The sequence below is a fragment of the Nyctibius grandis genome, chromosome 6 (assembly GCF_013368605.1).
Source record: "Nyctibius grandis isolate bNycGra1 chromosome 6, bNycGra1.pri, whole genome shotgun sequence".
In the NCBI taxonomy this organism is placed as follows: Eukaryota; Metazoa; Chordata; class Aves; order Nyctibiiformes; family Nyctibiidae; genus Nyctibius; species Nyctibius grandis.
In genome coordinates, this window is record NC_090663.1 from 6,523,239 (window position 1) to 6,808,916 (window position 285,678).

General features: G+C 44.4%; 6 protein-coding genes and 1 non-coding gene across 25 annotated transcripts; 4 read left to right on the forward strand and 3 right to left on the reverse strand.

The window, feature by feature from the left end:
- The first annotated feature begins 16,393 nt into the window (after positions 1-16,393).
- Positions 16,394-91,076, forward strand: REEP1 (receptor accessory protein 1). 11 transcript variants are annotated; one of them, XR_011048342.1, is made up of 10 exons: positions 16,394-16,547; positions 44,394-44,466; positions 48,672-48,748; positions 50,640-50,760; positions 52,366-52,479; positions 60,298-60,348; positions 66,749-66,917; positions 72,282-72,368; positions 74,998-75,033; positions 80,157-80,313. XR_011048342.1 is itself a non-coding variant. In XM_068402564.1 (10 exons), exons 1-10 carry the CDS (start codon positions 16,516-16,518, stop codon positions 87,266-87,268), a joined length of 885 nt encoding a protein of 294 aa, XP_068258665.1. In that variant the 5' UTR covers positions 16,394-16,515; the 3' UTR covers positions 87,269-91,076. The 11 variants fall into 11 exon arrangements, 10 of the variants coding, with proteins under 10 accessions (XP_068258665.1, XP_068258667.1, XP_068258668.1 ...); XM_068402564.1 differs by lacking the exons at positions 72,282-72,368; positions 80,157-80,313 and adding exons at positions 84,527-84,666; positions 87,197-91,076; XM_068402566.1 differs by lacking the exons at positions 72,282-72,368; positions 80,157-80,313 and adding exons at positions 84,593-84,666; positions 87,197-91,076.
- An 861-nt stretch (positions 91,077-91,937) lies between these two features.
- MRPL35 (mitochondrial ribosomal protein L35) lies at positions 91,938-94,166 on the reverse strand. Its single transcript, XM_068402575.1, has 4 exons — positions 93,893-94,166; positions 93,607-93,775; positions 92,534-92,678; positions 91,938-92,302 (listed from the first exon to the last, which is right to left on the reverse strand). The coding sequence occupies exons 1-4, from the start codon at positions 93,918-93,920 to the stop codon at positions 92,114-92,116; spliced, it is 531 nt and encodes a 176-aa protein (XP_068258676.1). The 5' UTR covers positions 93,921-94,166; the 3' UTR covers positions 91,938-92,113.
- A 164-nt stretch (positions 94,167-94,330) lies between these two features.
- IMMT (inner membrane mitochondrial protein) lies at positions 94,331-119,855 on the forward strand. Of its 3 annotated transcripts, none has more exons than XM_068402561.1 (15): positions 94,332-94,471; positions 101,996-102,072; positions 102,498-102,687; positions 104,234-104,354; positions 104,993-105,073; positions 106,167-106,268; positions 109,115-109,251; positions 110,281-110,384; positions 111,939-112,074; positions 112,938-113,067; positions 114,254-114,268; positions 116,471-116,694; positions 117,948-118,079; positions 118,455-118,584; positions 118,899-119,855. In XM_068402561.1, the coding sequence occupies exons 1-15, from the start codon at positions 94,427-94,429 to the stop codon at positions 119,504-119,506; spliced, it is 2,232 nt and encodes a 743-aa protein (XP_068258662.1). In that variant the 5' UTR covers positions 94,332-94,426; the 3' UTR covers positions 119,507-119,855. The 3 variants fall into 3 exon arrangements, with proteins under 3 accessions (XP_068258663.1, XP_068258662.1, XP_068258664.1); XM_068402563.1 differs by lacking the exon at positions 94,332-94,471 and adding an exon at positions 95,156-95,258; XM_068402562.1 differs by lacking the exon at positions 114,254-114,268 and having other exon boundaries at positions 94,331-94,471.
- A 1,514-nt stretch (positions 119,856-121,369) lies between these two features.
- PTCD3 (pentatricopeptide repeat domain 3) lies at positions 121,370-144,956 on the reverse strand. The gene is made up of 24 exons (XM_068402644.1): positions 144,792-144,956; positions 142,355-142,404; positions 141,228-141,267; positions 140,163-140,208; positions 139,345-139,413; positions 137,918-138,022; positions 137,373-137,496; positions 136,178-136,296; positions 135,360-135,433; positions 135,016-135,103; positions 134,862-134,922; positions 134,495-134,577; positions 133,667-133,811; positions 132,588-132,638; positions 131,546-131,629; positions 129,737-129,765; positions 129,127-129,230; positions 128,038-128,116; positions 127,856-127,946; positions 126,600-126,685; positions 125,328-125,476; positions 124,425-124,466; positions 122,766-122,924; positions 121,370-122,020 (listed from the first exon to the last, which is right to left on the reverse strand). Exons 1-24 carry the CDS (start codon positions 144,884-144,886, stop codon positions 121,945-121,947), a joined length of 2,049 nt encoding a protein of 682 aa, XP_068258745.1. The 5' UTR covers positions 144,887-144,956; the 3' UTR covers positions 121,370-121,944.
- On the reverse strand, positions 134,644-134,785 carry LOC137665403 (small nucleolar RNA SNORD94). Its single transcript, XR_011048503.1, has one exon. It is a non-coding gene; the product is annotated as a small nucleolar RNA SNORD94 (small nucleolar RNA).
- POLR1A (RNA polymerase I subunit A) lies at positions 144,745-180,286 on the forward strand. Its single transcript, XM_068402642.1, has 34 exons — positions 144,745-145,166; positions 146,873-147,077; positions 148,157-148,306; positions 148,396-148,503; positions 149,710-149,795; positions 149,905-150,014; positions 152,019-152,105; positions 152,784-152,886; positions 153,344-153,506; positions 154,690-154,863; positions 155,068-155,190; positions 155,997-156,224; positions 157,850-158,104; positions 158,500-158,691; positions 159,526-159,669; positions 160,126-160,309; positions 162,274-162,356; positions 162,474-162,632; positions 162,973-163,071; positions 163,960-164,112; positions 164,298-164,380; positions 165,076-165,241; positions 165,766-165,987; positions 168,179-168,393; positions 169,026-169,193; positions 170,125-170,260; positions 171,218-171,375; positions 172,335-172,449; positions 173,076-173,192; positions 174,039-174,320; positions 174,946-175,146; positions 175,873-175,990; positions 177,230-177,394; positions 179,858-180,286. Exons 1-34 carry the CDS (start codon positions 145,090-145,092, stop codon positions 179,956-179,958), a joined length of 5,130 nt encoding a protein of 1,709 aa, XP_068258743.1. The 5' UTR covers positions 144,745-145,089; the 3' UTR covers positions 179,959-180,286.
- A 38,478-nt stretch (positions 180,287-218,764) lies between these two features.
- On the forward strand, positions 218,765-246,588 carry ST3GAL5 (ST3 beta-galactoside alpha-2,3-sialyltransferase 5). Of its 7 annotated transcripts, none has more exons than XM_068403062.1 (8): positions 218,765-218,854; positions 224,144-224,323; positions 231,536-231,647; positions 233,382-233,496; positions 237,892-238,235; positions 239,631-239,817; positions 242,469-242,627; positions 243,872-246,588. In XM_068403062.1, exons 3-8 carry the CDS (start codon positions 231,538-231,540, stop codon positions 244,133-244,135), a joined length of 1,179 nt encoding a protein of 392 aa, XP_068259163.1. In that variant the 5' UTR covers positions 218,765-218,854; positions 224,144-224,323; positions 231,536-231,537; the 3' UTR covers positions 244,136-246,588. The 7 variants fall into 7 exon arrangements, with proteins under 7 accessions (XP_068259163.1, XP_068259159.1, XP_068259160.1 ...); XM_068403063.1 differs by having other exon boundaries at positions 218,824-218,888; XM_068403058.1 differs by lacking the exon at positions 224,144-224,323 and having other exon boundaries at positions 218,768-218,908.
- Positions 246,589-285,678: the final 39,090 nt, after the last annotated feature.

Sequence of the window (285,678 nt, forward strand, 5' to 3'; positions counted from 1 at the left end):
GGAACCGTTGCTTGGCAGTTGGCGGTTAAAAATTGGAATCCTTCCGCCAGAGCGTCGAGGGAAGGAGTCCGCCAGTCCGCCCACGCCGACCCCAAAGATGGGGCCAAATGGGAAAACAAATATGTTTTAGGCCGTGGCGCGCCTTGAGGCTTATGTTTCTGCCTCAGGCGTGCTGAGCCTTCAGCTATAAGGGCCGCCGTTGGAGTCGGCGGAAGGATCTGAGGGAGGCAAGAGGCGTGAAGCGACCAGTCATACGTGCGGTTCGCGGCGTACTCAGATATAGCACAGGGGGAGGGGGCACCTGCGGGCTGCTGCTGCGCACGCGCGCGCCGCCAAGGTGCACCTGCGGGGGCGCTGCGGGCAGCCCTCTGCGCACGCGCAGACGGGGAAGGGCCTGACACCTGCTGGGGGCCGCGCCTGCGCATGCGCACTAATGGCTCGGCGGCGCCGAGGAGCGGGCGGGGGCGGCTCGTGGGCCGCCATCTTGTCCGGCCGCCTTGGAGGCTGAGGGGCGCTGGGAACAGCTGGGGCCTGCGCCACAGGAGAAGTCGCCGGGGAAAAAATAACATGTCCTAGAGGTTCCTTGGGAGGATGACAGGCTTTAGAGAAGCTTTAGTTGTAGTTGAGCTGGGTTATGTAGTTCTGTCTACAAGCAAATGTGTTCCACCACCTCAGATCCCTTATTCCTCTCATGCAAGACCTGCGTGCTCTTACAAAAGGCGGGAGCGATCATAAGAGAACCAAGTAGTTAAACTGAGAACATGGTAAAAAGCTAGCTGATCATATTCTGCAGTGACCTAGCAAGACATGCATACTCATCTTCTACCACAAGACTTTCCTACCAGAGGACGTGGTAGGAAGAAGACCAAAAACAAATAAAGTACCCAAGGCCAAGAAGCTGTTGAGTCATCCAGTGTACTGGAAACTGGTGGTGTTCAGCTTATGCTTTTCCCTGGGTTCCTCCCATCATGAGAGAAGTCCAAGCTCAAAAAACCCCCATCAAACAGCAGCGGGGCTCTGCTACAGGCAGGATATTGCTGCCACATTCTGGCCTCGTCCTCCATTTTCTCAAAGAAGCCAGTCGTGCATTTGTGTTAAGTGCATTTCTAAAGCTTTTCCCACCAATTTGCTTCAGGACTCTCCACTGACCACTTGTCTACTGTGACATTCAAACACACACATTCACATATGAAATCAAAAGGCACAAAAAATTCCTCGTGCACCATGAGGGAGTTACTGTCCTTCACGCCATGGAGATCAGGCAGCCCAAATTCCTTGGTAACTTTAAGGCCTCTTCAGTGATTCCTAGCAACAAGATCAACCTAGTAATATGTAGCATTTTCAGCAGGGAAAACAAACGAACAAACAAAAGTAAATAATAGAAAATGAGTCTAATAGATCAGCAACCTCATGTAGCCTGAAGAAATAAGCGTTAGCAGGCACTGAAAGGAAAACCAGGTGCGTTTGCTTCTCAGATCAAATGTTTAATATATAGACAAGTCCTACAAAATGGAATTTGTGATAAGATGTTGGATACAGCAAGCTATATTTGAAACCATCAAATTGCTTGTTTCTTGTAGGTGTTAGGCTCTTGTAACAGCAGCTGTGCAATATATACATCATACAATATAGGTGTTGTATGCCCTCCTTATTTAAAGCCCTTAGTTTTCATGCCTACACAACACTTTACCTCAAAGAGTAGCTGATTAATACATGCAGGAAGAGCGATGTTAGGCAATAAGGAAGCAATATTAGTTGATACAATAGATCAAACTGTTGGTAGTACTCCAGTTGCCTAATGGGATTTTTTTTTTTGCATTAGCACCAGAATAAAGGAAAGCTTTAAGGAGAGAACTGAAAGACGACAATGTGGGTTTTGTGAATGAGTCAATGGTTGGACTCGATGATCCCAGAGGTCTCTTCCAACCTGGTTGATTCTGTAACTCCCACATACAAAGAGTAGGATGAAGATAGATTAAAGGTATTTTACAATTTAATGGTTTGGGTAGGTGCTGGCCTAGAGGGCCAAGAGTAAGAGAGTGAGCATAGGGTAACAGCTACAGTGACATAGTCCATGACTGACTTCGAAAATGAACTTACATTTACATAGGAAATGATGCTAAAAGAAGAGTTGTGTGATCAAAATGCAACATTCTGAATGTATGTAAAGTAAAACAAATTAGCAGAGACCAGAAGAGAAGATGGTGAAGCAGACAGAGTACAAGTTCACAGGAGCCTGGACAAAAATCAAGCATTCAGGTTACAAACAAGCCTTCAGTCCTGAAAGAGTAGAGGTATTCAAAACCCAGGGGCTGGAAGTTGAAGCCAGATAACCTAAGATATTTTTTTATTATTATTTTTAAACAAGGAAGATAACTAGCTATTTGCTTCACTTCCTTAGGATTCTTCATTCCTTGAAGAAGTTAGATCAGGACCAAATATCTTTTTTAAATTACCTAGCTTCTTCAAAAGTTATGAATTTGGGATAACCAGTGAAGTCCTGGGTCAAAAAGTCAATGATACAACATCAGGTTGTGACTATAAACATCTCTGAATTTGCTGCATCGTTTTAGAATATATTTCCCTGGATTTTAACCATACAATACAGAAGAATAAATACTTGTGTTTTTCTTACCTGATTATTTTACCATCACTTGCAATATTCTCCACAAAAACTAATGTCTACTAGAAAAACGTTGTGTGTATATGCCCACCCTCACACACACAGTGTGTCAATAGAAATATCAAAATGTTCAGAAATAGCTTTTAAACAAGCTAACACTATGATAGTGGCACAGATGCAAGTATCTCACTTTGGATTATATACATCTCAAGAACAAAATGGCATTCAAAGTACCTGCAAAACAAACTAGTGCTGCGAATATGCAGAACTGATTAAACTACGAAGGGGCAGATTTCAACCTGTTCTTCTGCCTGCCAGGAGTCTTGATCATAATTTTTTACAGCCGGCTCAACCTACTGGGTTGGACTGCTACTAGATAAGCCTTTAGTGCCTATTTGAGAAAGGAGTAATCTCTGCAAACAGGTGCTTTTTAAACAGTAACTTAGAACACACTTGAATAAATTCTTCCTTTCAGCCACCATTAAGTAAGTAACTACTTTTCTCTTGTGCGTGGTATCACTAGGAAAAAAGCGTAAGAGGCTTTGGGTGAAGAGCAATTTGAGTTTAGCAATCAAGAGCCAATTTGAGTTTAGCAATCAAGAGCCAATTTTATAACTATCAATGCCTAAAAAATTCCACAAAAAGTTCAGGCATTTAAGCCTACTTCTCCGCATGTAAAATCCGGACGTGCTCATCAAATATTTGTGCTTGAAAGTTGGTCTCCCACTACCGAAAACAATCACAGACGCTTTGCAAGAAAGGGACATTTTATTCAAAGCAGGGCCGGTAGCTAACGTTAACTGTCGTGGCACTATGTTCTTGGAAGATGTTTTCTGTGGGGGCACGTTGTTTTTCAGGGCTTTCTTCCTGCATTTCCAAGATAAGCCTACAAGTCTGCGTGTGATTACAACACACAATGGTTGATGCAAGATTTTATGGGTACTGTATTTTAAAATCTCTACTGTAGCAACGTTTAAAGGTCTTCGTTCTCAGTCAAAGCCCCATTGGAGGCTGTACAAGCACAGAAAAAGAATGTGAAGTGCTTTATCTTCTAATAATTAATGAAGGTGTAAGGATGGGTAATTAAAGTTGAACGTGTTTATGGTCAGGCTACAAAAGTACCAGCCATGCTAACTAGAAACAGGGCTTTGGAAGATACCTAACAGTTTCATTTCTCCAGTATGTGTTGAGATACAGTGCTAAAGAATGCAGGATAACAGACTACCAGAAGCTTTCTTATTCACTAGCACCCAAATTGATATGGTCTAATTGCTCCTTAAGTAGCTAAAGTAGATCGGTTACTACTCCTGTTCAATCTAGCTCCAGTTATAGCATGAAAAGATAAAAGCCTGTATAAGCCCTTTCTCAAGTACAGTCATGTTACCTCAGCACACCTCGCATGGATCAGCTTTGCAAGACTAGCAGGACTAGTTCCCCCTCCTTTTTCCATGCTTATCTCTTTACCATAAGTTAAAATAAAATAATTTATGTCTTACATTAGTTAATGTTGTCTCCCTGTCTAAAGCTAAATGAAGCATGTATTTTGACACAACGTACATTATAATGCTATGCAATTAACTTTACATGCTGAAGGAAAAATTCCATAAGAAATGCTGAACTTACTCTTTTCCACCACCATACGTACTCTGCAGTGGGGACTAATTTGCTTTTCTTTTGCTAGCTGTGAGTTAGTAGGACTTGGATTTGCTATTGCAACTGTAGAAACAGGAAATTGTGAGAGGACTTTTAGGATAATAAATGAGGATTGACTATTAAATTTTAATTGACTATTAATTTAACATTTAATGATTTAATTATTTAATTGGATGTTAAGTATTGTCTGGGGATTAGGTTTGGATATTAAATTTTTCAGATTAATTCTAAAGTTAAACAGGTATTTATAGATAGAGTGATGCAATAACTTTTAAAGACTAACCACGAACAAACATTAGACATGAAGTGTGGTTAGTAATTATGTGCTGATTTTGTTTTTCCTTGGCTGCTCCAGATGAAGAAGGCCTGTTTCGGAAGAAAAAAGCCCTTTCCCTACAGGAGTTAATTATTCAAAGAGTTCAGGGTATCATTCCTTAATAAAAGAATGCAAATCAATGCTATCTTGATGGATACAGCTGAATCAAGTGTTAGAGACCACCAGCACAGCAGGACTGTCTCGGTGATATTACTACCCATGTACAAAAAGAGCCACTGAAAGTAAGGTAGAGGTACGCAGTGAACTTCAAGCAATATTATTTAATGAACTGAGGAAAATTGTTCTTTGTTAATTAGCTTACCTCCAAAAGCCTCACAACAAACTGAAAGCACGTTTTGTTACTCATATTCTGCTACTTAATAATGTCCAGGCTCTTTCATCATTGAAATAACATAACCTGGATTGGGCAAAGACCAGTTAGCCTTTACACCATTCCCTGCCAGTGCAGAGAGGTTCTTGAAGTTTGTTGTAAGTGCTTCCTGCTGTCCCTTTTAGTTTTAAACAAATCTGTCTTGTGATTGAGCTTCTTCCCTCAGGATAAAAGTTACACCTTTCTCTTGTGGATTTGACAAGAAATTTCAGCAACTCAGGCTCCTGGGCGTATGTAGCAAGGTGGCAGGTCAGTGAATCCTAGACTAGGTGACAGAAATTTTACTAATCCTGAACTAGCCTGCTACATACTTTTCTAGGATCATTTGGACAAAATTCACAGTACAATGAGCAAATGCAACAGTATCACTTAAAAAAATAGGTACCGCTGTAAATTACAGACTTGTGAGTGATGCTCTTTCAGTCTCAACTCTCCTGCCGTGTGTCGAGGCCTCTGCACTGCCAGCCAGCCCGGTGCAGGGGAGCACTGGGCAGTTGGAAGGCCACTGCGACAGCAACTGAATTCCAAGCTGAAGCCTGCAGTGCAGCTGGGCATTGATACTGGCACTGGTAGTTACGGTCTGCTTCACTGTATTTATCACTGTAAAGCACTTAGTAATATCCTGCTCCTCTCTGTAAAGCTCCCCAAGTCAATTACATGTCAGTGAAACTTAATAGCGTCTTTTCCCTAACCGTCTCTCTTCACGGTTGTCAAAGACTAATGGCTGTTCTCCAAACCCTAGACTTTGTCAGTAGAGGCTTGTGCCAAAAATGAAAACAGTAGTTTTAAAGCAAATTCCTGACTCCAGTGAAACCAGGAATTTCATCCACTGATTTTTTTAAGATATCATATATCAGCCGTGTCTTCTCATAAAAGGATGATTGCAATCTGTCTTGTCTCTCATCTCTTCTAAAAAGCATAAGAAAGCAAAATTGAACTTTTCTTGCTTCCCAGGATCTAATGCCCTAAATAGTATAATTACCTAAGTGCAGTTGTCCAAAAAATGGAAATGACATTTTCCAGTTTCCTTTGCAGAGGAACTTGCGGTGCAGCATAAGTTTCTAGAGCTGCTTCTTACTCTTGTTTCTTGTGCACAAATGATCACAGAATAGAATTTACAGCTGCAATTTTCTAATGAGAATGTAAGAGACACATCCAAGTTACTCCAGGCTGTCTCTGTTGTCCAACAAACTTGGACACGTAAGCAATGAGGAGTAGCTTAAAGCCTGTATGTCTGCGTTGGGATGGCTGGAGATGGATTTGTTTCAAAAGCAAGTAGAAAAATATTTTAGGTGATTGATTGAAATAATTGGCAAAGCTGAAAGGGATTCTATAAACGCAATGTGGGAAAAAAAATTCAGCAGATCGTTGGAGGACTTTCAATTTTAGAAGGCATGATTGTATGTCAGGTGTTAGTTTCCGTGACTCACACCGCTGAGATGATTAGCATTATGCCTCTGGTTGCAGCAGAGGTCGGATGTGTCTCACTTTGTATAACATGTAGGTCACAAACTGCCAATACAAAAAGTATGCATTTAATGAGCTTCATCCACCGGCAAGCATCTCATTGTCTAGGCTTACTCTGCAGGGAATGAAGAGAAGCATCTCCAGAAGGAGATTCATGCTAAAATAGGTGTCTAGAATAAGTGGGACAAATTATCCCTCAGAGATGTCTGATCTTCCTCGTTTGCTGTAGAGGTCCCTGAGTATTGACCTACGTTCCACCCTTTCTTTTAGAGTAAATGCTGAACTAGATACAAACGTAAGGTGGGATGATGTCTGGGCTACTCTTTGGTTTACACATTGTTGCCCAAATTAGGTAGGCATTGAATTATTCTTTTTTCTTTATCAAAAGCTACTGCGAGTGAATGTTAGAATGAGGCCCTAATGAGCTAATAAGCAGTACAGTGTATTCTCAGGGTTCACACGTTTCCAGTGGTACAAATGACGTTATGAACATCAGGAGAATAATGTCTAAAGACAGGAATCGCAGGAACTGGTTGTGGCCATAAAGGATATTTTAAAGAGGGGGGAAAATGAAAGCTTTATTCTTAAAGTTCATTATTTTATCAGAGTGCTTTAAACACATCTATTGTTTGTACTCAAAGAATGCAAAATAATCATTTATGAACGCAGGTTATAAAAGACACCAGATAAGTTAAAAATGGTTTAGGATCCTTACATTTGACTATTCCATAGCACAGTCTGTTAGACATGCCACAGTGCAAAGGGAAGAATGATCCCTTTTCTAGGTTTACCATCATAAACTATATGCTTGCTCCCCAAATATATTTTGTGTAGACTCTTTCAAAGTTAGCAAAAAGTGAGTCGTGAAAATGAAGGCTTAACTAGCAATCGAAATGTTGCTTTATAAGCACTGTTAGCATAAGAAACCAGGATGTGCTGTAATTGTCAGGGCTTTATGAGCAGGTCATACCAACCCATGGCTTAAGAAATGCTGTGTCAGAGCATGCATCTGGGGATATTGCTACTGGTTCACTGTGTGGAACTGGCGTTATTACTTAACCTCTTTGCACTTACATTTTCCTCTCTGGGATTAACAAATATTTACCCACCTTTAAAAAAGGACCTTCTGTTCTTCAGAGAAGTGCTGAATAAATACAGAGTAGTATTACCATCAGCAGCAGGTCATCCTGTTAATCTAACATGCACCCTATAGGTATGTTGAATATGTTCCATGTCACTTGATCATTGTAGTCAGATTAACAAAGGATATTACAGGGATTAACTCTTAAGTAATGGCTGCAGCTGCCCACCCTTGTGTATTTACTATAGCCGCAAACCAGGGTTTGAAATCCTCTTGCCTATAGTGCATAGGAGGAACGTGCTTGACTTCTGCAGAACCAGTTTTCCATTCAAAAGAACAATGTCTTGACCTAGTCATTACCAGTAAGAGGTTCGTAATACAACCTGTTGCACAGCGCTTTGATAGCTGCTGTGCTGCTGGCACCAGGGAAGACAACTTTAGTGCTAAGACAGCTTCAGGTCTCTGCCTACCACACCACTTCTGCAGAGCTGTTGTAAGGTTAAAACTATCTCATGTCCCACTATGCTGTAACAGCCACAGCTCACAAAGTCATGTCTAGACTACTTGATAATATATTAGCTGGAGACAAGGCCCTCCCCAGTGTAATGCAACTTCAGAGTTGGCTCTGCTTTGAGCTAGAGGTTGGACTGGATGACCTCCACAAGCTACTTGCAACCTAAATTATTCAGTTGTTCTACAAAGTCAGGTGTAGCCTCATCAACATGGAGCTCAGCATGAATTGAAAATCACCTCCTGGCTACTGAGGATGTACTTAGGTAGCTGTCTCAGAGGAAGCTCTTTGTTGCTACAGCAACACCTTTATCAGTGCCCTAACTGGTTTCAGGGCAGTTCTGGGAAGCCCATGTGATTCACTGGCACACTTCTCACTCGATATAGATATACCTTCACAATCCTCCTGTTGGCAGTGCTACTCACTGCCCTTATTTTGTCCATTTCATTTCTGTGGCACTTGGAGAATCTCTGAGCTGTAATAGACATTGGAAGTATTTTCAACAGAGGATGGCTGAAATGTGGTCTGAGGGAGAATAGAGTACAGAAAGCACTCCCTCACCTGCATGCATTGCAATAAAGAGTCTTGTAGTGGAGCATGGAGGGCAAGAGGGAGAACATGTGCTTGCAAACACTTCTCTTAGCTTAAGAGGTTGGAACTTGCAGTTTTCTGGCTGGAGACCAATATGGAAAATGGAGATCTAACACAAAGGCTTTTTTTTTTTTTTAGCAGTTGTCTGTTGTATTTTTTTCTCTTCATTACCTTTATAGAGTAGTTTGTGGTATTGAAGTATAGACTTCTAGGAGTCCAAATTTCCATTTTCAGCTGTAGCCTTTTCAAATCTTGTGCTAAGCAGTCGGACTGGGTCACTATTTGTGGGGAAAAAACTACTGCCGCTTTCCTCGGTCAGACATGCATCGTTCAGAAACATGTTGGGATATTGTCACTTCCCAGTACCAAGTGTTGGGAGTGCTCTATGTGCTGTTCCCGCACCACTCACTCTGACCTTTGTGAAGTTGTAAGCAGATACTGGCCAAGAAAGCATTATCTGGTCTCATTAACAGTGGCATTACAGTGAGGTATTTTAAGTCTTCAAAAGGGAGCAATGTTTATAGAGATGGGGTCCTCTATAAATAGCCTATAGAAGGTAACTTGAAAACTCTTATCACAGTGGGTGTATTTTTCCTTTGTCTTTTTTTTTTTTCTGAAGCCTCTAAGTTGTTTGTTTGGATCCTGCTTTTTTCCTGTTTCAATTTTGGAACTTAGCCTTTTTTGTCCCTGGGAAGACAATTAATTCTTGTTCTTAATGCCATATAATAGAGGGAAGCTTTTCATATACCCTGACTGCAGAGAAGAAAATTAGTTATATAACTTGTCCATATAAAGAGGCATATTTTCCCTGGTATGTTTTTTACTTTTTCCAGAACTAAACAAAACTGGAACTAGCTTAGTGTGGTGGAATTTCATGTTCATGACTATACATCGTCTGAGAGTCAGTATCTTTAATATGCCCTGTGCTTTGACACTCAGCATTTCTCTTTGCATTTATAACTGAGGAGAAAGCAGTAGTGGTTTACACACCTTGAGAGGAACAGAAGAGGACACACATGGGAGAGGCAGGTGTATTGTGGTGTATGGAAGAAGGTGGAGGAAAGCCCTGGTAGAAGTATGGGAAAACCCCTAGAGAAAGGAGTGCACTCACAGTGAGGTTGCTGCTCACCTGCAAGTACTTCTGAGCAGCTCCTATGGGAAGGCATCTTTGCCCGGCGTGCCAGTGCAGCTAGTTTCCTTCTGCCTCCTCCGGCTCTGCGTAAAATTGAAATCTGTAGTTGCCACATCCTGGTTTGTGCTGGGATTTAAATTGATCCTGAAGGTCAATAGCAGCTTTTTATTAAAACTAACCATGAAGTAGCATTTATACAGTTATTAAAGCATGTTTTTACAAAGCCATGGTAGCCTAGTAATTGCTTAGTAATTTCACCTCTGTACAGGATAGTGCTAAACAGAGCAGTGCCTGCAATACTGAATTGGTTGGTTAAAGGCGATTCAGCAAGGGATGGTGAAGCATCCTGCTTTGCTTTCCTTTCTTATTGCCTTCAGTTTTTATATTACATCAGTTTGTGAAAACAGCCTGTCTCTAGAAATTGCTAAGATGGGTCTGCATCAGTCCTTTCGCTTTCCCCTAACATAATTAGGGCTGTCCTTAGCCTCCCTCGCATTCCTTCTCTGTTTCCTTGAAGGAAACCGCTCTTCTGCTCATGAGAGAGGCCCCTTTCGCTCATTATTTACAGCTTCTTGTTATCTCTAGCATTCCCATCTGCATGGCACCTCAGTGAAACCTCAAGGCCATGCACTGACCATATTTCTCTCAACATCCCTCATAAGCCAATGGCATGTTCACACTAGCACTTAATTACCTTCCTCCTTTCTCTCTGTGTCTCCTTTAAGGTCAAGAACATGGTGAAGTCATCCTTCAGTACATTTACTGTTGTATTGTAGTCATCATTAAACACTATACACTAATAAAATTCAAAAAAGCCCGTCCTTCCCATGCAAGAATATAAGAACTGATTCACTGAATCAGACCAAAGCTCTGTGCGTCTTAGTATCTCCTCCCTGGCGTTAGCTGATAATTAGGGCCCAGAGAGGCACACACCAGCAAATTTAAAGAGTAACCCTCCCCTGATCTTGACTCTATATGCATCGTCCACAGCAGTTTGCCCAGGAAGTGGCCCCCTTTTCCCTTTTCAGAATGAGTAAATGTCCTGTTCTAAAGCCAGGATAGGCTTGATCTTGCTGCTGGTTTCCAGCCTTATTATTGGAAGTCATTCTTGCAGTTCTCCTTTTGGACATTTCCTTTCCTTAACAGAGGGAACATCTCTGTCGTGCTTGCCTTCTCACTCCAGCAGACATTCAGAGAACTAGTGTTGATGAAGAAGAAAAGCCTCAAGAGGAAGGTGGTGAGGATCTGAACCTGCTATGGGGAAATCCCAAGCTGACATTCTCCCAGCATCCAACCAAGATATCTGAGCAGCATGTCTTCCTCTTTGTTTGCAGTCTTTATCAAATATGTGAGTAGGTTCTTGTCTGGCAGGGACAGGGGGAGAAATGCTTCATAAAAATGAGGGAGTTGTATGTCACGTCCCTAAGAGGAGGCAGTGTCTCTTCTTACCTGCTATACCAGGAGGCTGCACAATTTGATCCAGAAGATCTCTCTTCCAACAATCTGTTTTCTGATCACCATTTTTTTTGCTCACACATAGTTTTTGTTATTGGACTGTTTCTTTCCTTTTTACATTTCTGTTGTAACCTGTCCACTGCAGGGTGTTTAGGACATAAACAGTGACAGGCAGATCATGGAATAGACCTGATGGTTGTGCATGACTAGGCTGAGGTGGAAAGGTGATAGCAGGTACAAGGGACAAGAAGACTCATCTGAGTGTCAGAAGTACTGTAATAATAGTGGTAATTTATTAATGTCTTTATTGGCATTTAAGGCTGAAAAAGTAAGTTCCAGTCTAAGATACAGTCCTTTTTTCCATCAATTTATGAAATGCTGTAATCCAAGCATTTTCTTAATTCTGAAATAGTAGAATGGAAAACATGCTGAATTGGGATAATCTCCCATGGAGCTGGAAGGTCTGCAGATGCCTCACAGCCACGCAACCACTTCTATGATTCTAATTAATTAATCTAAGACACATGGATTTATTCCAAGGCAGAGGCATCTTGTAAAAACATTAAGTTACAGAAGGGGATATGGGAAGCAAGGAACAGACTTCTCAGAAGACACTTGTGATGCACAACTTTAGGTATTCAGAGCTTAATATTTGGAGTTGTTGAGTACCACTGACTGATCTTTGTGCCGTAGAGTTTCGTGTTAGAATATTTAGTACCAAGCTGTCCCATTTTGGTTGCCCAAAGCCAAATGGTACATTCAAGCATGCTGATCTCCATGTTTTTCCCAAGCTCTTGTAGTGAGTCACTGAGAATGAAGAGTGCTTCTCAGTGGTCACAGTTCCCAGCTCAAATGCCAGACCGCACCACTTTTGAGTCAAAATAGGCATTTCTTAATCTCTCTTTGCTAATGGCCATTGCTCTGAAGCAAGTAATCCAATAATAAAGATGGAAATGGCAGCCAGGAAATGCTGACTGTCTCCACATGCTTTAACAATGCTTCCCATAGAGAAGAATTAACCTTTTCATATCTAGTCCGTATCTGTTAGTAAAGCTGTAGTTTTAGAAATTGACATTTTTCATTACTGTATTGAGGAGCTGTGTTCTTCTTGGATTTTTGCTCTAAATGTCTATGTTGTGTTACAGGTTTTTGTTCATTTGTTTTTTCTTTTGTTTCCCAAGTAAAACTCAGGAAAAAAGGTGGAGAGGGACTTTTTACAAGGGCGTATAGTGATAGGATGAGGGGGAATGGTTTTAAACTGAAAGAGGGGAGATTTAGGCTAGATCTTAGGAAGAAATTCTTTACTGTGAGGGTGGTGAGACACTGGCCCAGGTTGCCCAGAGCAGCTGTGGCTGCCCCCTCCCTGGCAGTGTTCAAGGCCAGGTTGGATGGGGCTTGGAGCAACCTGGTCTAGTGGAAGGTGTCCCTGCCCATGGCAGGGGGGTTGGACTAGATGATCTTTAAGGTCCCTTCCAACCCAAACCATTCTAGGATTCTATGATCCTGTGAAGTCAGGAGATAAATGCAAGAGGTCACCCATTCTCTTCCAGTGGGTGGAAGACCAAACCTTTATCTTCCAAGAGGCTGAGCACATGTGTCTATATGTATGTAGATGTGTGTGTGTGTATATATATAAATATGTGTGTGTATATATATATATGTGTATATATATTCCTTGATAGGATGCAGATTATCTATTTCCCGATCAAACTATCTTTATTCGCCTGATACTTTTTAGGTAGTGTAACAATACTATAGAATATATGTAGACACTATTGCTATTACATGTGTATTTTATTTATTTTTATATTCATTTTGTTATTTTCTTTTCTCCATTTGAATTTCAGCTCCTGAACATCACTCCCTGTTTCATGTCTGATATTTTTCTCTATACCTGGGGAACATTTCCTAGCTAGGTTGTCTGTTCTTCTCAAGCTGTTCTGAAATGCTTGTCGTGTAGGCTCAATCCACTGAAGGATATGCCCTCTTAATAAGAGTTGTCCCTCTCTCTGCGCTTCCTTCTTCCTGACCTTTTCTAATTTGGTAACAGAGTGCCCTGTGCATATATATCAGTCACTCTTCTTGTTCTAAGAAGTCTTGGCTTGGCAGTTGTTGTTCAACTGTGAGGCTGACATCCCCCTCTCCCTGGGGCCAAAGAGGAATGAGTCTGATAATGATAGAGCTGTTGGGGGGTTTGACTTTTCCATGGCTGTGAACTGCTCAGGAAAAGTAGTTGCTAGGAGAAACTGCATAGTATTTAGGGCAATGGTGGTGGCTCTGCCTTCATTAACAGTGCTGGTTTATTTTGTTGTTTGGGGAACAGAGACCAAAACACCTAATGGTGCATAGGATTTTTCACTGCCTGACCTTCTTCCACTGCTAAAGCTGTTCCAAAATGTTCCACTAGCATTGGGTGGCTTCTCTGCTGAGCTGATTAAATTAATTCATATCTGCCCTATAGCTTTAACTCTTCTTGTGTCTCTTTCTTTGTTATTTCTTTACAGACTGAGTCAGGTGGTTTAATAGCAAAGGAAAGGCTTTCTTCAAGCAAAGCCTCTTTCCAGGATGCTTGGGATGTCATATGCCGAGCTTACAGTCACAGGGCTGTATGACTGGTATCCTAAGACACAGCCCATGAAGAGTAGGTAGGGGGCATTGTCACCCTTCCACTGATGGCTCAGTAGAGCTGAACTTTTCCCCTTCACCCCCTGTTTACCAAACAGCTATTTAAGTAAAGCTCCCTGCATTCTCATTGACAAGCTCCTTAGGTTTTCCATCACCAGACTATCTTGTTAACTATCTGTGTACATTTGAGGCTTAAGATCAGTCAACAATCATCACGTGGTGATTGTGTCAGTTGTGTACAAAGCAGCAGCCCAAGAGGTGTCCATGTCCTGCTTACCCCTGTCAGGGAGAGCTGCCAAGCAGAAGAAAAAATCGTCAAGCCTTTCTCAGGGTGGCTGCCCAGAAAAGAGAGCTTGCAGGTCAGCAGTGATGGTGACTTAGCAGGCATTGCAGGGAACATGGTGAGCTGGAAGAGGCTGGAAGGGGCCAAAAGGGCATGAGGCTGAGTAATGCTTTGGGCACTAAAATGTTTTGCTGCAGCTTTGGCTGTTGTCCTCTGTGTTCCCTCTCTTGAATGATTCGGTATCTTCTCCTGTTGGTCCATTTTTCTGTGCTTGAAATACGCAGCAAGTACTAAGCGGCAACTTCTGTGTACTGTGGTGATTACACAAATATTCCTGGAAGACAGATCTGTGCCTTATACTTGATAATATCACATCATTAACTGTAATCATGTTGTGGAGTGTCTGCCAACACGCAGTCTAAAATCTCACACTAAATAATCCTGATACGTGAAAAATCTTGGATAACAGATTTCCAAGTACTTATTTGGCTATGATACACAAGCAAGACAGCCACAGGATGATTCACTGCCTTAGAGTTTGGGCTACATGGCCTCACAGCTTCTTTTGGAGAGAAGGCAGTTCTTCCAGAGAGCAATCTTGTCTGGAGAAGACGCTAATTTACACTTATTGCAACAGACCACCCAGTCCTGTCTTTGTGGTGCTTGTGTAGCTGTCAAAATGCTGGCTGTAGCAATGCTGCTGCTGTAGGCCCCTGCAGGCCCCTGCAGTCCCGGAGGCAGGGATGTTTGGTGGTGGCCCTGTACCTCCAGCTGTTGTTCACAGCCTGACTGTAACCAGAAAATACCAGAAATGCTGCTGTAACCCAGGGAGGTGGGTGAGGAGGTCACAGCTTGTTACAGGTCACAGTGTGAGGTGGAAGTTCCCGCTGGTGGAGGAACAGACCCACTGCAGAGAGAAGAGCAATGTGGGGGTGTAGATGCTCCCCCTAAGAGATAATTTTTAGAGGTGCTGAACCTTAACTAGATGTATGTCTATACCTGCAGCTTTAGCTGAAGACTATGGGTGCTATTGGTTTTCTGGGGACCAGGTCCAGAGAGCCTACACAATAAAAGATGATCCTGTTATGGAGGACTTTGAGCTTAGCAGAAGAAAGGTGTTAGGTAAGGGCTGGATACTGTGTGATGATCATCCCCCTGTGGAAATGGACAGGAGGGTGAGGATGGCTGTGGCCACCTGGGACTGAAGAGGTCTGTGATCAGCTCCTTGCTCTGCTGCCTCTGGTTTGAAATGTTCAGTCTCTCCCTAGAAGAGTTCCTCACAGGTTACTCATGATACTTCAGGGAATTTCAGCCTCTTTCAGCTATGTTGTCTCAGAATGATGGGGAAAATTTGCTGCAGATGCAGAGTCTTAGAAAATAACAATGTGTTGGGCATGGAGGCAGGGATCCTGCAGTGCAGCCAGGGTGGCCAGAGCCCTGGCCCTAATGCCTGAAATCAGGCCAGTGCTTCACGGAGCAGCCTCAAAGTGAAGCTTGGGGCTGGTCTCATGGTGGCAAGCTTGAGGGAGATCTAAGGGTTGCCGCAAGATCAAAACACATCATGAATTCCCATGGGCACGTGTGCTTCCGATAGAAGAAAGAAACCAAAGCAGTGGAAGATGAGTTCTGACAACCTAATCACATTTGGCATGTGCCAACGTAGAGAAGGAGAAGTGCCCAAAGGAAACTTAGGGAAGAACAACCAGCAGGTCGAGCCTGTGTGTTCTGCATGTGGGCAAGTGTTCCTCGTGGAAATTGGACTGGATAGGCATGAGACCCTCTAATGAAAGCTAATGTGGACGAAAAATTGCTGGCTGTCATCACTGTCAGTGAGGGGCATTCCCCTGGGCCGTGCAGCTAGCACCCCTGTCAGCTGGGCCTGCAAACTTCGGGGTGTGGAGGGGGATCCCTCTCTTCCTATGTATCTGTGAAGCCCATCCACACCATGCCCTTACTTGGATAGGAACAGGGTTTCCTTCGTGTCCTCCTCGGCTGCTCCAGAACCGCACGCGTGTCAACCCGCTGCCGCAGCGTGGGGAAGAGACCCTGCCCGGCTGGCGCAGCCTCTGCCCTCTCCCAGTCCTCCCTCCGCACCCCAAAACTCCCCATACGCCCGGGGCTGTCCCGCTGGGGAGGCTGGCGGGGTCTCCTCCTCCTCCCGCAGCGCCCGGCACGGCGAGGGGCGGCCGCGGGCCCTGCCCAATGTGGGCGGCCGGGCCCGGCTGCGCGGCGGCTGCGGGCGGCGCCGGCAGTGAGGCTGCGCTGCGGCTGCGGGGCCGGATGGCCGAGCCGCCCGCCCCGCTCACTCGGGCGGCGGCCGGCGGCGGGCGAGCAGACGGGGGCGAGCCCTCCCTGCCGGGAGAGCCAGCCCTGCGGCACGCAGCGCCATGGTCTCATGGATCATCTCCAGGCTAGTGGTGTGAGTAGCTGCCGGCCGGCACCTGCACGCGTGGGGCTGCGTGTCCGTCCGTCCGTGTGTGTGTGTGTGCGGTGCCTGCTGGCTGTCCCGCTCGTCCCTGCTGTGAATCCGCGGTGGCGGCGAGCCGGCTAAATTTAGCAGGTTGTTGTTAGGGATGGTGCGCTCGGCTGCTCGGTGGGCGAGGGAGAGAATACGTGGGTGAAACGGTGTATTTACCAGCGTGGGAAAATGACTAAGGGTGGAAGGTAAAATGCTGCCGTGCTGTACAGCGCAAGGTGACGGGAGGAGGAGGGCGGCGGGCATCGCCCGGTGCTCGGCGATGAACCGGCTCGGAGGCAGCAGGGGAGGAATCGAGCATCAGCGGGTGGGAAAATGGACGGGGATTTGGGCAGCGGCGCTTTGTTAGCGGGGCTCGGCGCGGCTGGCTGGGACTGGCGAGGGCTCTGCCCGCCGCTCCCGCTGCTTGCTTCTCTCTTTTTTTTTTTGTAAAATAAATATCAAATATTGCTTTCCTCTTTGCAATTTGCCGCCCACCCTCTCAAAAGACCTTCTCGATTTCCTTTTAACCTGTCAGCCTGGGTGGAGAGGCGTGTGGCTCTTTGCACTTGTCAGACAGCTTTTCCATGGCTGGAAGCACTATAGGTGGGAATACGTGTAGAAATTCCCTGGAAATGCTTCCCAGGCAACAGGGTAAATGGATCAAGCTCGAGGTATATGTTCATCTTGCCCCACTGGAGAAGAGATTCAGTGAGAAAAAGGTATTTTTGATGCCACTAGGAAAATTCCAGGGGGGGGGAGGGAAGAGTTTTTGCTTAAGGTGGGGCAGCAGAATGGCTGATCTGTCTCCCTTCTGGAAATGTGGCTGGTCAAGGTTAGTACACTGAATCAGATGGATCATTTGTCACTCTTCTCTGTCCAGTATATATATCTGCACACTCAGGAGAACATCTGTTGTGCTCTTAAGTTATTGTAGAGGGTCTGCAAGGGCCTGTCACTTTCTTTGTCTGAAAGAAAAGTGCCATGATGTTGCAGCATCAGCATAGTTCCAGAAAGGCATTTTCAAGGTCTCATCTTTTGCCATATGAGATGAAACATCAAAAGGAAAACTTACCTTCATCTGTATCACTCTGTATCTCTGTGTCACTAAGACATTGGGTGGCTGTCAGATATGAAGATTTTGGGGGGTTTCAGAGTTGAATGTAGAGGTATATGATCTGGATTCAGCTGCAGCTGTTGCTAGTTGTTATTGGGTTTGCACTTCATTCCGGGAAAGTGTGTTAAATATTTAAATTATTTAAGTTGAACAATAGCACTGCAGATTATCTCTGACAGCAATGTGAGATGTAGCACGTATTGTCCAAAGCTGCTTTTCTTTCCTCTCTACTAGACTAATTTCCACTTTGAAAAAACCTGTCATCGTCTAACCCAGCTGATCCTCAAGAACAAAGAATGTCTACAGAGAGGTGGTAGTTTAACTTACTTGCCTTGGCACACACACATATACACAGGTGATTTTGTCTAAGACATGTGGACTGGGTAAAAATCTGATAGGGGCAGGTCATAGAGCAGTTGACATCTGCAGTCAGGTAATTAGCTGACCAGACAAACCTGCCCATTCTCTTCAGCTTTCTCTGAATAGCACGTCACAGTATGAAATCAGCTGTGTAGAGGGTGGTACCAATTATTTGGTACATTAGAATTTCAATAGAAAATAATAATTTGAATATGCAGTGTAAATATTAATTATTTAGTAATTGTAGTAATAATTAAAAAATAATTTTGCAAGGAAACCTAGAGCAAGCCAAGCTTGATCTCCACTTTCTTTGCATTGCTACTTAGTATGTAGCCATCTTTTAAGAACGTTTTGTACCAGGAGGTGCTGGTTTGTTATGATCCCAGCAAGAAACTTGGACTCTGTACAGTGTTGCTTAAAATGCCATTTATTAGAGTTAACATTACAAAGAAGAAGAGGAGAGTATAAATAGTCTTACATCCCTTCAGATTCTGGGAACCCCAAGCTGTGCAACATGGAACAGCCCTACAGTCTGTGAGGAGCTTAGAAGGGCATTACAAATTATTATAAAACAGCTAAATATGTTCTTCATGGTGAAAACCCACAGCCTTAATTATGCTTTTTTTCCTGCATTTGTTCTTTTAAATCAAAATATCAGTAATGGCGTGTCTGATCTCTTGTGGTTTGATGTGAAATAGGGTAGCAGCCCCAGATATGTTCACTGGGAATTCCTGGTGCAGCATGCTGTGCAGATCTGTCTGTGGAAAGGTTACCTTACAGTTTGGTCTTTTGAGACCCTTATAGGATTTCCTTTACAAAAAAAAAAAAGCAATTCTATTCACCATTTCTATTGTCAAGTGAAAAGGATTTTCACAAGAGAACTTGTTGCCACGCACTTTTAGATGAAGACAAACAAGGACATGCAGGTGGTTTAATTGCTGGTGACCACTGTGAGCTTCCTGCAGGCTCCTTCCTTACAGTTAACGAGCTGAGCTGGTCCTGCATCCAAGGGGACTGTGCAGCGTAACGTGGGACAGAAGGCCAGGCTATACATACAGCACAGCACAGGTCTGCACCCACATGGGTTAACTGTTTGGTGATTCACTCACTCCTCGGTATACAGTGGTCTTCAGATTAGGATCATGACAAAGATTAAATCTGTCTAATCTGGTTTCCCCATCTCATTATGAATCACTAGTTGATCCATCGATACAGATAGCTGTGCTCTAAGTAGAAAGGCCATCTAGCTGGGCTTTCTTTTCTCTGCTCGCGCCTATTTAGTTGTTTTTTCCTCAAATCTTATTAGCTGATAAGGATTATGAGGAAAGTTGTGTGGTTTAGTCACACTGTGAATATCGTTTTGTGCTCTTATGACTTCTGCTGATCACCGTGGGGGTTACGTCTGATATGACTCAGCTAACAGAAAGGAGTCTAAAGCCAAGAGCAAACCTTTGCTTTGGCTCTTGTGTGCTTTGTTGCTTCCGTTATCCCTGATCTGGTTGTTACTGTCTGTCCTGGCAATTTCTATTTCCAAAACGCTGCTGAAGAAGAGCATGAGCAGGCAGCTCACTGCAAGCCATCTCCTACATCGTTTCAAGTTCACTGTTTGGACTTTGTGTTAACGCTGGTTTGGAGTGCTGGCTTGTTCTCTTCTGCCTGCAGAGCTGTGTGCTGGTAACTTCCAGAAGAGAAGTGACAGAAACTTCAGAGCAGCGTCTTATGCTGCCACAGCTGTGTGTTAAAGACTTCATTACTCTCTGGATCTGCACTCAGTACTGTACAAATTAAAAACAAAAAGATAATCCTGTCCCTGGATGTCTTTTTCCTTTAAGAGCTCAGTTCTCATCCTACTGCAGTCCAGGTAGTTTTTTTCACCCACCTCAACGAGAACAAAATCAGGATGTTCTTTTTCTCATGGTAGTAGATTACAGGTGACTTTTTCACCAAGGATTGTCTGTGACCACTTTAATTGCAATTGTTGCATCTTGGAGTTATTTGTTGCTTTGTCCCTCACAATAACTGGAATGGGATGGCATCGTTATCTGTGGGTTAATTACAACCACTTTTTTATTCATCATCTCTGAGAACATCTCAAAGGACATCCTGGAACACCTCTATTTCAGTCTCCTCATCTGTGAAGTGTAATGAACTGTGCTGAATTTATCTTCCCTGAGACAGACCAGAAGGAATCAGTGGCATGTTCGACCATCTACAGTTTATTGCTGTTCATTTCGAAGGAGATTCTTTTTTGCTTCAAGTGGTAGAGGCCACTCTAGCAGAAGGACTTGGGATCTGTCTTCGTTATTTCAGTCTAGTTCAGCTACAGTGCACAGCGCTGGCAATCCCAGGGGGTTACTGGTCTGCTATACTTTTGGCTGTCTAAAAATATTTTGAAGTTAAAAGTGATATACAGAAATGCAGCCTATTCTATTTGCATGGAAATCCTATTATTTTCCCAGAAACATGGAACTTGCTTTTTGTGCTTGGGATCATGCAGAACAGAAACACAGGTTTTGGCTCCAATGCTGGAAGTGTTAAGGGAGAAGTTGCTGCCTGAGCATTCACACACTATTCAAGTAGTCGCACACATACCACCCAAGGCTTTAACTGCTCAGACCACAGCCCCTTCGCAACGGGGGACTCCAGTGAGCCGACGGGTGCCCTTTCGACTCCTCGCTCACACACACGCTCTTGGGCACTTCCTCCTCCTTCAGGCTCAACCCTGGGTTTCCCGGAGCAGTCCCAGGTATTGGATTTTATAAAAATAAATAATTTAATAGAGTGGAACAGCAGCAGGGTCAGCTCAAGCTGTGTGCCTCCAGAGAGGGACCCCAAACAAAGAAATCCCTGGACAATTATCCCCTCACAATCTATGTACCCTCCCCTCACACGCTCTTCACGTGCCCTTTTAGTCCAGTGGTGCTTTTTGGTCTGGGGTCATCTAACACCTTACTGGATTCTTGCTCTGTCTCCAGGCAGGCCGTTAACTGTTTTTATCTTGTTGAGTTGCAGCTTCTGCTGATGGTTGTAGCCGCCTCATCTTCTGGTTTGCGCTTCTTGTGCACCTGCTCACTGGCAGAGCATGGGAAACTAAGAAGTCCTAGGCTTAGGATAGACATTACTTAGCAACAACTAAAACATCAGTGTGTTATCAAAGTTCTTCTCATACTAAAGACAAAACCACAGCACTGTACCAGCTACTAGGAAAATTACTAAGAAAATTAACTCTATCCCAGCCAAAAGCATATCTAGGTTGCAGCCTAAGGCTTCAGCAAATCTGGCTAGTCATGCTAAGCAAGTTAGCTACTAATCCTAACAATTCTTAACAGAAGTTAGGCACATCACGCTGCTTGTTGATAGCCTTTCCATCCGGAACACGTGGCAGAGGAAGGAGATGTCAGTAGAAATGAGGCTGAATCAGACAGTGCATTGATAGTTGAGATGATACTGTGTGACTTAGGCATTTGAATTCCTGCTGTGAGGAGCTTAGAAGGGCATTACAAATTATTATAAAACGGCTAAATATGTTCTTCATGGTGAAAACCCACAGCCTTAATTATGCTTTTTTTCCTGCATTTGTTCTTTTAAATCAAAACATCAGTAATGGCGTGTCTGATCTCTTACGGTTTGATGTGAAATAGGGTGGCAGCCCCAGACATGTTCACTGGGAATTCCTGGCCCTGTGTGGAAGTAACAGGGATTTGGGGATTTACCAGAGGCATCCTTTCTTTTGGCTGTCACTGGAAGTAGGTAGGTCTGAACAAAACCAAAGAGGAACCAAAGAATTTTTTAAACTGATGAGTGAAATTTCCTTCCCTGTCACAATTTGTCAGCTTTCTCTTTCTTGGTTGCTGTGATGCCGTTTTAGCAAGGGTATGTGAGATTGGCCGCCCCCATCCTCAGCTGGTGTAAATCCATAGTGCTACTGAGTCAGACGTTGATTTAATCAAAAGACACTGCTTCCATCAGTAATGAATTTTCATTTTAGAGAAACTTAGCAGATCCTTCCTCCTCCTGTTTTTCATGTATATGGGAAGCCTGAAGAGATTTATGAATGAAAAAAAAAAAGTCATGTAATAGAGATTATATGACGGTAGAAAAGGATAAATTGTATGCTCTGTACCAGAGGCAGGCAGAGGCAGGATCTGCTCAAGTGCTTGAGAGCTGTTCTCATGAAGGCATAGCACGGCCGCGTGGTTTTGGTTGTTGATACATCAGCATTAGCCTCTCAGTTGATATATACCGCATATGTGAAGGTCCTTCTTCACAGTCTACGTTATTGGCTTGGTGCTGGCAGGTGATGTGAAGGATTCTGGTGTTTATTGCTCTGTACAGGCCTCAACACCAGTGATGCGAAATGATGTGAAAATACAGCAATGGACCTACTGTGGCTTGAGCTCTCAGCTAAGGCTGTGGGATGAGTTTGCAGTAGACTCTTTTATGTGCTCTGAAGCTGGGAAGTGGGAAGGCCAGACCACCTGCCATACATGCAGAATTCGCTAGGAAACGTTACCTATGGAATAAGGTGGTGTAATCCCTCTGAAACAGATCTTGCAGTCTTGCGCTGCTGCTCTCCCTCGCATGAAGAGCAAGCAGTCTCTGTGGCTCCCAGCTCAGCCCGGCATCCACCACGTGCATCTCTGCTGCAGCCTTTACGGCTCTGCTGAGGGGGCAAAACCTGTTGGTGACAGTAACTGACAGAGGAGCATCCAGCGCAGGTGCGACATTTGCTTTGCCCTTCATGTGAAATGTGACCATGCTGATCCCACTGCGGGGGATAACACTGCCTGCTGCTCTGTCAGCTGTGACCCAGATTTTCCTGCACGCGCACAGATGTGCTGGGAAGGCTCTGAGCCCCAATGGGGAAGGTTTTCTTGCCTGCATATCACAGATGTTACTAGTCCTGGTTTGGTAAGGAAGGACGTTTTACCAAACTAAAAGTTGTGGAATATAGCTCAGGGGATTGGTCTTTGCAGCTGCCTTAATACAGTATTTTGCCTTTGTGGGACCCTTTCCATTTCACTGTATTAAAGCACTTCAAGGCATTAGTAAGTATTGTGTCACCAGAATGATTTTTACTGCCATTTTACTGGTAAGAGCACTGAGGCACAGAGAGATCAAGTGATGTGTCCAATATTCCACAGAAAACCTGTGGTAACAGGTGATCTATTTCCTCCAGGCTCCTTGATCAATAAATTAATGAAAGGGGATCTGATCAAGGGAACTGGGCATTATGTTTGTGGTTTGTTTTATGGATTTGTGATGGGTGTGGGAGGGGTAGAACAAAACTACAGACTTAAATAGATGCTACCTACCTGAAGCAGTCAAACAACCAAAGGTTTAAATATTCTGAATAATGACCCATTCCCTTTCAGATCCTCACTGCTGCTGTCAGTGTCAGAGAGAGCAGAATGCAACAACCAGAGTGTCTAATTCAGGCTAAGTCAGGCATTACACTACTTAAAATTGGTTACTTAGTCCCAGCAGAGATATTTAGAGACAAGTTACTCAACCTGTGGTCCACTGATGGCTGGCAGTCCACAAAACATCAGGCAGTCCATGAAAACATTTCAGCTCCAAACCAGAACCCCTCATACAGGCAGTTGTCAGTTATGTACTAACTGATTTAATCGAGTGATACCATTTTGTACTACATTTTTAGTTATAGCTTTTGTAATTATAACTACTGAATTACAATTTTATAAAATATTAACATTTCAACATTTTACCAATTCCATGTGACTTATTTATCATCTATCCTAAGCAACAGTGGGATATAAAATGAGGTGTGCTTCTTTCAAAGGGTCAGGTGGTCCAGTGATTAGGAGAAGTTGAGAAACTCTCTTCCATGCTCTTATTGCAGTTAATAGAGGGAGACAGTCATCTCTAAGGAGCTTCCATTAAAGGTAATGTGTTGCATAGAGAGCTCCGTGCTTTCAGCAGAGAGATGGTATCACGGGAACTTTCAGGCTAATCAAAGGTAGGTGAAGACTTGAGTGCTGCGTAAGTATTGGCCAGTTTGTATTGGTGTAGAACCTTTCTACGTCCTCATTAGGCAGCTAGGATCTGAGTCTAGATTTCCTTTTGTCTGACTCTGCACTTGACTTGATCAGGGCCACTCAGTGGATTTTGTATGGGCCTTGTGACATGAAATGGCTCAATGGAGGGATGCATCCATGTAATCGGGCTCTTTGCAAGCAGAACACTGACATGGCATCTCACTTAAATCACCTGTGGTTTTGAAGTTAATCACATGCTGCTTTTTGCAGAGGAAGGTGTCACATACTTTTGTTATTGCTCACATGCTGTTTAGATGGTAAACTCTTTTGGGCAGGAGCTCTTTATTTAGTATTTTTGATTTTACAGCACCCTAGACAAAGTTGGTTATCCTGAGTTCTGTAGTAATATAAAAATAAACAATATATGAATAAATGCAACTCTGCCTTCTAGGTGAATTGTTTATGAGACTGATCCTGTGCTCCTTGGTAATTTCTTTGTGACACTATTACGAGTACAGTGTTCGTGTTCTGTTTTGGCATTTCCCATGCGGGTATTAAGACAAGATTCCTGATCTGAGGAGCTCCTGATTTAAACTGATGAAATATAGGCAAAACAGATGGTGAGGAGAGTGGTGAGAATGAACCAGAAGAAGCACCAAAATGAAAAATGTGTTTTATCTTTCCATAACTTGCGTGTTTCTGAAGAGAAGGACTTGAGATAAGAGGTCATGCCTGGTCATTCTGCAGGCAGGACCCAGGAAAGCACTCCAGACCTGGAGTGGCATGCCAGAACTAGAAACACAGGCGATACTTTCCCAAGCTTTGTACATATGAACCTCAGAGCAGGCTCATCCCCTTAGGAGGGTACGTTGCTTTTTGTTTCTTGTAGACGCATTTTGTAGAATCTAGAAGGGGAGGACAAGGGATTTTAATTTAATATGGGTGGTAAAGCAGTGACCTGCAGGCTGGTAAAAGCTGCCACATAGCCCGAAGAAGGGCAAGGGTGGTACTGAAGGAGAGAAGCTGGTTGTACAGTAAGTAGAAATGAAGAGCAAGGATTATGTTTCAGAAGGGACTCACATTTATATGGAGGCAGAGGATTAGGTGTCAAGTTGGAGACGGACTCTTGGGAGCGACAGGGGGACAGCTGGGAACGCTGGCCTGGTGTTGTGCTTAGTAAAGGTTTGTTTCTTCAAATGCTGCCTACTTGCTTGCTGTGTCCCTTACTGCTAATGCACTAATTGCTAATAAACAACCAACCAGCCAATTCCAAAGAAGGAATCAATCAACTGGACAATAAAGCTGCAGTCCATCTTTCCCCCTTCTCTCTCGTGGAGCCCACAGTAATCTTTTGCTTTCCAAAATGGCAAATTTTACAGGACAACAAAACCAGCATTGAAGAACCTAATTGTGAGGAGCTAGAAAGAATGCGCCTCACGTCTGGGATTCCGTGCTTTTTTGGACGGGTCCCAGGGATGCCAGGGCAACGTGTGTAGCCTGCCTTTGAGTCTACCAAGCAATTCAGTGCTATCAGCATCAACAAACAGTTGCAGCTCCTGCTCAAGAAGCACTTCTATTCTGATGAGTTCATACTGTTGCTTCCTTTCATTCAGCTCAGTTGAGCTCACTTATTCAATTTCTTGCTACCAGCCTCTAAATAAGTATTTTTAGAGGAAAGCCAAGAACTGACAAACATTTCTTGCCTCATGTTCCGGAGGGAGGCTTATCACCAGTAATCAGCCTTGTACGAGGGAGGGGGGAAGGACTTGGGCTGGAGATTTTGTGTGGGAATACCAAGAGCCTGGATTCAGCAATGCTGCAAACTCCCCGTGAGAAGAGGGCAAGTTATTTATTCTTTCTTAATTTGGCACCGTAAACTAGGCTTAGTGATAAATTCTGTGCATCTAAACTGTCAGTTCTGCTTTATGTGTGATAGACCCTGATGTGGGCATGGGGCACACTCTCTGGAGTAGAATTGGTGGGGCAGTGTAAATATGAATTTTGAGCTGACATTTCCAAGCCAGTGGTCAAAAGTTCAGGGGTGCTCTGGGATGTTTTGCCTAGAGCGGCCTCTTTTGTGCCAGAGCTCTCCTGACTGTCAGTCCCTGAGAAGCATTCATGGAGGAGTGAAACCAGGAACCCTAGATGGCTTTTCATGAGGAATACCCTTCTAGGGAGGATAGAGGGGAAGCACCTGGTCAAGATTAAGAGCAGAGCAATCACAGGAAGATGACCTTCTCCTGTCATCACATTTCATGGCTACTTTTTTCTTGATGTCTTCGGCACAAATGCCCTAACACTTGCTGTGAGCATGTGGGGGAGCAGCTTGCCCAGGCTGCAGGTCACATTAAACAGCCGCAGTGATAAGGGAGTTGTTATGCCTCAAGCAGTTGCCTCAGGGCTGCTCTGGGCCACACTCTGCCTTGGGCCCTTTTGTGGATGAGCAGTTTGAGACTCTTGAGCCTCATCCTGCTTGTGGAAGGGTTCCACTTGTCCTGCTGCCCCTTTTGCTGGGAATTTGGGAGGACATATGTCTGTGCACGTCTAAACTTAGACCTATAAACCACCCATATTATGTGACCCACAAGAATCGATCCCTTGTTAGACTGACCTGAATAACTCCATCTGGCTCCTAAAATCTACCTGCAGAATTCATGGTGACACTTGAAGGAGAAAGATGGATGCTGGAGCTGCCCTGAGGCTAAATAGCTTTGGATTTAGTGGTATATTTAATGCGAAAAGATTGAATGGTTTCACTGGGCTTGCATGGCTGGAGAATGAGCACAAGACTGGCGGCTATATGAAATGAGTTGATGGTCAGTGTTTAGATTCCACTGAACATGTGCCTCTGCAAAAATCCCACTATCCTAGCTGGTATTTTTTGCTGGAAATCATAGCAGAGGGGCCAGGGACATACTGGACACAGGCATTGAATGAGACTTTCTCCCTTCCGGGTGATCCATCTAGATCTGAGTTGAAGCACATTGGCAGGGCAGCTTCCAGGCTGTTCACATCTTCCCTGGCTTAATTGCACCTGTTTTGCAGCTGAACAAAGGATTCCACTTTCCAGGTTTATCGTTTTCACTCTGCTTCTAAGGATTTCGGTCCAAAGAGAAAGATGTTGCTATTTAGAAAGAACATTAATAATTAAATTGAGATACTCGGGGGAATATACCCCATACGGCTGGATTTGTTGAATTTAAGTAGATCATAATAATTTCCATGGCAACACACTCTGCTGTCCTATATACAGAAAACGTCTTTCTTGTAGGATCATATACAGAGAGGAAGCCATTATTTAAAACAGATACCTTAAAAACACAGACAATGAAATAAGAGTAAATAGTTTCCTGCATAAATGTTGTTGGAATTTTCTCATGTTTGTTACATTGTGCTATCCTCTCCTCATAGCTGTCAGACTGCAATCAGTCAAACTAATCCCCTGCTGACTCTAATGATTTAGGTAGAAACTGTGATCTAATGATCCTTTCTCAGGATATAATCTTTCTCATAGATATATCCATATCTGTAGATGTATATAGCTATAACTGTCATATATCTGTAACACAGACTACCGTGGTAATCTTGAACAGGTCTACTGGAATCTCTGTGCCTTACTGCCTGTATCTGTGTCTACGCTAGCAGTCTCCCATCTCACGACGTCAGAGAAAGCTTGTTTCATCAGTGTTTGGATAACACGTTGAGATCCTTGTACGTGGCATAACAGCTGGCTGTTAGATGGGAATTTGTAAGGGCGGCCTAGCTCCTGAACGCTTAGAAATAATTGAGTAACTACACATTCACTGAGAAGATTTGGAGATTCTTAGATCCGACAGGAATTGCACCAACTCTTTTTCTCTAATCTAGCAATCGAATAAGTGTATCAATTTATATGCTCCGAAAGGCACATGATCAGAGTTACAGAATCCTCGTGAAATGAAAAGCGATCATCCAAACAGAAACAGTGGAATTTAATAGAAAAGTTCTCAATGTAACTTTCTAAGAAAAACCCCACAGTATATGAGGGGAAAAAAAAATCAGTTCATATCTGGAATAATTGCAACTTCTCTGCTTTGTCGGAGGAAGTAGGCTAAGTGGTGCATTGCCAAGTTTTAACAAGAACTGCCACAAAAATTCCTGGTCCTGGCTTGTGGTAAACCTGAAGGATCAAGGGTGGATGTTCTGCAGACAGAGGGAATAAATAGCTGGAAAATGCTGTTTCAATGTAAACCTCAATCATTTTCTCATCCCTAAGGCAATACCAGGGCTTCAAGTCGTGTTGACTGATGCAGCTCTGCTGAAGTCAGTGAGTGGTGTAAATCTACCCAGGTCAGAATCCCAAGGCTGTGTTTGTAGCCCAGAACGACGAGGGCCTTGTAGAAGGTGCCAGCTGGATCCTAGAAAATTGAATATTGAAGGAAATTGGCCAGTTCAAGACAACAGAGGACTTATGTTCCTTATGAGTCTCAAGTTAAACTGCCCTTTGAGGGGTGAGAGGTTGAGGATAGAGGGCTCCCAAAGACATTCAGTCAGGACAGTTATTTTATCCTTTCTTTCATTTTTAGTGTTGGGAATTTCATCACTAGACTGGAATATGGATTTGCCTGCACTTCAGCAACCAAAGCCAATCAAACAGGCCACGCCAAAGCCCATAATCAAGATATCTCTGACCTCAGATCTGGAGCTCTCTGTTCAGTTTCACTGTTGAGCTTCTCTCTAGTAAGTGTTAATATCCACTGAAAGCTGAGGATGAAGAGCATGACCACCTTCTCTTTAGATTCAGTCTAAAGAATCCTAATGCCTTATTGCAGGCCACCCAAGCACATATATTTTAAAAGCTACTTTAATTGTATCAGACAGAGAGAAACCATCATCTCTCAAGCTTCATCCCTGTACTCTTGTGTGAAGATCTGTTACAGAAGGTGCTGGACATTGCAGCATGCTAGCTAACCACGGCCTGCTGCCGTTAGCTCTTAGCTTGCATCCCTGATCACGGCTATCTTAAATGCTTTTCAGTGCTGTTTTGCAGGCTTTCCAGAACTGGGAATCCCAAGGGCTCACTGACAACCATTTCCAGGGCCCACTGGGGTGCGACATACATGACTGATGACACAGACCCTATGCATATTTCTACAGATTATTCCTAGATCACTGCAGAATGAGCAGAGCTGGTTAAGAGACTGCATACAGCCAGAGTGAAAGATCTTGCCTGCTGTCCACGAGGCAGGACATGCATTTTAAGTACATAAATACTATGCCAGATTTTGTACAGTACTGGAAACTGAACCAGTCTGCTTTCCTTGTGGTTTGTGTATGATTCATAGTTAATCTCATGTAAACCCACTCTGTAAAATCTCTCCCCCCTCCCACCCCCTTCTTTTCCCTTCTCTCTCTAGGATTTACTTACAGATTAGATATTTTTCCTCTCTTTGCTATAGTGTGTCCTGAGGTTTTTGCCACTGGAATAGCTCAGTGTTCTTTTTCAATTATTATTCTGCTGAGGTTTGCAGATACTTGGCTGTAACAAATCAGATCCCTATTCAAACATTGTTGTGTTTTAGGTATATTCTTGAAACCAAGAAACCTCGCTCTGGGCAGTCAGTCCATAAATGTGTGAAGTCTGTGAAGACCCAGTTCTCAAGGCATGTTTTATACAGCTGCATGTTGTGTTTGAAACAATTAACCATTTAATTTCAAAATAGCAATGCTTTGTTTCTAGAGAGTGGCACTTGCAACGCTGTCATCCTTCTGTGTGAATCTTCTTGCCTGGGAAGGAGAACAAACGCTGGACTGTGGCATTTAAACCAGCAGTATTACAATGAATAAGAAGTGATGGAAAAGCATACATAAGATAGCAGGCAACGTGGGCGTTCCCACAAAAAGTACAAGCTGCCTTCTCAAGCAGCTGCTTGCTTAGAAATCTCTGTAAGGACTTGGAAGTGTTGCCTGTCTTTCCCTTTGCTTTCCTCTAAAGTTATTTCTGTGAAGTCTCCATCTGGCTCCTAAGCCTCACTTTATATTTCATTTTGTATTTTGAGTAGCTGCCAGCTGCAAGGTATATGTATGTAAGAGAAGGTGAGAAGGGAAAAGAGGTGAAGTCACTAAGCCAAAAGAAAGAGAAGAGGCAAAGCCTTTACCATTCTGAATTGTACAATGCACTGGCTTTTTATCCAAGCCCGAAACAAAGAGGTATTCCTCACGGTGTAAGAATAGAGCTATGCCTGTGTCACAGGCTTTGATCTGAATGCATTTGTGTTTGGGGAAATGCAGAATAGAAGAGAGTGGCATTGCTTATCCCTTTTACTCTCTAATGCTCTCAGTCAAAGCCTGAAATTCAGAAAGATATGAGCAGTCTGGGAGAGATCAAAATTGAATGCCAGTGGGAACGTGACATCTTGTGTCAGAACAAAGATTTAAGTGTCTGGGTAGTGATACTGCTGTCTGGAGGCATTAAAAAAACCTGAGTCAAACCCCTTCGCCTCTTCTCCAAATTGTGACGCAGGATTTAAAATCCTGACTTTTATAATATGCACATATATATTTCTCTCTGCATCAGATCCTTTGATTTGTACTCGGAACCTGCAAGATTGTTTGCTTGCTCTTTTCTGAGAAACCATTGAGTCTGAGAACTTATTTTGAACGGAGATGCTCCTATAATCACTTCCAAGAAATTACCTGATGAGATTAAATGAACAAATGTGAGAACTGGCAGTCCTGCGGCACTAAGTTGGGTTCACAGAGTTAGATCATCGAAGTGTAATGATGGAGGTGACAAAGGCTAGCACAGAAGCATAGCCTGGAAATTGCGACTCCTGTTTCCAGATCTCACATTGACTCTACCTGGGCTGTGACCAAGCTGCTGATTTCCAGTGGTGAAAACCATTTAATTTCCAGCACAGTCAATGGAACCTGTAGATATTCGTCATCTCTGAAAACTGCCCATTGTCTCAGGCTTCTCTAAAGATTTTTTTTCCCTAGGAATCTCTCTATCCAAAATCTATGATTGACAGTTGATGTCGTAGAGCTGTCAGTATGAAGTGCTGCACTGTGAGATGCTTCAATAGGTACATGTCCTTGCTCTTAAGGTAATAGCTGGTTTTTAAAAAGTGTAATGCAGATGAATAGTAGTAGTGCTATGAAAATTGGTGGAAGCTAAAAGAAACCCCTTCCTCTGTCGTATCTTTAGTTAAAGACCCAAATTTCACTTACTAAAACACTACAGGGACTGAAATCAAGAGTCCTTGGTGTAACAGGAAAGTGTTTAACCTGTTAAGCTTCAGGGAAAAGCTGTGGTAAGATAGGCAAACACCAGCAATTAAACAAAGAATTCTTATGTTAGTCAAGAAATACAAAACCTGGAGATACTTAATGAGATAAAATGACTTGGGAGGAGCAGGGAAAGAATTGTCTTTTTTAGCAGAAGAATATTCAGTTGTGGGATGAATTGTGATGTAAGGAAGTTAAATAGATGTAAAGAGATTCCAGAGTTCAGAAGAGAAGCCTTGCATTCTAAGAAACATCCCAGAATGCTGAGGAAATGTGTCCAAATTCCAGTATTTCTGTCTTGATGTGTACATTTGTGCATATATACTCTTTATTGAGCAAAGAACAAAGACATTTTAGAATCCTGTACAAACTGCACAAATTATTCCTGTCACATGCACCTGCAAAGTGAATTGCAAGTCAGAAATTTTTAACTTGGGCTGTGGTTGTGGGCAACATGCAAGTGTTACGGAGGGAGTGGCATGAATTTTAGAGGCTATGCAACTGCATCTCCTCCTGAGACTCTCTTAGTACACCCACACTGTATGCTGGTATGCTCCAAGCCAGAAACAGTGACAAGATCCTGCCCAACCCCAGCCAGTTAAAGGCACAACAGATGCAGCTTTTGCACGTCACCACTGCGTGATGAATGTCCAACCAGAGGATTACTCAGCTGGGCCTATGAGAAACCAATCTGTAAAATGGGGATACGAGAACTGAACTGTTTCCCAAAGGCTTGGAGAGAACTAATAGAGTAATAGGTAAAACTTAGAGGTGCTGTTATTTCTGTGCCTAAGGTGCTGCTATGCACTCAATTGTAGTCCTGAAAAGCCTCTTAGAACTAGCAGTCGGAGAAATTAAAGCTTCCTGAATCCTGGGGTGTGTATTTGTCCTGTTACTAACACAGGTGAACCCCTTGAAAGTGCTGAATGTAACTCTTCTTAGAATCAGTTTCATTTAATCTTTCTTCATTTAACCTGAAAATACAATTCTGCAACTGCTAAAGGATGAATTTAGGCACTAAAATGGAGATTGTGTTTAAGGAAGCCCTTTAAATAAGTTTCAGGTCATCAAGGCTTTGCTGGACGTTGCAGCCTCTGATCCTTTTAAAAATGATAGTAGCATGACTATTAGACATGTGCATGAGTAATTTACTTTCTCTGTGAGCTTCCCTGCTCCAGCAAAAGAAAGGATGTGTCATTTTATCTCCAGATCCATACCGTGGGCTATGGTGTTTGGCATAGAAGTAAATAAGCTGATAATGAGCTCCCTACTGGTGGCTTTATGTGAGAATAGATCATGCAACAGCATTACCATAAAACCATTACATTTTGCAGTGATGCTGCACAGTTAATGACATGAAGGCTTGCGCTGTGAGTATGTGGCTGTGGAGATAAGGGAAATCTAGCTGTTCTTCTTCTAGCTCACCAAAAATAACTAAGCAAGAGAATCAAAGCAATAAGTGTTTGTAAATATTCATTTCATCTCCCTCACCCCTTTTTTTAAAGCTCTTATGGTAGCGGCAGCTGGGTCCATGTGAAGTCCCGCAGTTAAGACAGTGTGGTACTGTTCTTCATGTGCTTCCCTTGGCAGCCACGTTTTGCTTAACAGGTAGCGAAGTGAGGTTTGTACTACTGCAACAGCTCATTTGGAGCAGGCTAAAAGGAGCATTTTCAGAGTCCTCTTGTAGCGTGACATCTATTATTGTCACACCGTGACACCAGCTTAGCTCTTTAGGGAGGGCACCGCTTGCAAAGGAAAGGGTGTGGTGTGGCTGAGCAAGAAGGTTCTCCAAGCAGCAAGGAAAAGTCTCCTGCTCATTCAGGGAGTGGGTCTCCAGCTCTTCTGCACCTCTGATGATGGGAAGGGTGCAGTGGTGTTCTCCAGATCTTGATGCGGGATTGGTTTAATAAGAGGGTTAGCCAGGAGGCTGAGGAAAGTGATTGTTCCCCTCTATTTGGGAAGTGTGAGACAGTGTCTGACTGGACCAGTGTGTCCCATTTGTGTCTCCCTAGTATAAGGAGGGCACCGGCAAAGTGCAGTGAGTCCAGTGGGAGGGGGCTGGGGCACGTGGTGCACCAGGAGAGGTGAGCAGGCTGAGTCTGTTCAGCCTGAACAAGAGATGGCAAAGGGGTGATCTTATTGTTGTCTTCAAAAACGTGATGGGTTGTTACAGAGAAAATAGAGCCAGGCTTTTTGTGGAGGCACACAGCGAGAAGGTGAGAGGCAATGGACACAAGCTGCAGCAAAGGAAATGCTGTTTAGATATAAAGAAAAAAATCTTCAAAGTAAGGGTAAGCAAACGCTGGAACAGGGGTCCAGAGATGGAAATACTGAAAATGTGACCAGGCAGGGCCTGGAGCAACCTGATGTAAAGTCAAAGTTGGTCCTGTTTTGGATTAAAGACTTGTAGAGATCTCTTCGTACCTTAATTACTCTGTGATGCTAGTCTACAGGACATATTTCTATTTCTTATACTACATTTGCCATTCTTTCACTTGAACAGTTTCCAATAGCACACTAAATGGTATCTGTCACATAGATATTGCTCTTTTTCTTCTCAGATGGGAGAGTGTGGGGAAGAAAGATGTTTACAATGGTTTGGTTTAGTGTTGATGGGCTTTTTTAATATCTAAGCTGATGTTTGTCGATATGGGAGAATTTACATCTGGCAGGGGATCCTTGCTGCTCCTGAGGTGCTGGGTGAGTCTGGTTCCTCTGGAGTCAGCCCTGGAGGAAGTTCTCTTACTCTCCAACGAGCACTAGTGATGAGGTTCCTTGGCACAGAAGCCAAAGTGTTGGCTGTCCCTTATGTTCTTCAGGAGAACTTCAGGAGATTCAGTAGGTATTTTACATCCTGACCATTGTGGACTAGTGTGTGAAGGGGTAAGGTGTGAAACCAGACTAGGCAGGGTACCACTGTACTGTCATATTGGTGTGTTTTTCATTTCACGTGTGAGCCCTAGTCCACCGTCTGCTCGTGCATCCCATAATGAGTCTCAGATCCCTGTGGGTATTAACCACCCCTAGTCTGTAAGATGTTCTGGAAAGCCTCTTCCATTAATCGTCATGATGGCTGTCACCCCATGGAGCTGATGCTGTCCTGGGGCAGCCCTAAGAGGTGCCAGGTCAGGGTATTATTTAGGCTCCCCTACCTTCTGTTTTTTATCACTTATCCTAACACTGTGATATAGGATTAACCACTAAATGGTCATTTTTCTTCCAATTTATTTTGAGACAAATAATTTTACTAGTAGTTGAAGCTGAATTCAAAGGTATAGCCAGAAGCTCTGATTACTCTTTAGTGATCTGTGGCTTCAGTACAGGGACTCGCTTCCTTCTGATTTCCTCTCCTTTATGTCTCGGTTAGACTGGAGGCTGGTCTGTATCGGTTTAGCTCCAGCTGGAGTCTTTCCCTCCTTGTTTATCTTAGTTGTACCATGCACTTCATTAAGATGCTGTTATTAACCATATAAAATGGAGGGATTAAAAAGGATGAATGAAATGAGAAAAGACCCTGGAGGAAAGAACTCTATTAAATTCACACTAGAAATCCTTGTCAAATGCATATGAGAAAAGACTAGAAGTCTGTCTTTTTCAAGCTGTGTGACAGTGTCTCATTTTTCTTTCTTTCCTTTTTTAAAAAAATTATGCATGTCCTAGCAAAAAAAAGCAGGTGCTCAGCCCCTCCCTGAAACGTTGTTATAGTACCCAGAAGAAATACCAATGTGTGTCTGTGGGCCATGGAGAGAAATGTGGTTTGCACGGCCCATGAACTCCCTGCAATGCCGCAGCTGTTATATATAGCACGTGGCATTCTGATACCCGTACTAACGAAAGCGTTAAGATGATCTGAATATTCTGAAATTACCTGTAGAATCATCTTGCCTTCGTTTCCCTACACTCTTGCTTTAAAACTGAAGTTGAAAAGTGGGTGCTGTTCATGTCTCTCACATGAGCTTCCTGTGTAAATTCATGTGGGTCTCACTGTCCTTATCATTTAAGATAGAGATAAAACACTAATGAAATAGAAATAATCAGAAATCAACAGAAGTGCAATTGACTTTGATACTCAGGTCACTAATATTAATACTGCACTTTCTTTGAAATGTGTTATCAAAATGAGAAGAGATGTTTTGAAGGTGGGGTTGGGTTTGTTTGTTTGTTTGGATTTTTCACTTAACTGGGAGTTAAATACCAGCTCTGGAACATACAGCTTATGACTGAGTTGGGTCCCACATATTTTCAATGTGGCTGGTCCCTCCAAATGTTTAGTCTTCTAGTTATTCAGGTTAACGTTGTAGAGTCCTTAGAGATGTAAGAAGTTAAGGTCAGTAACTGATGGAAGGAGTTATGCTGTTTATTGTTAACTTACTAGCATATTTATAGAAATGTCCAGACAGTAGTAAGATTTTCTCTGCAGGCTGTTTTGCACCAGGCTGGCCATGACCGTACATGATGCCTCTTCTTATACCGAACTGCTCTCCTTGGCTGGTGTAGAGACCTATCCGGACTTTCTGTCCTCCTCCAAGAGCTTGTGGAGATCTCTGAGACCCTGTGCTACGCAGAGCAGCCTTGGGACTGCTTGATTTGTGTCAGTGGATTGAACTGTTGGTAACCCAGGACTGATGATGATTCCATGAGAAGTCAACATTTTTTATGCAGAGTATTTGGGTCAAAGACGACTTTGGTTTGTTTTTTAAATTGTATTGGTAAGCTAAAATATTCCTTGTACTTAGTTAAGCGCTTCTAGTAATATTCTGTCCCTGGGAAGCAGAAGTAACATTACTCTAAGGAGATCCCATGTTGCAATTGGTTTGGATGAGTTACAGTTTCATTTAATTTTTTATTCCTCTTTTCTGTCCCATGAGTACAACACTAGAAGTCTCAAGCTGTCTTTCACTGAGGAATAGACAAACAGGAGCTTTTGTGTTTCTCACCATCTCCTCAGACAGTGGTAGCACTTACGGTTTGATGGTGAAAGACTTCCATGACCTGAACTGAGTTTTAGGATACACAGTGTAGGATTGTGCTCTGAGTTGGGATTCCTGTATGTGTTTACGCTTCCTAAAAGTTGATTCACATAGCATCAGTTAAAATAACTCCAAAATAATACTTGCAGCATTATCTTTGTGTTTTTTTATAAAAATAATGCAGAGCTGCTTTGTTGTTATCAATTTTTTATACCTTTTTTTAGCCTAGAAATTAGCTTGGTTAGGTTACATGTCTCTTTCTGTTCCTTTTTGTATCATGAGCCTACCATAAATCTGCAGGCTAACTCCCAATACAGATGTTAAACCATCTGTCATCTCTCATATATAATGTCAGTGCTTCTAAAAAAGCCTTTTTCCACATAAACATCCCCCTCTCCAGAGTCAGGAAAAGCAGCCCTTCCCATTTAAAACATACCATTTAGTTTTCAAATTGCCATTTCTTTGGCTTGGAAAAAGGCAGGGCTCTCAGAGCAGGAACTATACGGTCAGTACTGGTTAGGGAAAACATCGGGGGCACACAGATGCTAAGCCCTGCCTTTTTGGAGCCACAAGCTGGGTGAAGATCTGACCCGGTCACATAGCAGAGAATGTTTTCTTCTCTAAAAGGCACAGATTTTATTCCCCTCAGTATCACAACTGTGATGAATTGTTTCTTCTCCCTCAAAAGGGTCTGAATGAAGCGGTGGGCTGTGCCAGCGCTGGGAAAAAGCTCAGTGCCGTGGACTGCCTTCTCCTGTGGTCCTGCTGAGCCGAAGCGCGGAGAGGAGAGGAGCAGCAACAGGGCAAATGCCTTGGGTGAGGCCCACGAAACACTATCTCTTGCAGGCAGCTGCTCGGAGCCTCGCAGCATGTGCCAGGCGCAGCGTTCTTATCAACCTGCAGCTTCCCACCCGTGGGTCGGGGCCCCACGCCAGCCCTACACACTCTCCATGCAGACCCTTCCTTTAAAGTGTTGCCTCAGAGGCAAACAAACTCCCATGCTCATCAGCAGCCCATCTCCACCCCTAGGCCAGGCAGCCCCACTGGAGGCAGCATGAAGTAGAACAGACCAGCTTAGTAAGCCATCTACCTGCAATAAACTTGCTTCCTCAAATAGCTGCAGAGCTGTGGAGTATTTTTATAGCAGCTACACAGGCCTTTTCTGTTCTGAAGGACTGGAGAGAAAACTTTGAAGCATTAGCTTGTGTGTAAACTGGTGCAATTCTGCCTGAGTTTGAAGACTGCCTGGAACAATAACCCTGGGAAGGGTTATAATTAACTGCTTAATCTCAGTTGGGCTTTAAATATGACACTTAAGGGTGTCAGTGTAAATATCAGCCTTGTGAGACCCTTCACTGCTGGTAGTTTTAGTAGGAACATCAGGTTTTAGTAGCCATCACGTGCATTCTCTTAACGATCCCAATATTTTGCAAGGTCTCTTTATCAGTAATATTGTTATTTTAGTATTTCTATCTTCTGCCTATAACAGGAAGTGGGGAAAAGAAAATCATGTTTGCCTTCTTTAAACAAGTCTGGATATAGGATCTCAAAGTGAGTAAATGTAATAGTTGTGTGATAGCTCCAGTGGCCAAGGCCACTTCCTCCACCCGTCCCCCTACCACGTCTCTTCACCTGTTTGTGCCTGGCCGTCTTCCAGCTCCCATGTGAGGAGTGCCCTGGCTGAGGGAAAAAAAAAAGGTGGTGTTAACTGGAGAGGAGTATGTGCTGCTTTGGGAGGATCAAGACTGCTCAAATTAGAAGCATCAAGGACAGCCCTTGCTCTTGCTATTTCTGCTGGAAGGACAGTCGGGCATCCCTTTACCCCGCAGTTACACCAAGAGTAGTGATTAGGTTTCTCTAGCCATCAGGTTACATTAACCAAGACGAAGTTTGCAGTTTGCTTCTGTAGTGGCCTGGCTGAAGAGTCAGAGGTGGATCTGGACAGAAAGTGGAGTGTCTTTGTGTTAGACGCTGAGTTCTCCTGGGCCTGCCCTCTGTTACCTTGGCACTGTGGGTGTGCGTGGTGCTTCAGAAGTGCTCGTGAGGACAAGGTCTCAGCAGCCAGAGCTAAGCAGGACGTGCTGGGTGACTGTTCAAGTGGAGCTTTACACCTTGTTACTACCCGTGGAGGTGGTGCATGACTGGCTGAGTGACATGGGCACAGCTGTCCTCGCAGCACTGAACCAACCCTGCGAGGATGTTTGATTCCAGGTGTAAGTGGAGTTTGAAGTGAGCCCGATCTGTCTCAGGGGTGTCAGGGCCCAGCGGTTTCCTTGGGGGATGTTTTTGTCACTGAGGCACCATGTACCTTTGGTATTCTCGGAGTGTATGGGGGTGTGAGGCTGGCATGGCTGAGTGTCCACATCTCCTGGGGCCCAGGGGGGGGATGGCGTCAGCTGCCACCCTGAGGGTGAACAGGCAAGTTCCGGGCTGCCCTGGAGCCACCATGCAGGACCTATTCTGCTGCAAAATGACCACAAAGAATCATCAGTAGCCGTCTGCCAGGGAATACCAGCCTGGAGCCTCCTCTGCAGCTGGTGCTTCCTCCACCCCAGTCCCTGCTTGGATATCAGGCATTTGGCCTGTCAAGGGGCTCACATTAACCCTTTCCCTGACCTTGTGTGCTGCTTATTTTCACATCCCCAGCTGTTGGATTTAAACTGGGAACCTTTGGTGGAAAGATAGTGCCGTTTATTTTTAATCTGTGGCACTGTGTGAACATTAATTAGGGCTGATAATAAGGAATGCAAACCTATTGGCACCCTTCTTGGCAGTTTCAGCAAGGAATGCTGGCGTGGTGACAGCTCAGCTGCTGCTCCGTGTGTAAAAGAAACACGCAGTAGCCAGTGAACATGTTGAGGAAATAGGAAATATTTCAGTGATTCCTAAATGTGTCCATCCCTGTGTCTGAGCAGAAATCTGCCATCTTGGCTTCTGTGTGCCAACGATATGGAAACATTAGTTATTTATGGGCAAAATAAGGGCTGTTCTATTTGTGTTGTAGTAGTACAATGTTCTGAATGTTTGGGCAGCCCAAACACCGCTGCTGGCATGGCAACTGGAGGAGCAAAACCTGGATGGTTTGGGATGTGCGTGGCACCGTGCTGGTATATTTGTAACAGTAGGTTACCATCCAGAAAATACCTGTGTGGTTAAAAATACTCAAGGTAATGGATATGCAGGCATTTCTGGAGGTAACCTGAGTCCTGGCCAGTACTTCTGAGAATCACTGGGAGTCTTTCAATTTATTTCAGTAGCTGCTGTATGGAATGTGAGAGTTAATGTTACAGGTAAATGGCTGTAGGACCAGGCCCCTCATGAGGAAAATAGCATCATTAAATCACCAGAACTCAAGATGTCATGTGGGGCCCTCCCAGGTCATGGTAGCAGCTCTGATGTCGATCCCCAGGCTATAACCTAGATGCTATTAGGAATATTGTCACATCTGTGTTAGCCTGTGCTCTGTGATGGTCAGATCACTGCACCAGCAGATCCGGAGAAGGAATAGAAGGGTATAGTACCTAGGGCTGGCTGTGGCTGTACTGGTAAGTGGAGACAGAAGGAGGTTTGGTGATGGTGCAGCTGCTCCCCTGGAATATAGCAGAGATTGCTTAAAGAGGAGCCAGCAGTTCAGTTGCTTTAATATTCCCCTGATAATCAGGAAACCCCACAATATGGGAAGCTTCGTTCTTTCCTGTCTCATTTAGTGGTAAACCTGAATAATGGAAACCAAAACCAAACCCCAAATCTTATGTAATGTAATTATATAAATAAATATAGTCAGTCAGTTCCACAGATTAACTTTTGGTGATAGAGAGGGTTTCTCCCCTCCTTTTTGACTTTGTTCTCTTGATTCAGTTGAACATTCCCTTACACTGCATCAGGAGTAGGAGCAAATCACCTCAGTTATTTGTCTTTACTGCAAAAAAAACAATTGCAGCATTTACAGTTGCTCTAACGGATCTTCCCTGGTGCACTTCCACACACTTTCGTTGCCCTTCTCCTTTCCCCTTCTGCCTCCGCCGTGTCCCTTTTGGCAAAGAATGACTGGAAGCGCACGCAGAGGTCCAGGTTGGGGATTGCTGCTGCTCATGTGCCTAATAGGATTATAAGATTTTCAGCATTAATCCTTATCCTATTCTTTAGGCAGACTAACCTTTTACTTAGATTTTTGCCTCCTGTTGCACAATTAGTTGACTCTTCAGTGATTTCTTTACAGCTGCTGTTTTGTCCTTTTTCGAGGCGATTGTCATTGATGTAGACCTCCAGCATGGAGCAGAGTAAGAATTGTTAGACTGTTGTGGTTGGTTGTTTAGTGCTGCAAGTGAGCTTTTCCTAACTCACTGATGAATGTTGCTACTTCCTTGCCTTTCCCTATATCCTGGGGGTATGTGTTTGTTTTAGCCCAGACTGTAGGAACACATCTCTGTAGCTTTAAACGTAGCAACTACTACATTAAGCTCTGGGAGTCCCTGGTTTGCTGCTCAGGATGTCTGCTGCTGCTTTTCCACAGAGGGTAAAAGAGCCAAGGCTTTCCAGGGTACATAGCTCACTCAAAGGAGCTTTGACAGATAGATGGAAATGGGTGGGGAGTGGGTTGACTCTGTATTTGTAGCCTCGTTTCCTAAGGAAATGGGGCTTAACCAGTCTGTTTTTCCACTGCTGCTAGCTTTTGGATCTGCAAAGTGATTGTGGCCAAAATAGATGGGTCAGAGAGGTCTCAAATATTAAGTTTATGCATTATTCATAAGAATTAGCTGCTGGATGGGAGACCGTCTCATAGCAGTGTCCACCAGGAGGTAAAAGGTGCAGTGTTAAGTCCATAGGTAGGTCGTTAATTTGGCTTGCCAGCTGGCAGGCACCAGTCAGGCAGCCAGTGCATGTACCATGGAAGGAGTCATAGCACATGTGGTTCCCAGGTCAGCTGGCAGTTGTGAGAGGGGACTGAGGGTCTGTGCTGTGACTTTGGGGACGTGTGGAGGAGAGATGAAGGTCCTGTGGTGTGGTTCAGAGACCAGGTAGAACTGGAGTGTTGCAGAAGATGATTAGAGAAATGAGGAGGAACTGGGGAATGGCATGGTTGGAATTTGTGTGGTTTGGGCTGCTGCCCCTCACACTGTGGGCTGCCAGGGTAACGGTCAGGGAACAGCTCGTTTTAGAGGTGATGGGCTGATATGCAATGAGGGAGCACAGGAGCTCCAGGGTGTGGGAGAAGACGTACAAGGAACAGCAGAGTAAGAAGCTTGTGGCACTACAGTCATTAAAGGAGAGAAGGGACTGAGGTGGGATGTGATAAAAGACCAAACCAACAGTAGGTAGGAGCAACAACAGTTTTCAGGCACCGGAAGGCAATGATAAGAATATTACTTCAGCTTTGTAGGCAAGGGTAGCCTCTGTGTGCATGTGTGGGTGAGAGGCACGGGGAAGAGGTTTAAACACTGGTGCATCCAGGTGGAGTAGAGATCACTAAAGCACATGAGGGAGTCTGGAAAGGAGACAGACAATGAATGACTTAGTGGCTTGGGCACAGGGATAAAGAACCAGCCTTGGTTTTGTGTATAGCGTGCAGAAGGAATGATTTGGCAACAGTTGGAGCATGGGGATGAAGGAAGGCAGGAATCAACAATAACTTTAATTACACAGGAAGCTTGGATGAGGGGGAAGAGAGAAGTATTTTCTTCAGCAGAAGAGAGGAACTGAAGGAAGAGACAGAAGATTGATGTGTATGTTTGAATTAAGTCAATTGTACTCAAGCCTGATCCAAAACCCAGCGAGGATGGTAACTTCAAGAGACTTTTTGGAATATGCCTATGTGCGGGTATTTGTCTCCAAAACCCTGAATATGCTTTGCAGAAATGTCTGAACATCTTTTGTCTTCCATTTGTAGGGTATATGCAGAGGTTAAGTGACTCAAAGCCACATAGTGAGCCACAGCAGTGACAAGACTGGGATCCAACATTCCTTAAAACAATTTTCAGTCTGGTAAACCATAGCAGTAATTGATGCCCATATATGCACACAACACTCTCCAAGGCAAATCAGTGGAACTCTAAATCTCCAATTTAGGGAGAGCACATCACCTTATTAACTGTCCCTTTCTCTGCATATGCAAAAGTATTGCACAGTTTCCTTCCCTGAGAGGAATTTTTTTCAAGTGTTTATTGTCTGCAACTAATTCTCTTCTAGTGATCCTGTTTGCTTCTTCAGGATCCAGTTACTTTCTGTTACCAGCACGAACTGAGGAAATGAATATCAATCATTCAGTGATTATTTGCAGGAAATAAAAGCGTGAGATAGCAGCCAGCCCAGGCCAAGAAGGAAGGACAGAAATGCGGTACTTTTTATAAGTAGAGCCAGAAATGTTATTCGTGTCCTTGACTGTTAGTTTCTGAGTATTGTGGAGCTTTCTTCCTTTTGTGAGCTCAGACTTCTTTGGATTAGGTCCTGCTACCATTGAACTCGGAGGGAATATTTGTTATTAGCTTCAGTGAGAACAGGATCAAGCTATTGTCTGCGTGTTCTTCCTTGCCTTAACCGGTGTTGCTGTTTGTTAAGATACTGCAAGGGACAAAAATGCGTTTGGTTTCCCAGAATCTTTCTGAGCGTTTCTGTCTAATCCCTGCATATAGCAAAGCCCCTGTGGGTGAAATAGGTTCAGAGCTGACGGTTTCCAGCAAAGCTTTTTGAAGCCAGTGTGAAGCCTCTAAAATACTGAATCTCCTCACTCAGTAGTTGCTTTTCTGAGTTCTGCATTGTGCTTCAGGTTTTGCTAAGCTATGCTACAGCAAGCATGATGAATAGCAGACAAATTGTCTTCGGTCACTGCTTTGGAAATCAAGATGTGTGCTGGCTCACCCCATTCTTTCACAAATACCTTCTTGAGCTACGGGAAGTACGATGGTACAGCATATCCCAGAGTGTTAATTTTTAATGTCTTATGCACGTAATGGACTCAACTGTAATTATGAGATTGAGTCCCACGGCTCATAATCGCTACTGTCAGGATGGAAAAGACGACTGCGGGTCCATGTGGCTCCACAATTAGGGATTGAAACATTGATCATTTCCATTCCCAAGAGCAGCGGAAACAGCTGTATGAATTTCAAGCAAAAGCTCCAGTGGAAAGAGGGGTAGTTGGAAGCCAATAAACGTTCCCCTGCAATCTATTAAATTCAGACTTTGCAGCATCATCCTACTGCATTGAATAAAACTGACTGAAACCTGGGCAGGGCAAAATGGTTTTGACAAGCCTATGCTTACGTCCAGAATAATCAAAGTGAATAAGCAGCTAGGCAGTGATGCAGAGAGGAGTCAGTATAAAAAATTCTCAATGTTTTTTTCTCAGCAGTGCTATATTTGACTTACGGATCCTTATTTCTTGCTTACATGAAATCTTGAAGCTGACAGCATCCTTTTCAGTTTGAAAATGAAAGGAAACTGAAAGAACAGTAGAGCTGGGATTTTTAGGCCTGATCCTGTTGGCATATCTTGGTGGGCAAATTCCTCCTCCTTTGATAAGCCCTGATCGACTTTACTGAACAGGGCAGGGCCCTTCCCTTTAGGAGGTTTAATGTAGGATAAGGCTCCAGCATTCAAACCCTTGTGCCAGTGGAAATTGGATGCTGCTTTATCCTCTGCCAGCTTTTCAGAGTATTGAATAGAGGTGGAAGGGATTTTAGACAAATGATTCTCATTTTGTTCTGCCTCTGAAAGCAATACTCCTATATTCCTGGTGTCACAGTAGATTATTTTGAAATCAGATTTTTAATTTCCTTTTAAAAGTGTGGTGGCCCTTTTTTTTGTTTGTTTGTTTGGTTGGTTTGGTTTGTGTGTAACTCATAAGGTACAGCTGTGGAAACCATTGCAAAAGGAAAGTCACCCTGAATCCCTGCTCTTTATTCATGTCACTGGCAGTAGTTTCTCTGAATTCAGTGATGTAAAATCACTCCTGTACTGTACTTAGTGCACTCAAACTTCAGTCAAATCCTAACACTTTTTACTAGTGCAAGGAACACATCTAACAAACAGGAAAAAAAAAATCTTTCTCTGTGACAGGAAATCAATTTAATCCATTTGTTGTTTGTTTGTTTTTTTCCAGGCTTATATTTGGCACTCTTTACCCTGCATATTATTCTTACAAAGCCGTGAAATCAAAGGACATCAAAGAATATGTGAGTAATGAGGCTTGTGGCTGTGCTGCAGTGTTTGTTTCTAAGATTGCTCCTCACCACATTGTAAAGGTGTTGCCTGTGTTCTGGGAAAGCTCGTAAACCAGTGCAAGGGGAAGACTGGCCGGAAGGTGGGCTGGCTGATTGCTAGGCACACGTCTCAAATGAGAAGACTTGGGTTTGTGCTTCTGGCTCCTTTGCAGAGTTGATGAGCTCTTTGACAAATGTATGCTATTTCTCTGGTGGTGTGAGCTATATATGGCTGACTTAAAAGGTGTTTGGCATCTAGAGCTTTGCGTGTTTTCCTTTGTTTCTGAAGAGCAGAATAAATCAAAGCCTTTTCAAAAAGCCTTGAAGCTTTAGCTGCTCGTTCAAAACAAGGATCAGAGGAGGCAACTCGAAGCACATATGACTGAATCCTCAGATAGAAACAACCTTCCTTGTGGAGCAACCTATTTACAAGCAAGTCTGGCAATCTTTTGCTGAAAAATGTTCCCTGGGCCTCAGTTTCTAAAGGCATATTGGGGCCATCAGGGAAAGGGAAATGTGGGAGAATCAAAACCACTTGGATGCTGTTGGGGTCCTGTAGGATTTCACAGAATCACGGAATTGTTTTGGTTGGAAAGGACCTTTAAGATCATCGACTCCAACCATTAACCTAACACTGCCAAGTCCACCACTAAACCATGTCCCTAAGCACCACATCTACTCGTCTTTTAAATACCTTCAGGGATGGTGACTCCACCACTTCCCTGGGCAGCCTGTTGCAATGCTTGATAACCCTTTCTGTGAAGAAATTTTTCCTGATATCCAATCTAAACCTCCCCTGGCGCAACTTGAGGCCATTTCCTCTTGTCCTATCACTTGTTACCTGGGAGAAGAGACCAACACCCACCTCACTACAACCTCCTTTCAGGTACTTGTAGACAGCAAGAAGGTCTCCCCTCAGCCTCCTTTTCTTCAGGCTAAACACTCCCAGTTCCCTCAGCCGCTCCTCATCAGGCTTGTTCTGTAGGCCACCAGCTTTGTTGCCCTTCTTTGGGCTCTCCTCAGCTCTTCAATGTCTGTCTTGTAGTGAGGGGCCCAGAACTGAACACAGTATTCAGGGTGTGGCCTCACCAGTGCTGAGTACAGGGGGATGATCACTTCCCTTGTCCTGCTGGCCACACTTTTTCTGATACAAGCCAGGATGCTGTTGGCCTTCTTGGCCACCTGGGCACACTGCTGGCTCACATTCAGCTGGCCATTGATCAACACCCCAAGGTCCTTTTACGCCACGCAGCTTTCCAGCCACTCTTCCCCAAGCCTGTAGCAGTGCATGGGGTTGTTATGACCCAAGTGCAGGACCCGACACTTGGCCTTGTTGAACCTCATGCAGTTGGCCTCAACCCGTTGATCCAGCCTTCCAGATCCCTCTGCAGAGCCTTCCTACCCTCCAGCAGAGCAACACTCCCACCCAGCTTGGTGTCATCTGCGAACTTACTGAGGGTGCACTCGATCCCCTCGTCCAGATCATTGATAAAGATATTGAACAGAACTGGCCCCAACACTGAGCCCTGGGGAACACCACTTGTGACCGGCCGCCAACTGGATTTAACTCCATTCACGACAACTCTTTGGGCTCGGTCATCCAGACAGTTTTTTACCCAGCGAAGCGTATGCCCGTCCAAGCCATGAGCAGTTACTTTCTCCAGGAGAATGCCGTGGGAGTGCCCTTGTGTAGTGCCCTTTACAACCTGAGCTCTGTTAACTTCACTGAACCCAGCTCAGCCCCCAGATCTTGACTCTTCAATCCTCTCAAGGTCCCACGGATAACAAGCCCATTTTCTCCTCTGGGTAACAGCGTAGATGGCTATCCCATTAAGTCCTTAGTGTGAGCTCAAACTGGGACTCGCTGTGGCTGCTGAGATTTTTCCTTTCTGTCAGTTCCTTCCTTCAGATAATGGTTTTGGATGTTTTGAGAATCCTAAGTGTTACAGAACACATCAGATACTTAAGGCAAAACATCGCTGCAGCCCTTGCATAGCTGTGCTTCTGAAGGTTTGTACACCCTTTGCTTGGAAATGCTGAAGACATGCGCTAACATCCCCAAGCAGTGTCTGCCACTGATACTTAACATTTCCATAGTCCCTTTCTGGAAACTATTTTGTTGAAGGGTCCAATTCCTGTTGGAAATTCAATTGCAAAAGAGCAACTCACATCAGACATGTGGAGTCGTGACCCAAATGTGGGAACAGCTGATCTAAGACTTGGTCTGCACTTAAAATTGGTTTTCAGTTTAACACACCAGTTGTGATGATACGTCCATTAGGGGTCTGATTAAAAAAAAAAATAGTAATTTACAGTGACACAGTACAAACCCTTCATGTACTAGTCAAAACTTACATCACTGTAGTTTATTTTTATTTTGCTTGGTAATAGTCATTTTGATAAATGGTGTTTTAGGCTGATGCAAGCCTATCCACACCACGTCTTGGTTTGTGTTTAAAAGTTTTTCTGGCAGTAATGTCTGACTGACAGAACCATGCTGGCAGTGAGGCTTTGAGGGAGTCGCAGTTATCTAAAAAGCCTGGCAGAAGCTGCACTGGGAAGACAATGCTCTCAGGCATTTGGCAGTGCCATTCTACTGCTGTAACACTAAATATAAATATACATATAAATATACATGTAAAAATACATATAAATCCCAGGGGAGCAGTTATATAGCTGGGTAACAGGTGCTCAAGGAATAATTTCCGTACCTGCAGGGAGATGGACAGTACTACAGGTACTACCCCCACTGCACTGGGGAGAGGATGGAGGAAGCCATTTCAGAGCTGGTGAAATCTAGATGTGTTGCCACCTCCATCCTCCCTTTCCCAGAGCAGCACCTGGTGCAGGTATCCCTCTCGTACTGCCTTCTTTCCAGCCTTCCCTTGTTCTATTGCAATTCTCCCAGCCTTAGGTAACACGATCAAATTCTCTAATTGATGGATTTTCATGGATTTTACTTCCTCAAGCTTTCTACCATTCCAGCAAAGCTGCTTAGGGATCTCCATTTTCAAATATAGCTAATTAGACAGTAATTTTCAGTTAAATTAACAACTTTTGTCTTACCATCTCTTTTCCTCTGGAGAGATGGATTCTCAAAGCTGTTTGAACTTTAAGTTTTACGATTTTACAATGGAAAAAAATATTGAGGGGGAATAAAAGGTTTCTCTCTCATCTCCAGTACTTGGAAATTATTCCTTACATCATCTCTGTGGTGATGGTGCCGCAGAATAGGAGCCCCACACTTGATAAAAATCACTGAAAGTGCTGGTGGTGTGTGACAAATACGTTGTTTCTTTCCAGCCCAGGAAGAACCAATACTGCGTACATCAGAATAGTTTAAGCTGTGCTTTTAAGTGCCATTCAGCACTCGGTGACAAATATCCCCAGATTCCTGAATTACTCGAGATACTACAGTTTCCCTGACCAAGTCACAGTCCCCAATGACTCTTTCTGTGTGTGTCGCTATCACCGCAAAGGAGACCAACCATAAATCACCCACCAAGCAGTCCACCCCACAGTGGAGTTGCCATAGTTGAACACAGTGACAGAGAGGTAAAATGTTCTCACCTGAGCCCCAGGGAAGGGACTTAAGCTAATGCACTTGCCCTTGTCACTGCAACGGGCTCAGGGTGTGGATGTGAGGAGGCACTGTCACTCAACTGATACAGGCTAATTCAATAAGTCGCGGTGAGTTGATTGTGCTCCTGAGCCCTGGGTCATGGGATGGGCAGTTATCTCTTTATCTCTTCCTGGCTAGTTTCCACAGCCTGTAGATGTTATGTAAGTAATTACATTTTGTCTTAATTGTAGTTTAGCCAACACTCTAGTATTAACCTTTGCTATTAAAATGAGCCAAGTGAGATTTTTAATGCCCTGTGATAGGGTTGTGGTCCTCCACTGGCCAGTGGAGCTTCCTCTGTAGGGACAGAGTCAGGCTGCTCTTGTTTTCATGAGACCAGTCCTAAAGGCTGCAAACTTCCTTCCCAAGGGCTTGTGTGCAAATCTGACATGTGGGGGGAGCTCTGGCATCTTCAAGTCCATGGGAATTGTTAAATACATGAGGTGGGGAGAAAGAACCTTTTTTTCTGTGAGAGTTATTCTGTGCACTTGTGCCTGTAAGAGAGAGTTCAAGGCCCTTGGGGAAAAATGACCCGACTACTGCTTTTGTTTACCAGGTCAAATGGATGATGTACTGGATCATATTCGCGCTCTTCATGACAGCAGAGACATTCACGGATATCTTTCTTTGCTGGTGAGCACCAGATGGGAGAGGGTCTGTGGCATGAGATGGAAAAAAATGGAAATATTTACAAGGGGAAAAAAGGGGCACAAAGGTGCACTGCCTCCTGAACGTGGGGTTAGCAGCTTCAGGTGCATCGAGGTTTTTTATCTGGGGAAGCCGTGCTTCCTTTCTCAGTGCTATCATAGGAAAAGCAGGAAAGAACATGGGATTGCTCAGTGATATCTCATTAGGGAGAAATCATTCCAGGAGTCTCAGTCCCCTGCCTGTCAGAGAGAGGCACAGCTGATTGCCGAGTTGGATGCTTGCAGAGATCATCACGTAAACAGCAGTAGCTTTAGCTACAGGCATAGTTCTAGACTAACCGAGCTGTGTCCTACAGTAAATACACAGACTCTATGGACCAGGCAGAAACAGCCCTGCAGCACAGGACTTTGTTTGTAGGTTGCTGCATGGGTGGTTGTTTTGGGATCTTTTGCCAGGCCCGTTCCTGGTTAGACTGGGTTTACGGTTTGATGGAGGACAGTGACAGTCCATACTGATGTGGGCTGTCTGATGCCAGTGGAAGGATTCCTGGTGACCTCTGTCAGGACGAGAGCACATAAATGCCCAATTATCGGATTCAGTCCCTTAAATTTGGATGCTCAAGTTTGGAAATGTTTGTTGCTTGGTTGCCCTTTTTAGTCAGGCCTTTCTAGTGAAAACCAGTGAGATCAATAGACTTCAGGATGAAAATTTAGCTGAAGTGCATGGCCCTCACCTAAAGCCTGTTCCTGCGTAGTACTGCATGCCTCTAGTGAGTCCTTCAGACAAGGGAAATCAGGGGTACTTGGCAACATGTCAGATCTGCTGAAAAGGAGATAAAAGATGTTATTTTCTCTTTATCTAATTTGCATGCAGATCTACCTCCACTATGTTCATCTGGAGCTTTGGGTTTTTTGAGGATTTATTATGTGGGTCTCTCGGGAGGAATGACAGGGGGCTTGTCCAGCCTATGAAATCAAGTATGCTGTGGAGATCCTCAGTGAGGTGGAAGACCAACCTGGCAAATCCATGCTCAGAGTAGAGCATTGCAGAGGTCCATGGGGTCAGACCTGGCTGTTGTGTGGCCCAGCTGGCTCGATGACAGTGCTGTGTTAGCACAGCAGGAGTCTGTCTGGGTCCAACTGGGCTGGTGCACAGCCATCACAGGGTCTCTGTGCTGCTCTCGCTTGCCCCTGCCTACAAAGGGTGGTGTTGGGTTGTCACACTGCTGGCAGCAACATGCCTGCCCACATGAGGATGCTGCTGGCTGGCCAGCCTTGAGCTCTGGGCTTTGTCCTCCAGAAAAGAGTCTGGATAATCTAATCTCAAGAAGTCACTGGCTTATTGTTACAGCTAAAGCACATCCTGTTGTTAGTTCGTGTCCTGCATATTTTGCAGTGCTACCTGAAAGCCACGGTATGGACCTGCACCTTTATATTGCGTGTTGCTTGGACAACAAAGGTTCTTGTATTTCAGTTTCAGTCAGATAAGTGTTATCTTAAAAGCAGAAAGGCACAGAGATGAAAGGTGCATAAATATATCAATGAAATACTCGCTGGTTTGCTCTTTGCTCCCTCATAATGACTGGGGATGCTATGACGGCAGCATCTGTGCTCTTTGCATGTAGAAAGCTCCTCTTATCACACAGCAGAGTCTCTTCCAGACCATTAAACAATGGCCCTGATACCCGAGTAAAGATTTACCCACATGCCTAGTTGAGATGTGTGTAAAGGTGAGTGAATGTGTTCAGGTCTTTGGATTCTTTGGTAAACAAAAGCTGCTCTAAGCTAGACTGGCTAGAACCTTCCTGTGCTGAGCATCTCTAATTAAGGGCAGTGGTTAAATTGGGAGCGGTCACTAACAACTCTTTTTCTTCTAGGTTTCCATTCTACTATGAACTCAAAATAGCTTTTGTAGCTTGGCTGCTGTCTCCATACACAAAAGGCTCCAGCCTCCTGTACAGGAAATTTGTTCATCCAACGCTGTCTTCAAAAGAAAAGGTAATCACAGGTGCCCAAGTCTTCTCTGGGTGGAGCAGATCTACAGTGTGTTTACTCCAGTCTTCGTATCACTCATTTTCATTGAAGGACTGGGAGTTGCTGATTCTCTTCCTCTATCGATCATCGCTTTTTGGTTGGTGTTTTTGTTCTTTGGGGTTTTTTTTTAAATACGGGCATCTGTTCAGTGCACTCACATATATTAACTCATCTTTGTGCACTTGAGAAGTTGGAAGGGAGGGGGATAAAAATACCTCCTCAGCTGCTTTGCATGTACTGGCTGAGTATAGCTGGAGTGCTGTCTTGTGGCTAGATATGACAATTAGAGAAACAGGGTCTGGCAGCCAGGGCTCCTTAACTTTGTTCCCAGCTCTGCCTGAAACATTGTGCAGCAATGAGATAAATAGCCCAGCTTGTCTGAAAGGGGCTTAGCAAGCACTTGCCTGGCTGGGAGATGTATAGCATGCTGAAGTAAGGCATGTAGCGTGCCTTACTTGAGGTCCTGGGTTGAGAAATGTCTTGCTCAAATTCATGATGCTGATTTTGCAGGGTGGAATTACAGCTTGGATCATTTGCCTGCCTAGGAGATTCCTGTGGCTATGAATGGGACATTGTCAGGCAGATCCATTTGGCTCATGTGGATATATGGGCCAAGAATAACTATCAGTCACATATCAACATGCAGACTACTAAGAAGTGAATAACTGTTTCCCACATTGGCAACTGAAAGATCTCTGTTTAGCCACAGGCAGTGCATGAACAGTTGTATCTCAGTCCTGTCCAAGAAGGACAGTGGGGATCAGTCCCCTGTCTCTCTGCTTCCTGGGAACTTCTGCTTACGCTTCTCCCAAGTAGTGCTCATGCATTTTGGGTTGCTACCTCTTATCTGCTGGAATAGGGAGGGAATGACTAAACAGCCAGCAGCTTCTTGCAGCCTCCAGTCCCTACTAACCCAGAACATCCAGTAACTGAGCACTGGAAGTCATTGTCATCCATTATCATCCAGGCCCCTGTGTCTAGAGGGAGGAAGTGTGAGAGCAGGAACTTTCATAACCAATTCACTGTATATTGAGCAGCATCGAAGTCCAGAAGCTCTGGACTTACCAATTCCATGGATATGTTGAAGCCAGACACTGCAGTGAAGTGCAGAGATATCGCAGATACTTCTGAGACCACCAGTCCTGGACCCAGGGCAGTAGAGCTGCAGCTGACCAGTGTCATAATATGATTCTTTTTAACTATGGGGCAATCCAATTTGTCCTTAGAGTTCATAGATTGCAAGTGGCTCCTGACACACCCTGGTCCATTCTGCCCAGGTGGATGTGTCTGTCTTGCTTCCAGGACCTGGTGGTGGTGGTTGCACCAACTTTGGGTCCCAATCTTCCATTCACAGAATAAAGAGTTCCCAAAGCCTGCAATGGGAACTGCAAACCTTTCCTCTTGGCAAACGTTGGCTGTGAACTTCTCTTCAGCCAAGGTGGAGGAAATGGAGGATATCTGCCTCTGTAAAAGATGACCTGTCCCTGCCAAGAGTTTGAGGCTGGGAGCACCCTGAACTTGTCCTTCTTGTGTATTTTTGTTTGTTTGTTTTGTTGTCTGCTGTGACAGGAGATCGATGACTGCCTTGTCCAGGCGAAAGACCGGAGCTACGATGCCCTTGTGCACTTTGGGAAGCGAGGACTGAACGTCGCAGCCACAGCAGCCGTCATGGCAGCTTCAAAGGTAAAGGTGTGGGTCAGGATGGTGACTCATTAGCATCTCATCTGCATCCATTGCCAACAGCAGCTGCCGTGTGGAGGGGGAGAGATGGCGAAGGTAGGGATTCTCTCACTGATTTTGATCGTGCCTCCCAATCTGCCATTCACCAGCCACACAGGTGCCTCTTGGGATGAAGACAGTACGTGTGGTGCCTAGTGAACCTATAGGAGGTTGGAAATGCAGGATTAAGACTAGGGTCTGCCTCAGGCCTCTGTTGAATTTTATATTTTCCATCAGTACCCAGGTGACAGTGTTAGCAATGCTGTTCATCACAGCCTGTGCTTTTCATTTTCACTGTCAAAATAGGAGTATGCTTCCATGAAAGATGCTGACATTAGGTGAACACAGTTAACACCCTGGCAGGGAAATATATTTTTGGTCAGCACCTTCTGTAGTGAAGGGAAAGGCCATCTGCACCCCAGTTTGTCAATTATATGCTGAATTGTTGAGAAGTCTGGAGGATCTAGGGACTAGGGAAGTGATCGTCCCCCTGTACTTGGCACTGGTGAGGCCACACCTTCAATACTGTGTTCAGTTTTGGGCCCCTCATTACAAGACAGACATTGAGGTGCTGTAGCGAGTCCAAAGGGCAACGAAGCTGGTGAATGGTCTAGAGCACAAGTCTTATGAGGAGCTGCTGAGGGAACTGGGTTTGTTTAGTCTGGAGAAAAGGAGACTCAGGGGAGACCTTATTGCTGTCTACAAGTACCTGAAAGGAGGTTGTAGCGAGGTGGGTGTTGGTCTCTTCTCTCAGGTAACAAGGGATAGGACGAGAGGAAACGGCCTCAATTTGTGCCAGGGGAGGTTTAGATTGGATATTGGGAAAAATTTCTTCATGGAAAGGGTTATCAAGCATTGGAACAGGCTGCCCAGAGAAGTGGTGGAGTCACCATCTCTGGAGGTATTTAAAAGACGAGTAGATGTGGTGCTTAGGGACATGGTTTAGTGGTGGACTTGGTAATGCTGGGTTAATGGTTGGACTTGATGATCTTGAAGGTCCCTTCCAACCAAAACAATTCTATGATTCCATGTTTATATGATCTAGTGACTTATAATTTAGGTACTGACAGAAAGCAGATGTGATCTGAAGTTCGTGAAGGCCAACAGTTCATCTGCAAGGCTTACCCATAACATACCTGGTGTATAGTTCTCTGGAGACATGTTTATGTAAGAGTGAATGGGAAGTGGCATTATTTGCTTTTCAATGTAGATGTTGGATGAGGGTCTCATCTGAGGAAGCCTATCCTGTACTCTGTTCCTGGCTTAGAGCCAGAACCAGAAAATAACTGTTATCTGTTCTTTGCTTGCATAAAAGCTGCAAGGTCTTGATAACTGCATTTTGTGGTCCTGCTCTCTGGCTGTGGATTATTATGGCTTAAGGTAGGTGTGCACAGTCACTATACCCTTGTGTTTTGGGGGCAAGACTTGTACAAAAGATCCGGCTTTCATGCAGTCAGATACAATGCCTCTTGCAAAAGGATCGTAGAAATATATGGGCAAGGTGGGGACTGGTATTAGGAAAAATGTGTGAATGGGAGTTGAAGATAATTAGTTTCCTCTGTCAAATGCTTTTCTTATGACCTCGGGCACATCATTTTCGTATGCCTTGGCCTTACGTTCTGTAAAAATGCATAATACATCCTTAGGAGGCCAAATACCGTAAAGTCTGTGAAGCATGTTGAATGCAAGGTATTATACAAGTGGGGAGCCCCTGGGCTGTGCCATGCACATGTAGAATCACAAGGATATGCAAAAGCTGTATTCTGTTCCAAAGAAAAGCCAAAAAATGCCTCCCTTTTCCCTGCCAAGCATTGTGCAGACTGTGGCTGTCAGGCCTGGCTCAGTTCTTCTCCTGAACTGTTGCTCTTCAGTGGGGAGGCTCTGCTAACCCAGGGACTGCTGGCTAATCCAAACCTGGACTGAAACCTAGGATAAACATGGAGCTAAGGCAAAGCCGTGTATTATATGTCCAATGAAACAGTATTTGTGTGATGCCTTCATGACACTTAACACTTTTACTGCCTGAAGAAGTCACACCATGGATGTAAATAGTCTCTGGGAATGCCTGTTTTGCAGCACTGCCTTTGCTCTGACCCCCTTCCTACAGTGTGCTGTAGACACTCTGTGCTAGAGCTGTTTTTAGGACAGAGTGAGAAATGATGTGTGAATCCTGAAGAAACTCTGACTCCTGTTTGGGTAGCTCCTGAATATGAGAAGCTCAACAGTATCCCAGACCCACAGCGCCAACCTGTTCCTCTCAGGACTGCAACAGTGTCTTCATCAGCTCTTCCACCTAAATGAACAGTCAACACCACAGTTTTTCTTCCCACTGTTCTGCATTTTCTGGTGTTTTTTCTTAAGAATCTCACTGCCTTGAAACGTGGCTCCAGTGGCGAGGGAAGCTGGGTAGAAGGGAGAAGAGTCTGCAGGGTACAAGGAAGCCATTGTTTTGCATGAGTTAATGAAGCTTCCCATTCAGTGCTGGAAGAAAGCAACTCTGTGACTTGTGTGGTATTGTTGTATGGCACATCTGCCAGCCTAACATGAGAGAAAACAGTTAAGATATTGCAGGCTGTAAATGGACCTGTGTCTTCCCTGCATGGTACTCTGGGGAGGTGCAAAATGATCTATTGATAAGATTGAGAGGTTGTTATTGGATTGATCAATTGATTGACTGATTTTTATAACAAAGCAAGGACTGTTCATGCCTTTGCTTCAACTTTGACATTTAATTTACTCTGAATATGTGAGGAAAAATAGGACTCCTAGTGGGTTACTGTGCACCAGCTCTTTGGTTATCCAAGAACTGGATTAGATTAGAGAGAAAGAAAGGGAATACTGTTTTTTGGGCCCACAAATGTGTCTCGAGTGCCTGAGCCAGCACAAGGGAAGGGACAGAACTGCATTGTGAGGAGTATGGCTGGAGGAAAGGAAAGCAAGATCATCCCTTCCTGGTGGTGGGAAGCAGACAGATGAGCTCTGCTGCTCATGGAACCACACCCTTAATACATTTAGACTCTTCATGGTGTAATAGTCAGGAATGATTAAAGTAGCTTCTGTCCCTTGCCTTTCTCAAACTGAATTTACTGTCTTTGGGGCAGGGAGAGTTGAACAGCTGTGATTTACAGCCGGATGCGTTGCAGTACAGAAGTGCTGAGTTGGGGTTCCTCAGGTGTTCAGGATGTGATGGGCTGGGTGTGGACGTGTCTCCATTTAGCTGTCCCTCCTGCTCTGAAGGGAGCTGTTTTCAAGAGAGGAACGATACAAGCAGGTACAGGTGGTAACAGCTTCTGTTGCCCTGGTTTTCAGCTGCTGTTAAATGTATGTCAACGCCCTTGCTTGCTCACTTGAGAAGGAGGTATAACAGAGCTAGATTATCCTGCATGAGAGAAGTTTAAATGACTAATTATCTGGAAAACACTTTGAGCTGACAGATGCCAGACAAGATGGCAGTGCTGTCCTTGGGGGGAAGTTTCCAGGCAGGGAGGAAAGAGAATACTATCCCTGAGGCTTATCCTGGCTTTCCCAATGCCAAGGTGTCCAGCTAGCCTGTGGTAAGTGTTGAGTGTAGATAGGAAAGTGAGCCCTGAACAGATTCATTTGGTTTCAGCCTTTAACGGATCATGTTAAAATTGGAATATATAGAGATGATAGTATATTCAGAAGCACTGAGGTCCTGCGGCTCCCGTGGAAAACGTGGCTTTTACCAGCAAATGAATGTGAGGATCAGTCTTATTTCCTGCTTCACTTGGGTTGATGGGTGAGGAAAAGATGGTTTAGCATTAAGAAATGGACCCTCAGACTTTGCAAGTCAGCATGTTCTGGTGGCAAATACACAGTGAGATGCTGGGCTAGAAGTGTACTCTGTACAGATCTGTTTTCAGCAAATTAGCTTAAATCGAAAGGCTCCTGTACGTGTGGGTATGTCTCCCACTGTGCACAGCCCTGTCCTCTCCTTTCTCTCTGAGCTGTGGTAACTGATCTTGTGCTCCCACAGGATCCATCATGATCTTTTGTCTTTCATTAGAAGATCTTTGGGCAAGGCCCATCTCTTCATTCTTTTTATCTATCGGGCAGCACAATGTGGCTCTCTGATTACATATTTGTGTGTGACAGGCTGCTACTTACATATTTACCACAGGCGAGGATGCTGCAAGCTGTGCACAGCCACACCTTCCTTATTTCTGATCCCCTGGCCCTTTCCCCTTTCTACCTTAAACAGCCTACAGTTCTAGTTAGCCATCTGCGGCTTGTCTCCCTTCCCCTTCCTCCTGCTCCCTTCCCCTGCTTTGTTTTGTTTTGTAGCCACAGTTGTGCTAACACTGGCACAAACCTGTGCCAATTCATTTTACGGGCTGAGGAGCTGTCAGCATCCCAAGTACCCTGAGTCTGCCCAGCTGGCTCGCTTGGGTGTTTTCTCTCTCTCCAGAGAGTCTATTTTTGGTGCTCTCTAAGCAGACAGAGCATTGGATATCTGGTCTTATTACCCTTGCTAGGTGCTCAACACAGATCTTTTCCCTGCCCCCAGCAGCTTGCATTCCCACCAAGGAGCATAATCTCATTTGAGGCTCTGTGATCCTGTCCTCATGGCTTGGTCATTCTGTCACACGCTGTGACTTCCAGTGGGTCAGTCCTAAGTGGTGGGATTAGATGACCAGGCAGTAAATCTTGCTGCTCTTTGTGTGTTTTCAATTAGTTCCAACTAGTTCAGTCATTCCCACTCCCGAAGGGCCCTGGGCACTGACCACCACCTTCTTTCCAGCTCACCTCAGGGGAGGAGAGGAGAAGCAGAAAAGGAGCCTGCTGTTGGGTCACAGCAGAAGGGGAGCAGCAGCAAGGCTGTTAGGGCCCCGGTAGTGGGGCAGGTGCAAGGCCTTGGCCAGCCAGTGGAGCTGTCAGATGGAGGCCTGGGCATAGGTGGCCTTTGGATTGGCACCAGTCAAGTTTCTAATGTAAGCGGCTGGGACATGTGTGTGGCTGCAGTGAGGAGAAGTACCGAGGGCTTGGATGCAGCACCAGCCTCCTCCAGCACACTCGTATGTACTCCCTCACTATCACCATGCTCCCAGCACTTTCTCATCTTCCACCTGTCACCCTGACCCTCCCACCACCTGCTGCCTTGCCCTGTCCCCAATCCACAACCCTTCTACACCCTGCTTCTCTTCCCAAGACCTGGCCCAGCCCTGCTGTTGCTTCCTCTGTTTCTACAGCCCTCACCAGTTTTATACTCTCCTCCAGCTCTCTGACCCGCTCCTTCAAGCTCGTGGGTTTCCCAGATCCTGTTTGCATGTATCTTTATTCCTCACCCTGAACAAACCAATTCTGCCAAACAGGCCAATGTCTTTCCCCACCCCCAAGATAAATCCTGCTCCCAGCCACTTAACCATCCCCAAGCTGCAGCCTCAACTCTACTCTTCAAAGGAGAACTGCAGAAAACATCTCACAGCCAACAGAACATTGTAACCCAGAGGTTTCTGATCATGTACCTTCCTCTGCCCTTCTTCTGCCCTCCTCTGTGGAGGACAGTGCACAGCACCTGGTGCTGTGGCCCATTGCGTGCCCCTTGGTACAGCAGTGCTGCTGGCAGTGGGCGCAGTGCCTTTGGCAGGAGATGATAAATGAGGTGGAAGGAGCAGGCACGCATGACTGGTGTCTATGAAAAGCCTGCTTGTGCCTAATAAGTCTGAGAAACAGTCCAGGAGCCTTTCGTGCATGGGGAAATATGGCTTGAGGTGCTGCCAGAGCTCACAGTCACTCTGGTTATCAGTTAAAAGGACCAGGCATGCAGACAAAAGCGGGAGGGTTTCAGTATGTGCATCCACCTCTTTAACGTTCAGGAGTGCAGTGTCAGGAGTTCCCAAACTGCTTCAGCTCACAACCACCTGTCTGGTCCAGCATCGTCACTTCCATTTCCACCTTTGGTCTCACCACCCGTGGCGGGTCGCAGCTCTGCTACTTTAGGGTCCCTTAACCCAAGAAATTTATTGGGAAGTTTCCCAATTTGTTTTTTAAACCAGGGCACTGGAAGGGAAGCAGTGGTGATCATTTAGATTTTATCCTCTCTAGTCAAACAGCATCTTTTCCTTCATTTCTAGTATCTGGCTAGTGCAGCCAGTGCAGCTGCCTAAGAGTCAATATGTTAATCCCTAATTTTCCATGAGAATTGAGAGCTATTTACTGTGGGAGTTTGGAGACCAAACTTGTACCAGAGAGAGATGCTGCCTTTTGTGGCATGACAGTGGGGAACTGCACTTTTACTTGAATTGGGAAAGAGGGAGGCAAGGAGTGGGGAGTATCCTTCCCTTTAAGACACTGGATGAAGCCTCTTTGTAATGATTAGATCCCACTGCTCGGAGGAAGAGTGTTTCTTCACTTATTAAATGTATCAGAGGACAGTTGTGACCAATCTGCTTAGCACAGTATCTGTAGTGGCCACATTGTGTGCCCTGGGCTGTGACATGGCCAACAGTTGCAGAAGTCAGGAGTGATTTAGAATACGCAGTTTAAGAAACCTTCGGGGACCCATCACTGTTATCTCAGAAGGGCTGAGCATGCTGCTTTTGAAAGCAGCTTCCTTTAAAAGATCTCCATTTGGGATCCAAAATCAAAGATCTCACAGCTGAGCTGTGTTACACCAATAAAGAGGAACAGCAAATGGCTTTCTTGAAACACAGGGTAGCGTGCCACTGATCACAGTGTTTTGTGAACTATTCCTGTCATGGTGTGACATATCTTTCATTCTTAAGTCTTTGAGAATCTGTTTTTCCCAAATCAATAAAATCCCAACGCTGTTTGAGCCACAATCCAGGTAGCTGTCTCCAGTTTATCGCTCTTGTTGACTCTTTCGTTGGTGTCTGCAAGAATCAGACAATAGCCAGTGAATGCACAGGACTGCAGAACCAAACAATAAAGACCAGGCTGGGAGAGACAATAACAAACAGTTCCCAGGAGAGGAAATGAACTGCACAAACAAAAAGGGTGGATGATATTAAGTTTCCACCATCAACATTAACGTCAGCTGGTTTCCCTTTGAGTCTTTAGTGCTGTCTGACATCTCCAACCTGGGTAGCTGTTTCAGGCCAGGCACGGCACACGGGCCCTGGCCATGCGGATATTGCTTGTAGGTTTTTCCATTCATATGGCAGCAGAAGCAATTTCCTCCTTCACTCAGGCTTGTGCTCAGAACATAAAGCTGATGGTTTTGCTCTTAGCAAGACCTGCCTGCAGACGGACACAATAACGCTTCTGCGTGCAAAATCCCACTCATGGCCGTGAGTAATTTCCCAACGTTACCCTACTTCTCAGAAGACCTGTCAGTCACCATGACTAAAATGACTGCCACGTGTCCCTCACCTAATCCTGTGCCTAAATTAGTCATAAATGCACTCTGTTCTTAACGATCTTAAGTCTGGATTACAGAGGTGGCCAGACACTGGGGGTTTCTCCAGTGGGAAGCATCGATCAAGTGTAAGGAGTGGCGTGGCAGCCCGTTGTGTTTGTAATTTGCTTTACTCTTTAAACACGCTTGCTAGGTAACACTCTGTCAGCTGGGGTTATGCAGTGGTTTCTCCATCTCCATGGGAAAGCTGAGGAAGGGAGAATCTACATTCAAAGGTGTAGTACACAGGTGGGTGTCACTGCTTTTTATGTGTATGTGAGTCCCTGCACATGGTGCCCAGTGTCACGCTCGTGTCTCGCCTCGATTACTTATGCTTCAAATAGACCTTATTCTCAAAGCTTTTATGTGTGTTGCCACAATGGCTCTCTTTTTTCCCTTGCTAGGTCTCTCAGCTACTTCATTTACACATGTATTTGGACCAGAAAAAAGGGCAGGTAATCTGCTGAGTGCTTATACTGACCCCTAACTAACGTTTGCCTCCCTATTAGACTAGTTTGAACTGTTTTCAGCTGAGATTGGTGTGAGGCTAGATGCTGTCTGCTCTGCTTCCAGTGGGTAGATCCTGTGTGCTGAGCTTTAAAAGCTTGTCTTTGATCTCATCAGCAAAATGCCTTCCAAGTCCTCTGCTGGCAATCAGAGAGACTCCAGCAGCCAGGCAGGGAGCTTTCTATGTGGAAAACTCATCTAACTCACGTTGTTGCTACTGCATTGGCCAAGCTGCTGTGTTCACTGTTGTTTTCTTGCTAATGGCTAAAGGGAGCCTCTCTCCCGCTGCTGTGATCTCATTAGGATGGTTGGGGTTGCAGTGGAGCTAGCGAAGCCAGGACTTCGCTCAGAAGTGAAGATGCATCTCTGCAAGCATTTTCTGAGAGGTGTGGTTGGGGAAGTCCTGCTGATACCGTAGCGATAACTGACATCCTAGGACCATCCGGTACACCTTGTAGTGAACATGTGCAGGGTGGAGGCCGTAACATGCATGCAGACATGTCTGCTAGCATGGAGGAGAACTGCTAACCAAAGTCACAGCAAAAAGAGAGGAGAACATTAACAGGTTTACCATTGTGCTGGAAGTGTGGTGAGTGTGACTTAGTGTTCCCTTGCCTGTCCATTAACTGCTGATCCTAAAATGCAAAAGGCCAGAAAGTGCCATCCTGTGTTAACACTGACTGTATTAAAAACTTTTTTTCAAGTCTTTTATGACTTGACATTTTTTGGTTCCTGATTTGTGTCACTTCATCATGCTGTGTTATAGTTTCCACGGTTGCAAAATTGAGTTTGTAGGTATTAGAGGTGTTTTGAAGCCTAAATAATGTCTCCAGAATGCTTTCAGATTACCAGACTGAAGGTATGATAAAATCTAGACTCTGTTATTTGTTTATATTTAGGTCATATTTAATGGGACTTTGTTATTATAAATTGCAGATTTTTAAATTATGTGCCTAATTTTATTTATCTAGAGCCTATGTAAAGCTACCTACATATGTGGAGTATTTTTAATGAATAATTCCATTGGATGTAAACCCAGTTTTTCCAGACTCCTAAAGCCATCTCCCTCTAAAAATTTTTACTTCAAATATGAATGCAGAGATTAATTATAAAGAGGCAAAGTAATGAAGACAATCCCAGCTGTTGCTGATGGAGTGCCTTTTAGAGTGCCTGACACAATGATGACTTCAGATTTTGGAAAGGATCAAGATTTGTGATCCTTCCAAGCAAATACTGGTTGCATCAGTGTTTGTGCTCTGGGCCCACAGAGGTTAATGTTCATTTCTGGAGATTACGATGTCTGCAACATTTAGAGGAAGGTAGCATGCAGGTAGCTGGCTTTGAAAGCTCAGTATTTTGATACTGTTTTGTCCCACTTTTTAAAGCAAAAATCAGGAGAGAATGTGCTAGATGTGGGCAAGTAAGGTACGCCTGTACTACAGTTGCAGTTTTGACCGAAGCAGGTAGAGATGTACCTAAATTAGTTTTAGATTAATTACTATGCCACATGGATGGGAGCTTTATCTTCCCTTAGAATCACAGACAAAGCAGAGTTCTGCAAGAGATATCCATGTCATGATGGGCGATGCCCTAATACTGTTGGTAGTGTCATGAATCTAAATCAGGTTGATACCAAGTGACAGCAGTTACTGTGGAGTGATATTACCGTGTCTTTTTTAGTATTTGTCTTTTGTCCTATTCAGTAGCACCAAGCCCTGCCCCAGCCTGGCCCTTCTCTGCCCCTGTAAAGAGAGAACTGTTCTATGTATGGACCTAGCAAGGTTGGTGGGTCCTGGGAGAAGAAGACATGAAGGAGGCCTGAAGAGGTCCGCTTTCAGCTTGTGCTGTACCTTCACCTATGGGGTGAACTTTGTTAGGCACAAGAAGATCAGATGAATTTTGGAGCAGGTACATTATAGTGAGTAGGGAACAGAGACACACCTGCTCCCACTTGTTGCCACTGAAACCTCACCATCTAGCAAAATCACTGCTGGATCAGAAATGCCATGCTTACGGGGACAGTCTGTGTCCTAGGAGAAGCTGGATGAGTAGAAGTTGAGTCTAGGCAGGCAGTCTTGTGCCCAGGGAGAGTAAGGCTCAGTCTTCCAGCACCTCTTCATGCTTGTGTCCTCTACCAGGGGATGAAGTCTGCAAAATACAGGTCCCACATTGCCAGCACAATCATCCTGACAGGGCAGTTGGTGTTCAGTGAGGGGAGAGAGAGGGAGAGAGAGGTTGGTGTCATCCACAGTCCCATAGCCCTTCCAGTCCGTATTTTCAAAAGATTGTATAATACCACCATGCTGTTTTGCTGTTGACACAGTGAAATGTTGTTATCACAGTGACTGTCATGATATTACTGCTGTCACTCTCTCTAGGATAAAACTAGCCCAGATTCGTGTGGACATGCTGCATTCGTGTGGACATACAGGCCTCTGGCCTGTAGCATAGACATAGCTTCAGGACCTGGATCTTCTCTCTGGGCAGACACACAGTGTGCTGAAATTCCTGGGATATCTCCCATGTCTGTAGCAGTTGGAAGAGCATCTGTATGCTCACAGCCAAGATGGTAAACAAAAATCCTCAAAACAGATGCTCTTCATGTTCCACATGATTGTTTTAACCAAACACAGCTCAAGATGTGTGCTGTGCTAAACCTATTCTGTTGTGAAATAAAGCTATTAACTTGTTTTTTTCTTTGGTTAATAAATGATAAGTCTTATTGTGGAATAATAAGTGTTACAGCTGGATAAAGTCTTTATTGCTAAAACATATCACTACAGCAGTGCAAACCCTCACAGTGCTGGCTTTTCAAATGTTTGTGATTTCATATACAGCAGCTGCTTATCTGACAGGGAAATTAAGTTGGTAACAACATTTTCCATTTTACTCTGAAACCATCCTGATTCTGTTGTAATCATAATTTTTGTTGTGTTTCTGTTTGGGGTCAGGTAGAAATGTGGCAACTGAGAAAGAACTGTGAGTGTTATGTTGTGCCCTAGGAGCAATTAAATCATGTCTATCCCTACAAAGACCGAAGGTGCAAAAATTTGAAAGAAGTGGAAGGGAGGTGAGCAGGCTTTCACACATGTCCACTGTCCTCACCCAGCCTGAGCCTTTGCTATCCCTGTGATTGCTGAGATTTGGACAAACTGTTTCATGGAATGGTAGGAACAGTAATATTTTGCTATTTGCATGATGAGCAACCTTTGTCTTTGCTGTTATAAACTCAGGTGAAATTAAAGCAAAGATCAAGAAAAGACAATTTTTAATTTTTTTTCCTGGATAAAGTCAAAGTTGTTTAGCATACATGCCGTGACGGTGTGTTTAAGGCTGTGGTTGTACATATATGCTACTGTAATGGACCCACAGATGACAGGCACATATCAGGCCCTTGTTTCAAAGCTGTGTTTGGGGCCTCTGATCATTATATGCTGCTATATCACAAGTTGCAATGCAAGAATATTAACATATCTTCATTTTCAATGCAAAAGGGTGTGTTAGTGTCATCTTCCCTGCCAGCTTGGTCTGACATATGAATCTCGTCTCTAATCTGAATCATGGCCACATACATAAATTGCTCGCTGGAATGAAATGGTATTTGGGTTAGCTGGCCGAGCAGAGCGGCTGGGAGGAGGTTAAAAGCTTGAGCACTGCTGACACTTGAGCTGGTGGTGTGGGAGGAATACAGCACTGGGGTCACAGCAGCTCATCAATTGCTGACCCTCCGGCTTTGCTGGTCCAGTCATTCTGCAACACCAAAGTATTATTTAGTGATCTGATTGCTCTTAGCTTGTTCTCGCTAGGGATCTGTCTGTTCTAGTCAAACTGCAGGGTAAGAGGTCTTCTGTTAGCTTTAAATCAGCTACTGAGAATAGGGTGGCAGTGCAGGAATTCAGTGCAAGCTGCAAAACCCACCCAGAACTGCACTGAGCTCTGGGCAGATGAGATCACACCCAGCTAACCAGCCATGCAAGGAAATTTCAGTATACCAGCCCAGTGACAGCTGCATTGGTAAAGAGGAGATGTGCCTTAGACTGGCCTAAGAAGAAAAACTTGAGATGCCTGTTGGAGAGAGAACATGTCCCAGGAGTGGCTCAGCCACTGGCAGGAAAGTAGCCAAAATTCAAGCATCGACTCTTGTGGCAGGTTGGAGAGTGAGATGGGAGAGGTGAGATTTTAACAAAACGTCAGCTCTATGGACTCCACTGCCAGCATATAAAATAAGCAAAATAAAATGTCTCAGTATACCAGCAAAAAAGGCCCATCCATTTAAAATACTTTAAAAAGTAGAACAGGCTAATGAGAAAGAGCAAAGTAAATCTGCAGGAAGAACGTGGTGGGTGTGTGGAAACTTCTCTGTAATAGCCTGCAGAAAAGCTAAATGCAAAATGCTGCCAAACAGTATATACAGAGAGATCTTAAGAAACCAAAGAGTGAGCAAAATAAAGAGAAAAATCCCAGTGCAGCTTCCTGGCTAGCTCCACCAGATGACTTTGCTCTATAAAGGAGAGTTTAATTTTATTTTCCTTAGATGATGCATATTTCTACTGATGATGCTTTGGAACAGCATTGAAGAAGTTATCACCGTGTGCTGTTTGCTTTTTGGCAAGGAACGTGCCCAGTCTTGCCTTTGATCATAGATAGTCAGGATGAGTCCCATCTCCATGCCAGGCCAGCACCAGAGCGTACTCTCCACTGGCCCCTCACCTGCACTTTGGTTTTGCGGGCAGGATACTCAAACCTGCAGCCCGGAAGGGAGCAGTGATGTATTCTGGTCCAGCCCCAACCCAGAGCCCTCTGGCAGTATTCAGGCTATGCTCCTGCTTATGTATGGCTTTGGCAAATACAAGTCTAAATGAAGGTGGTGTGTGAATTGCTACAATGTGCCATATCTGATTTGTTAAACAGGGCAATATTTACTGTTTGCCATCTTTCTGATTTCACCTCAGTCAAAGCATCCATTGAATTTTTCCTAATTTACACTAGCACGGATAATTTTAGAATCAGGCTCTATGTATTTATTTCAGTATTTTTTTCAAGACTATATGCTATGAAGTGTCTTTCAGACCCTCCCCCCTCAACAAAATGTTAAAACCTAAATGTTCTTTTTGTCAGTTATGCTATTTGTATTCTGAATGTCACTTGATGTAGCCAACAGAGAAGGATAGATAGGTTCTGTATTGATTGTATTTTCTGGTATTCTCACTTTATGGCAGTGGTACAGTATGAGAGAGAGTATTTGGGGAGACCTTATTGCTCTCTACAACTACCTGAAAGGAGGTTGTAGCGAGGTGGGTGTTGGTCTCTTCTCCCAAGTTAACAAGCAATAGGATGAGAGGAAACAGCCTCAGGTTGTGCCGGGGGAGGTTTAGATTGGATATCAGGAAAAATTTCTTCACTGAAAGGGTTATCAAGCACAGGAACAGGCTGCCCAGGGAAGTGGTGGAGTCACCATCCCTGGAGGTGTTTAAAAGATGAGTAGATGTGGTGCTTAGGGACATGGTTTAGTGGTAGACTTGGCAGTGCTGGGTTAACGGTTGGACTTGATGATCTTAAAGGTCCTTTCCAACCAAAACAATTCTATGATTCTATGAGGGTTACAGAATTCAGAGAGAGGAATACCTACAGTCACCTTTTTGATGTGATGTAGTTTTAATGAAAGGTGTCTTTTAACCAACCCATCCTTTACAAATAACAGCTACGTTCCTTTCGCCAAGGAATGTGTTTGTTGCCTGATTGAGAGCTAGTCTAAAAAGAAAGAAAAATGCTGTGTTAATTTATTTTTTCCTTAAGCTTCATGAAAAAAGCACTGAAATATTTCTTCACATTTAACAATAACTTTTTATTACTTTAAAATTTCAAATTTTCTGTTCTCTGGAAATTCTGTGTATGACTGAGAACAGCTGGGTGAATATCATCATAGACGATTAACTTTAAAAGGGAATTATTTTGATGCAGACTGTGTAATTGTGTTTCTGAAGCCAAGCACCAATTTGACTCAGATCCTAGTGAAGAAAGTACCTATTAGAAAGATACACCACCACCCTGCTCCTTTAAACGTGGCCAAGGCTGCTCTGAGCTCAAATGACTGCATTGAAGAATTAGAGATGCTCGCTGTCAAAAGTTTGAATGACTTTGTGTGTAGAACCACTCAAAAAGGAAGAGCAAAGAGAGGGAAATGATGCTTTTAACAACTCATTTTTGTCCTCTCTAGGTTACTGGACCAGGCAATTTTTTCGCTTCCTATTGTCCTGATGTATTTCAGTGAGCTAGGGAGGAGAAAGGCTCAAAATGCACTGTGGGATCTAACTTTTCTGTGTGTTATTTGCTTGCTTGTTTAACTAGGGACAGGGGGCCCTGTCTGAGAGACTAAGGAGCTTTAGCATGCAGGATCTCTCGACGATTCGTGGAGACAGCAGCAGCACTGTTCCTCCTTCCGTCACTGTACGAACAAGTAGCAAACAGAGCCAGCCAAAAACATCCAGAAGTGCATCGGAAGGCACTGGCAGCTCAGGTAAGTGCCAGTGTTATTTTCAGTGTTGTGTTGTCTGGAATATCACGCAGCTGAATGAAGTCATGCAGTTGGCAGGAATATATAGAAACAGACATTGCAGGCAGCACATACCAGAATTCACAGGACACAGACATGCTGTTGAGTCTCTTGGCACTTAAGAGAGAAAACAGTATCATCGTTTGCTGGTTACTGTTCCTGGCCGGTACCAAGGACTGGACTTGAGCCTGCAAGGGGGCCAGCATCAGTCCTTGCAACTTGAGCTGAAAAGTTAGGCTCTGGGCTGGGGGCTGCAAGCTGTCATGGGTTTTCAGTGAGAGGGGCTAATGGAAGTGCAAAAAGGGGGGCGATAAGAATGCACAGTAGTGGGCAAGGGTCATTATTATCTTCAAAGCCCTCATATGGTGATACAGCCTCTCTCTCTTATGTCATCTAAACATAAATGGCTATCTGGTTTGAATTAGGCCCACTTGTGCTTCTTCTAAACTGTACAGTAGCTGCCACAACACTTGACAGTTGTAGTTCCAGAACTTTATCCCTGATGAAGCCTACTGAGAAATAAAACCCATATAAAGCACTCCTAAAAGCAGAGACCAAGATCTGACAGCTGTTTACAATACTAAGGATGTCTGCATAAGCACTGTAATGGAAAACGAGTTTCTCTGAAGGGCAATGGTTTATTTTCGAATTCTGAAAGAACAAAGGGAAGAAACATCATGGTGGGAATAAGATCCATTCCTGAGGATTTAGTTACAAAAAAAATATTTCAAGGTTGGTTAAAGAAATCTTTGTGAGCCCAGATCCAAAACATTTTATTGGAGATGATAGCTTTGCAGATTAGATCTCAAAAATGGAGACAGGGAGGGTTATCCCAAGCAGGGGGTTCCAGATGGCTTCCGGGATTCCCAAACACCACCAAAGATCACGCAACTTGACCACTGTGATGAGAAGCCACAGAAAGTTGCAGGCGTGTTGCACTTGTAGCTTGTAAAACATCTGCTGGCCCGTTTTCAGCTTGTGTGTGTTAAGGTCTGTGCAAACATTTACTGTGTTTCAAGCCTGTGTAGATTGCTACCCTTCTAGTTTGCTTTAGTTTTGGAATGCATTAGAAATGTCTTGTCTCATCCTTCCTATAGCTTACAGACTTCTCTGTTTAATTTTTTTAACATCATCTGTGGAATAAATTCTCTTTACAGGTAAATTGAAATAGCTAATGTTGGTGCACAGTAGCTTTGATGTTTGTGTAAGGTCTTCTATGCACTTCTCTTGAAGTAATCAATCTGAAAGTAAAGTGTTCACACAGAGAATATAAAACTCTTACTCCAAAAATAAAAACAAAATCACATATCATTTAGACCAAAACAACAAATGGCACAAATAAAGCATAATTTAGTTATCTTAATTCCATGTGGTGTAGAGCACCCTTTGTAGTTTTGTTCTCAAGGCAGCGAGCTGAGCTCACCTGGCCATAGACCCCCTCTTACCACACAAAAGTTTTTGACTTTGATCTGGTCTCATATCAATACTGTACAAGGATCCCTCAAAATGAATCTCTGGAAAATTGAATTGTTCATAAACTTTTCAAACTGAGCCTAGTGTTTATCACAAATTTTTGGATCTGAGTTTGTTTTTAATTGTTTTTAATTCTTCTTTTAATGAAAACAACACAAATTTGCAAAATCTTCCAAGACTTTTATCTGTCCCATCTCACTTAGTGATTTCATTGAGGTCGCTAATCTAGGAGCCTGCTTGCTTCTCCACCCCCAGACAATACAGAGAGGCACTTCCAGAGGGTAATTTCACTCACAGGTGGTGGCACCATGCTGTGTGGAAGACTACAGCCACAGTTTTGCTCTCACTTTTAATCAGATAAAGTGGAAGAAGTGGTCCTGGTCTCTCCAGTCCTTGTGCTGCTTTGTGTGGGCACAATAATGTATGTAGTCAGAATGTCTAGAGAGGCGAATTGATCAGAGCCATAACTATCATGTGTGTGTATGGAAGAGTGGGATGGATCAGCCAGACTATCACATCCTGAGGGCCATATTCAGGGCGAGACAACGCTGTTCTAGGCACACCAAGCCCAGACACGGTCCCATCACTCCACCTTCCATATTTGTTTAGTTGGAGTGTTGCACATAAGCAAGGGGCAGACAGAATTTGCTACTGTCTATTAGTATGCTATATACATGTGATATATACATACATGAGTGTGTGCATGTGCAGTCACCACAGAACAGCTGACACACAGCTCTTTTTCCTGTCCCAAAGCCCTTAGATAACACAGATGTCCATGTCAGCAGTCCCCACTGTCTCACAGAAACATTAGACTTTTCTTTATATTCCTGCTTTAGAGATAATGGGACTTTGTCTGACATCAGAGGGAATCAGCAAAAATACCCTGGACTAATCTGTTTGACACGAGGATGACTCAGCCAAAGCCCTCGCCTTTCTTGTAAAATGTCTTTCTAACCAGCTGTTAGAAAGCCTGACAGCAGTAGCTGGGGTACATGAAAAACGACTTTAAAAACATTAATAGAGAGGCTGGCTGGGGCTGCAAACATTGTACCCTTGGTCTGAGTAGAAATCCTGCTTTGTGGAGACTCTGAGGCTGGAAGGAGTGGGTCCTGTGTCTGCAGAAGAAGCAGTGTGGTGGTTAGGAGGCAAGACTGCGAGTTAGGACACATGAATTCACACCCTGCTTTATTGCAAAATACTGGTGTGACCTGGGGCATACCTTTGTTCCTCAGTGTGTCTGTAAAAGAGAACAAATTGTACCTCCCATGCCCAGGTCCTGAAAGCCATAGGTGGTAGAAGATGCTTGTGTATTTTAAGGTCAATACTTTAGAAGATTTCTTATATGGCTTTCCTGTACACCTTACTTCAGTGACTATAACATGTAAAATACCTGTGGAAAAGTCCTGTTTGTGGATTGATCCCAGTTTTTCAAGAAGGTTTCTGTTTGTAGTAACAGCGCGATATTTTGCTACTACCTCTGAGAAGTTTCTGGCCAACGGAAATGGGCCTTTTTATGTTTTCCCTTCTTTTATTCTGTCCTTTGTTTCCCAGTCCAGGCATCTGAGAAGCTGCATGTGGGTATGCTGGGATCTTGGTGACTTGCTGATCTGGGTGCCTCACTCTTATAGCCCTTCTTCTGCCATTTGTTCACCCCCACCCATTTCCCTACATCCTCCATCCATACGAACCTATTGCAGTCCTCTGCAAGTGCAGCTCTCAAAGTCACTGCCTGAATTTACAAATGATCAGTAAGCCAACCTTACAAGTGGCAAAGCCAAGCACTGCTGTAGCAGTTGTTAACCCTTTTGCTTCGGGACTGACATCCCCATGCCTGGGAGTGTGTGTGAGCATCACTCAGTCCTACGAGGGTCACAGTCTTTGATGAAGGAGTACGTACACAGATCGCCTATGGGAGTGCTTTTATAGCTCCCTTTAGTTCTCTCACATGGCTCTCAGGGATGTACAAAGGCTGAAGAATTAGTTTTGCATCTAGCACAGGCTCTTAATTTTCTCAACGGGAGAGAGAGCCATGTCAAAGAGAGAATAGCAGCCTTATGATAATGAGATGTCAAGTGCTACCCTCAGGTGATGGAACAGCCTAGCTATGGTCACTCAAGCTGTCCATAAAGAGCTGTGGACTCGGGAAGAAATCCTGAGTTTGATCCACATTAAAAATACATTCTTGTGCTATTTTTGAGGGATTATTTTTAACTCAGACCGATTTGCTGATCCGCCTTACTGGGAGCCTCCAAAATAACTGTTTTGGGAGACGTTCGGGGAGATTTGTTTTGAGATAAAGAGGGCAGGAGCTGGAAGCTCCTCAAGCCAGCTTTGCTACTGAGCGAATGGTGCATGGAAGCACACCCTCACTTACAACAGTGAGGCAAAGACAAGAGATGGCTCTTCAGGTTGATGTTACAGGAGTTTAGATGGGTCCGATTCCCTGAGCAATGACAACACAACCAGATCTGGTGTGGAAGTTGGTGTTGCTCAGTTCCAATCCTGTTGTGTTACTATGTTTAAGAGCAGATATGATATCTGAAAGAAAGTGACTTGTAAAGACACAGGATGGAGAGAGGTCTGTTGTCTTCTCTGCGCAGATGAGACTGCTGAAACTCAGATTGGTTGGTATGAAAACCTCCACTCCCCCTGTGAGCACCAGGAGTGGTTCAGGTTCTGGTTTCACATCTCAGGCATGTTTCCAAGCCCACTGAAACCCGTGAAAAGACTCTCCTGTCACTGTTGGGCTTTGGCTGTGGCCAAAAGCTGGCTGCAGAACCACGCTGTACTCAGGCTGCATCAAATAACGACTCGGCTTATTTCATTTCCAATGTTGCTATTTTTATAGTGTGACTGGTGCTGGTTAGATGGATTTGTGACTCTCTGAATCCCCTCTTGACACAAAGCACCGTGTGAAGAGTTGGCATTTAGTTAGTAAAGACCACATGCAGACACAGCAAAGGTTTATTTTTGCCTGCTGAAGAGTCTTTTATGAGGTCAAGAAATAGAATATGCAAGAGTTGCCTTTGAGACAAGAGAAATTACCTCTGCTTTTCCTCTACATTTTCCTGCCTTTTTTCCTCCCCTCTACCATTTGCTGTCTTTGCTGCCTTTCAGTGGTGCCCACTGTACACTGAGCAGTCCTGCTTGTGCAGACAGCCAACCACACGAGCGGGACTGCTCAGCGTAGAGCATTCAGATGCTATTCACACCCATCCCACAGAAAGACCCTTCTCCTCCTCACACCCAGCCAAAAGCCACATACAGCCAACACGAAGGGGCAAAGGCTGCTTGCGCCATGATTTGTGTGTGGCTGCCAACCCCACACACAGCACATGACGTGAGGCATCGCCGCTGCTCCTGTGAAGCACGTGCACACCTTCCTTTGACATGCACTGAGGAAACATGATGATTGCCCTTGTTGCACGTAGCAGGCCCACCACCTGTCCTCTTTATCTGATCTTTCCCTTTGCTCTTAGTTCAGCATTTCTCGATTTCGTGTTCTGGCACCCTGATGACAGCATGTGATATTTGAGCTTTGATTCATGTTCCAACCTGTGCTTCTTCCACAGGCAGAACTGGCCCTTTCACAGGCAGAACTGCCCCTTTCACAGAATCACAGAATCACAGAATGGTTGGGGTTGGAAGGGACCTCTGGAGATCATCTAGTCCAACCCCCTGCCAAAGCAGGTTCCCCTAGAGCACGTTGCACAGGGTCGTGTCCAGGCGGGTTTTGAATATCTCCAGAGAAGGAGACTCCACAACCTCCCTGGGCAGCCTGTGCCAGTGCTCTGCCACCCTCAAAGTAAAGAAGTTCTTCCTCATATTCAGGTGGAACTTCCTGTGTTTCAGTTTGTGCCCGTTGTCCCTTGTCCTGTTGCTGGGCACCACTGAGAAGAATCTGACCCCATCCTCTTGACACCCGCCCCTACGGTATTTGTAAGTATTGATAAGATCCCCCCTCAGTCTTCTCTCCTCCAAGCTGAACAGACCCAGCTCCCTCAGCCTCTCCTCGTAAGAGATGCTCCAGTCCTCTGATCATCTTTGTAGCCCTTTGCTGGACTCTCTCCAGTAGTTCCTTGTCTTTCTTGAACTGGGGGCCCAGAACTGGACACAGTACTCCAGGTGTGGCCTCACTAGGGCAGTGTAGAGGGGGAGGATAACTTCCCTTGACCTGCTGGCCACACTCTTCTTAATGCACCCCAGGATACCATTGGCTTCTTGGCCACAACAAGGGCACATTGTTGGCTCATGGTGAACTTCTTGTCCACCAGAACTCCCAGGTCTTTCTCTGCAGAGCTGCTTTCCAGCAGGTCAACCCCCAGCCTGGACTGGTGCATGGGGTTATTCCTCCCAAGGTGCAGGACCCTGCACTTGCCTTTGTTGAACTTCATGAAGTTCCTCTCCGCCCAGCCCTCTAGCCTGTCCAGGTCATTTAGAGTTTCCTTTAAGAACTGTAAATGTTGTGTGGCTACTCATCGTTATGGACAAGTGGAAGCTCTGGAACAATAATTTGAAATATTTTTCAAGGCAATTCTGTTGTTCTGGCAAATATCCAGTAGCAATCCACACACAGACATGTCTCTATTAACAGTGGGGGCTTTTGCACTTCTTAACCATACATTATTGCTGTAAAAGCATCCTGGACAGTGCAGATAAAATTTATTCCCTTGCGATGGCTGGTGAGTGACACATGTGACTTGAGGAGTGGGATATTGGCCACTGTGTCACGTAGCTCAATCCCATAGCTGATGCAAACATGTCTCACAGCTGCTCATGTCAGTGGAAACCTCCAGTGTGGGCTGGGCACTGGAGGCCAGCCTTGCTTTTGGGTGAGTCAGTGGGACATACCTCAGTGTCAGGAGATTTGTGTTGCATCACGGGATGGTCAGTGTCCAGAGCTGACACTGTCTGGGCTAGAGGATCACATGTTATGGAGCCACCCTCTCTGTCGCCCAGACTGAGTGCCCTTTCTGCTTAAGCTTACCCCAGGCAGAGATCATTCTCAGCTGGAATGATTTCAAAGCAGAAATGTGCAGTGTGCTTCCTGACACTCTCCATTCCTCTGTGCAGGAGAGAGTCAAGGCTGTTTCTTGGTTTTTCACTTACACTCTGAAGGCTTTGCAGGACAGAACAAAGGTGGGGGAATATCAGCATTCAGGGTATGTCTGGATAGCTCAGTCCCCACCAGCCAGAAAAACTCCAGAAAGATGTGTGACAACAACCTATATATATGTCTGTTGTATGAGCTCTCTTCTGTGTAAAATCAGAGTCCAAGCCCACAGCAGGCCTCTTGGGGTTGGTTGAGACTCCTCTGTTTTATACAAAGGCCATAGTTTCACAGCAGCATCCAGGCAGTATGAGCCAGCACTCCCGTTGAAATGGTATGACCCTTGCTTCTGCCCATACCATGCTTTCCCTTGGACATGTTTAAATCTTATTTATATATACTGATCCCAGTCAGGGAGACGGTTCAAATTAAGTGCTGTTCCTTGCTTCCAGGTTGCTCTTGACATGGGTCAGATTCTCAAGCCAGTAGAGAGCAGAAGCACAGACATCACCAACAGGACAAGGAAGGTGGAGGTCAGAGTGCGAGGGGCAATGCAACATCCGTTTTCAGCAGCAGCACTGGTTTATGCTGGTTTAGAATGACTGTGAAACTATGGAAGAACTTTAAGTGTCTACAGTGCATAATAACCATGACCAAAGAAATCACACAGAGCTCAAACCTTTTTTTTCTTCAAAAGGTTTTTTTATCTGGAGTCATTGATACCACTGTGAGGGTTAAATTGGAAGGCTCAAACTGGAAATTATTTCATAGAATCATAGAATGGTTTGGGTTGGAAGGGACCTTAAAGATCATCTAGTTCCAACCCCCCTGCCACAGGCAGGGACACCTTCCACTAGACCAGCTTGCTCAAAGCCTCATTTCTAGGCTGTGTCCTGGAACACAAGCTATCCACAAGACGAAGCCATAAAGTCACACTTCTTAGAACAGCTGTGAATCACCTGCATTTGCAGTGAAGGGTGCAGCGCAATTCCCTTGGTCGCCTTCGTTCTTAGAGCAATTCCACCGAAATATAATTCCTGCAGGACTCCTCAGCATGTTCCCGATTTAGGAAGATCAGGGATCTGTGGATAGTTTTCCTTCAGAAACTGTGTGAATGGCTGCACCAGTGCTTGTAGAAGTCTAAATCTACTGAAAAATATCCAGGCATGTAGCAATACAAATCCCAGTATTGCACCCTGTGTTTATTATCATACAGCCTTTTGCACTGTCTTACCCGTTGCTCATCCACGCTCCCAGGCCCCTCTAGTCAGGAGTTATTTCTGTTTAGTGATCTGAAAAGAGAGCCAGGGAGCTGTACGTAATCCCAGCCTTAGCACCCGTTAGGCACACAGCCTGGGGTGAGGCATGTGCCTGGATCTGTGCTCCGTGCTGGTGAACAGAGACAATTGTCTCTTCACACACATGGGGGTCGCAAAGTCCACCTCAACATGATGCCAAGTTTTTTTCTGAGATAGTAGCTTAGTCTGATGAGTTCCTAACACTCAGCTCCTCTTTCAGTGTGCACGTGTTGCTCAGTATGCCGACTCCTCAGAGGTGAGTGCTGGATTTCTTGCGCCCCAATACCCACGCATCCCTTTCGGGCATGGCTGCGTTCCCCAGCCTGGCTTGCTCCTGCTGCTCTTACTCACTGGGTTTCCTAACACCAGGGGAACAAACCAGGGGAAGGCCAGGCTGCGAGCGAGTTCGTGAGCTGTGTGTGTGCTGATGGCAAGTACTGTGGTGCTTCTCACCTTACTGACCTGTGCTACCCAAGGCTGGGGAGTGTTTCTCTGGAGAAAAACCTCAGTCCTTTCTGTTCAGGAGGACGTACCACTGTTCTTGCTGCACCGGTGTAACTCCTGCCCCGTATGCCCCAGCGCTAGTGTAAAACCACAGGGAAACCAGCAAGAGCAAACCTTCAGTCCCAGCCCTGTTTTGCTCTGTTTTCTAAGGATTGGCTGTGTTTCTTTGTTGGTGGAGAGGACACTTGTGTTTGGGATGAGCAGGGTAAGTAACAAAGCCCAACAGCAGACCCTGGTATGATGAAATAAGGTTGAACAGATTCTCCCTGCTTTGATTTGTGCTAAAGCCATTTTTGAAAAATGTCCCGCTGTCCCCAGTGTTGCTTGTGTTTACAAATTTGGGAGTGTAGTGAACGGTTTAGCTGCCAGTGGTCTTTTCAATGCTGCACCAGTCAGCTTGGTTGCTAAGAGCTGAGCCATATCCCTTCTGCATTTTGTCCCAGTGGCAGATGAAAAGAGGGGGAGGCCTCTGATTTGGGCATGCCAGAGGATGGGGCTGCCAAGCAGCTTGTCTAGGGAGAAAGAAGAAATCCAGACTGGCAGCGTCTCTTGTTGGTGGAAGCAAAAGACCTTTGTAACTCCTTCACTTTTCATCTCATGTGCTTTTTGTTTATTTTGCACACAGCCATCAACCTGGGGACAGCAGCAGAGGGACTGAAGGATCACAGTGCTGCCACTGTGCTGCAGCCATCGCTTCTGGCTGTGTTACTTCCAGAGTAGTAGGATGTGTGTTCCCACTGCCATGCACCTGATGTGCCATGCAGCCCTGTGCACCATTAGAATCATAGAATCATTTTGGTTGGAAAGGACCTTTAAGATCATCAAGTCCAACCGTTAACCCAGCACTGCCAAGTCCACCACTAAACCACATCACTAAGCACCATCTACTCATCTTTTAAATACCTCCAGGGATGGTGACTCCACCACTGCCCTGGGCAGCCTGTTCCTGTGCTTGACAATCCTTTCAGTGAAGAAATTTTTCCTGATATCCAATTTAAACCTCCCCTGGTGCAACTTGAAGCCATTTCCTCTTGTCCTATTGCTTGTTGCTTGGGAGAAGACACTGACACCCACCTCGCTACAACCTCCTTTCAGGTAGCTGTAGAGAGTGATAAGGTGTCCCCTTAGTGCTTGGAGGCTGGTGATCTCAGCCTGACACTGTCTCCTTGCACACCGCATGGGTGGCAAACCAACCCTCATACTTGGTTTGTCACCCTCCCTGTTGTCCTTTTCTGGTTCTTTGCACCAGCACATTTGGAGTGAGTGTGCCACTGTGCAGGAGAATGAAGCCTGTTTAAGGTGGTATCTGTTTAAGCAATCATGAAACACTTGTATTCACAGTGCATTTTATTAGCAGCCTTCTAATTTTAGCCTAAACCGATTTTATGGATTTGACTTCAAAGTGTTATTTATAAAAAGAATCACTGAATCCTTAAGTGCTTAGTAGTCATGAGTTAATCTTAGGAAAGTCATTTAATGACGCTAAAGCAGTAATCAGTCCAATATGTTTACAAATTGGGCCCAAAGTCATGTTGATCTGGTTTAAACTGCATGCCCTGTCCTTCAGATTGGCTTGTTTTACTATTTTTTTCCCCTCGACATAATCCAGTCCGTTGGACCATGTCAATAGGGATATGCTGAGGCTGTGTCACATAGAGGGTTCATTCTGTCTCCACAGGCTGCCCTTTCTCTGTCTCCAAGGCAATAGATGCATTAATGCACTCGCAGACAACAGCCTGCTGTTTGAAATGCTCCTTTGTAAGTGCAGCTTTGGTAGCTCAGAGAGCTGACTACGTAATGTGAACACATTCTCTCAACGCCACAAAAAGCAGGGGGAGGAAAGAAGCTAAGTTTGTTTAGCTGGGACTAAGTTGTCCTAAACTATTGGCACTCATCTTTCCTTGGTGCAAACTTTTGCGTAGCCAGTTTCAGAGTACAATCGTTAACAGTACTCATCTCCAAAGGGTTTGTAATCTAAATGGGCAGATAGTCAAGTCTTACCTCAAGCAGGAATATTAAAGGTTGGTTTAGAGCCATGATGCAGCCTTTTTGGCAGGGTAAGTTGTGTTAATGCTCTTGCAGATGAAACTTAATTGTTTCTTTTGCTGGCTGACTCATAGAAAGCCCCACAGCTCTTAGGAGAGCGCAGGCTAGTGGGAGCAAAAATCTGCCCGTCCTGCTCCCTAGATGATGTCCTGAGAGAAGGTTTCATGAGGACGTGGCCTGCAGGTGCCACAGAGTGTGCATGTATGCAGAGACTGAAGGCCAGGCTGAGCGCAGCGTGAGCTCCCCCCGTACGGGAGCAGCTCCATCACTGTCTGCGGCGGTGGGCTCCTCTGCTGCTGAAGCTGTTTGCTTCACAGAAGAGCTCTTTCCTGCCCAGTTGCCTTGCTCCAGCCAGCCTCACGGTCTGCACATAACAAAGTATTGACACAATTCAGGACATTCATCCTCCTTTGCTCTGGGCAGCATCACTAATGCAAGCGTGTTCCACTGTATATACTCCAGCGTGTCTTCTTGACAGCTCCTGTGCCAGCTCTTCTTGCTGTTGGTCAGTGGCAGGCCTTTGCTGGCAAAACTCCTCCCGTGTGTTTACATAAGTTTCTGATTTATCTCTTCTATGTTCACGGCCTGTGGAAAGTCAGGCTGTGGCATTAAAGAGCAACGGTACAATTATGTAAGAGCTCTTTTCCTCCTTCAGGAAGGACAGAGTGAACATCTCCAGGGATATCTGTTTGGCTTTTGGCAGTGCCTGGGAAATGCTTAAGTGCATTAAACAAGCTTGCTTGGAACTGGCATTTAAGAAGTAACAAATATTATGTTCGGTGGTATTCTCTCAACTAACGTCTCTTATGTGCTGTTGCAAAGACCTGTGACATGGTTGAGAGGGAGGAACAGTTTTAATTCTTGCAGATGATGAATCTATCTATCTAGCAGATATTTAATAATCAGCTGTATATGAGAAGAACTGTTGCGGCTGCGTGTATTGGAGGGAGCATTTAATACTAAAATGCTGATCAGGAGCCTTAGTCAGTGTAAGAAATGTGCGAGGACATTAGTGATCACAGAATCACAGAATCAGTCAGGTTGGAAGAGACCTCTGGGATCATCAAGTCCCACCATTGCCCTGACACCACCATGTCAACTAGACCATGGCACTAAGTGCCATGTCCAGTCTTTTCTTAAACACATCCAGAGATGGTGACTCCACCACCTCCCTGGGCAGCCCGTTCCAATGTCTAATGACCCTTTCTGAGAAGAAACGATTCCTAATGTCTAACCTGAACCTCCCCTGGCGAAGCTTGAGGCTGTGTCCTCTTGTCCTATCGCTAGTTGCCTGGGAGAAGAGGCCAACTCCCACTTCACTACAACCTCCCTTCAGGTAGTTGTAGACTGCAATAAGGTCACCTCTGAGACTCCTCTTCTCCAGGCTAAACACCCCCAGCTCCCTCAGCTGTTCCTCATAGGTCAGACCCTCCAGACCCTTCACCAGCTTGGTCGCCCTCCTCTGGACTCACTCCAACTGTTATTTTGGAGGACTGTTATTAATTAATAGTTATTATTAATGGGACTGTTATTTTGGGTGTGCACCGCGGGGTTGTGCTCCATAGCGGCGACTGACGCAGTAACGTGCGCCGTGAAAACTACAGCTTGGCAGTGAGTGATGGGCAGCCTAGCCGACACGTTCAGCCAGCCATGCACAAGGTGTTGCAGCATAAAGCCAGCCCCTGGGGTTTTTCCAATAAAATAATGTTGGATCTCTTCTTGCATGTGGTTGTCACCCTGAAGACAGGGTGACAGATGACCCACAATCAGCAGTACAGCTCAGCGAGGAGCTTACTGAGATGTTTGCTTAATTGTGTCTTAAACAAATCACCTTATTGGTATATTAGATGTATCCAGCCCCTTCCTTGTGGTATGCTACAAATTACACATGAGATTCTTACAGTGAAAAGTACTCTTAAAAACCTATTGACTTTACATCAAGGGGGCTGTTCACATATCTCTGAACTAATTCAATTAAATGGTGTAGGTGGTTTCCTTTTTTTTCTTAGCCAGTTTTGCTTCCAGCTCTTATGCTGGGGATTTACAGATTATTTTTTTTTAACCTTTCTCTCATTGAGCTTAAAGAACAAATGACAACTTTCTGCTGCTCTAGGCATTTTGTTCCTTAAAACTTTCCTTTACTAAATGTTGAATCCAATTTTTACAGGGAAGATTTGCATCAGTTTGCAACAGTACCTCTGAATGGCAATTTGGGAGTTTCTCTGGGTATTTAAAAATATTTTCATACTTATTTTGGTTATTTCAGGGAAGGAAAAATTTTCATAGAAAATCAGTAGGTTCTTTAAGTACATTTGCATTTTACTAACAGAAAGTTAAAACATTAATTGTTGTTTAATAAACTGCAGTAGAACCACAGATGTTATGAAAGCAAAGATGAAGATTTCTGTGCTCTGAAACAATGTTCCTTTCCATGTTCCTTTCCCCTCTACACCCAAATGTTTCCCCCTAACAGTTTATTCTTTCCTTTTCTCTATGTAAATATTATGGGACTCTGATGTAAGTGTCACAGATTGCATGAGTTTTCTTCTGAGGTGTTTGGAATAGACTAGCACTTAACAACTTAATCATTTGTGGGATGTGTTTTCATTAACGGATGACTTTGTTGATGTGATTAGACTTGTTTGCTTTGGTTGCACTTGACTTCAGCTTTGGAAAGGATGTCTGCCTCTGTTTTGTGGCTCCTGGGCAGTGCGTGCTGGTGGAGTTGGCTGCTCCTAACTTCTTGGTTTGGCAATGAAAACTGTTGGGGAAGTACATGACTTGGGTCAATGTCCTTTGGAAATGATGGCAAATTTATCTTTGTTGCAGGGAAAAGAAGCTGATCGCCATCGTATAATAAATATCTGTTCTCTTGCTCTTATTAAGTGGTGTGCAAACCTCTTTATATGAATTATCCCCTGGAAAGGCTTAGCTTTGGAGTGTCTTTGTCTTCCATTACAATAATACCTTGCTTCTGGCTCATGTAGTCTGTGACTGTGTTTTTTCCCTTTGCTCCCGAGGAATTACAGTGATGGGAGGAAGAAGTATTGTGCCCAGCAAAATAAGGGGGAGTCCAGCTTCTCTCAAAGGCCTTGGGGTGCCTGATTCCCACTGTAACTGTATTTAAGTGTCCAGATTTTTCAGAGGATCTAGATCAAAGTCATTTGCTCATCTGTAGGTAGAGTGGGCCAGGTCCTGACCTCCGTGGTACTCATAAAAATCCATAGGAGTTACTCTGAATTTACACAGCAGCATAGATCAGAGCCTGAATCAAAGCAATTGCTGAAAAAGCAGCTTGCTGCTGAATCCCATTTGTTGCTGTAGAAAGAGTTTTGCAAGTGAGATTTTTTAGCCCAGGTAGAATCACAGAGATTAAAGATGACGACGATCTGGCCATATGTTCCCTTGTCCATGCTGGGTTGTTCCCTGTGGTGCATTTAATAGCTTAGATCCCAACCCTGTCTACTTTGACTTGGAATATGCCCAGCTTCAGGGCTTCCCACACAATGTGTTGGTTGTATCGGTTCCCTTTGAAGGAATTAGGGCAGGGTGACAGGAACTGGAATTCAGGGGTCCCTTTCCTTAGACTGTTTACACTCAGATTCTGTCTTGCCATAGTGAAGAGAGGAGTGTAATCTGGTCTGGGTACTGAAAAGACATTTGCAAGAAGCAGCAGCAGCTTTAGCCCTGGCACACCAGCCGATTTCCCCTTTCTGCAGCGGTTCTGCCCCTCCATGCAAAGGTGCGGAGCCGTAAGTGTAAGAGGTGGAGACACCCGAAACACAGCCCGCTCTGAGGTGGGAGTGAGAGTCTCCCAAGGACGAGAGCCAGGAGAGACATCTGGCATATGGTCCATGCTTTTATACAGCCACCTCCTGCCTGTGACACCATCCCTGGGCTGTCAGCTGCTTCCCTGGAGCAGCACACACTGCTGTCTCTGCCACTTTGGGGACATCTGATAGTGGCCTGAGGCCCCACAGCCTCAGGTCCTAAAGACGGCTCTTAGAAACACACAGGAGGTCACCCGAGGCCAAGTGCTGTCCTCAAGAAGCCTGTGCCAGCCCTGACAACATGTTTTGCTCCTCAGTCTTCACCTTGTCCTGAAGCAAACCTTTGTGTCCCAGAACCCATCCATTCACTTCAAGCCTCCATCTCCTTTCTAACTAATTCCTCACATGTGTGCTTATTATTCTGGTTAATCCCCTGCTTTACATTTTCTCCTGCAAAGCACTCATTCTCTTGGTGTAGGAAAAGTAGTTTTTTATCCTGTCATCACCCTGTTCACAAAAGAAACAACTTCAGAGTAGGTGCTTATGCAGCAGCAGCCCTTTGGAGATGAGTTGCCTCCAGTCCCACAACAGCGTAACACTTCCACGAATGTGGGACAAAGTCTGGCACCCCAGATCAATACGAGGTTGGGACTGACCACCATACAGATGTCCTCCCTGAGGCGGGATGGGCAGGGAATCCTCCCTTCTTGCTCTGGGTCTTAAAAAAAAGGCTCTGTGTATTCAAGATCTGCTCTTGTCAATGGTCAGAAATGTAGTGGACAGACCTGCTTCCAGTTCAGTGACGCTGAAGCAAAACTGGTTCCCATTTGGCTGGTTTTTGGTGGCTCATTCACGATGAAATGGAGCAGGGGAGAAGAGGACCTCAGCCCAACTTCCAGTGGACTTTACAGACCTCTCTGCTGCGGGGGTCAAAGCAGTATGTGCCAGCTTGGAGACTGAGCTGTCCTCTTTATCTTCACTTAAGCAGCACCAGGTCATGGATGTGACGCTCAGGCTGATGGGGAGAGCGGAGGAGCCTGCAGGAGGCTGTCCCTCTGCTATGCCTGTCGTGGAGACAGGCGATGTGGCTGGCAGAGCTGCCTGGATATCTTCTTCACCCAGCACCCCATTCAAGAGAGAGAAAAATAATGGAGAAAGCAACATACGCTAGAAAAGCACGGGATTCCTGGGAGTGTTACCAGGGCTGAGCTTCCTTCTGTCTCCTTTTGCAGCAAAGTGTCTGGCTGCAGGAGAAAAGGAGCAGGGGACATTTGCCTAATCTTGTATGTTCTCAGCTTCAGCAGCCAGTGTCTCCACACTCTAGTCACTGAATGCTGTAATTCTGGTTTTCCAGTACCCCTCTGTCCTGTCCTCTTTGAAGTCCTCTTTTTTCCCAGGGAAAGCTGTTGTCTCCTTGCAGCAGCACATGGCTGGGGATGTGTTGTTGGGCCACCGTGCAAACCTCAGTGAGGCAGTTTAAAGAAGTCCTGACCCACTTTTACTATCTGGAAACAAACTGCCTGAAGTCCAGCCTGCAATTCACATCTGAGGGACCTCTGGGGAAAAGGGCAGGTGGGAGCAGTCAGATGAATTGGTGTTGGGGCAATACTTGGCCTCTAGGCCACAGGTTTGGGCATGCTTGGTTGGCCGAACAGCTTTTAAAACAAACTTGACTCCATTTTTTGTTGGCTTAGAGAGGTGTCAAGGGCCAGCTTCCACATCCAAGATGGCCTAAGCTAGGCTTCTCTTGGATAGCTCACTTTCCAAGTGGAAGGATAAAATAGTAATTAAAATAAAATGTTCCTGTACTGATTTGCCATGTGGTCTAGAGAACATTTAATTCTCCCCACAGTGTAGTCTTAACATTACAGTCATATATAGAAAAAACAGAACTCAGCATTATCCTGGGCCTCTCTGCAATGTGACTATCAGCATTTTCAGTACAGCTGGGAAAAAACTCAACTTCCAGCTCTTCCTGGAAATCCGTGATGGTGGCTTCCAGCCTGCCCGTGCAAATGGTGATAAAGGGGTAGAAACAGAGGGTCAGTGGCCAGAGGATGGTGTGCACTGCTCTCTCGAGCAGCAGCCGCATCCTGCGGGCTGAACACAGGGGCTGAGAGCGTTTAGCTGCTGGCTTGAATTTGGCACTGGAGAGAGCCCCAGTGATCTGCTCGTGACTCGTGGTGTTGCCGTAGCCAAACCGCTTCCCCTTTGTCTCTCCGTTACCCAGCTGAAAGAGCTGTTGGAGAATTCAGTTCTTTTGTGCTTTAAGGTTCTAAATAGATTAATAAGTATTAGACGTTTAAGAATCCTCTTTGGTTTTAGTCTTTGGGTTTTAGTCTTTGGTCCAGCAGAGTCTTACAGTCAGGCTGAGACAAGAAACACAGAGCATTATTTCTCTCTATATTTATACAACAGCATAGGGCCAATAATTGTGGTTAATGCCATCTAAACAGCACACACTTCCACTCCTGACATGTTTCAGAATGAAAAAAGCCTATGAGTCAAAGAAAGCAAGCTCCAGCCCTGCTGATAAGAAACTGTGGAGATGCAGAAAGCTGGGTCACGCTGGGTGTCATCTTCTGCACCTCTTGCTTTGGACTGTCCGTTAAAAATACCATCTTGCTTCACTGTCGGGATTTAAGGCAGCAAATGGATTGTGTTGTGCAACGTGCCCAGTCCTGCAAAGATCTTGCCATAAGTTACAAGGATAAGAACCACCAAGCAGGCGTTAGTGGTCTGTAGTCATGGGACCCTAATCTGCCTTCAGATCCATCAGTGGAGTTAATGCTCCATAAGATTTACTCCAAAGTGACAGAAGAGAGACTTTTCCCCGCTCTGGTCTAGCAGCAACACATCCACTGCTGCGGGTCCGTTCAATGCCTGTTGAAGCTTTTGGTTAACTTCGGTGGATCTTAGACTGGGCTCTTGGCGTGAGCTCTCTCAGCTTCAAGTCAATTTGTGCTGCTGTGCTTCATATTTCTGCATCCCAGGCAGCTGCCTCTGTACTGTCCGGAGGGCTTCAACACCCATTTGGTGTCTTCTAGAGGACACTCCTTCTGGAAGCAGTAGATGCAGGAACTGTGGATGGAATCAGCAATTCAAGAAATCAGACATTTTATTTATTCCTGAGCCAAACAAAAAAAATCTCTTTCTAGAGTCAACCTCCAGAACATCAGAGGCTGTGAATTCAGTCTCGATTCTATGTGAAATAATCCAAATAGAGCTTATGGCTTCATAAACAAGGGCCTTTTGATTTCTAACCCCACAGCTGCTATTACCAGAGTGTGATGTGTGACCCTTCTATTAATCCCTGGAAGATGCATGGCTTTGCGGTGAGGTGGCATTTGGCAGTGTGTGAATCAAACCGTCGCTGATTTCCTCATCCTTTGTCTTCATATTTAGACTGTAAATGGCCGTGTTAAATAGGTGTGGACAGTAAGTATGAAAAGCCAGCTGAGGCAAACTGTGAAACAAAAGGCTCTGTGTTCTCAGATGATGAAGAGAACGATACATTGGATTGTGCATCCATGAACAAAAGGCCCAAAAAGAAGGATCGACCCCTTGAGGTACTTCCATATTGTTAAGGCTCCTACTTCTATGACATTCCTTGAATCTTCAACGGAACAAACATCTCTCTTTGGTCTAAAAACACTGAGTCCAAACAGTAGATTTCTGGTCTTTCAGGGGTGGGTCTTGCTATGGGTTCGCTCACTTTTCTGCCTGTGTGGATTTCTGTGGAGATAATAGTTATATGGGGCTTCAGAGTTGGATCTGAATTGTAAAACTTGAATCTAGCTCTAAACAATGTGCTAATGTGGAGGTATTTGGGTGAGAGGATTTGGATATCAACAGTTGATTTTACATGTCTGTAGAGGAAAATATATTCTCCCCCCCAAGGCAGGATAGTTATGGTGAGAACAGTCAGCACGCACAGCCAGAGCACTCACAGTTCAGAGCCCAGTTCCTCTTGCTTGAGTTTGCACCTAGCCAAACCCCACCGAAACCAGCAGCAGTTCTTCCTTCACTACTTCAACAGGTTTTTGAATCAGGCACTGTATTAACAAGAATGCTTTAAGTTACTTCATGGAAACAAAAGAGCTAAAGGAGACGCAGATCTCACCCTATGCTTTGCCAAAAGCAATTTTAGCAACATTTTGTTGTGGAGAAAATAAAACCTCCATGGGAGACGCTATAGGCAAAGACTCCTTACAGATCTGGGCAGGGTGGATGGAGTGACAGCCAGCAGCTCTCAGATCCGAGCCAGGAGATCTCCACCATGGGGGAGCTGGGTTTGTTCCACCCTCCTCTTGGCTCAGTGTGAGGGAGCGCGAGTGGTGGGGCTTGGTAAGCAGTTGTATGTCCATCTGGTGTGTTGTCCTACCTCTGGTGGGCTCTCCTCAAAAGCTGGGCTGCTCTGGTTTTACTGTGAAAAGGTGCAGCCTCTGTAGCTACTCTCAGAGCTGTCAAGTAGCATCCTAGAGGAGACAGAGCTATTCATTCCTGATTTTAGAGTCTTTACTCTGCAGTTAATGGCTGCTTTGCTTTAAAAGCCATCTGGCTTCCCAGGGAGCAGCCTTCTCCCAAGCTGCAGGAGGTACTGCTCTAGTTGTCCAGCTGTGTCCCAGGGCTCCTGGTTTACAGATAGCAACTCAGAGCCAGCAGCTGTGGAGTGTGGTGTGGTGCAGGATCCCTGACTGCCATACACAACAGCTTTCTTCCTCAGCTTTTCTCCTCCAGCTGTGCCTTTCTGGATGCAGCTGTCCCATCCAGGTCTGTTGGGCTTTTGGGGATTCACAGTGGGAGCTTGGGGTAAGATTTCAGGCTTGGAAGATGGGGTGGGGTGTTGAATTAATCCCATCTCTGCAAGAAACTACCTTGGTTTATGGGCAAGCTGGAAGAGATTTAGATGGAGTCTAAACAAAACCTTGCTGCACTGCAGTTCCTTATCTATATGAATATTTATACCTTGCTGCATCACAGGAACGTGGAAACACAGCATGATCTTGGGTTGGAAAGTCCTATAAAATAGAAATGACAAAGTCCTCACTTACAAATGGTAAGACCCTGTCATAGTGTTACAGGTAAATAGGTTGATGCTGTTAAAGAAAACAAGGCTTTGGATAGTTATGTAAATGGAGTAGAAGAGCTTACCAGGCATTGCAGTGTTACGTGATGCTATGACAGGCCTCCACACTGAGAATTTGTGCTCCTCCACAACATCTGGTAACCATTTCTTATTGTGAAGCTCGCAAGACACAATGCCATGCCAAAGCTCCTCTGAAAGAAGTATGCACTGCAGATGAGGGTTTTTTTCTGTTTGCTACTCTAGTTTCTATCTCAGTCTGGGGAACAGTGTTAATCACAGTAAACCAACTTCATGGAGTTGGTACGGCTCCTGGGAGTTCAGGGCTCGTTTTTCACACACACAGAATCACAGAATGGTTGGGGTTGGAAGGGACCTCTGGAGATCATCTAGTCCAACCCCCTATTTTGTTTTTGAAGCTGTGCATCAGCTGGCTGCAAGGCAGAATTGCAATAGTTGACTTCTAAAATCATTTCAATGGATTGTGTCTGGTGTGTCTCCCAAGCAAGAGGCTGATCTTTTGAAAGAGCTCTGCCTTGTGAGAATTACAGGGTCCGTGTGTTTTACCCCTTCAGCCTTGTAGTGCCCCAAAGAGCTGTACCCTCAGAGGGGCTGCGGCTGGGTTAGACAGTGCAGGATGGGCTGGGAGACCCCCAGAGCTGGCTTTCTGCCACCAGTTTGCTCCCTTGATCCTAGAGCTGCTGTAAATGGCACCCATTTGTCCTGGCTTCTTTGACCAGTATGTTATTAGCAATCTTTAGCCACACCTCTAACCAAGTGCCAGAGGGGAAGGTGTTGGTGTAACCTGGGTAAAGGACTACAACAAGTTTCTTAAAGGGGTTAGTCCTCAGCTGGTCATTCATTAGTAACCTTCAGGGTCAAGATCTGCTTCTCCAGTACTTCATGCCTGGAACGGATCGTTGCCACAGAGGTGCCACAAAGATGGGTGAGATTTAAGGAAAGAAAAAATGTTTCCTATTATGCCACTGAAGTTTTCTCTTGCTCTCCTGCAGGCACCGCCTAGGACCCTTAGACCTCGCTTCAGGAAGAAAAGTACCTCGTCCTCTGCCACTGAAACAATGTGAGTGCAATGAGCCAATAGCACCAAGATCCACAGAATGTCTCTCTTCTGCCTTAAAGAGCTACTCGTTAATAATGTAGGAAACAGCGGTGGGATGGATGTGCTTTGATGTACAGCATCGTAGACATGGCCTTTCTCTCTCCTCTCTCTGTATCCTTCTGTTACATGCTTCTCGCGTTTGTCCATGACCTGGGTAGGACAGTCTGGCAGACACCTGCAGGTTAAGGGTCTTTGTTTCGTTTGCAGAGTGTACACCCACTCGCGCCAGTCCTGCAAGGCTGTACGTTTACTTGTCATCTGTGTCTGCATAGCTCTAGCTCTGTGAATGCACAACGGAAACAAAAATAATCAGTTGCTCACGATGATACATTGACAGTGTATTTATTTATGGCTTTGTCATTAACGAAGTGGATTTGCAGAAGCCACGGATTTCTCTTCCCTCCCTTCCTCCTCAAGACTGTGAATGATGTAACAAATGTCAAAGTACTTTGACTGTACAAAATGTCCATGATTCATTAGTGAAAGCTGAGCTGCAACTCTTTTTCTGCAAGTAAATCACGTGTATTCTGAGAAAATCATTGTGCTAAAAGCCATAGAGACAGAACCACTTACAGAGGACGAGGAAGAGACGAGCAAGAGAAAAGAAATAGTTTCAACGATGTAATGAAGGGGGAGTCTTAATTTTGATCAGCCTGAGCCAGGAGATCATTGGGTGGAAAACGATGGCGGCTAGAAGGACTAGATCGTATCGCTTGTGACAAATGTTCTACTGCCGGTTTTAAAGCGTGAGCAATCCACGTTTGTACTAGCTGCAGCGACAGAAGTTAGAATCGCTTTAGTGACGCAATTCCAGGGGAAAACGCGCCTTTCTTCCCTGCCTGCAACAGTGTCGGTCCCAGCGCTCTGCTTTCCTGGTGAGGTGCTGCTGTTCTACTTGCACGAGCAGAGCAGGGCGCTGGGTCTGAGCTGCTTTTTGAAGCCTGGAGTTTCACCTGTAGCATGGCGTTTGGTTAGAACCACAGGAACCAGCTGGAGTGGTGTATTTGTATCCATATGTAAATGAGAAATATAAAAGAAGAAGAAGACGTGGTAGGGTTTGTGTGTTTGTGCTTCAAGTTGGTGTCTCTTGTAAGTGTTGAGCATGTGAGATTCACACATAAGTTAATTACGTGGCCCTTTGTGTTTGCTCTTGTACCTGTCACATAGACTAGAAAAACATTTAGCATTATGTAGAACGTGCCATCATGGATAATCTAGTTCAGGTGCAGCAGTCCAGGATGCCAACAGCCGGCTGGAGTGTATCAGGCCAGAGATAAATCTGAAGTGGCCTTTGAAACCATTTCTCTGCCGGATATGCATTGATATCCCAGCTGTCCCTGTCTGATGGATCCCTGAGGTTTCCCCCAGAGCTTCCTACATCTGTGGGGAAGAGAGAAATAAATTATGCGCACGCACAAATGTTTATCTGACCTGGCAAGGAAGTGGAAAAAGCAAGCAGGTATTTCCTGTGTCTGCCACAATACTTGGCCTCATTACCTGAGAATTTTATTTCCTTTACATGTGCTAATTCAATCACATTTTGCAGTGGGTAAGAAGGAAAAAGTCTTCAGAAAGTAAATTGAAAAAAAACCCAACAAAACTGTCTAAATAGCAGTTACAGAAGAGTCAGTCCTCGGAAGATACTTGGCAAAAGCTTTGAGGAGCTAAGCTTGTGTATTATATTTTTAAGCAGCTTTAGACTTTATTTGATTTCTTTTGGCAAACATTACAAAGAAATAGAAGAACTGCCTGCAGTGTTAGCAGAAAATAAAATCCTGTGGCAAGCAAGCTATGTTTCCCTGCTCTGCAATGGGCTGCCATAAGATAAAAAAGAAGCTGACAAGTTTGCACTCAATTATGCCAGAAAACCCCAACAGCATAAAGCTGCATAACATCTGACAAATTCTGTTCTCAGACACGCTGAGATTGATTCTCACTAAAATTATTAGATGTGCGTCTAATCTGCTGTTTTACTGTAAACTCGACTGTTTAGCATTTCTTAAGTGCTGAGGTGAAATTGTTGACAAGGGAGTTGCCTTATATCTCTCAAAACATTCACTGTATAAATGAGAAAAATAAACCTTTTCATATCTCTGGCAAAAATGTATTAATTTATCAACGGAGCTGTATATTTGTGTATAGACAAGAAATGTGAACGCCTACCCACGTACACTTAGTGCTGTAGTGTTCTGTATACAGAAGAGAACGGTCATTTGCTTTCGATTCCTCACCTTCCGCACACAGGTTGTTTGCAGGTGTTGCCCCAAGTCTGTCATGTCACTCTTTGGCGGCTACTGTGTTCATTCAGAATAACCACCGGACGGGAAGTCTTGTCTTCCAGTTTTTCTCTTGAGTCTCTGCTAAGGAACAAGCCCGATTCAGCGAGTCGCCTTCCTGCGCTGACCCTGACCCCGCCTGGCAAACGAGACTTTGCAGGGCTTGAGCAAAAGAGAGGACATGTGGATGGTGGCTTCTTAGGCGAGTGTGGATGAGGAGCTCACCTTCCTCCCAGCTCAGGCTCTGAGGGCGCAAGCCAGCTAACAGCTTGCAGATTATTCCTCCTCAAAACAAGCAATCTTTCCACTGATGGTTTGAAATAGCAACAGATCTGGTGTAAGTATGAAAAGCCTGGTTACAGGGGCCTTTCCGGCAGCTGGCCTCTGCGATCGGTGCTGTAGGGCAGGCAGGCACCTCCTGCCTTCTCAGAGATGGCCTGGAGAGTGCAACCCTGAAAGAAACAGGCCCGCCCTAGAAAATACAGCCCTTAACCGGCACAAGGCTGGAGTGAAACATGCGTTATTTCGAGCAAGTGAAGTTGAGGCTGAGGGGAAGGAAACTGCAGCTGAGGATGGTCCATGGAAAATAGGCCTGTGAATTACCTCACCCATTTACCACAAATTCACCTCAAGTTATGAGGAGAAGCAGCTTGAGCAGCTGAGTGCAGTCCTCCACGCCTCCTTTCTCGTTGCAGGGGCCAGTGTCAGCGTAGTTACGGCCAACGCCAATTGCTGAATCAGGATCACGTCAAATAGACAAGACAGACTTCACGTGTATCACTGTCTCCTCGGAATTAATCCCACACTCATCTAAATTGTGTAAGTGCAAACCCAGCACAGAAGGAGAATCGGATTATTTATCCCCAAGGAGAGGGAGAAAGCTGCTTGGAGAGCTACGATGCTTCCTAGCCTCATGTAAACAACCTGCTGCCTCTGACTGCTCTCTGAAGTGTTCTCATGTAGTGATGAAGCCCTCGTACGCGTGACCGAATGCTCGTTAATCACAGTCTCCTTTTTGCTGTCTGTTTCGGGTACCTGTTTTGCATCTAGCACTGTATTTGAAATAGCAGAGAACACTACGTTGGGATTTGCGTTTAGACAAACTCTTTAAGGACCCTAATTGTGCACTTCATGTCATTTCTTTCCTGTGATCGGTAGAAAAGATCTGTGATGAAATGGTACACTTAACGCCTCACAAGGATGGCCACTACACCAGTATTCCAAAAGTTGATGTTTTGCTGGTTTTGTTATACTGCTTGATACACATCTTGAATAAAGTCTTAAATCTTTTCTTTTAACAAAAGTAAAACAAAAAAGAAAACATCTTCAGTCTGTTCAATGTATCTGGCAGGCCAGAATAATTACTTTGATTGCTGTATTATTTTTATCTCAATTCTGGCTGAGTGTACATAGATGTATTCACTAAGTGCTGCATGTCCTTCAGAACTTCTTTCTGTATTATGAACTGGAAAAAAATACAGCTACTGAACACTCTGAGTAACTAGTGAATTCATTGAAACGCTACAGCCTCATACGGCAAACCACCTCTTGCTATACAGGTGGCTCTGGAGCTGTTAAGCAGGGACCATCTATCTGCTTAATAATGAGTTAATTATTAGTGAACATTTTGAAGCTGCTGCAAGAAGCAATTGCTTTTCATACACTTGCTGGAGTATCAGTTTCATAGAGAAAACCTCCGAACCCAGAGACGAGTTGCACTGTACACTCCAAAAGGACCCTGTAATAAATCCGTGGTTTTGTTCCATATACACGTGATCAGAGATAGGCAGTGTGAAGTATAATTAGGCTTAAAGAAAGAATAAACAAGAAAATACTCAAAACTGACTGCTTGCAGATGCGGTGTAGGACCCAAAGAATATATTCTACTACTCAAAAACCAACAGAGGATACAAAATGAGAGTCCTGTGATGAAATTTAGTGGCTAATACATTTTAAAATGAATTATAAAAACTGCATGTAACCATGAAACACTTTTTTTTTTTTTTCCTATGCTCTCTAGCATGAAGACATGCTAGTGTCTGCATGGTACTGTCATGGTACCATGACAGACAACAATACTGAAAGGGACCCTGCTCTCCCTTCTCCCCTTCTGCAAGGATACTCCAGTCAGTGAGCTACCAATAAGTATGCACACAGCAAAATATATCCTGGGGTTGTTTAAGCATGTTTCTTTTAAACATGTTAAGATTAAATATGTTGAATTGTTCACTTTTTGTGATGTTTAGACTGCATTCATCCATGTACATATGTTACACACAGTCCCAGGAAACCAACAGACATCAGAACGTGTAGGTGACTAGCTCGACCTCTAAGTAAAATGCAAACTGCAGCTCAAGATAATCTTGAATATGGCTTTATTTTGGGCACTGATACCCATAATTCTGATCAGATGATATGCATATGTTTATTTAGAAAAGTAACAGGTATTACAAGTTTATGTTCTAAAATTAAGACCATACCACATGTACCACCACCTCTTTCCTAGAGTGACTGCAAAAATGAAACCAAGATTTCTACGCACGAAGATTTGTGCGATCATGATACTTCTGGTAGGGATCATCAACATACCAATTCCTTCTTTTCCAGAAAGAAGTGGTCATTTTATCAAGGAGTTTACATTGTGTCCTATTGCACAACACCAGCTCTCTCAAACGCTTCTTCCGAGCAGCTGACTTCTTCCACAGTCTCTTCTTATAACCAGCCTGTCAGAAGCAAATACACAAAGACTTTTAAGTGGGTTGCTGCAAATACACATATACAGGAATACTGAGAAGCAAACCAGGACACATTCCCCACTTTCAGGAAGACAGGAGCTTTTTTTTATCTTCCGTAATGGCTGCTGCCCTCTAACGGAAGGAAAACAATTAGCCCACTAACTGTAAACATGCTTTTATTACCAAAAAAAAAAAAAAAAAAAAAGAGAAAAATCTTACCTTTCTCCTAACCCAAAGGCCATTGTGCAGCCGTAGAAACCTCTTGACGACAGCTTTCACGCTCTTCCTCTTTCCTTTCCGCACGCTACAGTAAGTGAGAGTCCTCACTGGCTGTTGAAGTATACTTGGCAGCAGAGATGTGACACTACAAAAAAAACCAAAACAAAACAAACACCCCCAAAATAGGGAAAAAACAGAACAGGAATAAAACATCTTTTTTTTTTTTTTTTTAAAGTAATCACTGGCTTCTTCACATAAAGAGAAATCAGAAGTGGCAGTGACTTGTCTGAAAGAGGGTAACAAGAACTCTTCTAGCATCACAGCACACCACTTAACGAATATGCGTGTATGAATGCTAACTGCAGTGCTGAACTCTAGCTGAAATTAATCTCAAAGTTATTATTGCATATGCAACAGCTTTTTCATGTGATAAAAGCGGTTCAACACCCAAAAGCAAACACTCCGCTGTTACTGGCATTCCAGAATTACGTTTAGAACGTTAATAACCAGCAAGAGAAACAGTGCGGATTGTAACAAGGCTTTTTCATAGAGTGCTTTGAGTGGGAAGGGACCTTAAAGATCATCTAGTTCCAACCCCCTGCCACAGGCAGGGACACCTTCCACTAGACCAGGTTGCTCCAAGCCCCATCCAACCTGGCCTTGAACACTGCCAGGGAGGGGGCAGCCACAGCTGCTCTGGGCAACCTGGGCCAGGGTCTCACCGCCCTCACAGCAAAGAATTTCTTCCTAATATCCAATGTAAATCTCCCCTCTTTCAGTTTAAAACCGTTACCCCTCGTCCTATCACTCCATGCCCTTGTAAAAAGTCCCTCTCCCGCTTTCCTGCAGCCCCTTCAGGTACTGGAAGGCTGCTCTAAGGTCTCCCCGGAGCCTTCTCTTCTCCAGGCTGAAGGCCTATGTCTGTGAAGTATTTTCCATTTTACATCCTGCTTCAAGCATTTTCCTTAACAGGAGACTCAGGGCTAAAGCAGCCCAAGACGTTTCTCAGACAAAGAGGTTGCTCTAACCGTCCTTTCAATCCTTCTCTCCACACGGAGCCGCGCACACGGTACCTGCTGAGGAGCGAGAGGCTGCCTCCCCCGGGCAGGCTCCCCCCGGGCAGCCGCGGTTTCCACAGCGGGGCCGCCGCCGGTGCCCGCACCCCCGTGACGCACCGGGCGGAGAGACCGGAGAGAGCGCGCCCCGCGGCGGGGCAGCGGGCGGCCCAGCGGCCCAGGATCCCTGCGGAGAGGCAGACCCTCAGGAGACGCCCCGCAACACCGCCCCGCGCCGCCATTTCACAGGCGGCCCCTCACCCCGACATGGCTGCCCGCCTCCCCTCCGCCGCACGCCACCGACCCGCCACAGCCCCGCGCGCCGCCGCCATAGCCCCGCGCGCTGGGTACGGCAGACGGCGAAGGTCACGTTGCGCCGGGGGCGGGGCGGCGCCGTGCTCCGCCTCGCGGGGCGCTGACAGGGGCGGCTTCAGAGCGCCCTGTGCTCGCTACAAGGGGCACCGCGGTCCGGGCCCGCCTCAGCCCCCACCGCAGGAGCGGTGGTAAGCGGTGATACCCGCTGCCCGCCCCGCGGGGCCCCACCGGGGCTGCCCCGGGACCCCTGTCCCGCGCATGTGCCACCGGGGCCGCCCCACGTCAGGGACACCGCGACGGCGGCGGGAAGCAATATTTGCATACGGCCTATTCAGTCCCCTCTGATTGGGCGAACTGCCCGTCACTCTCCACTGGCAGCGGCCACGCCCCCCGACGGAGCGGAAACCCGAGTGGCCGCCGCGCATGCGCGCCGCGCTTTACTCGCGGTGGGGGGGTGGAGGCAGGCAGTGCTGGGAGTCACCGCGCACGGCGCCTTCCTGCGGCCTCCCCCGGCTCCAAGGCCATGCTGCGGGCGTGTCACAGAGCGGGGCTCGCTGTGGCCGCGCAGGTGAGCAGAGCGGCGGGCGGCGTGCAGCCCTGGGGGTACCCCACGAGTCGTCCTCGCTGCCGCCTGTCCTTCGGCCGGTGAGGCCTGGCCGCCCGCCTCGCAGGGGTCGGGCCGGGCCTGCAGGCGGGGACGAGCGGAGACAGTGCGGGGCGGGGTGGGGGGGGTACGAGGCGCGGCGCGCCCTGTAATCGCGGCTCAGTCTGCTCTGAATGACTCCGCACGCGCGGCCAGCGATTGGCTGATGGGCTTTTGAGGGGCGGCCGCGAGCGCCAACAGGGCGCCTGGGCGGGCGGGGGCTGAGAGGCAGTAGGTCGGGTGAACTACGAGTCCCGGCGTGCACCGCGGCAGCCCTGCGCGGGGCGGAGGGGCGCGCCGTCCGCAAGGCATGCCGGTCCTTGTAGTCCGCTACGGGGTTCCAACTGGGTGGTGGCCCCGGCGGAAGTGGGGTGGGGCGCGCCGCGGTGCATGCTGGGGGCTGTAGTGCCCTCAGCGGTTAACTGCCCGCTCCAGGCCCGCCGCCGCCGCCGCTCCCGTTGGGCCTGGCCTCGGGGCAGCGCCGGGGGGCGCCGGCCGCAACCCGGAGGGGCGGCGGGGCTCGGCGGCGGCACACGGCCGGCCGGCTCCTCGGTGGCGGGGCGGCCGGGCCCGCTCAGCGGAGGGGAAGGACGTGACCTTGCGTTCCCTGCCCCGGCCTGCGGTACCCGGTACCTCACAGCCCTTCCCCGGTTTGACCACCGTGTGTCCGGCCGCTCCGGTGTTCAGGGTGATGAGGAGCGTCAGCTTTCAGGTGTGAGGGCGCCTGTGGTACCGAGTGGCCATAACGGGGATCCTTTAGTTCTCACAGTCAGACATGGAGGAGAGAATATGCGATGCTGGGGGGAAAAGTGCCCGTTGGATGTATTTTCTGGACCGTTGCCCTTCCTCGTCAGCAGAGATTAGGACAATAATACGCTACGGAGCCTTTTTAAAGCAGTCGGCCAACTTTAAGAAGCTACAAGGCTTTATAGGTGAGGGTGACTCCTCTACTAAGGCCCCAACTTGTATTTCAGGTGTCTGCTTAACAGTAATAAAAAAATCAGATCACTTTTGTATTCTACTCTACATTCCAGTGTTCATTACTCTCAGTTCACACAGTTCAGCTGTGCATTCAGTCCTCACTGGCTCTGCAGTTGACAGGTACCCGCTTTAAAGCTAAGCTAGCAACCTTTTCCACCGCAGCAGCTGGCGTTTCCTCTGTCGCTTTATAAGGCTGGAGGTTTCTCCAGGCCAGGTCATCTGACACCCACTAAAATCAGGCTGTGGGTTTGCAGGCCTGTGGAAAGTTTTAGCTGGGAGTTGAGAAGACAGAAAACAGGCTTTCGCGGATGTTTATCACTCAGGGCTATTTGCATGTGTTCAGTCTTTAAAAGAATGTGTCTAGAATGACTGTGCAGCACTGGAAAAGCCAGCGTTGTGCTTTGCAGCTCAGGAGTGTGTCTTCAGTCTATAAACGTTCAGTGGAAGAACCGTGTAAACGTGGAGATGCTGCAGCACTCTGTGAAGTTTGTTCCCTTACTTCAAAAAATAACTTTTTTTTTTTACTTTATCCCTTCTCATATTTCCTGATAAGACCAAATATAAAGGAGATTTAGTTTGGACAGCAAAAGTGGGCATGCAATGAAATAGTTTTTTATAAGTTTTGCTTCTTTTGATTCATATTGAGGGGAAGCTTTGTGGCGTACTGTAGTGTATACACGTGAAGACTGTTGCTGGTCCCATGGACTTTCTGCAACTAAAACTTGTTTCTTTTTGGGTGGCAAAAGAGCTGGAAACTGGAAATAAGAAATGTTTTAATTATAGTGCTTGTTTTGCAAGAGATGCAAAAGTGTGGACTCTAATCAAAAAGTGCTAACTTCATCTGAGACAATACCAGGTAGTTTTTCCACAAGCAGTGAAAACTGTCATCATGGAAGCAAGGTCCTCTGGCTGTTCAGAGGTTGTCGGGCAGATGCTGATGCCATCAGGCCTGGAAGAGGCACCAATGCAGTGACAGCAGGATGCTCCATCTGCCTGTTGGCTTGCTGAGAAGGGAAGGCAGCCTCGCTGCCCACATCCTTCTGCCCAGGGGAGCACATTCAACAGAGATGTTCTTGCCAGAGCAGCAGCATTGGTTTATTCTCTGCTGCAGCTGCGATGATCTTCAGGAGGCCACAATGACACAGTTTTAATATCTTATTAACCGTCTTCCATTTTCCTGTCTTTACTACCCCTTCAGCTCTCTCGTCCCTCTTTTTTTGACATGAGACTCGGTGCATCTCGTGTCATGTTTAGGAGTTTCTCTCGCCCTGTTCAGTTAGCTAAAGCTCAGGCCAGAGCCTCAGCGTCTGCCCACAGACCTGACAGTGGCATTATTGTGAGTGATGACACCTCGCTCATACCTTGCTATTCAGCTAGTGAAACTTGATTGTTTTGCTTTGATACAGCCCAAAAAGAAATGTGTGTTTGGTTTGGGTTTGGGGTTTTGTTTTTTTTTTTTAAATATTGTGAGTGGCAAGTTTTAACAATGTTTTTTTTTAAGAATGGAAATAAAACCTTTTTTACATCTATGTTATATGGAAGCTGGCAGTGAGGCAAGTCTGCTTCTGTTTTGTGATGTTAAGATACTCCTTTACAGGTTAAAAAATCCAGTTGTCTAAGGAGAGCTGGACCTGGTCAGGACTGTGGGGTAACAGGTCCTTGATGATGCTTTAGCGGACTGAGTGAGCCGGATGGCAGAGTGTGGCTTGGTGGGGATAGCAAAGCAACTGCTGCCTCCCAAAACCAGAGCAGCACAAAGGTCTAGGTATAGAAAAATCCCAGTAGAGAGCTCATGGTGGAGACTGGGAAAAATTTAATGGAATTTTATGGAAGTTGTGGCTTTGAGAGAAGTGGGTCTTCATCATAGTGGTTTGTAAATGTTTTCAGCTGCACGTGCAGTGCTGCAGAGACTCTTCTTCCCTTATTTGGAGTATTTCTGTAGTTTTCTTTGGAAAGAAGCGGAGAATTTTTTATAAAAGGTATGATATTTGGCAGAAGTCTTAGAATCACAGGATCATTTTGATTGGAAAGGACCTTTAAGATCATTGAGTTCACCTGTTAACCCAGCACTGCCAAGCCCACCACTAAACCATGTCCCTAAGCACCATCTGCTCGTCTTTTAAATACCTCCAGGGATGGTGACTCCACCACTGCCCTGGGCAGCCTGTTCAAATGCTTGATAACCCTTTCTGTGAAGAAATTTTTCCTGATATCCAATCTAAACCTCCCCTGGTGCAACTTGAGGCCGTTTCCTCTTGTCCTATCGCTTGTTACCTCGGAGAAGAGACCAACACCCACCTCACTACAACCTCCTTTCAGGTACTTGTAGACAGGGGATAAGGTCTCCCCTGAGCCTCCTTTTTATCCAGACTAAACAACCCCAGTTCCCTCAGCTGCTCCTCATAACACTTGTTCTCCAGATCCTTCACCAGCTTTGTTGCCCTTCTCTGGACTCTCTCCAGCACCTCAATGTCTGTCTTGTAGTGAGGGGCCCAAAACTGAACACAGTATTTGAGGCGCGGCCTCACCAGTGCTGAGCACAGGGGGATGATCACTTCCCTCGTCCTGCTGGCCACACTAGTGCTGATACAAAGAAATCCCATCTTGAGTGATGGGAAATTAATTTGAGTTCTGGGGTCAGGTAGCCTTGTTACACCTCACCTCTATCATAACGAAGACGAACTTCCTGTGAAGTTTCTGATTTGCTCTTTCTGTTTAAATGCACAAATCCCGTGTTGCAGAAAACTGTACGTGTCTTGCAGGCTTCATTCTGTGCAAATTCTGGGTCAGATGCTTGAGCCTGGTGGCTAGGAGAGGTTTAGCTGGGACTGAGTGAAGGCAGAGGATGGCGTGTCCTGTGTCTGGTTATTTGAAGTTACACATGAAGTATAAGCCTGCAAGGCAGGTTTTATTTTTTTAATGATGTTCTGCCGTGCCGTGCTGTACCTGTCCTGAGCGCTTTGCCAGGGCGAGCTCACGTGGATAACCTCAAATGCAGGATTCACTGGGGCTCTTAATATTAACCAGAGTGAAGGTATGATGTGCCCTGCAAAGTGATACAATAGTAGATAATGAATGTAAAATAATAAGCATTTAAGAAGTTAGGTGAAAGAAATAGTACGTAGAACTGCTGGAAGAGGAGGGCGAAATGGCAACAGCTGCCCTGCAGTGCCCTTGCTGCGGGGTTCCGTGCTGCCTGCCTGATGCCTTATCCAAAGGGTTTTCTCTGTCTTCTGCAGAACAGCAAATGGTTTATTTCTGCCTCTCACAGGGCATAGCAACCCATGTATGATGCATTTCTCCCAAATCCCTTGAGGCATTATTACAAATAAATAATAGGTCTAAAAAATTAAAAACTCCTGGAAATTATGCAAATGGGAGATTAGAAACTACTTGTAATTTTCCAAATTATGGTGATATAGCAAATATAAGCAAGATTATTATGATGGTGAAAAGAGAGCAGTGCTACTTTTAAAAATTTTTTTTTTTTAAAAATCAGTGATTTTTGGAGGTAATAGTGTATTTGGATGTGAGGGAGGAAAATTAGACTTGGACTTCTGCTCATAAAACTTTGGTACCTAAAGACTTTCAGTTGTTGTTCCCCTGGCCAGCTGTGGGAATTTCTGTTTGCAGCATCTTGAAAGAAAGAGCTGGTGGGACTTGTTTTGGGTTTATTTATCGTATACTACTGCGAGAATCTGACAGCGCAGACTGAGCGCCTGCGTTTCAGTTCACCTTGATGAACGATGAACAAAAATGAGGATTTGGCTAATTATAGAACAGCCAAGCTTGGAAGGGACCTCGAAAGATCATCTGGTCCAAAGAGCATCTGGACAAAACCAATAATCCCACAAAAATCCTCTTCTGATGTACAAAGCAAGGTTTCTCCTCCGCCCTGCTCGCTGCCTGAGCGCAGCCTGTTCTGAAGTGCAGGAGCAGATGTGTTTACTGAAGGTAGGAGAGCTAAATCAGCACGGTGTAATGTGCCATCACGAGGTGTGAGAAGGGCTGTAGCCAACGTGAAAACGGATGAACTGGCCCGGGTACCAAGGTTACAGTTGTGGCAGCCTCCGTGATCACCTGGAAAGCAAGTCCAGCCTGAGCAAGGACAGGCCAGTGAGTTGCCTTAAGCTCCCTCTTGCCGTGGCGCAGGGTGGGATAACCTCCAGAAAGGTTATCTCAAGGCTGGGCGGAGAATGGAGTGAGAGCAGCCCTGAGGAGAAGGACTTGGGGGTGATGGCTGACGAGAAGCTCACCACGAGCTGGCAATGTGTGCTTGCAGCCCAGAAGGCCAGCCATGTCCTGGGCTGCATCACAAGCAGCGTGGCCAGCAGGTCGAGGGTGGGGATTCTGCCCCTCTGCTCCGTTCTCGTGAGACCCCACCTGCAGTGCTGCGTCCAGCTCTGGGGCCCCCAACATAAGAAGGACACGGAGCTGTTGGAATGAGTCCAGAGGAGGCCACAAAGATGATCAGAGGGCTGGAGCACCTCTGCTATGGAGACAGGCTGAGAGAGTTGGGGCTGTTCAGCCTGGAGAAGAGAAGGCTCCGGGGAGACCTTAGAGCAGCCTTCCAGTACCTGAAGGGGCTACAGGAAAGCGGGAGAGGGACTTTTTACAAGGGCATGGAGTGATAGGACGAGGGGTAACGGTTTTAAACTGAAAGAGGGGAGATTTAGATGAGATCTTAGGAAGAAATTCTTTACGGTGAGAGTGGTGAGACACTGGCCCAGGTTGCCCAGAGAAGCTGTGGCTGCCCCCTCCCTGGCAGTGTTCAAGGCCAGGTTGGATGGGGCTCTGAGCAACCTGGTCTGGTGGAAGGTGTCCCTGCCTGTGGCAGGGGGGTTGGAACTAGATGATCTTCAAGGTCCCTTCCAACCCAAACCATTCTGTGATTCTGTGATGTGATTCTGTGAAAGCCTGGTGAGGGGCTTGGGAGTGATGGCCTATTTCCAGGTGAGCGTTAGGCAAAATAGCATAAAACTGATGTTGGAAGGGACTAAAATTGAATTGATCAATAGAAAAGAACGTTTTTTCCCCCTGTTTCATTTTACTGGGTTGAGCTGTGCACATAATGCTCAAATATTTTGCTCATCCTGTGCTTCATGGTGTAATAGGGTCCTGTCAAGACTCAGAAGCACGTCCAGCAGTCAATTACAAAATGATTTAAGAGGCTTTTGTTAGTGAAGTTCCCCTTGAAAGGGCCAGTGAAGCCTCAGCATATGCTGCTGGGGCAATCAAGTCTGATAATCAAAAACTTTACAGAATATATTTATTATTTTGTCTCCCCTTCTATCCATTGTGAACCAGAAAATCAACCATGGAGCACAGCTCGAGCTCGTGAAGGTCTCAGGGGTAAGGAGAGCACGTTTCCTGTTGCTGTACACATGCTCCTGTTACTAATTAAAAAATTTTGGCTGCTGTTTTGGAAAGAATAAGAATTCAGTGTTCCTGCCTTTCTTCTATGCTGTTGGACAAGGATGGGACCTCAACCACAAGACTTTTGCTTGTTACTTATTGCCATATGCAAAAGAAAATAGAGAAACTTACCTTCTGGGGGTATGCTGTAGTGAAGCACTTCTCAATTTTCCTTTTTCTTTTTTTAAAGAAAAAATTTCTGGTTGCCCAAAATATCTCAGCTCTGAGAAAACTTCCTTTTGTGCCTTGTACTCTGATTTCCCTCGAGTCCTGTATTCCTCTCTTGGCAATTCGTGTGGGGGCAAAAAAACACTTGAGGCGGAGAGCATTTTTCCTTCTGTAGGCTGGTGTAGCTTAACCAGTCTTTCTGGTAAATCTTAGTTTTCAGCTAAGATATAAAGAAGATGAAAATCTTGGGTAATGTGGTTTTTCTTAAGTAGAATATAATGAAATATCACTCTTCATGTAGTAATTTCATTTATATTATAATCCGATATCTGTCTGCAAAGTGGATGCATCGTTAATTTTTTTAAAGAGGAAGTCTTGGTTTGGAAGCTCAAGGAGAACTGCTTGTATGTCTTCAGAAATAAAAATAGTTTTAAGTATTAAATATAGTTGTTAATAGTTTTAAGTATTTAAACAGCTTCTGTTGTCTTCTGCACTGCTCACAGCTGACCTGTTGTAGCACGCGAGATTGTAGAAGAGAATCTGAACTCACCCAGTTGCACTGCCCAAGCTGAAGGTTGGGAGCATAAATAGGCAAAATAAATGCAGAAATAAGCTGGAGTGGGGGTTGGTTGTTGTTTTTTTTTTCTCGTTTTTCAAAATGCCTAATTACTTCTTAAAAAGCCCTTAACCTACAAGCTGCATGTGAGGGAGCTCTCTCTTCTTTGTTTAGGGAAAAGAGTCCAGTGTTGCTGCTCTAGTGCTGGCTGCTGCCTCCTTCAGAGGGTGTGCAAGGTGCAGCGATGGAGCAAACCCCTCTGCTGTTGGAGGTGAAGAGACTTTTCAATGTGCTCACTGCTTAACTCTTGCCTTCTCCCCCCCTTGCAGAACAGCCGGTGTGGGAGAGCGTCACTCCGTCCATTACGACTGAACCGTGACTATGCTACCTCCTCGGGAGAGTCCGGGTACGTAGGTGGTTTTGGAGGGGTAGAGTTGGTTCTTCTGTTGCGTTGACCAAGGAGGAATCTGCTCCAGAGTTGCACGTGAGAGCAGATTGGTGGTGGTGGGAATTTTTTGTTGAGTAACTTTTATTTGCATGATTCTCTGTGTTCCTCATTCGATTCCATCAGATGTAAATGAAGCTAATGAAGGTGATCGTTATTTAGAAGGAAGGTTGTGGGTTGCCGTCTTAGCTTTGGGTTGGTTGTGAACCAGTATGGTAGCAGGGAGTCGCTGGTGCTGAAAGTGATTTAAAGTGAGTGCTGGGCTTCTTGGCAAGCTTCTGGGACAGAGTGGTTGTCCCCAGCTGTAACCTAAGGACTCAGGAACTCTCTGATGTTTGTCATATAATACAATCTACATAACTTTTGCTCTTCTTTCCCCCCCGCAGTGTTACTGTAGGCAAAATCATTGGTGCAAGTGTCCTGTTTGTGGGAGGAGGAGTAGGTGGAACCGTCCTGTATGCCAGCTATGATACGCAGTTCCGGGAGAGCGTAGAGAAGGCTGTTCCCTACTCTGATAAACTCTTTGAGATGGCGCTTGGTCCTGCACCTTATACTGTACCGATGCCAAAGAAACCGGTAAGGGTTTCCCAATTACCCCCACCCTTTCATTTTTCTTTATTTTTTAAAGAGAGCATCTGCTCTTAGTTTTCAAATTCTGATTAATTTTGCTGTGTGCTAAGAATTTAGGAATTTTAAAAATTTTTAAATTAAGAAGGATTACAAACTGAGGTGCTACTTTGTGCTGCATAACAGTGCTGCTTGTACCTTTTCCATTATCATCTCGTGATTGTGGTCTGTGGGTTGTAAAACTGTTCTTTTTATTTGTAGTAAAATAATTTAGTAGGATCCTAACTGAATAACTGCTCTGCTTGTACTCAGAAATACATTTGGGAGAGAGAGGGGTAGGCGACATGTTGGAATTTAACTGTTTTACTAGAGACTCAGTGTAGTTAGTGATGTAGCAGGATTAGAAAAAAATTTATTCTAAGCTGAACTTACTTTAAAGAGAACTGAGAACATTTTTGAATGAATGAAGATTTGAATGGTACAGAGCCATGCATAAGCGTCACACTTTGAAATCTTAGTGGTGTGACCCTGCACAAAGGAAAACCTGATACCGCCTTCAGCACAGCTCTGGAAATCGAATCTGGAAGTTTCTCTGTTCCTGCATCTGAAAGCAAACGCTTCCCAGTTACCCAAGGATGCTGAAAAGCTGTTCTGGCTGCGGTTGTCCTGAGCTTTCAGAAGCCATTTGACCTTCAAGAAACCCAAAATATTTTTAATTGGGAGTTAAAAGCTGTTCTTAATGAATGGGAGAGTATCAGTTAACCAAAACTGTATCTTTTCTGGTTTTAGCTACACTTCACCTGTGATCATCCAACCCCTTAATGCCTCCCAGCACTAGCAAATTTTGCAAAACAGACTGGTCAGACGGCAAAGTCATCACCTGCCCAGTCATGGCTCTAACTCAAATGCTTTTATTATTATCTCGTGGCTTTGCATGATGGATATTAATGGATTAATATTGTAAAACCTCACAATACTCTGTGCTTGAGTAAGTGTTCGTTTGCTGTGAACACGAGCATCTGAATCCTTTCAAAGGGAAATCAGTGAATCTCTGCAGCTCTGATTCTTCCGTGCCTGTCAAACCCATACCATGCCTGTAGCATCTTCTGTTAGCAATAACTGGATAGAATCACGTTTGTTCTTTTTAAACATATCTTTAATCATGCAGACACGTATCTTTAAAACAGTTATATATATTTTCCACTGCAACTTGAAAAGGAATTGCTTAGAAACTGGGCAGGATGGGAGGGGTGACAGAAAATTATGATTGAGGGAGGAAGCTGTTGGAGCAGTTACCTGAAAAACTGAACTGGGTAGGGAAGACTGATGTTCTAATCTTTTGATGATAAACGCTCAAGAGGTATGAAATTAAGAGGACAAATGTCAACTGAATTAATTTAAGGTATACCTGTGTGGACTAATAATGTCCAAGGGGAAATAATTGGAATCTGCTTTCTGGAATTGTTTCAGACAATTTCTTTTCCATTATAATGGAATCGGTGAGACACAGGCTGTTTGGAAAACTGATTATATTTCTTATTTTTGATTTTTCAAGATACAGCAAGGTCCACTGAAGATCTCATCTGTAGCAGAAGTAATGAAAGAGTCTAAACAGCCCGCTACCAAATCCCAGACAAGCAAAACAGAAGCTGTTGCTCCTTCGGAGGAAAAAGAAGGTAACTTTACAGAATGTTGTATAGAGAGAAGCAAAAGATTTAATGATCTCTTACGTCATCCATCCTAGGGCAGATTAAAATGTCCTTTGGAGTGATTGAAGATAAGTATGTTGTAATTTCTTAGAATTAATGTTATTGTCTTTCAGTCGTAAGAAGATCTGTCTAAAATGGCTTTAGCTTTCCTTTTTTGGCTATTTTTGGGGGAAATTTATTTACCTTATGGAATATTTGGAATCTAACACAAACAATGACTGTCCTGCACAGTTTAGATACATGAGACTCAGCAGGAAGAGCACTTTGGGTGCTGCACTCTAAGGCCATTTACCTCTTCTTCTTGCAAGCGCAAGAAACTTAATTTTGGATAATTACTGAGGTCCTGTAAAGCCAGATCAAATGGAACTGGTTTAAAGAGGAGCTGTTATGACATCTTTTACATTCATCTCTCATGGCCATGTGTGTGTATGTGTAAATAATACCTGGTTGCTGTTTGTCCAGGAAATTCTCTTTTTCTAGAACTAATAATATCAGTGTCCAAATAACGTATTTCTACAGAGGGAAAAAATTAAGTCTTACATCCCTGTTCTTACATTATAGCTCATACATACTAACTGGGTTTGTTCTATAACTGTATTTAACAGCAGGCAAGGCTGCAGCACAGATCATCTCTGCAACAGGTGTAGCCATGTCGGTGCCAGCTCCGGGGATACAGACTGAAGAAGGTGAAAAAAAATCATGTGAACACCATGAAGAAAAACAAAATCCTGTAGCTTCGAGTGCATAAATTCTTACTTCTGTCTTGGTATTTGTCAGTTTTTAAAGGCCTGATTCTTTGTGCCTTTTGCAGAAGAAACAACTTAATCATCTGTTAATAGATTTTTAACATACTAAGAAGCTGAGATTCTTACCTGGGACAGGTATAGGTGTGAAGGCAAGCGGAAAGCCTGCCTTTGTGCTGAACTGGAACTTGTACAGTCCAGTCTGCCTCTGCTCTTTGCGGCTTTCAGACTGAGGTTCAGAAAAGCGTGTCTGCCCAGGGCCAAGTGAAGAAACTGCATTTATTGTTTAACTCAACAAGAAACACTAGCTTCTGTATGATAGTCTCTTTCAAATGAGATTATATCAATTTATTTATGTATGAACACATTTCATAAAAAGTATGCCAGCACTAAGTATATACATTCTTCACAGTTAGCATGAGCCTCATTAAAAGGTAACTTGATGTTTTTTGTCGCAGCATGAGTCTGAGAGCTGAGAGATCGGGGCTCTCTCCTCAGTTCAGATACAGACTTGGTGTTGATACTGAGCGGATTACTTAGGTCAGTGCTCACTCTTAAGGCATTTTAAGTAGCCTTAGGCTAGGGAGTAGAGTATAATTGTGATTCACCGTAGTCCTCTCACTAATCTTTCGTTATTTTGGCTGGACTCTTTAAGCATGCCAAAGGAAAACTGGAAAAAAAAATAAGAACAGATATTCACTTAAAATTTAAACTTGGCCCCGTAAGTGTTTTTCACTTCTTGCTTTGTCTTTCACTTCGGAATCTTGTGTATTTTTGTAATTAGGCAACATAAAATCTACAGATGCATGTGAGGTATCCATGCTACTATCTTTAATTTTAAGAAGATATGAGACTGGCCTTTGTAATTATGGACATGAAAATGCTTGAGGTAGTTTCAGCATGGCTTTGTGCAGAAGTCAGATTTATAAAGTGATACTGACTATAAAAATCAGTTTTGGAAAGAAAGTTACTTACCTACAAATAATCAATTTACTAAGTTGGACTCTCCACGTAACTCTCTTTTACTTCTGAATAGGTAAAGAACCTGAAGGTTCCCATGCTATAAAAGAACGGTCACCAGAAGAAGTTGCAGCCCGGCTTGCCCAGCAAGACAAAGAAGAGCAAGAGAAGATATCGGGTAAGCCCATACTGCTAGTTTTCCTGTACGTGTTGTACGTGACAGAAGAATTGTTGGACTGTGTTTGCTTTAGAGTTCTAAGTTGCTTATGCACCTCTTTCTTGTTGTCCCTGTGTTGTGTTGGCAGAATGAGTGTTGTTGAAGCTTCTTCCACCCACTACGAAGTAACTGATAGTCAAAGAATGACGGAAAATTTGGGTTGGAATGGACCTCCAAAGTCTCTAGTCCATCCCCCTGCTTGGAGAGTTGGGCAGGTTAGAATAGAATAGAGTATTTCAGTTGGAAGGGGCCTACAACGATCAGCTAGTCCAACTGCCTGACCAGTTCGGGCTGACCACGTTAAAGCATGTTAAGGGCATTGTCCAAATGCCTCTTAAACACAGACAGGCTTGGGGCGTCGACCACCTCTCTGGGAAGCCTGTTCCAGTGTTTGATCACCCTCTAAAAGTATAAATAATGATCCTTCTGCAGGAAGGTTGCTCAAGGCCTTCTCCCCTGGAGGTTTGAAGTTCTCCAAGGATGGACATTGTTCCGCCTCTCTGAGCAGCTTTGCCAGCACTTCTTATGATGGAGAACTGGATACATCCAGTTAACTTCTCTTGTTGGCACTTGGATCTGTTGCCTCTTGCCCTTTCTCTGGGCACCTCTGAGAAGTCTGGTTCAGTCTCTTCTGTAACACCCCTTTAGATGTGGAAGGCATTACTTAAGATACCCTTTCAGCTTCTCTTCTCTGGGCTAGAAGCAGCCTAGATCCCTCAGCCTCTCATCTGTGTCATATGCTCCCATCCCCTAACCATCTTAGCGCCCCTCCCTGGTCTCTCCCCAGTTTATTTGTATCTTATTGAGTCTCTCAAAATGCGGCACTGTATTCCAGATGTGGTCTTGTAAGTGCCACCTAGAGGGAAATCATTCCTTCTCTTGATCTGTGGGATGTGCTTTTGGTTGATGCAGCCCTGCTCACGGGCAGGACTCAGTGCTGCCAGAGCACGCTGTTGGCCTGTGCTCATGTTGTCATCTTCTGGGATCCCCAGGTCCTTCAGCTGCAGAGCTGCTGCCTAGACTTGTTCGGTAGTGGTTCAGGGACAATGTGTCAAGGCTTTGTGAAGAGTTGCCTGTAGGTTCTGCGTTGGGAACTATGACAGTTCCTTGCTTGGGTTCTAACTCAGTCAGACCTATTAATCCAGCTGTAGTACTGAGAGGTGGTCTGGCTTTTCCTGTATCCCAAAACTCATGTCCTTCTTGTGTATCTTGCTCAAAACAACAAGTTTTGCTTCCCCCTCACCCCCCACCCCTTGGTTTATTAGATTTTAAATACTTCTGGGTTGTTGTTTGGTATTGATTTGCCTGCAGCATGATTGTTTAAATCAGGAGTTTTGGGTCCTTTCCTGGTTTGCCTCAGCGTAAGCCAGAAAAATAGAGAAATTTTTTTTGGTAGATGGTGTTTTGCTGTCTGGCACGTCTGGGCAATCTGTAGCCAGCTACCTTGATACTTACCTTCTGAAAGCAAACCCAGCTCAAGCTGCAGACTGCTTGCAGTGTTAGAAAGCTTCCATATTGTCCTCCAGCTGGTGTTGATGAGGCGAGGAGACCAGCCTCTTGGATGGGTGTTGAAGGGTGACTTCTGACTTGGGGCAGTGCAAAGACGGCTGACTGCAATGGCTCTGCAGACCTGTGGTGAGGGAAAAGGAGTCTTTGGGGGTGTTTAGGCTAGAGACACGGACTGCAAGGATGCTGAACAGAAACTGTGTTTAAAGTAAGTGAAAGTTTAACGCTAACATAGGTGTAGCAGTGAAAATAGGCTTGAAAGGGAGTTTAACAGTCCTGAGGCCACGTATTGGACGTGCTTCAGCCTGCTGTGGGAGCTACAGCCTTTTTATTTTGTTGTTCTCTTTGTGCTTGGAAAGGGCTGATGGTAAGAGGTGCTGGCGCAGCGTGCTGTGTCTGACCTGACCTGTGCAACCGCTGTGCATGTGGAACGGGGTCTTGGCAGATGTGTCGACCACACTTAGGCTTCCTCTGAGTGCTTTGGTCCTCAGCCAAAGCCCAAGCCTCAGGCTGTTGTTGCACACGAGGGATGAGAAGGATGTACGAGCCTGGACTTAACAGGCTCGGAGTAGACCTGCTGGTTGTGGTCTGCTGCTGCTTGCTGCTGTCCAGAACTTTGTGTGGTGTAAAAGAGCAACGTGAACAGAAACAAGAGGCTTTGGCATTATTGTCTGCTTTGTACAAGGACTTTTTTTTAAGTGAAGAAGTTGAAGTGTTACACTGAAAAAATCCAGAGGAGTATTTACTGGAAAAGTGTATTTGCTTACCCTGCTACTTAGAAATAAGCGTCTGACTCCAGAAAGGCAGATGTTGCTCACCCTGATTAACCATTCTGGTTTGGTTCCTGCTTGAATAATTCATAGCTCATTTGTGCTTCTATACCAATAGGAACAGATAGTTGAGTCCACCACCTTCTTGGCTGGGAAGAATAACTCTGCTTTTGGAATGTATCTTCCTTGTGGAAGACAGGAAAATTTACTTGTTTCTTCTTAATGACCATTGTCACAAATGAAGATGGAAAATACCGATGGGGTTAAATGCACCCCCTGCAGAGACTTGGTAAAGGTCTTCCCCTGGGTAGCTTCATGGCTGTAAGCGCATACTTGCACCTTAGTGCTCCTCTAAATAAGGAGCATGTTCTGGCAACCTTTCTTCTTCTGTAGGCTGCAAGCGTAGTTCTGAACAGACCAACTCCTTTGGGTCATAGAAGATAACATAAGGAGATGCAGAGGATATAATGTGTCACTTTACTCATTCTAAGGCTCTTTATAGTTTAATTTGGTGAATTCGTTTTTTTCCAGCCCTTGCAGCAACTCTAGAAGGAGCCCTAAGCACAACAGCTCGTGTAACCCTTCAGGCGATTACTGCCCAGGAGTCTGCTGTGCAAGCAGTGAATGCCCATTCGCAAATACTGAAGGAGGCCATGGACAATTCTGAGGTAAACTGGACAAAGGGGGACAATTTTTGGTTTTAATTGTGTTCAGCAAAACTTTTCATTTAACAATTAAAGTTGGAAGTTTTCTTGCAACGTTTTTACTTTTACCACAGTTTTAACTAATGTTTCCATTTGTGAAATGTGGTGTAGTTGAATAATACAGTGGGTTTGCTTTTGAATTTTGTGGGTTTTTTTTCCCAGCTCCTTTATTTCCCTTTTACAAGAAGAAAAGTTGAAGTTTATTCAGTGCTAGTGTTCATGTTATATTTTAATTAATAGGATTTTAATTCCCAAGCCCGTTTTTTACCTAAATATAGTTAAGGTATCATGCTGTCCACCCTGATAATTCCATTGAACAATTCCCTTTGCCAAAATCTTATTGCTGGATTGTTTGTTTCTTGTCTGGAAACAAGTAGGGGTGCAGGAGCGATACCAGCTCATGGTTGTGGGGTGTTAGTGCTGGGGTTTGTGTGGAACCACCACTTCCTCTTCAGTTCTGGAGCAGAGAATAGAATTTAGTGGTTAATCAAACGAACAGGAGCATATGGGCAGCTAAAGAAGCACTCGAGATTTCATCTAGTAGGTAGAAAAACAAGTATCTTAAGAGTTTGCTTTTAAGCTTAAGTATTAAGCTTACTTTAAAATTAAGCAAATTTGAAGTATTATGGTACTTTAAGTATTAAACTTAAAAGCATTTTTATAAGTCTTACAGTACTTTAATACACGTAGAGATTTTTCCCCCAAAATGGTGTGGCACTGTACAGTGATCCTCATGCAAGCTCTTCTGTGTGGACAAATGGCTGTTGCTCAGGTGTAGAAAAACATTGAGAATAAAAAAAAACCCAAAACATTGGAAGGGAAAGCTGATGTGTAAAGCTTCCAGCTGTGCTCTTGGTAGAACATGACGACGTTGCTCAGTTTGAGTGAGATGAAGGTAGCCACTTCCGAATTTCTACAGGCTTTCATTTTTTTTTTTTGATAACTCTTATTTCATGATTGTGATGGTCCTAATTAGGAATCTGTGCTTCTTAGGCTACTGGGGAGAAAAAATCATCTCAGTGGCGCACGCTGGAGGAAGCGCTGAAGGATCGGAGGAGAGCAGTGGATGAAGCTGCTGACGCCCTTCTGAAAGCCAAGTACGTTGCTTGTTTTTAAGGTTTATGGAGTGGTAAGTTAGTGTCACCCACGAGAGGGCTGGCAGAAGCAAGATGAGTTTATAGAAAGTACGCGGTCACCTCTGTTCATAGGAAACTGACGTGTTTGTGCCAAATCAAAAAAAGTCGCATACACTAATGAATATTTTAATTTGCAGTGTGTGCATCTTAGGTGCTTGTGCACATGGTGCTCACTGTACCAAAGAGCCTGAAACAGTCCTAGTCTTCTTTTTAAGAACTTGTTTATCTCCTTAGTACTTACATATAGTGTTGGTAAGCTCAAGTAAGATTAAAAAAAATCCATAATCCTTTTTGGAGAATTTAGTCAATACTAAACCTATTGTAAGGGCTCCACGACTGCACTCTCTGTGTACTGAGTCAGTAACATCACTAGCTTCTTTTAGTTGTAATGACAAATTAAACTTTACAGCATTGTTTGGCAGTTCCATCTGTCAGCAGAGTTGCTTTTAAGGTTAGATTTTTATTAAGTGCGTGTCTAAGAAAAACTTGAATTCTGAAATGGAGCACTGCTCGTAATGCAAGGTTCTGTATGAGCTGCATTGGTGTGCACCAAGTCTGGTGTGCAGACTCATTGCGTAGGGATTGTAGCAGCAAAAATCATGACAGACAAATATCTCCAAGTTGCCCTTGTAATGAGGATAGCAATAAATTTGGAAACCCATTGAGGCTTTTGAGGTGGAGAGGGCAACATCATCCTTGAAGTTGCACAGTTGCTATTGAAGTTACAAATTTCTGTTTATCTTTGAAGTTGTGCTGACTAAAAATAGTTAGGAGGTGTAACTGAGCTTTCAAAGAGTAAAACAAAGCTAACACAAACCCCAGATGTGCTAGCTTTTATTCCCTATTGCTCTACTGGATGCCTTTGCTTTTATTTATTTACTTATTTATGTATTTATTTTAAAGCTTGTTCCTTATTCCATTGAGGTCATTAGAAACCTCCATTGGTTTGAACGGATTTGGAAAAGAAACACTTTTTCCCTTTTTTCTTGATTTCCAATTACACTAGGGGAAAGCTGTTCTTTCTTAGTTACAAAAAAAAAAAATCTTTAATTACAAAAAAAAAATCTATCTTTACAGAGCTCTCTAAATTTTCTCCCATTCTCATTTATCTCCACCAGTCACCATGTCCAAAACACTTCTGCAAGAGTCAAGCCATCTATATTAAAAATGTTTCCTTGATGCTCTGTTATGTGATGGAAATATCTGCCTTTTAATACTAACTTCGTTTCACTAATACTAACTCCTTTCAGTGAACTTCCTTTCATCTGCCCCCTCCAGCTAAGTCTTGAGTCCTGATTGCACTATAAATAATTCTCATTTTACATGGAACAGACACACTGACATCTTTAGGTTTCAAGTTGTGGAAAGAAAAATCTTTAATCACAGCATCTTGGCCATAGAGCTGGTAGATGGGAGCACCAATAGAGTTATCCAGTGTTTTTTCCTATAAATACAGACAGCATAAAGCAAAACTTTTCTGTACACGTTATAATTAGCAGCTGCTTCTCTTTTCAGAGAAGAGTTAGAGAAGATGAAAGGCGTAATTGAGAATGCCAAGAAGTCTCAGCTTGCAGGAGCCAAATCTCACATTATTGCTGCAGAAGAAAACCTTCATCATATGATAGTTGACTTGGACAATGTCGTGAAAAAGGTAACGCTTCCACAGACTGTTTTTAGTTGCCATTGGAGTAGGGAATGCTTGGCAGCTTGTGCAGGCCTCCCGTTCCCAGGTCCTCTGTAGCAGGTTAAATAGTTTTAAAGTGTAAATTCGGGTCTTTTTCTGACTATACTCAGTCTTTGAGCTGGTTTATATACCAGTGAACAGCCATGACAAGATCTTTGCAAGAAGAACTTGAACTCTGTCCTGGAAGAGTCTCCAGCCAGCTTGATTGGCGTCTGTCCTTTCTGTAGGCAACTTGTAATTCTTTCCATTTGATGCCAAGAGGAACTTACCGTGAGGTTAGGGAGGAGTAGGAGCAAATTGTGCTAATGACTTGGTGGGTTAATCACTTTACAGCTCAGAAGACTGGGGAAGAAATGTAAAGGTGAATTTCTCTTCTTTGCAGCACCATTGATAATTCATCAGGTGCATTTTGAGTGGAGAATTTAGCCCAATAGTGGGAACACCAGAACTTACTGAGGGAGGCAGCCATCACAGGACTGGCTTACTAGGCCTGTATGGTATCTGAAAGCAGAGAAAAAGAGCTAGAGATCTTTAAGATCTAAACTGAATTAAGATACTCTTTTGATCCTGTCTAGGCTACAGACTGGCTATCTAGTACAGTGTGTGTGTGAGGAGAGATGGATTTGTGGTAGTTCCAGCAAATAATTACTGTATACGAGAGGTTTGATATCACAGGATGGGTTTTTTTCTCCCCCAAGTGAGTTAGCTTTGGCTGGGCTGGAGGGTAACGGTATCTGCCACTAACTCAGGACCTGGCTTTAAATTAGGCATGTCTCTGTTTTCAATGTTTGCCTTGAAAAATAAAGTGATCTCATTTTTCTTTGTTACAGGTTCAGGCAGCACAATCTGAGGCCAAGATAGTAGCTCAATATCACGAGCTTGTGGCTACAGCTAGAGAAGAGTTTCAGCGAGAGCTTGACAGTATCACGCCCGACGTACAGCCTGGCTGGAAGGGGCTGAGTAAGTCCCCGATTGCAGGGTTACTTTGTGCTTGTTACGTGCCAGTCACTTCGGTCTGTACTGTTTCTGTAACTACGGCCCTGAATTGCATGTCCAGTGTCCTGTCTTCCATCTTGTTTGGTTGGTTTGAAGTGAAAATTAGTTCACAATTGACATAAGTAATCTAAAGCAGGTGTTATGGAGAGGCTTAATTCTGGAAACTACCTGTGCTCAACTGGAAGTTTCACAAAATGCAGCTCTTGTATGATAAATATCATATGGTTGTTTAAACATCTCTTCCCTCCCCTGGTATTCCAGGAAGAGAGCCAGGTCACTCCAGTCAGATCAAATTTGTGTTGCTCACTGATCAAGTGTTTGCCTGACTCGCTGTAACTATTGTAATACACCATTATTACAGAGTGGTAAAGAACTCCCTGAATTTCTCTAGATCATCACTGAAAAGAGAGATACACTGAAAGATGGAATTCATTGTTCACACCCTACTTACCCCAGTGTATGTTTTTTCTAAATTAAACTGGCACAGTAACTTACCTTGAACACTAGAGAATGCTGCACAGAAGCAGTGAGTAGGCGTCTTCTGTTTTGTTTATGCTATTAGGTTCAGATCTCAGGCAAAGAACTGCAGCAGTTCTGAAATCTCACGAGCTGCCTTTCCTTGTGCAGCATAGAGAAAACATCGTGGGTTTTGTGATAACTGCCCTTTTGAGGGAGGAAAGGGAATCTCCTGGTAGCTTCCATGCACTCAGTTTCATACTGGTGTGACCTACTGGTGTATATACGGCACTGACTTGTTAGGGTCCGTGGCTCTTGCTGCTGCTTGGGAATTTGTTTCTTAACCAACTGCTTTGATTTGTAAGAACCTAGAAATGTCAAGACTAAAATTTCCGGTGTCCTGTTGCACTTTTCTACTTCAAACTTGTATTCCTTGCTTTGGCTAAACTTCAGCATCGACCTGTGGGTTCCAAAGGTGATGCTAGTGGTTGCGATGTTTTGGGTTACATCTTGCCTGTAATATAGAGACACTTTTATACTCAACATACTGTTCTTCCTGAATTCCTAAAGACTCGGACTCAGGTTTAAGTCACTGTAGATAAGAAGCTCTTAGTTTTCTATTTCACTTTTGCATGACTGACTTGCTGTAGTGAATGTGCATTAACTTTTCCAACCTCTCCTCTTTCTGTTGCAGAGGTAACTGACTTAGGTGAGTTCCTGTAACTTGTGCTGGTCTTGTGAATGTCATCTCTTCTCTGTTCTTTTTATGTTTGTGGGGTACATCACTTTCAATTACAGGCAGTATCAAAAGGGAGTGAAATGTTGCCTGCCTAAAACATTTCAGGCTGAGGTGTGCTGTGGGATCCTTTCCACTAGTTTTGCATGTCTGGCTTAAACCACAAGCTCTCTCTGTCTAGCAGCACTTCCCAGGTGAGTGCAATCGCTGGCTTGTGAAATCACAGAATCACAGAATGTTAAGGATGGGAAGGGACCTCGAAAGATCATCTAGTCCAATCCCCCTGCCGGAGCAGGATTACCTAGACCATATCACACAGGAACGCGTCCAGGCGGGTTTTGAACGTCTCCACAGAAGGAGACTCCACAACCTCTCTGGGCAGCCTGTTTCAGTGTTCGGTCACCCTCGCTGTAAAGAAGTTTTTCCTCATATTTATGTGGAACCTCCTGTGTTCCAGCTTGCAAAAGCCAGGTTTAAATTTTCTTTGTGAATTTAAGCCAGTCCATACCTGCTGCTGAGACTCCAATGAGAAACAGAAACTTCGACCGGTTCCAGTTAGCTGTGTGATGGTGTTTGTCCTCAAGCAGGCGCACCTCGCAGCAGTCCTGCCTTCGGAGGGGTGCTGAATACACCCGCTCCTGCTGAGGCCGCTGTAATGTCTGGGTGCTTTGTACACTGGAAAAGCCACGTAGGGCCGCTCCGAGCTGGGTCACCAAAACCAGATTCATTTAACTTGAAGTTGGCTTGATTCCCCAAATTTAATCTTCACGACTGATTTTAGAAGCATTCATTAACTCTTCGATTCTGAAGTTGATTATTATTTATTTTTTTCCCTTTTGATCAAAGAAACCAATTAAAACTGGAGTGCAGTAAAACCCCTTTCCGTTTCTAACAGTGTTAAGTTCAGCAGCTGAGCTTAGTGGTGCTGGTCAGCTTCCCTGCTGGACACCGAGCCCTCCTGCACCAGTCCTTCCTCCGTCACTCACCAGCAGAATGGCTGAAGCACTGTAGAATTTGTTTTGCACCCTGCAGGAGTAGTCCCTGGTTTTCCATACAGGCGATTTAGCTGGAAGCCAGTGCAAAATGAGCTGCAGCATCTCACAGAGCCTATGCCATCCGAAGGAGATCAGATCTACAAATGCTACACACGTAGCTTGTGTCCTCCTCCTCTCCCAGCAGAAAAGTAGGAAACTCCTCAGCAGAAACAGGTGTGGTTGTGGCCCCTGCTGCTCTTGGAGTAGCCAAACCTGAAAGGAACAGATTGGGGTAAGAAATCTGATTGGGAGCAGCTGGTCTGGAGGACTGTTGAAGAGAGAACGTTAATCCTGGCTGTCTCTCACAGTGGCTTCAGTGTTTTCAGGATCAGATTTCCGTAAGCTTGTACCCAGCTGGTCAGCACCAGGGTTTTACATATCCTGCTGCTCTGTGTGCTGTCACAGGGGAAGATACCTGGTGGTGTAAAGACCAAGAAACAGAGTTGTCGACTGTCTCCTCTAATTGAGCGTAAAAAACAGCTATGAATCGCTTCAAAGAAACTAAGATAATTTCTCTCCTAGACAGAAAGTACTTGTAGGTGTGGCTCAGAATGTGATACCAGGTGGGCATTAGCACAGGTCAGGGGCTTGAAGTCAGAGAATCACAGAATGGTTTGGGTTGGAAGGGACCTTAAAGACGATCCAGTTCCAACCCCCCTGCCATGGGCAGGGACACCTTCCACTAGACCAGGTTGCTCATAGCCCCATCCAACCTGACCTTGAACACTGCCAGGGAGGGGGCAGCCACAGCTTCTCTGGGCAATCTGGGCCAGTGTCTCACCACCCTCACCGTAAAGAATTTCTTCCTAATATCCAATCTAAATCTCCCCTCTTTCAGTTTAAAACCATTACCCCTCATCCTATCACTACAAGCTGCTGTAAAAAGTCCCTCTCCCGCTTTCCTGTAGCCCCTTCAGGTACTGGAAGGCTGCTCTAAGGTCTCCCCAGAGCCTTCTCTTCTCCAGGCTGAACCACCCAAACTCTCTCAGCCTGTCTCCGTAGGAGAGGTGCTTGGAAACTTTTCATAAAACATTCTCGCTGGTCAGCCACGTGGAGCCTCAGAGTGCTTGAGTGGGAGGTGGGCAAGCACTGTGGTGGCAGTTTCCCCACAGACCTTCCTAACACCCTGTGTTTTCTTTAGCTGGTCAGTTATCGACAGATGACTTGAATTCCCTCATTGCACACGCCCATCGCCGCATCGACCAGTTAAACAAGGAGCTGGCGGAGCAGCGAGTGAGGGAGCAGCAGCACATTGAGTCAGCCCTGGACAAGCAGAAACTTGAAGATAAAAAAGCATTTGAGGCAGCTGTGGCCAAAGCGCTGGAGCGTCACAAAAGTGAGATTGAAACAGAACAGGAGAAGAAGGTAAAGTGGTGTAATGCACCTCTTTGGGTCTCTGGCTCAAAAAGGATGTGGGAGAGCTAGAGGAGAGCACAGGAGAGCAGCGGGGATGTTCTGAGTGATGGGAGACTTCAGGCAGGGCGACCCCCAGGCGCAGTGTGGAAAGGAGGTGTTGAGCCAGGAAACTTGGGCCAAGTTAGAGTGGTAAAAGTCATCCGGCGAACCAGGGAGTGACTTTCTCATGTTACCTGTCTGCTGCTGGAGAAGGGTGACTGGGTCAAAATGAATGTTTGAGCTGACCCAGCATGGCCATCACAAGGGTATGCAGTCCCTCCGCCCTGCCTCCAGGAGGTATCTCCATGTCCTTTCCGTCTTTGCCAGTGGCTTGGGATTTGATTTCTTTCAAAAGGACTATGAAAACTCAGAGTTTTAGTGCTGCTTTGGACACGAAGCAAGTGCAACTTAGCAGTGTAGGAATCTGGGCACTGAAGGTTTTATCTTTTGAGATCCTGTATTGCAGGCAGATCCTTGTGCCACATATTCCTGCTGTTTTCCCATACGTGCCCCTGAAAATGAGACTAAGCAGTGGCCATTTGTTGAAAAATTTGCATTGATATGAGGGAAACAAAGGATTTCACCTACAGCCTGTTAGTTCAAAGCATTGCAGGAACAGGTATTAATTTAGAGCTCTTAAAAGTTGCTTGAACTGTCATCTTTGCATTTAATGCAAGGTTGGAAATGACACAATCCTTTTTAAAAAAAACCTCAGAAAACCAAAAAAACTGTTCAACTGCTCCTAAATAAACCTGCCCCATGTCCCCCTGTGCTCACCTGCACTCCTGTAAGTGGCTGTTTTATACAAGGTCAGGTAAAAGGGATGTTACTGTTTCATTAACCTGTGTCCAGCTTGGACAGTATTACAGCGTGTAGGGAAAAGGTGAAGTGCCTTTTGTTTGGGAGCTTGTTTATAAACACCAGCGTGTTTAGTTTGTCATGTTACTGTATCTTCTATGTAGTATTTTGATAACTGGACTAAGTGCCTAGTGAGTATAACCACCAGGTACAGGCGTTGTGGGCTTTGGAGCTATTTAACATCTTTAGGAAGAGGTGCAGCTATAGAAATGGACCCCGGGTGCTTTTTAAGGTGAAAGCTGGGCTCTGTCAATGCCACTTGTATAAAATGTACCCGAGATAGTCACTGGTGGATGATGTAATGGTAATGAGTGACAAGCAGTCGAAAAATAGCGGTGTAATAACACCCGCTCGTGTGTGTACAGGTTGAAGAAGTGCGAGAGGTGATGGAGAACGAAATGAGGACCCAGCTCCGGCGGCAGGCTGCTGCCCACACAGACCATCTGAGAGACGTTCTGAAAATCCAGGAGCAGGATCTGAAGGTGGAATTTGAGCAGGTAGGGGAGAAGAGTCCGGAGATTAGGGGGATGTTTGGACCCTTGCCCTGCCCTTCACACTCCTGAACCATCTTCCGAAAGACTGGAATGCGGGCTGGGGAGGGAGGCCTGCTCATCCCGAGATGAAATAAAGTGCCTGAATGTGTAGGTTTTATTCAGACTTGTCTGAAAAGCTTTTGCTATGGGTGGGAATTTTGATAATTACAAATGCAGTAACTGTTAAATTCACTCTAATAAGGCTTCTTACTAGTATATTGTATTTCCTGTATGTGTTGTCCCTAGCAAGAACAAGAGATTTATAGAAACATACCTTAAAAGTAAGTTAAATATCACTTCTCAGACCAGAAACACCTGTTTTGTATCTCGCTGTTTCAGAACTTATCGGAGAAACTCAGTGAACAAGAAATGCAGTTCCGACGCCTTACTCAGGAACAGCTCGACAACTTCACCCTGGATATAAACACCGCCTACGCCAGGCTGAAGGGGATCGAGCAGGCAGTCGAGAGTGAGCGCTGCAGTCGCGTTTCCTTAAGGCCTGAAGTCGCGATTCCCTAAGGCCCATTACCAAACCCGGGTGCTTAAGCGCAGGCTTCGGCGCGTAGCTCGCGGGGCTGGGTTTGCCACGCTGCTGAGCACCCAGCGAACCAAAGCTGTCCTCGTGTTCTGACCCGGAATTGCAGACTTGCTTTGAGATGCAGTGCCGAGGGGGCGGCCGCTTTTGAAAGCGGAGTGTGGAGAGGGAGGGCTTTTGCTGCTGGTGTTCAAAACTCTTCCTGTACCTGTGTCCCAACCGAGTCCCCTCCTTGGCTTCTTTTGCAGGTCACGCGGTAGCGGAGGAGGAAGCCCGAAAGGCCCATCAGCTCTGGCTTTCTGTTGAAGCACTCAAATACTGCATGAAAACAGCCTCTGGGGATAGTCCCACAGAGCCGCTGGCGAGCGCGGTGAAGGCCATCAAAGTCAGTTGTTCTGACAATGCGTTTACAGAAGCCTTAACAGCAGCTCTCCCTCAGGAGTCCCTGACGCGGGGCGTGTACAGCGAAGAGGCCCTTCGAGCACGATTCTACACAGTCCAAAAACTGGCAAAAAGAGTGGCTATGATCGATGAAACGAGGAACAGCCTGTACCAATACTTCCTGTCTTACCTGCAGTCGCTGCTGGTCTTTCACCCCCAACAGCTGAAGCCACCCGCTGAGCTCAGCCCCGATGACCTCGATACCTTTAAATTACTCTCTTACGCTTCGTATTGCATCGAACACGGAGATCTGGAGCTGGCAGCTAAATTCGTCAACCAGTTACGAGGAGAGTCGAGGAGAGTGGCACACGACTGGCTGACCGAAGCGCGAATGACCCTAGAAACAAAACAAATTGTGGATATCTTGACAGCGTACGCCAGTGCTGTGGGGTTGGGAACAACTCAAGTGCAGTGAGCTGGGATTGGCGTTTCGGAGGCAGTTCCACAACTGGTTGTAGCGGAAAGAAATCCCATGAGCTCCCCAGGGTTGCAAACCAAGCTGTTGGCAGGGCCTGGAAGCGTGACGTGAAAGCACGGGTACCGTCTTGTTTCCTTGCACTGTATTTAACTTCACCACCCGTTGTCTTTGTATTGGTTTTGAGTTATAACAACCAATGTCAGGAAGCAGTTCTACAATTTGTGTAAGAATTTTGTTTCCCCATCTTACCAAGCGGGCTTGTGATCCAGCCAAAATCATGTTTGTAACCTACCATTAATGATTTGCCACTTTGTCAGCTGAATAAAACGAGACTTCAACCACTTTCTCCTGCTGTTCACTCTCCTATTTAAACATTAAATACAGCTGGGCAGTACAGGAACAGCCTTTTTCCATGACCTGAGGAAGACAAAACTTAGCTCTGTTTTATTCCTTTCAAGGAGCAAGATTTCATTGATACATCAATGTGTCTACTCATTATTTGTACAGCTGTTAAAATATCCATGTCTGAGTACAGGCTTGCATAGATGTAACTTAATTAGGTGTCAGAGTCCACCCTCTGGTGGCCCTTGACCCCTGCATGTTCTTGTCAGACCTGCTCTTCTGTAGTTTTGGAAGACCAGGTATTTGTCTAGAAGCCAGAGTTTGGTTCAACCCTGAGAGCTCACAGAAAGCCCAAGCTCCTGCCTTCCTTCTCTCACCTTTCCCTTAATTCTCACCATCGCTGAAGATAGATTGATCAAACTTACTTTGCATCTGCTTCCTGAAATGAGTAGCTGTGGCTCTGCCTACCTGCTGACCCAGTTTTAAATTGTTGGTACAATGAAGCACAGAGCACATCACCACCCCAGAAGCCCTTTATCTCTGAGCTACCCCTTGACCTGTACGGGTCCCACCTTCCTGTAACAGGCCTGTTTGCTTTCTGGAGCAAACCGTGCCTTCAAGCAGCTTTGCTGCCCCTCCCCTCCTGTAACTTGAGGCACATGTAACTCTAGCCATGCAGCTGTAGTTTGTTCTCCCTCTAGCAGATGTTCTTGAATTATCCTGTTCTTACTGAATTATCCTGAAGCCACTTTCTGCTGCAGAAGTGCTCTTACTTGTCCTGCAGCATCAGGCACATCAAGGTTTTATTTTTTTTTACACAAAAAAAAAATCATCTGTTCACTACTTTCCACTAGAACATGGTTTAACCCTCTCAGGAACAAGACCTTCTTTGCCTGTACAAGATAATTTGTACAGGGATTGTTTAGCCCGGAGAAGAGGAGGCTCAGAGGTGACCTTATTGCAGTCTACAACTACCTGAAGGGAGGTTGTAGTGAAGTGGGAGTCAGCCTTTTCTCCCAGGCAACTAGCGATAGGACAAGAGGACACAGCCTCAAGCTTCGCCAGGGGAGGTTCAGGTTGGACATTAGGAAGCATTTCTTCTCAGAAAGGGTCATTAGACATTGGAATGAGCTGCCCAGGGAGGTGGTGGAGTCACCATCTCTGGCTGTGTTTAAGAAAACACTGGACATGGCACTTAGTGCCATGGTCTAGTTGACAGGGTGGTGTCAGGGCAATGGTTGGACTCGATGATCCCAGAGGGCTCTTCCAACCTCATTGATTGATTGAACTATCTCAAAAAACCCCCCCCACGCTTCCTTGACAAGCTGAGAACAGCAGCACAGTGCTGTGAGGGCCAGGTACTGCAAGGCAGAGGATGGAACAGTGCAGTCATCCATCTGCCCAGTCACCTCGTTAGCTTTACTGCTGTCTTCTACATGGACTTGACTTACTCTGTCACAGAGCAGCCACAACGCTCTGTAATCAACCAGTTTTTGCTCAGGGATAATCACAGAGCCGTAGTTTATGCCAGCCATTTATTAGATGCAGTCTCCAGCTGTACAAATTGTAGCTTTTTAACATCTACAGTCCAAAGCCTGTCCCAAAACGGATGAGGAATAACACACAGCTGATGAGTATTGCATTCCTTGCAGTGTTTACATGCAAAGGAAACTTGATATTTAAGTAGTTCATTAAAGTTAGCTGGAAAGGCATTAAATGTGGCACAGGAGGTCCAAGAGAAGTCTCGCTCAAGCTGTCCAAGTCTTGTACCTGCTGAGCGGCCTCCAGGAAGCAGGACTCCTCTCACCCAAGCTGTTCACGCAGGCCCCAGCTGCCTGGCAGGAGCCAGCTCGTGCCCGTGGTGGTGTGGAGGAGGCTGTGTTGGTGTAGCCCACGTTGTGTTTGAAGTTACCAAGAACGTTACACAGGACAGGTCCCAGGTTGCCCCAATGAGGACAGCGTGCTAGTGCCCAGCGGGTCCCATATCAGCACCGCCCACGAGCCGTCCCTTCGGTCATTTCACTTCTCCCAGAAGCCTCCTGGCACCAAGGCAGCGGTTCCTCAGTTTCCCGAGGGGAAGGCCAGAGGGACAGCTAGTCACGGTCACTGTCGCTGTCACTGTCACTATCGCTGCTGTCGCTGTCTGACTCGATACTCTCCAGTGTCTGCCTGCAGATTAAAACAGTTATCAGTCACCTGTTGTGACTTCTGCTTGAAAGGAGGTTATCTAAAACACAGGGTAAGCCCTCTCCAAAGGGAACATTATGGGCTGCCTGATGCCCGTTGTCCTCAAAGGACAGGTCCACCCTGCATCTGGTGGAAGCACACCCACCTCCTTTTGGACAAGCAGACTACTTCAGTTACCCAGAAAGTGGTGGGCCAGCTCTCCAGGGTGCTGGACTTCTGTTTATTCATTCCCTTGGACCAGACCACCAGCTCCAAACTGTGGTCCCTCAAAGCTAAGCCCATCATCTGAGCTTGGCTGCATCACCTCAGCCACAAATCATGGTGGCTGGCCAGGTGTACTGAAGGTTGACCATGAGCCTCAGAACCTGTGAACCACGTGCAGGGCCACCCTGTACCACTTCCCTGTTTTCACTAGCCTGCAGTGTCTTCTGGGTGGCCAGACCCAGCTAGGAAGATTCTGGGAAAGGTGAGAGCAGATCTGAGGGGTGGGTAAGGCTAACCCCGTCATGGAAAGTTACCTTCCCTCCTAGGTGGGATGGATACAGCATGGGATCAAAAACTGAGGGGTTATTTTGGGGGTGTGAATTGACCAGAGTCAACACGAAGGCACCTCATTCTGAAGCCAGTTCTCTGCTGCCTTGGTGGAGAAGCCTTTCCACAGGAACTGCCCCTCCAACACCCTGGTTACTGTACCCCTTCAGCAGTAACATGAAGTACTCCAACTTACTTCTGCTTTTCAGAGAGTTCAAATTCCTTCTCCGTTCTGCTTTTAAGCCTTTGAGATGAAGGAAGACCGAGGGACGCTGCCAGCTTTACCAGCTTAATTGCCTCATCTGGGCAATTGGTTTGTTTAGCACAGTTCAAGAACTCCTCCATCACCTGGTCACTGCAAAAGCAAAGGCAAAGAGTTCACAGGGCCACCACTGAGGTGGCCATTCACTTACAGCAGGTGCTTTAGAGGAGGAGGTGACAGATTTTCAGATCGCTCAACCAGCCCAATTCTGCTCCTGAGGAGTTTCACCTCAGCCTTCACCCCGTACTGACGTGGTGCGCTTGGGAACTCCTATCCTAGCACAAAGCAATACTTCTCCTTGCACAAAAACAGAGGGCGGCAGCTCACTGCTCAGGATAAGGACCCCACCTTAGCAGCAGCCTGACTAACCTTCCCCTCTTTACAGTCCCCAAATCAGGCCCTCACCCTCTTCTAGGTGGCTGGCAACGATGAAGGAACAGTATAAAACAGGACTTTAAAATCTCACTGACAGAGGCTGCCACGCTGTCCGTGGGCACGGGGAGCTGCTGGCAGCTGGCGCTGCTCTGCCACCTCCATTTCATGCCAAAGGGAGTCCACAGCTCTCCTTCGTCACCCGTGAGAGCTGCTGGAGACACCTCTCGCCTTTAGGCAGGGGAACAAGCAAGTGTTTGCAGCTGGTGCTGCAGGGAGCTTGGCAGAGAAGGGAAGGAAGGGGACAGTAGAACCAGAAGAGCCTCCGATCCATTTGGTACCAGCAGGGAAACTACTTTCCTTCCCTTCACATTCATAACCCATGGCATCCACAAACCTTGAGCTACACCACGATTTCAGAAGGAGAACTCTTCTCCTTTCCCTACTCCCCAAACTGAGACAGAGGCTGTGACGTGGCTCGGCAGCAGCAGTCCTCAGAACAGGGCAAGCGCAGAGGGCCACTAACAGTGGGCTTTGGTACCACACAGCCTCGCTGGCGCAGGCAGCCAGAGAGAACATCGTGCATCTTGGTGAAATTCCCATCTCCAACATCAGATCTGAGGTGTTCACTTCTGTGAGCACCAAGCAGCTGTTCATGTTTGTTTGTTTTTTTTAATGCATTACTATTCCTTAGAAGCTGTTTTCTACTTCAAACAGAATTTTTCCCTCCAAAATACTGAGAAAAGCTAACCGTGCAGCCTAACAGGGTATGACGTAAAATTTAGGATTTCACTTGATAAACTTGTCTTCAGAAATCCAGACACCTCTGAAGCACCTGTGCTTGGTTAACAGCATATTGGAATTTTTTTGAGCACACAGGAGATGAGATGTTCTCAAGAGCGCTGCTTGGCCTGATTTCTAATGCCAAGTTACTCACTGGCATGTTCTCCATGTGGGCATGTTCTCCATGTCCCACAGCTTCATTCAGTGACATCTCGAGGATCAACCACCTAAACCCCTCCCTTGTATTTTCAACACTTTTTGAGACAAAAAGGTCTTGGAACACATCAGTTGGATACACAAACACCCGGCTCACAGGGACGGACACACACGCTTCAGGAGTAACAAGATACAGCCCACTACTGTCGGTTCTAACAGAAATGCAAAATCTCAGCCAAAGGGGAGACTCGGTACCTGAAGTCAGAACCTAAAAGTACTCACGTGGGAATCCTATTGATCTGCTGGAAACACTCCATCGTGTTCCTGTTCAAAAGAAAATAGAATAATAATTTAAAAACCCACCACAAAACACAGGGACAGATATTAAACCTCTTGGATAAGCCCCCACAAACACAGGCAAGCGCAATTTCATGAACTAGTCTTGCCCACAGATCTGAAACAGATCCCGTGCTGTATTCTCGCAGATGCAGCGTGTGCCAGCTAACACCATTGATGAGTTTAACACAGAATATCTTAACCAGTGCAGAAAAAATAAAATGTGCAGCTGGTGGCAAGTTTACTTTCAAATATGATGTATTTTTAGAACTGTCCTTGCCACTTCTTTGTTTCAAATGAATCGGTGCAAAGAGAGCATCTGTATTTAACAGAAAATAGAACCTTAAACTGGAGGCTAGATATTTTAACCAGTATTTCAAGTTGAGAGCATGCAGGACACCAAATTCTAGCTTCTGAAGAGTTCTAAAAATATTCTCTTTAGATTTTTAATTAGGGTTAATTCTAATTAGAAGTTTAATTAAACTCTTAATCTCTTTAGCAGTTTGAATTCCAAAGAACTCTAAAAATTAGAAAATGGGAAGCTGTAGGAAATCAGCGGTGCTTAGTGAAGTGATAATCAAACCCTACCCTGCCAGAAGCAGCCGTAGGATGCTCTAAGCCAGCTGCTACATGAACTTCTAAACCATTTTTAAGACAGACAGCTGTAACTTGGTGCTGACAACGAACAATAAAATTCAGAAAAACGCCCATCACATTCCCAGCAGGATTTATCCCCTCCCTTTGCCTGCACTAGCGTTCCAAGGCAGTCAGTCATTAGCTTTTGATTTTGTGATTCAGCCTTGAGTTCCAGTGTCAGCAAGTCAAGAGCTCCCACAGCCACACACATACCAAGCGTCCTGGGTTCTCCCAGCCCTGGAAAACAACAGAGCGATGTGGCCCAGCGCACTGCCTGTCCATTCCAAGGGGACCTGCTCCCTCCCGGTTTGCTCGTGGGCAGCTTTGATGTCTTCAGCACACTTGGCAAATGCCACTTGAATCTGCGAACAGACCGTGCTATTAATCTCCAGATCTCTGTAATTAACATACCCTTTTCAGTGCGATTCCTCCTACAGATTCTACAGGTCTGCCCCGTGTGCGATTTAAATCTGTGAGCTAACAGCGGTTACTCCTGGCAGAAAAATCTCTCACTTCTGTCAGGACAATTGTCCCCAACCAGGCAAGCTCCAAGACGGCTCTGCAGGGACAGCTGTGCTTAAGAGAGCTCTGCAGTACGCACAAGCCTTTAACCTTCTTCAGCTCGACAAGCCAGTTACTGCCATGACATCTTTGGCAAAAATCCCTGAATTCTGCCATGCGCTTCCCCAGAGATGTGGCTGGCTGGGCTGGATTAATCTTCCAAACCCTGGTGAGGAAGTGATCCTCTTCTGTGTTAATCTGAGGTTTCTCTGTAGGTTGAAGACAATCCAAAGGGTTTAGCAGGCCTGGGTAAGCTCACATAGATCTGGAAATTTGTAATGGCATATGCACTGGAACTGGACCTCTGAGACTGACCAGGGACAACACCACAGCACTTAAATACAGTCTGTGCTGCACACACAAGTGGGGAGACATCTCTCTTTTCACTGAGCTCCTGTGCTGGTTTTGACTGGGACAGAGTTAAATTTCTTCATAGTAGCTTGTATGGGGCTGTGCTTTGGATTTGTGATGAAAGGTGTTGATAGCACAGGGATGATTTAGTCACTGCTGAGCAGTGCTTACACAGAGCCAAGGCCTGATCTGCTCCTCACACCACTCTACCAGGCTGGGGGTGCACAAGAAGCTGGGAGGGGACACAGCTGGGACAGCTGACCCCAACTGACCAAAGGGACATTCCACACCACAGGATGTCATGCTCCCTTGTAAAGCTGGGGGAAGAAGAAGGAAGAGGGGGACATTTGGAGCGATGGCGTTTAGCTGAACACCTGCCTGCCGATGGGGAGCAGTGAATGAATTCCTGATTTACTTTGCTTGCACACGGGGCTTCTGCTTTACCCACTAAACTGTTTTTATCTCAACCCACGAGGTTTTGCACTTTTACCATTCCGATTCTCTCCCCCATCCCGCTGGGGAGGAGTGAGTGAGCAGCTGTTTACCCGGGTTAAACCATGACAGCTTCCTTACCTCTTTGGGGTGCTGCTCCCTGCTCATCAAAGACAAGAGCTCTTCCAGCAGGTCTCGCCTCCTGTTAAACCCCAGCTGTTTCACATCTGTTTAGAGAAAGGCAGTAGTCTGTAGGTGTGACCGGTACCCGCTGCTCCCAGCTGGTAATACAGCCAGCACAACTAACGCCATTTTATAAGGCAAACAGCCGTCCTCTGTGACTGAGCGGGTCACGGAGCGGTTCCCTTTCCCCTGAAGGTCCTGTGCACCAAGTACACGAACCAATCAGATTTCTTTTTCCCCTCCCTGCCCGCCTCCAGATTCCTGGGTGCCAGGCTGACCACTTTCCTCCTTAGCAGCCTTCAAGGTCCCAGGCACCCAGCCAACCCAGTGGTAGTGACGACCCTGTCACAGAACAGGGAAAGTAACAGCACACAGAGCACTTCTATAAAATCAAGCAGTTACAAGTCTACGTGGGACCTTGGGCCTGAACTGCTGCTGGACAGTGAGACCCATGACCCCCCGGTGGCCAGGGACACCTCCACCATTATCTGCTTCCCCCAAGGACCGAGTGGTGACTCGTATTCTTTTATATGTTTTTCGAGGCTGGATTATGATTTTCATGTTGACACAGCAAATCAAGTATTAAGATTTGACCCGATCTGCAGAGGGTCCAGGTGATTAGAACCACAAGCTAAGCGGTGCTATAAAATTCTGTACTATGCTACTTATAAAATCATACTACGCTGATTCTGCTTATAGAAATCCCGTGCTATTCTGATTACAAATTCTATGCTCTGCTAATCATAAAATGCTGTTAAAAAAATAAAGCTTTAATTGTAACTACAACTTAGTGTTGTCACCGTTCTGTGAAGGATCCCTAGAAGAACCTGTCTGTCCCCTTAGCAACAGGTGACAGTAGGATATTTTCTGTGTGCTAAGGCCTGTATTTGCATTCTTCTCTCCTCTTCTTAAGGGGCAAAGAACAAGCAAAGAATTTAAATGAGTTATACCCAGGCTGTTAAGGTACTACTCTCTGGTGAGCATTCAGTTTTCCAAGACACTGACATTTAACTATGACACAGCCATGATCTCTCCGATAGTCTGTGGTATCAGTTCTGCCTTTCTCTAACACAATAGCCCCACCACTGCACCAAGGAATAATGTCCCTCACACCAAAGCATCTTATCCTGGCTATTCCCAACCACCTCCCACTTCGCACTCCTCCTGACTTTCATCAAACAAACTGCCTACGTAGCCATGTGGCTATCACTAACCTTCCCAGACTGAAGGGATCGCTTCCAAGTGGTTGGCTGCATCCAGTGCTTGAAGGAGGTCCAGTATATTTTTAGGAGTTGGATAGAAGAGCTAATGAAGGAAGAGAATCACTTCAGTAAACTGTAACTGTTCTGTTTCTCCGTACTAAAGCTCTGAAGCTTGCTTACCCTAACACACTTACCGAAGGAGGCATTTCTTTGTACCATTTCAACACCACATCAATTTGTTCCATCATACACAACAAAGAAAAGAATTTTGACCTACAGGAGGGGAAAAATGTTCTAATTCAGTAATGATTAGATCAACCAAACCAGCAAATGATTACAAAAGCAGTAGTGTTTTTTATGAGAGAACTTAATGCTGACTCTAGGTAATGGGCAAAATTAGTAAGAAGTGGACCACTGCATCTTAAAATCTCTAAACAATGCAATCTCCCTGCCTGACACCAGGCTTGAGGTATCTGAATCTCTCTCAAACACAACCTCTGGTTAAGAACCACTTTTAAGAAGTGAACTAAATTAACCTAATTACTTGTGCAAGTTCGCAATACAAGCCTGGAACCTCGAGCCAGTGCGCTGAATAGGAAAAGTGTCCCTACACCAAGAAATTAATTTCCATTAATTTCCCTTGATTTATTTACAGGCTAAACAGGGTAAAATCATATGAATCATCCCACCCCTGAAACTGCATCTTATTTTGATGATAATTATTTTTCATGAATTTACCAAAGCATCTCTAGTTCCAATGCCTACACAGGCTTTTCTTCAAATCAGTACGCTCCAAGTACTTAATCACGTTCAGTGACTGCAGCACAGAATGACACTGATAAATGTTCCATGATTACAGTGTCAAATGGTGGAACTACACGGGAGTTTGGTGCCTAAATATGCCTGCTGCATGGCAACCTTTCTCTACAACACCATGCAGAGAGCTAGGTCTGACCTGTACGCTATTTTGGTGGTACCTCCTAGGCTGCCATCCTAGATGGACAACAGGATTGTAGAAAATACAACTGGCTGATACAGTTGTTGAATGAGGATTAAGCTAAACTGATGCTTCAAGACACTTTATTTCAGTCTGGGCAACGCCACAAATGGAAAATAAATCCCAAGCTATCACTGTCCTTAAGAAGGACCTAAATCCCAAACTGCACATACAATAACCAGCTGGTGTTCAACAAAGCATCCTTCTGCGCAACGTTCAAATCCTAGTTTGTATTCAGATTGACAACAATACATGAGAGGCTGAACGTAAGCTGCACTTCACTCACCAGTAGGCGTTTAACCGATCCATGTCCAAGAATTTCCAGTTGTCTCCCTTGTCCATTGCCTTATTTAACCGATAGGCAAGCTTGATATCCTTAAGATCACAGCACTGCAATAAACCAGTTAAGATTTCAAAGCTACCCAATGTAACACTTAATATATCCCTCTGAGACTCACTTTCACAAAGGTATAAAGAATAACGAGCTGACAGCAAATATTTTAACAGGGTGCAGTTCACTGCAGTGACTGCCTAGGCATTTTGTTTAGTTGAGACAGTCGGCGAGAGCTTTCTAACCTAAACTGACACCTTCTGGCGTGAAGGTCGTCTGACCGCCGCAGCGTCACTAGAAATAGGAGGTAGGGCACAGAGGACAGGGACTTGCGCAGCCATCTCTTCTAGCAAGAGATGCATGTATCACAGGCAGGCAAGTTACCAAAGTATCAAGCAAAGAACTGCAGAATTATGGAGGAAAGTTACAGGAGATGAAGAACACAGGTGAAAAAGGGAAAGATATTGAGAGCTAAACCTTGTATGACAGGTTGGAAAACTCACAGGCAATTCTTAAACAGCTGGAGGGCTCAAAGGAATTCTGATTGTAGGGAAGAGGTACTTACCACTTGCATAGCAGTGGCAAAAAAGTTGGCTGAAAGGGAGAAAATGGAGTCTGTTAGCTTCAAACTTTCAAGGAGACATACAGTAGCTCATTAACCCAGCCTCCCAGAGGACAGACAAGACATGTTCAATTAGAAAGCTGACTTTGTAGCTCAGTTTGACAATGTAGCAGGGATCTTCATTTTATATGTAGAGACGTTGGTGTTGCATGAGTTTTGCCAGCCTTCTGGAGGCAACTATACTGCTGTGCTTTTGGAGAGATCTAAGCAGATGGTCTGTTTGACTTTAGGCAGTTTTACAAAAGCTACATTCTCTTGTTTGATGCAAGACAGCATTATTTGTCTAACAGGAAAGCTACAAAAAAAGGCAGTCATGTCACTCACCTTCTTTACTAACTCTAGTGGGAGAGAACACATGCGACAGAGAGGGGTGTTCAGGCAGGTTACCCACCTCTTTAGTACACCCCGGAGCTGCCCAAGAACAAACAACTGCCCCCTGAGAATGTCTCCTTCTCATTTTGCGAGGCTTTGAGTCTGGTTTCTGTAACTGACATTTCAAAGCAGCAGAGACTGATGCTGCCTGAGGGAGGCAAAGAAAGCCACAGTGCGAGGAAGAACATAAACTATCCTGCTCAGCAGCTCATTTCATTTGTACGGTGAGAATTTTGGGTAGGTGTTTTTGGTTTTCTGAAGGAAACATAAGAGCACTGGATGCTCTCAGAGACCAAAACAATGCCTGGCTGTGGGTACTAAAATGGCGGAAAGAAATGTAAGGCAATTTACTGAAAACCATTAGGTACAATACACCTCCCTTTCCCTTGCAAGGTGTAATAAAGTAATTAAACACTTATAAGTTGGAGAAGACACTTTTGTGTTATTTGAGTGTTTAGTATATACTTCTGGCACCAGCTCAGAGCAGAGCAAGAAACAGTGTAACACACATAGCAGGGCAGAAGCAAACAAAAGAGGTGTACAACATTCTATTTCCAGGCTGCTTTCCAAGGAAAAAAAAAATGCTGGTAGCATAACCTAATATGCTACTCCCATATAACATCTTCTCATCTATCTTTGTCCTTTAAATGGCCAAAAAATGTATCAACCCTCTCACTGGTTTCCTGAAGCATGCATTGTAATGGTATCTTCATCCTATCATATACAGAAATGTCAGCTGCTAAAGACAGGCTTCTGACCCTTTGTTACCACCACGTCGTACACAGCACAGCTACAGACCCCTCTTTGCCACCCTCGTCTTCAGATTGAAGCTGCTTCTACCTCTATATGTACAGAGAGGCTTATGAACATCCTAGGGCAAAGCTGTGTACATACCCATGGCAGAAAGAGCCAGTGAGACGGAGGATGTTCAGAATCTACCCCTTGTACAGACCCAAGCTTCAGTTTTGCATGAAGTTTTATTTCATGCAATTTCCTGAGAAGGATTAGGAAGAATCAGAATAGGATCTCACACCACACTACAACAGAAACCTGCTGTTCACCAGACGTGTATCATTTCATGAAGCTGATATGCTGGTTTAAGGATGTTCCTCCTTAAACTAGTCTGGTAAATAGCGTTGTGTTTTTTATGGTATGGGGCTCAAACGCTCACTCACATGGGCTACACTCTTACTTCCACAGAGAAGCCAGTGCACCAATGCACAGCACAACTTCCCGGCACTGGAATCTGTCCTTCTTTGTCTCAAGAAGTATCAGAAGGGACTGATATAAGCAAGCTGCACGTGTTCTTCCTAGCTGGGTAGAACTACCTGAAATTTATAAGTACCTTTTCACCCAAGCTTAATCAATTGAAGTCCATACCATCATCAGGGTCCTGGGCCGTGAAACTCCTCTTTTGAACCTCATCTAGCACCTCAGAAATGATGCCCGATGAGGAAAGATCACCTGCAGGACAAACAAGCAACATCACATCTCAGTTGTGCTAAGCACTTCATTAGTGAAGAGCGTCAGCCTGCAAAAATAACACAGAAATGGAAACAAGCAACATGATTTCAAACACGTGTCATTATTCTCTATCTGTGCCCCTACTCGTGGTGCTCCACACCAGTCACAATTTTGTTTGCTCTAAAATTTGCCCTACTATTGCCAGATTTCCATAGCACAACAGGGCAGACTGAGAATGATGAAAGTACTTTCTAGCAGGGAATCCAACAGGCCTGGAAGTTTGTCTGTTAGAAGATTGCACTGGGAAAACCAAGGCATTTCATAAATATAAAAAAAAAAAAAAAGGGAAAAAAAACCTCAAGAAAAAAAAACAACAACCAAACCCAGAGAGACTCCACAGCAGCTCCTCCACACTCATTAAAACACAAGGACTGCAGTTATGACTACTGTGTCTGTTCTCTTCCCGTGCCCACAGATTTTTGGCTAAAGGATCCCCCACAGTGGGGCTCCTGCCTTCTAACACAGCTGTATTTCAAGACAGCTCCAATGCGCAGAACTGTTGCAGAAAAACAGAATCCCTCTGCAATTTCTCCCTGTGAGTGGCACAGTCTATGAAATCACGTGTTGTGGTCAGGTCCAGCCTTCACAGAGACTGGTGCAGCATTTGCTCTTTAGCTTGATCAACTTGTGGCCACAAATGCAAAGGGAACGGGCTTTCCTTCCAGTTCTGTCCATTCTCAAAACACAAGGACTCTTCCCTCCCTCTAAGAGGTTATGATCCTCTGTAGCTTTGTCTGCACCCAAGTAGAATCAGACTGCACAGGTAACATTAGGTTTGCACACATAAGAAGTTGTCTTTTAATCCATAAAACAACTGTCTTCACCCATCACATTTGGAAAGCATTTAATCAGGTGTTAAACAGGACACATTTCATAGACAAGTTAATATTGCACGTACCGCCTCTATAACATATAAAGAGAAGATGATCATACGTTGCAAGGCTGGGCTCTGAAAAACAAAAACATTGAAGTTACTTCAACATTCTTGGATGAGCCTATTGCCTGAGCTCTAACTCACACTCTCCAGCCCTTCCAGTCAGGCAGCATGCACATATTTACTCTTATAACTTCTCTCCCCATCCACCCTAATGCTGGACCAGACCTCACGTACAACTGGGAAAGACTGTATCTGAGGGTGGATCACCAGCTGAAGCACCATATTGCTATGGGGCGAACAGCCAAGCTTCCCTGCTCTACATTAAAAGCAAAAATATTTCATAACTAGCTTTCCATTCTGCTCATGCACCTATCTTTGGTGTATCAGCAAGCATGTTACTAGGGCAAAGCACGTTCTGCAAGACATCAAATCAGCCATGCCAACATCCCGTTTTTGCAGTATTTATTTGACATGAAAAAACATCATCTAGATCAAAAGCTTTTTTTGAGTAGAGATGCAGATATATAGACCTGAACTGGCTTGGGTGGCTTGTGAAGTAAATCTCCTTGATCTACGGGAAGCTAACATACTCAGCTGAGTGCTGCAAGTATATATTCAGATTATTCACTATTTCTACAGCAGTACTACAATAAGGACTCATTTGAGGAAGAGCCTGTGGGCCACTGCATACACACACCTGTCCTTGCCTAGCTAGAGGTAACTACAGGTAAAAATGTAATGATAAACATGCTCCTAACCTAAAAGCCTACAGCATCAAAATGCTTCATTATTTGACCTAAGGGGCTAAGTGCACCCACTATATTGTAATTAGTAATCAACCCTGAAAGAAGACTAAAGATGACAATTTGAAATCCACAGGCACTGGCTTGCTGAGTGGCCACAGCTTAGTACTTACACATTTTTATTTCTCAGTTCTCTTGCAAAAGGAAGCAAACAGTGAAGTCGAGAACACAGTGAGAAACGCTTTTTTCCACAAGCCCTGGACTTCTTCCCTGCAACTAGGAATCACTGTGGTGTTTGCTGCTGAACTCTATTCTGGAGGTGGCACTGGAATACAATAACCATTCTGGTTCTCTTACCTATACCAAGTGCTTCCATTTCCTTTATTACCAATAAACACATACTTCTGCCTACACCACCACATCTTCTCAAAGTCTTCAGCAGAGCGTTAAAAGTCAGCAGATTTGGTTGCACTTCCTGTTGAGCCATGTGATTCAGGAAGACCTTAAACAAAAACCCCAAATCCTTAGTGCTTCACACGTTATGGAACACAGTTCAGCTGTCAGGTAGGTATACAGGCATTTCCTCAATCTAATCCTTATTGCCCCCTTCGAGTGAACGACTCTACCCCAACCGATCATTTATTACAGGAGTACCATCTAATTTTTAATTAATCTGACCAAAAAACAAGACTACAAAATTACATCAGATTAGATCTTGGAGAATTGTGTCTAGAACACCAACGAAATTTTTAAATTTACACATTATTTTTCCTTACTGATGTTACATCATTAAAACTGGAGCCTCTAATGTTACCCCTCAAAATTCCATTTCCATCACACCACCATAAATTATACAATTCAAAGAGTTTTTATCTAAAATTGGTTGTTTGTTTTGATCTCCCAGCGTAATTTCCCAATCACTTTCTGTCTGGGCAGTTCTTGGATCAGGTATGTTCTCACAAGACAACCTTGCCCTTGCAGAATGGTTTGGATTTTGTACATTTTCCACTCCTCAATAGCTAGTTTGTACGTTCAAACCAGTGTACTTCCTTTGCAGCAGATATCAGTATCTTTGTACAAAGCTCTTGTTTTTACTCTTCTAAAAAGTGTAAAATTCTACTGATAAAGCAGACCCAGCCCCTACACTCTTAGCCCTTCCCCACCTCTTTCGCTCTACCTCCTTACCTTGGCTAATTCCCATCTTTCTAAGAATCTCTCCTTTAGATAAGGGACTGCTGTAATCAGAGCGTTGAAGGTGTGCACATCAGCTGGAAAATGAAAGATAATTCATTTTAACTGATAACTAAATTCTACAGACAACAGTTTGTTCTAACATGGCTCAGTTTTTGGCAAAGTCTCACACAAACCTGTTTCCAGTGAGCCAGCCACATGCCAGCTGCACTGAAATAAACAGTTTGCATTCAGCTCCCATGATCTAGCTGAGGTCCGTACCCCTGCGCCAATCATCATTGCCATGAAACAAATATACATGTACCCAGCAACGGGTTTCTGTTACTTAGAAGACCACAAAGCAAAAGCAGAAGACACTTACCCTTATGTCTTTCATTCAGCAAGTCTATGTACATGTCATAAGCTTTAGCAGAAGCCCCATGCTGAAAAAAAACAACAAAAATAAACAATCTCTATGACTGTGTGAGATGTCACAAGCTGAAAAAAGTCCTCCCAGCACTGCAGGATAACTTTACCTTCACCATCCCACGGATCATTGTGCAATAGGAGTGTGCATTCCTCTCTGGCATTATCTTAAATATCCTTTCAGCATTGTTGTTCTCCCTAGAATCAATGAACAAACTGAGTGTTAAAGAACTCAATAAAAGATACCTTTTAATCTATTACTTGTGATACTTTGAGCTCTTCTACAATCACTTACTACATTTACATCAACACTTTGAAAGATTAGCACACACAGATGTATTTAACAAGTAACACCTGAGAGTATGGGCTGCTAAAAAGTCTTGAAGTCTGTTTTATAACAACAATGCATGTGCATAACTCACTGAATCCAAAACATTGGCAACATTTTCTATACCTCCATCTAGAGCCAGATGACTGTGAACCTCTTTGGAATTGTCTCTTTGGAGCCTTCTGCTCTGAAGCGTTCACCTGGAGAGATTTGTGCAGAAGTAAGTTTCTCAGAGTTCAAAGTTATGATTAAACATCAAATGGTGTGATTTGATGAAGTTCAGCAGCAATTTATATGCTACCAAAGACGGTTTTTAGCGTGTTACACTAATTTCTATTATAAGTTTAGGAAGCAATAACTAGATTAAGAATACTGTTTATGTTATTAAAAATACTAACAAGGTAAATTATATGTATTTGTGGGGTTGGTGGGAATCATCAGACTACAGCATATACTCTGTAAAACCCTTTCTGCCTCAACAGTCTTCGCAGGGACACATATTGTCCAACATATCTACTACTGTACCCTGCAACCTGATCTTCTGAGGACACACAAGGAGCCCTCAACTTCACTGAAATCCAGTTAATACGGTTCAGACTGGGAGAAAATTAACTGGCTGATCTACACTAGAGGTACTAGAGGTCTTCTTTGTAGGCAACTATAAAAACAAGGCTGTCAGTCAGAAACAGTTACTTAAATGCAGTTCAGCAGAACTAAGCCAAAACAGGGTCCCAGCTACTAAGTTCAGCTTTACAAAAACTACTTTTGCTAGTAGGTTAGACACAGGATTGTTGTAACTGCCGTATCTCTAGGGAATGCCGACTGCATCTGATCCACCTCACACCACCTCTCAGGCAAGTAGTCACACTACAAAAATCTTGACACCACCTTGATACACTCCCACTTCATAAGAAAATGAACAGAGATCAACAGGTTTTTCATACCCCTGGTTCTTCCAAATCCTCTTTTTTTTCTTCCTCTTTTTCCGGAGTAGATTCTCCATCTCCATAGAAGCATAACAAATCTAAAAGGCTGTTTGTGGTCTCCAGAGATACAGGGGTACCTACAGAAAATGAGGATGTACAACAGTTGCAGAGAAAGCAAAGAACACACCACTCTACAGCCGTATCAGAAAACTTTTGAACACTCAGTTATGCCACTTTGTTCTCTTTCGACATAAAGGTGTTCTCTAACAAGTCTGTAAAACCTGGGTGTGACACTAATACTTCCACAAACCCATTCATAGCAGGAGACAATTTTAACACTGAAATGGAGTATCTGTTTTTCTGTTGAAGCCACTGAAAGGGTAGTTTTCCTGACTGAGTGGGAGAATGAAGTGGCAGCTGGAAGCCAAAACTGTGAAGCAGAACAAGACCAACAAAACATCTGAAATTTCTAGTGCCTTTCATAACTACTCCTAGGATAAACCCTGCTGCGAAGACCACTTTGTGTGTTTCACTTTCTATGAAACAGATTTAAAACGTACAAAAGAAAAGAGCTATTTGATGGAATCATCTCCTTTCCGTCTTGTAGTGGACATGAGAAGGTCTCACCTTCCTAGTAAGCTTTCCTCCTTCAGAAGCTGTGGCAGTTAAGGTTTTCTACTGCTTCCTCCTCATTCACTCGTGACACAGATTAAGGTTCAAATTAAGCAGGAACTGAGAACGACTCATTTATTGAGGGCAGGGGCACCGAAGGGGCACTCAGCTGGTATGCTATACCAGTCCAACAGAGCAGCAAAGTGCTCAACACAGACATAGCTTATACCAACCAATACGCTACTGCGCGAGGGCCTTTACAGGCAGAATGGGATCACTCAATCACACAGCATCTGCCTGCAACAGGCCATACTCTACTGCATCACAAATTTTTCCACTTTGGAAGAGAAGAAAAAAACCTCAACACTGCTTCTTGATCAAGAAATCATTTGTTCTCCGTATCACCACAGTGACATGTCAGACAAGCAGCGGATAAGGAGGGCCCAATACTTCTGCAGAACCATTTCACCAGACCAGAGTCAGTTGTGAAAAGCAGCAACGTAATCACAAAATTGTCTCTATAGCCTCTGCCAGCTACTAAAATATTCTTGCAACAACTTACGTAGAGCTCCACCACAGAATCTGGCAGGTGACCACATACCTGCTTGTACGAGCTGATCGAACAGGTCCACAGAATCCTTCACCCTTCTGAGGTGGATACGCTCTTTTAGAGCTTCCTCACTTACTCCTTCAATCTGAGGTGTAAGATTCTCAGGCATCAAGCACTAAAAGCAAAGAGTGCAAGTTAGACATGAGCTCAAACCTTCTCTAAAACGTCACTAAAACGCTAACCAAATATGCTTACACTTCACTCAGTACACTGCTTCAATAATCTCCAGACCCTCCCAGCCTAACAGCAGCCGTCCTTTTGGTGATGAAGGACCACACATCCTGACCTCTCACTTTCATGCGAATAAGTCAACATCTAAACAACATTTCTTTTGTTACTTTTATCTGATATGATATGTATTCCTAAGGAAAAATGTTCACTTCAGAAACATAATGGGAATACAGCATTGCTTTCATAGCTGTCTGCAAAACGGTTGACAAAATTATCCTTTTATGTTAGTTTTGGCCCAGTCTGACAGTTCATTAAATTACCTGACAAAGCACAAATGTAATGAAAATGAAAAACAACAAGCTTACTGGTATGTTGGGCTCTGAAGTCATCTTGTCAAAATATTGAGGAAATTGCTTAATAATGTATCTTGCAGCATTTCTCCCAGACTCCTTCGACAATGAATATAGACGCTGCGTAGGAATGAGAGAGAACAAGATGAAGAAACACGCCACTAAAAGGCTGAGAGCGAGAAAAACATTTTCCATAACTCTGAGTGTTCTGATGGGATCAAATTAAATTAATGCTTCCTTTTCAACTCTTAGTAAAAACACGGGCATAAGACAACATTCCAGATAAACGTTCTGGTATTTATGCCAATATAAAAATGTCTATTCTTTAAATGAGACTGTAATTTACTCTTCTGTTACTCAGTCAAGGGACAAAGTTCTGTACCAGACACATCTGAAATGCTGCACTACTACCTCAAGCTCAAAAGCATCTCTCTTTTTAGAGCTACAGCACTCGGATGTTTTCCTCCCTGTTTGTCATTTCCAAGAGCATCACAGAACTCCCATTCACCTCTTTTCCCCAAGTTCTTAAGTCAGACCTTCCTTTGCTGTTTCTTTTAAAACTCTTCACATTTGACAGCAGCCATCTCAACGGCTTCACCTCTGGTATGCAGAAGAACTGAAGCTCTCTCGTAGCCATATCACTGATCTGCCACCACACATCTCAGCTCCCAGTTTTCTCTAGCTATGCTCTAATTAACATCACATACAGCACTTCCTTCTCACCCTCATTTCCAGTTCTGCTTTCTCCTGCCTCAGCTTTGTGCTCGGTAATCTAATGCAAAGATAACATCAGGGCAAGACTCCTTTCCTCCTTCCTTTCTATCATCATCTCAATACTACTATTTCCATAAGTCTAAGTTACCAAATAGCTGCTCTGTGATAAGACTAAAATTCCTGGGGCTTGGCCAGGACAGTTAACTGACAACATGTAGTCTATGCAGTAACACACACACAAGTGACCACGTGTGTTTTAATTCATATACATTTAATTAAAATTTAACTAAACTGTAAGCACAAAATCTCAACACTTGCAATACCACATATTCACAGTCTATATCCAAGGTATATGAACACAGTTTTAACAGGTTGAATGTCTCACCTAAAGAATTACTGTTGGGAGTTATTTAACGGACTAAGAACATGGAGAAACAGAACAACTCAGCAGGTAAGGCACTAACTTGCAGGAATGTTAACAGAGCTCTGTCAGCTGGAAGGTTCCTACAGGGGCAGGAAGAAGAGATAACTGTGTGCAGGGTGGATTTGTCAAGAGAAATGCTAGTCATTATGCATTCAGAAATACACAGAGGAGAAAATGCTGAAAGAAATCTGATACTTCATTTTCTTCTGTAATTGAAACTAGGCTCCAATTAGGTAGAGTTTTCATAGCCTAGACAAAGGGGGAGAGGGAGGAAGCTATTAAGGATTTGAAAGGAAATACTTACAGCACTGGCTGCATTTCTTGGCATAAGGTAAGGGTCATCTGGGAACATATAATGAGCAGCAGTAGGATCCTGTAAAAAGGTGAACCCAGCATTGAAACGTTCATAGTTACGTACCCAGGCACACTGCATGCATATCATACTGCCTCATGGAATTTAAGGCATAATGAACAGTTCCATCAGAACCACCACCTGCTGTCTGTTTTACAAAAACTCCTCTTATTCAAAGGGTTTAGCTTGTCAGGAAATAGTTAAAAAGAACATTTCCATTATACACACACATGCAGGCTAACACAGTGACAACAAAAGGGTCCTTACTACAACACGACAAGCAACAAGTGCCCTGCAAAGCAAGCAGGACCCCAACTATAACAGTTTCAGGGGAGCTGAGGGGACCTGCAGGATCAGATTCAATTTCCTGAACTCAAGACAGACAGGATTAAAGAATGGCATCACAGCATTTACACTTGTTGCCTAGCAAGAGCAGACACTGATTGCTCTTCGCAAGGCTTACTTTCTGGACTGAGACTGGGAAGAGGCAGTCTGGATTGGGAAGCTGAACTGGTAAAGGAACTTGCTCCTGATGTTAGCAAAAGCCTTATCACAATAGTACAGCTTTCACTGGTAGTTGCAGCTCTCTCTTAGCACTAGGATGAGGCTTTTGGGACACAGCAAAACGTGTTGAGCTAAAGTGAAAACCCTGTAAAAAACAGATGTAAGTCTCATCTTTCATTTATGGCCAAAGTAGAAGAGCCTCCAGAGTGCAAGGCTAATGTGTGAGAGGACAACTCAACCTATTTCCATGATCCAGACCTACTTACCCTGTTCACGGTAGAAGCCAGTGTTTGAAGAACCGCCAGCTTATCCCTAAACATAAAGGAGCATTGATTAATTCTCGGTTGCAGACTTTCAATGTTATGCATTACATTGTATGCAGAACAAGCACAGGATTATCCTGGCCCATAAGGATTTTCAGTTCGAGGAAGGAATGGTTTTGCTGCACTTAGAAAATACTACTTTTTGCAAAGAGTAGGAAAATTCACCTGCAAAAATGGTCTCAGTTCTGGAACAACCACAGGAAAAAGAAAAGCCTTTGAGAGAAACCAGAAAAGCATGTGCTTCCTGCCACCACTCCTGCCCTTGTTATACATTATCAAAGAAAGAACATAGGGAAGGCACACAGAAAGAATTCCCTGGAATGCTCCTCTCAGAGCCCCGCCATCTCTGAGGGATGGATACATGAGTCTCTCGCCAAGACAAGTCTTGGGAGGAAAAAAAACCCCAAACAAAACAAAACTAGGTTTCTCACGACTCCTGTGCCCATGGATCCTTAAGACTTTGGCTGTGTTTCAAGCAAACAAGTAAAGGCCACTGAAAGTTTAAGTGAAGGTGGTCTTATTTTCGGGTTACATGGAGACGCCATTTGGCTATACACTTAGTTTTTGCTGTACAGTCCTGCAATTTAATCTTAAGTGCTTCCAACAAAATAGCTTTTGTTCAGCTGCGTATTTCTAAACAGGATTTATTCAGCCAGCTATCAACGGCCAAGTTTATTTTGCTGAAAGAAACACACCTACATGCAGACAGCAAAATGAACTCGATTTTACAGATTTCTAGCAAATGTGATCTTTTACAAAGAAACAGATCTAAGCTTAAAAATGCAGTCCGTGTAAAGAAAGGTCAGGAATGGAGTACATACTCTGCACAGAGTAAGAGCCAAAAATATTCTCAGATCTCCCAGTCAGCAGGAAAGCCACTAGTGGGACATTAAATTGAGGAATACAACAACTTGAATTTTCTTTTTCAGCTTTGGCAGACAGATTACATTTAGCTAACAATGATTTTCTTCTGGGTCGATAAGAGATATTCCAGCAGTAAACACTCACCAGGTTTTCCTCCGTGGGAGCACAATTTCTTCTTGAGTAACTATGAGAAACAATATTAAAATTGTTATTAGAAACCAACAAATGCCCTAAGAAAATCCTGACCTCATGAAAATTGATGATTTAAGCTGATCCAGCTGAAAGTACTAGAGCAAAGATTTTAAAACCACAGTCTGATGTAGGCCACAATTTACTGGAATGGTAATAGAAAAGGCTGACAGGAAGCTTAACAGTCTTGTGTCAAAACAGGATCAGGGCCCTATGGTAAAGAAACATCAAAGAAATTGTACCCATTTATCCATTCAAGTTTCTTCAATCCTTATCCCATACCTTCTCACTTGAGCCCCAACCTTTCCCAGCCCCTTGGTTTCCCATTCTTAGTCCCCCAGTTTGAAGTCTGCCATCTCTACCCATTTGGCTTCTCCAGTTCAGCCTGCCTGAATACCGCAGTGAAGTGCCCTCTCACGTTCCTGCTCCGACAGCCTGACACCAACTGTTCAGTTCTTTCTACCTCACAGCTCAATCCATCCAGCTTTCCCAGAGAGGGAGAAAGGACAATACCGAAAGAAGCAGCTGTAGGTTGTCTGTAAAGCATCTTAGCAAATTCATCAACAGAGCAACATGTGGGACCTCCTGACTGCAAGCCCCAGAGCCAGGGTCTGCAGAGGCACTTTTCCCACTGCCTCTGTGTTGATGCTTCCATGAGCCATTACTGACTGGCAGGAACTCGTTCCCACGTGCAGCTTGGCTCCAAGCATCCCAGCTTACTTTTCTCACAAAACTCGTAGCAGAAATATAGTAAGGAGTACAGAGAAGAAGTAAGAATGTGAAGGAAACTGTCAGGATTAAGGTGGAAAACTCCTTATTTTTATTTTATAGTTTATTCCATTTCAAAGAGCAACTGGACAGCTCATGGAACTGGACAACTCAGTTCATGCTCTCGGAGCACAGAGCTGGTTGGTGGTGAGGGTGATCAAGTTAAGCCAGGAAATCTCTGCACAATGAAGATGGGGGAAAAGAAAATCCAAGAAGGGGAAAGAGGGCATTCACGTCTTCTTTATCTCCTGACACATACGTTGTTTGGAGATTAAAAAAACACATGCAAGAAACTAGTAATGAAGACATCATACCTTCTGAATTGTCCACTGTCTTCTCAAGAGCTGTACTGCTAGAAGAGCACCTGTAAAACGGAGTTTTGAATTTATGGTAGTCACATTAATACAGTAAAAGTAGATTTAATGAAGTTTTGTACTACAGGTCAGAATTGATTAAAACATAAAAGGGAAGAAGTAACTGGAAATGTTGCACTGTTACTAACTCCAAATTATTATCATGAAACTCATATTTGATGCTTCTCTTAAAGCCCTGATTTCAAGAGACAAGAAGTTATACACAGAAAATCATACTACAGAAAATGTGTAATTTTTTATTTTTGGGGATACCATTTAAAGTAATTTTCACAAATTACTGCATCTTAGAAAGAAAACCCTGAACATAAATCAGTGAAGACACTTTATTCTTTAGAGGCAGGACCTAGCTGAAAGCACTACCTATTTAAAAAATATTTTAGACCTGAGTACTGTTGACACAAGCAGAAGACCCTGAGCTGGGAGGCAGGGAAATCAGACCCGCTTAGTTCCAGACATGCAGTCTCTACAGAGCTGCAGACAGCACACTCATGTAACCACAGCTGCAGAAGGCACATTCACATAAACTTGCTTCTGCTGTAAACTGCAAAGCAGCTGCTCCGGGCTCAGTTCAGCGGCACAGGACACAGCTCCAAGGCTTTCTTACGATTGCTCACAGAATCACAGAATCAATCAGGTTGGAAGAGACCTCAGGGATCATCGAGTCCAACCGTTGCCCTGACACCACCATGTCAACTAGACCATGGCACTAAGTGCCATGTCCAGTCTTGTCTTAAACACAGCCAGAGATGGTGACTCCACCACCTCCCTGGGCAGCTCATTCCAATGTCTAATGACCCTTTCTGTAAAGAAATTCTTCCTGATGTCCAACCTGAACCTCCCCTGGCGAAACTTGAGGCTGTGTCCTCTTGTCCTATCGCTAGTTGCCTGGGAGAAGAGGCCAACTCCCACTTCACTACAACCTCCCTTCAGGTAGTTGTAGACTGCAATAAGGTCACCTCTGAGACTCCTCTTCTCCAGGCTAAACAACCCCAGCTCCCTCAGCCGTTCCTCGGAGGTCAGACCCTCCAGACCCTTCACCAGCTTGGTCGCCCTCCTCTGGATTCACTCCAACACCTCAACATCTTTCTTGAAGTGCGGGGCCCAGAACTGGACACAGTATTCAAGGTGAGGCCTCACCAGTGCCGAGTACAGAGGGATGATCACTTCCCTAGACCGGCTGGCTACACTATTCCTAATAGAGGCCAGGATGCCATTGGCCTTCTTGGCCACCTGGGCACACTGCTGGCTCATGTTTAGCTGGCTGTCGATCAGCACCCCCAGGTCTCTTTCCACCGGGCCGCTTTCTAACCACTCTTCCCCCAGCCTGTAGAGCTGCATGGGGTTGTTGTGGCCGAAGTGTAAGACCCGGCACTTGTTCTTGTTGAACCTCATGCCGTTGGTCTCGGCCCATCTATCTAACCTGTCCAGATCCCTCTGTAGGGCCTTCCTACCCTCCAGCAGATCGACACTCCCACCCAGCTTGGTGTCATCTGCAAATTTGCTGAGGGTGCACTCAATCCCTACGTCTAGATCATCTAGAAAGATATTGAACAGCACCGGCCCCAGAACTGAGCCCTGGGGAACACCGCTAGTGACCGTCTGCCAGTTGGACTTTGCCCCATTCACCACCACTCTCTGGGCTCGGCCATCCAGCCAGTTTTTAACCCATCGAAGAGTCCACCCATCCAAGCCCTGGGCAGCCAGTTTGTCCAGGAGGATGCTTTTAACACAAATTAAAGCTTACACGAAAATCCTTTTTTTTTCCCCCTCATGAAGCGATCTAACACTAAAGCCTTACTGTAACTGGCATTCACGTGTGCTTCCACACTGACCTTGACCCTGAGGGAGACGCTGTCAACGTGCATTCATACCTCTGTGCTTTACAGTGATACTGCATAATTCTAGCTGTTCCTCTACGTCACATAAACTTACGAGTTACGATTTTACCGTCTCAGATGTGCGTTATATTTTGCCTATAGAGTACCCAGAGAGGCGGGAACCTTTCATTTGAAGCATATCCTGAAAGCAACCCCCCCCTTCACCTGGACATTCAGCTCTAGGAATCACTGAACAGCTCAAACTCACTCCCAGGGCGGCTCCGAGCCGCAGATCCCTCCAAAAGTAGGGAAAAGCCCCACAAGAGGCGCTTCCCCGCGCCAGGCCACGCCATGACCCCCGACCCCGGCCGCCTCAGCCTGCGCGCCCCAGACACAGTGCGCATGTGCACAGCGCCCTGCTGCGGCGCAACCGCCACTGCGCCTGCGCGGCCTTTCCCGCCTCAACTCCCCAGACCCCCTCACCCTTTGATTCCTCTACGGCGCCACCGCCGCCTCCGGGCCCTTCTCTTCCCCCCGCTGCGGCAACGGCAGAGACTTACCGGCAGCGCTCTCGCCTCCCGCCCGGTATGCAGCACCGCCTGCTCAGCGATACCACTTGCTGCCAGGAGCTGCCCCCCAGCCGCCGCGCCGCCATGCCGCCACTCGCGCAGGGCCCTCCGGGAAGGAGGGCGGTACCACTCCAACGGTGAGGGGGGAGAGGCCGCCCCTCCTCGGCCGTGGTACCGCCCGGCCCCGCCTGCCCCCCGCCGCAGCGGCCGCGTGGTTCCTCCCGTGGCCCAGCACCTTGGGCTGCAGAGAGGGGCGAAGCGTCGCCCGGGACGGACTCGCTCGTTCGCCATGAGGCCGCCGAAGGTGGTGCCGTGGCGGCGGCTGGTTGGGGTCTCCTTCGGGATGTACACGGCCGAGGAGATCAGGTGAGGATCCAAGGCAGGCGGTGGGGTGTCCTCTTCCCCCGCCTTGGGGGTGCTGTGGCGGACTGCAGCTCCCGGCGTGCCCCGCGGCAGGACGCCGGCGGGCCTCTGCGGGCTGTGGCGCGCTGCATGCTGGGACGTGTAGTCCGGTGCGCCGCGGGCCTCGCCAGCCACTGGGGTGGCGGCGACTGAGGACCCCCGGTTGGTGGGGGTTGGGGCTGCTGGGCTCTCGGGCCCATTGCGTGGCTTGGGGCCGCTGGGGCCACGGCGGAATGGGGAAGGGCTGTGGGGGGATTCCTTGTGTGGGACGCAGGAGGGCGGGGGGAAAGTATCTGTGAGGGGACAGGGAGGCAGCCCCGGCCCTCTCGGGAGATCCCCTCGTTGGCAGTGGAGTCAGGGGCAGTATGGCCATTCCCACCTGCTCCCAGGGGCAGAGGCTGCAAGGTGCAGCATAAACTCACCTTGGGAGGAGGAAGGCTAAGCCTGTCTTGCGGAGCCTCACTTGAGGGGGTGTGTTGGCTTCCCCCTCAGCCCCTGCACCTCAGCGCCAGGAGGGCCTGCCAGAGCCTGGAGAATCGTAGAATGGTTTGGGTTGGAAGGCACCTTAAAGATCATCTAGTTCTAACCCCCCTGACACAGGCAGGGACACCTTCCACTAGACCAGGTTGCTCCCAGCTCCATCCAGCCTGGCCTTGAACACTGCCAGGGAGGGGGCAGCCACAGCTTCCCTGGGTAACCTGTGCCAGTGTCTCACCACCCTCACAGGAAAGAATTTCTGCCCTGTGCTAGTAAGGCTGGGCTTGTTCCTTGGTGGGCACGCTCCTGGAAACCTGGTCCCAGATCTGATCCTGAACGACCAGCACAGAAGAGACCTTCCTGGTTTCAGTGGGGGGAAAATGTTCAGATATTTTAGCACCAGCTTAAGTATCGCAGAGGTGAAATCTTTGTTGAAGTGGGTTTTTTTTTGTGGCTTTTTCCAGCGATGGCTCCTGGAGTTCTAGAGAGCTGTTACTATTTCTTTAGTGTTGGTGTGATGTTAGTACTGTGTATAGTCAAGGTCGTGCAGCTGTCATCATCTAGGTGTTTTTGTTGGTTTTATACCTCTCCTACTGCTTGAGAGGTCACACAGGCAAAATTACTTGACTTCTTAATAGAATGACTAAAGATGTGAAAGAAATATTTGCTGTGGTATGAATGATTGTATCACAGAATCAATCAGGTTGGAAGAGACCTCTGGGATCATCGAGTCCAACCATTGCCCTGACACCACCATGTCAACTAGACCATGGCACTAAGTGCCATGTCCAGTCTTTTCTTAAACACATCCAGAGATGGTGACTCCACCACCTCCCTGGGCAGCCCCTTCCAATGTCTAACGACCCTTTCTGAGAAGAAATGCTTCCTAATGTCCAACCTGAACCTCCCCTGGCGAAGCTTGAGGCTATGTCCTCTTGTCCTATCGCTATTTGCCTGGGAGAAGAGGCTGACTCCCACTCCACTACAACCTCCCTTCAGGTAGGTTGTACTCAGATAATGAAATCAATGATACAGAAATTCCCATTGCATGCGCCGAGTGCCCTCAAAAAGACATTTTCATCAATTAAAAAAAAACGTATAGATACTAAATGTCAATGCTAGTTGTACCATTCAGGTGTATATCATGTGGCTGTTTGCTGCCGTTGATTTTTGTTCTTTTCTTTCAACTTCAGGCAACTGAGTGTCAAACCTATAACAAATCCTCAGTATTTGGATAATGTGGGGAATCCATCCATTAATGGACTGTACGACTTGGCTTTGGGACCTCCAGACTCCAAAGAAGTGTGTGCAACTTGCATGCAGAACTTCAGCAACTGCCCTGGTCATTTTGGCCACATAGAACTGCCTCTGACTGTCTACAACCCTCTATTTTTTGATGTATGTATGCTTGATTATTGTCTTGCTGGTGAAATGGGTGATGGTGCTCAAGCTGTCAGACAGTTCATAGTCCTTGAAAATAGTAAAGGTGCCAAGATCTGGTTTCTCTCTAAGTTTAAGTGTAATAACAGGAAATGTAGTAGAAAAAGTTAGTTGTGTTATGACAGTTCAATACAAATAGACTAAGACTTGTAAAATATACACTTTGTTGTAACTATTATTTTACTCAGTATTGACAAACTAGAGGGTAAATGTTGATCGATAAACTATATGACCAAGTGCAGGGTCTCATGCCTTAATTAAATGGATGGCACAGTAAAAATTATTAGTTGTTTCCTTTAAGTGACTACTACAAACTTACACAAACAGCTACTTACTTTTATCTTAGGATCTCCAAGTGCTTCCTGGACATTCAGGGCTTGTTTGAGCTCCGAATAGCTGTGTTTGTATATTCAGACCAGTAGGTGCTCTTATACCAGGATAATTTATTCCAAAAAACTGGATCAATGTGGATAAGACCCAGCAACCTACCTAGCCATATGCTGAGTGACCTAACGTGTGTGCCAAATAAATGGAAGAATATAGCGTTGTAAGCTTGGCAGCAGGAAGGAGTTGAAGAATGCTAAGCTATGTAGAAATCCATCAGTTTTCCTTTAAAAAAAAATGGGCTGTCAAGGTTTCTTAGATCTAGAAGTCAAACACGTGCTTCTCATAGCTTTACAGCTGTTGCATGTACATAATATGTTGGTTACCTAATGAAGAGCATGGACTTGGTGTGCATCTTTCAGAACAGGTGTTATAAGCTTGTTTGGAAAGCTACTTATGATGGTAAAACTACACATTTCTCCTCAGTGCGTCACATGGGTGTTTTTTCAAAGAATCATCTTTTAAATATAAAAGGATTCCTGGCAGTAGGGATAGGATTTGCTTTATTTTGGTCCTCTGAAAGTTAGATGCCTAATCTGATTAGTACTTTTTAGCTCTTTCCAGAGTCTGAGGAGCGGGACTGTTGCTTACTTGCTTCCTGTACAAGGTAATATATCTACCAGGATAACTTTTTTTTTCCACTTTCTTTCCAGAAATTGTACCTTCTAATTCGAGGTTCTTGTTTAAATTGTCACATGCTGACGTGTACTCGAGCTGTTGTTCACTTACTGCTAAGTCAGCTGAAGGTTCTGGAGAAAGGGTTGCTTCATGCCGTCCATGATCTTGAAGTCATTCTGAACAGGGCAAGTACTGTGTATTTCTCCATCCTTTTTGAGTTGATAGTCTTGTAACTATAGAACTATCCCAGCTTCTTTCATTCTGTTTCTTTTAGTTTTTAGAGCAACATGCAGATGCAACAGGTTCAGAAATTGAAGAAGAGTTAAATCGCCACGTTCAGGAAATATTAGAGAGTCATCAAATAAGAGATCAGTGTTCAAATGTAAGTACAATCAGTGCTTCTTCTGGGATCTCAGGTTTTGTCCTCTTGAAATAGTAATGTGCAGAAGAAAGCCAGTCTTTGACTGCATAGACTCTAGATTTTGTCCTAGAGTTCTGAACTGTGGTATATTTAGAGGGCTTTCTGGATGAAATGACTGAAATTAAACTTAAAAAGATTTTATTTGCTGTTAGCGTAACTGTTAGGTTTCTGGAAGATACACTTTGTGTAGGGATATATCTTGATGGTGTAAATACCATATAAAAATAATCTGATACTGCTGTCAGTACATTACCTACAGATGTTGGTATTTCTCTGTGTGATGCTCCAGCTGTTTTGGGCTGCAGAATATGTTTTGAGAACTCATGCATGCAGCAAATTTGCATAATTACTTACTGAAATTTTTAGAAAGAGTTAGGTAATTGAATTCTCATTTCCATTTAAATGCAGTTTAATGTACATTTTTAGTTAAAGGGAGTCACAGAATCATAGAATGGTTTGGGTTGGAAGGGACCTTATGGATCATCTAGTTCCAACCCCTGCCATGGGCAGGGACACCTTCCACTAGACCAGGTTGCTCAGAGCCCCATCCAACCTGGCCTTGAACACTGCCAGGGAGGGGGCATCCACAACTCCTCTGGGCAACCTGGGCCAGTGTCTCACCACCCTCACAATAAATAATTTCTTCCTGATATCTAATCTAGATCTACCCTCTTTCAGTTTAAAACTGTTACCCCTCAAATTATTAGTGAAGAAGATGTTTAAAGGTCTAACATCTTAGAGCAGATTTGTTTATAAGCCAAGTTTAATTCTTTAATCACTTGTTTCAAAACTAACCTTAAGCACTGTGTGTAAATAGTACATTCATGAGCAGTCAAAAGAAGTGATTTTTATCAATCTTCTACCTTCTTAGATCATCATTAGAGAAAAGCTTTGAAATTCAGTACTGACTTGAAAAATAAAGACTATTTATGAAATAAATTTAAAAAGGAGGGTGGTGAGCATTGAGGGGGGTGTATGTTTCCAGCAAATATGGGAGGATGATGGAAGAATGCTAGAGATCAAGGCATGAATTAAATCAATGTGTGCATTAATACTAATAATGTTCATGCTGATTGTTAACATTAATTATATAGTGTTTAATAAATTCTTCATATCAAATATTTTAAATTTTTTTTAAGGCTTTGGTGGACTTTTTTTCTTTATCAGGTAAAAAACGTATGCGAGTGTAGAAATACACTGATAGCACAGTTCTGGAAAGCGCATATGAGTTCAAAGAAATGCCCAAACTGCAAGTAAGTGTAACTACATGAGGAAGTAAATAGGTGGTGTAAAGTTAAGTATTGTGAGCACTTGTATTAACTTTTATTTGCCTTTCTTGGTTTTCTTTTTTTTTCCTTGAAGAACTAGGAGATCACTAGTGCGAAAAGAGCATAACAGCAAGCTGACAGTAACCTATCCTTCTACAGTGTACCATAAGTCAGGAAAGGAAGGCATTCTGGATGAGCCAGCAGGTAAAGTGTTTATCTTCAATTCAAATGTGTTGGCACTTATTTTCCTGTATTTAAGGTTCACAGATCCTAGCAGTGAATGTGCGCTTATGACTCATGTAAAAAATTTAAATAAACATAAAGCTCAGCAGCCTGGGAGCACCCGATGCCATTAAATTTCTTCATTTGCGAGCCTTCTGTGCTTTTGCAGCTTTGAGTGTCTGTATGTCAGGAAGAGAAGTGCAAAAGCGTAATCTTTGTCAACTCTAATGTGGTTTTGGCACAGTTCATTTTTGGTGGGTAGATTTTTAAAATAGACTAGATAAAAAATTAACTAGGAGGAAGATGGCCAACCTTATTTCAGAAAGAAAATCAGGTAATCCTAACTCTTACAGAAGAATTTCCTCTTAAAGAGGAAAAGACAGAAAAGAAAGTAGGTGACACTTTCCAGGCTTAATTAACCTAGTGTTTGAATCACTTTGAACTTACTTTTTTCCTGTTATATCCTTGATCCTTTACACAACCAGGTAGAATTGAAGTGGATTTGTGTGCGAGTTATTTAACCCTTAGAAAAGATTTATATAGAGAGCTTATACATTTGCTAGTCTGTGGTTTAAATACTAGATTATGTCTCCGGAGTTGTGGCTGAAGAAGTGCAATGTCAGTGATGGATTTTACAGCGGAAAGGTCAGGTGTCTGCTTTAACATCCTATCCATAACACATTTAGCATCCTGTCCATAAGACGTTCAACAAAGGCAGGAAAGTTTGCATATCCCAGTGTTACTACTTTTGAGTGATAACTATGATTTCACTCCTTTAAATTGTAAGGTACTACTTCGGGCTTTGTATTTGAACCCCTTTAGGACTGTCCAAAGTCTAGGGCTGTGTTTTATTATGCTAGTGAAGAAAATAGTTGTTCTAGAAGGTCTGGTGAGTTGCCAGATTTAGAATACCTTGCCTTACCACAGAAAGCTTCAAAACCAGGCATATTCTCACAGTCTCTGTTAACATTCACAGCTGAAGTCCAGGTAAGAATTATCTTCCTCCTGTCAGTGTTCAAAGACCAAGGCTGTAACACTGCTTGGTTACTTTCATGATAGTGCAGTATCGTATGTTCTGAAATGGGATGGACTATACAGTTATGTACATTCTACATAGTCTGCGTCACGGTTGCTCATTGTATTGAATCTTGAAGGGAGTGCTTTTAACCTCGATGCATTCCTGTTTAAGGGGTGGAAAGGTTTTTTATGTGAAGGAATGGGGAATTGAAGTTTCGAGGTGGAAAAATCTGGATTTCTGGACCTTAGCCAAAAGAAGAGGAGGAAACTTTACCTGAGGTCATGGGAGAATTGATTTTCATGGAGTCATGTACTCTGGCTTTCCTGGGACACGAGGGGCTGGCCTGCAAGAGGAGTGGAAATTGAGACCTAAAGTCTCTGGCTTTTTTAAAAATAAAGATCTTTCTGCTTTTCAGTAGCAAAACCACGTGTTTTCCTTCCTCACTGAAATACAGCTAGCCCAGACTCTAACTTACAACATAGATGGATTGCTGACTGTTGCTATTGTCTCATCCAGTAGGGTATTTCATGGGAACCTTCATCTCACTGGTAATACTTGAATCCCGCTTCTGTGTTACCCGGCTGCAGGTTCACTCTTGTGTTCTGGTCAGTGGATGAGATCATTTGAAGAAGGGGTCCAGCTCACCACTAATCAAATAAAACATACACTTTAGATGTTAAAGTTGAGTTTCGTTTCAGTTACTTATATTGATATCTGTTAGTCACAGAAATGGTTTATTTTTTCCATACTGGGACGGTTCTTTAGTTAGTTTCATATTCCCAAAGCAAACATTATAATGATAATTTTAATGTAGATGTCAGACAGTATATTTTGTATGTATTTCCATTCCTTCTCTGAGCTGGAAGGTGCTTATCCTTGTAAGCAAAAAAACCTTTCAAAGTAACCTCTTGTGATTTTTTTTTTTTTTTTTTAAAAGAAATATTTCATTTTTATTTTTTATTTTTCAGCTATTGATGAAAGCCAGTTGGGGAAGAGAGGATACCTGACACCGATGACTGCCAAGGAATACATCCTGGCTCTGTGGAAGAATGAAGGTAATAGTTGTGAAGAGCAACGTTACTTTGTTTTCTGTATCATTTAGTGGACAAAGTCTGCAAATGTTCCCATATGAACTCCTTGTAAAATCTTTGCCTTTTGCCTTAAGGGCTCCTGGCTGCAAGATAGATTTTGTGACAGGAGGACTGGTAGTTAGTAAATGCAGACAGCTGGATTCATTGAATAGTTTGATCAGCTATTCTCAAATTGTGGCTGCCCACAAATCGCGATTGTTGTTTACAGAGAATTTGATGTTCACATGGAGCTGCACCTGCTATTCCCCACGGTTATGTTGGTTAAAGACTGCGAATGTATTTAGCGGTCTTTTGAGTTCCCTGTACTCTCAATCTGTCTGCAGTTGCCAGGAAAAAACAAAGCAGTTTCATGTATCAGCCAGAGCTAGTAGCTGGAAACTGCTTCTTCCTGCTGTTTTGCTTTATTCTTTTGCTATATTCTGTATTTCTGTTCAGAGCTGTTTCTAAAAAATCAGGTATGTGACCAAAAAGAACAATGGCAGTGCTTTCTGAAGTACGCCTAAATATCTTTATTTTAAACAAACTCACTAGTATTTAACTTATGAGATTCTTTTGACTTGATTGACCAAATGCATCTGGGGGTTTAGATTCCCAGACAATAGCAGTGAGAAATTGTTTATCTTTTCTGTTGTATCTTTTTAGGTTTCTTTTTGCGTTATCTCTTCCCTGGGACGGATCCCCATGACAGTTCGGGATTCAGTCCAGACATGTTTTTTTTAGATCTACTTGTGGTTCCGCCTTCAAGGTAAAATTTCCCCCAAAAAACTTTTGTAGAAATCACGGGGTTCAGCGCATACTTTTTGCAGGAGCTGGAGATGTAAAAACCTATAGTACAGACGGTGGTCTGCTAAAGTGTCAGTGTTAAAAAAAAAAAATCACAGCAGTAACTGAAGATAAGTGTTATTATAACTTCAAATGAGTGTGTCAAAGGACTGAAATACTAATTATGAAAAAAAAGTGTTTTGCTACTAGTATTTTGAATTATTATAGAATTTTATAACTATAGTACTGGTAGAATTTCTTGTTAAGGAATCATTCCTCTTTTATGACTGTCCCAGTATAATATATGAATTCTTAAATGCTCACTATTAGTTTATAGGGATTATTTTTCATGCATCGAAGACTTAGCTTAGAATGTTTGAGGTTTACCATGCTACTTTTTGGTGGCTTTAGTATTCTGAAGTAATTTTGATCTGCTGTAGGTATCGTCCCATAAGTCGTGTTGGAGACCGAGTGTTTACGAATGGTCAGACTGTGAACTTGCAGGCTGTCATGAAAGACGCCAAAATGATACGGAAGCTTTTGGTTTTCATGGCAAAAGAACAATGTCAGCCAATAAAAATTACAGAAGAAGAAATCCAAACAGTAAGAGTTGCTGGTTATCTTATTTGGTTTTTGGATATGTGGGTCGAGTTCAGGTAGGCTCCTGTTTAAACTGTTCCAGTAACAGTTTTTGCCTGGGCTGTTGGAGTATGTGCTGTTGGAGATGTTCTCCATAGCTTTTTTTTTCCTTTTTTTTTTTTTTGCTCATGCCTTTTTCCACTCACCCACCTGGTACAAAGGGAAAAATATTTTACGCAGAGCCCTTTAGTCATGGTTTTTGTTTTAGATTGCTCTATGTGAGACGTAATGGGCTCCTGTTACTGGAGAATGAAATATGTACAGCACAAACAGTTCACAATAAAACTTTTCCAGCGTGTCACCGAATGAAAAATGATGGAGGAAAAAAGCCACTTTAACTTCTGAGCCTGGTAGAGCCCATTCTGATCGTGGTTGGTTTTGACCATTGATGTCTAAATAGAACCAAAAAATTCACAAATAACATTAATTAGTAACAATGCTTGTTTACTACTGGCTAGTTCACACAGTCATATAGTGATAAATAATAATGTATATCACCATGCCTTTTTTTTTGTTTGTTCATGAATTGTATTATTGAGGGTTCTTTGATACTTGACTTAGTTTCAGCTGAACTTGATTCACATCATAAGTGTAAAACATTTTGAAAACATTTTTAGTTACTCGGAATTTAGCCACTAGGTGGAGATAGGTTCTTAAAACGTTTGATGTGACAGAAGGTTAATGTTTTCGGATGAGACTTTTAGACTGTGAAAATAAAGTGATGTTTGTGATAAAAGCTCTTGGATGTACATTATTTTTATCTAAGATTAGGACTTTCTGGTAGCACAGTGATTCATAGCACAGGCTGACTAACCAGTAACACGGAATTTGGAAAGAGGACTGTCACTTACCAGGAGATGATTGATTAGCAATCATCTTTTAAAATCCCACTGGTATATGTAGCTGTGGTGTTTGGAGATCTCCGATCCAAGTCACGTCCTAAAGCTTGACAGCAGACCTGTCTGAGGCACTTGGTTGTAATAATTTGAAAGTTAAGTTTACATTGTTAATACTTTTTTAATAAGTGTCTTTAATGAGGTGCAAAATAGTGGCCAATGTTTCATTTGCTATTTAACGCTATAATGTCATCCTAGTAAATAGAAGGTATTTTTTGTTAAGTCCAAGTTTCTAATTTCTGTTTCTGTAGGAGGCAGGAGAGAATAGTGAATCTCTGGACCATTCTGTCCTGACAATGATTCCAGGACAGAGCCTTGCAGATAAGCTGTACAACGCTTGGATTCGTCTTCAGAGCCATGTCAACATTGTATTTGATAGTGACATGGACAAACTAATGACGGAAAAATACCCTGGTATTCGTCAGGTGGGTAGCAGGCAGAATCTTAGAGACTCTGGACTTCGTGTGTCACAGACAGTTAAAACAAGATAAATTGATGGAATAAGAAATAAATGAAATATTTGTGGTCAGTATGCAGGCATTTTCGTGATACTCATCACTGTAATATCTGGAGAATCTGTCTGATGTTGCATGCTTTCACATTTTAAGCATTAACTTCTGTTTTCAAAGCTGTTGGAGAAAAAGGAAGGACTGTTTCGCAAGCACATGATGGGAAAGCGTGTGGATTTTGCTGCTCGATCAGTGATTTGCCCCGATATGTACATTGGTACCAATGAGATTGGCATTCCTATGGTAAGAATAAAGAAAAGGAGTGTTTCTTCTTGGTGCAGCTGTAACCCTTCCAGCTACATAGCAAGCAGTTTAAAATGTAGAGATTTTTCTGACTCATCTGGACACTTTCCTTCCCAGTGTGTCATAGCTGTATGTTACCACTGTGTGTTAATAAAGAAGGAGCATTGAAGAGCAGGAAATTCTTACAGTTGTACTCAACACCACATCTGGGAAAGAGGATTAAAAGAAAGAAGAAGCTGTACTTGCTTCCTGGGATTATGAATTGGTGCAAACTTTATAAGTAGATCCTGTTTCTCCTGTGGTCTTTGTACAGTGTATTTTGTAACAGCTATGGCAGCCTTTAAGAAAAGGCCATAATAACATCATCAGCTTCATTCATCCTTAATGATTTTTACCTGCACAGAGATGACACCAAGCCTGAATTATTATCATTATGTCATCTTTTCTGCTTGCCTATCTGCAAATAGTGGAACTGGTGATAATGCATTTTTTCTTTGTATTTGTTGGTTTGTTTGCAGAATCTAAAATCATACTTTCTTTATTTTGTAGTTGCTAATTGAGTTTTCCTTTTCTACTGCAGTAGAAAATTGTAAAAAGAACATGATTTCTATTCTTATGGTAGAGGATTTTAAAACGGAAATGTATTTATTTGGTAGATTGAGAAGGAGATGCATCCAAGAACTTAAAGTAATCTATGTTTACGTCATGTGAGTTAACATTTGACGCTGCTTTCTCAGTGACTTAGTACTGTTTTAAGCCAAAGTTGAAAAACTAGTTATTTCTCGCCTCTTTTCCCTCCTTTCTAGGTATTTGCTACCAAACTGACATACCCTCAGCCAGTCACTCCCTGGAATGTCAAAGAGCTGAGGCAGGCTGTCATCAATGGCCCAAAGGTTCACCCTGGGGCCTCCATGGTCATTAATGAAGATGGGTCTCGTACAGTGTTGAGCGCGAACAGCCTGACGCAGAGGGAAGCCATAGCTAAGCAGCTCCTCACTCCTTCTTCAGGTGCGCCCCAGTCAGGACTGAAGATTGTGAGTATGACAAAGGGCTTACCAGAGCCCTCCTACACCTATGGTGTTTTTTTTTAAAAATAAAAATACTACTGTCCTTGCTAGTGATTCCAGTGGGCTTGCTCACAAGGACTACCAGGGCAGGGTTATCTTATCTTTTAGTAGGTGGCTGAGAAAAGGTTGGGGAGGATGTGGGAAGAAAAGCTTGGTGCTTTTTCAAATTCTAAAAACCATTTTTCCATCCTGAAATTTATTCTTCTCTTAATGTGCAGTGTATGGTATTCATCTGACCAAGATGGAGAGTAGTCTTTCTTTTGTAGCTGACTGTTCTTGGGAAGTCTTAGCAGTACGGAAGATAAAATACTGCTTTCATTTTATGCTTTTGTGTCCCCCTGCCTCTCTGCCCTTCTCAGCCAATTCTATCTTTCTTTCCTTTTCTTTTCTGTATCTAGAGCGGTTTTTTGGTGGTAGTTCCAAAGACTGAAATTCAATATACTTGTAGAGTAGGTACAGCACAAGCAGTTGATGTGACTTGTCTTCCAGGAGTGGGGTGCCCATGAATATGTACAAAGTAGAGCCCTCCGTTCTGTGTCAGCCGTGCTGGTAGTGGCACCGACCAGGGGAGGAGTTGTCTGTGTTTTAGTGCTGGCTGCTGTAACCTGGGATCCATCTTCCCATCACCATCTTGTTTTACAGATGACAGAACAAGAAACAACCACACTGATACCCCTCTGTTTCTACAGGCAATGACATTTGTGAAATGCTTAGTGCTTATATCAGTTGTTTCTTCAGAGCTGCTGGAGGGTTTGAGTTCTCTGTGCTAGAGCTTAATCAACCCTTGAAACTTCCTAATAACTGTATCTCCATCCCTTGCAAGAGTTGAAAACTTATTATTTAGCTGCTAGGGCAAACATTTTGGTGATGATTATTTTTTTCACAATATCTGTTATATATACCCCTGTCTCTAAAAAAGGTGTGGTAGAGATTTAAGACTGAGTATTTCTGTGATGTCAGTTCTCAGAACCTGTCACAGCGTAAACATAACTATTTAGACTGTACAAGCAGTGTATCGTACTCCTGTTGATAATCACTTAAATGGATGTATAGGTGTTACTGACAGGGAAATTAAGATGAGACTGTTTTGAGAGACTGTTCCAGATAAGAATATATTGTGTTGTACTCAGACCTGAAATTATAACTCAGAGATCCTTGGCCTCTGCTTCAGCTACTGGGTCATATTATCACCTTATTCTAGGGTGTCCAGTGCTGGTTGTATGGTGACAGGTATTATCAATTCAGCCTGATGGGCTTTGGATAAATAGTTTAGTTTCTCATTTACAAATGGCATAATTTTCTTTCTTTTTCAGTCTTTGATCCCTATATTACCAAGGGAGAGGAGAGATTGGTAGAGCGTGGCTTGCATGCTGTTAGCATGGTTTGATCACTGGGATTTCTGGGAGTTAATGGAGGATATGCAGCCTTAGACTGTGGTTTGGTGGAGAGCAGAGGGCGTTCAGGGGCAAGTAGTCTTGATTCTCTTACGAAGTTTTGTGCAGAATGTTAGTAATAGAAAGAAAATGTTTTGGATGCTTTTCAGAGGCATGTATGGAAATGCCTTATAGGCAGCAACCAAAATTCTCTTGCAGGTTTGTCGACACATTAAAAATGGAGATGTCCTTTTGCTGAACCGCCAGCCCACTCTTCACAGACCCTCCATCCAAGCTCACCGGGCCCGGATCCTGCCTGGAGAAAAAGTGCTGAGGCTTCACTATGCCAACTGCAAGGCTTACAATGCTGATTTTGATGGTGATGAAATGAACGCCCATTTTCCACAGAGTGAGCTGGGTAGAGCAGAAGCCTACACTTTAGCCTTTACTGATGAACAGTATCTGGTTCCAAAGGTAAGTAAAACTGTCAGATAAATTTATTCCTATGTGAAATCACTTTGTTTTTTTTGTGTTGTTTGTTTGTTTCTTTTATTTTGACTAATGATAAATGAGATTGCTTGGTTTTTTTGTTGTTTTTTTTTTTTAATTTTAATTTATTTCCAAAATTTATTCCTGGTTTCTGTTCTGTCTTCACTTGTGGTTCTCTTTGTCTAAAGAAGGCCCAGCACAGCCAAACACTCCCCTTCCTTTTGATGTCAACGCCCAGAAGAGATTTAGTAGAGAGTTGTGCTGTGATGACGAGTTCTTTACAAATGACTTTAGTGCTTTTGGCCAGCTGGAATAATTTTGGGAGCTGCTAGCACATGACTTACTATCCCCCCCAACCCTTTTTCTTGTTCTCTCTTTAGGATGGGAAGCCGCTTCCTGGCTTGATCCAGGATCACATGATTTCTGGAGTCAGCATGACCATCCGGGGCTGCTTTTTCACCAGAGAGCAATATATGGAGCTTGTTTACCGAGGACTAACAGACAAAAAAGGAAGAATTAAAATCTTTCCTCCTGCCATTATGAAACCACAGCGATTATGGACAGGAAAGCAGGTAGTAATTTCTTGGGCTAAAAAATGCTGGTGGTTCCAAAATAAGCAGAATGCTAATGTTAAAAGCAGTGCTACTGAGAGTTGCTGAAAAGCCAGTTCCCATCATCTAATCAACAGCATTTAGATCTTACTGTGTATTATTGGAGCTACGAGAGTTGACTTTCATTCAAAATGACAGTGTTAGAATAGTACTTTTACTTGCTGCTCTGAAGAGTGTTGCAGATAGAAGTATAATGCTGCAGTTTACAGGCATGGGAGCAGAGAAGGAATTTGTTGATCGCAGGAAGTAGTTTCTTGCTGACAGTTCACTAAGTATGCAAGTCAGTGCTTTTAAATCTCTGAACTTAAAGGTTTTAGGTAAATACTTTGGTTTTTGACTTTGTGGTTGAGATCATCACTAGGTTGATGTAGTATCTGGGAAGCCCAAGTGGATGCTCCATTTTTGGCTACTTATGAGAGTTTAACATTCAACTCAAGTATTATGTCCCATAGCAGAGTAGGGGAAATTCTCTGCCAGTTTTTCCTGTAAAACCCAATAGACAACTTTTTTTTTTTTTTTTTAAATATATATATTTATCACTAATGGCACCAAGGATTTTTCCAATAATATGTTTCTGAATAATTATGTGTCTCAGCTCATTGATCTTTCAGAGGCTAGAGTAGCAAGAGGATACTCCTGTCTTGTAAACTTCAGACTTCTGAGCTTTTAAAGCTTTGCTGTCAGTGAAAAAAATATGTATAGGGTGTTGCTTTTCTCCTCCATGCCAAATTCTTTACGGTGAGAAGGGAATATAGGAAATAAATAGTTCCTGCCACTCTTCCTGATTCTTTATAGGTTGTTTCTACGTTGTTAATAAACATCATTCCAGAAAACCACATCCCACTGAATTTGACTGGCAAAGCTAAGATTGGTGGAAGAGCCTGGGTAAAGGGACCTGCAAACAGGTGTCTAAATCTTGATTCAATGTGTGAATCTCAGGTATGCTGGGGCAGCAACTCTGGGGGCTGGGCTGGGCTGTATCGTAATGAAATTGGGTATAGAGCAATGGGAAGGGAAGCAGGGGGATGACAAAGTTAAAACAGACATTGAGCCACTCTTACTGCCACAAGGTGGTGATTAGAGGGTAGGCCTGGGGGTCAGGAAAACTCTGTTCTGATCCTGACTGATACAGATTCTGTCTGGTTTTGTTATCCCATGTGTCTTCATTGTTTGACTTTATAGATGGGAAAAATACAGATAGTGTTAGAAGTTCTATTTCTACTATAAATTCTGGAAGTATAGATAATCTGGCCATATTTAACTGTTCACCAATGTGTGGGCTTTCTAAACTTTTTCCTTAAACCTATTTTCATGTAGATTACACAGAAAAACGTGTACAGATCATAATGAGATCAAAATTTCTGTTTTCCTGAATAGCTGTGTTTTATTCTTCAGGTTATTATTAGAAATGGGGAATTACTATGTGGAGTCTTGGACAAAGCTCACTTTGGCAGCTCTGCCTATGGCCTGGTCCACTGTTGCTATGAAATCTATGGGGGTAAAACTAGTGGGAAAGTGCTGACGTGTCTGGGACGCCTCTTTACTGCTTATCTTCAGCTGTACAGGGGATTTACAATGGGTGAGTAACACAAGGACTAACTCATCAGTGCGGTAGTGCAGCACCTCCTGAGATATGAAACAGACATTGTTGGGCACAATACATGCTAAAATTTCTGTAAATAAAGTTTCACAAGGCTGTCCTTGAGTGGGATAGCTGTTTGCCAACCTTTTTTTTCATCATTTTTTTGTTATTGGTGTATAGCTTGCCTTCTAAGCATAAAGAGAAGGTATAATCTTGAGTATGTCCATCAAGTTCTCTCTTTTGTCCTGCCTAGTCAAAGTGTACACAGTCTAAATGTCTGTGTTTGAAATTCAGTTCAGATCAAAACCCCTTGTGAGTCTATCTTATTTTTACTTCTCTGAAAAAGAACTGTTGCGTAGAAACCAGAAAAACTGATAAAGTGAGATGGAAGAAGTTTGGGGGGTTATTCATCAAGTCTTGCATATCTCATTCTACCATAAATCTTTTGGTAAATGTTTGACTTTCATTACAGCTTTGCAAACTTATATAAAAACCCACTTGGCAGGCAACAAAAATTTGACCCTCATTGTACTCTTCTTGCAATAGTTGAAATATTTCATATTACCGTACAGAGCTTTACAAGATGTTTTTATACTAATGAAATATTTACAGCGTATAGCAACAGGAGGGTTTAAATTGGCTCTTATCTGAAGGCACAATATGATCACTTAGAGTTACGTAGACAGTCGACTGGTAGACAGCAGTAGTGAGGAACCAACAGACTGCTGTGAGCCGAGAAAAAGGGAGGAAGATCTGTTGAAGAGAGGAGGGTGATTAATTGACTGTAAGACACAGAAAATATGCAAGGTGCAAAAAATAATTAGGCTATGATAATGAACCTGGGATCACTAGACAGTTAAAATATCAGAAAAAGAGAAGTGGGACTGAAGCAGGGATTTGGTGAAGATGAGATGATTCAGCACTGAGCAAAATGAGACTTTGGGATGAGATGAGTAGGGTTCAGGAGAAGGAGACAAGGTTGTAATGGGAAAAGGAGAGCAGGACTGGACAGAAAGAGTGAAAACAGAGGGACATGCGACAGGGCCATTGGCTCCTTTGCCTTGTAAATGTGTGTGCAACTCACTAGTAAGGTGTCCCACTTGTCCCCTTACAACTGCTGTACACGTAACCTGGGAGGAGCCTCCAGAGGGGATCTAATGCAGCTCCCTCCTCACAGCAAGTCCTGCCAGATGAGCTTGTGCAGGGTTGTGTCTGGTCAAGTCATGAATGGCTCCAGACACGGTGATTGTACAACCTCTCTGGGTCCCTGTGCCAGCATTTGATCATACACATTGTCAAAATATTTTCATCTTGAAAAAAATTGTGTTTCCTTGTATCTCTAAAAGACAAACACATCTTTCAGCCTCTCCTCATCCATCATGTGCTCCAGCCATTTTAGTAACTATTTTAGTGACTTTCACAGGACTCCTTACAGCTTACAGGAGTTAGAGTTCCAACATTTGCTTTGTTCTAAGTTGTTGTTCTCCTGGTCCTGTCTCACAAGGGTCTGTATTTTTAGTTCACGTTTTTAAAAAAGCTACAAAATTACAGATGCTGCAAAGTTCAGCCAATAGGAACTTTGAAGTGGATGGAAGAGAAAAAAGTTTGCTGTGGCTGGCCTGTAACATTTGTTTGTGCAAGCCCACAGATTACGATTTTATAGACAGTGTTGAGGTTAAGACTTCTTAAGTTAGGGAGTTGATTTTGCACCGTTAATAATTAGCTTAGTTGATGTTGCATGGTTTTTTTTGACAGCCTATGCCTTCTCCCTCAAAAACCACTCAGAATTTTTTTTTTTCTTTTCAAACTGCAGTTAGCCTGATTTTAATGATTCTTATCTCTTTAATTGTGTCTTCCCTTTCCAGCTCCTTGCTCTCAAGTTCCTTGACACCAAATGTGGTTCCTTCCTCAATTCTTTTTCAGTTTAGGTCATTATGTGGTCTGTCTCCCTCCTTTAACAGGGATTGAAGATATTTTGGTGAAACCTGAAGCAGACCACAAAAGACAAAAAATCATTGAAAAATCAAGCCAACATGGTATTGAAGTAAGTCTGTTTTGCAGAATTTCCACATACATCCCCCCCCAATTAAAACTTTTTAAAATCCTGCCCTGTTTAATCATGTCTGCTTAGCACCTAAAAACCCCCATGTTTTACTTTCAGGCTGTTAGAGCTGCTCTTAATTTGCCAGAAACAGCATCATGTGAGGAGGTCCAAGGGAAATGGCAGGATGCCCATCTCTGCAAAGACCAGAGGGATTTCAACATGGTTGATCTGAAATTCAAGGAGGAAGTAAACAATTACAACAATGAAGTTAACAAGGTTGGTATTGAGGCATCTGTGTATACTAATCTTATTCGGAGACTTTCTTATTAAGTTAATTTAATGTTGATGAGGGCTGCCTGACTGTTCTGGAAGCTAAAGCTTTCCATCTGTCCCCAGCATGAGGTTTCACATACTGCCTTGCCAGTGCACCTCACCCTTGTCCTTCCTGAATGAGAAGATGGCTTAATATTCAAGATGCTTTTAAAATTATAAATAAAAATGTTTGTGGTTAGTCATGGTTTCAATTTCTTAAAGCTTTCAACAGGAATTGCTTTGGTTTATTATTTTATTAATAATGGTTTGATTTTGTTCCCTTCGCCCCACCACAACTCTGTAGGTTTGTATGCCCGTTGGTCTCCACAGGAGCTTTCCAGAGAACAATTTGCAGTTGATGGTACAGTCAGGAGCCAAAGGATCCACTGTAAATACAATGCAGGTAATGGCAGCTAGAATACTTAGCAGCTGCAGGTGGTGATGTGATTTGTCCTAGACTGTAAGCTACTGAGAAGCTCTTGTGTGGATATCTAATACCAAAGCAAGATTTGTATTCTGAGCCTTTGGTGTGGTAAAATTTGAGAAGGATGTTATAAAGACCTCAGTGGGTGATGCAGGAGAGTCAATTTCCATTATAACCTTCTATTTTTGCATCAGTTCTTAGTACATTAGGATTTGTTGAAACAGCAGACCTTCCTGTTAGCAGGAATGCTGCAGATCATACACACAACAAATCTACTGTAGGAGAAAGAGAACTTTTCCTGGCCTCTGTTGGGGTCTGACCCTTCTGTTTACTTCTTCCACAGCTGAACAGGAACAACTAAATCTTTGATTTTGGTAGAGATGGCAAGGATGCTTTTTCATTTTGCCTTCTGCAATACAGACACCAAGCCATAAACGTTATAAAAGAGGCCGTGTAAAATTCTGTCTCTGATGAGAGAGAATGACCAAAGCTCAAGAGGGAGAGGGGGTTTTTTGTGGCTTTTTTTTGTTCTGTTTTTAGTACACTGCTGAGAGGTGGTGAGGGTAATGCAGGGACCTAAAATACTTCTGATATTTTCAGTTTCACATCTCTTTGTATTAAAAGAAACATACAGAATGAGAATGGAAATGTTGAGGATGAGTCAGGGGCTGGAATAACTTAAAAAGACCAAATGAGATCTACATCTTTTCTACCCATCAGTAGCAAGAACATTTAATGAACATGTTAACATTCAGTTAGTGAACATTTAAATTTTTTTACTATGTTTTTCAAGAAAAATTGTTGAACTTATGTGAGCAAAAAGTTGAATGGAAAAGTGATGTTTCCCTTTTTCCTGTCCACATTTAGATTTCTTGTTTGTTGGGCCAGATTGAGCTGGAAGGTCGAAGACCCCCACTGATGGCCTCTGGCAAATCACTGCCATGCTTCCAGCCTTATGATTTTTCCCCTAGCTCAGGAGGATTTGTGACTGGCAGATTTCTCACTGGGATCAGACCTTCTGTAAGTTTAATACTGCTTGTGCTTATCCTGAAGTTTATTTAAATCTTGGTGTTTTAATACAGTGTCTGTGATTATAGATAGCTTTGTTCACCCTACTTTCATATGTAGCTTTTGAGAAAGAGCATAAACTACCAGTCCTGGTTTACTTCTCAGCAGAATGCTGATGGTGGTGTGCTTGTGTTTAGGAATTCTTCTTTCACTGCATGGCTGGCAGGGAAGGTCTCGTGGATACAGCTGTCAAAACCAGCCGTTCTGGATACCTACAAAGGTAAGAGGCTTGGTCTAGAATTTGAGCCTTTAAAAGGTCCTTTTGTTTGTTTGGGTTTTTTTGTGGAGTACTGTAGACTGTATTGCTTAGATTAACTTCACTGTACTTGCTTTTTAGAAAAGTGTTTGCTGTCTGAGTGGTGAATGTTTGTTCTAAGGCCGACTTTCTAGAGGACTAGACCAAGTGGAACGTTATCATCTCTAACTTCTCTGGCGCATAGCAGCAGCAACGAGAAATCTTTTTCTCTGGTACAAGTACAGATTTACAAATTCCAGGCAGCTCTAGTTTTTATTGACCACATTGCGTGGCCCTCGTCTTTATTCAAGCAACACCTCCAGTATATAGATGTTTTTGGGTTTTTTTTGAGGGTAGTGAGGGGTTCTAAAGGAGGGATGCTCCCCTCTTTCAGACAACTGTTTTAGAGTGACAGCAGAAATAGAGAGTAATTTGCTATTTCGTTTCAAGTCTTTTCAGTCCAAAAAAGCTGGCGGGAGCACATGCAGAAAACTTTGCAATATCATTACACATTTTACCTGTGTGTCATGTCTGTATGATATTTTGCTTCCAGAATTCCTGATCAGCCCTTAAGTGCACTGAAGATATTAATGAAAACAGTCATTTATATGAGAGTTAGATCATCCTTGTTGGTTTGTAGCCTCTTAACAGCACTTTTTTTCCTTTTTCCTTTGGAACAGGTGTATTATAAAACATTTGGAAGGACTGGTAGTTCAGTATGACCTGACTGTACGAGATAGCGATGGCAGTGTGGTGCAGTTTCTGTATGGAGAAGATGGGCTTGATATCCCTAAAACTCAGTTCTTACAACCCGAGCAGTTTCCTTTCATTGCAGAAAACTATGAGGTAGAACACCTGAGTCTTAAGTATTTATATGGGCTGAAGGGGAAGACTGAAATGCATGTTTAACATCTGGCATATGTGTTAAGGATCCAGTGGCATAGTTATTTCTCTCAGTCACTCTCAGAATAACCTACATTTTTATTTGCCATTGTATTCAAAATAAGGAAGTGACTCTTAAGTCTGTGGCATAATTTAAGCAGTCTCAATTGCAACAGAGCACCAAGCACTCTTCCTGTTCTCGTCTATTCTAACTCTGCAGTTGGTTCCAACACAGAGACTTTACTCTTCAGTCTGTCAAGTCTGATTAACTTCCTTTTGCCAGTATCATCACTGGTTATTAAAGAATGGCAGTAGTCGCATAAAGATATAAGAAGTTTTGTCTCAGTTGGGTTGAAAACCAATTTTTAAAATTCTTTTACTGCAGCGAACATTTTGAGTGGCAGCAGATGACCTTTTTGGTTTGCTTTGCCTTTTCTGCTACAGTGAGCATAGAGAGAAGAATAATCATACAGATAACTTTCTTCTAGGTAATTCAGAAGACAAACCATCTGGATGAAGCTTTAGCAAGGATGGAGTCTCACCAAGCTAACCAGCGGTTCAAAGCCATCAGGAAGTGGCGAGCCAGGCACCAAAACTCTGTGCAAAGAGAAGGAGGGTTTCTGATGTTTTCCCAAAAGAAAATGGCAAGTGTAAAAGCACAGATTCAAGGAGGAGAAATGAAAAATGGAAGAGATCCTGCTACTTTACAGGTACCACAAAGCAATTCAATTGACTGACCGAGCCCTTCAAAAAAGTTGCAGAGTTCAGTGATTTTTTTAAAATGGCTTTTTATAGAATCACAGAATCATTTAGGTTGGAAAAGACCTTTAAGATCGAGTCCAGCTGTTAACCCAGCACTGCCAAGTCCACCACTAATCAATGTCCCTAAGCACCACATCTACATGTCTTTTAAATACCTACCAGGAATGGTGACTCAACCACCTACCTGGGCAGCCTGTTCCAATGCTTGACAACCCTTTCAGTGAAGAAATTTTTCCTGATATCCAATCTAAACCTTCTTCCCTGGCGCAACTTGAGGCCATTTCTTCTTGTCCTATTGCTTGTTACTTGGGAGAAGAAACCAACACCCACCTTACTACAACCTCTGTTCAGGTAGTTGTAAAGAGCGATAAGGTCTCCTCTGATCCTCCTTTTCTCCAGACTAAACACCCCCAGTTCCCTCAGCTGCTCCTCATAACACTTGTTCTCCAGACCCTTCGCCAGCTTCGTTGCCCTTCTTTGGACTCTCTCCAGCACCTCAATGTCTTTCTTGTAGTGAGGGGCCCAAAACTGCACACAGTATTTGAGGTGCAGCCTCACCAGTGCCAAGTACAGGGTGCCACCATCCCAGCAAATCATCTGCTGGACCCCACTCCCCAAAATACCCCAGTGGAGAAGGAAACATAAGGTGAATGGGGAGTTTTCAGCACCTGCTGAACTTTGAACAGCCAGCAAACACTTTGATCCCTGTTGCGTTTCAAATGCAACTCGACACTTGGATGCCTGTGCAGGAGGCAATGCCACCATGCCCAGTTCGTGTCTGGCTGAAAAACCTTGAAAACCCTTTTACTAAAGCATGTGCAAAATCCTCAAGATGGTTTGGGCTCATGGTAGTGGTTGGTCCCATTCATCAGGAAATGCCCGGGCTCAGACACTGCTGCATCTCCGAACAGCGAGAGGCTTCTGAGTGGGGGGATTGTTTTTGTTTGTTTGGTAGTAGGTTGTTTGTTTTTTTTTTTTTTTTTCATATACACAGAGTAGATCTCTCTTGGATGGACAGATACTACTAGCTGGATGAGAGCCTGTTTAAATATGAAGATCAGAGAGCTGAGCCAGCCCTGCCTAGTGTTTCAAAAAAGTACTCTTGCTTAAGCCTCTTGTACATCAGGGCACTAATCTATATGATATGGCTTCTAATGAGTATTGTGTGTATGGACACAAAATGCAAAGAGGTGCTGCTTCACAGCCTTGCTTTCACGAGGAATTTACCCTGGTAGAACGTGGACAGTTAGCATGAAACTCCAAGTTGAAGGTGTTGAGATATATATCTCTGTGAGCTTGTCTGCAAATGTTGTGCCTAATCACTGGTTCATTTATTCAGCTATGCTGAATTTGTGTTGCTATTGGCACTTTTGATAATGTTCAAAACAATTTGGCCTGGGGATTCATTCACTGTTCATTTTTTCTTTCAATAGGAAGTAGATATAGGTACATTTTATGTATGTCTTAGTATATTGTAAAGCTCAGTGGACAGATTTCCAATTTTCCAAGCCAGTTCCTCCTTCATAAAACCTCAAGGCATGTAAAAGATAGGCTTAGCTCATTTTCTGTATTGATTTTTTTTAAAGTAGGTATTAACTTTTTCCTTTATTTAATGCAGCATTTGAAATGTTACTTGAAAGACTAGCAAACTGAAGAATAGAAATAAAATCAATCAGCATGCATAAGATGCAAGCTATGTTTAAGATCTCTGCTGGACTGTTGGGCTTGAACGTCAACAACTGAAAATCAGAGATGTTCCTTTGTCATGCCAGCTTTAGATAGGTGAGGTGGTAGTCAGCTAGAACTAAAGATTTAAGAATGCTGATGGGGTTCACTCCCAATTTAAAATCATTCTTAAGAGGGCTGTATTTCACTGGGTTCTGGAGTAGTTACTATGGATAGATAAGTCTGACTATTTCAAGCTTGTAAAGAACCTTGAAATCGTTTGGGATCAAAAGTGTAAGTATCAGAAAATGGAGAACGCTGTATTTGTAGCTGAGTTGTTGCTAGCTATGTGTTACATACACCTTAAGTTTTATGCGGGGAATCTTCCTCCTCTGTTGCTTGATTGCTGTGTTATTTAGGTTTGGTTTTACTGCGGATAAACCAGCCTGCTTAAAAATCCCCTCTTATTTCCAGTTATTGAAGATGTGGTATGAACTAGATGAGAAGAAACGAAGAAAGTACCTGAAGAAGACAAATAAGTGTCCTGACCCAAGCCTTGGTGTTTGGCGTCCAGATACTTACTTTGCATCTGTTTCAGAAACGTTTGAAAATGGAGTAGAAGATTATATCAACAAATGGGAATCTGAGAACAGAGGAAGTTACATGCACCCAGCACTTTCTTCTGATAGGTAGTAACTTCTCTGTCCTGACTTCTTTGCACTGAGCCAAAAAAAAAAAAAAATCTGTTTTTGGACTGAAATTGCTACAGATGAAAAGTCTTTATCAGCTCTTGGTTTTTGTTGTGACCTTTGTGAAACAAAGTAGTGGGTTTCAGAACAGTTCCTGAAGACTCTGTGCTTAGTGTGCAGTAGAGGGGCCCTGGTTATCTGTTTCTTCCAAACCTGAATTTTCCATGCTGCTCAGGGCTTTGGCAAAGGCTTTATGGAATAACAGCAGTGTATTGCTGTTGCCCTACATATAAAATAATTCTTTACAGTAACAGTTACAAGCAAAATATGCTCTTGCAACACCTTGGAGTTAGTGAGGCAGTTAAGATGAGCAAGTGGGAGTACATGGTCTGTCTTTTAATATTCTGGAAATTAGCAGCAGAACTAAAATACAATTTGGCCAAGGCCCCAGTTCTGTGTTCATGGGCTGTGTTTGTCAGATCAGATTGGGATAGACAATTTTCTGGAGTGTATTTATCCAGCAGAAATTGGCTGAAAGAGGTAACTATTGAACTGAGCAATGTTTCAGTCTCATCCGAGTTCTTTATTTTGTACTACATTGAGCTAAACCTCTTCTTATTTCCTGTCCTCAGATTAAAGGATTTGTTGTATTTAAAGTGGCAGCGATCTCTCTGTGACCCAGGCGAAGCTGTAGGTCTTCTTGCAGCTCAGAGTATTGGGGAACCTTCCACCCAGATGACTCTGAACACCTTCCACTTTGCTGGCAGAGGTGAAATGAATGTTACATTGGGTATTCCAAGGTGAGAAATCTGTTCTCAATGGCTCCTTTGCTGGTTTTGGCACTTACGTGATAGTGCTTAATTTCACTGGCAGGTATATGAGTAATCTTGAGCTTAATTGTAAATTGTGCCTGTTCAGAACTATTTTAATGTTTTACAATTTGTTTTACAAGTTGTTTTGGTTCATTTTCCGGTTACAAAATACCTGTGAATGCTCCTTACTCTTACCTGATGTGTAGCAAATGGCTTATTTGTTTCTGGATTTTAGTCAGTACAGTATAAGCCTAAAGAAATGGTGCTTTGTGGGTTTGTCCTCTGCCAACCTCTTCTTCCCCCTACCAACTTTTAAACCTGTTTCGTTCACACACAAAATTTCACTGCAACTATGAAATCTGGCATGTTTAGTAGTATTAGCACCTATGTAGAGAGAGACTTGTTTTATAGCAGCCAGGTGTCCCCTGACTCTTCTGTATGGTGACAGCGACTTTATCAGCACACACATGTTTACCAGCCAGTCGTCAGCTTGTTCTGAATAACATGGGTGCTGACCCTGGCCTCGCACATAGGTGTGATGTCTTAGGTGGGAGATGGTTGTGTTACTTCAGAGAAGCAGGGGAGGGGGAGAAAGTATGAGGAGCATACATTATGCATCTGTAGGAAACAGGCTTCATTATTAGTTCTTCTGTTCTTGGAACAACTTACTGTCATCCCTAGTTTCTTCCTGTAATTGGGGTGATAATCTAATTGAGGCAGTAGGGCTACAATTGTTTTGTGCCTTATGAGGAACCAGAAAAGTGAAAAGGAGCAGTGCAGTGGTAACCACAGCTCTTGGTGCATATGGCTTTGGTAGAACTGGCAGTTGCTATATGCTGCCTAAATAAATGAACTAGGTATTTATTTGATTGCATAGTACTTTTCTCGCTTAATTTGAAAGATAATTCTTTGTTTAAAGGTTGCGGGAAATATTGATGGTGGCCAGTGCAAATATTAAAACGCCAACGATGAGTGTTCCTGTGTTCAATACCAAGAAAGCTCTCAAGAAGGTGAAGCAGCTTAAGAAAAAGCTCACAAGAGTGTGCTTAGCTGAGGTGAGCCTCCTCTTCAGTGTATCCTTTTGAGAGTCTGCAAAACAAAATTTCCTGTTTGAGCTCATCAGTTAGTCTGGCTTCGTAGTAGTTTCCATTTTTGAAGGCTTAGCTGGGAGCACAAGATGAGAGGGTCCTTTCTTTTCAGAGGTGGAGCATTGAAAGGAATTGCAGTTGCTGTGGCTTAAATTCAATTTAACCTGTAGAGTATTGTCACAGGCTACAAACTCTGTGTAGAACGTAGAGGGGGAGGGTAATAGTTCATACATGGCAGTAGTATGATGGCAGGGAGGATTTGTTTGCTGCCATAGCCTTTTTCTCAAGCTCATTTTTGTCAGTCTGGAATTGGAGGGGGTTTTTTTTGTCTTTAATAGGCAAGGTAAACTGGCTATCACTGCCATAGCAGAGACGTTTTTGTTTGTCCCCCACCCCTTCCTAATCTCGTACAAGTGGCTGTGCTCAATAGAAGCAAAACGTGTGGCTCCTTGGAGACTGAATATATTGAAATCTGATGAATCTGATGTATTCTGTGCTCCCTCTCTTCCTAGGAGTGCAGTCTTTCTTGTGTTTTCCTGCATGCTCTACCTTCTTCTTTCTTAGTCTTTCAAGTTGAAAGCAGCAAGGATAGAGTTAAGACTCAGCTCTGGCCTGAAATACTGTCATGCTCAATGAGCATGGGTTAGTAAAATGAAGCTGCTGGCCCACTAAGAAGTGTGACCTTTTATGAAGGAGTTGGGTGGGACGTGAGGCCTCTCCCCGTATTGTCTTAAGTTAACTGTTGGGAGGAATTTAAGCCAAAAAGAGTGCAATTGGGTAGAGTCCTTTTGCCACAAAGCCTCCAGAAAAGTTTGCCAGTTAGTCTTGTGTAATTCTGGTGTCATATGGAAAGCACTGGAGTTGCAGGAAGTAAATGAAGTGTCTTCATCAAAGGAGTAACGTTCCTACTTGGGGCTTTTGTAGGTCTTGCAGAAAGTTGAGATAGAGGAATCCCTGCGTGTGAAGTGCAAGCAGAACAAACACCGCCTCTACAAAATCAAATTCCATTTCTTGCCCCATGAATATTACCGAGAGGAGAAGTGTGTGAAGCCCAGGGAGATCTTGCGCTTCATGGAAACAAGGTGAGTTTGCTTTCAGATACTTTTAGTATTTACTCTTCTTTTGCCTTTCCATAGGCTCTAAGGGTCACTGCATGCTATTTATTGCTGCTGCTATGGCTTTTAGAGCAACAGCTTCCTGCAGATATGCTTGCAGAAGCATCTACACAGTTGCTTTTTATGTCTTGAATAAAGCTGTTAATCTGTGGCGTGGTGACAGTGCAGAATTGTATCAAGGCAGATCTTTCACATCTCCGACATTCTTGGAGAAGAGCCACACAAGCAACATCTCATTCCTTATCTTTGGATGCTTAAGGATTTATTAGCAGCAAAAATGTTTGAATACTTTAGGTATCCCTTGGAGCTCTCATTGAGCAGAACTAAACCTTGATTTTTTTTAAAAATTATTTGTAAAAAATAAATAAATAGAAAAGGCTGGCTTTTTTTTTCCCCCTTTCTTTTTTTCTCCTGCTTCCTTCCCCATTTGTGGCCAAGTTTATGTAGTTAAAAGTAGAACATTTAATGATAAGGGTCTATTGAAAGCTATTTGTGTTTTGCAAAAAGGCTTCATTAATTTCTTCCTCCTTCAGGCCACATGAGTTCAAGCTGGATTACTTTATTTAACAATTTCGCACGCACTCATTGGTTTAAAAAAGAAAGAAGTCCAGTAGTGAAGCATCTCTTCTGAAGGTCAATTTGATGTGCAGATTTTATGTCAGGATGAGCTTATAATTTTAAGCTTTGCATGCATGGCTCCATCTGTGATTGTAAGAGAGATGATACAAACCTTGTGATCCCTAAAGGAATGGGAAAGGGATGAGAAGAAAAATTATTTGCCTTATCCTAGAAGTACTTTTGCATCCACCAGAGAACATGTCCTGTCAGGAGTTGACTGGCTTCTTAAAATAAATTAATTTTCTGACAACTTGAAATTGACTGCGGTACTGCTGAGCTTTGACATTCTGGGTTGCTGTTTCTTTCAGGTTCTTTAAAATTTTTCTGGAATCAATTAAAAGGAAGAATGCAAAGATGGCATCTTTTACTGAAGTTAGCACCCGGAAGGCAAGTCGGAAGGATTTAGATGGTGACGAAGACAAGGTACAGAAAAACATTACCTGAAAAATGCCACACTTCCTTTACCTGCTTTTGAGAACCAGAATCTGGAAAAACATAGCATGTTTCAATGTGAACAGGAAATGTGTGAACACTAAATTACTACTTTATGCATAAACTATCTTTGCATTCTCATAAAATTAACAGGGAAATTAAAGTTATTGTGCATTAATACTAATTTACTTAAGACTCTACTCTGAAAATGCCTGTTTATTTTAGCTTTGGTGAGATAAAAGCATATTACTCTCCGTGTGCACTCAGATCAATATCCTGTTGTAGCAGTGGTTGTCAAAACTTTGGGGAAGATCCTTTTTTCATTGAAAGTCTTTTTCATGTTCCTTCTGCCACTCCTCTCCCATCAAGGACTGTCACATAAGCAGGCTGATAGCTTATCTATCTTATAAACGTTCATCTTGTTTAGTGTTAAAAGTTATCATGTGTATAAGTTCATTATTTCTTTGTAGTAGTGGGCGTATAGAAATTAATTTGTCCTTAAGGGTAGAACATTGAACAAGGGATTGTTAAATTCCAAATGTTTGGCTAAAGCCTTTCAATGCAGTTGGTGCTTCCTAGCAGTCAGCCTGATTACCTGGTCTGTCATGGATTTCTAGACACAGAATAGTCAGGAAGCTCCAGCAGAGGAAGAAGAGAACATTGTTGATGCAGAAGCTGATGAAGGCGATGGCGATGCTACAGAAGCAAAACGGAGGAAGAACCAGGAAGAAGAGGTAATGATTTTCTAGGGGCTCAGCACTGCACTTGAATTCCCAATTTCCTCTGCGTTGGTTTGAGTTGGGAAGGAAAACTGCCATTGAAACAAATTGCTTAAAAAAAAATAAATTAAAAACTTGAAAAGGGATAGGAAAGTCTCTGTGCTGATGAGTTTTGGTTTGGATGGGGAGGAAATTTTGCTGAGACTTGTGATGGCCATCGTCATCATAGTTGAGCCTGGTCACTGCTGGCCTTTAAGAGTAATACAGAATCATACAAGTTAAAAATGGGAGAGATCTGGGTTTTTTTGAAGCTATGTTCTTCATCCATAGGGTAGACGTGTCTAGCAGTCACGTTGTCTGTGCTGTAATTCACTTTAACTTTACCTCTTGCTAATTTCATGCTATTAGTTGTTCTTAAAACTTTATTGTGGTTCATCATAAATACTCTCCCTGTCTCTGCATGTATTTCCATGTTTGCGACTTCAAAATCACTGCTTAAAAGATGGGTTTCCCTAATTTCAGCAAGAGGGCAGAGTAATTTAAAATCCTGAGGGAATCCCTTCATCAGAGTTGTATTATGGGAAGAGCCTTTTTGGGGGAAAAACTAAATTCTGGTACAGTCACAATAACCTGTAGCATCCCTGACTGTATTGAGGAATACTGTCAAGATCATGGAGAAATAGAGACTGAATTGAATCTGTTGTATTATTTTCTTTATAACAGAATTGTATTTTAATTGTGTCATAGGCAAGACACTTGCAACTCAGCTGTGAAGAATATTCATGAATAAAACCACTTCATGGTGTGCTTTGTTTCTGTACATGTTCTGGCTCAGATAAGGACAACCTAATTTCTTTGTAGGTTGATTATGAGAGTGAAGAAGAAAATGGGGAAGAAAACGCTGATGAGAATGTAGAAGATGAAGAGGCTGAATCGGAAAAAGAAGAAAGGACTCCTGGTGCTGAAGAAGATCAGAACGGAGCAGATGGTGATGAATCTCAACATCTTTCCTTTATGTCTCAGACTCAAAAAGAGAAAGATCGATTACTTCAGTCAGCAGGGTTGCGCGTAAATGCTGTTCTGGACAGCCACCCATCGATACAGGATTACATGTTTGACACTGAAAATGAACTTTGGTGTGAGGTAAGATGGTGGTGCCTGGAAACATCTGTGTGTGGCTGTGCAATGGTTACACGTAGCTTCTGTAACCAACGGATCTTTGTAGTGCGGTGCTGCTGTTTTATCTCAGCAATCCTGTATTAATAGAGAAAAGTGGCAGTACAAATGTACTTCTTGACATAATTTTTAGTAACTTATAACTTTGAGAAAACCTGATGAAACTTCTTTTTAAAAACAGGTTTTTGACAGGTTTATTGTGTTTTAATCTTTAAATATATGATGCATCACTGTGTAGCTCTTGATGAATAAAAGAGATGGCTGGACTGCTGAAAAAGTCTGAACATCTTAAAAAAAATAAACAAAAACCCCAACAAACACACACACCACCTTGCAAAAAAAAGCTACCCAAAAAAACCCAATCAGTGTAAGTTCAGAGATCTTGAAAGCCATGTGGATGAATGATCCTGGGATGGGGTGTTCATCTTAGCATTGTTCAGCTATAGTTCTAGTCAAACCTTTATGTTCCTAAACACACAACTAGGGTAATTCAGTTGTCTACTTTTTCCCTAGAAAGAAGTAGGCTGGTTATTGAGCCTAATGTTCAAGCTTCCTTACAGAACAACGCTGCGTTGTTTTTCTTTCCTCTTAGGTTTCATTGGCGCTCCCGTTGATGAAGGTGTACTTCGATCTCTCCTCCTTGCTTGCCTCTCTCGCACGAAACACAGTCATTCATGAAGTGAAGGGGATCACACGATGCTTGTTGAATGAAAGCACTAATAGGCAAGGAGAGAAGGAACTCGTTCTGCATACCGAAGGGATAAACCTCGCGGAGCTGTTCAGATACTCTGACGTACATAATCTATTTATAATCCTGAACTTGAATGATCTTTTGTGTTCTAGGGAGAGACAATGGATGATGGGTGCCGTTTACATTTAGCAGGGGTGACATGTAGCCTTTTCATCTCTCTTCCCCTAGATGTGTTCAGAGCTCAGCAGAGCCTTTTCTCAAGGGTAGCTTGGAAATCAGTTTTTGTGCAGCAGCCCAGTGTCTAATGACAGATGATTCCACACCACGCTTGTGTCTGTCTCTAAATGCTACTTGAGGGAGTTCTTCCATCTCAATGAATTGCAGTATTTGGAGATGAATAGTTCTGTTATGCCATCTAGTCCATAACTAACTCTCTAAAACCAGGATTATTTTATGCTACATCTTCTCTACTGCTTTTGCTAAAAGTTCTGGCTGGCTGAGACAGACTGAGCATTGCATTGTCTTGCTTGGAAGACTTTAACATGTTCCTCTGCTGCTTGGGATGGTTGGTTTGTTTGCTTTTCCTAATTTCAGGTCGTTTTCTTTTCTTCTGTGCTGAGTTTTGATTCCAGTACTCTTATTCACATATAAAATGCTGTGATCACTAGCTTAAACATAAATCCCCAGAGTAATTTTTGTCTGTATTTGACTCCGAGCTGCTGCTTATGCTAATGAAGAATGGGAGAAAAAAGCTATCTTAGCTTAAGTTGTTTGGAAATACAGAGTAGCTACTGTCCTAACTTGTATCTGTGGGTTTTTTGCTTTCAGATTTTGGACCTGAACAGACTTTATTCCAATGATATTCATGCCATGGCTAAGAACTATGGAATTGAGTCTGCCTTGAGGGTGATTATAAAGGAAATAAAGGATGTATTTGCTGTATATGGTAGGATTTCTTTTTATTTTTAAAGATAATATTTGTTATCATTAAGATGGGAAAACCCAGCCACAGTGCTTACAAAGTTAAGGTTTTGCATGATCTTTGCATTTATGTGTGTATTTTTAAGTTGCACCTTTTCATCATTTTGATCATTATAGTGCCTTCTGTGAAGCCTTCCTTAGGTAATTGTTAGGTTCCATTTAATCAGCAGAAAATTCACTAGACAATGTTAAATTTATCCCCCCTTCACAGAGCTTTTTCTATTCTGGTATATTTATTTTTTGCAAGCTGGAAGGTCCAGACAAATTAACTATTAACATCTGAGGAACCTACCTATGTTAGACTTGCATAGTGGCCCTGAGAATAGGATTAATCTTGCCTCACTAGCTTTTTATGATGGGACTCTAGGCTCCCTTTGTAGTTGAGTTTATCTCTTTCCTAAAATAGCTGTGCTGCATTGTCTGAATGTTTTTCTCTCTGCATAGATTATTCAGAGAGTCCAGACAACTAACTTAGGGAAGATGCCTGATTTCATAGGCTGTTAAAGTTAGGCATGTTGAATTTGCTTTAGGTGAGCTAAGTCTCGCTATGAATTAAACTATTGAAAAGAGGGAAGATAATATAGTGGGAATTTTAGCAACCAGTTATATCAAACAGATTTGCCAGCTCGCAGCCCAGAATGGTCTGACCTTCAAGTTGTTCAAGAACTGCTAGGTAAATGTTGACAGAGCTGTTAATGATCCCCCATTACACTGACTCCACAAGCCTTATTCAGAAATAAGTGCTATTTCTTTTTAGCCTAAACGAGGTTTTCTGTGGATGCCTGACATTGTGCACAGAGTAGATCAGAACCTTTCTAACTCCAGTGCCTAGCTAATGCAGGCCACCAGGTGAGGGGCCAGAGCTCTGACCCATCACAAATGGATGGATGTGTGATCCCTTTCTGTGTAAGCAAAGATGATGCAGACCTTATGGATTTTATGTAGAGAAACTCTGGCACCTTATTGACATTTTAGTTTCCCTGGAGAGAGATTGTTTTATATTACAGTGAGGTCTGCCCCTCTTAGGTATTTGAGGGGAGCAGTTAAGCCAGTTATGCACAAAGAGGTGCAACTGCTGGAAGAATGTTAATAAAGATGTTCTCCATGTTGATTAGACTCAGGGGGTTTAATTTAGACCTGATTTATTTAAAAAAACACCTCAGCCCTTGAATGCTCTGATGATTGCTCTTTCTGATGTTCTTAGGCATTGTGGTAGACCCTCGGCACCTTTCACTTGTGGCAGATTACATGTGTTTTGAAGGATTTTATAAACCTCTGAATCGTTTTGGAATTCAGTCCAACTCCTCCCCTCTGCAACAGATGACATTTGAAACCAGCTACAAATTCCTGAAGGAAGCAACAATGATGGGTAAATGGTTTAGTTTGGACTATATTGCTGCAGCATTTCACGTGTGTTTGTTTTCATCATAACTTTCCACTCTTTTGAGTAATGCATAATTGCATTAGAAAAAATGCCAAAGGCTAAAATTTTAATTAAGCCCTTGCCTAGGAAAATGTTCCAGATGTTTTTAATAAAATTCTGTCAGCATAAATGAAGTCAGCTCCCACATGTAATTTGTGGGGTCTGTGACTCCTTTATTTAAGAATTAGGCAGTTTTATAACAAACCTTAAGATTGTTAGGATTTGTTATAGCAAAGCTTTATAACAGACTACTAAATCTGCCTTTTTCTGTCTCTGCTATTAAAATTGTCATCTCTGCTTTGTTTTCATGTCTCTATTGTAGCTCCCATATTTTCATCTCTTCTCTAACCTTGCTATTCAGAATTTTATTGTGAGAACAGTCCTCCTGGTTAACTTTGATTCTGTTTTTCTTCTGCTGTGTAGCACTTTACTCTCTTTTGCTTTTTTCCTCACAGTCAAAGGGTCAGACTCATTTGTCTAATGGTGGGTTTCTGTTGCTGTTTGAGATGCCCAAGAGTATCCTTTCTGCCCTCTAGTTGCTGCTCTGGAAGGTGTAGAGATTGCATGGCTATATGGATCATTGAAGGCATTTGAAATGTCTTATGCTTTGAGTCTGTAATGAGACAGTTTGCTTGATCTCATGCTTTGGATACTAATTACGTCTCCCTTTTGCAAATAGTCTTGGTTTCTGTCACTTGCCAGTTGAGTGCTCTCCTTGGATGCTCTCAACATGATCTCTTCAGCTGGTATCTTAAACTGCCTTCCACAGGTGCCAGAGATACTTTTATCCCTGAAGTCCTTTTTGTTAATGCTGCCTTATACCTTTTCTGGGAAGGTAATTTGGGTTTTAATGAATAGTATTGGTTACAATTGACTTAAAATTCATCTGAACATCAGAAAGGAAAAGTGTAAATCTAGGGTGACATCGAATAGAAGAGGATATTTCCTGCACAGGTTCACTCTTACTCTGGATTTACATTATATCACATATTGACTTAGAAATAACATAAGGTTTTTGCCAAATGAAACGTAATTATATTTATGGATAATATTATGAATAAAGACATGCAGTGCATACTGACAGAAGGGCACGGAGAGTTGGCAGGAAAGCTACACTGATTATGAGTGGAGGGAGTTACTGAGTTCACCACGATGGAAATCAAAGTCATAACGTGGATTGCACCAGTCTGGATCTAATTTGCTTTAATCTAAGTGATAACTTGGCTGTACGTTTTAAAGAGATACTGCAAAGGCGCGTGCTTATGGCCCTGGTAAATAAGAGGGAAAAATTCTGTGACCGCTGTGCACAGCTAATGTAAGAAGTGCCATTAGAGTGCAGGTGTGACCCAGCAGCCTGTTGATCAGGGTTTAGTGCACAGAGAGCACGCCTGCATCAGAAGTGAGATCCCTTTGTCTGTTTGCTTGAAGAATAACTCTTTGTTAACATCGCATGAGCAAACAGGACAGTTATGACTGTTTTCTTCAATGATCTAACAAAGGACCTTTTTTTTTCTTCAGCTGACATACATGTAGGAGCAGCTATTTAATTATTCAGCTGTAGCTGAGATCAGAGCTGCAAGCACATGCCATACACTGTGCTATGGTGCAGCTCCTTCCCCCATCCTCTGTATGACAGAAAGTTCAGTACATTTTGCTCAGTAGAATAAAGATGACCCAAATTTATCAAAAGTTTAACAATTCTATTTCCAGTCTTCCAACTGCCCTAATGACAAAATTCCAGCTTGCTGTAGTTAGGATGAATGAAAAACAGCCTGGACGCTTATGAAAACAGTGAAAGCAGAACAGTCCTAGCCAGACATGTCATCTGGAGAGCTTCCAAATTTCTGTGACACTAGTTTGCTACAGTGAGTAACCACAAAATCAAAGGAATTCATGGAATGTCTCTCCAGTGAAAAGTTCTCTTCATATCTAGCCAGAAGGATTTAAAATCCACATCAAAAGGATTCACTCTAACAAAGGAAAAAGGCAGCAATGAAAAGGGAATCTTTTTGATTTTGCCTCACTGATGTATTTTTTTTTAGCAATCTATTTAATCAGCAAAATGTGTTCAGTGGAAGGTCAAATCTGTGTTTTCTTAAAATTCATAACGTATTGTGTCTTCGTTCTGAATAGGGAGGGTTTAGTAATGTGTGGCCGAGTTCTCTGCTGGCAAAAAAAAAGATGGGAAAGAGATAATAGTTGTTGTAGGAGGGGTAGGAAGAGTTTTGGACTCCTGCTCTCAGACATACGAGTTCAGGCTGAGCAGTAGGTGGCAGTGCCTTTCTGAAACGGGGCGGGGCTGAGCCGAATGACTTCTTGTGTGTAAACCAAAATGCTTTCTTTTCAGCACTGACCTTTGAGAAGCCTTTGGAAACATCCTAATGGGATCTTGTTTGAATTCTGTTTCAGGTGCCCATGATGAACTGCGATCCCCTTCTGCCTGCCTAGTGGTTGGGAAAGTTGTTAAAGGAGGGACTGGTTTGTTTGACCTCAAGCAACCCCTCAGATAATGTTTTGGTTCGAACTTAAGGATTCTGACTAAAATGTCCATCACAAGAGATACGTACTCTCTACAGCTGTGCAACAAGGGTCCATGCTGTGTCCCCAGTCATCTTCTCTGGGCCAATAGGTTTGTTAGTCTGGATACCTGATGAGCCTAATCTAATTAATGAGAATGTCTGCACCTGTAGGCGCTGTCCTTTGATCCAAAGAAACATTTATTTACCGTTCATTAATGTAAAAAATGAGATTGTTGCCTTACATAGAAAAAAATAAAAGAAAGGAGACCATCTGGGTCTCAAACAGGCTGTGCAACAGCTGTGGCAGATGGAAGTCAAAGCAGAATCTGTTTATGTTGTCCTGATTTTTGTGGGGTAGAATCCCCTCTGGGTGGGTAGTGCCCGTGGCCACATGGTTGTTACATGACAAATTTCCAGTATTGGAAATAGCGTTCGGGCTCCCAGGTGTTGCTGGGCAGGGCTGTGCGGCAGCTTCAACGTCATATTGAAGCGTCTGTGCTTGAGGCATAGCCTCTTCTTTTGCTTGCGTACACTGCCCTGACTTTTACAACTTTAGAAGATGCATTTTCCCATTCTGCTACTTCATTTATTAAGAGTTATGTGTCTGAGACACAATTGTTGCATTTCTTTATTAGCCGAAGGCCGGAATTCAGAGTTTTCGTGGTTTCTACAGGCATTTTCCAGTGCCTGCTCTTATGACTTCTTTGTATGGAACAGATCTTGGCATAGTGAGAAACCTGATGTGATTGATAAAGATTGATTCCTTAAATGGCAACGTGAGCTGCTGTAACAGTGACTACACAAAAGGCTGCTGTAAGAATTACTGAAACAGAGTTTTTAAACTATTTTTGCTGAAATATTCTGTATCAAAGAGGATATTTAATAAAGGACATTGCAAAGAAATACTCTGAACGCCCAGTTATGTGGCTGTGTTACCGAGAGAATTTTGTCACGTGGCCAACAGCCATCGCTTTAACTCTGATGGCTGTTAAAAATTGCGTAGCCGAGGGCTGTTAGCTGCTCTTCAGAAGGCAGACGTTCTTGTTTATACATTTGATTTCAATCAGAATGCCACGTGTGCAAGTAGTTAGAATTCTTTGGGGTTTGCCCGCTACCACTTAGGTAAGTTTTCTAACAGATTTCAACTGCTGATCGTTCTCAGTGGTACCTCTGAGCTAGTGGGAAAGTGCCAGAGCTCACTTAGCCAGCTCAGGAGCTCCTCCTTCAGTGGGGCTGTGCTAACGTGGACCACATCAGTTGGCTTGGGATTGTGAAAGAGCCTCTGTGGAGTATCTTGATGGACTCCGTTCTGCCTCAGCCCCTTAAATCTGTGTCAGACGTACTGCGAACTGCACTGAAGCTTAACAAATGTGTTAGGCCGGTAGCTCTCCAGTTTCACTTTGCAAATCTTCATAAAAGATTTCCTTGTGTCTTTCTCCAGTCTTGGCACCTGCTACGTATTGCTCAAAACCATGTCATTCTGCGAACAACCGGGAAAGAATTAGTTGGATACAGTTTCGCAAATGGTTAGATGGGGAAAAAACAAATGTAACAAAAAGACTTTTAATTTCAGGCTACAGTCTATACTGTTACAGACGATTTGCTAAGAAACATCCCCTACGAGGTATTCACAGTTCTGCAGCAGAGAGCATCTATGCCATATTTTCTATCTGGAGATGTGGCATCCTTTAGTTCTTTAAAGAGTTTGACCCAAATAACTCATTCATCCAAGTGTTCATCACTTCTCTGTGAAGCTTAAGAAGTTGCTTTGGTTGTGTCATGATGATGAATTGCCCTCACAGTTATGGAGCCATGAAATACAAGAAAACTTACTATTTTTGACATAATATATCCACGTACAAATTCTGCATATTTGCAATATGTGTGTGTGAAATTATGCTGTGGTGCAGCTGAAAAGAGAGATGGAGAGTCTCCTGAGGAAATTGATGTCCTTTTCTAGGCACCAGCTTGCTCTTCTGTTGCTCTCCAAAACTCGTTAGGCCAGTGTTGCCTGCAGCAATCCTGGCAGGCTTGCTTGCTTCTTCACTGGTGAGAGTATGGCCGGACCTCAGATGAGAGTCTGTGTCTCCAAGGCTGGAGAATGGTACGTATTTTGGCATATTTGCCAAAATTGCCATTTGGGAGTGGAACATCTCCCTTATGAGGAGAGGCTGAGGGAGCTGGGTCTCTTTAGCTTGGAGAAGAGGAGACTGAGGGGTGACCTCATCAATGTTTATAAATATGTAAAGGGCAAGTGTCAAGAGGATGGAGCCAGGCTCTTCTCAGTGACATCCATTGACAGGACAAGGGGCAATGGGTGCAAGCTGGAACACAGGAGGTTCCACTTAAATTTGAGGAAAAACTTCTTTACGGTGAGGGTGACCGAACACTGGAACAGGCTGCCCAGAGAGGTTGTGGAGTCTCCTTCTGTGGAGACATTCAAAACCCGCCTGGACGCGTTCCTGTGTGATATGGTCTAGGCAATCCTGCCCCGGCAGGGGGATTGGACTAGATGATCTTTCGAGGTCCCTTCCAATCCCTAACATTCTGTGATTCTGTGATATAAATGGGTTTAGTTTATGCTGTGAAGAAGAGGCACCTGAGGTAGCAATTACTCTTAATCTGTAGCATGAATAGGTTGGCTACGGAATCATCTCCGCTGCCCTTTCTGAGACGGGAGGAGTTCTGGTTTCCTTAAAATTCATGTGTGTGCAGAAAATGGAGGTAGAAGAAATGTCCTGCTTCCTGTGTCAGAAGACTTCTGTTTCTTTTCACACAACATCCAGCTAGGTCTTCTATGTTTTAAAGTTTCTTTGTTTCCTTGCAACGATTCCTGCCACCGTACAGTTCTTTTTGAGGCTGCGAATTACTTACCCCCAATCACAGGCTGGGAGAAGGCTACAGTAATGGATGGGGTCTTACTGCTTTTGTAGTTATGTAAAACGGAGAAAGGGAGTCAGTTTTGGCACAAATACAGGCTGGGCGGTGAATGGATTGAGGGCAGCCCTGAGGAGAAGGACTTGAGGGTGATGGTTGACTAGAAGCTCACCATGAGCCAGCAGTGTGTGCTTGTAGCCCAGAAGGCCAGCCGCATCCTGGGCTGCATCAAAAGCAGCGTGGCCAGCAGGTCGACGGAGGGGATTCTGCCCCTTTACTCCACTCTCGTGAGACCCCACCTGCAGTGCTGCATCCAGCTCTGGGGGCCCCAACAGAGAAGGACATGGAGCTGTTGGAGTGAGTCCAGAGGAGGGCCATGAAGATGATCAGAGGGCTGGAGCACCTCTCCTATGGAGACAGGCTGAGAGAGTTGGGGCTGTTCAGCCTGGAGAAGAGAAGGCTCCGGGGAGACCTTAGAGCAGCCTTCCAGTACCTGAAGGGGCTACAGGAAAGCGGGAAAGGGGCTTTTTACAAGGGCATGGAGTGACAGGATGAGGGGGAATGGTTTTAAACTGAAAGAGGGGAGATTTAGACTGGATATTACGAAGAAATTCTTGACTGTGAGGGTGGTGAGACACTGGTCCAGGTTGCCCAGAGAAGCTGTGGCTGCCCCCTCCCTGGCAGTGTTCAAGACCAGGTTGGATGAGGCTTTGAGCAACCTGGTCTAGTGGAAGGTGTCCCTGCCCGTGGCAGGGGGGTTGGAACTAGATGATCTTTAAGGTCCCATCCAACCCAAACCATTCTATGATTCTATGATAAAGGACCCCAAAGAGCTGGCAGTAGATGTGACTTCATAGAGAGGAGGAGATCATGATTGAAAGGCCAGAAGGATGGGCTAGAAAGCCCCTTTGGAGTCTGAGAATGGAGCTTTGCACATAAATAAGATGGGAATTCCTAAGTGGGACTTCCCTTTTTCTATTTTCTCCAAGTATCTTACTGCTCTAAATCAGAATTCAGTATGATTTTTTGCTGCTGAGGAAACCTCCTGGTTCTCTCTGGTGGCAAACCAAGCTCGACTAGTACGAAGTGGTGAAGAAACACGTCAGATGGCACTGAGAACTCATGCTATTTTTGACTGTTTTCTACAGGATCCCTTTAAATGCACACTATTTACAAGCCCTTCTTCAAATATCTTTGACCTTACTTTGACAGTTATCAGAAATAATGCAAAACTAATACTGAACAGTCAGATCTTGGGGTCATTTCCTCTAGTTTGTGTACATAAGCTGCATTTCCATTTGTGGGTGATTTAGAAGTCAGATGCAGTGCTGGCACGGGCCACGCTCTTAACGTTTCTTCCCTGAGAACCAGCCCTTCTCTTCACTATCTGCTGCACTGTAGGGTGCCAAGATACCCTAAGACTGTGAAAACACGGGAGGAATGAGAGAAGAAAATGTAGCTTCCAAAATTGCTTGCTTGCTGTATCTCCATTAATAATAGCAAACGATGTGTCTGGAAAGCTGAAGGTTGTAAGCTTGACAGAACGTGCGCTCCAGGAGCAGGCTGGTTAGCACGTGCAGGTAGGAGAGCTGGGGGAAGAGGCTTTTTTAAAGCTGTAACAGAAGAACTTAAGAGTTATTCAGCCAGGAAGGGAGGCAGTGATCCTCGTCTGCTGGTCACGCGTGCTTTGGCAAGCAAGGGGTATATTGTGGGTTTTATCCTGCTTGTATAGTACAAAACACCCACTGGCTGATCCAGATTTGTTACCTGTAAGATAGGGATAACAAATCTTTTCAGTGTGTTGGTAATGGTGAATCAGCCTGTATTTGCAGAGCAGCTGGAAAGCGAGCTGTGTTCAAGCTTAATAAATTGTAATAGGAGGCTTGTTCTTGTCAGTAAATGTTAAAAACATCCTAAATCAGGCAATGGGAATGGATACAAATAGGAATTAGTGCTTCTTTCATCTCAAAAGCAAAGCTAAATATTAGAAGACAGAGAGCAGAAAGGTTTGTTTTGCCAGATTGTTGGTTCCCATGTTGTTCTGCTTGTGTAGGTCAGTAACCAAGCAGTGGCGACAACACAGCGCAAAGAGATCTTTAATCATTCGGAGCCTTTCTGGACAAACCACTTGAAGCTTGCCAGTAAGTACTGAAATCTGGAAGCTACCTCAGCTGCTGAGGAGTTTGGCAAGTACAAGGGTATGAGACACATCAGGGACACTTCGTAAAAGGTCAGATTGTGGTGACCGGACTGTGCTCCTGGGTCTGGCTGGCTGCCCACGGATCAAGCCAAAGCAAAACCTTTGTCTTCTCTGGGATTAGGTCAGGCAGAAGAACTTGCGAACATCACCCATAAGGGTTGAGATCCAAAAAGTGTTTTGAAGGTTTCAGTGCCGAACGTGGCAGTCTTGATCTTGGGGGTGGACGTGAAGGCTGGGGTCTATAGGTGCCCACTGTGCAGCGGGTGAGGAGAAGATCTGCCTCCCCCAGCTTGCCGCAGGGCAACCCACCTCCTCAGCCAGAAGGGAGCAGTGGAAACTGTGTCTTCAGTCCCTGCTTTTCCTTGCTGTTTTTATAGCACGCTAAGCAGCACAGGTGATGCTTCTCCGTGAAGACCCCCTAGTTTTGTTTTGTAGATAAGTGTGTAATAACAATATAACTAAAAGAGAGCAAAGTACGCCCAGGGAAGAGGAGGTGAACCATGTGCACTCATGCCCATGAGCCCAGTGTTGAAGGCAGCAGGAGACCTGCTCTGGGCTCTCTGCAGTGCCCTGAGGGGCTTCAAACCCCCCTCCTGACTGCCCAAACCACCAGACTGGGACAAGAAACAGCAGTTTTCCTGCTCTGAAACTCCTTGCTGCTGCTGGAAGGAATGTCCTGTTGTAGGGATGAGGGAGGGAGGAGGTCAGCTCCATTCCCAGGGGAAGGGAGGGGAAACTAGGGCTTTCTTGGAAGACCAGAGAAACTTTTCTCCTAGTGTTTGTGCAGCCTCATCCAGAAGGGAGGAGGGAAATCCTGCCTCAGGACTGCAACTCTCTCTTGTTCAGGATTTAAGGCATTTTCCTGTGATGTGAAAGACAGGGGTTGTAATTCCCTCGGGCGAAAGAGGGTTATGAAGCCCTGTGTTACAGATGAGCACTGTAACCCCTAGATGAGGCGACCACCTGGCTCCTTCAGCGTTGCCTTTTGATAGCGTTTCTGGTTTTCTCTGCAGTGCGATACGGGTGTCGTGAGGCCTGAGGATGCTCCTGGTGGGAGGTGGACACTGGTAATGCGACGCCCAAGCCTGGATGCTGAGCTGGAGGTGTACGGGGATGATATAATGGGGTGCTCAGAGTGCTGTAGGGTGAGAAATCGAGGTACCTACAGAGCTCCGCTGGCTGCAGGGTCAAGGGGCAGCCAAGCAGCGGTTCTCAGGAACGCAGGGTTGATCAAGGGAGGCATCGTTAGCGCATCCTCCACAGAGGCCCGAGCCGTGGAGCTGAGCTATTGGCCGGAGCCAGCCCGACAGCCCGCTCCCCCTCCTGTGACAGCGGACGCTGTAGAGCCAGGATTAAGCAAGCTGCTCATTAATGATGTTTTACAGTTTTCTGGCTTAGGTCCCTCAAAAGAGCTGACTGTCCATATTGCCCTGGAAAAGCTGAGGTGTGATCAGGGAGCCGGAGAGGATGTAGAGCTGTTCCCGTTTTCCTGGGCGCAGCGCGCCCTGCCAGCTCGGGGAAGATAAACGATCCCCCTTGGCAGGGCTGCCTGGAGCCCGGAGGGGCTGCGGCTTGGTCTGTAGTAACACTGCTGCCGTTGTTTGGGTTTTGGAGCCCTGCCTAGCACTACGGAGAGAGTAACGAGGGATCGAGAAGTAACAGTGGAACATTAACGCAAACTGCAATAAATACAGAGCTGCATTATTAATGGGACATTAAATCCGAAGGGGCAAGTAGAGCAAAGCGGATGCTGACAGTACAACAGCTCTGCAGAAAAGTCCCAGGGCAGTACCTTGGCAAAAATTCAGTGCTCTGTAAAAACACTTCAGTGCAGGATTCTTCTGCCTTCCGTTGTACTGTACTTCCTCTGCCTGGGAGCCTGGATTATTTCTGAAAGATGCAGAAATTGAGACGTGTTTTAGACCCAATGGCCTCGTGAATGTAAATAATGCTACAAGCCAGGGCAGTGCCCTCGGCCTCCCACGGGAATCAACTGCGACTTAATGGATCTTCTGCAATTTTGGATAAAGCTACAGAACTCAGTTTTTACCAGTATGGAAAGGCAGCAGGGTCTGAATTCCTGCTCTTGCCAAGCTCAGGCTGGGCAGGAATTTGGGGCTGAACCCAGACTCCTGAGCCAGGGGCAGCAGCAGGCAGTGGCCGTTTCATCCCCTCTTTGCACAAACATCAGCGTCGAGGACAACGCTATGTAATTTTACAGTAACTGAAGCTCATGCAGCAGCTCTCATGTTTTGGGGCCAGGCCAGGGCTCTGGGCAGGAGAGTGTTGCTGAAACAGCTCTTCTAAGGTGCTGATGATGCATCTGCTCCTGAACCCACCAGGCTGCAGGTCTGCTTGGTTATCTCTGGTACAGCCGGATCACTTCAAGCTTGTGGGCTGGATGGTGAAGAAGCTCATCTTCCTTCATCTGAGACAGAGCTAATGCCCATGCACGTGCTCCAACTTAAGAGGCCTGCAGCAGCTGGGTGACACCAAGCATGTGGTGGAAGCAGGGACAGGATCTACCCCTTTTACATTCACCCATGGGGTCTCATTGACCCAAATCTTTGCCTCTGAGTGACTTCAAGTCTCTGTGTTGGCCCCTTGAAGCCAAGTCCTTCCTAGGCAGTGCTCTTCCAGGCTCTTGGCTTTACCCTTCAGTTACAGAGGTTTCATAGGCATTGCTTCAGCTTGCACAAACAGCTGTTGCAGCTGAAGCTCCAGCAAAGCCAGACCTAGCTGTGTCCAGCTTAACTGTGCTCCCCTGCTGAGCCCAAATCCTCAGCACCCCTGTTTCCCAAGAGCCTCTCCTTTGCTTGGTGGTGATAAAGCCCATGACAGGGTTGCCGCTTGTCTTCCCCATGGTTAATGTTGGCTTGCCCAAGCTGCTGGTGGGGCTGATGCTATGGGGAGGGGGAGCGTCGTGCCTCACGCTGCTGCCAGGGAGGCGGAGGACGGGCGTGAGTTGCTGCTGCCTGTCCCTTGTGTGATGGGGAGGTGTGCCCTCTCCGCCCAAACACCTCTCCTGCCTGGGATCTCCATCCATCCCAAAACCAGTCCTCCCCTTCCTCAGCTGAGGGGCCTGCGACCACAGAAGGTCCCTGCTCCTTCTTGGCTGCAGGATGGTTACAAAAGCCAGAGCTAACACCAGCTGCTTCTTTCTGTCCGGGGAAATTCCCTCGCTGCAAATTGAAGGAACTGGAATGAATTGTTTGGGTTTTTTTCCTCTCTTTTCTGCCACAATCTGTCATCCCAAACTGTTCCCACTCCAAGCTATTTATGGGAATGAGTCTCTGCTGGTTCATTTTGGGGGTGGGATGGGAGACCAGCATGAAGAGCATATGACCAACGGCACATCCACCCGGCGAGGCCATGGAGCATAAAACCAGGCTGGGATTCATCCACTGCAGCCAGATCCCAACACTACAGCCCAGGGGCTGCGCTGCAGGGATCTGCGCTTCCCAGGGCCTCTCTGTGAATTTCAGTCAGCAGCTGGGACTTCGCTCCACGCAGTCCTACAAAGCCATGCAAGGCAAAAGTTTTCTCCTGGGATTTTTGGGTATTTTTAAAAGGAAATGTTTAAAATGGAATTTTAAATTTTTGGGTATTTTTTAAAGGAAATGTGGAGTTGTTCTGGGGAAGCAAAGCTTTCTTCACCGTGGTGAAAGGGGCATGCAATAGGACTTGGACTCCTGAGAACCACATCTTCTATGTGAGAAGAACTGAGCCTTTAAAATAAGGTTTTACGGATGAGAAAGCAGAAATGTCAACACAAGGAATGCAGACGTCCTGAAGAGTCGGTTTGACTTGGGCTTTTCACTTTGCTGGGTCACCAAAAAAGCCCCAGACAAACCCCAGAGCCTGATCATCAAACCAAGAGATGGGAGTTTTCCTGGTATAACACAACCCAACATTTCATTTGTAGTCAACCAAAAGATTCCATCTGAGCCTCTGCTTAGAGGAGTTATTTAAGATACCCACATTTTTTTCAGTGATTTTAGATGTGAAAAGGTTTATGCCAGAATAAAATAAATCTGCCAGTTGTCAGCATCTGCAGTTCTCTGATTTTTTGGTCCTAAAATTATTTTTGAAATCCTGCTTAACTAGTGTAGGAGTCTTGTGGATAAGAGAGGATTTATTCACTGCCTGATAAACCATTTGAAAAATGTCCACCTACAATTAAATAAGGAAGAATTGTGGTGGGTGTACACTCCTAGGGCTTAAGTCGCTTTGAAAAATACAACTTGCCTTTCTCGAGATTGAGAGTCCCTCCTGGCAAAGTGATACAAAACATCTTTGTCAGGATGGGTCAGAAAGCCTGTGCTAGAGCCAAACACCCACCCAAGGCACCCGCCTCTTGCTAATGTGTCTTTCAAGCCATCGCCTCCGTATTTACTCAGGGACCATGTTGGATGAGTGAGGGTTTGGGGAACATGGAAACGTAGAAAACGCTCCCGGCACATCTGCTTTCCTTCTCGGAAGCATCATCTGAGAGTCAGCACAATCTATGTGTATCCGACAAACACAAAGCATCAGCTCTACGGCCTGTCTCTGGTTTCCTAGCAAAACCTCCTGCAGCTTAAAGAGAAAAGAGTTGTCAGACCTGCTATGGCTGAAACTGCTCTGAATTTAGATGGGTATCTGTCAAAGGGGCTGTTTGGGACAACAGGCTGGATAAACACACCCAGTTAAGCACTACCAAGGGGAGAGAAAAAAGGGGAAAGGACCAGTAAAGTCCTGTCATTCCCATTAAAGCCAAGCCTGCTGGTTTTAATATCTTTAAGGTGGGGTGAAGGTTGCTGTGTCACTGCCAGGCTTTTTCCACTATGTCAGAAAAATCCATCGGCATTTGACCCTTATATGCACTGGGGAAGAAAATAACTTCTTAACTATGCATCTTTGCAGTGATACAGCTACCTGCTAGACAACTAGCAATGAGTTACCTCAGTGGGTGACCTGAAAATGCACCACGCTGCAGCACCCAGCTGTGCTGCACTGCGCAGGGGCAACGCAGTGGGCAGCTTTAAGCCCTCGTGGGCGTTCTCATGCTATGGTTTGCACTGTCTTTTTTTCTGGCTCAGTAGCAGAGATGTCACTATTTTTCTTGCTACATTGTTTAGTGGTTGCTTCTGGTCAGCTGAAGACCTGGCATCACCTCATCAGTGCTGTAGCATCAGGTCAGGACAGAGCATCTCAGCCTTCACTTCCACAGAACAGTTTGGGTTAGAAGGGTCCTTTAAAGGTCATCTAGTCCAGCCCCCCCGCAGTGAGCAGGGACATCTTCAACTAGATCAGGTTGCTCAGATCCCCGTCCAACTTGACCTTGAATGTTTCCAGGGATGGGGCATCTAACACCTCTTTGAGCAACCTGTTCCACTCTGGTCTCGTTACAGGCTGATTTAATGCAATGAAGCTGGAGCAACTCAAAGCTTCCACTAAGTGAAAGGGAAAAGCTGCATGGTTAAAGCAAATGTTTTTAACGCTCACAAGATCTGGGCTCTGTGCCCAGCTCACATGCAGATGTCTCATGATCTCAGACAAATCACATCACTCCTCCAGGCATGGGGGGGCCTCATTGGCGGCACAGTTAATAATTCTTTAATACAGGCACTTTGCAGCACGCTGTGAGATTTGCCAGCAGAAGCCACAGCTCCTACATAAAGGCTCATAAATCTCTTTCCTGACTGCATTTGCTGTCCGTTTCTGCTTCAATTCTGATCACGTCAAAGACATGTCATTCTGGTTTTGCTAACTCTGAAAGCCCCATGCAGAGCTTGCTGGCACTTTTGACTCAGTCCTTGTTTCAATACCCTGCAAACCACAGTCATCCTTTATTTTTCTCAGCATGGCAAGAAAAGAACTACGGTTAGGAAGCAGCCTGCCCAAACTGTACTTGATATATTGTCCTATTAAAGACAGAAGAGACCATAAGCATTTCTGTTTTCATCATGCACGAGTCCTCTGCTGTGCTGGTCCGAGGAAGAGAGAACATTTCCTAGCACAGAAGCTCTTTAGCCAGCTGTAAGCACAACCTGTACTTTTAGCATAAGGGTTCCCAGTCACTCTCCTACCTTCTGGCCACAGGGAATCATCAAAACTGATCCAGACCCCAAGACGAAGGATCCAAGGAGGACCTGGAGCCTGGGGTCCTCCTGCCTCTTTGCTGCTTGCATTTGCTGTTCGATTTTGGGTCAGCTCAGAAAGCCTCGAGGATGAGTGATGCTATTTCTGCAAACCTTGGAAGAGTGACAGAGGACTTGGGCATTTTTTGGCACTACATATGTTAGTATCCTGCAGACTGCAATCATCTTCTGCTCTGCTCTGACAAAAAAATTAGTGTGTTTGGGAAGCAAGCAGTCCCTCCAGAGGCAGTTTCCATCTGCCAGACAATGCCCCTTCCGGGAGACAGAGGTGCAATGATGCACCGAAGAGGTTTAACTCAATTCCCAGACATCAGTTACACTTGGTCTCATCAGTGTTTTACAGACAATTACTCCTCACACTAAACCTTTCAAAAGGCAAAATACCCAGGAAGCAACCAAGCCCCTGAGGGAGAGGACCAGGGGAATATTTTTAGGTTTCATCAGTCACTAGCTTAGATTTCTAGCAGACCCACCAGCCCTATCTATACCCATCGCTGCATCACTTAAAGCTCGACTTAGTATCATCTTCCAAGATGCTGGCTTAGATGGCTCCTCTGTTTTTTCTCATCTTTAGCTGATGACTCCTGTATGGTGTGGAAAGCCCTGTAGCAGACAGCACCTACCTCCTTGTGGCTGCCCCCTCCCTGGCCGTGTTCAAGGCCAGGCTGGATGGGGCTTTGAGCAACGCGGTCTAGTGGAAGGTGACCCTGCCTGTGGCAGGGGGGATGGAACTGGATGATCTTTAAGGGCCCTTCCAACTCAAACCATTCTGTGATTCTGTGATTCTATGATCCAGAAACCAAACCCCATGGCAGGGGCACTTACTTTGGTGTTGTTTATAGGACTTGGGTGAGGATTAGGGGCCAGACTGCTGCATACAGCTGACGCTTTCCTGGGTGGGCTCTGATGCAGATTGTGAGCACAAGGGCACAGTAAACGTCCCCAGGAACAAGGTTTCCCAGCATCAGCCTGGGTGATTCCTGAGAGAGACCCCACGTGCTCCACTAGATCACTGCCAGCAAGTTCATCCCTCCCCACATCGATCCGCAGGGCACAGTCTTCCCCAACCCAGGGCTTTTTTTTTTCTCCCCTGTGACTTTTGCAGAGGTTTTGTTTCTGCTCTCACGCCGGCTCAGAAGCCTCTCGCTGTTAGGAGATGCAGCAGTGTCTGAGCCCAGGCATTTCCTGATGAATGGGACCAACCACTACCATGAGCCCAAACCATCTTGAGGATTTTGCACATGCTTTAGTAAAAGGGTTTTCAAGGTTTTTCAGCCAGACATGGACCGGGCATGGTTGCACTGCCTCCTGCACAGGCACCCAAGTGTCGAGTTGCATTTGAAAGGCAACAGGGATCAAAGCGTGTTTGCTGGCTCTTCAATGTTCAGCAGGTGCTGAAAACTCCCCATTCACCTTATGTTTCCTTCTCTGATGGGGTATTTTGGGGAGTGGGGTCCAGCAGATGATTTGCTGGGATGGTGGCACCCTGTACTCGGCACTGGTGAGGCTGCACCTCGAATACTGTGTGCAGTTTTGGGCCCCTCACTACAAGAAAGATATTGAGGTGCTGGAGCGAGTCCAAAGAAGGGCAACGAAGCTGGTGAAGGGTCTGGAGAACAAGTCTTATGAGGAGCGGCTGAGGGAACTGGGGTTGTTTAGTCTGGAGAAAGGGAGGCTCAGGGGAGACCTTATTGCTGTCTACATCTACCTGAAAGGAGGTTGTAGCGAGGCGGGTGTTAGTCTCTTCTTCCAGGTAACAAGCGATAGGACGAGAGGAAACGGCCTCAAGTTGCACCAGGGGAGGTTTAGATTGGATATTAGGAAAAATTTCTTCATGGAAAGGGTTGTCAGGCATTGGAACAGGCTGCCCAGGGAAGTGATGGAGTCACCATCCCTGGAGGTATTTAAAAGACGAGTAGATGTGGTGCTTAGGGACATGGTTTTGTGGTGGACTTGACAGTACTGGGTTAATGGTTGGACTTGATGATCTTAAAGGTCCTTTCCAACCAAAATGATTCTGTGTTGAGAAGTTCCTTCAGGGCTGATGTGGACAAGCTGTGGAGGTGCACGGTTTCTCCTAGTGCCGTCTGAGGAGAAACCTGGCTGCCATTTTTGTCTGTGCTGTGGTAGGGTGGCCCTGAAGAGCTCTTACGTGGCACAGCATGGGTCCCCAAACCTCTGCCGAGCCATGGCCAGGTCCCGTGCCCTTCCAGGCTACACTCAGCACCCGCTGACTGCTCTTTGTTCAGAGGTGTGTAAGGAGATGGGTGGCTGTGGGCAGCCCCAGTACTGCTTCACATCCTCCATCTGAGGTGCTTGCAGATGGTTGCATACTGCAGATGTGAAGATGGATGGCTGGAGGTCATCTGGAAACAAGACTTTAGGGGGTTTGGAATTTTCTATTGGGAATATGCTATGCTCAAGTGTGAACCAGTGCTTATTTCCAGCACCTCTTCGATTACCCTAGGGAGAATTTCGATACAGATATGAGTTGTGTGGCTTTACCCACCAACGGAGCAATTCCACAAACCCATGAGCTCCAAACAGGCTGTTTCCTTCACCGAGGGGATCCGCACGGCTGAAGCAGCCCTGTGAAATCACAGCTAGGCCCAGATGTCTGGGTGGTGAGTGAACTGAAATTTTCTAAATCTGTGCGGGGTCTGTTTGATTTTCCAGCTGTGACAGTTTCCCCCTTTTAAAAAGCCGCAGTGGTGATAACTATCATGAGTTTATGTCAGGTGGTGATGGGGGGGTTTCTCTCAGAGGTCTGATTCCTTGAAAATATTTGTTTTTCTTTTTGAAAGAGGAAGTTTCCTACTGTGACAGTTACTGTTAAGGACTTCAACATACGAACTCAGATCATTAAAGGCAGAACACAAAGTAAACTCCGAATGTGTTACTTTTAAGAAATCTTATGGTACTGTGTAGCCTCAGATTATGAATATCTGGGATCACTAACACTAAAAATAACGAAAGCACCTCATTTATTTAGTAGTAAAGAGCTTGGAAGCTGGAAAAAGATACAGATGAACAAATGGAAGGAATGAATTAATGATCTGGGTTTCTGATAAGCAAATCAGTGGATTTCTTTTCAGTGGAAAGATGGAAATCTATTTCTGAGTTACCACAGGCCTTCAAAAAACCATCACGCTGGGTGTAGCCATGGGTATATCAGAGCTAGACCATATCCTGGGCCATTTTTGTGACTGCCAGTCTCCTGCTGACAGTTTTGACCAAGAGGTTCTGCTACCCATTGCCTTCCCAAGCCACCCCTGCCCTGTCCAACACCCTTATGGCTTCTGGCTTGGTGGAAGCTGCCAGGAAGGTGCCTTCTCCAGGTATGGTTTGGGCTTTTTCCTGCTTGGAAAATCTGCTGGTGTAGATTTGAACGGCAAATGCTGGCGCAGGCCTGAGACTCGAGTTCTAGGGTACACCATTGCAGGGGAGAAGGTCAATGTCCACCCTTTCCACCAACCCCTGCCCTTGCTGGGTGGTGCTGGGTCCACCCGGCTCTCAGAGGTGGCCAGGCCTTTGTCCTCATTGTGAGGTGACAGAGTTAATGATTAATTGCTGGAACAAAATGCCAGACCCTGAGATGAGGTTTTACTGTCCGGGAAAAATCGATGCATGGGATTTACTTTGGAAATATCAGAGAGGGATGGTGGTCAGCACAGCTCTGTCATTGTCCTGCATTACATTGGCCAGAGAGGGGAGAGCAAGGGCTGGAGGACCCCAACTGAGACGTCCTGAATTCCCAATGTCTCTCATCCCTGGTATCTCTGTGCCTTCCCTAGTCTCCATCTTGAAATGTTTCTGGCTGCATCCCCATCCTTCCCAACACCTCTCGGCACATTACCCATGCCCCAGGCATCACCCCCGATGGTGCCTGTCTCCTTTTTTTGGGCTGCAAGTCAGCACGTGCTGAGGATACTGCAGATGTGCAGCTGATTCACCCGCCACTGATTTAGCCCTGGCTGCTTTTCATGAATTAAACCCCCCAAACCCTGAGTCTTTCCACCCCTTTGTCAGAGCTGCCTGAAATCACCTCCTAGACCTAAAACATGCCGGGGCTGGGAGCTCGCAGAAGCTGTTTTGGAAGATAAAACCAGGCTTTTAAAAACAAAAAAGAAGTGATGAGGATTTGATACTGGCTTAATGCAGGGCTTAAATGCCAGCATACTCTTTCAGGTATGCTTCAGGCAGTATTTCACTCCATTAAACCCCACCGTGATGAGCAGAGGGGTGTTCAGAGCCAGCCCAAACCCACCCCCTTGCATTGCGAGCAGTGTGTGCCCGACAGAGTGGAGCAAAGGGTACGAGGGAACGACGACAGTCACTTTTTCTCTTCCCTTCTGTGGGGGTGTGTGTGCAGGATGGCAGGGCCCCAGTGCCATTCTAGCCCTCATGATGGCTGTGGGAGATCCCCACACACGGCAGGCTGTCTCGGAGATGGGCTCTGCAGGCTCAAAAAAAATCTACTCCTTCGGCTCATGAAATGGGGACACTGCTTCTAGCTGACATATGGTTACATATTGTCTGTAAAGCTGACAACAAATTACAAAGGAGCAGGCAGACTTTGGAGCTCTTCTCACTTCTCCGAAGCGATCCCTAATTGCAGAGAGCTACATCTTTGCTTTCCCTTCCTATTCCAACCTGTCCACCTGCTCTCCATCACGCTGCACTCCCATGTTTTTCTCCAGGCTGCAGGTAGGAGTGATGGGGAGCAGTTGGGGACATCTCCAGTGACAGTTCACAGTTGCCTTCTGCCGGGTGCCAGCCCTGAAACGTCAGGCAGTTTGCATGGAGCTGTGACTCAGCTCTCAGGCTTAGGAATACAGTGAGGATAATTATGTGCTATTTGTATTGCACCACACTGTTTTTGAAAGCCCCACCTCTAAGCTGAGATACAAACCCTTTTTGCTTATGGCTGTTAGAAAAGAGACACACACTGCTTTTTCATAGATCCTTCCCCTTTTATTTTTCTTAGACTGAAATTCATGATGTGGTCACTTTTTGTTAGCAGGAGGATAACAGGCTATCTCCAACCTGCTATCTCGAATGTATGTATGGATATATATGTAATGATATATATTTTTATATATATAATGATATAGATTTATAGCGATATATGTATTTTTCAATGCTCCACTTCAACTTTTCATGAAAGATTTAGATGCAAATAATATTCCTGATGAGCAAATCAGAATAGAAGTGTTGGACCCATTGATCCAGCTTTAAACTAACCATGCAGCTGTGAGCGTGCATACAATTAAGTGTATAAATACAAATAAACAGAAATGAGTCTGCCCAGTAGTGAAGAAGTTAATTGCAGTGATCTTTTTGCAGAGCCAGAATAACTATTCATGCAAATAATCTTGAAATTTGCCTGAACACCTGCAAGTGCAATTGGCACTGCATGCAATGAGGCGGTTATATTTGTGGTGGCTTTGCAAGGCTGTGAATGAGCAGTTGTGAAGCACCGAGACCAATGTCTCCATGTCACTGCACGTGCGGTTGTCTTTATATCCAGCTTGACAAACAAGCAGAGCAGGGATTTCCTTGGAGAAACTACTGCTGTGGCTTTTCCAGCTCTTCTAAGGACGGAAAACCAGAGCCTTGAGTTGGAAAAGACACATCCCAGTGATGGAAAGCTATGAGAAATGTGATTTATGAAGAGATTTAAATGATGTAGCTGGGAAGTTTGTCTGGGGGTACAGAACAAGCCAATCCAACCACTGAGAGAAGAGAGATAAAAATTACACAGAAGTACTTTTTCCCAAACAGCTATTTGGCTGAGAATTCAAAACCACCACAGTTCTGGGTTACACAAATTAATTATTGACTATCTATTAGGAACAACTCCTTCTCCAGTCTATCTGCTTTCAGTGGAGAAACACACACCTGAAAAATTATGCAAAGTTTGACCTGGGAAATTCTGGCTTCCTGCCCCCCAATCCAGCTTTGGTGTGAAATGCCCAGCCAGAGAGGGGTGGATGCACCACGGCGGTGACCCCTCCCTGTCTCTGCAGCCGCTCACCCTCCTGCTCACTCACCCTCGGATGAATGAATTCCCAAATTCCCATTCCCTTTCCTCTCAGATTTTTTATTTTAAATAGCCACTGAGCAGGTGGTACTCGATCCTTGCCCTTTGAGCATCCTGCACCCCGGCAGCAGCGCTGCTGCTCTCACCCAGGCAGTCCATGCTTCGCCTTGGGAGGACGTTGGCAGGAAACAGATTTAACTGCATAAAGGAAATGGTTTCATACCCAGCAGTCACTAAACCGTGGAACTCCTTGCCACGAGATACGTTAGTGATGAAAAGCCTAAAGGGGTTTAAGAAGAGATTAGGCTGGTTCACAGAGGAGAGGGTAATCCTCTGCTTTCAGGTGATCCTCGACTTTCTTATTGCCAAGATCTGAGAAAGAAAAACAGGGGAAGGCTCACCCTCTGCCTGCCCTTTTTTTGAATGGCACGCCTAAAGTATGTGCTGGCATTTGCAATAAGTTTTTTTTTCCTAATGAGAGCTATTTCTTAAACTACAATCAACTATTTTCTTTCCATAATTTGATTAAATAACACAAGACTTTAAGCTTATAACTTTAGTCTTCTGACTCAGTATCAACTAATCTCTCATTGATTCCCACGCATCATAAAATGTACTTTCGGAACACTAACCCACTTCGCAATACTAATAGTTATTTAACTGTAAGGGCATACATGCTGGTATATAGCTTTTTGCTGTTTTATTTGAACCAGAAGTTACATATTCTTTTCATTTGTTTGGTACTCATTTTCATGAAATCCAAAGTATCAAGTGTTGCACATCCCAGGAAAATGACAGAATAACTGCATTTGGGAAGTCACACACATGGCCTATATGCATGGAGAGAGTCACGGCTGCACACTTACACACTATTAGGTACACAATTTTTTTCTATCTTCATTTGTGCCCCTGGGGGTATTTAATTTGTTTTTGGAAGCACTAGACACTTCCAGAATAAAGGAATTAAGTAAAATTAGCTACTAGAGCTTTGGATACTGTAATATTTAATATCCTCGTCCAAAACTGTAAATCATCACGAGCTGCAGTTTGTAACTTTCCACTTGAGAATCTGCTTCTCCTTCTGAGCTGACTTAGCAGACATGAAGAATTTGCTACAGAATCCATAGCTGGGAATGAACTGCTAAATTCATCATTTAATAAATGCAAATAGTTTTAACCAGTTGGTTCAACCATGTTCAAAGCAACAACCCTGATGTTATGGTTACTTACAGGAGTACTATTACTAATATAAGAAAAATTCTCTTGTAAGTAGATCTGCATTGGCATTTTGTAGTGCCAACATGTTTACATTGCTACTGCAGGAACAAAAAAAAGTTGATATATCAAGTTCATGGATAATAGTTGCAACTATTCTAGATGACCAATGTGCAATATTCGAAAGTTAACACCACACCTAGAGCTTATTCATGTTTTTATATGTTGGAGAGTGACTGTGGGCTATGGAGATTTTTGTCCTGACCCAGCATAGGTGCTTCTATGGGATCGCCAGATCAAACCCCTCCACCTGAGCCTGCCGCACGTGGCTATTTGAACCCATGGTTATCAGGCTGATTTTATGGTGGTGTTTTACAGCTGCTTGGTACTGGCATGGTTAACCGGTTCAGGGCAATACCGACTTGCCCAATGCACGCCGACGAGGATTTCCAGTTTATAACACCGCTCATCTGCGGTACAGTGGTGCCAGGGAGCTGCTCCTGCTGTACGCTGCTGTCCAAAGCAAAAGCAGTCCCTGCCCCTTGTCCCACACAAAACCCCCAAACCTTTTAAGTCCAGAGGCTGTTTCAATATTTTCTTTCTTTTTTTTTTTTTTTGGTAGTACTTTGGCTGACGTTGCGGGCAGCATTGTAGTGCAAGGAAGCATATCTTTGCTCAGTGGCTTTCCTTCCCAAATTGCTACAGCCACCTCTTGCTCTGGAGGAAGGTGAGTTTGCAGCAGGATGTCTCTGTGCTGTGATGCACTGCCTTGGTCTCCCCTTCTGACTTCGGGGCATGTGACCATGTCACGGACTCTTGGAGCCAGCAATGAGGTTTTCCTGGTTTTCTGAGCCTTCCCCTTGATATCCATTGCGTTTTTGTCTTGCCCCGGGGTTCAGCGCAGCCTGGTATTTTCCTGACTTCCTTGTCCAAACTGCTGGGCTGGGGCCAAAAGCCCCAGAGTTTCTGCCCAGTGGTCCTCACACCTTCTCCTCCCCATCACCTTCATCTCTTTCCTGGCAGGTTTAGCTCTAGCCAGTCGCCCTTGTGCCGGAAATGACATTGCCATAGTCAGCCCTGGCTTGAGGCAGGAGGTGGAACAGATGATCTCTCTCAGTCCTTCAGCCTGATCATCTATGATTTTTCCCATTTAGGTTTTGTGGTCCATGCACTGCATTATCGCTGGCAGTGGAGAGGTGAATGTAGAGTGAGCACTATCTGATGGTCCTCCCTGCCTCTGGATCCACCAGCATCCCAGTGCAGTGCTGGGGAGGAGCTGCAGAAGTGGGTGATTCTGGAAGCACTTTCCTCTACATCGTGTGTTAGAGTCATGAGGGTGCTTTCAGCTTCAGGTCCAACCTTCGCCAACTGTGCCGTCAGGTTGTTGGCAATAAACACGAGTACAATGCGGGGCGGTTTTTGCTTCAACAAGTGTCCTGGTGGAGCAAAGCTCAGGCCTGGAGCAGACTAGTTGGGTGTAGTCTGTCCTAGGGGTTACAGGCTAACACTAAGGCTGCTGACTCCGTCATAGCTAGCAACACCTCTAGTGTGAAACAAGTAGACCAAGCCTAACGAGGCTTGAGTCTAGGACAGCATGGTGGGAAGAGTTGGTTTCAAATTAATATCATTTCAGCCTCAGCGTACATGTATGCTCCAGCAGATTCAGGCTTACCAGAAACATAAATTTAGGTCAAAGAGACCATCTGACATCTGGCCATAAAAACTGATGAATTGATGACTCAATGGATTATTTTGCTCTTTCACCATATCTAGATTCTGATCTACATTAGCTAAACCTGCCAGTGCAAGTTTTCTAAATTGATTTTAAATTGACCTAATTACAGCAGTAAGAGCACATAATGGAGATGTACTTAACCCAATTTAACCCTTCCTTTAATCAATTACACTAGAATTTAGTAATTTGCAGGCAGAAGCTAAACCAATTTAAGAAAGAGTTAAGACAGGTTAAGTACCCTTGTAGTGCATGTGTGCATTACTTTAGACTAATTAAATGCTACCTAGTGTACATTGTAATGTAGCCAGACCACAGCCAATGTCACCCAATAATACATGCTTAATTGATTCATGAACTCCAGCTATTAAGGCCAGAAGTGCCAATGACTGCCAGGCAGGCCATCACCAACCATGACATCTAATTTGGTTCCATCTATACTGCACCCACTACTTCATGTTCAAGTAAACCGGTCATGCTGAATGCATCTCCTATAGGAACTTGAGAGTTTTCTGCCCCAGCTTGTGGTTTGATGAGCTCCCATCCCATGTGGACACCACACGTGGCCTCAAGTTGAGTCATCTGACATGAATGCCTTATCGTGAGGACATGATGGCATGTGATAGATGTATGACAAGGCATGCAGTGTGAAAGAAGCCACTGGGCCCTGGAGAAGAGGGCAGCAGAAAGCCATAGGCTGGATAGTTTATTAGAACACCGCTTTCAGACAGCATCTGCCTCAATCTGAAGACCTCAGAAGAACAAGGAACACATTGGTGCAAACTACCCATGGCTACAGCTGCAAATGTCATCTGAGCTTCCCATCTGAGTAAGTCCAGCTTCAGCTCATACCTATCAGCTCTTCTGCTGCCTTTTCTTTAGCATTAAAGTGCTAAAGAGCACTTTAATGAGGGTTTTGCTTTTTTTTTTTCCTCCCTGTGAAGGTATGTCAGCTTTTTTATCACTGCAAGCAACGTTGCCATCCCTGACTAGTAATTGCTGCTGTTAAAGATAATCAATAAAGACAAAATAATCTGTATATGGCAGTGAGTGGGCTGGATGGGTGAGTGCTCTACAAACTGCTAAGGCTTCATTAATTAGGGGTTGAGTATATTTTCTGAGGGACAGATCCGAGTTTTGGAGGATCAGGTTGAAGGGACGGGGAAATCCTGCTGTGTCACTCCACCCCTCCAAAAATGGCAACTCCATCACTCATTGCCTCCTGGTTCCTTTGATGGACTGAATTCTTCTTCAACTGGTCCATAAAGGCACCACCTCCAGTCCTCTCCTGTCCTCTCTCCAGCCAAGTATCATCTCTCTCTTCCAGAAAACGGGAAGAGAAACAGAACACCAAGTGAGAAGGAGAAGTGGTGAAGCCAGAAAGCATTTGCTAGGAGACCAAGTATGTGGAGATAAAGCCCCAAGTGAAACAGAAGCAGGCAATGAGTGAGGAGGAGATGGGAGCAGGCACTGGGGTGTTCAAAACAGACACCAAACAGACACATTATCTGCTGCTGGTCTCAGTAGGAAAGCACCTGGGCAGGTAACCGTGAGGATAAGCATCTCTGCTATCAGAAGCAGTTCCAGGGCACTACACTGTCAGTTGAATGAGGTCCTGGTACAGAGAAAACAGGTTCTGCTGGAGTGTTGTTCTTGAACAACATGAACAAGGACAAGCAGACGACAGCAAGTCACTGCTGCTGAGATAGTCTCAGAAATGCAGCCTGGGGAAGGGGGATTTAAGGAGCAAGGATGCCACTGCAAGCCTGGTTGCTCAACGCACCTGATCTAGAGTCAAAGCATGGAAGGACAAAGCAAACGCTTTCTGCCTGACCTACCTTCTGCATCCGTTGTACGACAGGACAAATAAAGCAGGCTGAAGGCCAACAGAAGGCACATCCAGAAAGCTACTGGAACTGAGGCCAGGCTTGCACGGTGGTCTGTGCAGAGCAGAACCGGTTGCACTGTGCAGGCTGGGAAGCAGCGTGATTAATGCAGAAGACACGAACGTGGCAGTTAAACCAGAGGGATGCTGCCAAACTGCGGTGAGGAAGTAAACAGCATCAGGAAGGTGAGATTTCTTGTCTTGGTTGTATACTGAAGTCTTCACACACATTCTTCCAGTGCTGCCAGAGACTTAAAAAGTGGCTGTATGTCTAAGCCAAAAATTAAACATCAGAGAACTACATGTGCCCTACCTGGCAGGTTTGAACAAAGTGAGCTCTTTCCTTAATGATAAAGATAAGGCTGCTTCTTGAATTAACGTTAGTATTATTTTCATAGAAACCACAATAACTGTTGGGAGACAAAAAAAGCCAACAGCATTTCACAAGGAGCCCCACTGCCCCTAGAGATGCAACATCTCACATGCCCTCAAAACGGGGAACAGAGAAGGATCTGGCCAACTGTACACAGAGCATCAGAGAAAAGCAAGTGTAAACCAATGAAATGATCACTGGTATTAGATGTCAAACTGGCCTCACAGTTAAGTCATGTGGTTGCAAATATTTTTGGCAGTGTTATTGCAAGTAGACAGCTGGAGGAGCAAGACACTGGTTCTAATGCAATTTGCTACAGGATGGCTGGAGAAATGTCACTTAAAAGGACATGTGAAAACACCATTTTTAGTGCGTTTCTAATGAAAAAGGGGCTTAATATAAATTGGGGTTTTTTCTTTTTTTTTTTTAGACGACCTTTGTCCAATGAAAAGCTATGGCAGTTTTACTGCAAAACAAATAGTAGTCGTTTGTGGTTAAAAAGAGAAAGAAGTTGTTGCTCTAAGGTGCTAGAAAGCCCTCTTTACCCAGGCTGTATCTGCTGTACATGGGGGTTTATGAAGCTGGTGCTGAGAAGCTCTCATGGCCTGAGTCTACTAGGACTTCTAGGCCAAAAGCTCTTCATCCCACCTTCACCTCCACACAGGAGGAATATCAAACCATATCATTTCCAAAGGTAAGAATGACCAAGGGTGCCTATGTTAGATTAGATCACATCTTCAGCAGACTTTTTAGAAGCTTTTCTGCTGTATTAAAGCCCACTTTTTTGCTAGTGATAAGTAAAGGCAACTGGGGCAATTAAAGTGAGCTCTGTCTTCTTACCACTAGTAAAACAGTGGCAATACTGATGTAAAAGAAAGCCAAAGACTTCATTTTCCGAGATAGTTATCCACCTTACTCTTCATATCTTTCATCAGAAGTAATAAAACACTTACCCTCCCCAACACAGGGTAAGTGATTGGAACCATATAGATATGAATATAATTACCGGAGAATATAATTACATTATCAGCAAAATTTATAGCTCTAATTGGATTTAAATAGCCATATTCTATGGCTTTTCTGTGTGATTTGCAAACAGGCTACTCCCTAAGAACTCAGATTAATTTTTATACCTCTGCCTGCTGCTGCTGCTGAAGAAAAGCTGGAAATAGGTGACCCAGTCACACTCATGCATGACCCATCTGAGACATCACATTTTTTTGGTCTCCAGTTCTGCAGCTCCCTGTTACTACCCATCAGGGTCTGTAATGCCTAATTAAATGAGCTTTTAGTTTTCTTTTGCACTCTAGCCTTTTAATACTGTTCAACCTTGCTTAAAGCAAAGTCTGTGTACCTGCTTGCCTGACCTTGTTTATCTGAAACTTGATGCTGGTTTCCCCTGAGGTTCATCTGACCCAACCTCCAGGCCTCCCACAGCGACCTGGATATTTGAGCCAGACACTCTGGGCTTCCTTTTGCAGCAGCCGAGAGAAACAGGCACGTTTAAGGTAGAATTCACTCTCCTTCACGTAGCAATGTCTGCAGCAGGGTGAGGAGACCCCATGCTGTAAGTAGGAGTTCCACAATCATCCATGACTCCATCAAACATCTCCTAAAATCAGGGAGGACATCTGCCATGAATTTTATAAGAGCTTTTCATTACAGGCTATGGCAGAAACATTTGTCAACATAACCACAGCAAGTGCGGTTACCCCTGGGAGAAGATACTCCAGCAAATGCTCTGGGAGAGTTGTCCCACCAATCTTTCAGACAAAATAAAAAAGTCACAGAAAACACCTTTTCACTACCCAAGCTTAAAGACTGAGCCCAGTCCCTGCGGCCACAGCAGTGGTAAATGTCCTTCGTGCTCGTTGTTCGCCATCATACAGAAAATGAGGATAATATGCAAATGCTGCATTTCCTCTGAAGCCACTTCATCCTCACCCTTGTTAATGCATTGCTTTCTCTCTAATGCTTTTAAAGTAGTAAACTTCAAAGCAGTAAGTATTTAATAGTGATATAAGAGCATTTCCATTTGGGGAGGAAAATAAACTACAAAGATGTGAGCATGTTTACACTAAAATATTTGTGGCTTTTCCTGGTAGGATGCCTGTGTGAAAAAAAAACCCAAGCAAACAGAAAAGTTCATACCCCTAATTAAAGCAGTTATAATCTTTATAAGGGATTACAACACCAAAGGCCAGACTGACATCCCCGAAGTCCTACCGGCAAAGCTCGCTGCCTGTTGCCTTGTTTTCAGAGGTGCCAGAAAAGCTCCCGACAAGTGAATTGAAACCACTTGCAGAGGAAGAACCGCAGTGTCATCCGGCTGCTCCGGCGCCTGTTGTGCTGCGGTACCGACACCACCGCCGCAGCGATGCTGCTGTGCCTTGGCTCTGCCGCGTTGGCTGCTCTGCTTGAATTTCTGAATGCTGCCCTAGACCTAAAAAGGGAAGTAATTATAAAAATTAACTTTAGGGCTAAGAAAGGGCTCATTGGTCTCTAATCAGAGGGGAGAGAAAAGTCTATAAAGGGGCATTCAAACAACCAGTCTCTCTTCCACCTTAATATTTCCCATAGGTTTTGGAAAGACCTCTCTTCCTGCTAGCATTCCCAGCGCACAGATTCCTGGCCAGTTAAAGTCTCAGCTAAAAATAAAAATGCTCGGGTTAACCTCGGGTTGCTTCCTAGAGAAGGAAATGTCCTGGCTCAGCTCAGCTCGCCAGGGAAGGAAGCACTGTGGGCACTGCCAGAGGGATGGAAATTGCTGTTTGGACAGAAGGGATAATGGGCAAAAAGGGATCTGGCAGGGAAATGGCAGTGCTGGTGAAGGGGATGATATGGCAGCACTGCTGGGGGACAGGGAAAAGCCAGGAAAAACCCTGGTCCCTCTCTCAGGCTTGGTGTTGCAATGTAGGACAGGAATGGGCAGATTTTGTGGTACATTACAAGAGACTCGGTGACATCCTCTTCTATCTGCAACGCAGAAGGCTCTCAGCAAAGCAAGGCAACATTTCAGTGGGGTTCCCATGGTGTGAACTTCTGTCACGTTCACATGCTCCCAGAGTACATCAGTCCATCCTAAGTATTCACCATGTTTCTGTAGGACTACAGTCCCGTAGTTGTCAGCTCACGGAGATCACACATGTTACTGTGCAAGGCTTAAAAGTAAGAATAATACTCAAGCAAGGTGAATGATAGCTTTTTTGATAACAAACATTGCTAAAATAACAAAAGGTGTTTCTGATTGATTGTGTTTTAAAACACAGCATCCTTCCTACAAATTATTTCCATGGTTTCTCATAGAATCATAGAATAGAATCGTTTTGGAAAAGACCTTTAAGATCATCAAGTCCAACCATTAACCTAACACTACCAAGTCCACCACTAAACCATGTCCCTAAGCACCACATCTACTCGTCTTTTAAACACCTCCAGGGATGATGACTCCACCACTGCCCTCAGCCTGTTCCAATGCTTGACAACACTTTTGGTGAAGAAATTTTTCCCAATATCCAATCTAAACCTCCCCTGGCACAACTTGAGGCTGTTTCCTCTCGTCCTATCACTTGTTTCCTGGGATAAGAGACAAACACCCTCCTCGCTACAACCTCCTTTCAGGTATTGTAGACAGTGATAAGGTCTCCCCTGAGCCTCCTTTTCTCCAGGCTAAACAACCCCAGTTCCCTCAGCTGCTCCTCATCAGACTTGTGCTCTAGAACCTTCACCGGCTTCGTTGCCCTTCTTTGGACTCTCCCCAGCACCTCAATGTCTTTCTTGTAGTGAGGGGCCCAAAACTGAACACAGTATTCGAGGTGCGGCCTCACCAGTGCCAAGTACAGGGTGCCACCATCCCTGCCCTAGTCCTGCTGGCCACACTATTTCTGATACAAGCCAGGATGCTGTTGGCCTTCTTGGCCACCTGGGCACACTGCTGGCTCATATTCAGCCGGCCATCGATCAACACCCCCAGGTCCTTTTCCACCAGGCAACTGTCCAGCCACTCTTCCCCAACCTGTAGCGCTGCGTGGGGTTGTTGTGCCCCAAGTGCAGGACCCGACACTTGGCCTTGTTGAACGTTATACAGTTGGCCTTGGCCCATCAATCCAGCCTTTCGAGATCCCTCTGCAGAGTCTTCCTACCCTCAAGCAGATCAACACTCCCGCCCAACTAGGTGTCCTGTTGTGTGCGAACTTACTGAGGATGCACTCGATACCCTCATTCAGATAATTGATATTCTCATTCAACACTCTTCTTGAAAGCAAAGACTATACTGGCAATATTTCCTCTTGCCCTGGGTACAGAGCTGTATTTATACTTCTGATTCACTAAAGCAGCATCTGAACAACCAGGAGCTCGCAGGCTTTAGCCACTGTCTCTCAGGAGAAAGAGAGTGTTCAGAAACCAACATGCATTCCAAAGATGCTTTTTTTTTTTTTGCAACAGAAATAAAAACAAAATGGAAACAAAAATAGAAAGAATAGACAATGCAAATTTAAGTCAAAGTAAAGACATGTCACAACACACCGAGCATCCAAAGCACGGAGAAGGTCCAAAGACGCCTCCAAGCAATCCTGCAACTGGTTTTTCAGGTTCCATGCTTTTGTGGGAAGAATTCTCTATAAATCTATTACAATATCAAAACCACATTATTTCTGTTTCTCAACCTGAAATACCACATCTTAAGCAAGTCATTTGGCAGCAGTGGGAAGGGTAGAACTGGCATGCGTTGGCTCAGGGCACTTGGTTTTGAACTGGCTCATCAGCCTAGCTGGCAAATAATGCTCTTCTCTGTTTTTAGCGTCGATTTATCTTGGCCCAGGCATCTCTTTTGTTGTCTGGCACAACTTCAGCGATATTAGCGAGCGAGCGTGGTTTAACATTTGTACATTTCTAGGAAGAGCAGCTTTATTTCTTCTGTCTAGATAAAGCATCTTCCACGTGCATGAAGTGTTGGTGGTCTTACTGCAGTGGAGAGGCTGGCAAGTGAGTCCAGCCTCCAAAGGGGAGGTTCTAAAAGCACTGCTGAGCCCCCAGCTCTAAATGCACACACCTGACTCCTGCCTCTGTATTCTTAGGGCAAGACATTGGCCCCACTGGCCCTTTTTGTAACATCTACCCAGATTTACAGAGAAAAAGTAAAAGGAAGCTCTTTTTCTGTGAGCTGTTGAACCAATCTCATTTAACAATGACTTGGGGTGGCCTGCTTTGGAGGAGGAGTACTCAAAAGAAAACCTGCTTCTGAGAATGGGGGAAAAAAAGAAAGAAAGGAAAGAAAGGAAAGAAAGGAAGGAAGGAAGGAAGGAAGAAAGAAAGAAAGAAAGAAAGAAAGAAAGAAAGAAAGAAAGAAAGAAGGAGGTGGTTTGGACCTGCTCAGAAGATACTCTGGTCATGTGTGGGCTCCACGTCTGACCACGTGACGGCAGACAGAAGCACACAGACATCACGCATGGTGGGTCCCAGACCATGCTGCCCTGCTGGGTTTGGCACGGGGCAGAGGAATGGAGACATTTGCTGGGGTAAATTTTCTGGAGATGAGAGATCAGCTGTGGGATTTCTATGCTCAGTGTGCGAGACGTGCCAAAACTGCCCAGTGCATCCTGGATAACCCCCTGCTCTCAGAGCTTGTGTCCTTCCCCTTCGGGCACCAGTGAGCAGCCTCACATCTCCATGGTATGAAAACGGGACTGTTTTGATCTGTCCCTCAAATGGCTTCCATCTTCCCTGTTCTTTTTCAAGCTTTTTAATTGTTTTGTCCTGCTCTGATTCCTATTATGGCACAGTAAAACTGTGCTGCGGAGAGCATGCTTTATTTAATTTGTTATGCAGTTCAGAGAAGTAAAAGAAACTCTTCAATGACAGACCCTCAGCAGATCCTGAAAACCCTGCATAAACTCCCGACATGGCCAGGCACTATTTATTCACAACGTAACACAAAGCAGGACCCTGTCTGCCTACGGCACATTGTCAAAATACGCCCTTCACGCTTTCCGCAGCTGAGAAAAGCCTTGATGGGTTCTGGTAATTGCTCTTGCGTATGTCAGGCAATGCTAAATCAGCTCTTTCCTCCTCCACTTTACTCCTTTGGGCTCACAGAAAGCAGAGAAAATACAACACATGGCAATAGAAACAGAAATGTTTGGGCGTGTTTGGTTGGCTGGAGGTCAATGGTCACCCTTCAATGTCTCCCGTAAGCAAAATTCCCCTTCCTCCCCAAGCAAAGCCACAGACTGTGATTTCAGGGCATCTCCCTGGGATCTGCCCTGCAGATGTGACTGCAACTCAGCAGTTGTAGCACTGCTGCCCAGTTATGAATTATATATGTTATGCCCAGACAGAGTTAACTTATGACTTTATATTAGGTAAAAACACTTCTGGGAAAGCATACGCTAAAGCAATCAACAGCTTGCACGTCTGCTCAGTCTCCCAGATCTTACCACTGCCTGAAGAAAGCCCTGCAGCCCCTGGAGCAGAGCACCTTCCCCTTCTACAACAGCTTTACATCTTCTACATCAGCCTGAGAGAGTTTGTGCCTGGCAGCTGTAGCCTTAGTGCAGTCTTCTATTTTATCCATTTACTACCTCTGCGGCAGCTTAGCCTTACTCATATCAAGTTGCCATTCTGCTGCTCACACTAAGGAAGTATTTTTTGCCATGGCACTCTGGCTCATCTTGAATATAGCCCTGTACCAGAGGTGCTCTCAGAGGCTGCAGAGAGGAAGGAACAGGAGGTTTCTTTCAGTCATGGTCTCGCTACCCTCTTCCTTTTCACTGTTTTAACTACTGCATATCTGGTTTACCTCAAGCAAAGCCGCTGTGAAGATTACAGCCATGGTTTTCTCAACAACATGGTGCTTTTTTATCAGTTCACAGCAGGCTGAATCAGTGAAGCCACTAGTTCTGTTTTGCTAAGTTAGCACTCCAGATTGTCTGTATTTTGTGTGTGTGAGCATGGGCATGAACAAACATAGCCTTGCCATGACTTAGCTGTAAAATACTTATGTATCATCTCATTTAAACGTACGCATGGGGCAACTTACACAGCAATGGATGAAGGTCATGTCAAGGGATTGCTTGAGAGAACTTGATGCATACAAGTCCATGGGACCTGACAAGGCTGCATCCATGATGCTGAGAACTGGCTGATGTCCTTACAAGTCCACTCTCTGTCATCTTTGAAAGGTGATGGAGATTGGTGGAAGACCTCAACAACTGGAAAAGGGCAAATGCCAAACAAATTCTCAAAAAAGGTGAAAAGTTCAACCTGGGGAAAACAGGTGAAAAAGTCTCACTTCAGACTCTGGGAAAATCATGGAGCATGTCCTCCTGGAGCATATTTATAGTCACCTGTAGGAGAAGGTGACTGGGAAAAGGTCTGGATTTACCAAGGGTAAATCATGCCTAATCAACTTGATTCCCTTCTATGACAAAGTTACTGGATTTGTGGATAAGGGAAGAGCAGCAGATGCCATTTACTTTGACTTTATCAAGCTTTCAGCAGTGTCTCCAACAATATTCTTTTATCCAAGTTAGGATGTTATGGTCTGGAGGGATAGGCAATGAGATGGGTAAACACCTGGTTGGATGATCAAGCTCAGAGAGTAGTTAATGAGGTGTACTGCTCTTGGAGGCTGCTAAAAGGTTGAGTACTGCAGGGGTCTATCCTTCAACCTGTCTTGTTTAACATCTTTATCCATGACCTGGAAGAGGTGACAGAGTCCACTCTCATGAGGCCTGCAAGCGACACCAGGTTGGGAGGACCAGTCCATACACTTGAGGGCAGGGCTGCCACTCAGAAGGACATTCCTACATAGACTGGAGGAATGGGACAACAGAAACTTTAAGAAATTCAACAAGGACACATGGAAGGCCCTGAACTGAGGAAGGAAGAACCCCTGGCAATGACACAGGTTGGGGAATGACTGGGTGGGGAGCAGCTTTGCTGAGAAGGACCTGGGGTCTTGGTAGACAGCAAGCTGCACATGAGCCAGCAGCGTGCCCTGGAAGCAAAGGCGGCCAAAAAGCATCCTGGGCGATATTAACAGGATCATAGGCAGTAGATTGATTAAGCCCCTCTACCTAGCACTTTAAATTAGACATCTGGAGTGGGCCACCAACACGGCTGAGAGCTAAAGCACACGCCCCATGAGGGGAGACTGAGGAAACTGGAAACTTGTCCAACCTGGAGAAGAGATTCGTAGGAGATCTGATAGAAGCCCCCTAGTACCTGCAAGGAGGTCACTGAGAATATGGAGCCAGGCTCCTCACTGGGGTCCATGGTGGGAGGATGAAGAGACAACAGGCATCAGTTGAAACATGAGAGGTTCTGACTAGATACAACTTTTTTACTGTGACAACACCCAAACAGCAGAGCAGGTTGCCCACAGAGGTTGTGCAAATTCCATCCTTGGAGATTTTCAAGCTCTAACTGGATAACATCTTGAGCAACCCGGTTTGACCTCAGAGCTGACCTTGCTTTGAGGAGGAGATTGCAGAAGAGACCTCCTGTTGTCCCTTCTAACCTGAATTTCCATATGATCCTAATGTATGTCATTTAAGTTTACCTGCAGAGTAGCTTATCTAAAAAATGGTAGACAAGGTGACTTGAAAGTTTGCTTAACTGATAAAGAATGGCACAAAAAGAGTATGGTCTGTGGTGTGTACATACTTGCCATTAAACAACTCTTTTTTTTTTTAGGTCCCTGCTTCAGACATATGCCAAAGGTTACAGCAGATATGCTAAGCAAACAGGCTGATCAAAACCACAGTGCTGGAATTTAAACCAGCAGGTGATAAGTGCTTATACTTTACTCTGAAGAAAACTACTAATCTGCCTAAATAAAATTCAGTAAAAAATGACAAATTGTATTAGTGATTTTTATTGGGTTTTAAAGACAACTGCTACAGGAGCTGCACAGGAATTGGTAATGTTCTAGAAGAAAAAAGGCAAACTTTACCTAAGTTCAAAAGAAAGCTTGCTAAACAAATCTTCAGACTTGCTCCTTTTGCTTGGTGTTTTAGATTGATTCAGTTTCCATTTTAACATGGACATTTCCAGGAAGGGCTGAGGCAAGGGAGAAAGAAGGGGAAAGAAGAAGCCAGAAAAGTCTTCCTTTTGGCTCAGGCTGATGTGATAGTATTTAATATTCCCAGGAGTGGCAGTCCACAGACAGTCTTGTGGCCAAGGTATGGCTCCTGGCCAGGTGAGCCATGGAGAAAGAACTTGTGACAACCTCCCAAGGCTGTTTGTCACAGCAGGCTAGGATGCTTTTCTCTTCTCAGACTGCTTCACTCCATGTGCTCTTCTCCCTTAGATTTCTTAGAAAAACTCTTAGACATCTACAATCTTGTAAAATGATTTAAGGTTATACATGGTCTCTGTTACTAATGCTTTGTGGCATTAGGTAATTGCTTAATTGAGCATTTATGAAGCATTAATATAGTTTTCTCTGCAAATGCATTATTAATATATACATTACAATCTCTGCTGTTAAGGCTTTGTACAATCATTAATAGATTTAAAACATTATGAACTGCATGAAAGTATTTTCTTCTAGTAAAAAGAAACTCAAAAGAACACAGATCGTATCTGGTCCATTATCATAAATTACATATTTGTATTGATACTTCTTTACTCCAATAGTCCTAAACCTGTCTGCAGCAGTTAAAATGGGAAGTATGAATTTTTCTATCCTGTTTCCCCTTTATTCACAATGCCAGCTTAGATGTTTGAAGAATAACAAACTCGTTTGCATCCACCCATTTTGACCACTGACTTTTCCACAATACAATGTTTTTTCTTCCTCTAGAGCAGCACACTATGTATTACATTACTCCTTCCAACTAGCTTGTATTTAGGATTGCACTGACAACCTGCATTCCCCTGGAAGTGAGAAAGGCAGTACAGCCACAGGCATTAATTAGTTTGTAATGCATCTGGAAAGGACACAGTAAAGACTTTTAATCAGAAATTTTTCTCAATATAGTGGGCAGTGCCAAAAATGCACATGGGCTTAAACATAACACTAAGGTACACGAAATGGTGAAGGAATTAAGGCAAAGACAAAAAGGAGGCTCAGAAAACCTACACAATTATCTAATGACATGAAATGGTTTGGGGAGATTATAACAGTTGGGTTGGGAAGTAATATTATCAGGCTGACTACATTAAAAGGCAGTACATAAAGTAAGTACATAAAACCCAGTTCCGGGCTGGATGAAAGCTCCATCTAGCCCAGCAGTTTCTGACAGTGGCTGATAGTATGTGAGTAGGAGGAGAGTAAGAACAGGGCAAATACGTTCTGTATTTCCCCAAAGTACCTCCCCAGCTCCAGCAACTTGCAAGTCAGGAAGACATCAAGAGTCTTTTATGATTTTTCAGTTGCTTTTAAAGAATATGCAACGTTTTGGTATCCACAATAACCCGAAGCAAAGACTTCTTATAGCTTAACTACAGACTGTACGAAGCATTATCTCCTTTCGTTTGCTCTGAGCCCTCCAAGTTCTACCCTCCATTTGATGTACCTCAGTTCTCATGTCTGTCTGATAAGTTAGTGAACAATCTTGATTCCTCTTCCTTATTTGGACCACTGAAGATTTTATATAGACCATGATATTATTCCCCCTCCATTGCAGACTGAAGAAAGCCAATCAAGTTAGCCATGCCGCATCTGGAAGCCCTCCTACTCTTTCTGATAATTCTATTAAATTTTTTGAATCTCTTCCAGTTCTACCCTATTATTTCTGAGATGGCGATACTAGAACTGCACAGGGAATTCAAGATGCAGGTGCAATAGGGATTTATACAGTGGCATAATTATTCTTTCTCTTTTGGTCTCTATTTCTCCCCTAATAAAGTTTAACAATAATCCTAACAGTTCTCAATTTCCACTTTGATCACTGCTAAGCCCTGAGCTGATGTTTTCATAGAACCACCTCTCATAACGCCAAGGCCTTTTTTTTCAGTGATAAAAGTAAACTCAAAGTTCCTCAGGTAAAGTTACGATTTTTTTTTCCTCATATGTTATCCTTTCATATTTATCTGATTTTAATTTCACCTGCCCTTTTGTCACTGGGTCTATTAGTAAGAGAAAGTCATTCACAGTTTTTCTCAGCCCTACCATGAATGGCTTAGTATGACCAGCACATTTTGTAAATCACTATTCACCTCCATTTCTATCAGCTATTTGTCCATGTTTCATATCCATTAGCAGCCTATTTTTTTGCTTCCTTTGGGGAAGAATCTTAATGAGTGCTTTTGTAAATCATCATAGATGGTTAATTGAATCTTCCCTAGTCCATGAACTTGTTGACTTCTTCAAAGAAAGCTGATTGATAGATTTGTGAGACACTAATTTGCTTTACCAAAAGCCACAATAACTTCCCCTAATGTGCCATCTTCATGAGCCCACTAAGTCTTTTCTGTTCTTTAGAACCATTTCTACTTATTTGTCTAGTAAGGATGTCAGGCTTCTGGGTCTACAGCTTCCAAAATCTTCTCTGAAATCCTTTCAAAAATCTGGTGTCACATGAGCAACTTTCCAGTCCCCCCAGATGCTGAGGTAGTTTTAAGCAAGAAGCTAGAGACAGCAGTTAGTACCTGAACTACTTCATCTCTGAGCTGCTTGAAAACTCTGGGTTGAACACCATCTGGTCTCAGCAGTTGGCTACTGCTCATTTTGTTAACGTGTTCCTTCATCTTTTATACTTTTACACTTTAATCTGAGACACATTTTCCCAATTACTCCCCTTAAAGAAGCTTCCCGGTACTGGAATTTACCCAAGCTCATCCATGCCATTCACAAATGCAAAAACCCATTTAGCTTTTCTTTTATGGCTGTATTTTCTCCAGATGTTCCTTCTGCATCTTAAACAACCTATTTGCCTTACAGAGCACTCAAACTCTGGCAGGCTTCCTGATTTGTTCCAAGAAAGACTTGCTATTATTTTAGATATTTTTTGCAAGTTGACCCTGAGCCTCCTTTTACTGGCTGTTTATCACACTTTTGTATTTAACCCACCAGAAGTTACAGTCTTTTCCTAATTTGGGTACAACTTCTGCTTGTTGAGGGTAGCCTTCTTCACCTAGTGATGTCACTTACCATGCTTTTTACTCACACAGCCTGCCTTTTATAAATTCTCTTTTTCTGGTGCATTTGTTCTGCCTCCAGAACAGCAGCTTTAAACAGTCTCCATGCCACCCATGAAGACTTGATCCTTTTAGGCCCCTTTTAATGAAAGGTTTGTCTTGTTTCATATTACTCTGCTTTTTTGAAAAGAAAGCAGAATACTACCAATTTTCTTCTTGGTGCTACAAGGGTGTTGAATCCAAGGATGTTACAGTTACTGGTACAGCATGGTTCTTTGCCAATAATATTATGACACTGTTTAGGACCAAACCAGGGGTTTCTTTTCCTCTTCTGGTTTCCCAACTAACGGTCACGGACAGTTTCTAAACAGTTAGATACAGCATCATCCCCTCCCGTGACATTTACCCAACCTACATTTGAGTTCCTGAAGACACTTAGGATTGTGTTTCCTGCCCTGTAGACTCTCTGATCTTCCCCCCTTGTTAGCTAGACTGGTGATGCAGTCCTAGTACTGCATTTTTCCTATTTATTTCTGGGACTTCCGACCACTAAGACTCTTATTTATTGACAGAGTTAACTGGCAATTGGAAGATCCTCTATGCTTTCTTTAAAATATAGCATCACTCATCCACTGGCATGCCTCGTCCTGCCTTTGTATTTTACACCTCAACAATATAATACATAACAAATTTGATTGTTCACTTTTCCTATTAGCTTTCAAAACCGGAGGCTATCTCCCCACTGAGATTAATAATGGTGTGGCTCCTGTCTTGGTTTGAAAGAAGACGGGCAGGTCATGGTTTCACATGCTGTTCATGGCAAGGGGGTATATGCATACTGCATAATTATTCTGGTAACTCATCCTCTATTAGCATAGCTGGGGTGTGTGGATTTTTACAGCAGAGTCCTATCTCCATTACTTTGTCCTTAACTGTTTCTAGAATGATTTCAATTTCTTTGTGCTGGCACTAAGCATCTTTCATTGCCAGTAACAGAAGAAGTCATCTTCCAGGTAGGAGAGTGGGATGGGACATGAAGATGATAAATATCCATGTGGTTTTGCCTTTGTCCTCCATACAAATTGGGCAGGTCCAACCTATAGAGATGACTAATATTATGTACACTGTTCTAGGTATACAATTTATGTCTAACCACAAGAGAAACTTCACTTTTTTAAAATTACTGTGGAAAACAGCCTGTACTTTTAGCAACAAACACCTAGTTACAAAAGCACTCTGTTGAGAAAATGCTTCTCCTGTGAACTACAGCGGAACTGTCTAAGCATTTCTTCTTTAGTACAACTGCAGTGTCACTATTCTGTAATTCATTCATCAATCAAAATGAACACTAAAGCATAACACAGCTTAATAAAACCATTAGAGCTGTGCCACAGAAATAATTACAAAGACTGGTAATAAGAGAGAGCCACTTACTTACTTAAATGGAGCATCCTTTTAAAGTGATGACGTGCCTTACCCCACCCATCAAAGCAGGACAGCTGGAACATGGGAAGCAGCAGAGTCCATGATTCAGACTCTTTCCTAGAAGGCAAAATTGATGTTTGAACCCGAAAACATTCTTCTTGTGTGGACCTAATTATGCTCAGAGCTGAGATCTCTGAAGTCCCTGATTCAGCAGTGGCTTGCTCCTATTCAGCCATAAAAATGGAAAGGTCCCGGTTCTCCTACAGAAAAGTAAAGTTTATGGAAATGGCTAGACACAAGCTCACAGTTAAAATAATACCAGTGGGGTAAGAAGGCAATTCTAAAAAAACAACTCAGAAAATAAAAGGCGTGCACAAATCTAAAACCAGACCCAAATAATTTTCTTTTAGCAGCTGGTGCATGTGCCAATAGGGTGGTGCTTGCAGGCTTGCTTAAATAAAGATATTGAGGATAAACATGTCGTGAGGCTTTCAGAAGCATTCTGGTGCCTACCCAGCGAACAAGTGCCCAGATGCACTTAAAAACCCTTTTCCATGCCTAACTATATGTTTAACTATCAAAATGTCTCCGAGAAGCACTAAGTCTGCAACCAGACATCTCAGAGATAATGAGAATTATCTTTGTATAATGTTTGATGAGATGCTGCCTCTCTGCCCATCTGCCCTCCCAGCATTGCCCAGCGGTGTGAGCTCTGGGCACACTGCCGTGCGTACCTCTCACGTCCGAACTCCAGACTGATGATCCGCCGCCTCCCCTCGCAGAAGAGCGGGCAGCGTTTCAGAGGCCACATCACGCAGCGGGAGCTGGTGGCAGCATGGTCCACACCTCCACCAGCTCCCGAATCCAAACATATTTACTGCCACAATGCACTACACTGCCATGGTCAAAGCTGCCATAGTGACATACTTTCAGCAGCAAATGTATCAGCTGAAAATTGATTTGAATCTATTCATAGCGCTTTTTCACTCTGGTGGAAGTAAACAACATGTTCTGAAATGCTTTCTGCTATTTATCCTTTTTTTTAGAGATGCCATTTTTTCTCTTACAATGATGTTTTTTTCTCAGATCTATTAAAGTTTTATTTCTGATCCACTGAGATCACTCCTGCTTTTTTAAAGAAATTAATATAATGCATCTTTGTTGCAACTGCTCTTCTTCAAGGCTGCTTGCAAAGCCTGGTTGTTTCCCAGACAAAGCCCAATGTGATGAGCCCTGTGACACCCTTGTGCACGCCTGGCTGTACAGTCAAGGTCTTATTTACATCTTCTGGCTTCATCTGAAAGTCCAAACTGGTTGCTTGCAATTATGGAGGACTAGCGTTAAGAGCTAATCCTAAATAAAGCTTCTGTCCTCGTTTCTGCCAGTGGCTGAAAGAATGGAGAAGGAAACATTTTGTTTCTGATGTATATATTTTCTCTTGAATTCTACAAAACGTGATCAAGGATCTGCCCTGACTATAAATCAAACCACCAAACAGCCAACAGAACACAAAGCCGATATATCATCCGTTGCAGAGACTGAGAGATGTAATTTGGCAAGAAACGTGAAGAAAGGAGCAATATTGGATAAAAAGCACATCTGCATTTATCTTGTATAAAATTTGAGAGAGCATCTAAACTATCCTGCTCCAGGACATGACCTCATCCAGCCCTTGCAGTAAGGGAACATATATACCCACCATAAAATAGTGGTTGTTTTCAGATCTCCCTTGTGTGTTCTCCTCACAGGGAAGCAGTGCAGACCTCTACATCACCTCTTTTTGATCGTGAATGACACCACAGGGCCAGTTTTATCCCACCATGTTTAATAGCAAGCATATCCCCCCGGCTCTCCTGACATGGCCACCGTAGCGTGTTACGCACTATAATACCAGTGCTCATATATTAGCAGGCACCAATGTCTGGAACTGCTGTTTCTGTTTTGCAACATCATCTAGGTTAGGGAGCAGTTTTTAGATACCACTGCAATAAGCCAGATATTTAAAAAAATAATAAAAAATTCCTAGCTAGCACAATCTGTAATGACTTAATCTGTTTTCTTGCTTAATCAGCTCTCTCCCGCAGCGGGTGCCCAGGCTTTCCAGCTCTGCTCCAGTGGTTTTTCAGCTCTTTTTTCCGGTGGTTCAACTTGTGACTTCTAACGCCCATAGTCAGGCGGGTCTCCAAGGTCATTTCTCCTCTCTCCCAAGTCAAGCAGCCTTTTACACGGGTCTGCCACTAAATCAGACATTTTTTTTACACTTTTTGTGGTAGCGTTGGGCGAGTCTTGTCAGAAAAGCCAGTTTCCTAAGACGGCTGTGGAGAGGCCTGAAAACCCTCACGCGCCCAAGCTCCTGGGAGTATAAGGCACAATAAAAGGAGCTAAAATGATGTGATTTCGGGACCGATCTCGTGTTGCCACAGGGGGAGGGTGAAGGCGCTGCACGAGCAGTGAGGAAATGAGGTGACGAAGCGGGGGGCGGCCGGGCTGAGGGGACGGGCGGCGCCGGTCCCCCCTCACGGCCTCTTAGCTGGGGGGGGGAAACCCCAAACCCACGATTTCTTGAGGGAAAAACAAAAAATGTCTGGAAAATGTTGATTTCGGGAAATAACACCACAAAAGGCCGGAGACGAACGGACGCCTGGGGGCCGCTCTACCGGCGGCGGCCGCTGCGCCCACCCCGCCGCTGCCTCCCCTCGGCCCGGCCGGCGCAGGCCCCGCTCCCCCGCCCCGCTGCGGAGCCGCGCTCGGCTCCCATTGGCTGCGCTCCGCCACGTGCCGCGGCGCCCCCCCCCCTTCGCCCCCCTCCCTCCGCCGGCTCCCGCGGAGCCGTTACCTGCGGCGGGGCCGGGCCGCCCGCCCCCGCCCCGATGCGGAGGCGAGGCGCCCGGACCCGGACCAGCGCAGGTAGGCGGGCTGGCGGAGAAACGCTGTCCCGCGGGTACGAGGCGGCGGTTTGGGGTAATTTGGGGGAGGGGGGGAGGCCGGTGCGGCGGCGCGGGGCCTGCGGGTGTGCGGAGCCGGGGTGCTGAGGGGGGTGTGGTGGTGCTGAGGGGGCTTTGCCCTCAGAAGCGCCCCGGGGGCCTCTGTCGCTGCTAAAAAGGGTCTGAGGTGCCGCTGAGGCGTGAAGGCACCAACGTTTGGGGGTGTTTTTTTTGAGGGGGTGATGGGTCCCGGGGGTGTTCCTGTAGCGCTCCCTCAGCGGGCCGGGGGTGCCCGGAGGCCAGCGGGGTGACCCGGGCCAGGCCGCGATGTCCGCCCCGCTGCGATGTGGGGCCGAGGTGTTCGGGATGTGCCCGCCAGCGCCTGTGCTTTGAGGTGTCTCCCGGGGAAGGCGAGGAGACGCCGGGCCGGGGAGGTCTCCGGGCGGTGAGTTGGCAGCTGCGAGTTCTTGAGCAGATGGGTGATGGAAGTCAGGTCTGTCTTGGGCCTCTCCCGGGAGGGCGAGGGATGTAGCTGGGACTGACTCGAGTTGTCCTTCTGAAATAAAATGTATAGGGTTGTGCTTGTCTGCCAGTTGCGATAGCCTTTTTGTGGATGATTTTGTCTTTTCCTGTCAGGGAGCGATGCGAATGCAAAACAGAAATGACTTCTGCCATTGCTGCCAAACTCTTCTGATTTTCTTCAGCACTACTCAGGAAAAAGAGAGTCTTGTGCTGAGCTGGTTTCTTTTTATTTTTTTTTCTCACTAGATAAGATCAAAATATAAGGCTGATGGAGGAGAGAGACTTGTTTTGCAGCTCTCTTTGGTTATGGAAATGCATGGGAAATGTTCATAAAATTAAAGGAGGTAAACAGCTTTCCTGTGGTAAATGGCTGGTTTTGTCTCAGAACTGAGTAAAAGAATAAAGAAAGATGCATGTTTCTTACATTTCTAAAGAAAACGTGTTGAGATAAATGCTCTTTATGTTTCTAAAGTGGATACATGTTTTTAAACGCAGCTTATGATGGGATTGTACAGATGCAGTTTGGAATTGGTGCGCAGTTTTCCTGCAGACTGTGTTATTCCATCTGTTTTGCTGCAGCAAGGTTACTATCTGCCTCCTAGATCATGCAGCAGGAAACCTTGAGCTGTCTCCCAAGCCCTCTGCTAGCTGGACAAGAGGCAGCAAACACAGGGAATTTCACTGAAAGGTCAAAATGCAGCTGGAGAGTTAGTGCACGCAAGCACTTTGGTGCGTTGATAGCTTCCTCAGGGCTGATGAGAAATGGGCTCTTCCTGCCTCTGATTTCCTGGAACTTCTTGGGATTCAGCATCCTCCCTTCCGTAGAGTTTGATTAAATTGGCCAAATGATTGACAGGCAGTTAGGGGCAGGATGCAGGAAGACAAAGTGTGATAGCAGAAGCTTCCTTTCACTGAGGAAAACGGGCTAAAAATGTTTAATTTTGTTTGCTTTACATACATCAGTTTAGGTGACAGATGCGGAATGTGCCAAGATTGCTGTGGAGTTAGGCTGTTTGGAGGGCAGGTTATTTTGTTTAGATAAGAGAGCCTGGAAAACTTAAGTAGGTCTTGAGTTTTGATAAAGGCGAAATCACTGAAGAAGACCCAGCCAATGCTTCAAACTTGTCATGGAGTAATTTTCAAATTAGAAGTGAGTCTGAATGAAACTTAGTCAAATACAACAGATTAAAGCATCTGCAGCAGGCGCACCTGACTCTTCAAAACCACACAATGGTAATTCGGACACAGGACTTCTGGGTCATGGTGGAGTCTCCCCTGTTACAGGCAACTCTCTCTCATAAGGTCATTCATAAATTATTAAGGACTTTCTGAGAACTTGTGTAGGCTGTTATTTTCCTTTCCTCTTATGGGAAGGCTATTCCTTTGCTGTTCAGGAATCTTTTGCTCGTAGTCCATATTTATTTATGACCACTTTTTCCTGTGTGCTAACATTGTCCTTTTATTTGAATTGTTTGCTTTCAGCTTTGGTGTTTACATGTTTGGTGTATTTAAGGACAAACTCTCAACCTGTTTTCTGGAGCTAGACCAGCGGAGCTCTCCGTTCCCCTTGGGAGCAGCTCTTCCTTCACCCATCCCACCAGCTCTCTCTGCAGCCTGTTAGGTCCTGAAGTCTTGAATTCAGAAGTTAAGCACTAAAACTGGTTCCAGCAACATTCTTTGCTATATTGCAATTTTCTTTTAAGCCTCTTCTTCATGGGAGGCTTTTGGCATCTTCTCTTTTGCTTCTGTAGGCTCAAGTGTGATTTTTACCATGATCTCTTGGAATGTTAGATGATACTGTGGTAAAAGTGCTGCTGTGCTATTAACATTGTTCCATAATTACCAGTTGTTCGGTGCTATTCTGCTGCATAATTCAGATGTAATATGAAACGTCTTGGCTGTGTAAGTCTGCTGGCATGTTTCCTTAGCCCAGTAAAGATGAATGCTATGCCCTGTCTTTTTCGACCATTTCTTTTAGGGAAGATTTATTCCTCAAACTTCCCATGTAAGGGGAAAGACCTAATTTGTTTTGGCTTCCTTGCAGGGACTCAGAAATATCTTCCACTTGTGCTAGATGAACTCACCCAGCCGGTGGTGAGTGATGTGCTGATAACTGTGCTCTCTTCATCCGCTCCTGGCTGGTGTGACTTCCTCAAAGTACTGGAGCGGAGCAGTGCTTCCACGTGTGCAGAGTCTGTGGGCCTGGGGAGAAGGATGTGCTGCGGAAAGGAGTGTGTGAGATGTGCTTAGGAAGGGGTTCTGAGCAGCTGCTGCCTGCTGTTACGCTGCAATTCGTTCTTCCTGCTGGCTTCAGCAGATGCTGAGAGGAGTGGCTGACCTCAAGATCTGAACACCCCGAGCAGGCAGACCACTGTTTCTTACACAAGTAACATAGAAGGGAAAACTGGAGTTTGCCCTTAAAAACAGGCGAGGGGCTCAAAAGTTTCCTCTGCAAGAAATAAATTTATCTTTTTAATACCACACTGCTCACAACAGCAATGCTTTAACTCACCTGTTTCTTCCTGCTTGGCTGGAACACTGACTTTCTATGGCTCATTTAAGAATCAGAAAAATTCCAAACTCAGATACTGTTTTCATCTGTCGCAAAGCATCAGCTGCCCTCTTAAGTGTTGAAGCACATATTCTTGATATTGCTTGTGTTTATGCATTATGGAGTTTTACTGTTCCTCACTTTAGAGCACCTGAAAGAGGTTTCAGAGAAAAGCTTAGAAAAGCTTGACTAGAGAAGAGGGTGCTGAGGCACAAGTGAAATGAAGAGGGTGATCCCTGTTTTGAACGTTGAACTGTCATTCAGAACCCCACTAAGAGCTCTTTGCCTGTAACATTATTTTAGCAGGCACTATTAATATCGAAAAAGCTTCCTGTGAATGCTGCGGAAAGGAAGTGATGATGTTACACTCTGAATATCTCTAAGCTGATAATTGGGCTAGATTTAAGCTAGAACCAGGTTTTTTGTGTTCAATCTGGATGACCCAAGGTTAAGAGCAAGTTGTAGCCTAGCTATGTGTATCCTTCCTGAAGGAAAAGACTGGGCAAATAGACACAATAATGTAAGGTTAGTAATGATTTCATGAGTTAATTGATGGTTGATGTTGCAAAGAGGATGTAGGCATGAGCCATTAAACAATTAGAAGAAAATACAAGCAGAGCATCATAAGGCAAGGAGAGAAAAATGATGATGCCTCTAAGGTACTATTGCTTCTTGCTGGTATTTGTGGCTCCAGGCAAAATAATTTTCACCTGCAATCCTGTCAGTGCTTTCGAGAGTGTCTGTGAACTGCTCTGAAATTTTCATTTGCTGCTCATTTCGCTTTTTGCCAGTTGCACCCAGGCCTGCAGGATTCAGCATTACATTCCGGTTTTCTGAGAAGACAGATCTTGACCAAATGAATTGCAGTTTGTGCAGACATTGGGTTTTACTTTTTATTGTCTCATTAAAAAGTCAAAGTTCATTTTGTAAGACACATTATACAGTAATGTAATCAATGTCCTGTTGCAGGTGCTTATAACCATATTGTAGGCTGAACTTATTTCTGTCATCAAGGATGTATTATTACTGTTGGCTTTATTAAATTAGCGAAAAAAACAGACACTACTGTCCATCAGAAAAGGCATGTCCGTCAAATGCTTTTTTTCATTCAATAGTAATAGGTGCTAAGGAGATAATATTCAAAGAAAGTTTATCAAATATCTAAATATGTTAAAATACCAACTTTACTGTGGGTTTTATATAGTTGCAATAGAAGAAATAATTGACAGAGGTCTCTAATTTTTAACTTTAGTTCCAGTTTTTCCTCCAGCAAGAAGCTGTCAGTCTCTAATCTGCAGCAGCTCCTAGGCTGCTGTCTTCATGTCTTGTGACTGTTTCTGCTAGGAGGTGGTAGGATGATGATCAGAGGATTATTTGAAGGTAAATATCCAACAGTTAATATGTTGCTACAGATTATAATGCAAGAGTCTCTCATGCCTCAGCATGTCCCTGATAAGTCTGCTTCAAATCTTTACTATCTCTGGATTTTTTCCCATGCATTTGTTTTTAAGGGGTTTTTGTCATGCACCATTGAACAAGAGTCTTAAAGAAGGTATTTCAGTGTTTGTTCTGTTACAGAGAGAGATATTCCAATCAGAAACAGTTCCTTTGGAATAACTCGTCTGTTCTTCTTTCCCCACTTTTTCCTGAGTATTTTGTCACTAAGGGCAAATGAGCCCATTCAAAGACTTTTTACTTTCCTTGTATAGATTTTAAACATCTGGGCAGCTTTTCAAGTATTTTTCTGGTCTGTTAAACTTTTGTTTAAAATTTGGCTTAAAAATTTGGATTCACTTCTGCAGAAGTCATTGGAAAGTGAGGCAGTCCTTCACTGTGCTGTGGTTTCTGGAGTGCCTCTTGCTAGAGGATGATCGTATGTTGTTCCAGGTTGATTGTTTTTTTAATAACAAATTCTTTAAGTCACGAGAGAATGTTTCCAAATTGTTTTTGTATTTAAGAAATAATCAGTATTTTGGATGGATAAAAATACCTCTACTCCATTGCAATTGTAAGGTAGCAGTTTGACTGTACAACACTTGCAACCACAGAGTCCTCTGTGTATAATGGGTTGCACAAATAACTGTCCTTTGCTTCAGCTTTTTTATTCTTTGTATTATCATTTTTCTTCCTGAATATTATTGGAACAGGGCTAAATCCACTGTTGACTTAAAAAATGTTTGTTATGATTTTTTTAAACAGGGTAGAGGTTATTTCCAAATTTATTTCATTATGGCTTATTGTTTCCAATGAAGAGATGATGAAGTTTGAAAGCGTAGGAAGGATCTGAAGATACCATGAGTTGATCAGGAGGCTTGGGAGGGAGAGTCCCAGAGGAGGGGACAGACCTCGGGGACTTGGGGGCCACCTATGCCAGAGCAGGTAAGCTGGTGAGAAGACTAGATGACCTTTAAAGGTCCCTTCCAATCCAAACTATGCTATTCTATTCACAGAGGAGCAGAAGAAACCTGGTGAGAATCACAGAGGAGCTGCAGACAGAAACCATTATGCACATGACCCCAAGCTCCTGCACTGCCTGTTGCCTCCCCAAAGGAGTTGGGACAGGCTCTGTGTAACCTGTGGCAAGAATAAGGGAAATTGAGACAAAAAAGGGAGAAGAAGTGTTTGGCTTAAGTTTAGCCTGTGGCGAAGGAAAGGTGTTTACTCATGGGTTAAATCGTTTGTTTTCTTTGTCTCAATATTAGAATTGATGATTAGAAGTTGTATTCATTGGCAATAAATTATATTATTTAAGAATTCACCAAATCAAGACTGTTTTGCCCATTAAAGAGAATTGAACAGGTTTTGAAGATGTGGGAGGGAACTGGGAGCGTTTTATACTGATTTCTGAATGAGGTTTTCTTATGACTTTCTTAAAAAGATAAAGAAGTTAAATTTTTCATATTCTTAGGTTTCTTCAGCTGAGAGGCTCTGCGTAACAGATTGCTTTTAAACATTTTTTACATGTTTAAAAAAAAACCCCACAAAACCCCATGAAAACTACCACCTAATTAACCATTTTTTTACATCTCAGCCCTTATGTTTGATCTCTATGGAATTCAGTACTGCAGAAGCAAACAAAATTAATCCTAACTATACATTTTACCAAGCTATTTTTCTTGTTGTTACATAACTTAATAACATTCTAGACAAATATATCAGTCTTGAAAGCTTTAATGAAAATTAATATCTCATCTATTTGGTCAATAATGAGGGTAGATTAAAATGTGTCATCTTTTTATGGGCACAACTCTTGCAAGTAAGCACAGACATTAGTGTTGTAGTTGTTGCTTAATTTGTGTTATCTGTTTTCCCCAAATGTGTCCCAGAAACAATCTTTAATGGGTTTAAGTTTTCTTAAATGTACTCTTCTAACTCCTTGCATAAAGTTTTGCAGTATATCTGTGCGGTTTTTTTTGTTATTTTAAAAAGCTTCGGAACAGGAAGTTAATGGAGAATTCATCGCTGATAACGTGCACATCATCTCAATAAAGAGTGTCTTACTCAAGTTTTTCCATGTGAAAACATCTCTGCCTTTTAACTTCACCCTTCATTTTGAGACATAAATGTTCCTCAAAACCAAGTAGCTTTCATTTTATCATTTACTGGTTTTGAAAGTATGTTTCATAAGTAATTTGTGTGTATCTGATTTAGAGGAGGGGGCATGAAAAGAGCAGGTGTTTTGGGGTGTTTTACTTTCTGTTTCACTGCCTGCTTGAGCTCTATTGCTCTTGATTAGCAATTCCTTTTTATAGGTTTGACTTTCAGGTTTCAGTTGCTGTGGGCTTTACACTGCAAGCTTCTTGATCTTGTTACATGAACTTCAAAGGCTGCATTGTGCAGCAAGGCTTTGAGATGGACTGTCTTGCAGGTGACTTGTAAAGCTGACTGTTTCTACTGCTTCTGGTGGTACTGCGAGAGGGCAAGTTAATTTGTATTTTCAACTCCTAGAAGCTTCAGGTGTAGTCCAAGATGTTGTGTTAGCTGCTATACTGCCTCTTGTCCTGTTGGGCTTTCAGCAGTGGCTTGCCTAGGGTAGCTTCCCCATGGACTCGAGTAAGAACCTGTAGAGCTGAAGATTGCAGATAACAGCCCACACGCAGGTACTCGCATAGATGTGGGGGATAAGCTTCTGCATGAAGAGTTACTGACCGACCGTAACTGTCCGTGCTGGTGCTTCCTCTGTGGCTCTCTGGTCCCTGTCTGCCCAGGCAGTTATTTTGGAATGGTACCTGCTCACGTAAAATGCTGAGCTCGGCCGTGGAGGCTGTTAACTGGACTCTCGGTGTGTGGGGAGGTGGGAATGTGCTTGAATTGGTAGGGTGAAGGAGATAAGTGGAAACGTCCCCTGTGTGGGGTTATGGTTCTAGGGGCTTATTGAGAGGGTGGTGAGGCATGTAAGTACATGTGGGCTGGGCTGGTCCTGTCTCCATGCCTGGTAGCACTGTTGGCACTCAGACAATGGGGGCTGAGAGTCCTTGTCTTTGGGTAAATCCAGGTGCTGTACCTAACCAAGCACATTTTTTCAGGGTGTGGCAGTGGTCATGTACAACTTGACACTTTTTAGTTTTTAGCATTCCCACATAAAAAGACAGCCTGAAGACTTAAACTAATTGCTTCTGAAATATTCCAAGTGTGGAAATTTTGTCTACTTAAGAATAACAATGAGACAAAAGTAAATTATGGTGAAAAGAATAACACCACAAAAAGCTTTGGAGTGTTTTCCTACTGATGGACAATTTAGCTTTTGCAACAGCTTTACACAGATCACTTAAATTCAGTAGATGAAAAGCAAATTTAAGTCCCTTGAGTCTTCACTAATTACCACTACAGTGAGTAGCTATGGAAATGTCAGCACAAAATGTGATTGTAATACAGCATTACTACTGAGACATCTTTTGTATGTGAATTGAGATATTAGCATTTACAGCTCCCAAAACAAATGTAGCACTGCCCCTTGCTGAAAGGGTGTCCTGGTGTTTGGCAGTGGTGGTTGTATGCAAACAACAAAATCTGGATGCTATAGGTGCAGCTTGTCTTTGGTGCTTGGTTTCTTGACTGCCATGGTTCTCTCTGTAAATGCATAGATTTTTTTGTTGTGAATGTCAGGAAGACTGTGGGAAACGTGCGCTCTCAGGTACTTGTTACTGCTGACCTTGCTCTTTTGAGCACTCTTACGCCATTCCATCCAGTGGAAGGCTGCTTATTGATTTAGACAAGAGTGCAGGATCAAACCCTGAGTAATTTTTAAAAAATGCTGAGCTGGACAGATGTATTTTGGCTTGCTATATCTGTCTGTCCATATATATTGACTTGATGGAGAAAGGAATCATCTGAAGTAAACGGAACTGACAAAAGTCAACCTGAAGTAAACTGTTGCAAGTGAAATGAAAACTGACATGATTTCAGTTATATAAACAAATTAAAACCATTGAGCATCCTAAGAGTTGAACTCAGAAAGGATGTGCTGAGATGATTCATTAAATTCTCTGTGTTTTCTTCCTTTTTGCACATCCAGGATGAGTGAAGCAACTGTTTGGGGATGACTGGAAATGATTTTGCTCAGAGGCAGGGAAGACTTTCTGATAGCACTCTTTTATTGCAGTCTTGCATTCCTTGTTAATCCCTTTCAGTCTTCATCACTCTCCACCTCTTCAGGTTCTTCTCCATCTTTCAGATCTCTTGCAGCCCTCCCTTTTCTTTGTTTTGAAAGGCTTCGTGAAAAGCGCATCTGCTGTAGGATCTCTGCATACAGTTCTGTAGTAGGAAATCCTCACCCTTGGAAATGATTAAAAGCGTGCAGTTTGCAGAGCACTGCTCTTCAATGATTTGTACAGCAGAGTAGATTGGCCCCGTCATTCCGCACCGCAGGATGATTCCAGGAGTATGTTAGTGCCATTGGGCAATAAAACATTTTGTATACACTGAGCAGTCTTTCATAAGTGTTTCTGTCAAATTACAATAGAACTTGGGTCGTAGAATAGGAAAGACTAATTTGCAAAGAAATGAAAACCTGCTTTGAACAAAGCAAAGGCAGTGAGGCTTTGACCTTACCCTTGTAATTCAAGCTATAAAACTTTATGGATTTGATTCAAACTGCTGGAAAATATGTGCTTAATCTGGAGTGTGTTCCCTTGTAAATGTTAACCAGTACCACGGCCAGACCTCACGATGTCACTTGGTGTGGCGGTGATTTCCTGGCAGCAGGATCCTCTGATGCCTAGTCTGATTCTTTTGTGCAGAATCCATTCTGATCCAGGTTCCTATGGATTGTGATCAAGTTACCTCTTTGTGTTGTTTACCTGAGAGCGAATTATTACCTGCATTGTTCTCTATTGAAAATGGCTGAAGCTTGTTTCCCGCTTTCTCTTCAGCCATTTTTCTTTTTAAAAAAAGAGAATTTCCATTTTGTACTACTCCTCAGCCATGTATATTGAGATGTGTGGAACTGACAGATGTAATTATTGTTTTGTTATATGTTGTAGCTGAGGCATATGCAGCGTTCAGTGATCATGTCCATGCAGTAAGCAATCCATATTGGGGAGCGATCCCCTTCACTTTTACCGGACAGTGCTGAGTGCCCCTAGTTTGTGCTCATCTGAGCCAGTCTCCTCCGAGGTGCTCTGGCTGTTGGTATTCTCTGTTGTATGTGGAGCAATCCTGGAGTTTCCATGTGGTCTGCAGGCCTTGTTCATGCTCTCCTCTTCAGCTCCGCAGCGTCCTCTAATCACCGCTCGTTTCACGTACCTCGCATGACCATGCTGGCAGGCTCCGTGAACTGGGACTGCTCCCTGTGTGTGTTGGCAGCATGATCTCTATGGATACCTGTCATCTCCAAGATGTGTTGGTATGAAGGTAGAGGGTCCCAGGTAATGATGAGGGGTGCTTAGTTGTCTTGTCTGCCTAGTATGGCAGGAAGGACATGTGTCATGCCTGGAATATAAGGTGATGTGCAAATCCTGCTGTGTTAGCACTGGACATCTCAAGGTAGAGCAGTTCAGCTTGGTGATCCATAACTGGCACTAGGGTATGGGCTTTGTAACAACTTTTGCTGATGCGCACTAGGCCTTTACCCATGTGGGCTCAACTGATTTGCTGCAAATCTTAGCTGAGAGCAAAATGGACTTGTAATGCGGATGACTGGGGTGGTGGTGTCTGTGGCAACTAACGGCATGGACTCCAAATCATGTCAGCAAGCAGAGACTGAGACGTTTATTCTGGGGCACACCCACCTTTCATACACACCTTCAGTACCTTCCCAACCACTCAGGCCTTCCCATCCCACATGTGCAAACAGGCCATCAAAACCAGCTGGACCCTTTCAGCCAAGCTCCGTGCAGACTTAAGCTTAAACACTAGCTCAGCTTCTCTTTATCTATTGCTCCCAAGGTCATCCTCCCACCAGGGTAGGTGCTTTCCATCGGAGCTCCGTTTAACTCTTGTAATGCCACAGGTGTCAACAACCAGTTTTGCTCCTCAGCGCTGTTTTTATTCAGCGGTATGGATGCAGCTGGTAAAGACAAGGTGTTACTCTGAGAAAATGATGAGCTTGTAAGGCTTGTCAGGTTCCCTGTGACCTGCTGTCTTGTGTCCTGACAGGTTGTGTGGGAGGCCGAAACTGGATTTGGTTTCCAGCTTAACTGCCACCGTTGTGGGGGACCTTAGGGTGTCACTTACCTCTTGGGTCTCAGTTTACCCTGTTCCAAGACGGGCTTAACGGTACTGACCTCGATTTGTACAGTGCTTTCAGATCTGCTAAAAGGCATTGTTTAAGGTGTTGCTGCTTTGTGACAAAGGCCTATAAACGGGTGTGACGGTCTGTGCAATTAATAAATACAGCTACAGGTGGGTAATTTGAGGTTCTTAGCAGTATTGTGATTACCAAGTTACCTATGTTTGAGTTAAGTGGTGAAGTTTGCTGGTGGCAAAAACCATTAGGCTTTTTTTTTGTTTTTTTTTTGCCTTGCTCCGTTTTGTGGATTATAACCACTTGTGGGAGAGTCTAGAAAGCATCACTTAAACGTTGTCTGTTCTTCAAAGGACTTAAGATGCTGGTGGTAATCGTCCTCTCTCCTTGTCCCACCCTGTCTCACGGTGGTTTGTGGCTTTTCACCTTCTACCACGTATACCAAATTTGTTACTGAGAAAGGATGTGTGGCTGTGCAAAGGGAGAGAGACTTTGTATCATCTTCTGAATTAGATATCCCTGAAACTGCAGTGGGCTGGATTTCAGATCTGGAGGGGATGCTTCTATCTTGTCAGCTCCTTCATCCTGGTGTTTAAGAACATCAGTTGTTTGTCCAGCGTTTTGAAGTGGTGATACAGGCTAGTTCAAATGGGTCATATTGCCCTATAAAATAAAAGGAGGTGGAGCAGAAAAAAATGTGGAAAATCATTCCTAGATAAAAGCCTTCCCTTAGCCCTGCTTTTTTTAAAAGTCCTTGTGACAGAACTCTTGGCAAGAGAACAGAAGAGCATGAACATCTTTGCAGTGGAGAGCAGAGGGGGTTAAGCACTGAGATCAAAGGGAAGGAGTAGGGCTGAAATCCCCCATTGTGGAGGATCAGGCTGCACCCTTCCATGGTTGGCTGATCACAGGGAGTGCTGCTTCAGGAGGTTGGTAAGGCAGGAAAAACCCTTGCCTGTATCCCTTCTCCTTTCAGGGCAAAACCTGCAGGCTCCTATGGGTAGGCTTTGCGTGGCGTTTCCTTGTTTGCTGACATCTTTGGTTAATGGGAGCAGTCTGTGAGAAGTTGGTGTGCCAGCCTGCATGTTTCTTTCCAAAATCAGAATTGAAGCATGCTGATAGAAGCTCATGGGAGCTTACAAACAGTAAGCAGCGAGATTGCTTCTCGTTAGCTAATGATCAGTGACATGCCCATCTGTGAGGGAGCACTGTGTGCTCCTGCTGGGTTCACAGCGTTCCTTGGAGGGGAGCTGCTGCTGTGCACAGAAATTGCCCTTCTGCTGGCAGCCTCCTGGTACTGCTGTGTGCTGGGCAAAATTTCCTGCACACCCTCTTTGGTGTTTGCTGTTGAAGTTGCTGACCATGTTGTTGGGGCTTCTGAAGTGGTCAGCAGTAGATTCAGACCGACGATGAGACAGGTTTGCTTAACCTCAGGGAAATCAGGGAGTTGGTTTGAGATGTGAGCTCCGGTTTTGAGGATGGGATCAGGGTAGTGTAGTACTTGCACTTTGATTCAGAGATCCTAAACACCCTGAGAATACTGTGAGATTCTTTTCCTGTCTGGAGGCTAATAATTGCTCAAACGAAATGGTGTTTGACCAAGATCAAACAGAGGTGTTTGACAGTAACTGATGTAGTTGCAGTTATTAGACCTCTGGCTTATGAAGAATGCAAAGACCTATACCTGGCAACATGTTCGTATTGTTAGAATCGTGTCCTGGCAGTGCATCTGAAATGAGTATGTTCTTGATCACGAGGAGGTCAGGAGCGATTCAGTATTCCTGACACGATAACCAAGAACCACAGTCTTCTCTGGGAAATAAAGTAGGTTAGCAGTCATTGGATGTACCCTGAACTTTTTTCCATTCAGAAAACGTTATGATAATATTTTTCTTTCTTTTTTACAGCAATGCGGAGTGACAATAACTCTGTGAAGCTGAAAAGTGATTGTTCACCTCCTGTGCAATGGTATAAGGTGGCTGCACATGAAGATGAGAAGACCAAGCTGGTTTTTAAAAGGTACTCGCAAGTAAGTGTCACTGTCACAGCAATAATAGAGGTCAGTTGCTCTCCCCCTAGCCTGGGCAGTTACAAAAAGGATGCAAAAATGAAGGGATGAGATTGCCACAGGAACTGAATGGAGGGTTAGGCACACAGTGTTCCCTGGGGCACCTAAAACACTTTGAGGAACCTGGGCACTCTTATAGTAGTGCCTGTTTTCCCAAGGCGATATGAGATCCCAGTACTTCACTCACAAGTATTTCTAACCTTTTTTGTATCCAGATAAGTAACAATGTTGAGGCTTTTGTACAGTCTGCTAATTGAAGAAATAGAAGGGCAGTGGATGTTTAGTGGGTATTTTGGGGAGGTGTCCCCTCATAGTTAATCTGTTTATGAAGACTTCTAGAATGCTACATCACAAAATCTTCATTACTCCATTAGTTTTAGTTTAACATCAAACTGGAATTAATGAGTGTGTGCTAGTGTACATCCAGAACCATATTTTAGACCAAAAAAGCTCACTACTGTGATGCCTCTCTGCCATATGAATTTTTAGGTCTTAATGGTTAAAAAACCCAAAGCCAGACTTTTATATCCACTGGTGTTTTGAGCACCTGAATGGTGCAGCCCCAACTCAATCTAGAGATACTTGATAAACCTCTGTGGGAGAAAACCAGCCTCATTCATCTGCTGTGAATCCCATTTCTGCCAGTCAGCCAGTTTCCAGGGGTTGCAGCCTAACATGCTAATAGAGGTTTTAGACCCTCTATCCGTGCAAAATTTAATTTAGTTACATCAGATGTGAGAACAGTGCTGCTTTTCCAGTGGCCACCTTATTAGCAGCACATACTGCTAATTAAGTGCCAGGATTGCATCTATTAGCCAATATAGTACAAGCTTTTTAAAAAAAAATCTTGGAAACCTGTATTAACTTGAAAGATTTTTTTTTTTTTTAAGGCATTTAAACAAATGTCCAGGACTTAAGAAAACATAGGAAATGAAAATCAGTAATAAAGCTCAAACTACATACTTGAACAACAACCACAATTCGAACCAAATGATGCTGTAATTTTTGCAAATTGGTTTAGACATGAAGCAAGTCAAGTGAATATTTGGAGATCAACAGTGAGATTCCTTAGGAATGAGAAATGAGTAGATCAAAGGTACGGATAGGCTATATTACTCAATTTTAAAGTAAATAATTAAATTAGGCTTCTCAAGATAAACCTGAGCATCTAAACTCTGTGTTCTAGCCTGCCAGTGAGTTGAAAGTTTTGCTTGAGAATGGTGGCCATTGGCCCAAAATCTTGCAATTAGAAGTTCCATCCTTTTTTTAACTTGCATGAAAATAGATATGTCAAAATAGAGTTGCCCTTTAAAGTAGGAAAACAAGTCACTTTTGGTTTCTTTGTGAGGAGAGCTGTTTGATCCATCAGAGATGCATTTAAAGTAGATGATGCAGGCATAGAACTGCATGAATCAGAGTCTCAATAGGCACCATTTTCCTTATCAAAGCATCTGTGTATGTTCATACTTCCCTGCAGATAGTTCTGAAGAGTCGATAAAGACTTGCAGGGAACAAAGTAATAGTTTTTCTTGATTTGAATAAAATGCAAGTATTCACCTGAAGTTCTTCAACTGTCTTAAATTTGTTTAAAAATACTTATTTAACAGTTGATGGATGGCTGGAAAAAAAGATGATTTTTTTCCCCCCTCTCTCTCCTTCCCCTATACCCTCCTGTTTGTTTTTAGACTTCTTGCACTGTTTGTGGTTGGAGGGTGCTTCCTTTATATCCTCAAATTACGTTTTGGCCCTGAAGAATGTGACAGAACAAAAATGCCATATGTGGACCTCGATCGTGTAAGGGTTGGTATTTTTTGGCTTTTTTTTTTAATTTGGCTTAAAAAAAAGTTACTAATTGACAATATAAGAGTTATAAGGGTCTATAACAAAGAACTAGAATGCTGAAATTATTCTGTGAGGGGAAAATATATTTTGCTTCATTTCATGCTGTAGAACTTCTGTTTTTTGTTCTTGTGGACTGGCAACAGAAGTGCGCAGAGAAACTGGATTTTTAAGGGTAAAATGAGATAACTGTGACTGTTAAGAATAACATTTGAAATGGACATGTGTTGTGTTTAAGGTGTGTTGTGTGTAGCAGGGCTAATTTGGCAGAAGCTAAACCCCCTTGCATTCCAGCTTGTCTCAGATGTTAGAGGGGCTGGGGGTGGCTGAGTTTAGCCTCTGAGTGATGCCCAATGTGACATCTTAAATTTTGGCTGAAAATAGTGCCGATTTTGGCCTATCAGTCAACAGCTGATATGTTGAACTAACACAGGTCCAGATGCACTAATAGTGCAGGGCCCAGTCGTGGTCGATGAACTAACACGGTTCCAGATTATGCCATGAATCTGGGCACGTCCATCGAAATAAAATCCTCGTGACCAGTTCCACAGTTAAGGTAATTTATTCAAGCAACAGATACAGATTCTTTTAGGTTGCCGGTGAGGAATACACTGTCTGTAAAGCACGCTTAGGTACCTATGAACATGTATATGGTGCAGGATGACCATATAGCACTATTAATACAATTACAAGCTTGATGTCTAAGTTTCCTGGGGAAGCACCTGGTAAAACCAAGTGTATGAATCTTACCCAAAGGCATCCCTTTGGGTGGGGAAGAGAGGTTCTGCCCGTCGACTGCTCCCAGAAGTCCGTAGTGATGTCTCCCTGACTTCTCAGTGATGGTATCTTCCCCACCTTGCTGCTTTCTTAAGGATTCTTTATACTGTTTTCCTAAGTTTAGGTGGAGCTTGAGTGACTGTAGTCATGCATACCTTTATTATTGATTGGTGCAAAATTCCCTCACTTCGATTTAAAGGTATAGGCTAAGAAAAATTCAGAGAGCATGCTCAGGGGGAGAGGGAGGCGGGTAGCTTTTGGGATGGAGGTGTGTTTTGGTATTATAATGAGATTATAATGAGCAAAGTTCATCCACAGGACACGATTTCACCACAATTGCTGGCTCAGTGACCAGCATTCTTGGTAGAATGGGGTATTATCTCTCATTTGACAGTAGCTGTGTGATTTATCTGCTACGAGGTACCATCGAGTTCCCGTACCTGCCTTGTTAGCACAGAGCCTGGCCATGGTTATCTCCATACCGTTCCACCCTCCCTTCTCTGAGTTAGCACACCAAGCTCCCCTGGTGCTGAACATCTGAGAATGCAGGCCAGGTTGCCTGGGGAACCATCACAGAGCAGATTCCTTACATGCCAACCACGTTCCATCCTGGATGCTTTCTTAGTTCTATAGGATGTGGATATAACTTTACTTCCTTACTCTCAATAAGTGTGCCTCCAGTAATTAGTTTCAGTAACTTACCCCCAGTAGTCACTCCACAATGCGTCATCGTACTATTGTGTCAGTGCAGATGACACCAGTGATCAGAAAACTGATGCAAATGAAAAGTAACTCATTAAAAAAAAAAAACCAACAAAACTACCCTGCCCAAACACAACACGTTAAACCAAATGTTTATTTTTACCTAAGCCAGTTCCCCAGTCTGCTTTGCCTTGTAGTTGCTCAGATTTGTTTGTGATCATGGGGCAGATGTGCAGGAGGGAGTAGCTCTTGGTTCAGTTATTTAAGGCGGCAGCTACTTACTTCAACTACAGTTTTGCATGTGGCTTTTAAGCTGGTGTAACAGACACCAATAAAGCTTTCTCTTAATTCTTGCTGACATTTCTCTGCCTTTGCTACTTAACCTGTTTGCTCTTTGTAACAGTACTTACCTTGGCTTAGAGTTGTTACATTTCTGTCTTTGAGTGTCTCAATTCTAAGACACAACTTAGAGCAGAAGCCCTGATTTAAGTCTCATCTTAGCATCACTGCATGTGCATCCTCCCCCACCTCCCACCTTTTTCAGTGCATATTTTTCCCCTTCTGAGCCTCTTTGCCTCCCCTTTTTCTCTTATTTGACTTATTTCTGTTCTCAATAACATATTATTGCTTCCAAACAACCACCACCTTAAGCCAAGCAAACCTGAAGACTGCATGGACTGTTTATTGCTGTCTCATGATTCGTTTCTAGAGTACAAGTCTTATGAGGAGCGGCTGAGGGAACTGGGGTTGTTTAGCCTGGAGAAAAGGAGACTCAGGGGAGACCTTATCGCTGTCTACAAGTACCTGAAAGGAGGTTGTAGTGAGGTGGGTGTTGGTCTCTTCTCCAAAGTAACAAGCAATAGGATGAGAGGAGATGGCCTGAAGTTGCACCAGGGGAGGTTTAGATTGGATATCAGGAAAAATTTCTTCACAGAAAGTGTTATCAAGCATTGGAACAGGCTGCCTAGGGAAGTGGTGGAGTCACCATCCCTGGAGGTATTTAAAAGACGAGTAGATGTGGTGCTTAGGGACATGGTTTAGTGGTGGACTTGGCAGTGCTGGGTTAACGGTTGGACTCGATGATCATAAAGGTCCTTTCCAACCAAAACAAATCTATGATTTTGTTTGTGTTAGATGCAGGATGAGGAAATATCATTGCTCTGTGTCTAGTTAGGTAGTAGCTGATTGCAAACTGTTTGGGGCAGTTGTCAAGTTATTGGCATCATTAATTTTTACTGATAGGATGCACAACTGTCAGCCTTAAAAATGAGGCTCTTCCAAACATGCACGGACTTTTGCTGGCAAAGTACAGCATGAAGTTGCTCAGTCGTGCTTTGGCCAGGAAAAGTGTGGTGTTTATGCCCAGACTTGCATAGAAGTTTGTAATGGTGGCAGAGGCAGTTCTGTAGAACAATCTTGTTTAAAAAAAATATAAAATCAAAGCAGCACAACTTCCCTCCTTGTGCACCCAGATACACACTTCCCTTTCCTTAACAGTACAGAAGGGGAACTGAGGTAGCACTAGATTTGAATCTTGACTCTGACTCCCGTGTTTGCTCACAATTTTTTTTTTTTATTATGGTGGAGGAAAGCTCAGCAGAGCTGTGTCAGGGAAGAGAACATGCAAAAAGATGTTATTTTAACTGATAAAAATAATACCTTTGCTATTTCTGTCCTTCCTTGTATCAGATACCAACTTGCCACTACAGATTTCTAAAAGATGTACATGAATAGTGGGTTGTTTTTTTTTTAATGAGATGGATCAATGTGTAGTTTTATCTGACAGCTTAATCTTTATATGCATTATGGAACTGTAGTCTTTTATTTTGGTGACTAGTCTTTGAAAGAAGACCTGAAACACCTCCACCTTGCATTCCTTTTAAAGTTATGTTTTCGTCATTAGCAATACTAAGCTGGTGAAGGGTCTGGAGAACAAGTCTGATGAGGAGCGGCTGAGGGAACTGGGGTTGTTTAGCCTGGAGAAAAGGAGACTCAGGGGAGACCTTATTGCTGTCTACAAGTACCTGAAAGGAGGTTGTAGCGAGGAGGGTGTTGGTCTCTTCTCCCAGGTAACAAGCGATAGGACAAGAGGAAATGGCCTCAAGTTGCACCAGGGGAGGTTTAGGTTGGATATTGGGAAAAATTTCTTCACGGAAAGTGTTATCAAGCATTGGAACAGGCTGCCCGGGGCAGTGGTGGAGTCACCATCCCTGGAGGTATTTAAAAGACGAGCAGATGTAGTGCTGAGGGACATGGTTTAGTGGTGGACTTGGCAGTGTTTGTTAGGTTAATGGTTGGACTCGATGATCGTAAAGGTCCTTTCCAACCAAAACAATTCTATGATTCTATAATACCACTTTAGCAATACTTCTGGAAGAGGTGTCACTTCATTTTGATAAGTAAGAAAGTCCAGCATGCCATTTCACAGAACTTGTACCCAGTGGACGTGTCTCTGGTAAAATCCTACCACAGGCAGAACTCAGGTCACGCAATTCCGCTTCGTGGCTTGCTGCTGAATTAGATGGGTAGAAGTATGTCTAGATTTTTTAATTTGTTTTTGTAAGTAACAGTACAAATGTTCTCAAATGGCTCATTTTCAGTTCTCTCTTTTAGTAGCCTAATTTATTCTTTAGAAAAGCTCCTATCCAGATTTAAGCGATTGGATGGATAAATGTTCCTTTGCAGGTTTTCACCCTGCACTGGTTAGTATCTGCATTTGAGCGAATGCTTTAAAATGTTGTGTATTGCCATGCTTAAGCTTTCTTTATGAACCCCTGTGCTTGCTAAACTGCCAGCAGTCAGCTGGTGGGTTGCATTAAGAGGGCTTTGTATGTTCCTGAAGCTTTCCTAGCTGAAATCATGTATGTTTTGTTTTAGAGAGCACAACAGTATGCCAGCGCTGCATTGCAGGAGCAATGCCGGCCTTCTTATGTGAAGAAAGAAATGGGGAAGTTGTTTGCAGAGAAATACAGCATGGACATATCTCCCTTCATAAGAAAAAATATAAATGAAGATGAAGCTTTATTTAAATATGAACCTCCTTTTGGATTTCACAAGTTTTTTGATAAGCTTAAAAATCTCCTTGAACTCTTACCTGAGCATGATTTACCAGAAGATTTAAAGTCAAAACACTGTAAGCGTTGTGTTGTTGTCGGCAGTGGTGGAATTCTGCATGGATCAGAGCTAGGTCACTTACTGAATCAATTTGATATTGTTATAAGGTATGTATTTTCTGTTTAAGGATTCCAGCTACTTCAGCTTTACTTTATGAGCCAACTTTGTTTTTTAAGGGGAAAGTATCTCCAATGTTTATGCAACTTATAAGACTGTTTCTGAAAGTGCTTTTGAGAAATTTACTTGTGACTTGATGCAATTTGAAGTCTTAGGAGCAAAATAAGTTGTCATGTTCCAAGACAGGAATTCAGTGTAATTATTTGTGGACTTCAGATAGAAACTAGTGAAGTCATAGGCAGGTAGGCAATCCTGGTTTTATCCATTCATATGTTTAAGCTGTCAGAGGTGGGCTTTAGGACTCACCTCTGCCTTTTTCCCCTTGGTTAGTTGGGATGCTTATTGGAAGGATTTTTTTTTTTTATAACAGCTATTTCAAACACAATAAAAGTTAATTGGTGTTTCAGTGAAGCGTTTGCTTACACACTGTATAGCATGCTTATCTTTCCTTATCTTTACAAGACCAGTGCATGCTTTCTATGATTACTCGTGTTATCTAATGTCTGAATTAAATGAATACACACCCTGTATTCGTGCCTTCTGAACGTTTCTGTTTGAACTCTCCTTCCTTGTATTTTGAATCATGTAAAGTCACAAATAAATTTAGTACAAGCATTTTCCCAAGTTGCTTTGTAAACTAAGACTTGCTCCTCTGAAAAAGGGAAGACTTGATACAGTGAGTCAATATCTCTTACACAAAGGTAAACAAACCTGTTAGCATGTGGAGGGGCGGAAGACTTGCATTGACTCTTCTCTGAAATTGGGGCTGGCAGGGTGAAGGTGACTTTTCTGTTGATATAGAAAAGTTTGTTGGACTTACACTGTTCTGGACAACTGATGGAGCTGGATGATGCTGTTCTTGTCAGCAGTGTGCTAGCATCTGAAATTTTTGGTGAGCTGGAATGATGTAAACCCACAGGATGCATTACATTGCATTGAGGGGATAATTTGAATGCCTTTCTGTGTGTGGTACTTGTGTGTGTGTATATATGTGTGTGTATGTATATATATACATAAAAAAGATAATGCAGGCAACTTCCTGTGTGTTTTCTTTCCCTTCCTCTTTTGAGCCTCTCTGAGTTGGCAGAAGGCAATGAATGTGAAATTCTGCAATGCTGTTTCAAGTTACTTTTCTATTCAAGCTTTTCTTGTTGAAGTTTTGCACTTGTGCCAGTTAATCCAGAAATAGAATTGGCTTCCTATCAAAGATAAGGGACAGATGAGTGTGTGCGGTGAGGAACACGGAGATACTGAGAAAACGCTCTTCTCTGCTCTGTGGGCCAAATAAAAGTTCTTTGCTTAGTGTCTGATGTTTTAATGAAATTGTAACCCATGCATATTAAATACAGGTTCTCTCCATTGTGGTTTTTTTTTTTTTTTTTTAGGTTAAATGATGCACCAGTTCAAGGATACACAGATCACGTTGGTAACAAAACTACTATACGGATGACTTACCCGGAAGGAGCCCCCCTTTCTGAGCACGAGTATCCTCCTGCTAGCTTGTTTGTGGCTGTTCTGTTTAAAAGTGTTGATTTCAACTGGCTTCAAGCAATAGTAAAAAACGAAACCTTGGTATGTAATGTGGCAGTGTTATGTACCTGTGATTTTTGTTTGGTTTTTATTTTCTAGTGCTTAAGAAGCTGCCTGATCTGTTAATTCCTGTTTTATTATACGGAGGATCTTTTACGTAACTTTGTGGGTTTTTTAGCTCTGTCTCCTAGTTACAGTTGGTACCAGCATTCATGTTGAAGCCCCATGCTGACAGTAACACTGTTTTTTTCTGCAGATATTGGAGGCTTGCACCAAGCTACATGACATATCAAGTGTTTACTAAAGTGGAATTCATTTCACATTAGGTTTAAGTGACTTGTTCAAGTCTGCAGAGCCTGAAACAGAAATGAGATTTCTGGATGCCAGTCCATTTTTTTTTAACGGCTAAAGTCTGTGCTGCTGCCATAGGTATACATGCAGTTAATGTGTAATTGAAGCATCACAGTTGTTAGTTCACATTTGTCTGTGGCTCCAAAATTAAGAGGTCCTTTATTTCTCACTGAATATTTAAAGAAGTGCAGAGATTCCTAAGGAACTGATAGAAAGGTACCATGTTTCCACATTCTCTTTAAATTGGTGATTTTCAGCCTTTTTGGTTTGCAGGCAGGTAATTTCTGCAATTTGGAAACCAGTAGCTATTTTTTTCTGACCACAGATAGAAAACAAGTGGTCTGAATTATTGAGAGAGATTTAGAAGAAAGCCTGTCAAGTTTTTTTAATGGTTTGATACATACTAGTTTAGGTACTCCAAGTTACCTTCTTAATTCTGTGATTTTTTTAGAACATGAGAGCACATGGAAGGTCTATTTAATACTGACAATGACTGTCTGCTACTACTTCAGTCCAGAGAGTGTGTGCAGGGATATTGCCTTGTTTTGAATAATCTGAGTATGTTTTGTAGAGGGGAGATTTTCCTGAATGCATGAATTTGCACAAATTTAAGAACAACTGCTCCCTGTTTTTTTTTGTTTGTTTGTTTGTTTTTTGTTTTTTTTTTTACCAGGGGCAAGACAATGTTGGTCTTGACCTCCCTGCAACAGTGTGGTAATTTTGGTGACCAGCAGCTTTCTAACTTGCGTTGAATCCTTAAGTTACTTGTTTTACAAGCTATCTGGCTATTTCATGTTTTAAGGTTTGGTTTTGAAGAATGACTAGTACAAGGATGGCTTTCTGTATTAAAATTTGTCTTGGGGGGATTGAAAGAGGGATTGCTTTTTGGCATCTGCAACATCCTCTGTTAGTGAGTTACAAGACTGAAGTATGTGCTTTATGAAAAGGGTACCTTTTCTTGTTTTGCATGGCTTAGGAGCAGGTCTGCTCATTGCCACCTTCTTCCTTGCTCTGGTGTTTTTGCTGGTGCAGAGAGCCAGTTTTGGGAACTGATCTGGGAGTGGGCATACTGGAGAGAGTCCACTGAAGGGCCACGAAGATGCTTAAGAGACTGGAGCATCTCTCCTGTGAGGAAAGGCTGAGATAGCTGGGACTGTTTAGCCTAGAGAAGAGAAGGCTCAGGGGAAAATCTTACTAATGTACATAAATCACTGAGGGGAGGGTGCAAAGAGGATGGAGCCAGGCCAGCCCAGTGACAGGACCAGAGGCAACACACACAAACTGAAACATCAGGAAACACTTTTTGACTGCGAGGGTGACAGAGGACTGGCGCAGGTTGCCCAGGGAGGTTTTGGAGTCTTCATCCTTGGAGGTATTCAAAAGCCATCTGGACATGGTCCTGGGCAACCGGCTCTAGATGTCCCTGCTTGAGCAAGGGGGACTGGACCAGATGACCTCCAGAGGCCCCTTCCAACCTCAACCACTCTGTGATTCTGTGAACTGAAAACATAGTTCTGCTTTCAAATACTAGGCTTTCAGTTGGATCAGCTCTCTGGGTAGATGCTGGTACTTTAGTAAACTGGTTCAGAGCATGGGTGGGAAGATGGGACCATCGCAACCTAGATTTGATCAGTTTAAGCTGCTGTAGAGTTGTACCTTAAAGCCTGTTTAAAAAATACAGGTCTATGTTGCAGCTATATCAGTTTATTATTTGCTTAGTGTTACCCATTATACGGAAAGATTGTTAAAATGGGCCTGACTTAATATTGTTTTTTCCATTAGCATGCATCTAATTGACTGCAAGTGGCATGAGATCAGAACCTAGCTTGCTGAGTCTTGTGTAAATCCTCTTCTGAAGTGTTGCATTTGTCACTAGGTGGATGCTGTCAAACAACAGCTGTTCACTTCAAAGCCTGAGCGAAATTGTTTTAAATCCAGTGCTTGCTTCAGTATGCCTGGTTAATGTTCGTGGAAAACGGTGGTTCCTTTTCTCATTTCTTTAAATACTGCTGCCTGCTCAGTTGTGCAGGGGAAGGTCCAAAGAACCTGGAGGTGCTGGTGGATATGTTGACTGATTAAACACAAAGTGCAGTCAAATATTCAGAATAAACAACTTTTCCCTCTGCCATCCTCTCTGCAATTCCAAATACTTTCAAGGTTTTTCCTCTTTTTGGGTCAGCCACTTGAGCTGTACATTGATGTTCCTGAAACTACCTTAGCTGTAAACTGATACCTGAATTTCTCAGAATCACTGATGAATTCTATAACTTGTGTACTGCGTCTGCCACACACATTGCAAGCTCAGAGTCTGCCTTTGCTAAACGTTTTTTTCTTTCTCTTAGCCTTTGTGGGTGCGACTCTTCTTTTGGAAGGAGGTCGCTGAGAAAATTCCTTTTACGTCAAAGCAGTTTCGGATTCTGAATCCAGTCATCATCAAAGAGACAGCTTTGGACATTCTACAGTACCCTGAACCTCGATCAAAATTCTGGGGTTGGGATAAGGTAAGAAGTTTCCTTTTAGAAGACTATAAAATACAAAGTAAAATAAGAAACTGAAAAAAGTTTTGGGCTCTTCCTTCAATATAGTTTCTCTGTGCAGTTTCAGAGCTGGTCTCAATAAGGACATCAATGTGCTCTCAAAAGACTCCTGTATTTTCTTGTGTAAAATCAAAGTAGGATTTCAGCTCACCTTTTTGGATGAGGTATTATGCCTGTTCATGCTGACATGAAATGGCCTGTTTTACAAAGCATTCAGATGCAGCAAGACATAAATTCATTCCAGTACAGTGTTAACACCAGTCACAATGATGTGTGAGTGAAATATTAAAGACACACATTAGTGTGTCACAACTAAGTGTGTTAAGAGCAGCCTTGTTAAGTCAAACCAGCAATCAGCTATAGACAGATGTGTCTCCAGCTGCAGGGAAGGCAGAGAGAGTATGGAAACCAGGCCAGCATAAAGCAACCTTCCAGCAGCTGGAACTGCTAGGTATGTCAGTGTGCTCAATAGCAACTGACAGATATATCCTCCCTCTGTGTCCTTTGCTCCAGCAATAGGATGGAGTGATGAACTGCCCAGTTAATTTTACACTGCATTTTTGTTATTTTAATTACTTGTTTGAGAAACTGGATGTTGCTAGTTCTCTTAAACTATGAAAAATACTTAATAACCATCATCTTTTTACCTTTTGTGTGAAAGCATTTAATGGTAGCATTATTACATAAAGGTTTGAAGGATCTTCTCACATTTATTTATAAAAATAATGTAACATACCCAGCTATGTATCTTTTAGTTGTATTGCAGTATACTTGCCTTCTGCATGGGTTGTTCAGTGAAAAGTCAGATTCTGAAGAATGCTGTTAGAGAGCCTGTTGCTCAAGAATGAAGTGAGCGTACACCAAGAAGTGTCAAGTTTAACTGGGTGTCAGGAGTTGTTTGAGTGTTTGGAGCGAGGGTTCACTTGTAGTTTAACTACATAGTAATAGGGCATCTTGCCTTCACAGAAAAAAAAATTGTTGACAGCCAAACGTCTTGTTACAGGCAAATACTCAAGTTGTCATAGTATTTGGCCCTAAAGTTTTTAGTTTACTTGGTCATTTAGTTGACTTTTAGTTTTAGTTGTAATTGATTTCAGTTTTAAGTGAGGAGAGGGAATAGACAAAGCCATTAAATTTTGTGAACTGTTTATAAAAACAGGCAAAGACTATGTTTGAATTCAGCAGGCTTCATTTTTCCCCCTTTTTAGAACGTACCTACAATTGGCGTCACGGCAGTTGTTCTGGCCACACATTTATGCGATGAAGTGAGCTTAGCAGGGTTTGGGTACGACCTCGCTCAGCCCAGCACACCTTTGCACTATTACAACAACCTCTGCATGGCTGCCATGAACGGACAAACGATGCACAATGTGACAAGCGAAACAAAATTCCTGCAAAAACTGATCAAAGAAAAAGTTGTCAAAGACCTCACTGGTGGGATACATTGTGAATTCTGCGGCAAAGACAGCTAGTGACTGATGGGCGACGTGGTTTGGATTTGTCAAATTTCTAGAGGTTCAGCTCGAACAACCTTCTCACCATCATAAGTAGTTCTTTAAAGTGTGTATAAAATGGATGTGAAATCTCTGCTGCCTGTTTTAATGTCAGGTTCAATTTGTTGGACTTTTAAATTTATTTTGATGTCAGATTTTACTTTGCACATTTTTGTGGATAACTATGTAAATACAACTTGGAGTTGAAAGAGATCCATTTAAAATATTTAATGTTTTAAGTTCTATGAAGAAAAGCAGTGTTTTTGTTCTCAGATGTATATGGTACGCACAATGCTAACCTGAGTGGTCTGACAGCATACAAGATTTTCCACTGAACTACTGTCTTTGTCAATCCAGTTCTTGGTGTATGACTCCTTTTCATGCATGCCATGAAAAGAAAGGTGTATGCTTCTTAGGGCTTTCATTTCTTGCAACTTGAGCGTTGTGTTTCCCCCTCGAATATTTATATTCTTTTGGTTTTGTGCTAATTTTTTTTGTGCGGGTGGAGGAGGAATGTAGGAGTGGAGGTGAAGGGAAAAGTAGCTGTTGTGGGAACAACTGAATAGTAAGTACTTTGGCATTCGTGATTGATACTGAACACATTGATGCATTAATGTATTAGGTTAGAATCCTGCTTTATCGTGAGGCATGTTTGGGCTCAGGGCCCACTGTAAGAGGATTTAGCCAGTAGGAGACTTTCACCTAAATCAGATCTTTTGTCATTTCCATTCCTTAAGACCCAGATAAATGTTTCTAACTAGTTGATTTGCAGCAGAGTTCAGCTACCCCAATTAAAGAAGTGGCATTAATACAAAATCTGCCGGTTTTCTTTTTTTTTCTGGGTGACTTGAGACTTGCTGATTCTATAAAACCCTGGTTTGTATAAATCTTCCATTTAGCAATAATAGAATCTATGACTAGGTTAAAATTTCCATTGGTTTACTTTATGATCCTTAAGTTATTAATTACCCATGTCGTAACCTTAATAGTTTACAATGATGATAACCCTTATGAACTCTAGTGTTGACTATTTAATTGAAGGGAGAGGTAGAGTTATTGGTTTTCCCGGATCAACTTTTAAGTCAGCACTTGGGTGAGTGTGTATAAGTTAAGAAGAAAATCACTCTGAGAAGGTAGTATGATCTAGAGGCAAGCTAGGGAACCGCTGAAAGCAGTGTGCTTAAAAAAAAAAAAAGCTATAGACATATGTTCTTGTGACTGGAAATCAGTGTATTGCAAAGAAACTGGACTGTGCAGATCTGCAAGCGGGTTGTGGTGTTCATTTTCATTTTGTAACTAGTAGCCTTGTAGTTATGACTGTGTTTGCACTGAGTAGTGTCATTACTCAATCTACAGTATGTGAAAAACGCTTTATTTGGGAACAAAAGTTTGTTAGCAAATTGATCAAAGGTTGGCCTAGAAACACTGTTCATGGTCATGGACTTTCCACATGGTGAACATGCCCACTTTTTTTTTTGTTATGGGCTAAATGTGAATGTAGTTGTAGTTTTAAATTTTCAAAATTCTAATGTGGGAAAGCAAGATTAAGGTGGTTGAGTGTGGGTTGGTTTTTTTTTTTTTGAGTGGTTTTTTTTTTCCACATGGAGAGAAGGTCTACTGAATGCTAATGTTAGAACGCAGGAGCAGCAGACTGATTCTGGCCGTTATAGTAAAGGCAATAAAATGACATCAGATCATAAAGCATAACTCTGAAGAACGTTGTGGACCTCATCTTCGTAAGTCCCATCTACCTGCGTGTCCTTGAAAGCCAGTTGTGGGTGGTGAGCAGATTTGAACGTCAGATTGTTGTCTTTGATGCTGTTTGTGTTTATAGCAATAATATTAATCTAACTTCTCCTCCTCTGTGAAACACATTAATTTCTGTACTAGCAATACATTTCTAGTCTATGTTTTTCTTGTAAGTATAATAATTATATGTTTAATTTAAATATTTCATATGTGAAGAGTTTTATACAGATAGTCTTTTAGTTAATATATTAAAATGTGCTAATTATTTTCTCCTGGTATTTAAACTGGAAGCAAAGTACCTTCATTTCATTTCGTATTAGTGAAATTTCGGAAGATTTCAGAACGTGTGTGTTGGGAGGACATTCTGAATACACTGAAAGTACGTGTTTCAGAGCCACATGGTCCTCACCAGTTTGTTGTACTCAGTAACTTAAAAATAATCAGTTGTTTAATGTAAATGCCAATTGCTTTTTGGAGATGCTGTATTTACTGTCAAATTCTGAAATTATGTTGATGTAGGATTAGATTGTTTTCCCACCAGTTTTATGGCTTGTGATAAAACATTGTTCTCCGTGGTAGTGTGTACTGCATTGAATATGCCTGCACAGACTCAGCCATCCCTGAAATGGCAACAAAGTTCAGGTTGCTAAAAGCAATAAACTGATGAAACCACTTCCTACTTACGTATTTGTCTCACAGTTTGCAATTTGTTCTGACTCCTTTATTAAGGATTTTACATGTCTTGCTGGTCCAATTGAAAGTCTGGATGCGATTGCCAGCACCCAAGAAGAGGGGAGTTAGTGGCCAATGGTAACTCTTTCTCCTTTCACTTGTGCCTTTTTAATACCTGTCAGCGGAGTTTTATCTCTCTGGTGCCTCGAAGAGAGAATCAAGAAATGGACGAGAATATTTCAGGCTGGGTTTATAGCACTGGCCTTAAATTCAAGGGTGTGTCTCCTTCAGTGGTGGGGACAGACTGCAGCTTCTGGTCTGTGCTTCGGTCTTGCTGGAGGTGAGATGAGAACCAAAGCTATGTGTGTCTCTGTGTTGCTGTGTCCCAGATCTTATGCTTTGCAAAGAATCTGTATCATCCCTTGCTGATATGCCTTAATAGTGTTTGTTTAAAAAGTCAACAAAGAATCTGGGAGCTGTGATAAAGCTGTTGTGTCCCACATCAGAATTTCTCTTTGTAACTCTCTGTGTAGGAACTATCCCAGTTACGTATGTGTCTGACCTGTTCGGATGCTGAATTTTTTTCGTGGTTCCTGTGCAGGGAACATAGCTTCAACTTTATCCTTCCCTGAGTTTAGAGTGGTTGTTAAGTACTTGCATTATCTGTTATGCTTTAGTCTTTCAGGTGAGATAAGTAGAAATTCTCTGTTAGGACTGAGCAATTCTGAAACTGTTCTGAAGATTTAGATAACTTGTGAAGCATTTTTTTTTAGTCTTTCAGTATGTTCAGATTTGTATGGCCACTTGGGGAATAGCAAAAGAGATGAACAGCATATTTATTTTGGCTAGATCCGATTTGTTCAAACAAATGGGAACTTTGAATTGCCAAGTGTGACTTTATGGTGCTGTTTTTCGAGTGTTTATAGGAGTCCTGCACTCAGTTGTTTTATCTTCAGCTGGAGACAAACTGATGTCGCCTGGGAAGTGGACCATGGGTAAGGTTACAATTTGTTTCTGATGATGCCACGAACACGTGCCAAAGTTGCAGGAGGAGATGTATAGAGCTGCTTGGGTGCAGAGTGGGAAGTGCCAAACCAGGTGCTTGCAGACCCTGATCAGTGTCTGGTTACCAGACATTGGAACTGGATGTTTGGCATGTAGGGTCTTCTGTTGAGATGCTGGTAAGGACCTGAAGAGCAGTTCAGCCTCTGCAGGGGATGGAGGTGTGCCGACAGCTTCAGCTCTTGTGCTGCAGTTGGAGCTCCAGCAGGAGATGGGAGGGGAGAAGTGGAGGCCGCTGTGTAGCGTGAGGGTGATCTCTTTGCCTGTTGCCAAAGGCAGATGGAGGAAGAGCTTATGCACCTCTATTAAGACTAGCACAGATGTGGTGCTGTGGCTTCCTTCCTCCAGCCTGCCAACAGCAAGGTTTTATACAAATACTTCATTTTACCAGTACCTGGATCTTGCCCTCTGAAATTTCTGTTGCCTGGTAAGGCTCTTGCCTTTCCTCATTTCAAACGTACCTAAGGTGATGGTATTCCGCATCGTTCTTTTATTATTAGGATCAACATGCTGACAAACTAGCATTTGTTGCTGTCATCTAAAATAAAGGCTCTTTGTTTCCTGGGAAAGAACAACCTTGCCCATGTTTTAAAACAAAAAGCCCAGCAAAATCGTGCCTGCTGGGGTTGAGATAATGACCAACTCCAGCAAAGATGGAGAATATGATGATATTTAAAAATGCTACTGCTGAAAAGCTAGGCGCTGTTGAAGAAACCATTGCCTGAAGTGACTTATGACCAGATCCAAATATGAATTAAAGGATGAAGGGGTGTGAAGAGGGACTGCTGAGTCCCTCTGTGAAATGCAACCCCTTTGTTCTGCAGCCACCTAACTCTGGAAAATGTTTGCCTTCTTGCAGCAGCACAGGTCTTGACCCGAAAGTTCCTGAAGCCCTAGGAGATATGTTTGTAGACAAATGTGGGTGTATCCTGGTTGCAAGACGTTTGAGCAGTTCAGCATCAGCCTTGCCCCACGTCTCATGAGGTGCTGGAAGGTAGGCAACCCACTCCTCGAGTCCCTGAGGGGCTTGGTCACACCACACCACAAACTCCCTGTATGACTGATCACCTTTCAGAGCACACAAAAAGTGCTTTTCTTGCTACAAGCAGAGCTCCGGTGTTCTCTGCCTCCATGGCTGTTTTTTTTCCCTAAACCAGCTGTGTGAGCAGGGACTGAAGCACCCACCCACGTACCCACCAGTGGTGTGAATCACAAACTGGCCACTTGGGAGGAATGTAAGTCTGTTGTCAGAGGATGTAGGGAGGCAACTAGGAAAGCTAAGGCCTCCTTGGAATTAAACCTTGCAAGAGAGGTCAAGGACAACAGAAAGGGCTTCTTCAAATACATTGCAGGTAAAGCCAACACTAGAGGCAATGTAGGCCCACTGATGAATGAGGTGGGGGTCCTGGAGACAGAGGATAAAAAGAAGGCGGAGTTACTGAATGCCTTCTTTGCCTCTGTCTATACTGCTGGAGGCTGTCCGGAGGAGCCCTGGACCCCTGAGGCCTCAGAAGAAGTCAGGATAGAGGAGGAATCTGTCTTGGTAGATGAGGGCTGGGTCAGGGACCAATTAAGCAATCTGGACGTCCATAAATCCATGGGCCCTGATGGGATGCACCCGCGGGTGCTGAGGGAGCTGGCGGAAGTCATTGCTAGGCCACTCTCCATCATCTTTACTAAGTCGTGGGCAACGGGAGAGGTGCCTGAGGACTGGAGGAAAGGGAATGTCACTCCAGTCTTCAAAAAGGGCAAGAAGGAGGACCCGGGTAACTATAGACCGGTCAGCCTCACCTCCATCCCCGGAAAGGTGATGGAGCAACTTGTTCTTGGTGCTGTCTCTAGGCACATCATGGACAGGGGGATCATTAGGGGCACTCAGCATGGCTTCACCAACGGGAAGTCATGCTCAACCAACTTGATAGCCTTTTATGAGGATGTAACCCGGTGGATAGATGATGGTAAAGCTGTGGATGTGGTCTATCTCGATTTCAGTAAAGCGTTTGACGCGGTCTCCCACAGCATCCTCGCAGCTAAACTGGGGAAGTGTGGTCTGGATGATCGGGTAGTGAGGTGGATTGTGAACGGGCTGAAGGAAAGAAGCCAGAGAGTGGTGGTCAATGGGACAGAGTCCAGTTGGAGGTCTGTCTCTAGCGGAGTCCCGCAAGGGTCGGTTCTGGGACCAGTTCTATTCAATATATTCATTAATGACTTGGATGAGGGATTAGAGTGCGCTGTCAGCAAGTTCGCTGATGACACAAAACTGGGAGGAGTGGCTGACGTGCCGGAAGGCTGCGCAGCCATTCAGAGGGACCTGGACAGGCTGGAGAGTTGGGCGGGGAGAAATTTAATGAAATATAACAAGGGCAAGTGTAGAGTCCTGCATCTGGGCAAGAACAACCCCATGTACCAGTACAAGTTGGGGGCAGACCTGTTGGAGAGCAGCGTAGGGGAAAGGGACCTGGGGGTCCTAGTGGACAACAGGATGACCATGAGCCAGCAGTGTGCCCTTGTGGCCAAGAAGGCCAATGGCATCCTGGGGTGTATAAGAAGGGGTGTGGTTAGCAGGTCACGAGAGGTTCTCCTCCCCCTCTACTCTGCCCTGGTGAGGCCGCATCTGGAGTATTGTGTCCAGTTCTGGGCCCCTCAGTTCAAGAAGGACAGGGGACTGCTAGAGAGAGTCCAGCGCAGAGCCACGAAGATGATTAAGGGAGTGGAACATCTCCCTTATGAGGAGAGGCTGAGGGAGCTGGGTCTCTTTAGCTTGGAGAAGAGGAGACTGAGGGGTGACCTCATTAATGTTTATAAATATGGAAAGGGCAAGTGTCAAGAGGATGGAGCCAGGCTCTTCTCAGTGACATCCCTTGACAGGACAAGGGGCAATGGGTGCAAGCTGGAACACAGGAGGTTCCACTTAAATTTGAGGAAAAACTTCTTTACGGTGAGGGTGACCGAACACTGGAACAGGCTGCCCAGAGAGGTTGTGGAGTCTCCTTCTGTGGAGACATTCAAAACCCGCCTGGACGCGTTCCTGTGTGATATGGTCTAGGCAATCCTGCCCCGGCAGGGGGATTGGACTAGATGATCTTTCGAGGTCCCTTCCAATCCCTAACATTCTGTGATTCTGTGATTCTGTGTATTGAGTGTCTGCATTTCAGCATGTCCCCAGCCGAAGGGGGTGTGTGTCGCAAGGTGAGCACTCTTACTGTTTGACCAAAACTTGCCACATTTTATATATACATAATCCCCCCTAACGTTTCTGGGAACGAGCTGCAGTGGCTCATAGCTCTGTGCTGGTCTGTGTGTCGCAGGTGACGGACCTGTCCATTGTCGTGAGGGAATCCTGCTCAAGCTCTACCTTTATTCCTCATTCCTCTCTGTATAAAGCTTATTGCACCTGTGTGCTAAGAGCAACAAGGCACTTCAATTAAGAAAGAACACAGTGAGATGCCTTCCTTGAAGGGATCTTTTGGTGGAGACCTGGTATGTGTTCCTCACAAGCTGGAGTTCAAACTTTATCGCATGTGACTGACTCTCACAAGGTCATGACACCATCAGTGGCAGCTCTGATGGTCAAGGTAAGAGATGGACATTAAATCAACTGTGCTACAACGACTTCTGTGGTTTATATGATCTGCAAGGCCAGGAATTACCAGGACTGGGTTTTCAGGGAGGGGGAGCGGAGAAGCAGAGCCCATAGATTTTGTTAATCTGTTCCGCTACCTGCCTGTTCCAGATGATTTACCCTTTTCTTCTTGTCCAAGCACTTGTGCATCACCTCTTCGTGGTTTAACCAAAAAGCCTGTGATTGAATATTGATTAAAATTCCTATTCCTGTTAACACTTGCATTTTCCAGCCTGTGAACTGGAATTAGAGCTGCTTATGCTTAGAGGGTTGAGCAGGGCTGAAGGTAGGTGGTTTACCTCCCTTTGGGGTTATCTGCCTGGTCATTCGTTTTCACAGCCTGCCTCTATTGTGCTCGAGCCAAAACCAACTTCTTTCCAAGCTCCTACATAGGCCTTTGAGGAGAACAAAGCCTTCTTGTGCAGTGCAGCCACTCCTGCTCCCTCCTCGTGGGTAGCGAGCAGCCCTGCCATTGGAACAAGGTGCTTCCAGTTGCATGGGATGGCTTTGGCAGTGGTCTGGCACTGGAAGGGGCTGCCAAGGGTCAACAGAAACATGATGGGCAAGTTGGAGGAAAACAAACTGCATTTTCTTTCTTTCTGACAAAGGAAAACTAGAAACACAAGCAGGTGCTGCAGTGCTAAGCATTGCACGCTTCCTTCTTAGTGGTCTTTGCTTTTCTGCTGTAGATAAAATAATTATTCTGTAGCTCAAGGAAGCCTTGAGCCCCAGCTTGGGCTTTAGTATGTAAGCCCGTCCTGAGAAGGAAGCAGAAACAAGGTTCCTTGCAAAAGTCTCCCTTTCTCCAGCCTGTTTCTACCTGATCTCATCTTAAAAAAAAAAAAGCACATTTTGCACAAGCTGGAGTTATTTCCCCACCACCTCAGGCTGAGTTAGGGATGAGAGGATGTGACGACCTGATAGAGAAGCTGCAAAAGAGTTTTTCCTCTGCAAGAGCTGGATTGTTGCTCATCATTTCTTCCCTTGCATCCCTTTTGGTTCTGCCTCCTTTATTTTGAGCCATCAACATGTTTTGGGGTTTTTTATCCTCTTTTACTCTGTTCTCTGCCACCTTGCCTACTCCTGTGTGTCACACTGGGCTGTGGTGTCTCTCTGGCCTCTTCTTGAGGCTGACGAGCTGGAGCAGTTCAGGTGGAAATGGTTTGTGCCCAAGGGATGCAAAAGCATTTGCTGTGGGGTTAAGAGGCTGCAGCAGAGAACCCTGAGAAAAGGACTTGGGGAAACAAGGGATATGGTGGGGAGGAGGTTTGGGAGAAGCAGGCCTGGAGGGGAATGAAGCCAGCACCTTGATGGTGGGCTGGAGAAGGCAGGAATATACACACATCTCATTTGGACATCCATCAGTCTTAGGAATGCCTCTGCGGCAGGACAGCAGCTGCCAAGATTGACCCTCTGTAGCACCATGTGCCTGGGCTTTTCATGCTGCTGTAACATAAATGACCATGAAACATCTCAGCAAAAATTTTTGGCCAAATTCTGCTTTCTGCTGAGGAGAGCAGATGCTCATGAGAAGCAGCTGGTGTGATTTTTCAGGGCTTGGCATTGCTGGACCTGCAGGAAAAGATCCAGGGCAGTTTTATGACCTCTCTGTGCTGCTCTGTTGTGGAAGAAGGTTTGCAGGTTATCATAGTTGGTCATATCATGCCTTTTTAATGCAAAATCTTGAAAAAGAAAGAAGGGTTGGTTTGTGCTAGCAGTAAAGTATCGAGATAGGTGTGAGCATTTTCAGTTTTACAGCTGGGTGGAAAGGTCCGGGGTTATTTTTAAGCAAGTCCTTTCCTGTTTATAGAGGCAGTTAATCGGGACAGATGACGGCTTAGCTCAACCCCAAAGGGTTTTCCTCTGTGTGATCACAAGTGTTTGAAGCCTGTCACCATTTCTCCTGTCTGGTTTTATTTGTCTTGATTTCTAAACCTACTTTTCCCCCGAGATGGGCTGTCCCTGGTGTCACCAGGTGGCAATTTGTGCTCTCCTGTCCCCTGCTCTGGCTGCTGCTCAGCAGTGGAGGGATGAACGTCAGTTTGTAGCTCTGCATCTCGGGGAGGCACTTAGGGGTATCTTGGGCTGGAACCTCTTGCTGCAAAGGGACAGTCCTCACACTCAGGCTGCAATAGAAAGTTCAATGATTTTTGATACCTGGGTACCAATAGAGATGCCCCCACGCCCAACAGCAGATCTGAGGTTCACAGATAAATGATGATGAATTTTACGCCGTGGTATAAAAACAAATAAGGTGAAGCGGTCCATGAAAGCAGCGCCAAGGAGGACTCGCTGTGGTCAGTAAAGCAGCCTGGGCTTTTCTTCCAGCTGAGCCTCGGGGAGGCATTCCCCACTTGCAGGAGGACTGGGAAGGAGAAGCGGGCGTGCAGCCCCATCTAGTGCTGCTGAGCCGGGATGTGCACAGGCTGCGGTCAAGGATCTCCTCCAGCTGCAATGCACCGTTTTGAAGGATCAAACCAGGAAAAATCCTTAACTGCTAGTGCTACACGTGTGGGCTGGGCGCTGGACAGCAAGGCTGATGTGCAGGCCATGGGAATGAACTGTTTTCCTTGCTTGACACACAAGTGGAACTTGAAATAAGGACTTTTATCCCATGGCTGAGTATTAAATACAGTCAGCTGTTGGCCTGACCACAGTGCAGCAAAAGATACAACCCAGGGCTGCAAATATCACACTATACCCAGGCACTCTCCAAGAGGAGCCAAAGTTGTTTTTTTTTTTTCAGTTGGATAATGTTTTCTTGGATTGTAAATACACTTTCTTTCATTTGTGTAGGCTTGAACATAGCAAAGCTTGTATCTAACAATATGTCTAAATCCCCTTTCCTCAGGGTCAAAGCCTCCATTGGTGGCCCAAGAGCTGGACCAAGGTGGGGATATCTGAGAGCTGCTAATGGACCTGGGTGTCTGACTCTGCACCCATGTGTCCCTTGCCTGGGACAAATAGGCCTAAATTGGGCCTCCAAAGAAGAGCCGAGAGCACAGGGTAGGTGCAAGATGGGTCGTAGAGCTCATAAACAGGAGGGGTGTAAAGTGGCAACAAAGGAACAGGACAACAGGGCTTTCTCCCTGTCTTGTAGTGGGTTTGTGTGTGATGTTTGGTAGCTTATCCGGTGACGAGCCCATTTCTCTGCAGAAATGTTTCTGCGGGTGCTGGCTGTTGGTGTGGAGCATGTCCTCAGAGCAAGCAAAGTGCAGACCAAGGGCATGGCTGTAGCAAAGCCATCTGAAGAGGTGAGATATGCTACATGGGCTGGAGGGAGGAGAACTGCTGTCCCCATTCCTACTCACTGTGTCCCCACTCTATGCCCCCACAGACACAAGTATGTGTCCTCTGAGCAGAGCATCACACTCGCCTTTAGCGCTGATGGCACTCGAGTCACCAGAATGCAGCACCAGGCCTGGATCTACTGACTGCACCTGGAGAAAAATAATCATGAGTTTTCACACTCTGCGTAGAAGTATTTTGATTTGTCATTTATTTATTTTTCTTCCTCTGGTTGTGGCAGGGAAAATGGGTGGGAGAGACCACTTAGTGATTTAGGATGTTTGTACTTTTTATTTAGTGTTTAAGAGCGTTTGGGCAAAGGGAATTTGTCCCACTCCCTCAGCCCAGTCCAGGATCCTGGGCCCTGGAAGGGGCAGGCTGGGATGTGTTTGCAGGTTTCATGGACAGGGAAGGTCACTGCTCGGCTCTGACACTGCTGTTCCGCGCACAAGCAGTGCAGAAGGAAAAACTCGCTTTGTGTTTGAGGCTGGTGAAGACAGAAGTGTGGAGTTCACCTCCCAAGGCAGAAACTCATCAGACCTCTTCAGAACAGTCCAAAAAGTACCAACGTCTTTGCCAGAGACCCTGAATCTCTGAGGATCCAACACAGTATTTTGGAGGTAACAGTCAAGATCTCTGTCACCTCTTGTCCTGAGCCTGCTTTGTGCAGCTTCTGAAGAACCCCCTCATGGTCTTGATCAGACAGATCTGGTGGTCCTTCCCTGCACATGGAGGAGTCTCCTTGCTTCCTCCCATAAGCTCATGCCTCTCCCCTACTCTGGGAACTGTGGCATGAGGCACCAAGTCATGGAGCAGCAGAGATGCTGTGGTGCTGAGCTGCCTCCGTACCACCTTGCAGGGACTTTCTGTGAGGCAGATGCCCCAGCATGGGGCCCTTCCCCTTCTGTGGGCTCAGGAATGAGCTCTTCTTTGTACACAGTGTAATTGGCTCTCTGCTCAGTGGTTGCACCCATGAGCCCTGCAGAAATGACCTCAAAAGGGATCTCAGCCCTTTGACTGCCAACCTGAAGCCTTGGCTACAGCTGGATGCAGAACCATGGGCTGCTCAGAAGATCTGTCCTCCTACGATTCATAGAGCACTGGGGTTTGATATACTTTGAATGAATTTCTCCTGTATTTTATTCCCTTCCAGCATGAGAAAGTGGAAGAAGGCACTTGAGACAGAGGTTTTATGATGCATCTTCATATCTCTGGATGTGGGAGCGTGTGTGCAGGATTACTGATGCCTCCTGCTCCAGCCTCCACAAGTGTACAGGCTGTTGCTCATGATTCCCAGAGGTTTGTAGGCAGCAGGAATCTTCTGGATTTGAGAAAGCTGAGATTTATCTGCATGGGAAAGTCTGGGCAGCCATAATGGACAGGACAACAATGATGCATGTAAAATCCTCAGCAGCCCTGGCTGTAACCCAGGACAGCAGGAATCGTGCTCAAGTTTGTTCCTCGCTTTGGAGCATGTAATTGATGAGCCAGCGCTTCTTTGATGGTGGCTAATGTTGCAGCTCATTTCAGTGCTGATGCATCTCTGTGTGAGAAGGTTTCAGCAGATTGCTGATGCTACAGGCAAAGGGGGAGGAGATCAGGACTGAGTTCTGGGAACAGTCTGAGCCCATGAGTTTGTAGCGATGAGTCAGTCTTGATCTGTCACGGATGCGTCTCCTGTGCTGGGTACTCACAGTGAGTGCTGTTCAAGAAAAGACTTGAAATCAATAGTGTTTCCTAGTTCTCTGCTGTGAAGTTGCCACAGAGGTCATTTAGGACCTCATCCAAAGCCCACTAAAATGCAGAGGCTCATTGACTTCAACAGGCTTTGGACCAAGTCTGCAATGAGCCGACTTTACAGAGCAGTAAAATACTCCAACATATGGTAGCTCCACGCAGGAGCAGTGCCGTAGGAGGGAAGGTGCCATGCAGAAACCAAGCAGTTACATGACTTTTGGGGGGTGTACCTTCCCACTTGTTAGGGATTCATTAGCACCAAGGTGAAGGTACTGGGCATTTACCTTCTGAATTCACCCAAACCCTTCTCTGTTTGATAACACAGGGAGACCCCAAGATGGTCCTTTCAGGCACGTGAAGGTACAGACAGGAGCTGCCTGTGCTCTGGTTGAGAAAACCTTCCTACTATTTTCAGTCCTAGCTCTTTGCATTCAGAAATGTGGAGTACAAATTTAAGGAAGACTGTGTGTTGGAGGAAAAGCAGAACTTCTACCAGCCTGAACGACATGTGCATACACTATAGAAATCTTGTTGTGTAGAGTTTTGTGGAAGGGAAGAGAGTCTGGCTCTAGAGGGAGCGTTGCTACATATATTGCGGGTTGCTCCGCTTCCCAAGGAGTTGGAGTAACGCAGGGAGGTCTGTGCAGCCTGGCTCAGTCCTCTATGCCACCAGAGAGACTTGGAGGGCGACAAAATCCTGAGACCTTCAAAAACATGACTGGCCAGGATACATAAGCAAACAGAGCCCAACTAGTCCAGAGAAGATGACGCAAAGGGTCAATGACAGAGAGAGTGATTCCCTTCTTCCCTCTGCATCATCCTGGGGAAAGGACAAGATGTAACGGACACAAATAGCATCCTGGGAGGTTTAGGTTCAGCAAGAAGATTTTTCTAACATGAGATTAGAGAAGCATTGGCATGGATTGTGCTGGGAGGTCTTCCAGCACTGGAAAGTTTGAAGACTGCGTTGGATGAGCTCCAGCCAGGACTGTTTCAGCTGCAGCTGATCCCACCATGGGCAGGGGATGGATTTAGCTGCCCCGGAGGGAGGAAGGGGGTGTTCTTTCCAGCCTCTCTCTTTCTGCCTTTTCGGCTCGATGAATGATATTAGACACTGATGCTGGGGTTGCAGATACTCTTCTTCCTGAAGCATTTTCAGCTCTCCTTATAGGACATGTTTTGAAAAATGAAAGCCCAGCCATAAAACTGGGGACAGACTCTCCAGTGTAGCTAAAGCTGATGCTGGGGCGCAGAGGGGAGGGAATTGCAAGTCCTTGATTCAGGAGCTGCGTGTTGAACCCCATCGTGGCCAAAATTAGAGCATCACTTGGACTGATTTAAAATTTACAATCCTGGAAAAAGCAACTTATCTGATTGCTGAGGTTGTTATTTATTTGGAGATGTGTCTTCAGGGATGTTTGAGTGCTGGGGCTTGGACTTACCTCTCTTCTTGAGTGGTGATTGGGAATGTCAGCTTAGGAGAGGAGATCTGGGGACAACAGAGTTTCCACATTGTGCAGAAATAAAGGGGAGGCTCAAAAACTGCAGGAAACTTGCTCTCTGCACTTCCCTTTAGTTCCTCTTTCGTCCTGTGAAAATAACGTGTGAAGCCTGGAGAAGCCAGCTGGAGCCAAGGGTTGCAACGGACCCTGACACTGTAAAACACTTCCCTGCTAAATCCTGCCTGCAGCCTGGCCAGGGAGGGTTTGTTCTGTGGCTCATTGCACTCTCAGCTGGCATTTTGCTTCAGCTGCTGCTCACATCTGCAAGGGCGGTGGCAACTGGAGGAGCTACCATGTGAAACCTGCAGCACAGATGTGGTGGGGTGACACGGGCGAGATGCGTTTCGGTCCGTATACAATGTCTACATCATGGCACATGAAGCCACTGAAGTGAGGTGAGGGGTGGGTTCTTCACAGGCGTGAGCTTGCATAGCTGGGAGCTGCATTGCTTGATGCCACAGCAGGGTGTGAGCTCACCCATCAATATCGACTGCAGCCACTTCTGTCATGTCTGATGTCTCTGGAGGATCTCTTCCCTGTGTTTGAAGGACCTCTGCTTTTTCTCTCCTCCAAGTTTTCTGATCACTGTATCAGTGAAGAGAGAAAGAGAAGAGAAGAAAAACCTAACTGGTTAAACCACTGGCCTGGAAAACTCAAGCATTTTTCCCAGGCTCTGCTTATCTCTGACCCTCAGCCCAATCCCTGACTATAAAGGGATTGTATGCATACCACTCCTGTTCTTGTTTTGGGATACACTTGCAAGTGTGACCCCGTATTATTTGTTCTTGGCACATGCGCTTGCCCTTAGCTTGTCTCGTGAGCCTGTTGTGACTCTTATTAGGGGATGTAGCCTGTCCCTGATCTAGCACATGTGACTGTTAAGTCTCCTCCCCCATTCTGGACTGGTTTGCTTGCTGCTGGTGATGGATGCAGTGGGTTCTGGCAATGCAATGACGACTTTTGGGCCCTTGCTCCAGCTGATATTGCTTGGAGGTCTCACCCTTTCTAACCCTAAGCATATGTGGACCAGACAGGGAGAAATCCCACCGCTCTCCTTCCAAACAGCGCTTCCCAGATCAGAGCTTTGCTGTCATTTCTCTCTGCAGTCCACAAAAGACAGAGTAGCCATAAAATGGTCACACCTGGTAGTACAACAACTTCCTGATGGACCTGTGAAGAGATCCTGGTGTTCGACCCAGCATCTGGCAACCATCAACATGCAGAGCTCCAAATATAACACACTCCTGTGCAGCTTTCAATCCTTTGACAGAGATGTTTCCCAGTGTAAAGCTGCCATGAAAAGTGTAAGCCAAAAACATATAATTTCTTAACCAGCGGTGCTAGCAATACTGCTGCAAAATGCAGGAATGAAGCAAATACACCTGGAGCGGTTTTATTCTGGCTCTGACTTTTCTTCCCATTTGCGCTTGCTGTTAGGCAAGAACTAAACGATGCTCAGTTCATCATCTCATCAAAGGGCTGCATGAAAGAAAGGAAGAGGAACGTCACAGGAGGTGTAACATGCTGTCCATGGCATGTGGTTACCCCTGCTAACAGCAGCTGAAACCCCAAGCCCGCAGTATCACCCAAAGCCTGCAGTCATCCCTTGTGTTACCAGCTCCCTGGAAAGAGAAAGAGGACACGCAGGTATTTTCTTACACAGAAACAAGGAGGAAACTGGGTGTTGAGGCCCCTCATCCAGCCTACGCCTACGGCCGTCGCTCTGGGATGATCTTCAGGTCCGGCAGTGGGTTCCCATAGGAGAACCATGGAATACCTCCAATGCCTTTAGAGAGCACTAGGCGAAGTTTTAAACTGATAGGATCTTTTAGCAGATCAAATTTTGCTTTTGCATGATCTCTGTGAGCCCTCTAGGTTGGGTCCCAGTTTCAATACAAGAGCAGTTTGCTTTTTGCTGATGTGCCTTCAGGCAGAGATGCCTGCGGCAGGCAGGGTAGGTAAGAGGGGATGTGGCCTGCATCTGACTTTTACTTTGTTCTTGAACAAGTTGTTGCTACGCTGAATGACAAGTATTTTTCCCCTTTTTCTTTCTTTTTTTTTCAATAGGTTTACTGAAGAAATAAAGATTACGCAGTGTGACCTCTGCCCGTTGGTGTCCTAAGTAGCTTGTGGCCAATTTTAAATGAACTTTACATACAGGGAGAGTTGTAAAAGGTATTACAGCTTCATAAGCAATGTAAAAATCTGTGCCTGGGCAGGGGAGGAAAAAGGTAGGTCACTTCCCACCCTGTTTCGGCCAGCCAGCTTTGGCTGTGATACTTGGTGGGAATCCAGGCTTGCTTCATCCTGCTGCTCACAGGCCTTCTAACTTTGGCTTTTGCAGGTCCCATTTTAGGGGTGAGTTTAGGGATGCAGAAGCATGATCCATGGTGTTTTCCATTTTGCTTGAAAATATTATGCTTGAAATTACAACAGGGAGTCTTTGCAGGCAGGTATTTCATCCTCGCAGGAGGGAACTGATGGATTTGATGGCTTCCTTTCTAGCAATGGGCAGGGAATTGTGTTGGGGTCAGGAAACACAACCCAGCCTCATCACCAGCTTGGGCTGGAAGGGGATGGAAGGACCATGCTCACCTTCTGTTGTCTTGCACATTGCATTTGCTCTGCAGCAGAAGCAATCAGATGCTCTCCTCTGCTCTCGCTGCTGTGATTATACAACTTGTGCTGTGGCTTCTCCAAAGCCCTTTCAGAAAGGCCACCCTGCTGACAGTCGTGCTCTCCTTGAAGTGACTTCCTTGCTGTTGACTCTGTTTTCCTTCCAGCAGACAAAGCTTGAGGGATATAAATCGAAAGGGACAAGTGAAGTGTATGAAACGGGCCACTTCAGTGCACATATTGGGGGAACCTCATAAAGTCCTTCACAGCAGCCAGGAGATTCCAGATTTGGCTGCAACACTGTGGTCCGTAAAAGCTGCTGGGTTAGCTCTTGTGCTTCCCCCCTCGAGAGAGAGGAAACCTTTTTCTCTGTCTCATTTGCTGCTTCTACTGATGCCAGATTTCCCTGTGCCAATGTGTTTCTTTTCCTTCACACCCTCAGATAGAATTTCCATTGATCGCTGCCCAACTCTGTGGCCTTTAGTTCCTGGAGCTCAGCGCTGAAATAGCCTCCTTCCAGATGAAAAGGAGGGTTGAGGAGTTAAAAAGTGGTGGGTTTTACTTCTTTATCAATTACAGTGCTTCCCAGGCTATGTACTTAGAGAAGTGCAGAGCTCAGGAAAAATCCAGGCTGAGGACCTGGCCTCAGCATCAAGGATTTTCTTTCTGAGATGAGCTAACTGTTGCTGTGTTCTCCAAAGTAAGGATCTCCCACTGTTTTATGTGATTGTATTGTTATTTTTTTATGTCACACACCTCATTCAAGGAGCATCTGAACATGGTTTTCTCATGGAAAGTGCAATCCTTTTCTGGAATGTGTTGCTGCAGAGTATTGCTGAATCCAGGCACTTAGCAAAATTCAAAAGGAGGTTGGATATTTGTATGGAGCACACCACTAGTCCGGACCCCTAAGGGATTACGCTGACAAGTTTTGGAGCATATCTGAATAGTGCTTTCAGGTCTTAATTCTTCTCTAGTGCTTAGAGCTTAGGAGGAGCACCTCATGTTTGAGAGATTCCCAAATATCTGCCTCTTTGGTATCTTCTGGTACCTTCCCATCACTGTGCGCTGGAGAAAGCACGGCTCTGATCCGTATTTCCTTTGCTGTGACTATCCATTTGCAGTGTGTATGGACTAGCTGAAGCATCATAAGCAAGATGCTCCTCCCAAATGTCATGTTTGTCCCAACTCTCAGAGCAAAGGAGAAGCCAGCACAGGTGGGTCTCTGTCAGGGAGACCTGGGCTTGCAAACCTGCCTCCAGCCCCATGCTGGATGCTGGGATTACGTGGGGTTTCTTGTGTCATCTGGGAGGCAATTCTTGTTCTCTTTTTCTTGATCTGTATTACAGGGCTAAGAAAAGGGTGTGGGGGGGTCCAAACCCCTTGTGAACAAGGAGCAGAATAAGGCACCTGTGTGGGGCTTGGGGTTCCCCACCCATCAAGGTGGGTAAGTGACAACTACCTCTGATGGCCACCATGTTATTTTGGCCCCCTGTCACTAGCTGTGCTCCTCACAGTCCCCGGTACAAATAAAACCACTAAAGGCAACAGCAGGAGTCTGCAGATAACACAGGTGATGGATGAGAGCACAGCTCCCAGCTGCCATCCTCTGGCTGGGTCCTGGGGTGGTCACTTTGCCCTGGGGAGAAGGGAGGTGATGTTTGGTACCTAAACAAGGAGGCATGGAGTGAAACACTACTGAGCCTGTTGTCCTTCTCCAGCAGAGCCCTGTGTTGCATATGAATCTGTCTGTCCATCCATGGCAGAATTAGAGAGGGCTGCGATGGGAGTATTTAGAAGACTGGCACATCAGGCCAGTTTTGAACTGTAGAAGTAAGCTTTGCTAAATTCTCAACAGGCTTCTTGCTGATGGTCAGTTCTTCCACTGAGTTAGTCAGCATCACTGCGTATGCAAGACTCAGTCTCCAGCAATCCTATATATATCAGCTGTAAAGGCACACACTGGATGGATGCTGTGCAGTGAGTGATGGTGGCTGCAGTCTCAGTGGCTCCTGGTCACCCAGGTCAAGGTGACCAGGCTTGAGAGAGCAAGCCACAACCAAACTGCTTGTTTTCTTTTTTCTTCCATTTTTCCTCATTTATGCCTGATGTTTTTCTGCTACTGCCCAATCCCAAAAAGAGGAAGGGGGATGGTGGTGTGTTCCTCTGCTCCTGGTACCACTTACCTGGTTCTCTTTGTCTTGCCAGCCATCTTCCTTGTGTATTGGGGGAGAGGATCCACCTTTTTGTAGCCCCTTGTGTTTATCATGGCCTCCTTCTGACAACTTTTGTTACTGGGATGCCTCCTAAGTGCACCTACACCATCTCTCTGTGTTTGGTGATCCCAGTGCTGATACACATATGCAAAGTAGTGCCTGGCTATGCCATCAGTGTTACAAAGCACTCGCATGCTCTCAGTAGCTACACTATTTTAGTAAGCTTATACTGTGGTTCAAGGCAAGTCAATATGAATTTTACCCTGGTCATTGTGTCCATAATTTATGGATATCATAGGTGTCTGTGTCGGCTGGGCGGGATCTCATGCGTGGGTGCATCAGCACCGCTCACCACTCTCCTTTGGGTTTCGCCTTCTCTGTGCGGTGCTGGGGGGAAGCTAAACTTTGCCCGAAAGCGAGTCCAGGTCTGCACCCTCCCCTCTCCATCCCCAGCATCGCTGCCCGACCCCACTCGTGTCCCAGGCCTGTGTGACCACGCGGGGTCCTAAAGCCACCGCGCTCCCGGCAGAGGGCAGTGACGGACGGACGGACGGACAGAAGCACAGCGTACGCCAAGTGCTGTTTTGCTCTTCTCCCAGGACCTTCAGCCAGGGATCTCGAGTTGTTAAGCTGTAGCATAAGCCGCACACTTAACTGCTTTGCTGGAGGGGGCCAGGCTGCTCAGAAGCTGGTGGGATCAAGGCTGCGTCTCTCATTTCCCAGCTGATGAGGATAGTGCCTGCGGCTCTGGCCTGTAAAACCTGAGCTCGGCGTGAGTCTTTGGTAGGACGGGGGTGGGCTAAAGAGATCCCTGCAGGATGCTAATTCTTGCACAATTCTTAGGGAGGATTTCTCTTTGGCATAATGTATTTTGAGTGAGTGTTTCAGGGTGGGTTCGGGGCAGGGGGAACAGAGATGAAATCCCGTATTCAAGCCAGCAATGTGCACTTGCAGCCCAGAAGGCCAACCACATCCTGGGCTGCTTCAAAAGCAGTGTGGCCAGCAGGGCGAGGGAGGGGATTCTGCCCCTCTACTCCGCTCTTGTGAGACCCCACCTGCAGTGCTGCGTCCAGCTCTGGGGCCCCCAACAGAGAAGGACATGGAGCTGCTGGAGCGAGTCCAGAGGAGGCCACGAAGATGATCAGAGGGCTGGAGCACCTCTGCTATGAAGACAGGCTGAGAGAGTTGGGGCTGTTCAGCCTGGAGAAGAGAAAGCTCCAGGGAGACCTTAGAGCAGCCTTCCAGTACCTGAAGGGGCTATGGAAAAGCTGGGGAGGGGCTTTTTACAAGAGCAAGTAGTGACAGGACAAGGGGGAATGGTTTTAAACTGAAAAAGGGAAGATTTAGATTAGACATTAGGAAGAAATTCTTTCCTGTGAGGGTGGTGAGACACTGGCCCAGGTTGCCCAGAGCAGCTGTGGCTGCCCCCTCCCTGGCAGTGTTCAAGGCCAGGTTGGATGGGGCTTTGAGCAACCTGGTCTAGTGGAAGGTGTCCCGGTCCATGGCAGGGGGGTTGGAACTAGATGATCCTTAAGGTCCCTTCCAACCCAAACCATTCTGTGATTCTATTCTGTCCATAGATTTTTGCCTGAACAAGTATGCTGAGAGCAGATTGCAGATGGAGACCTTGGGAGGTGATGCCAGGAGAAAACTACTACCCTAAAGTGTGCGTGAAGCTAATAATATATTTTTTCTTTGACTAGCCACCTCCTCCTCCCTTTTATTTCCCTGCTAGTCACAGACTCCCAGCTCAAAGTGTCACACTCAGACACCAATGCACACAAAAAACCCCTGTATGTTTTATGCACCAATCCACCAGTTGGTGAAATTTGAAGCAGCAGAGGTCAAATAAAACATTCAGTATTAGCTTATTAAAAATCCAGGGGGGTCTTTCTATAAATTATCTGCCTCCTGGTTTGCCCCGAATAGTGCAGCATCCTCCTTATACTGTGCCTGTTCTTGTGAGGTCTCAAAAGCCATGCAGCAACAGGCCTGGTTAGTATTTAGATGGGAGACCTCCAAGAGCTTTGAGTTGTTGAGAAACAAGTATTGGGGGTTCGGTAAGTGGCATTTTCCTCTCTTGAGTCAGTGTTGAACAAGCCCCTGTTTCAGCAGCAGATCTCATTCTTCAGCCCTGTCATTCTGGCACCCAAGAGCTCTCCAAAGTTAAAACCTGTCTTGTCAACATCAGATGTACTGAGATACTCTGAGTGCTTGCTAAAGAGGAGAGACACATGCACAGCACGTGGTCCTGCCACCCATCGCAGTGTTCAGCGATGGATGGGACCTTAGTATTCAAGTATCAAGCAAAAATGATTGTATTTTTAATACAGCAAGGGTCAGGTTAGGTGATTCTAGAGGAAGGAGTTTTGAAGGAGGGATTCAGATCTCCCTGTGCTTCTCTGTTTTGCTTGATAGCATCAAGCTGACAGTAGCTGGTCCTGACCCCTTCCTACAAGAGTTACTAGATAACAGTCTCGCTCCTCTCACTGCATTCATTGCTCTTGCATATATATCACTTGCTGTCTTCTGAAAGCAGAACATCTGTCCAGTCTGTTTCTTCCAGACTCTTCCTTGTGGGCAACATTATTGCTAATTTACACCTGATGATTCAGAGCAGAAGATGGAGAAGATGAGGATATTCTTCTAAATCAGGAGCAGGAGAAACTGCACCTGGAGAGCTTCTTTGCTTGAGTAAGTTGGATGTCTGGATGGGGACAAGCTCCATAAGCAAAGGGATTCATTTTGTTGAGGCAAAAGAAAGAGTTTGATTTGCCACAAGTTTACTCTCCTGAACGTTTCCAATGACATCCTGAAAGTCACCAGAAGCTGCAGACAAATTCCAAACTGGTTGCACAGTAGAATATGAAGCAGGGGAAGGTGTTTATGTTAGAGCAAAGCAGCTATATAATGTGGATTTTTTTTTTTTTCCTTTCTGTGGTCCTGTGCCATCATAAGGGTCTACAGCTGCAAGAGGTCTACATGATGGGCAGGGTGACATACAGGCAGAAGACACCCTGCACAAGGCAGGCATGGAGCTGGGTAACTTTTTCAGAAATAAAGAAAGCAGAGGAGAGGGTGGTTCTTGCACTTCCTACATGGCTGGGGACAGCCCGGCCTCTGTGGCCTGATCCTAACCGATCTGTGACTCCAAATGGTGTGTGGGCTTACGCGGTGGGGGACAGAAATTACACTCGCCAGCGTGTTGGCCTGCAGAGGCTTCCCACTGGTGGGGACTTAACCAGTGACTGCTGATGCTTCAGCGGGAGTACCGTTACAGTCCATTTCCACAGGCTATTTTAGGGGTTTTCTACCTCGGGGAGAAATAAGCAGCCCAATAACAGATTTTCCCTGATTTCATCCTCAGACTGGCGTGGGTGGAGAGGCTGCAGTGATTACTAAGGTCACCATGGAGGTTTTTTGGTGTTCCTAGGAATTCAGCGTGGGCGCCTTGAGCTGGGGCTGTTTTGTTTTAAAAGCGAACGTGAGCTGTTGGACCTGGCGCTGCGGGATGCTGACACCACCTGGCAGAAGGGTTGCGCTCAGATCCGGGTGACTGTATGTGTTTAATTTTGAGCTGGAGGAGGAGAATGATGGTGAGTCCTGGGTCAGTGACAATGAAGTCTGGACTCCAGATGTGCAAAGCCTGGCAGCGTGAGACGGGAAGGCTGTTTAGAGAAGAACATTTTAGAAGTCTGGGGGAGTGCACAGTGGGATACTAGATCTCAGATTAAATCTTCAGCCAAAAAGGGAGGAATCTAGCAGCAGTTTTATCAGGCTCGGCTACTGCAGGAATTGCTTCAGCTGCAGGCCAGGAGTGTTGCTGAGAAATTGGCTCCTGCAGCAGCCTTATCTGATGGATCAAGGGAACGGCTTCCAGATTTTGCAAAAAGTGGTTCACCTAAATGTGGGGTGATGGGGCAGTGAGCTGACTTGGGATCGCTGCGTGAACTTTTGAAGGTGCCCGGTGCTGAGCGGTGCTTTTGACTGAAGGTTGTGCCTGTCTGGAAGCAGTATTGCAGAGAGAGCAGGGACACATCGCTGCTAAAAAGCTGCAGAGCTTTCATTGGTTTTGAAAGCTTAACTACCCTGATTGACTTACCCCCATGGATGGCAAACGGGAAGGAGATTCTGCAGCATGTGGTGCTCCTTAGATGCAAAATCTCATGCTTAAGTGTCAGTTAGTCACATTGTCGGCTCCTCAGATATGAGTGTGAGATGGCTGTGGGTTGCTGGAGCAGCAGACAGCATCTCCTGCTGCAAGGTTGCCTTCATGCATGGCCCTGTCCGCTCCTATTGCTCCTGGCAGGTGTTCAGTGCCTCCTGTGAAATGAGTTGTCACAGCCGCTGTGCTTTGCACGGGTGAGGGATCCATTTCCAAAGCAAAATCCAAGCATTTGACAACACTATGGCTGTGTTTGTGCATGGTGTGAGAAATGAGCAATGCCAAAATGCGTCTTGAGTCTTTTGCAAGGACTGTGGCTGTGGATAGGCAAACTAGATGGATCTAGTGTGCCTCTGTCTCTGCTCATGTTGCTCTTTAGCTTGATGTGCCTTACGTGGTAAGAATCATGCTCATTTTTAAATTGAATATTTAAACATTTTCTTGTAAGGAAAGAAACAGGAGTAAAAAAACAGTGCTACAGAGAGAGGCACCTTGCTAGTGGGAACCATGGTCCCTACAAATGTCAGTTATTTCCAGGAGTACGCAGCAGCTGTGTTAATTTTAGTGATGTGAATTTTGAATTAAGCACTGAAAGTTCCTGCTATGTGTCTCTTAGGTGCCCAGTATCTTTGGTGGATGCAGAGTGCTGGAGGAGATGTTCTCTTGGAGAGCTCAAGAGGGAGAGAGTAGGTTGTATTCAGGGCAGGTTTTGAAGGGAGCATGGTGAGGAAGAGAAGGACAGGCAACATACTATTTGAGCACCATATCTTCTATGTTTTCAGTGGGGCAAAGAGGTAGATGGGAAAATAAAACCACATTTGTATTATTGAGGTTAAGTGTGTGACTTCTGAGGGGGCTACTCTATTCCTCAAAGAAAGTTCAGAACCAGCCTCTTGGCTTGCAAGATGACCTCCATCAGGGACTTGCTCATCTCTGTATGTTTTCAAACAAAGTGCTGGTGGAGACCTCTCACAATCAAGAATTCACCCCCTCCATGGCAGTAATTTTGGGTATGACCACCTATTTTAGCAGAGAGGCCCAGCAGCTGGTTGGCTGTGGAGGCCATGTGCTCCTCCCTGCTCTCAAGAGGTTTCCCACTGGCCAGCGCTGGCAGACTTCGGGTTCAATGCATTACAGGGATGTTTGTATAGGAGCTCTATTCGATTTTGTGGTATACTGAAGGTTTTGGCTTAGGTTCACCCACTAACTCAGGTCCCTAACTTTGAAGTGGCATCTGGTCTAAGTTCCCTTTGAAGTCAACAGAGAGAGAGATGAGTCACCGTAGACCTAGAGTTTGAATTGTCTTCACAGGCTGTAAAGAAAACGCAGAGCAGTGAGACATCTTATTAAAAATACAGCTGGATAGGATGAATCCAGCCCCCAGTCCTTAGCACTCTGGGTTGAGTTCCAAAATGTTTTAACTCTCAGAAAGCCCCGTGTCCACTGGCTTTTACCTATTACTCTTCTGAGATTGCCTCATTAATATTACTCATCCCTGCAGACCTTTGTGTGGCCCAGAATCCCATTTCACAAGGTGTTACACCAACACAGCCTGCTGCCATTCTGCTCCTGAGCAATGACCGAAGCTCCCCCATGAACCTTGTAAAAGTTTGGTTTCGCTGTTATAAATTGCTGATGTCAGCGATGACAAAACCTGAGTGAAGCTCCAACCCTAGGATCTCTGATGTAGACCTGAGTTAGGGATCCTGTGTTGGACCCAGCTCTCATGTCCCACGCCCTAGTCCCAGGCCCTAGCTGACTGCAGAGGATCTAGTAAACAGGAGTGGTTTTTAAAACAATTTCCTAATGAGAAGCACATGTCCGCTGTATGGGATGCTGCATGACCAGAGAACCATGACCCTCCACTGCAGGACCATGATGCACCATCTCATCTCTGCCCTGGAAGCACCTCCTTTGATTTGAAGTCATTGTAGCCTGCCAGGGAGCTCCCAAGAGAGCCTTGGGAGCGGGTTTTCAAGAGTGGGTGTTGCAGGGACCTTCCTGTCAGCAGGTGTGGGGCAAATGGCCAGATGACAACTCAGAGCATAGCCGGGAATGGGGCAAGCCCTTACAAGGGAATGTACAGTATGCTGGGCACACACAGGCAGCGTCCATCAGCAAGTACAGTAGCAGCCTGGAATAGTTTGGCTGGGTAGCCCTGCATGAGGGAATGGTCCTGAAATAGGTTGATAGTCTTGATGTTATTTTTGTTGTGCTGGAAACCACAGTCCTGGCATCCTGAGTGACTGTTGGCTCCCAGGTGGCTGTGCTGGGGCGGGTGCCCCTCCGCATCCCAACACAGGAGATGAAGAAGCCACCTTTCAGCAGGCAGAGGAAGGGGTTTTAGAGGGAAATGGTGAAAGATTTGTAAAAACAAGCTTGCAGTGCTCTGGAATGGAGCAGTATGTGTGGCATGGGAAGCCAGTAGCCTACAATGCTGAGGACCAGCAACCGAGGAGAGGGGCCCGTGGAGGGATCCCTCCTCCCTTCTTGCACTGCTTCATTGTGTAGATGGTGGTCAGAGCTCTGCTGCTGCAACAACCTTCGTCTCAACGGTCCGTGCAGCACAATAGATGCTTCTGTCACAGTGACCATCTTGAAATCAATCTCAAATTGTAAAATATCATCTCCTGAAGCGACAGTCTCCACTGGGAACTGAACGGTGGTCAACCAAATTCCTGGTTCTGTCAAAGGCTGGCCCAAAAGAAACCCTAGGGTTGCAGCCTTAAATCACTTAGGGCTATAGAGTTTGAGGTCTGTAAAAACTTTCTGACCTCAGTGATTAATTTTTAGCCAAAATCTATGCTTTTCATACTTCAGCATGAGACAAACTTTAGCAGGAAAATAGTTGAACATTCAAAAGCAAATTTTGCAGAAAAAAGGTGTTAAGCCTAAAATTTCATATAGGAAAGTTGGGAGGAAAGCTGTGCCAAGCTTCACGTATGAAGCAAACCCTGACTTATTGGGTCCTCAAAATAAGTGGCCACTTTTACAAGGCGATTACAACTTCCAGGTTGCATGTTCCTGCCTGCTTTGAGTGGGGGTGAAATGGGCTAACTTACTGTCATTGGGTTCCAAGGTGGGTCCCTTTTTCTTACCACATCTGAAAGATAAGCAAAGCAAGGGAATTGAGGTTGAAGTTTAGGGACTTGTGAGTCTTCCCGTAGCTCCCAAGAGTTATGCTCGAAGACACAACAGATACATCTACTGGGGTTCCTGTACAGTAACAGCGAAGCGACGCATGGTCATAAAGAGGAGAAATATCTCCAGAAACAGAAGCACATCTAGCTGCAGCGTGTGCCTCTCCTATGATCCTTTACTTATGGTGTACAAAAAGCATGAAGGGATCACCTCCTTTCCTCCTTCTTGAGGCTGTTACTTAGGCAGAGGTGGGGCTCGTTATCCTCTATGGGAAAGTATGGAGGGAGAGGTGTTCTTTGGGTACATAGGAGATGTTCCCATGCAAGAATATTTAAGCACCTCATGTTCTTGTGGCTCCCTGGTGAGTAAGGGGAGGCTGTTCCTGTGTTATAACAGGGAACTGAAAAATGAGTCTTTCAGATGCATACGGAGAGAGGAGGCAGCTGCAGGGAGTTCATAGGTATCACAAATTCCCATCTATGAATTCCCCATCTACTGCTCTTGGAGTGAAATGTCACGGCTCATTTGTTCTTGTCACTATTGTGAGCTGCTGTAAACATTCTTAAATTAAGTTATACCTCGTTAAAACACCATCAATATGGGCACAAGAAGAAAAATTAGTCATGGGTTTGTCAGGCTCCTCAAAGAGCTGAATTCCTACCTTTGCAACCAGCATCTAGGTTTCTCCTGCAACTTCTCATCCTCCTTAGGAAGGACAAAACCCCTCCCATGGCCCTTCCAGTGAACTTTCCGCCTGGAAACCCTGAAGCAGTGACTTCATTTAAAGCCTGAAGGGGCTAGCTCTGGATTGTGTCAGGCAGGAAGTCCTGGGACTTGAGGTCTTAAGGAGAAGTGATGGATAAAAAAAAAAGAAATAAAACGCCATTTTTGTTTCATTTCCCAAAGGCCTCCTTAACACTGTTTCATTTTGAAACAAAAATGTGCAAGAGCCTTGTGCTGGAATGGGAAGATGGTCTCAATTCACAAGTGTGGGGTTAGCTCCTGGGCTCATGCTACGCTCCTTCAGGGCATGCGGCGAGGGGCAGGATGTCTTTGGGCAATGCAGAATGGAGAGGACTTTCAAATGTCTCCTGCTTTCTTCTTCCTTGGAAGGAGTGGAAGCATGTTGCTGAAGCCTGCAAACCAAATGCATCTGAGGTGAAAGTGGTTTTGGAGTAAATATTAAGCTTGTAATACACAGACTGTTGCATGGTTAATTACTGCACAGCTGCAACTGTTGTTAAAGTGAATTAAATTCAGTTGTTTTCCTCTGGATGCACTTGTAGGTGTGGTGGAGCCTTTTGTGGTTCTGTGGGAATCAGGAGTGTTACATGAAACAGCTTCTTTCCTGATGGTCCCTCATCCAACATCTCTTAAACCTGATATAATTGCTCACATTTTCCGAGTCTCCGATGGTCAGAAAGATCCCAAAATACTTGAAGATGGTGGGCTAGAAGAAGAGCTTGTGGGGTTCTATGTAAGGTAATTCTGTACCTATGAGAACAGGCATTGATTTTTATTGAAAAAATGTATGTAACGAGTGCTATGCTTGGTAACAGCGTTCCCAAGATTGAACCTAAATGTACAGAAGAATTGAGAGCTATATATGAATTATAAGTTTAGTAATTAGACCTTTCACCTACCCATCTGCCCCGAATTGGCTTTCTAGATGTATTTTTTTAAAACAATCAGATTAAAACACCCCTAGTGAACTTCAGCTATTAAATATGAAATATATAAGAAACATATGATATGGGGTGTGGTAGGAAGGGTTTATTGGCTCTCATTTGGGATGACTGGGATAATATAGCTTGAGTAAAATAGATGTGAAAGATAATATAGCCTAGAAGTGTTTCCAGAACGAACCTGAGTTACAGTACCTGAGTTAACCTGAGTATAGTTTAGATATCTCAGGGATGTAGGGGAACCCATATGTTTATGCATCATACATATATGTTTATGCATCATACATACTTAAGCATGAACCTGCTTCTGCAATCTTTTCAAAAGTGTGATGTTATAATAGGGGCTGGCTTTTGGCAAATCTCCAGCTGCTAAACCAGAGCTTTCTTATGGCATGAAGAGGAGAAAAAATTATATAATTAATACTTTTTTTGGAGTACCTATGATTTCCCTCCGGTAGATGTTATTACTTAGTCTTATGTTGGTATTGAGGGCTGGTGGGAAGTGTTCAGAACTCCTGGGAAAGCTGGACTCTCCTGTTCAGCTGCCATAAATCCCCAATTTGAATTCAGGAACAAGGCATTGAACTGCAGCTATCTCTGCACACCTCCTCAACCACTCTTGGCTTTGCAGCACGTTGGGTGAAAAGGCTCCTTGGGGAGCATTGCAGCAGGCATGGCATCGAGGCAGACTCCAGCTGTGCAGGATGGGTCTTGTAAACCTGTTTAAAGCCCTGAGGATGCCAGCATGCCCCTCCTGCCGAGGGGGAATATCAGGCCCTGGCGTGGGGCAGCGATGTTTTGGGGGGTTGCATTCCTTCGGCTAGCAATATCCGAGCTGGGGGTGAGATGGGGCAGCAGCCTGAAAGGCTGCACGGGCTTGCCAGCACCATGGTCATGGCTGGTGCTGCTTTGTGTCGGGGCTGTGCTGTGGCTTTCCTTCCACTCTCAATGCAAAAGGAAGGAGCTCTCTGTTCCACATTAGGGCTTTGTTTCTCTTCCACCTTTGACTGTGGAGGGCTAGGGGTATGAGGTGGTGGTGGCAACCACTGATGGCAGGATGTGTTATCTTAGTGGCTCTTGATAGCAGGAAAGGTAAGTCTTACTGGTTTTCTCCATCTAGTCTTCTGGATGGGTCAGGCCATTTCTTTACCTCTTTCCACAGGATGAGAATTCTAGCCCTACTCCTTCCTTGCCAAGGGAGTGAATTCCAATTTGCACTTTGGAGAAGACTTGGGCTAGTTCCATGGAGCAGGGACCATGGTTCCTTGTCAGCACGTTTTGCAGTAGAGTCCTAGTGGGCACTAGCATGAAATAGGTAACAAAAATGGCCAAAGTCATGAAAAAATTTATAGTGGACATTTTACTCTTAGCTACATTTCCAAACATGGACACTTTGATGGGACATTGGGGCAGCTCAGGCCAAATCCAGCATTTATAGCTGTATCTCTGTATTTGCCTATGTGTCTAGCTTGGTGGTACCTACACATTCGTAAGAACATGGGATGTGGGACTAGGAAGGATCACCTGGATGCATGCTGTGACCCTTTGTGTTTTAGGCAGCAGTGACATACAGCCACCCCACGTCTAACCCACATCATCATTAATTTAGTCAGATCTATCTGACTGAAAAGCGCTTTGCGTCTTGTAGTCATTATTGGAAGGCTGTTCCAGGCGAGAGCTTCTCAGAGGGTTGTCTTCTCTCTCTAATTTCTCGCTTAATTTATTCCTGGCCTCCTTCATACCCGTTTGTTCCTGTGCCAACATTGTCTTTTAGCTTCAATAGCTCAACTGCCTCCCTGGTGCTTGCCCCTGATGTATTTATAGACAGCAACCGTGTCTCCTCTCAGCTTTCATTCTGTGGCCTAAATGAGCTTTTGTAGCAGATGGCTACCTAGGGAGCAGAGATGTGTAGACACATCTCAGCTGGCCTGACAGTGGCTGGCGCCTGTGGCAGCCCCGGGGTGTCGGGGCAGAGCAGGCTGTGCACTCCCAACGAAGAGCTGCAGGGCAACCTGGGCAGACCATGTCCCTGCTGGCATGTACTAGGTGGCAGCACATGAGCATGATGATGCCCAAGAGATCGAGTCCATGTGACATTGTGTGGTGCAGTCACGCTGCCTTTGCACTGCATCCAAAAGGATGCTGAGAAATTGCTAACAGCTCAGGAAGGAGATGTGCCAATGCTTCAGGAGCCATGCACAACCCACTGGTGAGAAACTCCAAAGTCAGTCGTTGTACTTTTTCCCTAAGACGTTTAAGAAGTGGTGTGAGCATGAGACCAAACAGTGACATTTCCATTCGGAGATGACTTTCTACCATGAGTCATTCAGCTGGAGAGGTGGTGCACTTTATACCTCTAGATGGCTTTTAAAAAGATATACCAAAGCCTGTCCTGCTCTCTCTAGCCATCATGGAGCCTGTGGATGGAAAAAAAGACACAACGTATGGGAGCAAGATGTTGCTGACCATCTTTGACTTATTCTAATGTCTATACACAGGTCTCCAATCAGGATGTCAAAGGGTGGAGAATGTGACTTTGTCGTAGATGCATTAGGTGACCCTTTGTCAGCTATTCCACCTCTCTTTGCTTTCTCGTCATCTCTTTGGCATGTAACCCCCCTGGGGACCACGTGGACACAGCTCAGAGCACCACAGGAGTTGCCGCTCTTTGGGTTTCCAGGAGTTTCTCCGGCAATGCCGGCAACTGCTTCCTCCATTTTTTATTGTTCCCCCCCGCCTCCGACCCAGCTGCTCACGTTGCAGAATTTACAAGGGTTGACAGTATTCCACAGGAAGGAAGTGTAGCTGCGTTTTAGCTTATAATTATGTGGTTCTCCTACTCCACCTATGCTTAGGGCTTCTGTGAGATCTGCCATTACTCAGCAGAAAGGAAGGAAACAATAAGTACTCGCCTGAAAGTGATTTCTGTTTTGCAGAAACGTTTAATGAAAACAAAAGTCTTTTTGGCTTTGTCAAAACAGAACTGAAAATGTTGCAGCTGGAAGTGGCAGTGGTAATTTGCTTTTCTGTCCCGGTTTGTTTCTACCACCTGGTTGCCCATCCTGATGTCCCCTTTTTGGTTCTAAGCTGTTCTCATGGTGCGTTTGTGGAGATGCAGTCTGGCTGTGTCTCCTGACTCTGCAGAAAGTGGAAACCCCAGGAGAAAACTGCAGCTTCCATAAAGCACAGTGATGCACATTTTAGGTCTGATGGTTTGCATGTGGTCAAAAAATTTCCGTGATAAAAATGACATTTTCTGGGGGAAGGTTAAAACAATATTGATGGACATGTGGCCATACATGGACAAGATAATCCACCCTAGTTATGTGCACCTGGCCCTTATTGTCATGTTGTAAGAGTATTAGATGCAACCACTTTGCAAGTGAGGTGCCGCTTTGAGCCTTGTCTGTACACTAACACAAAGGCGATAACTGTACATGCTTTATTTCAGAAGATGTTGGAGAGTTAAGGTGAGGTGCTCACACACAACTCTAAGAAATATCACAGTGAGGACCAGCTATAGAAAGAGCTTGCATCCAGTGCAGGGTTTTTACTAAGTAAAAGTATTGGAGAAGATGATTTCCCCTTTTCATCTGTCTCTATTGTCTCTTCCTTTGATAGCCAGTCCTGATATCACATCACTGCCTAATTCTCAACCAAATGAGAAGTATTCAGTTCTGCCTTTCATGCACTGACCAGGTTAGCAAACTTCTTTCCCGCTGACAAATTCTGTGAGATTCCTGTTTTTCTCCCCTTTGGCAGCAGGACAAACTCCAGAAACATTTTAGCATATGGAGGGAGGGCAGGAATTGATAGAGACCAGGACAGCAGAGCCGAACCCTGGTGTCATGGACACCCATGTGGGATAGGAGATATGAGGTCTCCTTCTCCAGCATGGTGGCATCAACCTGGGGCCAGTCTGCAGCACTTTAACCCGTTAGCATCAGTGGGAGCCAGTTGAAGGACCTACACTGAAAGAAAATGATTCCATTTTCCAAATGAGGCTCAGCAGGGTCAGATGTTTGTCACAGGGATGGGGGATAAGATGGTTTGGTCTGTTCCAGCAGCCATTGAGGGTCTGGGGGGGACATGCACTGGTGTATGCTACCCTGTGGATGTGAGCTGCAAACAGCCACGGTGCTGGGGCCCATTGCGATGTCCTCATTGTGGTGCTGTGATCCATGGGGTCATGTGGTGTCACTGCTGGAGCACAAGCACATGGCATTGGCTGGGGAAGGGCTGAGCACCGTGTCCTGCTGGAGCCGCACGAGGGTTTTCAGGTAGAAAGCAATTTGTCAAACTGTTGTGCTTACTTTCTTTTGACCTGTGTGATTGAGAAAAAATTGCCCAGGCCAAAAAAAAAAAAAAAACAAAACCAAAAAACAAAATAAGAAAGGAGGACTGAGGTTGTGGCCTTCTTGCTTGCAAGAGGGGCTGTAAAACTACATTTGAGGGAAGCACTTGGTCTTTCCCATGGTGGGGCTGCCTGTGCTCACTCAGATTTTCAGCATCTGCAAGTATGTGCTAGAGGGAGTTGACCATCACATTTTTGTCAGCTCCCTCCTCAAAGGCAGAACTTGACGTCCTGCTTCTCTTTTTCTCCCCTCACCTCCCCTTTTCCCCTGTCCACATGACAGTCATAAAAATATAATGGAAACAATATGGGAATAGTCCTGCTTAGAGCAGCTTCCTTCTGGATGAGAGCTGTGCTCAGAAGCCGGAGAGGCTGTGAGATCCCTTTGGAAAGCCACCGAGGGTGGACCACGGGGTCCGTGTTTCCAAAACCGGTGCTGTGCTAGTACCGTACCGGTGGAGCAGTGACAGCTGGGTACCAGCACTGGGCATCGCACTGGTGGGATAGGAAACCCCAAGATGAAGTTGTTATATTGGATATTTTTTTTTTTAATTGAAAGGCTTTTTGGGGCAAGGCTGTGCAACCATCAGAGGGTGCTAAAAGCATCCTGAATCCTCTCCTCTTTCCATCCTGGCTGTGGGGCTTGCAGGTCCCTGCTGGGCAGGAGCTGCTGTGGATGTGCCTGTTGACTGTAGCCTACCAGCGGCTGTTTGTGGCTGGGAAGGACAATAAGCTGATTGCAGAATCCGGTTTAATTACTCACAGCACATGCCATTAAAAGAAATTGGCTCGGCTTTCTCAGGAGCAACACGTCTGAACTGACTCACCTCCATAAAACTTGGCTCACGTGCTAATTAGATGGCTTGGCTTAAAAAGATTGAGCCCCTGTTCTACTACCAGCTTGCAGGACCCAGTGTTATTTAAAGATCCTAGGTTTCCTTATATAAGAGCTCAATTGTTTTTTCAACAGAAAAAAAAAGAAAGACACAAAAAAGAAAAGAAAAAAAGAAAAAACCCAACTCACCCTTTAAACAGAATATAAATTTATACATCATTCAGTTCTTAATTTTCATGGAATTTCTCTCCCCCTCACAGACAGAAGTTGTATATACAGGATTTTAGTATTTCCTCTCCGGCTCCAGCCCCAATTTGAAGGACTGTAAAAGTTTGAACCGATTCCAATAGCGCGCGGTTTGCATGGTCTCTGCTACGCTGCGGAGTCAAAACAGCCCACACAGTAACAGACATGCAGTAAATCTTGGGAGAAGTGTTTCCTTTCTTCACACACACACACATACACACACAGAGGGAGGATTGAAATTCAATTATAGTTTTAAAATGATACAGAAATTTGGAGGCAGAAGATAAAAAGCAAGCAATGCTCCTCGCAGCGAGGAGCCCGGCGTGTTTTGAAGCACTATCGGGTTTCACCGAGCTCGGAGCTGATGATAACGTGTTTAGCATGTTCTGCGGTGAGGCTAGTTTGCAAACACGGGCTCATTATTAGTGAATAATCATAACAGTTAATTGTCTTTGGAGAGAGATTGAGTGTCTCCTCACACCGTGTTTTTTGCCTATCCCATGTACTTTTTTCCCAAATCTTGGGAAGAACAGAATGCAAAACTGCCGATCGCCAAATTAGCGTTTAATAACACCGCAAGACCTGCGTGCACTGCAAATACACAACATCCTTCATTCTCCTCTGCTTTTTCTCTCTCCTACGTATTATAAACAAAGGAAGAGCGCAGCAGGCTGTGTGCCAAATTTACCTGTGTTTTCTTTTTAACTTTCCTTCCATTGCGCTTTTGCCTAATTATATCGCGGTGCCTGGAGGAGAGGGGCTGTATCATCAGATAACTGCAAAATGCTCAGCAGCGGCAGCAACACTTGTCGCACCCAGACCGGCCTGCGGGGCTTTGCTGGCTGAGTGCGAGGTGCACTTTAATAACGGCGTGACGTTGGGTCGGGGTTTTCCCAGCGATGCTCGTATTGACCCCGCAGTGTGCATCTGGGCTGAATGCCGCGAGCCGGGATGGATCCGTCCTCCTCTGTGAAGCAGGTTGAGTTGTGATTTTGGAGAGGAGAGCAGCCTCTTTGGTCGGAACTGCTGCTGTTTGCTGTGCAGGAATGAGCCCAGATACTGAGTGTAAAGCCTTTCATTTGTCTCCCAGGCAAAGAAAGGCTGTGAAAAGGACCCAGCTGAGAGATAAACATGAGAGTTGGGGCACAGAGGCTGGACTGGGGAAGGGGAGAACAAGGAGAGGTAGCAAGAACAAGGAGGGCAGCAAGAAGGTAAAGCCAAGGAAAGGCAAACACAGCCCAGGAGCCCAACAACCCTGAGCGGCTGAAATATTTCCCATCAGCGTTTGTATGTCAAGGGTATTTCAAGGGGTAGCTCAAGTCCTGCTTCCCCCATGGTAGCATGGGGTGGTTTCTTGCTTACGGGTGTTCAGCAAACCCCAAAAGCCAGAGGAGTTGGCTGTGGAGGCTAAAGATTCACCCTCTGCCACAGAGTATTAAAAGTGCCTTTGGTTGATGCATTTCTGGAGCACGTGGAGAATTAGCCAGAGGAAGGGAGCAGGTGCAAACCTTGCATGGAGGTTTGCACCTCTGCTTGAAGTGGCCAAAGTAAGGTCTGTGATATCTGCAGTTTCAAAGCCTGGTCCTGGTATCCAGTGCCTTTACTACCAGAGTTTGAGTTTGGGCTTGTAGCTGAGCATAGTTCAAGCGTATATCCCTGTAAATTCAGACAGAGCAGGCTAGAGGGTTGGTGCAAGTCAGTGGAATATTAGTGAAACATGTCCCTGACCAGGGATTTCAATAGCGCGCACGCTCCGCAGCAGCCTGTTGCACAAGTCTGCCTCAAATCACCTTGCCTGGGGTTTTTAACTAGTAACCAGCCCAAAGCCCAGGCATCTTTCCAAGCATCATGAATATGTTTTGTACCATCTTCGGTCCTTTCCCTTTCCTCAGCAGCCTCTCTGCTGTCTAGTTATTATCTTCACCTGAACCACTTGGTGAACCAAATTTGACAAAGGCAGCGTGATCTCATATATTGTTTCATTTTTAATGGATTTGTGCAAACTGTTGGGAGGGAGAGGAGGGACCTGGATTATACCCCTGGGGAGATGCTGTGCTGGCAGTGCCACAACTCCTTTGCTGCTGGGCAGCTCATAGGGCAGCACCGGCCATGGCACGTGCCTCATCTTTCCCAGCCTGGCACAGTGTGGGCATGTTGTAGGGGAAAAATCTTCTGGAAAACAGGCTTCACTGGGTCTGCCACCCCAATTTATTAATCTGTAAAGTTCAAAATCTATCGTTTCAGTATATCTTAAAATATATCTGTTTGGGGGTTAGTTTGCTTTTTTACGTTCTCTTTTGAATAGCCCTTTGACAGTGCTGGAGAAAGACTCCAAAAGGTTCTTTTTCTCAAATTGCTGATGTATAACCCTAGATGTGGCTCCATTCTAAGACTAGGTTACCTAATATACTGCTACAGCTGTCTACACTGATACAGGACAGTATAAAGCAGCCTGTGTTTAATAACCCCTATTTTGAGTGTTTGGAGTAACATCTTCTCTAACCCCACTGGAGCTGGTGCGTGGGAGGCATGAGCCTACACCAACACACTTGAACTTTTTCTGTTGTGTCCAGCTTGCTGTCAGTAGCTTATCCAAAAATTTAGATTGCAAGTGCCATAATCATTGGAAAAACACTGACCTGATTTCCCCCCCCGCCCAGTTCATTCACATATTCATTAGTGAAAATGCTTTCATAGCTAACTGCTCAATATAAACTAGTTTCTCTCTCAGGAGCTCCGAGAGTCACAATGGATATGTAATTGTCCAAGCCATTTTGAGCCACCAAGCAGACAGGTTATTTCAGTCACTGCACATTAAACTTCTGGGAGCCATAAACTGAGGGTTTGCTGTCACATAAAACGTGTGGGATGGGCTTGGGAGCCAGGATTTGGTAGTACTTCATCAGAGCACTTGCATGTAAGGGCATCAGAGCCATTAGGGGTAGCGGGACAGCCAGGAACCTGAACGGTGGGGAAAATAAGTCCCTCCTCTAATGAGACAACAGTATTTTTGTTTCCTATTCCGAATGATGTCCATAAGACATTGCCTGGGGCCAGAAGTTCTCAACTACAGCATGGACAATACAAGTGAGGAGGGCTCTGTTATTCAAGGTTCATTCAGAAATACTTTGATGGCTCGCAGGCAAGGACAAATTAGCTTAATCTTGCCAGCTCTTAGTGGTTTTGGTTTGTGCTGTTTTTTTGTTGTTGGTTTTTTTTTTTTTGTCCCAAGAGGCTTCAGTGCTTGTCCAAAGGTGCAAGCTGGGCACCCTGGGGAGTGGTTTGGGCAGGTCGCTTACTCCTCAGAGGGACCGTGCTGGGTTACCGCTGGGGGCTTACCTTCTAGAGGGAGTTTTTTGCCCATTAGACCCCTCTGAGTGACTTACCCTTGCTGACGTGCAGCATCACAGACTCTTGTTTCGCTTCCTTTTGACTTAAATTGAGATACAGGCCGGGCTGCTGGTGCAATGAGTTTCACTGTTACAGATCTTTTCATAAGCTGCCACCTGAAGGTGCAAAATGGCTTTTTGTGCCAGAAACACGAGCTTCTTGTCACTAGCGGGGATTCCTTCTAGTTGCTTTTAATCAGAGGTCTCCTAATCTCCAAATAAGCAAACCACCAAAGGTGGCATCTCATACCCACTGACAACTAGTGGTTTGGAGAAAGACCTTTTATTGGGATGAGAAGCTGAGCTGTGAGAAACAGATTTTTTTTGTTTGTTTGTTTGTGCGCCTTAGTTACAGAACCAAACATTTGTAAAAAATTTCGGTTTTGCTCCAGCCAAGCTTAAAATTTTTAGCTTTCTTTCAATAACCCAAGAAATTAAAAAACATTCTTGTGTCGAGCCAAATGTTCTTTTGGTTTAAAGAAAAACATTTTATTTTCAGGCCTTTGTACAAAAAGCAAAGACCCAAATAGCCATGTGGAAGTGGTGTCTGCCTTATATCCAAAGACCCATCTGTTTGGGCGTTTACCCACAGTGAAGGAAACTTAGATGAAATTTCCTCCCCCACTGGTGGAGGGTCCAGCTTCAAAATCCAAACTCTAAGGCAATCAGTCCCACCACAAAGCTATAGGATATTCAGCAGAGGATGTTATTCAAATCTATTTCTTAGAGCTTTGCATGATGAAAGCCTAAAAATCCTGTTTGCCACAGAAGGAGAGACTAGGGCTTTCTCTCTCTAGCCTGTAAATTAGGTTTCCCAATATTCATAGAATCATAGAATCATAGAATCTTTTTGGTTGGAAAGGACCTTTAAGATCATCGAGTCCAACCATTAACCCAACACTACCAAGTCCACCAGTAAACAATAGCCCTAAGCACCATATCTACTTATCTTTTAAAAACCTCCAGGGATGGTGACTCCACCACTGCCCTGGGCAGCCTGTTCCACTGCTTGATAAAATAAGAAATTTTTCCTGATATCCAATCTAAACCTCCCCTGGTGCAACTTGAGGCCGTTTCCCCTCGTCCTATCGCTTGTTACCTGGGAGAAGAGACTAACACCCACCTCACTACAACCTCCTTTCAGGTACTTGTAGACAGCAATAAGGTCTCCCCTCAGCCTCCTTTTCTCCAGACTAAACAACCCCAGTTCCCTCAGCGGCTCCTCATAAGACTTGTTTTCCAGACCCTTCATCAGCTTCGTTGCCCTTCTTTGGACTCTCTCCAGCACCTCGATGTCTTTCTTGTAGTAAGGGGCCCAAAACTGAACACATGTTTATGTATGAAAAGTTTAATAGTGTCAGTAATAGAAAATGAAAAATCCCACCAGAGATCTACAACAGGGTGGCTCAGATGGCACGTTGCAGCCCGTATCTAGACTGGGAGTATATTTTGCCCAGAGCTCAGCAAACCGTGACGTTTCCCACATTTCTACAGCTGGTTTGTATCTTCTACAGGTCACCTTCTCTTGGGGGGCATCTGAAGCTGGGTGCTGCCATCCCCATCAGTTGGAGGTGGTGCGTGGTCCCCGGCTGGCCCATGGGACAGCACACTTCTGCAGGGCTGATCTCAATAAGACAACCCACTGGGCTTTGTTAATGCTTAATTGTGTAACTCTGTCCTGTGGTCTGGTGGTTTGGGGCAGGAAGATGGGAGATGTTCATATTGTCCCAGGAAAAGGAGGAAACTGAAGTGGGGTCCCTCATAGTCTAAGTGAATGTACTAACCATGAAGCTATTAGATAAAAGAAAGGGGTGTTGATATGCGTAAGGGAGAAACAATAATAAGTGCATTTTTGGGTAAATTTACTCTCCACTGAAAATAGTCTGGCCTTCTCTGCTAAGAAGTCACAGCCTCCCATTCAAATCTTTGGGTTCTCTGTTCACAAAATGACCTTTAATTGTGTTAAAGACTCTGCAAATCTCTGTTTCGGGGAGAGCAGTAGCCGGAATGGAATGGCTCCTTACGTAAAGCAGAGAGACATGAATAGTTCAAGGCAGCTGCAGGGATTAATGCTTTGCAGGGCGGCTCTTTGTCTTGGGCCATGGAAAGGACTGGTATTTGGCACTCTGTTTTGTTGCATATTTTATGGTCTGGAAGAGGTCTTAACATCTTTTATAATGCGGTCGCTCCACAATGGCTCTCTTCAGCGGGGCCGAGAGCTCGTTGGTAGGGCTGAAGGAAAACATGCGCTATTTTTCTTTCTGTATGGATGTATGGGATGGGATGCTCTCCAGCAAGGAATTCTTTCCAGGTAGAGGTAAAATACTTCCTTCTAGGACCTGAGATTTCAAAGGTCATGAGATTTGGGGTGGAGTTGTGACTTTTGGCAAGATGACACATGTTTTTGATCTGGTTTCTGCTTTCAAAGGGGAACATGCCAATGTAGTGAGCCATTGGCACAGGGTACTGGGGTCTGAGACCATGACCAATGCTCTGTGATGCCAGAAGTGGGGATACAAGACTATCCTCAGTAGCCATCACCTCAAGATAGTCAGCACTAGGATTTCTCACTTGTGGTAAAGGAGAATGATCTTGAGCCTTGTATGATGATTTGACCTCTAAGGCCAACGGCTATTGGATGCACTAAGCCAGTGTGCTAATTGCTGCATTTTAGGTAAACAGAAGACATCTTGGTCATACGTCCTACGTGCAGAAACTTGCTGCTGTACCAGTTATTATTCCAAATTTCCTTCATGCTGCTTCTTTCTTGCAGTTTATTCCTTCTTTCTAGCATATATTTGCTTTCCACTTGTTTATTACAATGGCATTTCTCTCTTCTGTTTCAGATTTTGCTTCCTAAAAACTTGTAGCATGTCTTGTTGAGCTGGATGCACCCTCCTTCTAGGCTGTAGGAAATCTGTAGGGATGTGGTCCCATTTTGAAACTTGTGTGGAGGGGAAATGCACATTCTGTGAGATCATCCACCATGATATCTGTTGGGAGGAACTAGAGATGCCATGAGCCGTGCTCAGCTCACCCAAACCCTGTCTGACAGGAAAAGGAATTCCTGTGTAATAAAAATTAGGATAATTGCCTGTGAAGAAATATTTCATTGTGGAGGGTATTTTCATACACATTAGTGGACAGGAGGTCAAATTCAGAGAACATAAGATCAAGCACTGGGAGAGGCGACTTTGTTTTTCTTTAAATTACCATTTTGTATTTTTTCACAGATGCTGTTGGGTTCTGGGGTAAGCTCCCACTTACTTTTCTGGGGAAAGTTTAAAAGTCCTAAAAACTGTGGGAGCTCTGAGCAAAGGGAATGTCACTGTTCTCTCCACCTCTTCCACCTTTATTGAGGAAGCTATTCCACATATATTGAGGAAGAAAATCAGCTTTTTTCTTCCAACATCTCAAAGTGCAAATCTGAGTAGCTCACCTTGCCCCATCTGACCCCCCAACCAGGAGAGCAGCACCTGGGCAGGGCCAGATCTGCTCATCTCTGGATTTGAAGATACCGAGAAGATGGAGTTTAAAGGAGTCACAGCTGGTTATGGAGATGTATCAGGTCCTCACCCTTTATCTGTTCTTATCTTGTCTGAACAAACTTCAGGTCAAGGGGTGATGAAAGTAAAGAGTGATTTTCTTGCTAAAGAGAGGGAAAATTAAGAAAAGCAGGAGGAATGAGAACTATTATACATGCAAGGTTTTGGGGCTTTCGTGGCTGGGGTAAGGGCAGTTGGGTAAAGGATGATGACAGAGCTGTGTAGAAGACCCTGTTTTGCTCTTAGTCTTCCACTTATCTACAAATACATGTAAGCTCAGGACTATTTGGGCTAGATTCATAGTAAAGTTTGCTAGGAGAGGTAGTGGGGAATGGACTAAGGGGGAAAAGTAAGTATGAGAAGATGCCTTCAAAATATACAGAATGAGGAGAGATGACCTTGCTGGTGTTGGCCATGGACTTGGAAGACCTTGGCTCTGTCCAGGGGTCAACCATAAAGCACACATCGACAATTGTAAGGTGCACAGATTCCAGCTCATACATTTACTTTGCAGTTGTAACAGACTAGGAGCACGCACACTCAGCTGTCAGCTCAACTGCTAAGCCTATCACTGTGTTAATTTTTGATTGCCTGTACATTTCCATAGACTTCCAGTGTGGTGCTGGCCACGTCATTTCTTCACAGTGGTTCGGGGAAGCTGGGAGTCTGTATGAGATAAGAGAACACTTTGACTGAATCCCTTGAGCGTTAGGGAGCCTGCTCTGTCAGTCTGAGGTACCACATGAAATACATTAGGTCTCCATCTGGTAAATAACTCCTGTATTTCCAACAAAGGGATCTAAGAAGGAAATAAGCAGGGCACCTTTTGACCAAAATGCATTATCTTCTCATTTACTTTGGGTCTGCTAAAGGCCAGCACTGGCATATTAAAAGCAAAGACTTGCAAGCAAAGATTCCCTGTTTCCGTCTGCAGGACAAGGGCAGTGATTGTGTGGTCAAACAGCACCTCGTGGTTGGGATCCACGTAGGATTAGCAGAAGTCCAGATCTGAGCTTCCAGGCAACATATTGCCGACAAACGAGATTCCCAAACACTGAAACTCATTCAGATTTTGATCTCTGCTTGTTTTATGCAGTAGTCCAAGGGGCCCTTGAAATAATATGTTTCACTACTCTGTCTTTCCAGAGACCTCATGTCAGTTTGATACAGAGGGGCCTTGGACTGAGTTGCTGTCTGAGCAGCAGTGATTGCCTATCTGCTCATCTTCTTCAGCTGCAATGTCCAGAGAATGTTTTTTTTCTCTTTGTCTCCTACTTACTGTTACCTCTTCCCATTTGCCCTTGATTTTATCAGTTGAGAATGTGCCTATGTGTTGACTACAATGGATTTTTGAATGAGTGCCTTTTGGCCAGCTGGTGTTGTTGTCATTTTGGTACAGACCAGTGAGAAGAAATGAGAAGGAATTGGTTTCAGGACTCCAAAAACTGAAACCACCTAATTTTTCATCCCCTTTGATTAACTCACTGGTTTATTTGCCTGTAATCATGATAAATAACACCACCAGCTGATGCTATCACATTTGGCAGAGTCAGCCTAGTTTTGAACTCAGCAATTAAAACTCTACATTTTTATGTAGAGTTTATGGACAGATTTATGGTAATGTTTCACAAACTCTTGGGGAAAAAATGTCTTTGACAGATACAAGCTAAGTGGGAATCCAAAAGGTTCTTAACAGCA

Bases quoted from the DNA above. Each gene is read 5' to 3' on its own strand.
- REEP1 (XM_068402564.1), top strand. From the start codon at position 16,516: ATGGTCTCATGGATCATCTCCAGGCTAGTGGT. The intron at 44,467-48,671 runs GTGAGTAATGAG...TTTGTTTACCAG, and splicing joins CAAAGGACATCAAAGAATAT to GTCAAATGGATGATGTACTG. The intron at 52,480-60,297 runs GTAAAGGTGTGG...TTCCCTTGCTAG, and splicing joins CCGTCATGGCAGCTTCAAAG to GTCTCTCAGCTACTTCATTT.
- MRPL35 (XM_068402575.1), bottom strand. From the start codon at position 93,920: ATGGCGGCGGCGCGCGGGGCTGTGGCGG. The intron at 93,776-93,892 runs GTCGGTGGCGTG...GCCTCTCCGCAG, and splicing joins GGCGCGCGGGGCTGTGGCGG to GGATCCTGGGCCGCTGGGCC. The intron at 92,303-92,533 runs GTAAGATTTTTC...TGCTTCTGACAG, and splicing joins GCCTTTGGGTTAGGAGAAAG to GCTGGTTATAAGAAGAGACT.
- IMMT (XM_068402561.1), top strand. From the start codon at position 94,427: ATGCTGCGGGCGTGTCACAGAGCGGGGCTCGCTGTGGCCGCGCAG. The intron at 94,472-101,995 runs GTGAGCAGAGCG...CCCCCCTTGCAG, and splicing joins GGCTCGCTGTGGCCGCGCAG to AACAGCCGGTGTGGGAGAGC. The intron at 106,269-109,114 runs GTAAGCCCATAC...GTTTTTTTCCAG, and splicing joins AGAGCAAGAGAAGATATCGG to CCCTTGCAGCAACTCTAGAA.
- PTCD3 (XM_068402644.1), bottom strand. From the start codon at position 144,886: ATGGCGGCGCGGCGGCTGGGGGGCAGCTCCTGGCAGCAAGTGGTATCG. The intron at 135,104-135,359 runs GTATAGAAAATG...CATTGATTCTAG, and splicing joins TCATCTGGCTCTAGATGGAG to GGAGAACAACAATGCTGAAA. The intron at 126,686-127,855 runs GTTAGTGATAGC...TTCTCTAAACAG, and splicing joins GATCCCTTCAGTCTGGGAAG to ATGTGAAACAGCTGGGGTTT.
- POLR1A (XM_068402642.1), top strand. From the start codon at position 145,090: ATGAGGCCGCCGAAGGTGGTGCCGTGGCGGCGGCTGGTTGGGGTCTCC. The intron at 168,394-169,025 runs GTAGTAACTTCT...TCCTGTCCTCAG, and splicing joins CCAGCACTTTCTTCTGATAG to ATTAAAGGATTTGTTGTATT. The intron at 169,194-170,124 runs GTGAGAAATCTG...CTTTGTTTAAAG, and splicing joins GTTACATTGGGTATTCCAAG to GTTGCGGGAAATATTGATGG.
- ST3GAL5 (XM_068403058.1), top strand. From the start codon at position 218,818: ATGCGGAGGCGAGGCGCCCGGACCCGGACCAGCGCAGGTAGGCGGGCT. The intron at 239,818-242,468 runs GTATGTAATGTG...TCTTTCTCTTAG, and splicing joins TAGTAAAAAACGAAACCTTG to CCTTTGTGGGTGCGACTCTT. The intron at 242,628-243,871 runs GTAAGAAGTTTC...CCCCCTTTTTAG, and splicing joins AATTCTGGGGTTGGGATAAG to AACGTACCTACAATTGGCGT.